Source organism: Phaenicophaeus curvirostris, chromosome 7 (assembly GCF_032191515.1).
Source record: "Phaenicophaeus curvirostris isolate KB17595 chromosome 7, BPBGC_Pcur_1.0, whole genome shotgun sequence".
Classification (NCBI taxonomy): Eukaryota; Metazoa; Chordata; class Aves; order Cuculiformes; family Cuculidae; genus Phaenicophaeus; species Phaenicophaeus curvirostris.
This window is the reverse complement of record NC_091398.1, coordinates 15356787-15587899: the sequence shown is the minus strand read 5'-3', so window position 1 is coordinate 15587899 and position 231113 is coordinate 15356787. Positions and strand designations below refer to the sequence as shown.

At 40.6% G+C, this 231113-nt stretch overlaps 2 protein-coding genes across 18 annotated transcripts; one reads left to right on the top strand and one right to left on the bottom strand.

The window, feature by feature from the left end:
- The first annotated feature begins 13397 nt into the window (after positions 1-13397).
- On the top strand, positions 13398-83171 carry ABI2 (abl interactor 2). 15 transcript variants are annotated; one of them, XM_069860967.1, is made up of 12 exons: positions 13398-13522; positions 40575-40742; positions 51438-51614; positions 55393-55410; positions 62346-62443; positions 63174-63320; positions 64365-64486; positions 65436-65612; positions 67014-67172; positions 71461-71547; positions 71843-72016; positions 77046-83171. In XM_069860967.1, the coding sequence occupies exons 1-12, from the start codon at positions 13406-13408 to the stop codon at positions 77219-77221; spliced, it is 1620 nt and encodes a 539-aa protein (XP_069717068.1). In that variant the 5' UTR covers positions 13398-13405; the 3' UTR covers positions 77222-83171. The 15 variants fall into 15 exon arrangements, with proteins under 15 accessions (XP_069717068.1, XP_069717067.1, XP_069717069.1 ...); XM_069860966.1 differs by having other exon boundaries at positions 64362-64486; XM_069860968.1 differs by lacking the exon at positions 55393-55410 and having other exon boundaries at positions 64362-64486.
- A 659-nt stretch (positions 83172-83830) lies between these two features.
- On the bottom strand, positions 83831-179804 carry RAPH1 (Ras association (RalGDS/AF-6) and pleckstrin homology domains 1). Of its 3 annotated transcripts, XM_069860963.1 has the most exons (16): positions 179732-179804; positions 145037-145156; positions 141447-141552; positions 140101-140618; positions 129056-129097; positions 122174-122248; positions 111056-111133; positions 109541-109700; positions 107690-107811; positions 105980-106045; positions 104466-104609; positions 103164-103274; positions 99086-99184; positions 98297-98417; positions 96690-96832; positions 83831-91731 (listed from the first exon to the last, which is right to left on the bottom strand). In XM_069860963.1, the coding sequence occupies exons 2-16, from the start codon at positions 145154-145156 to the stop codon at positions 89776-89778; spliced, it is 3861 nt and encodes a 1286-aa protein (XP_069717064.1). In that variant the 5' UTR covers positions 179732-179804; the 3' UTR covers positions 83831-89775. The 3 variants fall into 3 exon arrangements, with proteins under 3 accessions (XP_069717064.1, XP_069717065.1, XP_069717066.1); XM_069860964.1 differs by lacking the exons at positions 129056-129097; positions 179732-179804; XM_069860965.1 differs by lacking the exons at positions 122174-122248; positions 129056-129097; positions 179732-179804.
- Positions 179805-231113: the final 51309 nt, after the last annotated feature.

Below are 231113 nucleotides of genomic sequence, written 5' to 3'. Positions count from 1 at the left end.
TAATTGAGTAGCTAAGATCTGCCTTTGTGTAGCCATTTGGTAGGAGTAAAGCTTTTAGGCATCAGAAAAGCTTCTCAAGAGTAATTGCCCAGATTGCTGTTACAGTATTTCCTGCCTTGCTGGAGCTGTACAGGCCAACTGCCTTGCAACAGCCCTTCCCCAGTTGAAGGAATCAAAAGTGGGAGTAATTCCATATGATTTCTTAAGAATTTTCTGTCAGTTTGCATAGATATTGCATCCTGTAAGACTGCTCTCAATCTGCACCAGTAACCAATCGTGATGCAAGGATCCATGACTGATAATAGAGAAGAACGTAGCTAAAGTGCTGGAGAAGGCCAGTGATTAGTTTGTGCTTGCTCAAAACTGATGTCAAAAAAACATCCTGACTCATCAGTTAAGGAAACATGTTGAGCGGGAAGGGAAGGGAGGTGGGTAAGGCGCTCTCAAGCATTTGTTTTGCACTGCTTGGAGTGACACTGAGGTCACGGCCACATTGTTTGCTGAAGTCTGTACGTTTCCATTTCTCACTCTATGTGTCAGTCGTTTCAGACTGCCTAACTATCAAGATTTAGTGCAACACGCGTGAGCCCAGCTGTGGATCCTTTTCTTGTGCAGCAGACCCCCTTTTTGTATGGAAATGTGTAGAGCTTGCTTGTGAAGTTTTAGTCTGTTTTGATTGGAAGCTTGAAATACCATTTTTGTCCCATTTCTCCCTTCAACCGTTGTCTGGCATGCACTATCAATTGGTTCTTTTTGGTTTCCGAAGGAAGACTTATGTTCCTAGAGCATGGGCCCCTCTTATGTTTCACCATTTTCCCCTTCCTCTTCTCGCAAGATGTAACTTCAGAGGTCATTGGGCCAAATCCCTTGCATTTGACAAGGGATCAGAGTATGAAACTTAACATTGTTACATTCCTACAGATGTTGTGGGGAAAAAAAGGATGACTGGGCATAGGGAGCCTACACTAGACGTGTCACAAGATCACAGCCAAAGCATTGTTAAATGCCAGCCTGTGGAAATGCCTGAGTCAGCGCCTGCACTGCAGCAGATAGCCAGTCTCAGGAGTCCAGTCAATAGAGAATAGGGTTTTGTCAGTCCTGCTGCTCAGACCCACACACCAAAGACACGTCTAAGGCCCAGAGATCCCTTCTGGCTGGAACACTGGGGATGTGGGGAAGCATCGCAGCCTATGGAGGAAAAAAATACCTTAGTCTAGGAACAAAGCCAAGGCAGGGGGGCTTGCTTCTATAATAGAGGGAATTATTGCTTTTTATGCTTCATATTCCTGCTCTATACCAGAAAGCTACTTCACAAATTCCACATGATGGTTTTGAAAAGCATATAGAAAAGTTGTCATTTCATTCCTTTGACTTTTACTGTAGAGCAAGCTTCTACAGAAGGCTGTAAACTCATGGAAGTTAGTAAGCTAAATATATCTCTGTGCCTCTACAACCTGCTGCTCTCAGCAGCAGGCAGCCAGCACAGGTGCCAGGAACAGTCAGGCCACCACTAATTGATTGTCATGGCTACTTCTGGCTGACAAAGCCTTGTACTTTTGCCCCTTGTACTGGTGGCAACTGATGAGACGGTTGCTAACGTAACTTTGAGCGGAGAAGATAGCTTATTGAGCTAGCCTCCCACTACCTCCAAAATATCCATGAATGGTGCTGCCTCTGGATTTTAATTAACTTGGGCTACTTATAATGCCATTATTGCAAATTAGCAATATCATTCTTCTGTTCCCAGAAGTCTAAGGACTTGCTGGTAATGGCTGTGGCATGGAGCACATAGCTGAGGGCAGTATGTTTTCTTTTCCGTCGTTAAATGGAAAGGGTGATCTTGGCAACTTCTGTCCTGCTTGCTGCAAAAGTAGGTATTGGTTGTTGGGCATAGTGGGCGTCTGCTGATTTAAAACATTTCGGGCAGCTGTGGTGCCAGCTCCCCCATTAGCTGTGCAGTCATAGGAACCTGGGGCTGACAGCAATCTGAACTGGGAAAAACAATACATCTATCTGTCCTGCATAGTTTGTTTGTAAACATTTTGTTAGTGTTAATTCAGAGGTAAGTAGCATTGCCTTCTCACTCTGTCTCGGGGGCTGTGCACGTTCGCACTGACAGCAGGAGTTATCTGTAGAGTCTCATCCCTCCGTAAGACCACGTATGACCTTGATCCCAAGGTTTCTGTTAAGGCTGCAGAAGGGAGTCCCTAACATTGACCCTTGGGTATCGGTATATCCTGAGCAGCAGAATGAAATCTACTTTATTGGCTTTCTTTCTGTGGTCAGATCCTCTTGTGGTTTTGGGGCAAAAGGAATAGGGTAGAGCAGTACCTTCATGAAAACACTGAGAGCATGCAGGACTTCACCTGCTTCCCTAGAAAAAGGCTTCTAATGAGAAAGAAAATCTTCATCACTCATGGGTTATGCCACCAGGAAGTGGAACTGTTGTAATTACTGTTGCAGCTCTTGCTATGTCTTTCTACTTGTACGAAGCAGGAATTGCTGGAAAATATTTCAGGCATCTTTCTCTGCATCTCAAGAGTATGTACCCATCTTGGCATCTCTGTCTTGTTGAGCTCAGGACTGGTTTTTAGCAATCGTTTTTCAACTAAACAACAGGCCTGTTTGACATCTCTTAGCATTCAATGCCAGGATTTTGGTGGTAGCAGACTGGAGAGAGGAACTACCACATGCAGGAAAAAAATAGATGAAGCAAATATTCCTCACATATGGAGGGTGGGGAAGGAGAGAAGATAAGGGTTTCCATGGCAACATTCCTTGAAGATAAGTATTTTTAAATCTGTGTGAATTTTAGCATTCAAAACACAGTTGTGTTTCCCACAAAAAGATTTGGAGGAGGGCTGGAGTGGAAATAATTTCTTCCCCCTACTTTTCAGGTCATTCTTATTTCTTTTACAGAGGAGCCTGAACTCAAGATAAATGTAAAATATATATAAATATTAAGTTTTGTGATTGCTGTGATGTTAATGCTTCTATAAAGAAAACCCTTGCCTCCAGGAGGCAAAAAGCATGAGTTATAGCTCTGTATCTGCACAAGCATCTCTGGCACAAGCATTTGATCATCTTTTTAATGGGAAAAGTAATTGAAGTAGATCAAAGCTAGGCCAGTAAAATGTCAGAAGGACAAATCTTGCAGGATTCCACATTAAAATCCGTGTAACTTGGGGCAAAATCTTAATTATAATTGACATAGAGATAGGATAGTAATGGTGATAAGGTAGCTGAGGCCTTTTGTCTTGGCCAAAGATGAGTGAATGCAGAACTGAAAGGGCAGAGGAGCCAGGTTGAATGTGTCCTTGATGAGCATCTCGGTCACCTCAATGACAGTGAAACATGACTGCAGGTGGTCAAGTGGTGCCCCAGTAATGCTATTACACAGGAAATATTTGCTCTTTATGTGGAGCATCACTGCTGGAGCTGCCTCTGAACCTCTCGAGCTTCTGTGCAGTGCTGAGCTCTTCACGGGCATGCACCTTCCTGCTGGCATCCGGGCAGGTCAGCTCTGTCACAAGCCTGGCAATGAGACATCTAGTGCTGTGCCTGCTTGGCTGCCAATTTTCTAGTCTCACCAAAAAAAGGATTTTTTTTTTGTTGTTTTTTTAACAGTCGCTTCCAACTCAGTAATGACTCAGACACTGCAGCAAGGGTAAAGCGATCATCTACCCCTTCAGAGCTTTATGGCAGAAGCTCTGGGTGTCCTCTATAAAACAGAGCTTGCAGGGCCCAGCCATCCTCTGGATTCATTTCTTTAATTTAACTGATGGAATGAGATGCTCCAGCAGTTCTGTGTACCTGCTGGCTCAGGGGCTGTGTTTCAGCAATAGAGTAGATGGTTCCTACAAGTACTTTGTGTTCGGGAGCCTTGGGGAGAGGAGACTGAAAGGGAATGATTAGTCATATATAAAAGAGAAGGTGCTATTCACCCATTAAGGCTCTTGCTGTGACCAAATTTCCTGAGGCTATGAATCCAGGAAAGGAACAAAAATCTATTGGAACAATAAGATCAAAACCAGCAAGTTGTATTTGGCCATTTATGTTTTTGGGTGAGGGAGGGGAAGCAAATAAGGATGTCTGAAAAAGCAATGTTCATTGTCGAACTGTTGCAATTGGTACTTGGTAGCATTGTCTCGTATTAGCTGAGAACCTGGTGCAGAAAAAGTAAGGCTCAGATCTAGCTAGAGCGACTTGTCAGCTTCCCTGCATCTTCCTTGGTAAAGCGTAACGGCAGCATGGAAAAAAAGCTTCACTTCTTATGTAACTGTTGGATCCTTTACTGGAATTCACTTTTGTCAGATACATTATTTTTAATTCTGGAAATAATATTCATGCCCTGATGTCAGCATTAGCATGAAAATGTGTACTGTGGCTTTGTAGTTTCTTGGACTGAAAAGCAACTGACTTGCTTCTGCAGGGCTTTTAGCTGTGAGTTATTGATCATATATGTCATATTTATTTCATCCCTTCCTTTAAGACCTCTGTAGTATTTTGTGCTGCACACTGATGCTCTAGCTGCATGCACTTGCCTTAGAGCTGAACCCCAGGAGTTGCAGGAACTCTGCAATACCCTCTTAACAGAAATGCAGCAACCATTTAAAAATCAGCCTGGTATAGTAACGGAGTTCAGGGCACCATGGGGATTAAACAGACCTGAGTGGATTTTGCAGCTGTTCCAGAAAGTGAAGAACTGCTACCTTGTTACAACATCTATGAGCATTCTCACTTAGCTCTAAGCTTCCACAAACAGGGTGTCCAGGCCAAAAAGATGTATGTACCTTCGGACAGGGTGGCTACCACCTCCCACTGTCTTGCCTAGGGAGAAAGGGGGTTGCCCCCAGTGTGGTCGGATTAGCTTCTGAACCCCCCGCCCTGGCTCTGAGGTGGCTGTCGTGCTTCTGCAAGCTCTTCCAGCAGTCTGAATGGGGGAAAGGTGCCTTGGGAGGAGAGGAGTGAGCCATGTGAGATAATGGGAGCTGACAGGGATGCCTGCAAGAGTGCACCATTGCATATGATGGGAAACCAACTGGACAAATCGTTGCAGCTGCCTGACATTCATTGGTGAGCAAGATCTTTGGGAACAGAGAGGGTGTTTGAACCACTTAGTCCTTCCACTGTACAGAATTCATATTAGATTTGCCAGAGCCTGCCCCTTGATTTGGTGGTATTGTTCTTGTAAATGGAAGGAGCAAATTGATTGCTTGCTAACAGACTGCTCTAAGTTAACCTCGAGCATGAGCCTGGGCCTGCAAACCTTTGTATGACTGTGGCTATTATTTATGCAGTGTGATTGCCTTGAATACTACTGACTTATATTGGCCTAGCGCAGTTGCACTTAAATCTTAGCTGTGGCTTTCAATTGTTAGAAACCAAATTTCTTAAGTAGTTTAGGTATTTGGATTTTGAATATCCCATTAAACACTTACTTGACTATTTAAATGCCTAGATGTCTTTGTAAGTCTAGTATTGCCATAATGCAAAGAAAAAGGAAACAATGTAGAGGGTTTGTTGGACTGACCTCTGGTTTCATATCCCAGCAGTGATAACTAGGTAGGGCCTGTTGCTATATATATACCGTAGTTCATAGTGAACCTCTTTTGTACTTTAGGAAGCTTGATGGTGACTTTTACATAGTAAAGGTGAAAATAACTGCAAACATACATCCTGCATTAGCCTTTATATATTTTATAACTGTACTGTTCCTTTGTGGTGAACTGATCTGAACAATCACATTTTCTCAATTACCCTCAGGAACTGGAAATCCTTATCACCTCTGTTTATTTCTCCCACTACTGACTGCAGCATGGGTCTTGAAATTGTCACCACAGCTAAAAATCCTTGTTCTGTAATTTAAACTGTGATTTAAAAAAAAAAAAAAGTTTACAGTGCAGCCTCCTCATAAAACTCCACCAAGTCTTTTGCTGATGTGACTCACTCAATTACTCATGTGGGCAGACATTCAGATAATAAAAGTAGTTAATGGAAAGCTGTGAGAAATACTGTTGGTTCCCGAGGAGGCAGGGGAGGGGGAAGGCTTCTGCGGGTATTTTATCCTAAGAGCTGCTGAATCCACTGAGCTCCCAGCCATTTTTTTAAGATAAGGATTTCTCCATTCTGCTTTTTCCTTTGTATAAAAACAGCTTGAAAAATCAGATTGGCAGCAGAGGAACAAAAGTACACCAGCTGTATGTGTTTGCTGCTCTTCCTACGTATTAGAGATGATAGCCAGTCTTTTTCTCCTAGCCATGTATGCACTTGAACAACATTTGATATCTTAATGAACTCTGGGTTCCTCAATCAAGGACTTCAGCTGTCAAGTGGCTAAATGAGCCCTTTGGTTGGAGGTGTCACATGTACTGAGAAGGACCAGGTTATTCTGGAATAAATAGTAGGTCAGGTAATACAACTAGAAGGCAGATCTCAATGGCATTTCAGTGAGTGCACATTGGAGGAATATGGCACTTTTTGAAGTTGGTAAGGCAGAAAGTTATTGAAGAGTTGTAAGATACTACCTGGGTCTGAGAACTCCCTTATGCGGTGAAATGATATATATATGATGGCTTTAAAGAGATTTTTAATTAAGCCAAAACTGGAAGTAGTGGAAGTGGACAAAGTGATTAGAGCTGAGGGCTAGCTGGCATAGCAGCCAGAACAGTTAACTCTTGGTTGTATGGCTCCGAGGCTGCTAGATTTTTGAAAAATATGCTACCAAGAATGGCTGTGTGAGCCCTTTTCAACAACAGTGAAGAGTGTAAAAAGGGAGAGGACAGGAGGAAGTGCTTATTCCTCATGCAAGATGAGCTGGGAGGGAGACTACAGCTTGACTTGTAAAATAGAGCTTCTGGCACAGAGAAGCAATGCATGGGTGTTGAGGCTGTGGACCTGAGAAAGTAAGCTGTCAGATTATATTTAGCGAATACAAGCTGCAGAAAAGCGCAGAGAGGGAAGGGGGGGAACTAATGCGTAGCTGGGCCCCATGGGTAGTGAGCACACAGAGCAGGGAATGAGACTGTTTAGAGAGGATGAATTACTTTGGTGTTTCTGATTCAAATAAATCTCTGTGAGAGGCCAGGGATCCGCGCAGACTTGTATGATTACTTTGAACAGCAGAGCTCAGCTTTATTTATCCATTGGTGATGGCTCAGCCCCAGATTCCATTAGGCGAAGTATAACCAACCTGTGGCTTTCCAGCCATTCACCTCTGACCCCATACTAGGGATGTCTTCTGCAGCAATCCCATTCCCTAGCTGGGGAAGCAGTAGTCTGATAGGGGCTCTTGAAACCGATGTCACGAGCTGCTGTACACCCCAGCTGCACACCCAGCTCAGCTCCAACCCACCAGAAGCTTGAACTAAGGCTGGCATCTTCAGAATAGGTTAAATACACTGCCCCGGTTGAACTGATGGGTGTGAACATCTCGCTCCATTGTGCTCTCTGGAAAACCAAGTTCTAAAGAGACAAAGATGGGGAAAAAAGAATTCTTACACCTGTTTGAGACAAATCAAGCCTTGTGTTCTGACACATGATAGTTGGTCATTTGGGTCCTGTCTTGTATTCCAGGATACAGAGGTTGTGACCTTAACTAGTTTGTAGCAGAATGGGTACAGCTTAAGCTCCAACTTTCCTGCTAAAAGCTCCCTCATATGTTTCAGAAATGTCTTTGCCTTTGAAACAAATGAGTCCTTTAAGCTCCCTCTTGGAGGAGACAGTGTGGGGAGGCCTGGCTGCCTTCAGTGCATAAATATTCTGTCAAGCCAGATTCAGGCTGAGGTGGGTGAAGCTGCTGCGACTGATGAGGAGCCATCAGTCTCCATGTCCTGTTAGGCAGTACTGCATCATTGAGATCTGTACTGTTGCCATGCTGTCAAAAATAGCTGTGGGTGAGAGAAAGGGCTGAAATTCTCCCGTGTGTTAGCCAAGTGGGAGGACAGAGCAGTTAGGAAAAGGAGTGAGATGCAGACTGTGATACTGAACAGAAGCTGTGCAAGAGGAGCGGCCTTCAGAGCCTTGTGAAAGGGGATTACTTGACCAGACACATGATGGAAGAAGGAAAGGTGACTTCACAGATGTGATTTATTATCCTTTCCATGCAAGGGAGTTATGCTAATTCCAGGAACAACAGACATTTGTTTGGTGGCTCCTAAGAATATGCAGTGCTGCAAAAAACTTTTTGAAGTGGTTTCTGTGGTAAAAGCATGATTACAAACAGGACAGGATTAAAAAAGCTCCAGGGGGCAAGTTTCATGAGTTTTGTGAGTACCTAAAAATCTGAATTTCAATTATATGCAGGAAGAAACAAACTGGCTCTAACTGTTGTAGCTGCAGAGTGAACTTGAAAAAATGGAAAAAGTGTAAGTAGGCCAGTAACGTCTGCTCCAGCCTGTGATCAGTAGTTGAGAGAAGATGAATTTTCCCGTGTGCTGTAGTGGACCATCAACTCTGCTGTCTACCCTTTAGGGTCTGTCTCAGCAGCCATATCAGACCTTGGGAGGTGCCACAAAGGCCAAGACAGGGTGGGAAAGGAATTGCAGTTGGTCTGGGTTGTCATCTTTGGGAAGGAATACTGGCTGGAAAGAAAAACAAATTAGAGCAGTTCTTTTCTCCCTTCCTCCTTGAGTGCTATGTTGTTTGAACCCTTGGAGGGAAACTGATGAGCGACTTTGCTTTGTGCTGGCATCTCTTTGAGATCATTTGTTGCCTGTTTTCTTTTAAAGTCTGAACTGTCAGAGATCATTATTTTTCCTATTTATCTTGACCTCTTCCTCCCTTGGAGAGTTTCTCCTCTTGTACTAGTTCTGTCCTTCTCAGACAGTGCTGTGTTGAAATAAAGTTCAAGAGAACGCTTGAATTCTTAGAAAAAAAAAAAGCTTGTTATTTGTAATGAGACATGTCCTAGAACAGACAGTCTTAACCTCTGCAACATGTCCTGCCTCTCTGGAGGTGTTGTGAAGTACCAGGTGTCAGTCATGTACTGCCTCTGTCTGAAGGGGGGATGAATAGGGCAAACACTTCTGTGGGATGTAAACTGCTCCATGGGTCACTTCTCCTACCATCTGTGCAGCAAGCACTTTACCCAGCTGAAGATTATCTGTGAGGTTATCTGTGGTTACCATCTTGATCACCCAGAAAACTGTTGAATGCCCAAGGAAGCAGGAGGAGAATGTGCAGTTGCAGGGTGTGTGGGTTTTTAATACTGTTTTACAGTAAAGACTGGAAGTTGAGTTTTTAAGTCATCTTGGGATCCCAACACCATTTGTTGCTGCATTGAACACGTATGAGCTGCATTCTGTGCCAGGAGGCTACCCCTGGCATTCTGGAATCGCTGTGGGAGTTTATTTACTATTCTTTGCTTCAGGTGCTTTGGATTATGAGACTGCCAAAGATCTGCCATCCAGCCAGAGGCAGATGCAGACACTACGCGAAGCGAGCAGGAGGGCATGATTTTGTTGAGGGAGTGAAGGTACATATACATACTTCAGTTACACACTATTTTCTTCAGTCCTCCAATTTTCCATCCCTCCCTTACCTCTCCAGTAAATGTTACATGCCGGCTAAAGAACATGGGCCTACATATAGATCAGTACGCATGACCCTGTGTTTGGTGTCCAAGTCCTTTGTCCTTTATTCAGCTGAAAATCTGCTCAACTCCACATGATGCAACAAGCACAGGGATTTTTTGCTCGTTTCTACAGAATGTGGGGGAAAAAAAAGGGAAAAATGCTCAGAGATAGGAACTTTATAAAACTAGAGCAGAGTTATTTACACAAGTGAACTGAAACCTGCAGCAGGATCTGTCAGAGATCTCACCTGGTCATCCGTCTAAATGGGATATTTTTCACATACTTGGATGTGGTGATTGTGCTGTTCAATTTTCTGTATAGCAAAGAAAATGGAAGAGGCTTTTAACTGTGATTTCTTACTATGGTGCCTTTGAGCTACACCATTGTTACTTTTCTCTAATTAAGAATTGGTAATTCAAACCATGGTAGGTGGGACATACACAAAATGCCCAGCTGCAAGATCGCACATGACCAAAGGTTCTGCTTGTCTGTGCCAGATTTTGTGAGCAGGGAACTCTCTTGGGTGATTGGCAGAGGTATAAACCTAACGTATGCAAGAGAACTTGGAAGAATAGCGGTGTCCCTCTGCTTTTGGATCTCTCCCTCCGATTTGGAGTCTCCAGCTAGATGCTTGCCTTTCTATATTCTGGTGGCTGTTTGAACAGCATGTTTAGGTAGAAAATATGTTTGCTTCCCAGTCTTGAAGATATTGATAATATGGGGAAGTCTTGCATGAAAGGATTAAAAAATAGTTGGAAAATCTAAGGTATGTAATGCTGTAAGGCTGTACATGTACAATGTAAGGCTGAGGGAGTTTAAAACCTTAAAATCGCTTTAGCACATCACTTAACAGATGGGAAGTCATTTATGCAAACTTAGGAAAGTGGTTGTTAGATTCAGTTGATCTAATTTAAACACTATTCCTAATTATTTTTTGTTTGTGTATAGAGGATTATAGGATGGCCATTATTCTGACAGGAGGGCTCTTCATATTTAAATTTAAATCCATAAAAGAGTACCCTATTAAAATGTAAACATGCTGTGATAACAAGCACATCATTATGCAGACAGGTTAGTTCAGCTACTCTGGTGAACAGCTGTGAGCAAGTATTTCAGATAATGCTTTTTCTTACACACTAAAAATCACTGTCAGGGCCACTGAGAAGTCAAGCGGTGCCTGATCTCCAGGAGGAAGCTCCCTGTAAGAAGGTTTGCTGATGCTGAGTAGATCTAAGAGCAGACAGGCTCTTGCAGATTTCGACTGAAAGCAGGCCCCAGTGGCGCCCAAAAGCTTAGGGAGAAGACGACACAATGAACAGTTCCCCCTCCCTGCAGTCTGGTGCTGCTAATCCAAGTTAAAATTCCCAAAAGCATCTTTGGAGAACCTTCCACTTTACATCTTGACAGCTTTGTCCTTTTGCCAAGAGAAAGATTGTGCAGGTTTCCTGGGGAGCTGCTATATGACAGCTTGACTTCACACCTGAGAAGCAGAGAATGAAGAGAGAAGGAAAGCCTCAGCCTGCCTCCAGCCTGGCACAAATGTGAAGAATCCAGTGAGTGTGGGTGGCAGCAACCCCTGGAGCTGCTGCAGCAGCAGATGTGACATGAGCAAAGTCTAAGCTGAAGCTACAGCAGAGAAGGGAGCATGGGGCCTGTTACCAAAATGCAAAGGTGTCTGCTGCTGGCCCTAGGGTGAGGTGGAGGCCTGGCCGTGGCTGATTCTTGGAGGTGCAAGACAAGGCCTGGAGCTCCATATGCTACAGCAGCTCTTTGTGAGCTGATCTAGTTGGCCTTTCTTCCCCGAGCCCTTGCAGTTAAGGCTCAGATTGACTCTCTCACAAGGCAAGTTAACAGTAAGCAGGGGGGCTGACAAGCAGGGCTTGTTCTTTACCTACGTTAAAATCAGTGTTTCTGGATGTGTAACTCATGGTTGATAAACTTTGGAGGTAGTGGGCACCAAGACTGAGGCTGCATGAGACTCACATCTTGTTCCTTGTCAGTTTAGGGCAGGGCATGCAAGTATCTGTTGCAAAATGCCACAAGTGGCCTGACACTAAGCTAGCACAGCCCTGTGCTGGAGTGTGGGTGCTGGGTGACAGAGTGCAGCTACTCTTGAGCAGTTGCTCCTCCCCTGTCTGTAGCAGGGTGCTTTGTGATTCTTAAGCCCTTTTGTGATGTTAAGACTACTACAATTAAATATGAATTACCCTTGGCATTTGAACCGCCTGTAGGAAAATTAAAACACACAACCACATAGTCGAAGTTGTGAATTTTGGCCCGAATTTAAAAATGGGAGAGAAGTGCTTTGCACATGAAGGTTTTTTAAAGCAGTGTAACCGACACTGTGCCTGACTCATCTGTCACATGGGAGAACCAAGTAAGCTAAGAGGAAGTGTCTCCAGGCAGACATCCCTTAGGGCAGGGGTTTCCATCGCATTTTTCTTTTCAGAGAAGAAAATTAAAAGGACTGGCTCAGAGACTACCTCCTTATTGCTGACCCCACCGGGTGTTTGCAATCTGTCTGTAATTCCAGAAGTCACCTGGAGGCCAAGCACATATAACTGGATGTCTTTGCAACAGTTTTCAATGCAGAAGAAAAACTGTTCCTATAAGTTGGTGTGCAAGGACTGCAGCACTGAATCTTCTCCGTAACACCAGGCTGTTGTATCAGAGTATGTAAGAGATGTCAGACTACAGAGGCAGCAGGGGCTCTCTGGAGCCACATGGGAATGGGAGTCAAGTAATCACAGCTGCAATGATTTCAAAGAGAGAAATGAGCTCCCCTAGAGAAAGCTGGGAGGCTTCTGCTGTGAGGGCTGATTTGTTTTTCAGGGAGAAATGCTACTTCTAAGTTCAGGCAAAGGAATTCAGTGGGAAGCCTCTCCCATTCCTCTAAGGGTGAGCCATTTTCCACATCACAACTGTAAAGATACAGCTACAAGAGGGACTTGCCTGGGACATAGTCTGGACAAGAGGATGATGAGGGGAGACCTCATTGCTCTCTACAACTACCTAAAAGGGAGGAGGGAGCTGGCCTCTTCTCCCAAGTGACAGGGGACAGGACAAGAGGGAATGGCCTCAAGCTCCGCCAGGGGAGGTTTAGGCTGAACATTAGGAAAAAAAATTTCACAGAAAGGGTCATTGGGCAGTGGCAGAGGCTGCCCAGGGAGGTGGTTGAGTCACCTTCCCTGGAGGTGTTTAAAGGATGGGTGGATGAGGTGCTGAGGGGCATGGGTTAGTGATTGATAGGAGTGGTTGGACTCGATGATCCGGTGCGTCTTTTCCAACCTGGTGATTCTATGATAATGGAAATCAGCACTAAATCCAGGAACTGCCCAAACAGGGCTCATGGCTTCAGGGCCGTGCTTCGGCCTCGAGGCTCTCCTCTCCGTTTTTGCTGACCCTTCGCTATCAAAGCTGAAAATCTGACTCCCCGGCAGCTGAGAATTTCCCCTTCCTCTCGCCCCGGTACGAGAGCAGCTCTTCGGATAAGAATCCGCACGGAAGAAACCTCCTGTTCTCCCTCCGCCGATGAGAGGAGCCGAGCGGGGGCTGCGCCGACGCCTAGAGGTGCCGCCCCCCGCTGCTGGGAGCCCCCCGAGCGCCCGGCGCCGCCGGGGCCGCCTCCCGGGGAGGGGCGGGAACAGCGGCAGGGGAGGGCGGGCCCGGAAGTGGGCGGGGCCGCGGAGGGGAGGGGGCGGGGCGTGCCTGCGCGCGCTCCCTGCCCGCGGCGCGAGGCCGGGCCCGGGCGGCGGGAAGGGGCGCGGCGCGCGGAGGTGGGCGGGGAGGGGTGAGCGGGGAGGGGGGTGTGAGTGAGAGAGGATGTGAAGATGGCGGAGCTGCAGATGCTGCTGGAGGAAGAGATCCCGGGGGGGCGCCGGGCCCTGTTCGACAGCTACACGAACCTCGAGCGGGTGGCCGAGTACTGCGAGACCAACTACATCCAGGTGCGCGGGCTGGCGGGCCCGTTCCCCCGCGGCCCCGGCGCGGCAGCGTCCTGTCCCCCTCCCCATCTCTCTCTCTCTTCCTCCCTTCCTTCCTCTCTTTTTCTCCCGCCGTCCCCCTTTCTTTTTCCTTCTCTCTCTTTCTCCTTATCACCCTCTCCTGTCTCTTCCCTCTTCCTCCTCCCTCTCTCCCCCCATCAGCCTCCCTCTCGTTTCTCCCCTCTCCCCTCCCTCTCTCGCCCCTTCCCTCCCCCGTCTTCCCGCTCCAGGCCGCCCCCGGCCCCGTGCCGGTGCCCGGCGAAGGGAAGGAGCCCTCCCCTCCCGCAGCCCTCGCAGGGGAGGGTTCGCCACAGAGCGAGGTGCCCCGGCGTGACGAGGCGCCTAAATATTTAATTGATCGCTGAATTAAATGCTTTCCACCTCGCGAGCGTGCCCGGCGCTCATTTCAGATTCTGTCTCTGTCGCTGCCTTCCCTTCCCTTCCCACCTTGCGCTCTCCTCTGCTGGCAGCGCGGAGCTGCTGCGTTAAACTGTGGAGGCACTGGGCTCCCGTGAATCCTGTGTTTGTGCCCGTTAATGCAGAGCACGATGACACACGGTTTGGTTGGGATATGCCGGCTTGGCTTTCCCTTCCTAAGCAGAACTGCGGTATCCAATAGGATGGGCAGCTACCGAGTGGGGGGTGCTAGATGAAAGCTTCATGTGTTAGAGGCGATGTGGATTTAGGGGGAAAGAGATGGAGTGCAGGGTGCTACCGCAGTGTGTGATTTTTGTGGTGACCACTCTGAAGCCAGGCTGGCGTCAGGACTTTGGTTTTTTTTTTCCCCCCTTTCTTTCTCTTTTTACTAGGAAGAGAGGCAAAATGTAGTCACTTTACTTTGAGAGAGATTATGAGGCCGATTGAGAGAATTCCCCTTAAAACAAATAAACAAAAGGATAACAATCCTATGTTAGTTGTGGATCATCCGTAAGAAGCGTCTGAGTGTGTAGGAAAGAGAGGAGGGAGTGCTTGGGTTTGTGGTGTCAGTGTTGAGAGAGGTGCAGAGGGTCCAGGTTTTATTTTTGCTTTCAGTCCCTTAAGCGGAGGGTGCTTCTGTGTTTCCAGAGGGCATGTAGGGAGACGTCTGTAGTCAGATGGTTCTGAAAATGAGAGAGACACTCCTTACCAGTGTTAAAATACTTGAAATATCCCTGTAAGAAAGTTCTGAGCGTTTCTTTTCAATTGTTGAGTGACCAGCTGCCCTTTAGAGGGAAGACTTTGCATGTTTTGGGTCATTTACAAAGCATGTCAATTACACTGAAATTATATAGATGTATTTCATTATGTAACATCTCGCTTTAAGTTGAATTAGAGTGATTTAAGTTCTGTAAGAGAAATATGTTGAAATAATTCTTACAGTCATAATCTGACATGCATTTATTTAAATATATGCTTTTTTGAAAACTGGGAAACTGATCTTTCTGGAATGCAGGGGAGAGGAGTCTTGGAAGGAAGAACTGGATGTAATTTGCGTTTTTTTTGTTCCTTGTCTGACCTTTTTTGTGTTCATGTAAACCAAAGTTTATACAATCTGTATTGAGCAGCTCTGCTTCTATTGTTGTATTAAAAATTACAGAGGAGAACTCCATGCTGTTTTGTATAAATAGAGAACAAAAAAAAAAGATGGTTATTGCCCCAGAGAGCGTACAGTCCGCAAGGACAGTCTTAAGATAATAGGAAATGGACACAGACAGATGGTGAGTGAAGGAAAAGAATGAGGCAGTCTTGGTCAGCCTGATGGATTCTAGCCACCACACAGCAACACCCCGACTGCTGGCAATTTATCCAATTATCGTGAGGACAGAGAGCTCTAAACAGGAGTTGAGACTGAAAGAATGGAATTGAGTTGGGAGTGTTGACTGTGAGGTGCAGTGTGGGTCACAGCTTGAGTGTGTTTAAATTTTAAACAAGTGGGGAATGGAGGTCGTCAGCCAGGTGATAGGCTTTGGCCTTTGGAATTGGCTGAGAGACCATAGAGTGAGATTATTGTAGAGAAAGAGGTCCAGCGTGAGAAGATTCTTGATTTAGTGAGATGAGTGTCCTAGAAAGAGAACTGTTGGAAAACCCACCCTACCTTCATGGTACCAGAGCTATACAAAGTCCTGCCCAGGATCTCTGTACAAAGCTGATGTTTCCTTCTCTGCAAGAGCAGGAAAAGGTAAATGAATGTAACTGTTAGTTGGATATTGGTGATTTTACTTCTAGTAGTAATTATTATTCCGAAGCTCTTATGGCCAATTAAGTCCAAATTGCATTCAAAATAGTAGCCTTGGATTTTGTGGCAAAGATGGGCTTGTGACTGCTCAGAAGTGTGTGGAAGAGTAATTGTGCAGAGAGTCGTGTAGTGAAGATGAACTAATTCTACTGCAATCCTTCAGTGTGTCACTGTTGATAGAAGGTTTTGATGTGAATATTCTTGAGATCTCCTGGAGGGGGCTCAGAATGTGAGATCTGAGCTTTGTCTGCAGGATGATAGGCAGTGTGGGGACGGGTGTATTGAAGGCATTACGTTACCCTATATTTGTTGGTGTACAAGCCATTCCCTTTTCTTTTTGTACCAGTTGGTGCGTTGAGGTCTTGCTATCAAGTACAAAAATCATCGCTAGTTGCTGGAAGCATAGATCAGTTTAATAGAGAATTTGAAGTTCAGTGCTAAGGCGAATGTGAGGTTTTTTTTTTTCTCCTTCCCTCTGTTAGCAGCATCACAGGAGCGTCAAAATAATCGAACGTGTAATCTCTTACATGTGAAAATTGCTAGCTTACAGTAGTAGAGTTGTGGCGGTTGCAGGTCATTTGACTTCTGCTTATGAAATGAAAAATCCATTGTTTAAAAATTTGGCAGTGTTTATCCAAATTATGATGGATACTTGGTGAGCTCCATTTCTCTAGCAAGAGGGAGTTACTGAAATTTCAATCTTTCCCTTGATTCTGTGAAATAGTAGTGTGTCGGAGCACATCAGCTTAAAATTTAATGGAAAATGGTAGGAAATACAGCAAATACGCAGTAGGTGGACCCGCAGCACTCTTTAGGCAAGAAGTTTTTTCATTCATTTTTCTTTGCCAGTGGTTGTTCTTTTTAAATTTTCCCACCATGTAAGTCAGTCAGTCTCCCAGCCCACCAGCCAAATGATTACTTAGTAAGGTGATGTATTTTCCAAAAGACACTACTCCATTGAATAGGAAAATGAACTAGTAGGAGAAAGCTTAAAGTATAATTCCAACTTGTATACTACAGCAATTAGTTTAACAGATTTTCTGTGATTGTGATTCTATTTTAAATAAGAAAAATAATTATTCAGTTCTAAGCATAAATGCATAAATTGCTCACTTTAATCTGCTTATGTTTCTACAGAAATCAAATCCCTTTTCTTGCCAAAAAGGTCTTACTCTTCTGTAAACTTGGGGAAATCATACAGTTAATTGTATGTCGTACTACTTAAAGAGAGGGGGAAGATTTTTATTTAAGAGGAAGTTTTTGTGGTATTCAACACAGTGTCAATCACAGGTTAAATTTTGTACTGTCTGTGCAGTGCTTTATGCACTAGTGCCTTGTCCCTTGTTTCCAAGTTCGGTCTCAGTCTAAATGGTGCAACAGAACAATTCGATAAAATTTGATTATCTGATGTACTTGATATTATATAAAAAAAAATTTGCAGTCTGCAGTGATTTTTCTGGGTCTTTCATAAAAAAGCGAAGAATAGTTATACTGGACAGTGTGCTGTGTTTTTAAACATTTTCTTATTCCTGCATTATTTTTGTTCAAGAGTATCCTAAAGATATTTTTAGTTATCATGGTGTAAGTGACAAACCCAAGCAATTATGGGATTTGCACATGTTGTTACTGGTATGCAAGCAGAAATTGCAACCCTATCTTGACATGTCCACTTTCTTTGAGCTTGCCTTGTATAAGTCTATTCTGGAATAATCTTTTTATGTTTCTCAGGATCATTGCTCTTTTAAAAAATCAACTTTTCATTTTGTGCTGTCCATGGAGCTTTCAAGAGTAACTGAATGCTTGTGTCTGTTAATTCATTGAAAGAGTCAGAAAAAATTACCAGATTTAGGCATTTCAGCTAATAAGTGTCTGCAACAGATTTGGGGTTGGGGGAAAACCTGCCACCAAAGTTAGTATGCAGAATTGAGTGAAAAGCCAAGCTTCTGTGCCCTGCTCAGCTTTTAGAAGGAGCATAGGATTTCTCTGTGCTGTGTTGTCCAGATTCTTCAAAAAGGCTCTGTATTTCTTAGTTTGTCAAGATTATTATGCTCTACTTGTCAGGTCTAGAGACTGAAAAGGAAGAGTGAGCCTCTTTTCATAGTCTTCGGGTTGCCATGACTGTGTTGCATTTTATATAGAGAAAAAGCCTTCTGGTGTTTGTGAGGGGAAGTGTGGGAAGGGATTTTTATTCCTGTTCTTAATACTCCAGCCTTCTGGTCATTAGAAGTACCTGCTTTCAGTTCCTGCAGATAGCTTTATTTAAATAGATGTAAAGGTGAAAACTACTCCGTAATTTTACTACAGTCCATACTTTGAGTTTCATAGTTGTTTTCAGACCTTCTAGGCAAAACCAAGTAGCCGTAGATTTGGAAGTATCAAGAGATAATAAGGTATCTATTAGCATACTAGTTTTAAATTACAGAAATGGCGGTCCTTTACAAATAATAACTTATTGATTACAGCTTTAGTAATGCCATGTGAAATTTCTGTGGAGTTGCTTGTAAAGACTGATGCCAGTATGAAACTTGTGTATGTATGTTGGGAATTACAGATATTATGGTTTAAAAACAAGTTCAAGAATGATCTCTGCTCGCTTTGCTGAAGAACTATATCATGTTAACAAAGGCAACTGAGTTAGATTTGTAAAATCTACTTAACCATCAGAAATGTGAATATTGGAGAAAAGTTGTTTTCAAGCTTTCTGCTCTTTAAACTTGCTCCTTTTACAATCCAGCTTCTGTGAAGAGATGATTAAGCTTACCATTGATGGAATGCTTTTTCTGCAGGCATGAAAGTGGATATTGATTAGTTATAGTGAATATTAGTCCAGAATTTCAGGAAGGTGCTGACAAGTTGAAATTCTTTGAAAATAGTAGGAAACTAGTAAAACAGCAACAATGTATATATGGACAATTTGCTATAGTATCTTACTTCTTAGTGCAGTGGATGAATGAGTGGGTGTAGCTGGTTCACCAGGCTGTGTTAGGACTTCATAAAACCTGTGCAATTTTAAAGTTGTAGTAGTATGCTGTGGTGAGTTAACTTTGACTGTCTGTCAAGTGCCCACCAACCTGCTTTCTCCCTCCATCCTCAAGGAGAACAATGAGAGAAAATGAGAAAAAAAAAAAAAAAAGCCTAATGAGTTGAGATAAGGACGGGGACATTACTCACAGATTACTGTCATGGGCAAAACAGACTTGACTTGGGGAATATTAATTTAATTAATAACATTATTTTAATTTATAATTAATTAATTTACTAGAAATAGAGTAGGATAGTGAGAACCAAAACTAAAATCATCTCCCTGCCATCTCTTCTTCCCAGGCTTGACTTCACTCTTTTGTTCACAACTCTTCTACCTCCTCTTCATGAGTGGTGCAAGGGGATGGGGAATAGAGGTTGCAGTCAGTTCATAACACTTTGTGTCTGATGCTCAGTCCTCCTCACACTCTTCCCCAGCATGGTGTCCCTCCCACAGGATAGAGTCCTTCAAAAAGTGCTCCATCATGGATCCTTCCCACAGGCTGCAGTTCAAGAACTGTGACAGCATGGTTCCTTCCCAGCACGGTGCAGTCCTGCAGGAACAGACTACTCCAATGTGGGTCTTCCGCTGGTGGTAGTTCTTGCTGGAAAACCTACTCCTGCATGGACTCCACAGCTCCTGCCACGAACCTGCTTGGTGTGGTCTCTCCATGGGCTGCAGCTTCTTTTAGGGTATATCATCCTGCTGCAGCATGGAGTCCTCCTATTGCAGGTGGGTATCTGCTCTATCTTGGTCTTCCGCCAGCTTCAGGGAGACAACTTTATCACCGTGGTCTTCTTCATGGCCTGCAGGGGAATTTCTGCTCTGGTGCTTGGAGAACCTCCTCCCCCTCCTCCTTCTATGACCTTGGCATCTGCAGGGTTTTTTCTCTCACATTTTTCTCACTCCTTTCTCTCACAGCCGCTTTGCAGTATTTTTTCCTGTCTTAAATACATTATTATGGAGATGCTACCAGCAGCCAGTGGTGGCTCTGACACGGGGGCAGATCCTGATCTAGGCCACCTCTGCAGCCACCCTGCTACCAAAAACTTGCCGTATAAACCCAGTATGTGTTTCTGAGTGGATATTACTTCAGTGCACTAACATTCACTTATGTTTGGCGCTATCACTAAAAGCCAACAATTAAGAGGAGGCTGAGCTTAGTGGTTAGTGAGACTGTATGCTGCCACTGTTCTTTTGACTTGAAGTGATGCTTTCTGCAAATTTAAAGTAACTGGCTCGGTAAGTGAAAGTCTTACTACTTTCTTCAGTGTCTTCTATGTGGTGCACTCTCATGTTCAGCCTGCAAGTGGTTTCACGGTTCTCTTTTCTCCATGTTCCCTGAAGGCAGAAGGTGGAAATGACTGCATGGTGGACTCTGGTACCGCTATAAAGGAACTAGTAATAATACTAATGATCTTTTGGGCTATATACTTTTTCTTTTCCTTCTTGTCTTTTCCTTGCTGTATCTCCAAGTGCTTAAGATTTAAGGACCTGATAGTTTAAAAGAAGGCTGGCAGATACTGTTGCATGAAGGAGAGAGTTAGGACATATAAAAATAAAAATCTTCTGAGGTTATACCAAATGTTTTCAGTACTTATGACAAGATTAGAAAAAAAATACCTAAAGGATGTTGTTGATGTGTTTTATTCTAATTTTCTGAAAAAAAAGTCCACAGTAGTAGTTCAGTCACAGTGCACACCTGTCAGAGTTGTAACTATATTAAATGGTTGCACAATTCGTTATTGCAGGTTTCTATACTCAGGGTTTACAGTGAGCTTGTTTAGAAAGCATAATCTAGGTATAGGACCATCTTGTCTGTTTCCTTTTAAGTGACTCATTGTAGCTGGTAAAGTTGGTGAGGTATTTATCACTCAACCAATCTACTTTTCCTTTGCGTTAACTCTGCTGTGTGTTGCCAGGAAAGCTAAATGAATGAATTTAACGGTGTCACAAGTTCAACCTGGAGTACAGGAAGAGTTGGGTTGACTCCATATTGAGTGGATGTGGAAATAGCATGAGCCATTTTATTAGTGGTAATGAGAGTTGCTGGTGGTAATACTGCATGTATATGTGTTAAAATTACATTTTTAAATATGCAAGGTGCTAATATAAAGTAAGTGTTGTAACCCTAAAACTTAGTTACGAGTGACATTCTAGTTGTTTCCTTCTACAGTTTCTTTTCAGATAGTGGTTATTGAATAATATCGATTGAGGATTGTAATTCAGAGTAACAAGCTTCTTTGTCCTGCAGTTAATAAGCTCTCTAAAATTTATTGTCTGTTGCTCATGTTTTACTTGCATTCACAGTCATTAATCTTTGTGGCTTGGTGCTGTACGTTTTAAGGCAGGAAGTGGTGTACCACTGTGGTGCACGATGTAAGGCAAGAGCTTCTGCAGTCAGTGCTTTAAGCAAGTGAAATCTTATTCTGTTATGTTCAGCAGAGTATTTTATTGGATAAGAAAACATTGATTTAAGTACCATGTTTTGCAGCAAATTTTCAGAGACTCTAGGTCTAGACTGAGCTGGCCCCTTGGGTTTTGTTTTCAATTATTATATTTTCACACTTAATCGTGCACCTGAAATTAACCTCTTGCTTAGTAATCAAAGTTGTATAAGTTTTGTTGGCTACTGGTACTTGCAACTTTAGTCATCAGGCTACTCATACTTAGAATCATAGAATCATTAGGTTGGAAAAGACCTTAGAGATCATCAACTCTAACTGTACCTGTCTACTACTAAATCATGTCCCCAAACACCTCATCTACCTGCCTTTTAAACACCTCCAGGGACGGTGACTCAACCACTTCCCTTGGCAGCCTGTTCCAGTGCTTGATACCCTTTTTGTGAAGAAATTTTTTCTGATGCCCAGTATAAACTTCCCCTGATGCAATTTGAGGGCATTCCCTCTTGTCCTATCACTTGGGAGAAGAGACCAACACCCACCTCTCTGCAACCTCCTTTTAGGTAGTTGTAGAGAGCAATAAGATCTCCTGTTTATGAAGCAAAGCTGCATGTCAGTAGATGAAGCATGTAATCACAGCACACTGACTTTAGGTGCTTTTCCTCTTTTCAGGGTTTTCGCAGGCTAGGTTGGCAATTTTTCCTTGAAGTGAATGAATGAATGCGGTCTTGTAGATGACTTGTGCCTGTTTTGGTGAGACATCTGAATTTTCTGGTTCCCAAGCATAACAAACAAGTTGTGCCCTCAAATGTATAGTGATATGCTCTAAACTACAGGCTCTCTATATGCTATTCACTTTTCCTATAGCTTATTTCCCAGTAGATATCATTATTATATATAGTCTTAATATCTTTTGGTTTTAAATTTGGTTTTATTGTGATTTGCTTAGTGTTATCTTGGTGAGTTTGTTCTATACACGGTGAATTGCAGGGCGAGGAACAAATATTATTTGGCTTAGAGTTTTAGTGGCCTGTATGTGTTGGTTATACACGTAGCCAAAGCTAGTTTTGTGATGAGGCCTCAAAATGAGTATTTTTCCTTAAGCTTAAGAACTGTGGATGTTTTTATTTAGAGTATTTTGTAACTTTGTGGTGAATTTACTGCTTTAATATATGTGAACTCTGTCAAAATTCTTGGGAATAACTTTGGAGTCTTGACTATGGAATCTTGGCTATATTTGAGCTGGCTGCTCATTTGTCAAAATTGATTTATTCTGTGGATCATACCAAGTTTTTAAAAATATACTCTTAGCAGATCACATCATTGCTGTTTTAGCTGATACTATCAACAGATTTTAGGGAAGCCTGAGATGCTTTTGTTTGAAGATGCTTATTTCAACCTGCATGCTGTCATTATCAAAATGTTTCTAATTCTTTTCAATTTTCAAACTGATATTTACAGGAACAAATAGATGAGCTTCAGAAAAACTATGAGCTACTGTTCTTTTATGTTTTCATGACTATCTGTCATACTTTTTATTTCTGTCAGAAATAAATGATAAAACAAACTGATGATCCTGATTTTTGATGTTTTATGGGCAAATTATTGGGAGGTTGATAAATGTTATTAGAAAGCAGGGGAGGATTGTGAAGCAGAACATCTTGAATGACATTGCATAGCACATACAGGACAACTAGGGGCTCAGGCCCAGTCCTGCTTAACTAACCTGATCCTCTTCTTTGACCAGGTGACCTGCTTAGTGGATGAGGGAAAGGCTGTGGATGTTATCTACCTGGACTTTACTAAAGGCTTTGGCGTAGTTTCCCACAGTATTCTCCTGGCAATACTTGCTGCTCATGACATGGGTGGGTGCATGCTTGGCTGGGTTAAAACTGGCTGGATGGCCAGGCCCTAAGAGTTGTGGTGAATGGAGTTAAATCCAGTTGGAGTCCAGTCACAAGTGGTGTTCCCCAGGGCTCAATGTTGAGGCCAGTAATCTTTAATATTGTTATCAATGATCTGGACAAGGGGGTCAAGTGCTCCCTCAGTAAGTTTGCAGACAACACCAGGTTGGGCAGAAGTGTTGAACCGTTCAAGGGCAGGAAGGCTCTGTGAAGGGATCTGGATGGGCTGGATCGATGGGCCAGGCCCACTGCACGGGGCTTAACAAAGCCGGGTACGGGTCCTGCACTTGGGACACAACAACAGCATGCAGTACTGCTTGGGGAAGAGGGTCTGGAAAAGCTGCTCAGTGGAAAAGGACCTGGAGGTGCTGGTTGACGGTTGGCTTAACATGAGCCAGCAGTGTGCTCAGGTGGCCAAGGCAGCCAAAAGTTTCCTGGTTTGTAACAGAAATAGTGTGGCCAGCAGGAGTAGGGAAGTGATTATCCCTCTGTACTTGGTGCTGGTGCGGCCACACCTTGAATACTGTGTTCAGTTTTGGGCCCTTCAATATAAGAAAGACATTGAGGTGCTGTGGCCTGTCCAGAGAAGAGCAACAAAATTGGTCAAGGGTTTGGAGCACAAGTGTTAGGAGAAGTGGCTGTGAAACTGGGGCTGTTTAGCCAGGAGAAGAGGAGGCTGAGGGAAGACCTTATCGCTCTCTGCAGCTGGTTGAAAGGAGCTTGTATCAAGGTGGGTATTGTTCTCTTCTCTCAAGTAACAAGTGATAGGATGAGAGGAAATGGCCTCAAGTTGCACCAGGAGAGGTTCAGATTGGATATTAAGAAATATTTCTTCACTGAAAGGTTTATCAAGCACAGCAACAGGCTGCCCAGGGAAGTGGTTGAGTCATCATCCCTGGAGATGGCTTGTAGATGTGGTGTTTGGGGACGTGATTTTAGTGATGGACTTAGCAGTGTTAACTATTGGACTTGATGATCTTAAAAGTCTTTTCCAACCTATTCTGTGACTGTGCAATTACTGTTTTTGGGAGAGGACTAGTATAAATCTTGCAAGAATTTCTATGAGGTTTTGGTGTTTCCTGTTAATTTAAATGAGTTCACTAGCTTCAAGGAAGGAGAACAAAGTGGTTTAAATTTGAATTTTAGAGTGGAAGAAGATCTTTGTATAGAAGCTACGTAGAATAAAAAGTAGAAATTTTCGCTTTTGAGTGACACATAAGACATAGGTTTGGAAAACCTATTTACTTGCTTGTTTGTGTTAAATATAAAGTTCCTCTGATGGGATTGAGTGTTTTAGAAGACTGCCCCAGTCTTTCCAGCAATGGAGGGCAGATAGCAATTTTCTCTGTGTTCAGCGCATTGCCAGCTGGCTCTGGCAGTGGCTATAATTTTGTGCTGGATGCAGGAATATGAAGAGGCATTCAGACTGAGATTTATGAAGGCCTGCCCTAACAGGCTTGTCTGGTGTTGAAGTGTTGAGATGGAATGGAGTGCCTACTGGACCATTCTGAAAAAGACTGTTTATGGAAATTTAAAAACTTGCATTTAAAATGGCTAAGTGCATAAATTCTTCTGTTACTCACGTAGAAATCTTTGGAATAGAAGGTGGCTAGAAATAAAGCAGTGCCTGTCAAAAGCTGTAAATACTAGGCTTTGCTGCTGTTCGGGGGCAAGGTTGCTGAGCTGGTCTAACATCTTTCTGCTTCTAGTTCTACCTATATCCCTGTCCTGGGACTGGCACTTACCTAATCGTTTGTGAGCCAGTTCAGTTAGCTTAACCAGCAGAAAACTAACTGGGATAAGTTGTTGCCTTTGCTCAGTGATGGTAGGAGCTTGATGCAAGGTCGGGGGGAATGAAATAGGGAAGAAGTGGGACTGTCCCTGCTGAGGGCAGTGAGCTGTTAGGTTGACTGATAAGAGAGAAGTTCTTCCAGATACCAGACATCAGACCTGGTTATTTCAAGCTTTTGCGCAGTAGCCGTGCTGCTCTTTGGGCCTGAAGGTTAGTAGTGAAAATGTCAGGTGTTGTTTCTGCTCCCCCACCCCATGAAAACTGGGAGTGGTAGGGGCTGATGATTGTTAAACACTGAAGAGTCATGTCAGATAACCTTTAGGTAATACGTGACTTCTGAAAGCAGTGTTAGTGCTTGTCTTTCTGTATAGTTTGTCTTGTACAACAATGAAAGTCTGTTCTTGGTACTGCTGTTCTCAGCGGATAGGGATGTATAAACATAGCTGAAATAGTATTTTTGAGTCTGATCTCTTTTCAAAGAGAAAATGTCTGTTTAACAAACAGAATTACAAAGCCATTTATTACTCAGTAGTCTAGTATGAATTCAAAGTGCACAAATTTGTCTTGATTTGCTTTAATAATTATTATTAAATAGCATGTGTTTACTGGAAACAGATGTATGTAGTGAAAATTCCCAATTATTTCAAGGAGTGGCCTTTTAAACTAAATTTGGGAAGTGTTGGATATTGCAAAGTTTGTAATTCACCGATTTTTTTAAATAAGTGATAAGTTTGTAAGTTGGCATGACAAGTGGAGCTTGTTTATAGTTTTATATGAGGCAGAAAGCTTGCTGCAGTGTGCAGAAGTTTGATGTCTACCTATTTTTTTTTATTGGATAAAAACCACAGGTTTGCTGCACCTGTGGAAAATGTAGATATGTACCCAAATTAAATGGCTGTCTTGAATCAGTTAACGTGCATTTATCTGTCTGGAGACTGTGTGAGGGCAAAAGCACCAAGTACTTAGCTGAAAGGAAGAAAACCTTCTTAGATGACAGAATACTGAAGATACCATGCCATTATTGAAAGCTTACAGTAATTTTTACTATTTATCAATAAATCCAAAATGAGAAATAGTAAAAACAAAAGCTAACCTCTTATCCCCTGCACTGCTAACAGCAAAATAGGAGGCTGAGGTGCATGACAGACGTCAGGAAGACTGAAAAATGCTTGTATGAGCAGAACCTCAAAAAGGAGCTGTTATTTTTGACAGAGAAGTTATAATTCATAAGACCGTGCAGGTAAAGTTGTGAAGAGTATGAACTCTTTACAGTGTTTTTTTACTTTTCTTGGGTGAAGTACACAGATACTAGATTTAATTTTATAGATAGTGCTACTTCACATAATCTGTGGATTTATTGCTATGAGTTAAGGCTCAGGATTTAATGATATTCTAAGAACTTTTTGTGTTTTGCTTTTGTTCATAATTTGTCCATGTTAGTCTTATGCCCATTATATGAAGTGTTTTGTATTGTCCACTGTAATCTATTTCACTGGAGGATTTTGCTTGTATTTAGTATCATTGTTTTGTATCCTATATCCTTTGAAGTGCTTACTGCACAGATGGGTGTTGGCTTGGCCTTCCGAGGGGTGGGAATTAATGTGTCAAGTTCCTCCTGTCAAGTAAGATAAATTTCATTTGTGGGAAAGAGGACTTCAGATGTTAATGTGATGGAGTATATATGTGAATCCTGAAATAGTGCTGGTGAAATTAATTGAGTTTTCCCACCATGGCTAATAATCAGAGAACTGGATTGAATGAAGTTGTCGAAAAGCATAAAACAGTGGTGTTACATTAAAAGTACTGTAAAAAGGGGATTTTGCTTTTGCTTGTTTTCTTATTATGAACCGAGGTTAATATTTTCCTTCTATTTCACCTTCCTTGAGATTTTCTTAGCTTGTCTTTAGCTGTATCTAGTGTTAAGGATCGAGAGAAGAATGAGAGATTTCTTTGCCCCTGCTGGAGGTTCCAAGTAGTGTTTCTTGCTAATTAAGCTTTTATAGGCAGCACACTCAACTTTTTAATATTCAGTGTGCAATCTCAATCAGATTTTCTGTGTGACGTTGTAAAAATGAAAAACATACTTAAGGAAATTTTCTTTTAGTTTTGAGTTAATTATACAAAAAAACCCGCAAACCTAAAACCAAGCAGTATTTTCTTCCGTGCCACCCTTGAGGCTGCATAACGATGTTGGCAACAGTAGGTGTTTCTGTGGATCTGTCCTTTTCCATAAGGAGTGTGATGTGTTTTATCATTTGAGGAAGAAAGATGTTCTATAGAAAAAGGACCAGTTCTAGATTTGAAATTTGGTTTGGGGGTGTGTTGCAGAGTTACTATATGGATACGACTTCAGTTCTCCTTCTGATAAGGGGACCAAAAATGCACCCCCCAACCCTCCCCTGCTTTTTTTCCCCTTATTGAGGGAGAGCAGTGATAGTCATAGAATCATGGAAACATAAAATAGTTTGGGTTGGAAGGGATCTTAAAGATCATGAAGTTCCAGCCCCCCTGCCATGGGCAGGGACATCCCACTAGATCAGGCTGCCCAGTCCTCTTGTGATATTTTTGGAACTTATTTGGCCTTAGTTTAAAGACCCCTTGGCATTATCCCATGGTAAATATATAAAAATATTTATAAATATCTCCAATGTAACTCCCAGGGCAGCTCTGAAAGCCAAAATTCTGAAAATGATATTTGTTGTTTAGGTTCTGTTTGAGATGGAGGTGTTAAGCTGTGGGGATTGAAATGTGAAGATTAATCAGTTTTTGGTAAATACTGCATTAGTTTGTCAAGCTGCATTATTTTTTTCCTTTTTTTTTTGACTAAACAGATGCCGTTCTTTTCATTACATGCCTTTGCACAAATGAAATTACAATGTGAGCAGTCAGCTGCTGCTACCTAATTCTTTTAGGTGTAAGTAATACGGCTCTTGCGTGATGCTTTTCATCTCTAGATCTCATACTTTACAGATCATGGTTAAGTATTGCTTTTGTTTACCAACAGAGTGGAAGGAGCCTTTTTTCAAGGACCTTTTTATCTGGATTTCATGTGCACTTAAGGCTGTGTTTGAACACAGCCCTTCAAGAACTGTTTGCATATGTTTCTTCCCAGGAATGCAGGGGGAGAAGAGTGGTATAATATTTCCTGTGATAAATGGACAAGCTGTTGAGTAGGATAACTAGAAGATGGTGAGTGTTACAAAAAAGCCTATGTCTAGGAAGGTGGAAGATTGCAGGTTATGCAGTTGGTGGGGCATTCTGCAAGATGAAGGAGATAATTACTTGTCTAAGAAACAGCTTGAGAATTCTTGCTTTTTCTATGCCTCCCTGTCTTAAAGCCTCTTTGTCATTCATGTTGTGAAACTCTGCTTTCCAGGATAGTTTTATTTATTGCCATAGCTAGATAGGTATAGAGGTGATATTATGTAAACATGCCTTGTCAAATGAAAAGATTTGTGCAGAACATTAGAGTACAGAGAAAAGCCCTTATTTCTGATGGTAGCAGAATTTGCTGAATATGCAGTTGTAACAGTCTGTTAGGACAACTTGAAAACAGATGAATTAATAAAAAAAAATTTAAGGGATGTGAGGCAAGAGAGCCTTTTGTGACATAGAAAAGGCATTCAGCGTTTGAAATGTTCTTATTTTGCACCTCTCTAATGCTTCTATTCTGAGCTCTTCATTGTCACAAGAATTGTCAGAACAAGAACCTTGTTGAGATTGGGTGAATAAGCAAAGTTTGAGTCTCATTCTGTGTCACAATTATGGTGAATGTAAACACAAAAGTAAAGATTCTTCATATCCTGTAATACAATATGGAACTGCTGTGGGAGCAGTGTAATAATTCTTAACTGCGGGATTAAAGTTACTCTTCCACTGAAATATTTGTGACCTTACTGAGTTTACATACCAAGAAGGCATTGTTTCCTCTATTTGAGACAATGGACTTCTAAGAATATCGCATCTGAAAGGGTTTGTTAGTAGGAATTTTGTTAGGTGAGGTTAGTAATGGATTCATTTATTTCATCAAAGTTTTGAGTTTAAGTTTTATTGGGCTGCTCTGGATGTGGCTCTGTAGGGGAAAAATAGCAGTACATTTTTAACTTCTACCAAGATTTCTGTGACAGATGGTGTCTTGTCTGTCCAACGTGAATTCTTCCTGCTCTATAAATATTGATTGGAGGGGGAAAAAAAGATGTTCCATAGCTTTAAAAAAATGTGTCTTGGTTGATACAGGAGTTACTAAGGGATATTTATACAGATCTTGGGCAGAACAGCACCACTACATGCAGAAATCAATATCTGAACAAAGCTACAGGGGCCTGGTAGAAATCTAGCTCACGTTAGGCAAACAGAGAAAACAAAAAAATGTGTGCGTGTTTTGGAGAAATAATGTTAAAATGGTTTCTGGGTGTGCTTTTGTGGTAAAAATGTTCTTTAGTGGAAGCTGAGGTCTGGAACATGATTAATACATGAGTCAAAATGGCCATGTAGAATTCATAGAAACTTCTGAGGTGTCCAGTTCCATTATTTTTACTATCAAAAGTAATGCCAACACTTTGCTTTAAGACAGCAATCTTAAACATTTGCTGTATGAAATCCTTGATACTGTTCTGAAAGAATTTTCAAAAAATTATAGTTTCTCCAGGCTAATCCTGACTTGATGTTCTGAAGCGTGATCCTTTGTAGCTAAGCAGGAAGTCCTTTACCACTGGTAGATTGTGTTTCAAGTGGTGGCTTTTCTTTAGAAGACAGAAAACTCTGTATGTTGCTAGAGAGACATTCTGAAATGGCTCTGCGACCTGCAGTACAATCATAGTGTTTTCCAGTCTGGGGAATGTAAGCATTACTGTATGTGGAGGAAAGCTTTGCCAAAGTTGGATTTTTTTATCAAGCGTATTATTTTTTATACCTCACTGTGATGCTTCTTAAAAGAAGTCATTGGCTAATTTGCAGAAAGAAATAGTATTTAAATAGTGTGGAGATGACTGTATTACAGTTGCAATGTATTCTGTATGGGTGATTAAATGTACATACTTTTAAGTATGTAAAATATCCTCATGTTGCTTTAAAAAATTGAGCTACCACTGGTGTAGAATAGTTTCTTTCTGGGCAAGAAGCACTCCAATTAGTGTGAAAGTAGGTCATGCTTAGGAAAACGTATGTGTAAAATGTAGATCTTGCTGGAAATAATTACAGGAAACTTGATGCTGTGGTGTTAAAGTTATATGCTGCAGGTTGAAAATAGCGACTTTGCTTGCCATTCTTGAGCTATGTAGCAATTGACAGAAAGTTTACTTCTAATTTTGAAATAAATGGACCAAAACTGCTGATTAAACTGGGAAAATAAAGAATAACTACTAATTACAGTGCCTGCAGAAAAGGGTTTTTTTTTCTGCTTATTTTCTGAGATTCTTAACTTGCAGCAGCATAACCAAGTTTGAATCTAGTTAACCAGAAAAGCTTCTTGCAACCTTCTGTTTTTTTATGTGTTGACAACTCTATTACAAGCATGAACAAAACTGATAAACTTGTGAAAACCTCTTATTTCTAGCAGCCTACCCTTGGAAATTAGGTTGTGGCTCCTCTCTTGAGGACATGACTTTTATATTTATGCAGTTTTCACTAGTTACTCAAGGAGTGCAGAGCAGACTGGAGTTTGGCTGAGAGACTCTGCATAAGAGGCTAGAAACCCATCCTCACTCTGCCAATATTTTGTTTTGTCCAGCACTATGGTAACAGGAGCAAAAGGTTGTAAAAACGTTCTTTGCAAGAAAACTTAGCAGATAGAGCTCTTGGGGCACATAAGGAACAAATATATTGAATGAGAAGGTGCTTGTTTTGCTCAGCAGTTTTTGGAGAGAACTTTTATTAACTTTTTCACTTCCTTTGTTGATCATGATAGTTTGTTTAGTTATTTTGGTTCGGTTATGGCGCAGTATCATTGAACATTACTACCACCTTCAGCACATAGGTAATAACACAGAGGTTGGTTTTCAGCAGGCTGAATGTGGTTTTTCAGAGTCAGATGAGTATATTTGTGTTTGGTCATGTAATGGGGTGCAAATGTGCATTTTGGGTGATAGGACTCTGGCATGTGTGATGATGTAGCTTTGAAGGAGTCTGAGACTTTGGCCTTTAGATGGTTCTATAATAGTCATGAAAGGCTGTCCTGTTTGTTTGTTTAAAAGTGAAAAAAAGAAAGCAAGAGAGATTGGGAAGCCTCTTATGGGGAAAGGCACAGAAGCCTCTTCTGATTTGTTTTAGTTCTGTGCTTTGGAACCTGACCAACTGCCACTGCAGCTCTACCAGGCCTTGCTAATTTGAGCATAAATCTCTAGGCCAATGGCACTGTTGCCTCCTAGAGGACAACTGTGTGTTGCAACTGTTGTGTGAAGGTTTCTTATTTTGATCTCTACTTAATTATACAAAATAAAAGAATTTCCTTTTGTTCTGTCAGTTTGTGGGTGTGTATCTGAAGGCAGTCTGTTCCTTTCAGAACATCTGAATTGACAGCAGCTTTAAAAAGTGCAAAGTAAGAATAGTTTCAAATTTAGAGTTAACTGATCACTTTGAAGGGATTTGTATAATGCATGTGTGGTTATTTCCTAGCCGTGGAAGAGTGATTATACAAGTTCCTGCCCTCAGTTGGTTTAAGTCCTTTCCTCTGTCTACTGTCTTTGAAATGGCGAACTCCTGTTACCTGGTAGCTCTGCCACTTGATTTCTCTTAAAGCTTTCTTTAGCCATAGTTGTCAAAGTAGCCGATTTAGGTATAATAACTTATAGAATGGTAAAATTTTGGGCTGTGCTTATGTGACAGTGAATGGCAATTGAAAGACTTGTGTTAGTTGGCTTGACGATGATGGGAGAGATCTGAGGATAACAGGATTGTATTCGTTGTGGACAGCCAGCAAAGTCTTTCCAGCAGTTTGTGTTCCTTGGACTACCTTACTGCTTTTTACAGTGCCTAGTGAAACAGGACTGCAACACAGCTCAGTGGTAGCCCGATGTAGCTACGGTAACCAACGTTACTGTCTTCTCCGTGTTTGCCTGCCTCTCTTTTGGGAGCTATTGGCTGAATAAGATGTCTGTCTTCTACATATATGCTGCAATTAGAAGCTGTCCTGCCAAATGACTAATTGCATTAGTACGTTAAGCTATAAAGTGTGGTGGTGGATGACATGGCTGCGTGTCCTACTTAGCTTTTCTTGCTATGAGATTGTAATATCTGGCAGTGGACACTTGGAAGCAGAATCTGCCTCTGTTGCCACAGATAGCTCTGCCTGTGGTTCTAAATTAAAGCCGTTAGTTGGCCCCAGTTGTTGCTATGTAATGAATTGAATTGAGATTTTGTAGTGGAAGGAAGAAACTGGCAAAGTTGGGAAATAACTCAGATGTTACATAAACCCCTGTGATTGGATAATGGTTTGGGAAGCTGAAATAGACATTCTTTCTTAGAAATGGTAGATTTTGTTAGATTTCTTGAGAGGGAGAAAATCTGTTCATCTGATATTGTTAAGGAGAAAACAATTGGTGCAAATAACATCTTTTATACAGCAGAATGTAATTACTATATAATCGTAGTTTCTTCTAAATTCTGAAGACCACTTTGCATCTGAAAAGTATTGTTTTCAAATGCCACAATGACTTACTTTGTTTTTATCAAGTAGCTGTAAAATCAAATTTGAGTTGAATTGAATTAATCAATGGCTTTTACTTGTACACTCAATGAAAACTCCACACACTGAAGCATCCGTGGTGAACGAAGAACAGCAGATAAATGAAATAGTACAGTTAAGCCTGTGGATCATTGCTGTTTCTGAAGTTCTTCATTCATTGTATTTGTATTGGCATAGGCTCTTATGGCCACAAATATGTTGATTTTTGTAATGATTTTTAAAGCCAAAATTGGCCTTGTATTTGGAACTCTAGTAGTAATTATGTTCTTGTATGAACTAGGAAAGGATCCTCTTCTCTCAGCTGTGTTACTGCAGAAGAGCTAACAGAGTGAGGTCAAGCTTGCATTGATTAACAGAATGAGCAGTGAGTCTTAAATGCTCGTGGGAAATAGCTTGCTCTCGCTTTTTCTTGCTTCTCAAGCAAGATCCGATGCTGTAAAGCAGTGATGAATAACTATTGATATAACTACACGTTAACTACATTTCGGGTACAGGATGTTGTCATGTTGTTCAGTTTCTTGTGATCTATCATTTTGAACTATATTATTTGTGTGTTGAACAAACTTTATTATTGCCTTGTCCAGTGGGTTTATATGAGTGCAATGTGCCCTAGGATTTATTTATTTTTTTATTTGTAAATGGAACTTGTGCTCTAATTTCCAAGAATAGGAACTTGCCAGTTTTTGAGAGTGGGACATTTGCATGTGAAAACTGGTCTCCTGTGCTCGTGAATGTATGGAAATAAATAAGATAAGAAAGGTCTAAACGTGGTGCATAAAAGGAAGCCAGATCATGTTAAAATTATTGTGAAGTAAAAATATTGCATCTCCAAAGTCTAGGGCTAACATTTCTACTAAATCATACTCCAGATTACCAGTCCCGTTAATCTTGTTGCTTCACCTGTTTTGTGGTCTCAGTGATTTTGTGTATTCTTTTGGATACTAGCTCTCCTTAATTTTAAAATAGATGTGTATACATTTGAGTAGGATCACGAAGAAATCAAGCTAGCTCTCCCTAAGATAGTGATAACAGCAATAATTATATCAATTGGCAGTTATGTACAGAAAGATATTTACACATGCAGATGAATAGTTTAAAGATTATAGTATTATAATTGACAGAAACCCAGATGTATCTACCCCCAGCTCCAAGTACTCTGGAGTTCTGGTTAAACTAAGGAAGAAGTAAACTGTTTTTTTTTCCTGTGTTCAAGGTGCTAGTAGGCTACATGGACCCTCCTGCACATCTAAAAGGGAAAGTTTGAGGTTTTCTACTGGTTCTATGGCATTTATTTTTTTCTGGAGCTATGGGAGATGTCATTTCCTTCTGTTCTAAGGTGTCAGTGGCTGCTTCTGATTTTTTCATTCTTGTTTCACCTGCATGTTATAGACCAAATGCTTAATAAATGGATGGTACATGTTTTTCATGCCGGGAAGGAGCAGTTCTGGTAGTGAAGAAGGAGTAAGGGATATTCTTTAGCAAGTAAGTGTTTAATGAGATAGTTTGTTAAAAGTGAAAGCTATTGTATTTTTCACTGGCAGTTATGTAACTTTTTGGCATGATTTTGGCGTAATTATTGGATTAATGATGCTCAGTTTTCTTCTCAATCACTTTTTTTCTAGCTTGCAAAGGACCTCAGAAAAGTACTTGGTTGGGCTAAGTAAATACCATCTGTGCAGTTGAATAAATGTGTGTAAAATATTTAATTATGTATGAGGCTTTTGGTAAGTTCAAGGAATTCAGCAACAATTAAAATGGAAAGGATGATATAAGAGCTCAATCTTCTATTTTGCACAGGAAAACTGAAGTGTGCTTTGTCAGTATTGCAGTTTGGGCACATTTTGTACTGAATAATGCAAGCTTGTTGAACTTTGTGGCAAGCAGCTTTTGTTCTGGAGGCTTCTTGAAGCTGATGCAACCTCAGCAGAAACCTGAGGGATTTTGTTTGCTGGTCTTAAGACAAATGGCTGCTTTCATTTGTATTAACAGTAATCAAGGAAATAACTGCTATATTGATTAAATGAAACTAATCCGTCTCATTCTTAAAATTTTAATCTTTTTTATCACATATTAAATATGAGTTTTGTTCACTAAACAGTGCAGTTTTGAACAATAGCAGGAGATGCTGTGCATGTTGAAGAAGTATTAGATTCTAGACACACTTCTCAGTGTAGTCAGTTACATGTCAAACTGTTTAAGTTTCTACTTTGACACCTAAATATCACTCTGTAAATGTATTGTACACTGAAGAGTTAATTTTGTGTATGAATTAAGATTTTTCCATTCACAGCTCTTGTTTTGTAGGAGATTTTTCGGTTTAGATTAGTTGTGAGTGATAGTAGGCTCAGGAATGAAAAGTGCTCTCCCCCCCAGTTCAACACTAAGCATTAATCTTGGAAGATTTTTTTTTTTGTCATATTGATATTAAAGGCAACAACTTGTGTTACATTTCTGTAATAAGAAATACAATTTCAGTATCAACTTGCAGGTCCAGACCTTTTAGCTCATCTAATAGAATATGTTGTATAAGTTTTGTTAGCCCAGCTGAAAACGTTGAACTTCTGAGTTGATGATTTTGTTTTTTAGAACTGAACTAGGAAGAAACTAGCTACAAGAACTGAGTAAACTGCCAGCAGCTTGTAGTGCTTCCTCTTATGGACCACTTTTAGACCTTTCTTAATTCTCTTCCTAATTCAGAAGAGCTGTATTTTTATTTTTAACATGTTGCTGTCTCTGAAGTCTTTAATTTTCTTCGAGTTTGGTAGCATTTGTAGCATTTGTTATAATTTCTTCTTTCATCTAGTTGTGTTGATACTCTATAAAATCTTACTGTAGTGCTCATATTGCCTCCATCATTTGTTTTCTTGTAGAATTTATTTCTGCATTAATAGGTGTCTTTTTGTACAAAATTGTTGAAGCTCTTAACAGTGGCATAACAGTCTTTATCACTCTGTTCTGGCTGATCTCACTTTGGGGTGGGAGAACGCATGAAATTCTCAGTTCACTTCCTTTCTACCGCTACATTTTGTGCTCCACATGCATGTAAGATTTCCTTTTACCATTCATATAGCTGAACTGCTTTTGCATTTTGCATACCTTACTGCATGTTTTATTCTCTCATCTGCTCCACATTGTTCATTGCGTGTACTTCTTTCTTCTTCGTAATTTGCTTTTATATTGCTTGTATAAAAACAAAAGTTTGTATTTCCCTAGGCAGGAGAAAAAAAACATTGAGAAGTCCTAAAGTAAAAGGGTGTTTTATATTGTCAGCGGTCCAGACCATTTCTTATTCAAATCTAGTAATATAATGATAAATGGCAGTTTCAGAGTGGCTGGGAAAAGTGATTCGTAGGCTCCTGACATGAAAACCAGCCATCTTTGCACTTAGTGCAGGTTGAATTCCACATCCTTTGTAATGTTAGCAATTTGGGTTATACAGTCTAATACAAAAAAGGGAAATATTTTCAGGTCAATGTTTGTATTATCGTTCCTGAGCTGTTCTTCATCTTAATGTAATTCTTTGTTTGGACTGGCATGTGGAAGTGGAAACTGTTAATAATTCTCCAGTGTCTGAAAGCAAGCATATACTGTTGTGCTGTGTATGCAGTATGTGCCTTTTCTCACTGAACTTGAAGTCTGTGCATTTGTAGCTGACTTGAATGAATTTGACCTCCTCTTGTTATCTATAAAATAGATAGGCCCCAGCGCTATATACAGTCGTCACTGTAGTCTATGTTGTAGCTCTCAGACTGGATGCATCCTGTGAAATATTTCCATATATAGTTTTGGTTTGTTTTGTTTTCTGGAGGAGGCAAAAGGGACTGTTTTAGTAGTGGATGCTTCCTACAAACAGTTAACTTTTCTCCAGGGGGGAGCTGGGCAGAGCCATGGCTGCTGCTGTGGCTGGGTGCTAGGTTAACACTTTCTTCTGCAGCAGAGGCAGTCTTTCCAGTTTTAGCTGATACCATCCTCACCCCATGGTGGCTGGCAGGAGCATCAGATAAGCAATTTGAGTTAAAAAGGTGCTCTCGCTTTACTGCTGAGAGCAAGAGGAAAAGGCTGCTGTTTTGTGACTCTCTGGGCCACCTGATGTGTGCATTGTGTGGAAAAATGATAAACAGAATAGATGCCAAGCTGCTGCATGTAAATTGGATAACGGGGCAGAGAAGACATCAACAATCGAAACATTTTGTCTTTTTAAGGCTGTGAAGATGATCCAGCTGTGGTGCTCAAGTATCTTCTTAACATTGTTTGAAAGTTGAAGCTGAAAGTTTAAGAGATGGAGACCCATCAGTGTTCTTAACACAGTTACTGAAAAAATATCAAGGGAAACAAAAGCAGCAGTGTGGACACTTTTTTCACAAGACTTTGTGGAAAAAAAAATGTAGGTAGTGGAGCAAAGTCTGCTTTCCAGCACTTGGTCCTTTTGTCTAGCAAGCAGAGTAACTCTGAATAGTTCTCCCCTCTGCACTCTTGATTGTGTGCTTCCTTTTATTTCTGTGGCTATGCAGTGGTTATGAGGGAAAGCTCGTAATTTTGTTTATGGATTGGATAATTTTCATTTGGGATTTGCCTCCTGGTCTAATTCCCAACAGTGAAGAGAGTGTACAGTTCACGTTGGGGACTTCTTTCACAGGTACTGCTGATGAAACTAGAGACTGAGTCTCCATAAGATGCTTAAACCATAGTTAAGCAAACTTGATTTGCTTCTCCTTTGTGGCATCTATTTAGTTTTGCTAGGACAAGTGCTTGCAAGTTTGCATGGTAGGGAAGAGAATGGAATTAACCGGAGTTTAAAAGAACTGTTTCTTAGGTTATTTGTAAACTAGATTAGGTACTCAATCCACTACGTGGCCCTACGAATACAGTGCTGTCACAACTGAATGGATGTGTTAGGACTAGGAATGAGAGGCTGCTTATGTTGGCAATGCTGTAGAAGACTCTTATGTCAAACAATGGCTTTGATTTCTTAAATTTTGTGGCCATAAAAAAAAAAAAGTACAGATCAAGCCTGATCTAATAGTTGGAAGCATTGCTTCCCTAAGAGTGGTGAGTGTATGCTGTGTATCATATATATATTTAATATATATACACACACATGTATATATTAGATGTTCTGATGTCTATTTTCCTCAGACAAGCAGAATTTTATGTATGTGAGTGTTACAGATATTTAAAAACTTTAAGATGGAAGATATTCAATGGTCTGTTTTGTGCCATATAATTTAGGTCGGGGCACTGAAAACATGCTCGCTACCAGTTCTTGATTGTGCTGAGTGCAATGTTTCTGATAACTGAAGGGCTTAAAGTACTCTGGTTAATATCCTTAATTATTCACAGTAACAAGTCTTTGTTTTGTTATAATGAACATAGCAGAGTATGTGTCTTGTTTTCAATATTCTACATAGAAACAGGATTCCTAGGTTACTGAAGCTACTATAGAGAAGCTATCAATTTGATTAGGGCCAAATTATTATTTTTATCTTTCTATACAGAATTTTGATAGGTGTAGATATTGAAATAACTTTTTGCCTGCCTTACAGTCAGGTGTGAAACATATTGGCTGGTATTTTGGTGTTCTGAAGATTGGAGTATCAGATCTCAGTGTAATGAGGGTTATGTTTGAATTTGGTTTACTGATAACTTGAAATCATTATCTTATTTGGAGAAATCCCTTTAGTTCCATAGTTCCATACTTAGGTAGTTGTCAGTGTATCATTTAGTTGTCTAAATTCATTGCTTGGTTTGAGCAACTTTAATTTTTCTGTGCCAGGTCTAAGTGGAATTTGCTTCAGAGAATTTTGAGCTCTGTGTAAAGGCATGCAGCGCAAATGGGGGTTGTTCAGGTTGTCAGCCAAATATACAAACTAGACCTCTCAATCAAGGGAGCGTTTGGAACGCAGTTCCAAATGTGTTTATAGGATTGTTGTTTCATGAAATTTTTAATGTGTTTGAACATTGAGAAGGCAGTTTCTTGTTGGTTTGAACTGGTGTAAATGAGAATGACTTGAATTTAGCTATTTAGCTAGTTTAGGTTACATCAGTGGAGGGACTAGCTCTGAACATGTGTTCATATTTGCCCTTCTTTAAGCGGTAATAGCATAGCAGAGGCTCTTAATTTCTAAAACGATAGATTGTTTTTCTTTTGTTCTGAAATACTTTGTATATTAATGAAGAAATATTGTTTGCTGGCTTGTACTCAGCTGTGCTGGGTGTACAGCGTGCTAATGTAAATCAGCAGTTTCTGCTTCTATAAATAGATTTCAGCAGCAGCCGCAGAGCAAAACTGACAGGCTTTTGGTCATTTTTATTATTGCCATTCAGAAATTGTTTGAATAGCTGTGAAAGTGTCTGGTAGTATGTATGCCTGCTGTACTGATATTTGAGGTTATAAGTAGTTAGTGGGGAAGGAGTAGAGCTTTTATAAGCCAGCAGTGTGAGAGCAGAGGCAAAGAGCTCTCTACTCCTTCATTTGGGAGTTCTTAATCTGTGTTTGGAGCTCTTTTATACGGAAGACATACTTTCCAGCTGGCTAGAAGTCATGAGTCTGGGAATGGGAATCTGGGGGAAAAATGTGATCTGGGAATAACATTTATTTCTTTATAGCTGCATATAAGGCAGCCTTTACAGGCGTGCTCTTATGGGAATCGCCGTCATGCTGTGCCTTGAGAAGCTGTCTCCTAAAATTTTTTAATTCCTTCGATTTGGCTTCGATCTTGGCTTGTATCAGAAATGTCGTGACCAGCAGGTCCAGGGAGATTATTCTCCCTCTGTACTCGGCACTGGTGAGACTGCTCCTCGAATCCTGTGTTCAGTTCTGGGCCCCTCACCACAAGAAGGATGTTGAGGCTCTGGAGCGAGTCCAGAGAAGAGCAACAAAGCTGGTGAGGGGGCTGGAGAACAGGCCTTATGAGGAACGGTTGTTTAGGCTGGAGAAGAAGAGGCTGAGGCTGAGGGGAGACCTCATTGCTCTCTATAACTACCTGAAAGGAGGTTGTAGAGAGGAGGGTGCTGGCCTCTTCTCCCAAGTGACAGGGGACAGGACAAGAAGGAATGGCCTCAAGCTCCGCCAGGGGAGGTTTAGGCTGGACGTTAGGAAAAAATTTTTCATGGAAAGGGTCATTGGGCAGTGGCAGAGGCTGCCCAGGGAGGTGGTTGAGTCACCTTCCCTAGAGGTGTTTAAGACTCGGGTGGACGAGGTGCTAAGGGGCATGGTTTAGTGTTTGATAGGAATGGTTGGACTGGATGATCTGGTGGGTCTCTTCCAACCTGGTTATTCTGTGATTGTATGATTTCTCGGTCTGGTATCGTCTGCTGCATGGGAAAGAAATCTGTGTATGTTTTTAAGCTTCTAACGGATGTCTTCTGGCTTGATAACCTAAATATTTTTGGTGCTCCTTTACTAGAAAAATGGATCATGCTAATTCTTGGTAGAAGAAAATAATGGCAATGTGAAAAAGCACAAAACGTGTTTAGAAAGAAAACATGGAGTTGTTCTTTATAAAAATGATTCCTCTCACATTTTATTCTGCTATCATTTTAAGGAAGTAATTATGGTTCATTCACTGTGAACAACCATTTGTGGCATTAATGAGGTCTAAATAGTTGGGAGCAATGAGGAATACGGTATTTGGCAGATCTTTGCAGGCTGTTATGAAATCTAATTGAATTACAAAATTTAGAAGAACTAAAGAATAAGTATGTCAACGCTTTTGAAGTTTTTGCTAAAGTACAGTATAAAAATTTACAGTCTATCTTTCAAGAAGAGCATGTTGCATACCAGCTTAATTACTTTTATAAAGTATAGAAAATTTTAAAATACAATGTTAATATATTTTGTGGAATGAATGGAAAGGAGGAAAATGATAACTTTGAAGCAGAATTAGTTTGACTTGTGTAATACTTTGTGCTTTAAAGACAGGCAAGAGGAGTTAATTCCAAGAATCTTTCTGTGAGAGACTCTACTAAATAAACCTTTTTTTTTTTTCTGCTTTTAGTCCGCGGATAAGCAGCGAGCCCTGGAAGAAACCAAAGCCTACACAACCCAGTCATTAGCAAGCGTAGCCTATTTGATCAACACTTTGGCCAACAATGTTCTCCAAATGCTGGATATCCAGGCATCCCAACTTCGACGCATGGAATCTTCCATCAACCATATTTCACAAGTGAGACACATTTCCTGTTTTTTTTTGTTTCCTCTTCTTTGTTCTTGAATTAGATTGCCTCTGTTATTTTGTGAATGAGAAAAATAATTGCATTTAAAATGGAAAGATGCATTTCTTCTCATTAATTGTGGGAATGGGCCTCATTATGTGATTGTGTATTTGTGTTAGTGTGAGCATTTCACATATGATACGAGATTAAAATTATTCTTGGCCAGTTTATTGCTTGGAGAAGGGTCCGTTCTGCGTAAGTGAAAAGCACAGGAACATCAATAATGGAAAACTTAGGGGACAGATTAAAACTTAAGGGACAGATTAAGCTTTCCAATTCCTATTTGGTGGCTTACTGTACTTTACTGTATTTATTGGCTACAGCCATTTAAAATTGAAAGAAAGAAATATGAAATGAGTCGTGGAAAAAAATACTTGTTGTATTTTTACTTTTTCTGTAATACTGGCATCTAATGACAAAACCATACATGACAAAAATAGTTTTCTCCTGGCTTTTCTTAATAAAGCATACTTTGCAATGACGTGAACAGAAGACAAAATTAATATTTCACCTTTGTGTATGGCTGCAGAAATGCTGCCATTGTTTGCAGTTTTCCTGAGCAGTAATAAATTAAGCTACTAGTATTAGGAACCCACGTCCCATCACTACACTGATGGCAGAATTTTGACTGCCAGAATGGGCTGAGGATGGATGGTAGATTAATTGGAGGTTTACTTGGTAATGATGGATTAAAAGATAAATTAAGAGCAATGATACAGCTCTTACTCTTTTTCTGTTACTGGAGAGATGGTTGGCATCCTTATTGAATATTCTGTGTGATATTTGTAATATTCATGTAATAATTTGACCAATACCTTTTGGCTGATAGGGTTTCTTAATCTCCATGTGACAATATAATAAATTCTAAATACCACATTATTATTTATTTTAAAGAAATTTGAAAATAGGAGCTGCGTAAGGTAGGAAATAATCAGATTGACCTGACCTATTAACTTGATGTTGCTGAAAGCATTGCTAAGCTAGTAGAGGTTTGAGCCAGTGAAAGAGGTGACTAATTTTATGCTAGCTAAATGGGCTGAACTGGCTGACTGAGGGGTCAGATGAATTCCAGAGCAGGTGCAAAGGAAGGGGTGGGAAGGATTTTCCCTTCTGGAGGTAGTGTGGTATTAGAATGCCTCAGTTATCTTGTGCAACTGCATCCTCAAAAATAAGCTGAGAACTTTGATTTCTTCTTCTGCGTGCTTCTTGTTAATCCATGGACAAGTCAATTCATTTTTTTTCCCCCAGAAAATATCACAAATTGCTCTGTGTGTGTGTGTGAATGTGTATGTGCTACATATATGCTGTGTATGTGCCTCCGTGTGTGTATAAACGTATGTGTGTGTTTATATATGAGCTTCTTGACAAGCTAGTGCCAGTTGACAATTATTTCAGTTCTTTGAGAGCCTGATGCAAAAGGCAGTATGTGAATAAAAACATTCAGAGTTCACTGGGTTTTCCATTTGATAGATGTGGAAAGTTCATTTTGTCACAAAGTTTCTGTAAAGTTTTTTTTGGGGAAAGGGCTATGGCATTTTAATTTTTTTTGCTTTTGAGAAGCTTAGATTTATGCAGATTGAGATACTAGGTTAGATTGTCTTTGACGTTTATACCAAATGGGTAGATGTTTAAAACAGAGCACTAAATTGCCAGCATCCAACATCTAATGAAGATGTAGCTGCCAAAACTCATAGGTTGCACTTGAAAAACTAAAAACAACATTTATTGTTTTTTTCCTGCGTATCAGTGTAAAATTGAAAATAAAGGGTGTTCTTTTTAATTTTTTTTTATTATTTTTGTCTGCATTATCTATGTGCAGGATGCTTCCCAAATCTTCATGGAAAAAATTACATCAGAGCAGCAGACAGTATTTGAATTTTGGATACTATACATATGAAGTATGTTGATCCAAGGAACTTAATATTAAGTTGAATTCAGTATGTTCAGAAGTGGCTTCATCCCATGCTACCTGTGTTGTAGATGGTTATGATGGCTGTCTTAATTTCAGTGGTTATTTTTCTTTAAAAAATGAATCTAGTTTGTCACAGTTATTTATTATAAATAACTTCTTTTCAGGAAATTTGACTATGCTTCTCCTAGAACAAGACTAACCTGCAGCAGACTTTCTCAGTCTTCTTCACATTGAGTGTAAAGTTCAGTCAGCTGTTCATAGTACCACTTAAAATGCCTCATAGTAAAATACCTCATTGCCAAATTACGATTTCAGTTAGTCTTGAAATGATATCAGTGGTGTAGAACAGAAAACAGGCTGGTAGTTACGAGCTGCTCATACACTATTGCCAATTACAATGTCTGAATGTGCAATCCTGCTTTTAATTCTGATCTGGAGTTCCCTATATTCTCAAAAGAAAGGAGTAAAGTAATTTGGCTTTCATTAATAGAAATTTTTAAAAAGCACTTGTTTTGTTCAACTGTAGCTAAAACTGAAAGGCAAGTGATTAACAAGCGTCCCTCAGGGGTCTGTACTGGACTGGTGCTGTTTAATATATTCATCAATTATATTGACAGCCAGATCGAGCACACCCTCAGCAAGTTTGCAGATGACACCAAGCTGAGTAGTATAGTTGCCACACTGGAAGGACGGGGTGTCATCCAGAGGGACCTGGACAGGCTGGAGAAGTGGGCCTGTGAGAACCTCATGAGGTTTAACAAGGCCAAGGGCAAGGTTCTACACCTGGGTCGGGGCAGTCCCCGCTTTCAGTACACGATGGGGGATGATGTGATTGAGAGCAGCCCTGCAGAGAAGGACTTGGGGGTGCTGGTTGATGAGAAGCTCGACATGAGCCAGCCATGTGTGCTTGCAGCCCAGGCAGCCAACAGAGTTCTGGGCTGCATCAAAAGAAGCGTGGCCAGCAGGTCAAGGGAAGTGATTCTGCCCCTCTTATTCGTCTCTTGTGGGACCACATCTGGAGTACTGTGTCTAGTTCTGGAATACTCAAAATAAGAAGGATATGGAGCTGTTGAAACGGGTCCGAAGGCCCAAGGGCTGGAGCATCTCCCATATGAGGACAGGCTGAGAGAGTTGGGGTTGTTCAGCCTGGAGAAGAGGAGGCTTCGAGGAGATCTTATAGTGACCTTCCATTACCTGAAAAGGGACTACAAGAAAGCTGGAGAGGGACTTTTCATGAAGGCTTGTGGTGATAGGACAAGGGGGAACGGGTGTAAACTGGAGAGGGGCAGATTTAGAATAGATGTTGCGAAGAATTTCTTCACCATGAGAGTGGTGAGACACTAGAACAGGTTGCCCAGGGAGGCTGTGGCTGCCTCATCCCTGGAGGTGTTCAAGGCCAGGTTGGATGGGGCCTTGGGCAGCTTGGTCTAGTGGGATGTCCCTGCCCATGGCAGAGGCATTGGAACTAGATGATCTTTAAGGTCCCTTCCAACTCTAACCATTCTATGATTCTTTTAACTTTAGAAGATAAAATATTCTAGTTCCCTGTAGATTCATTGATAGAATGACAATTCATAGCATTTTCTGTGTTTCCTTCTAAATACCAGCTTAATCAAAGAGCTGAAAAGCATGCTGATAATCATTTGTGTTTTTTCAGATTATATATAGGTCCTGAATAAGGAAATTGTTACTATTGAAATTATTTTTATGCAACTGATTAAATCCTCTTGGTTTCAAATTTAGGATTACTTTTGATTTGGTCTGAAAGCTGATGAATCTATTTTTATTTGCCTTCTTGAGCCTTGTCCAGAACCAGTTGATATGCAGTGTTTCATATTTGGCTGAAAATTTAAATCCTAAATACAGATCATCTGTACAAATAATTATACTTGTTAAAAAATTATGTTAAAGTTTTGGAGTTAACAGACACTGCGATATGTTACTAATGTCTAGATTCTTTAAATTAATCTGGCAGATTTTCAGGTTTTAATATTTGCATGATGAGAAATATTTTCCAGGTTTGGTTATGGAATAACAATGGTTAGCAAGTTCATCTTTAAAACCGTTCTCTGCTGCTATTTATATAAACAAGCATATTATCATAAAGATAGTGATGGTGATGAGTTGTCTCCAGTGGCTTAATCCTTTTCTTAGAGAATCTGACCCCTGTGGTATTGGCTATGAGAACAGGTGTTGAATGGACTGCAGACTTGAACCTGAGCAGCATGTGTTCGCTTGGACCTTCTATTGATAAGTCAGTAAAGACTTCTAACCACTTTCAGTTGTATTATTCTTGGAAGTTAGAAGAATACCTGGACTTTTTAGAAAATGTTAATACAAGTCTAATCTTTCCACGTATATATTACCTGTTTATGGAGCAAGTGGCTTTTCAGCTCTTTTGTATCGTTATGATATCTGTGTATAAATTACATACAACTATAATTGAGGGAATTAATATCACGTTTGCAACATGTCAAAATTAGACAATCATTTTAAAGTAATAATCCAGTTTTCTAGGTAATTTGCAATTAGTTTGTTTAAATTCTGTTTTAGAAAATGATTGCTCACCACCAGCTGTCTGATGTCCAGCCAGTCCCTGAGCAGCGCATGCCCCCCATCAGCTTCCCCCTAGCTCTGTCTGCTAAGCACAGTGGCCTCTGGTATGGAATATCCTTTGGGTCACTTGGGGTCAGCTGTCTGAGCTCCGTTGGCTCCTGACTTATTGTGCACCCTCAGCCCACTCGCTGATGGAGTGGTGTGAGAAGCAGAAAAGGCCTTGGCTCTGTATAAGCGCTGCTCGTCAGTAATAAAAACATCCCTGTGTTATCACAGTGTTTGCAGCACAAATCCAAAACACAGCCCCATACCATCTACTATGAAGAAAATTAACTCAGTCCAGCCAAAGCCAGCAGAAGTGCTAAATTAATGCTTTTAAGATATTCCACTTACAAGTAGAAGAGAATATTTCTCAAAACAAAGGGTTTGGTGACTTTTAAGTGGTAAATACTGTTAACTTTGGAATCCAAGAAACGATTTAATGTGTTGGGGTTTTTTTCCCTATTTTGATCTCTGCTGATCTTGAGGCTGATTTTATTGAATTCAGTATGGAAACGATGTTTCAAAACGGTCAGAAAATTCCTAATGGAAAAAAAATGCAGTGGTTTATATGTTTTTTCCCCTTGAGCTATTTCTTGGCTTATTGCAGGCATCTTGGAAAGTGTATGAAGAGATGATAGTTATGAGCCAAACCTCTAACAAACTGTAATTTACTTTTGCCATAGGTAATGGAGCTATGGGGGGAAAAATTCTTTAATACAGGAGTCTGAAATTTTTTGTTAGACAAGGATTTTAAGTTACAGAAGGACACAGTGTATCCCACCTGCTTTTCCCTATAGACTTTCCAAGCCAAATGTTTTCTTAGTCCAGCTCTAACTCCACCAACTTCCCAGGAGAAGTTTCTGAACTGCTGAATAAACATTCTACTAGCATTCTCCTGTCTCACTTAGGGATTTATGCTGGTACTGGAGGCAATAATTACCTGTGTGTCGAGGATAAGTATTTTAATTTTCTTTGCTACCCAGTTAATCTTTGTTCCTTTCTCTACTAATCAAATACCTCAATGTTCTTTCTGCTGTTTTATAGGTGTCTTAAGATCTTATGACTCCAGTAGTCTACTAAGGAAGAAAATTAAATTTTTGAAAAAACTGCCAGCAAAGTGCTTTTCAATACAATTTTAGGAGTGTGTACCTGAATTAGCTACCATTTTTGTACTCTTGGCCATTCCATAGCTCTTCAAGGTAAAGGAAGTGTTCTGCAAGAGAATTCCCATTAGATGAGCTTCAAGTTTTTATTGGATGTTATGCAGTTCTTTGTTTGTCACTGTTGTCATGCCCCACTTATCACCATAGACCTTAAGGAAACCAGTTGTACTCACGGCTCCTATGAACAGTTAAAACCACACGTTTTTCGTTCATGTAAACAAGTTTCCACAGTGCCAATATACCATCACTACAATAATATGTACATTAAATATCAGAACTCATGTTGTACTTATAGATCATTGCAGTTGAAAATGCTAAAAGAACATCTTTAAAGTTATGGGAGGAACTTGAAATACAGAGAAAGAAGAAATCATCTTGCCAAATTTGCACTCATTACTTTCTGATTTGTAGTTTGAAATTAAGGCTCTGAGGTTGTAGTTTCCAAAGCATAAACTAGTTTTGAATGGCCAGGCTCAGACTCATAAGATTTTGATTTTTCAGTACATTTGAAACATCCTCCAGTGATGGTGACTCAACCACTTCCCTGGGCAGCAGGTCTAGATGGAAGTCCATGATAAGTAGTGATCCTCAGGGGTCTGTACTGCAACCAGTGCTGTTTAATATGCACCCTCAGCAAGTTTGCAGGTGACACCAAGCTGAGTGGTATAGTTGCCACACTGGAAGGATGGGGTGTCATCCAGAGGGACCTGGACAGGCTGGAGAAGTGGGGCTGTGAGAACCTCATGAGGTTTAACAAGGCCAAGGGCAAGGTCCTACACCTGGGTCGGGGCAATCCCTGCTTTCAGTACACGATGGGGAATGATGTGATTGAGAGCAGCCCTGCAGAGAAGGACTTGGGGGTGCTGGTTGATGAGAAGCTCGACATGAGCCAGCCATGTGTGCTTGCAGCCCAGGCAGCCAACAGTGTTCTGGGCTGCATCAAAAGAAGCGTGGCCAGCAGGTCAAGGGAAGTGATTCTGCCCCTCTTATTCGTCTCTTGTGGGACCACATCTGGAGTACTGTGTCTAGTTCTGGAATACTCAAAATAAGAAGGATGTGGAGCTGTTGGAATGGGTCCGGAGGAGGGCTATAAGGATGATCCGAGGGCTGGAGCATCTCCCATATGAGGACAGGCTGAGAGAGTTGGGGTTGTTCAGCCTGGAGAAGAGAAGGCTCCGAGGAAGAATTTCTTCACCATGAGAGTGGTGAGACCCTGGAACAGGTTGTCAAGGGAAGTTGTGGATGCCCCATCCCTGGAGGTGTTCAAGGCCAGGTTGGATGGGACCTTGGGCAGCCTGATCTAGTGGGAGGTGTCCCTGCCCATGCTAGGGGGATTGGAACTAGATGATCTTTAAAATCCCTTCCAACCCTAACTATTCTATGATTCTCTGATTAAGTACCTCAGCCTTATCCTCATCCTTTGTCACTATTGTTTCCCCTGTGTCCAGTAAAGAAAATATGGAGATTCTCCTTAGCCCTCCTTTTGTAGTTGATACATTTATAGAAAAATTTTTCATTATCTTTCACAGAATTGGCCAATCTAAGTTCTGGTTGGCTTTTAGCCCTTCTGATTTTCTCTCTACATGATCTCACTTCATCCTTGTAGTCATCCCAAGATGTCTGCTCCTTCTTCCAAGCTCATATACTTTCCTCTTTTTCCTGATATCCACACAGATTTGTCTGCTCAGCTAAGCTGGTTTTCTTCCACGCCAGCTCATTTTCTGGCACACAAGGATGGCCTGCTCTTGTGCCACCAGGATTTCCTCCTTAAAGAGCATCCAGCCCTATTAGGCTCCTTTATCCTTAAGGACTGTGTCTCCTATGGAACTGTATTAAGCAGCCTTCTCAACAGTCCAAAGTCTGCCCTCTGGAAGTCCAAGGTGGCTGTTCTTCTGACCCCCATCCTTGTTTCTGTCATCTGGTGATCATGATGCTGCAGGTGTCCTCCAACTGTTGCATCTCATAGAATCTTAGAATAGTTTGGGTTGGAAGGGACCTCAAAACCCATCCCGTTCCAACTCCCCTGCCATGGGCAGGGACACCTCCCACCAGACCAGGCTGCCCAAGGCCCCATCCAACCTGGCCTTGAACACCTCCAGGGATGGGGCAGCCACAGCTTCACTGAGCATCCTGTTCCAGTGCCTCACCACTCTTATGGTGAAGAAATTCTTCCTTATGTTTAGCCTAAATCTGTCCCTCTCCAATTTATACCCATTGCCCCTTGTCCTATCTCTACAAGGCTCTGTGAACAGTCCCTCTCCAGCTTTCTTATAGGCCCCTTTCAGGCACTGGAAAGTTGCTTTAAGGTCTCCTTGGAGCCTTCTCTTCTCCAGGCTGAACAAGCCCAACTCTCTCAGCCTGTCCTCATATGGGAGGTGCTCCAGCCCTCTGATCATCTTTGTAGCCAATGCCTTCTTTGTTCACAAACAGCAGGTCCAGTGAGACACTTTCCCTAGTTGGCTTACTCACCAGCTGTGTCAGGAAGTCATCTTCCACATACTCGAGTAACCTCCTAGACTGTTTCCTCTCTGCTGTATGATGCTTCCAGGAGACATCTTGCAACTTGAAGTCCCCCATAGGGACGAGAGGTAGCAGTTGCAAGACTTCTCCCACTTGCTTGTGTAATAGCTCATCAGCCTCTTCTTCGTGGCTGGGTGTGTGGTCTATAGCCGACTCCCACCACAGTACCTGTCTTGTTAGCTTCTCTGCTGATTTTCATACATAGGCACTCAACCCTATCATCACCATCATTAAACCTTAGGGTATCAAAACATTCTCTATTAATATAGAGGGCTACCTCACTGCCTCTTCTTCCTCACCTGTCCCGCCTGAAGAGTTTTTAGCTAGCCATAGCAGGGGATGATTCTGTAGACATTCTCTTTGGTATGACTGCTACTTTTTCCAGAATGTCTGCTTCCACTGTGCTGCAGAAGCAAAGGTCTGGCACAGAGGACGTTTTTCCACCACAGGTGGAAGATAAAATATTGAATCTTACCCTGCTGCAGAATGGTGCACTTTTGATACTGTGACCTGGAACGTGTTTTTGTGCTCTGTTTGCAGTGATGCTTGTGCAATCAATAATATCCTAAGAGCCGTGAAGGTCTCATCTGCACTATTGTATTGGGGGATGGTATATAGACCTGGCTATCACAGGGAGCTTCAGGAAGGTCTTTTGCAAAATCGGCTGGAGGGTGGTTTAGTTGTTAAGTAATCATAAAAATAGATGTAGGTCTGTTAAGCTTGTATGAGCTGTGAATCTCTCCAGAGTTTATATATTGGCCAAATCTGGATGGGTTTTCTGAGGGTGTTGGAGGATGTGTCCCAGATAGTTTAACTACCCCTATTAAATTTCAAATCATTACTTAATGAACTCGAGCTTTCCGAAGAGAAAGAGTTGCCAGCTTATTTTGACCATGAATAATCTGGTTTTCTGTAGCTTTCTTCTAATAAATAGTTGTGCAGCTTTAGCAGAATCCTTACAGTTCTAGCTGGTGATACTAGAGGTGGCAGAGATGTGCATGACAAAGCTGTATTCAGGGCTTAATTTTAGTGACGTTAAAAGTTCTTGAAAATGCGTTGCTAGGGAAATACTAGATAATCTCGATAGATAGTAATTTAAGCTTCCATTTAATGCCAGTGGTATTTGTGGAAAGTCTTCTCTGGAAAGAATGTGAAGAAACAGCTTCTTGGAAGTGGTTATTTTTTTAAAAAAATGTAATTTTAAAGGTTGTGATGATTGCACAAGGTAACATAGGGTCCGTTTTGCTTGTCCTGTTATCAGTAGCACCAACAAAAGGCTGAAACAGTGTAACCAAGCCCATTGCCCCAATCCCTGCCCACGGAAGAAAGAGAATTAAAATAAAATGTGTTGTGATAATAAGTTCTCATTTGTACCTGTTCCTTAGTTAGTACAGAGTCTGCTCCTTAACTGTGAAAAGTCATTCTCGTGCCATTCATGATCACTAAAGTAGTAGCAAGAAATCCTGCGAATGTTTAGAAATCCTAATGGTAGTGATTCTGGCTGTTTCTTATATTTTCTAGCCTGTAGGTAAAATGTTTGTTCCCAGCTCTGGCAAGGAAAGCTGTTTTGTGAGCAAGGAATTATTTTCAAGTGATGCACATAATTGATGCAGCATGATTTAAGAGATTTTATTTTCCTGGAAAAGAGAGAGAGAGGGACTTTTTGGTAACTCTTTCGTAGTCTTGATACCAAACAAGATTTGAGTACATTTTTTTTAGGCAATGAATTTCCAACAGGACTTTGTCTTACATGAGAGATTCTCCTGTGTTACTTTTTGTAGTATGTGGAGGCAGGGATTTTCAGTGTTTGCCTTAGGCATTCGTGATGAAGGCACTGGGCTTAACCACAGGCTTTTCTTTGGATAAATTGTTACTAAGACCTCCTAAAATCTGATCAGTGCTTTTTGAAGAGTTATTTGTAATGACTGAAATACCTTGACGATTTGTCTGAGTGGAAGTTTATTCTATCATGTGACTACCAGTCATAGTTTAGCAAACTGTTTTATAGCGTAAGAAAACCTGCTTGTGGTTTTTCAGGTCATAGAAATTAAGGTTTGGGGAGATATGCATACACTTAATCTAGTTCGAGGCTATTTCAAAGGCAAGCTTGGAAAGCAATTGTAAAATTACAAAGTATAATGGAAGGAATCATGTAAAACAGTGTCAGTAAATTACTACTGGGAACTACTAGGAATGAAAAGGAGGAGAAATTTTGCTGAACTGTAAAGAACGAGAGTAACAGAAAGCCCAAAGAACCTGTAGATATTAGTGTGGGTTTAGAAATGGCAAGTTCAGCAGTATATTTAACAAAGATGATGTAATAAGTGTATGTAGTGATATGTTTAGCACAATATACAAAGGTCTTCGAAACGTTGGAACTGATTCATTTTTTTTATACTGAGTCTGTGTTCAAATGCATACCACTGTTAGTAAATACACTGCGTCTTTTGTAGACGGTGGACATTCACAAAGAAAAAGTTGCTAGAAGAGAAATTGGTATCTTGACTACAAACAAAAACACCTCAAGAACTCACAAAATCATTGCACCAGCTAACTTGGAGCGACCAGTTCGCTACATCAGGAAACCTATTGATTATACAATTCTAGATGATATTGGACATGGAGTGAAGGTAGGTAATACTGTTAAAACAACCAAACTGCAAATACATTGTCTTTGTATATTTTCAAATTAACCTGATGTTTTTCATGGTAATATACCAGTTTCTCCTTACCTGGCCAGTGTGTCTATAAGCATAAGAGGAGTCCTATCCAGTTTGCAGTTGCCTCTTCCCATTCCATTGCTCTGGTATTTCTAAATCTTGCAATTCCACTGAATCTGTTTGAGGATATTCAGGACTGAGTCTCACTTTTTAAAATTTTTCTGACTACCTACCTGTGTGATGCTGCTGTTATTCTTTGAATTGATTACCAGGGATATTCCTGGGAACAGAAAGGCTAATGACTGTCGTTTTTCTGCCTGAAATAGCACCTCAAAGTATGAACCAGCTGTAATTTTCACTGGTTTACTTTGAAGATCACTACGTCATAACCCTTAATTGAGTTATAGAGTTTGATTCCACAAAACAACCTGAAGAAAGGGTTTGCATAAGAAGGATTGTGTGCTCCCTTTTTTTCCTTTGAGTCAGTTATACCCATATCCTGTGATGTGCTTTGCTAAAGTGAGCTCTCTACAACTTACATGCCATGAAAGGTTTCAGAATGAGAGTATTGTTGTCAAGTTTGAAGCCAGCTGGTTCTTCCTTTCAAGACTAGGAAAGAAGGAGGAATTTCAGGGCAAAGATCAGACTGAGATACAACTGGTGGCTGTTGTATGCAAGCGTTAGACCGGTGTACGCAACAGCAGTAAAATCATGTGCAAGGTTAGATATGTATTTTCAAAAGCACATCCTGAATGTCAATGCAGTTTTAGCAGATGTGAGCTCATTGTTAACTGGTGCTGCCAGGAAAACAAATGTGGAAATGAGAACACTGACAGTGTTAAAGTTCCAGGAGAAGAAAGGTAAACAACACAAAGCAGTGTCATTTTTACATGACAAACTGACAAATCTGTGCCAGTAAGGTAAGATGCTTCTTCCAGTCAAAGTACACCAGAATTTCTTTTGCTTGACACTGGCTGCATTAGGTTATCTGTGTTGTTCAATTTGAATTATCTACTTGAGTAGCCATTTAAATGGCAATGGATCGTCTTACCAAACTCTAAATTCAGATTCTGAACAGTTGGATTTAAATATCTTTTCCAAGCAGTTTTACTCAAGTTCTTCTCAGCATCCTGTTTGTTAACAGAAGGTCGTTTCCCCCATTTCTTACCAAAAGAGTCAACCTCAGTTTGTAACTGAACAGATTTTAAAGACAAATGACTCTTGAAGCCTGATTTGAAGACCAAAACAAGCCAAAAAATGCCAGCATTAGTAAATACAGTTTTGACCAGAAAATTTTTAGTCTTGTGTTAAAATCTACTGCCAGTTCTTATAAATTCTGAATTTGTGCAGGTCAGCACAACTTCTTCTAGATATGGCTGGAGCATATTAACCTGTAGAATTACCTATGCTAATATTTTAATAATCACTTCTGCTTGAAGGAGGTTATTTTAGAACTCATTAAAGAATAGTTCGTAATTGCTTTGCAGCACATTCTTACTTAGCACTGGCTCTCAACTGTTATAATTGGTATCCCATTTACCTCAATGTAGGAGAAACATGCTCACTGTGATGCAGTCAATTACGTTCTTCTGAAAAAATATAGTTCATCAAATGGATGAGGACTCAAATGTGTATTTGCATCCATTTGTTATGCTTGTGATATGTCTCGAAAGATCTTACAAATGGTATTTACAATGTACTGTATTTATCTAGAAAATGAAAAAGTATTGTGTACTTGTGAAATAATAAGCAGAGAAATTGAAATCATGCTATCCTTAAGATCCGTATGTGTGTTTCAGCCAGATTGATTCTGCATTCAGCACAGAAGAAAGAACCACTCTCTTGCTGATGGCAAGAAAGTTAGTTGCCAGTTATGCTTTTGAGCCTGTTGGTTTTGTTCTGCCTAAGTAACTGCAGATTAGTGTACTAGATCTCTAGCTAGAGAACAAAGACAAAAAAAAAAAAAGGGGTAGGAGCTTTGAATTTGCATTTTTATAGCTCTTCATTGACAAGCTGTTGCATCTTTCCCTTCAAATATGTATTGCATAAATAGCATTAAAGTTTCAGTTAGCATCAGGGTACCTCAGTCTGCATTTTTTGTCCTCTTTCTGCTATTGGGCTTTCTCTCTAGTACTTGGACTTAAATATGCATAGTCAGGACAGTCAAAGAGTATGCAGCAGGCATTCATTGCAGCCCCCGAGAAAACATGGCAGACTGGACAGGGAATAATACAGGAGTAATAGGGAGAATCCTTGGCCAAGAAATCCAGTGTGCCATATTGAGAGGAGTCAAACAGGCACTTGAGCACCTATTCCTTCCATTCAGAAATTCAAAGCATCCGTGGATACCATCTTCAAGAAAAGATGCTCTACAATATGGTTTTGTAATAGATGTGAGAGAATTTCTCTGTAATTCCAGCAGTCCCTCCTCATCTTCCCTCCCTGAAGGTATATTGCTGCAAAAATCTAAAGAACCTTCTGTCTGAAAGAGACTTGCTTTCAATTTTGTCAAATGTTTCCTGGGTTACGAACTCTTCTAATCCGTTCTTCCCTCTAAAGAATTCTTCATTCAAGAAGATGGGGGAGGAGGGGCAGTTCGATCCATTCAAAGTGTGTATTAAGGCACTGTAATTATTGGGCAATGGTGCTGAGGAAAAGGTCTTGGCTCAAGGACCCTCTAACTGGCCACTCAGTCTGGCCAGTACAGGGAACCTGGTTTTCCAGTGTAAGTGCATGAAGCAAAGAACAGTTTTGGTTAATAAATCTGTGGAATTTTAAACTCAAAGACGGGAGATCTTCCATAAATCAGATTTTCATTTTTAATACATAAGAGTGTATTTATGATCTAAATGCATGAAACGAGTAATAGCTCTGGGTGCTTCAGTGCTGAGGTTTTGCATATTTAATCTTTAATGTTACAGAAAGTGTAAGAAATATGAATATATGTTTAGATTAGCTGAGCTGAAAACAGACCAAATTATATTCAAATGTAAGCATTGCTATTTTAGAAAAAATTATTGTGAGGAAAGAAAATACATAGTATCGTGCCAATAAGATGTAGGACTTAATGTCAAAAGGCTAGCATTTAGGCTTTAAAGCAAGATTTCCCTGATGGTATATGTCTTAATATATAGTTTAGAAAACACTAATAACATGGTGTGGTATCCATATAGACTGCTGTATTTTTGCAAGATGTAATGATTTGCTCTTGATCTTTGTTCAAGAGATACCTTGTGGCATCAGGTTAAGAGTTAACTAACAGCACTGACTAGGAAAGAACATTTATTAGCTTAGTATTCTGGAGGCTTCTGTTTCGGCAGGTTGTAAATATGCTAATGCATATAATACAAGGTATTGATGAGGCTGTTCTTTGACAGCTCAGATAAAGTGGTCTCTGAAGGTGATCCATCTAGATGTCATCTTCCATTCTGGAAGAACCCAGCTTTATGTTAGCACTGTAAGAACTTGAATAAACAGTGTACTAGCATTTGAGCATTAATTTTAAGGTGTTAATAATGTAACGGCTTTGTGATCAATGTATATTAAAAGTTTCAGCTCAAAAATCTTTTGTCCATGACACATTCTGCTTTAATCACTCTTTCTACGATCTACTGATACATTATTTTGTTAATGCTGAATGCTTAACTTTTTTCTTTCTTTTTCCTTTCTCTTCATATCCTGAAGTTCCAACTAACCTTTCAATGCTTTTTTTCCTTACCTCTTTTATTTGCTCCATTTATGCATTAAGTGGTTGCTTAGATTTAAGGTAAGAAACCCCAGGGCCGGATTTCCATTCTTATTCTTCTGAGACTATTACACACGGGGAGATGATTGACATAAATGTTACTGATTTTTCAAAAGAACACCCCCTCTCCCTTCTGTATACCAGGCCTTCTGTTCAATTATTTCATTGCAGATAAACATTTTGTGATAGCAATTGATGTGTTTACACAAGGAAGCAGAAACAGTTCATTTTAAATGCTTTGTGGCAAAATATTGACCGTCTTCAGCATATCTACTGCATCATTTACAAGGGAGAAATGTTATGCTGACGTTTTGTAGACAAAAAGATACAGTGAATAGATAGTGGCTGAATGTGAGCCTCCCCCTGTGTAATATTCTTATTATCCTATATACGGTGTAAGTTAGAATTTGGTTGGGATTAATGTTTCAATGTGAGGTTGCTCCAATGGGCTCCAAAGGTGTGTAACAAATTCGAATCTGTATATTTTTTTTAAAGTTGCAGTATCCTTAATTTTTTCAGAAACTGTTAGAACTGTTTAAACAGTGAGAGGCACTCTCGTGTGGGAGTTGTCACAAATGTGATAGTTGTGTAAAGTTATAACCCTTAAACAACAGGCTAAGTGATTTTTTTTTAGCCAAGTATTAAGTGAGTAGTGCGTAAAAAGTATGTCAAATTCTTAAGGATCTTAGAGATTTAAATGTTAGTAGCCTTAGTGGCTGCAGTAGTCACAATAAAAAGAATCCAATAATTAGACAAAGCACTTAAATGAACTTACATGATACTGTGTTGGAGTTTGTAGTATGTTAATCAATAAATAGGCCGTAGCCGTTATTGAGTATTGTGATATCTTCATCCTCCTGAAGTCCTGCTGGTTTGGGAAAAAAGCGAAGAACGGAAGTTTTTTGGTAGCAGCTGCCACAGTTTTAAAGAGGGAACTGTATTTCAGAACATTGAATACTAATATGTAGTAGGGATATATTAATTAAATGAAGTTCGAAATTAATGTGAAATACTTTTCATGGTTAAGTATTTCCCATTACTAGAAAAAGCTAAAAGAAACCCCTGCATGTTCCTGAAAAAAAATTGCCTGTAAAACCAGGTGTCCAAATGCTGTCCTTATGGAACTGGCCAGTTGGAACTTAGTAAAGTATACAAGTGTACATAGCACATCTGATCACAATGGAAAATGTTAAATGAGAGATTTCTCCCATGTCATTTGAAATTTATTTTTACATGAGTGTGTGAGGTACAGTATTTCAAGTCACATTGTGCTTAAATTCTTTTTTTGAGAATTGCAAAGTATATCTCCTTCCTGGCTCCTCATGTGTATATAAAATGGATTCTTCTGATGCTGAATATGCCTTCTTCTGGGCACAGTTCATACTGGATGATAATTTTCTCAGTGATCTTAAACAACTGGCAAACTTGGTTTTCTTTGCTCTCTGCAGCTGCAGTTACAAACAAGTAATGACTATCCTAAAAAATATTTTAAAATTGTGTAATTATAGCTTGTTTGTGAGCAGCTGTATCCGTGTATTATCTGCACTGTCGGGAAGATTCTTTTCAGCTTTTCAGAGAAAATGATTCTTTTCTATTTATAAGTTTGGAATTAAGGTAACTTTTTTTTTATAATGCCAGTTAAAATATTATTTTAATTTTTTTTTTACTATATTCTCTATTTTTACTATATGTTCCTGATCAGAAATTTGGTTTGGGAAATCACAATATGTCAATCAACTTCTCATTGCCACTTCTCATAGTCACTATGCATCAGCCTGAAAGGAGACAACTCTGAGGTGGCTACTAACCCTAGTTCCATGTGAATAATAATTTCCCTTCACCCTCCATTTGTTTTTCATAGCTGCAGAGAAACCTTGTCTTAGCTAACAGTTACAATATTAAACCAACTGACTGTAGGAGGGCTAACTATGCTTGTATCTGGATAGCTTAAATCTAAACTTTAATCCAAATATTAGGAAAATTCCACTTACAAGGGAGAGGAGTATCTGTAGTATCTACTGTCAACAAATCAATTGTTTTAAGACTTTTTGTATTTACCAGATGTGATTCTTCAATTACTTTACATAGTGGATGTGGTAAAGACAGGTAAACTCACTTGCTGAAGTTTCTGCTTGTGGTCATTTGCCAAGATAGGATTGAAATTTAGGTATTTAACTTCCATATCAAGAGGTTAATCAACTGACAAACATATGGTTTAATTAGACATGAATAGTAAGTATTCGAGTGTCTGAGTACTGCCTGAAAAGGAATTTACTTTTAGGTAGCTGGTGATGGGCCAAACTCTGTTCATCTTCTCTGTAATGTTAACAAGATGAAGCAAGGTGGTGGAAGGCAGTTTTCATTCAGGCTTAGGTTGTTTTGCTGGAGTCGAGTATAAAATTGCTCCAGGGTAGGTAGCTGCTTGAAGTTGGTGAATGTAGTCCGTGGAACATCACTGGTGGGGTGCATTTTCTTATTAGATATTGGGCAAAAGATTATTCTTTTGACACCCTGGAAGTTCTAGAAAGTCTGATTTGACCATAAAACACCACTCAAAAATTTCTAGGCTGAGTCCAACTTCCGCTTTAGAAAGTGGGTCCTCCTGAGATTGATTGTGCGGAATATCTGGTATTCAACATTTTTGGAAAAAAGAAAGCGACACTTTATTTTGGTAGCTGAACTGACAATGAGAAGTTCTTTACAAGAATGAGGATGTGGATTGACATCTTTGTTGCAGGTAAGTGCCTTACAGCAATGTAAATACACAGTGAATTAGCACAAATAGTTTTTGCACGTCTGATGACCAGCCCTTATGTCTGACCAACTGTGTATTTCTGCACTTCTTGTTCGATGAGGTTTTTTTGCTCATGAAAGCTTTCCCAAGAAGTGAATTGAACCAACTGCAGGATTTCTCAGTTTTAGCCATTTTATTTCACTACGGATGTCTTTTATACAGTGGAATGCTAAAGAAGCTCAATCTGTCAAATGCTTATAAAAATGTAACTGTAAAGGAAACTCAGTCATATCTCATGCCATGGAAAAGATGATTTAATCACTGGAATCTATGAAAAACTAGTTGCCAAAACCCAGAATTGGACAAATAATTTTTAATTATTAAAAAAATTAAACTTAAAACTATAATTTTCTAAGGGCTTTAGTCAGTCCTGTATAGTGTCTTGAAATCATCAGATGTTACTTTCTAAAACTGTTGCTGTAGCTTAACATAGAAGATGTTGGATGAAATACTGTTGTACCCATTTAAAACAAAATGGTCCATAGAGATCGATTTCTCTACAGTTCACTTTATGGCTGCTGCTGTGGAGCTGGATCTCAGAGCATCCTCTAGGATGTGTTACTTACCAAGGATATTTGTTTACGCAGTTTCTTCCTCAGCAAAACTTCAAATTCCAGCTCCAATGCTGAAAGAGTTATGGCTTTGGTAGAGGATATTTTCTTCTGCAGTGTAGGTGCTTGCTAATTCGTGTATTAAAAGCTTCTACAAGGTATCTAGTAAAAAAAAAATCTTATCCAGCTCACTTCAATTCATACTATTTTCTACCTCTTTGCTTCTGTGGGAAGAGGGAAAAAAAATGAGCTGGAAAAATCCCTGCATACATTCCGCGTAGACCCTGTGCGCTGCTTGTCTGCTCACAGAGGTGTCTTCCTGCCTTTAGAGCAGTCAGGTGGGGTTATTTTCTGAGCTTTTTGATAAAATCATTACTGTCTCTCTTTAATTTTTTTCCTTTTTTTAGCACAGCTGTTAGCAGGTTTGGCAGTTGTGAGTGGAAGCAGATACTCCTTTGTGTTTCTGGTTGCAGGCTTTTTTGCAGCAATTGCCTAAAAGAATTTGCAAGCGGTTAGGTAGAACCCAACCACAGATCCATGGGGTCCTGCAATCAAAAAAACCACCAACAGACAGTTGTATTCCTCTGCTTTCACCCTCTAATTAAACCAGTTGAGCCTGGATAGTTCTAGCTGTGTGGAGCTAGGGGTAACGTCATCAGAAACAGTGGGATTTCTCTCAAATTCCAGCTTACTCCTGAAAACATATGTTTGCAACTTGACAGCAAATGCAAATGTGATCTTGAGTTTAGTGGTTGCTCCAAATTTTAGAAGTTTGTAAGAGGCTTGTGTGTTGATGAGAATTTGTGTACTGAAACTACTTTTAAAAGCGTATGTGCAAAATGGAAAAGGCAAAAGAGTAAAGTTTTGCAAGAGAGGGGTGTTAATGGCTTTACTTTTTTTATTTCGCCTGGGTTTTTTTTCTTCTAGTAGAATTTATCATAGAAGGGGACAGTTGGGAATGTTACAATTTTTGTATCTCAGCTGAAGCTGGAACTTGTATAGTTTTAAGTTTTCTTCCCTTTTCTCCCCCTCCCTTTTCTCAAGGCAGCCTGTAACCTTTTTTTAGTGTGTTGAGTGATGTTATTTTCATAGATCTGTCAATTTTGATCAGAACTGTTGGAATAATTTTATATCCTTCAATTCTCTTCTGTGCTTATTTGGCCTTGAGTCAGAGGGAGTAACTCAGGTAGGGTTGTATAACTTAGAGTAGCTAATCTTAAAGCCACCAGTCCTATCAGGTTAGAAGACAGCCCGGTAAACTTTATTACCCGCTCTTCCAGCCTTTCTGTTTCAATGTTGAAAAATCATTACAAAGAGCCTGAAACCAAGCTTACTGTCAGTGCATTTCCCCATTTTTCAGTATAGTCTTTCTTAAGAATGGCTTCTTTGTCATTGAAGTTTCTTGGTTACAAAAGGATCACTTTTTCTTTGTCTATATATTCTAAAGCTTTCTTCCCATCCCATGTCAACTCCAGTGAGTGCTAGTTACTTTCCTCTGTTCGCTGGAGTTTTGCATTCGTCAGACAAGTATTACTTCCACTTCTTGCCGTATACTGTGCGATGTCACTGCATCCTCCGCCTCTGCTGTCCTTTCCTTTTGTGTAGCTGTAGCTCAGTTGGAAGCCTAAGTCTTAATTTTTGTTCCAGCAATGATTGCATATGAATAAGATTCTTTATGGTTAAATATATGCAATTTTATGTTAACTATAAAGTGATAGCTAGTGGTTACATCATCTGGTAAAAAACAGTAACGTAGCCATTTCAAACACTTAAATGAAATATTCACGGGAACACATATTGGTCTAAGTTTGTCATCCAAAGACATCCAAACACCCTGGCCAGCTAGACTTAATGGGCTGTCTGAAATGTAGCCAGTGGCAATGCAGTGAGTATTGAGTTAAGGTGGGGTTGTTTGTTTGTTTGTGGGGTTTTTGACAACTCGTATAGGTAGGTGTGTGAAACAGACGTCTCTAATGAAAGAGGAAATACAGGGGGTGCTGCAACTTTAAAAAATATTTCAGATTTTGTGCTATTTCTCAATGTTCCGTGTATAGAATAAAATATACTTCATTTTACACTTTCCCTCTTTCCTTCAAGTAGTTGTAGTTCAGTGCTTACCTCATCCCTTATCTGAATTAACTTTAGATTTCTTGTTGCTTGGAGTTGGCTTAAAGGACTTTATAATGCTGTGCAAAAGAATTTTGTCTTAAATTGATTTTACAGGGCACTCTTGCGCAATTAAATCCAAATGTCCATTTTTTGAATCTAACGAAAAAAAGCCCTTCCAACACTTGGTTTTCTTTTCCTTCCAGCAAATTGAAAATGTGACAGCCCTGGGATTGTTCAGAGCCAGAGACTCAAATTTCAGTGGATTAGAATACTGACTATTGCTCTTCACACTGTTCTTGATATTTATAAATTCACAAATCTAGACACTGTCAGGATTTTAAGCACACTGTTGTCAAAATATAAAGGAGTAATTTGCCTTTAATGATGTTTGCAAATACTCCTAATGTCTCGATGATTGTGCTTTCTTTATATGGGAGGTGGGGGTAGTAAGCAGGACTTAAATTTTGGAAATAAGAAACATTGTGAAACAGAGCATGACAGAAACAGCAGTGAAAGGGATGTGAACATACTTATTTAGGTTTGTTGAATATCTAAGCGAGAGTTTGAGCATTCATAAATCAAAGCTGTTTGTTAACAGAGACTCATGAGAAATCCATGATTCCTGTAAGGGTGCATGCATTGACAGAATTATGCTTGGCTGGCAGTTTACAGACAAGCAAATACCTACATTGGTAACAATTCTTTATGATTCCTAGATTTATCAGTCAGTCAAGAATGCAAATGAAGTTAGAGTAAACTCTTTTATATAAAAGTTATTTCATTAGTATTTTAAACTGAAAGAGAGAGAGTGGACAACTGCAATAACATTGCATCATATAACTGCCAAATAGTTTTCTCGCCTTCTATGTATTTATCAGTTCTTAGAGATTAAATTGCTACAGATTTGGTGGGGAAAAAAACCTACACCTTTGGTTTTTTCTCCAGATAGCTTTCTCTGTGTGTTTACATATACACAAATAATACTTATAATAAATATTATCTTAAAAAAATTGATACTGTACGGTGAAAACATTAAAACATTAATGGATCATATTTGGAGATTACTTTGACTTTTTCATATTTTGACCTATTAGATAAACCTTACTATTTTTAAAGAGTATTCAAAAATATTTTTGAACTTTTTTTTGTTATTTTTCAGTAGCGCAACCTGAAATAACTATTCTTATCTCAAAAGGTGACTGGGAGGTTTAACCAAGTTAAATTCAGTGTCTGTGTTGTCAGTGGTTTAATGTTTATGTGATAGCCTAAAGGCAAATTCACTTTCCATAGATACAATTTTTAAACCCCAATCTAATAGAGTCCTTTGAGCACAACTCTTGACTTCTAGCAGAGTGGAAATTGCATATAAAATGCATGGCCTCTCAATTTTTTTGTTTGTTTAGACCTTCCCTACTTAGAGTTAATTGATGAAGGCATCTCTGTCTCTCCCCCTAGAAGCTGAGCTTAGTGAAGGCCGTTTTTCTCCCCGTTCTTTTATGCAGGTCAGCACACAGAATATGAAGATGGGTGGGCTGCCTCGTACAACACCACCCACCCAGAAGCCACCAAGTCCACCAATGTCAGGAAAAGGAACTATTGGGTAAGTTCAGTTACCAAATATGTAAATGGCTTTGGTGAACGAAAGGGAAAAAAGGGAAGATTTTTTTGTTTGGTGGTGGTAGTTGTTTTTTTTTTTTAACTATTTGCAAATATATCCGCATCCTGTTATCTTGGTGATGTCTTATATATCATTTAGCACATTTCTGTCAGAAGAAAGTGGCCATCACTAGCCTTTCTCAACAGGAACTTTATTATCATTGCAGAACACTTAAAATAATGTGCTTTAGAGTAAAAAGTTACTAGGTGTGTGGCTTTCACAGGTGTGCTAAACAACTGGAAAACTAGTAGGTGGCACTGTTTATTAATTTTTTTGTGCTGTGTGTGATAGAAGCACTTTCCTATTAAGTCTACAAACTTGACTTTGACCTTAGGAAAGGGTGTTATAACTGGGATGAATGTTGGAATGTGATGATGTATATACCTACGGACCATGGAGCTTTACTTTTAAAACAAGATATGGGTTATGTTTAAGACAAGAATGGGATGTGCAACACGGTTTATGAATAGGAAAAGCATCTGGAGACTGAAGTACACGAAGAATATCCTTAACTGTTTTTTGTCATCCTACAAAGTAGATACTGCAGACTTACAGACACTTTTTAGCTGCCTTTACTGACCAGTATGTAGCTGTCTTTTAAAGAGTGAAAAAAATCTTTGGTTTTGTCTGTATTGTCTCAGTTTGCTTCTGAAATATGCTTGTTGTTGTGTAGGCGTCACTCTCCCTATCGTACGTTGGAGCCAGTACGTCCTCCGGTGGTACCAAATGACTATGTGCCTAGCCCAACACGCAACATGGCTCCCTCACAACAGAGCCCTGTTAGAACGGCTTCTGTGAATCAGAGGAATCGCACATACAGGTATTCCTTGTAGTCTAGTACAAAGTGTGGTTAGTATTGTGTAATCATATGGACAAAAAATGCTACAATAAATACCAAATCCATCTGCATCTCTACAGTGAAGCTTACTAATTCACTGTGTGGACTGGGAATGTCATTTGGCATGGCAAGAGTGCACTCTAATAAAACCAGGATAGTGAATCACATTAAGATTGTTCACTTAACCACTTAACCACCTTAATTTTAGTGCTATCACTTAGTTATTGCACTTAATGAATTACGAAAATTGTGAAGTCTTTCAAGTAGGTAGATGGTGATACTATTTTATGAAATGCTTGCAAAACTTGAAAGAGACTGTACAGAGCTTGCCTTCTGCATGTTGAAGGACTACATAGTGTGCTTACAGTTCACATTTTTGTTAGAAGAGTCTTTGATGTCTGTAGATTGAGTAGCCAAAAGAGCATTGTATTTGGAAGATACCAGTAACTTCAAACACAGAATAAAGCTGAACTTTACTACCAAATGTTCTGCAGAAAGCTAGCCTTTTCTCTAGGATGATAAGTTTCATGGTGTGACAGGTCTAAATGCTTCCTTGAAATGTTTGATTTTTAAAATTCCTAGGTACCTGGGAGATGGTTAAATGGATGGACTTTATTTAAAACATAAGAAAATCTGTCTTTTACTTCACTATCTTATAGTTTGCAAACTTCAGTCATCTCGTATGAAAGTGTATAAATTAGAGTCTACCTGTTTTATAAGTTATAGGAAAAATGTGTATATTTGCTTATTTGGGGTTTGACAATATTGGAAAGACGTGATTCGGAACAAAGTTCCAAAAGTGTTTCATTTTTGTGCAAGTTCACTAAGACTAACTGCAATACCTGTTGTTGTCAAAATGAAGATTTTTAGGAAAAGTAAGCCCTATATAGGCTTATATTATTCTTGTTTATTTTTTCTTGTTCCTGTTTCTTCTCTGCATTAGAAAGGTGCTGTGTAACACATGCTATGTTCCAGCAAGCACAGCAGCATATTCATACCCAGGGTTATTTTGGTTTCTTACAGCAGCAGTGGGAGTAGTGGAGGAAGCCACCCAAGTAGTCGAAGCAGCAGTCGAGAGAACAGTGGAAGTGGAAGTGTGGGTGTTCCTATTGCTGTTCCCACACCGTCTCCTCCCAGTGTCTATCCAGGTAAATGGAAATATGCTGTTATTCTTTCTGACCCAGCATTAACCATTAGCATTTGCAGGTCTTCTAAAAATGGTTGCTGAGTACACCTCAAGAGGAGCCTTGAAGTCCATTGTCTAGAAACATACAAGCCTTGAATTGCTTGCTTTTGATAGTATGAGTTAGAATCAAGTAGTGTCTTTACTGGAAGTGCCTGATGTGCCGTAATGCTTCTTTTATATATTAGCTCATCACAGTTTTTTGCCTGGCTGCCTGCATGTGGCTAGGTAGGACACAACATCTTTTTCAGTGGGCTTGGGAAATTTTCTTCCTTGCCCTTTTAAGCAAATAAATGTTTTTTTCATTGGCTATTCATGCACATATGTAGAAGCATGCTTTTAGAAGATTAGGTGAAATGAGAGGCTCGCACAGAGTAAATCTTTTTCACGTTAATGCAAGCCTGGCTGAGTTGTCACAAAGAGACACTTGTTCAATGTAATCACCCCAGTCTTTCAAAAAAATAGGAACTGATACTAGTACTCCTTTTTCCTTTGCTCAGCCCTTTCAGTGAAGAAAATTTCATAGTTGGCTTGCGGTGTGATCTGAAATACATAGTGCTTCTGAACCAAAGAACTGTATTTTTTCTAATTTGTACAAAAGCTGAAGGCAGCCATGCTACAGACCAATGTGTAAATAATAAGGTGTAAAGACATCTTTCAAAAGCAATGGCTTTCAGTGAAAAGTTCTGGGTTGTTCCCTTAGGACCTGGAAAGAAGTGGATTTGCTTGACTCTCATTTACCGTCTACATAGGAATGAGCCTTTCTTTAACAGTGCCATTTTTGTCATCTACTCATGCATTCTGAACTACAATGCATCTAATAAATAGCTAACACTGAACAGTCAAAGGCTTTCTCTAATCCTTGCTAACATATCTCCTTATTAACTCCACCTCTTCCTCCTCTCTTCACTTAGCCCCTGCTGGCTCGGCTGGCACTTCTCCCCTTCCTGCTACCTCTGCTCCTGCCCCCACTCCTCCTGCCCCTTCCTCCGCTGCCCCAGATGCTGCTGCTGCTGCTGCAGGAGCGCAGCCCCTTGCTGATGGCTTCACCTCTCCAACTCCCCCTGCTGTTTCTTCCACACCCTCTACAGGTGAGTGTCTGCTCCAGCTGGTGGGCAGATGAAGCTAGGTGTGATCACAATCTGAGGCTTTTCAGAAGCAGTGGGGTTTTGAAATTATTTTTTTTAAAAATATAACTAGAATGTATCTGCTAAAACACAACTACAAGGTATTGGTTATAGTAGAAACTCAGGGTGTGTTGTTATAAACAGAAGTGGTTTATTTTTATATTTTTATTATTTTTTACATTTACAGAATTATTTATTAGGTTGTCATTTTATTGTGGTTTGGCTACTGATAATCTCATAGAATAATTATGTTTGGGGGAATCAGCACTGATAGTTCTGGGTCCTCTTTCAGTAATGAAATAAAAAAAAAGTGCATCTAGCAAAGTGTAATTTATATTACTTGTCTTTTCAATGGTTTCAAGTGACAAGTCTCCCTCCAGTGAACTGATATAAAGGGCAAATTTTTTTGTGTTCACTGTCAGGTAAAGTAGAAGTATTTGTTATGGAAAATAGTACTAAAGCATTTTGTTTTAATAGGTGGTACTTATGGTGTACGTTGCAACTTGCTTTTTTAATGCTTATGAAATTACCCTAATTTTTTTTTCTTTTTTTCTCATATGCTGAAGTTGCAGCCTATAGTACTTACTAACCATAATGCTGCTCTGTATCACCTTTTGATGAGGACTTACTCCTGCATTGTAAAGATCTCCTTTAGACAGCCAGTTTGTATATAGCTACCTATGTGCTTTATCACTTTTTGTTACAATAGAGGCTGATCACAACCATATGAATTGGTTTGCATGTCTTATTCCATCTCAGTAAGAATTTCATCAGGTGTCAGAAGAATTCCTGAAATCATATTTAGTTTAAGGTGCTGTGGTTCATACAGAATTAGAAAATCCTTGCACTAGAATCCATGGCTGTGACTAGAAGCGTCTGAAGATGATCCTGATCTCTGAACCACTTTTATGTTTAGAAGTGGAGCTGTGTCAAATGGGGCCTTAATCAGTTTTCCGTTTTTGATGCACTGTCAGCACCCCAGTTCTTAAGCCATATTGCCTCTGTATTTTTGACAAGTCAAAATCAAGGAGAGGTTAAGATTTTAATGGCTATAAATTCACAGTCACCATTTTATAAGAGAAATTTCAGGTTACTTACTATTTTTAAGGTCTTTTGTTTCCTGTGCTATTAGTGAGGTTGTTTGCATGGCTTCCTTGAAATAGAGTATTTGAAAAGACTGAATAGCGTACTGTTTTTGAGGTTGTAATGTTTGGTCCTTAAGGATCCCTTACCCCTGTTTCTCCTCTCCTCCTTTCTCTCCAATGCCCACCACTTTCTACTGGGGCATTAATTAACAGGGAGACAGACGCATTGGCGTGGCGCATTGTTCTTCTCTTGGCCAAAACATTTGTCCTTCTAACCTAGGTCACCCAGTTCAGTTCTACAGCATGAACAGGCCTGCATCTCGACACACCCCCCCAACAATAGGGGGATCTTTGCCATATCGGCGTCCTCCTTCGATCACATCGCAGACCAGCCTTCAAAACCAGATGAATGGAGGACCATTTTATAACCAGAACCCAGGTAAAAAACAGTTTTTCTGCTCTGTTGAGTTCAACACAGTAGTGAATAGAGTGGTCTTCCAATCTGGAATCTTGATGTTCTGACTCCACTGCAGATCTTGCTGTTAGTCTCAGGTAACTCCTGGCATGTTGGTGGTAGCTGTGCCAAAGCTGCAGTCCAGGTAGAAAGTGTTCAGCTTCTCTTATGCCAGCAGCTTAAAACAATGCTGGCTTTGTTGCCAAATAAATTACTTTTGATCTCACAATCCCTATTAGACAAACTTTAGTCCTTTACCACACTGTTTGTCATAAACCTGCTTTGGTGTGGGGTGGATGTTTGATATTCCACCAGAACACTGATTTTTCATTAATCAGTCTTTATCTCATATGCTTTTTCCTTCTGATTAATGGACAGTTCAAGAAATGGCAGTTGTTATACAAGGGTAAGCATTAGACACCTTGGAGACATCAGTGGTGTTTGGTAATGGGATGAGATGTTAACCAGGAATGTTGTGTCCTGTGGGTCAGGCAGAGCACAGTAGCTTTTTACCCAAGGCATCCTTTTCCCTGTGCTTCTTATGTGACGTGAAGGTTTTGATACCAGAGCAGGGGAAACATTCTTTGTTTGGCAGAGCTACAGAAAGATGCAGGGACATATGGAGGGTTCCTTATTAGGAAATGTCCTGTTACCAGCAAGCGCTACAATGCATTTGTGTTCTGTTATTGTGTGGTGGTGGGGTTTGGTGTTGTTTTGTTGGGGTTTTTTTTGTTTGGTTGGGGTTTTCTTGAAATTGAGCACTTAACTTGGAATCGGGTCGCATGCTGCAATCTGCGTTTAAGGGATTTGATCAGGTTGAAATGCTACTTCTTGTGAGCTACCCTGCAAAGAGATGTGTATACTTAATTGGAGAAGGAAACTGATGGCCCTGTTGGGAACTGAAGGGTGGAGGAGGTTATATGACTGAATTGCAGCTCAGCTGTCTGAAGTAGGTGGTGTTTGTTAAGCCCTTTATGTGCATATTGAAGGCTGAAGGGGAATAGGCAAGAAGAAAAGGATGATAGAAATGAAAGAAGCGTTTCAGGATTACCATTGCGGTAAAGAGGGTTTCTGACAACTGCTATGCATTTCTTCTTTAGCAAAGGGATAATTCTCTGCAAGCTACTATTGCATTGTTAGTAGGTAATCATAGGAAATGCCAAATAGACTTTAAAAATATTATATAACCACAACTCAAAAAAAGATAATGATTATGCTGATTGGTCACTTGAGCTGTAAATCAGAAACGTGCTTCTATTATAGTGGCCTGCTTGATACAACATAAACAAGCAGTTTAGTAAGAGACATTTTTATATATACCTAGCAGAACACAGAATTTATTAGCTTTGCAGTTACACTAAACCATGCTTTTTTGGCCTTTGCCTTGAAAGGAGGGGATGCTAAAGCATACATCATTGATGAAGACCCTAAGAAGAGTCTGAGGGGCTGTTGTGTGTGTAAGGAGCAGGGTTAGTAGTGAAGGACGGGCCACAATTGCTTCTCAGCTTTCCTGAAGAGAGGGAGAAAATGCAAACTTAAGAGGTGAAAGGGAAACCTTGTAACAGGCAGAGGAGTTTGCTAGCTATGGCTTGTTCTTCTTTGCAACCTATTTGGAAATAAATCAGTACAGTTTTTTCCACTTCCATTTTTTTAGTATGTTGGCATAGTCATTTTTGTTCATTCAGTTCACAGAAAGATGAAAAATACATGCCCTGCTCTGTTCTTTTGAATGCCACTTCTAAGGTAATATAATTTCTAGTTCATAGTTAGACTTTTTAACAGCTGAAAAGAAAATATTAAGAAACACAGACTCCCCAAATGATCTTGACATGTGTCTGTCCCAAAGCCACTCTTGCCAGCCATGCCACCTAGCAAGTGTTTCAGCTTTGCAGCCTTAGACACCTATCTAAGCAGTGTAGAGCTCAGCACAGCCTGTGCTGTGAGACAGCAAAAAACCCTGTGGGAGAAACTGGGCAAGAATTAAGATAGTGGTCTGCACAACACACTGTTTGTATAGCTGAATTCTTACCAGGCTGCAGCAATCTGGTGGAAGGCGCTTTTGAGCATTTCTGAATTAATTTTCAGCAGCTGTGTAGATGAACTCTTAATCTACCAATGGTCTACATGGGAGGAAGCTGGGAGGGAACATTTCAGCTGATGTTTATCTGATTTTTTTGAGATGGTAGGGGCATAGTGAAGTTTTTCTGATGCACTTTATAAAGTGCAAACTCATTAATAATAAAATATTTATTGTATTGGCTCCTAAAGGCCAAAACTAGCTTAGAGTCATTATATATCATATGGAGACAATAAAATATGATAGTCCCTGCACTGTGCATAGACTGAAGCAGGAAGCAAGTGGTTAAGATAAACAAGGAATGATGTCAGCTAGCGTTAGCATCACCGTTGTGATTAAACTACACAACCCAAACTAAACTAAGGGATTTTTTTGTACTTGCTTGGAGTACTTGTCTGGAGTGATTTATTTTTCTATGTAGAAAGCCTCATTATTTCTTTCAAAGAAATATATATATATATATATTTAGCACATGAACAGAGTACACCGAAGGGACCTAGGAAATGGAAGGTGATCTTATATGATAGGGTTATATGAGTCCATATGATGTTGAATAGAGGAAGCATTTTGAAACTGAACTTTTTTATACCATATGTAATTGAAAAGGCAGGGACTTCATAGTTGCATGAGAATGCTGAGTTCATGAATATTACTGCATTTCAGTGGGGCTTTGAAGTCAAGTTCTCTTCTCCTGGTTTGAAAAAATGCAAGACCAAATATTTTTCCGGCTACTGTGGTTACACTTGAAGGACTAAAGTACTCTTTGAGGTCATGTCATTCAAGTCAAAGAAGCTGTAATTAAAAATGTATTTCAGTTTTTCTCAAGAAATATAAATTAAATAGTGAGATAATGGAGCTTGCTTTAATGGAGATACAAGGATATTTTTGCAACAAAAAGGCTAGTTGCCCTGGTTTTTTTTTGTTTGGGGTGTGTGGTTGGGAAAGGAAAGTGAATGTGAGTGATAGAAGAAATTCAAAGCACTTTAGGTAATAGTTACTAAAATAAGCAAACAGAAGAAATTGAGGAATGAATGTTAAATGCCCTGGAGTTCTTCTAATTTGCTATGATTATGTGAATTAATTCTGAAAAATACTACACAATACCTGGCATTTTTCTTACCTCTTCTGGAATTAGTATGAAATTTATTTTTTAGTTCTGTTCTGCAAGCCAAATAAATGTACTGCTACGTAAAGTATAGACCTTTTCCCTCACTCTTTTGGACATGACTAAATGTTTTTGTATGCTGCTACTAACAGGGTAATTATTTAGTTATGCTGTTCCTGACGTGTGCTATCTGAAAAATAGTCTTGTAACTTGCTTAAAGAATATTACTGTGTTATCTTGCAAAGTGATGCTAAAACTGGTTAACTAATTTTTGACTTAACCAGATAACTGAAACTTTCACTCCTGACTTAAACCACAGTTTAGTGTTACAACATTTGCAACTGGCTGATAGTATATTCTTTAAACATGAGTTCAGATGTATTGTACAAAGACAGCTCTTCTGGTACTAGTGAAAGGGCGGTTTGGAATTGGGCGCAGTGATCTGCAAAATCAGATGCGAGCACATCTGGAGTAGGCCCTGTTGTCTGGCAGAAGCACAATGTGCTTTGTTCAACCAGTAAGGTCAGAAGTCCCATGTCTTCCAAGTATGCTCAGTTCTCAAAGGCATCTTTTTCTCTTCACCTAAAATAACTGTTTTGTTTTTTTTTTCTTTTGGCCTGTATTTTGGAGAAAACTAGTTAGATCTACTTTCATTACTAAGGATTTGTGGATGCTGTTACAGAAGTCACCTCTAGATGTATCAATTTAATCTGAAATGTGGAGGATTAGAGGCAGAGAATCCTCTTGATATCTTTGTTAGTTAGGTCTGTTCATGAAGTGCTATATTGCTGTAGTAATTAACTTAATTTAGGGAATCTTGTGGTCAGATTAGAAGAATGCTCCAGAATGGATTCTTAATCTTATGAAAAAGGGCTGGATTGAGGATTGTAAAAACTGAGAAATCTCCTTGAAGTAAAGATTTGGGAATATGCCTAAACCACTTGAGCTGTTTTTCCTTGAATGTCAGCCTTTTTATTTCAGCTTCTTGGCATACTGCTATGCTGTCTGAGTGGTGGTGATGTCTACTTTCCTGTTAGCTGCTTTGTTGTGTTTCTAACTGAATGCCTCTCTCTTTTTAATTTCTGTGGCAGCATCCCTTGCTCCTCCTCCCCCCTCCATCCTACAGGTAACTCCACAGTTACCACTAATGGGATTTGTGGCCAGAGTTCAAGAAAACAGTAAGTTTGCTGCTTCCTTGTGCTATCATTTATTACTGGATGTGACTTTTGTTTTGAGTGGATGAAAGATTTGTCTGTACATAGCCAGAATTCTGCCTTCTACTGCCTCTGCAAGTTTGTCCGAAATTGTGAAGGGAGGGAAAAGGACATAATTTTACTGGAGGAATCTGAATTTTATTGTCTCTGGCATATTTCCATTGGTACTAGTGCAACTAATTGGGATAGGGAGTATTACTTCAACCTACCACCATGGTTCTAGAGACATTTTCAGCGTTACACTACTGTTTATTTTCAGTTTCAGATACTCCTCCCCCTCCACCGCCTGTGGATGAGCCAGTGTTCGATGAATCTCCACCTCCACCCCCACCTCCAGAGGATTATGAGGAGGAGGAAGCAGCTGTGGTGGAGTACAGTGATCCATATGCTGAAGAGGACCCTCCCTGGGCACCGAGGACCTACTTAGAAAAAGGTAGGTTTAGAGCTAGCAGAGATGGTAGGGTCATGTTTGTAACAACGTTTTGTATAAGCTCCTGCCATCCTGCTTTGGGCACAGAATCTGCCTCAACGCCTTCGTTGCCAGTATTTGGTCTTGTGGTAGAGGTGCTCCTCCAAATGGTGACTTAAAGAATGAAAGTTAAGCTACTTTTCTGAATCTGACTCTTTCACCCCTTATGATTAATGATGATTAGCTGACTGATTATGTATTTTTTTAAATGCTTTGGAATCTGCTTAAGACTCACCTCTCAGTAGTCCACCTGATCAAACTCGTATGAGGCCAAAAATGAATGGATCGGTGCAGTAATTGCACTTGAATTTTGCCCACGTGGGTGCATCTGGAGAAGTGCTGCATTGTGTGTTTGGGGCTCTGGAAGGTGCAATGCTGCATTGGTGTGGGACGATTATAAAGCGCTGCATCTGTGTAGGGGTGACTGAAGCAATGCTATGTGGCTGCATCTAGATGTTTTCCATTTCTGAAGCAGTTGTGCAGAAACACGCTGGAGTAAAACTACAGATAAAATAAACTAAGTAGGTAAATGGCTTAGGGGCACTTGAATATGAAAACTTGTGCTGCCTGGTGTCCTCCTATGAAACAGGGTCATGTGCCTCTTAGGGAAGGGAGTATAAAATCTAATGTTGCAAAGCAACCAGGCGCCTCAGCAGATTGACTGTTAGACATATTCAGGCTGCATTGGGGAAAAAATATCAAGAACACCTCAAAGGTAAACCCGGTGCTGGTGTTGAGGCGGGGTTGGGGAAAGAAGCTGGAGGAGGCACTTTCTCCCAACTCCAGCCCAAAGAAAATACTTCTATTCCTGAGGAAGATGGAGGAACATGTGGGAGTTCTTTTTTGTTGTTCCCTCACCCTCTGTCTAGGTGGTGTGTTTAGTTAAAGGAGTATCAGGATTTAGTGACAAGCTGAGACCATTTGTCAGTCACTGACTTCAGGGTTTTAGTATAAGTCTATCTATTGACCTCTCCACACCTCCATTTGACAGTGTCACTATTACTCTGTTGATGCACACAAGCTCTTTGCTTGAGTAAAAGTTGCTTCAGCATATTCTTGTCAGGGAAGCTTATTTCCAATGAGAGAGGACAGAGAAAAAAGTGGATCTTGTATACAAAGTACTTCTTTTGCTGTGTGGTTTGGAGGGTGTTCCTGATTATTGATATTGATTACCTGGCTTCACAAAATCATATTTTGGAGTGGTGTGGGGTTCTTCATGTTGCTTTTCTTTCTTTGGAGGAGGATGGCAAATTCCTTCTCATTAACACTACTACAGGTCATGTCAGCAAATACTGGACGTGCTACATTATTGAATGAATTCCTTCTTTCTGAATACTGAGAATGCACAGTATCTGCTCAGCTTCATTGTGGTTGATGTGTTATGTGCTGGATGAAGATTGCAGGCATGTTCCTCTGATAGGAGACTGAGCCTTAATGTTTTTCTTCTGTATTTTTCCAAGCATAAGACAGTCTTTTGTCTAATTCTACATTCATAACACTATCTTTGTTACATTTCTGTTATTCCTGCCACCTGGCCCTCAGCAACCTCAGTGGCATTTCAGCTAGGAGCAAAAGAGAAAAAAAGAGGACCCTGATGTGCATTGCCTGTTCATAGTGTCTCATACTAATGTGAAGTGCATATTTATGTGTGTATTTGTGGGGAAGAGAAGCCACTAATTCATGTGGCATGTGGCCTGGGAAAACAACTTTCTAATAGAAGAAATAATGACACTTGAATTACAGCACATGGTTCTGATCTCCTTTTCTGTGTGACTTCTCTGAGCTTCTGAACTAAAATAAGTCATACAAGGGCACGTATGTACAGACCTGTTCCAACTCTCCAGGTGTTTTTGTTTTCATTATTTACAGGGAAAATGACATGGGATAGCAAAACTGTAATGGGAGTCTTTAAAGATAAGCTGGAGAACAAAACATAATTTTGACCTGTATTTTGAAAACTAATTACTAAAACATCTAAAAGGTTGGTCTGTTCTCAGCAACACTCATGAAAGTAACAAAAATATTAAAGTACTTAGAATATATGAAGAACTGTTAAATAATAGTTTTAGGATACCATAAAGAATGAGATATTGACACAAGTATGGATTCTGTTGTAGTTATGTGAATAACTCTTCTTATATTTTAGCCCGTGCCTTGACATTTTACTGCTTTGCTACAGTTGGGAGGGAAGTGCTTAGTTGTGATTTTTTTTTTTTTTTGTTGCAAACAAGCTTTAATGAAAAGCCCTACGCTAAAAGAGGACTTTCATACTCAAAGAACGGGTATGTTTATCCTGCTGTGAACAAATAATGCTTCATCTTCTGCAAAATAATTATTCCTGTGGCAACTCCTTAAGTTGCTATAAGTAGTATTCTGCGCCATGTGATTCAAAGCAAACAAAACTGATGGAAGGAAATGGCTGTTCAAACACTGTTAATCCCAGTAAGGAGAGTAGCAGTTCCTAGGATTTGCTCTTTTGGCATGACTGTTCACTTATTTAAGTTCACATGGAAGCGTTTCTAATATGATTAGTCTAGATAATTTTTGCAAAAGTGAGAATGGAGAAGCTGTGCGACATCAAGGAGGTGTCATATATATTGCTCCTCAGGATGCAGCCCTTCTGTAGAGGGGTCATACAGTGTGGGGTTGTATATTTAACACTGAGACATGCTCTAACATGCAGCTGAAGCCATTAGGATACATTTACTGGGGATGTTGAAATTGAGGACAACTACCACTGGCAGCAGTCATCCAGTAGTATCCGGGAAAGTGTGCTGCAGTTTTCCATTAAGCTGTGTGTCTCATGTGTGGCATGAAAGGGTAAGAAAACGTCCCACATTTGCAAATGAGACAAACAGAAATGAGTAGCCAGAAGGAAAAATTGCCTTCATACCACACAAAGAAAGTGTGTGGTCAGAGCTGTTAGACTTCGGTTGGATAATCAGTCTGACCTGCATTTGTGGTCAGTTTGATGTAACAAAACTCATCCAAACTCTGTGCAATTGTTGAAGAACCAAAGATTGGAAAAATATCAGCCAAAATGCGTAATTCTGTTTTTCATATGTGCATTGAAACGAGTTCAGATAGAGACTGAAAGAGGCCCTGGCTCAGCCTCGCAGGGAAGGATGCCACCTCCTGGGTCTACGTACTGCTGCTTCCTGTCTCTTCTGGAGCCTTTTTTGCAATAGTGGCTCAGGCTCCTGGTAACTTGTGCTCTGTGACAAGCTCACAGCTTGAACTGGTGAGATTACAGACAGAAGGATTAAACAGTCTTTTAGAGAAAAGAACATTGCCGGTGCAAAAGTAAAATGCAAGAGGAAGCAGTGATGATGTGAAAACAAAACCAGGCTTCAGGTAGTTTTATGATGGGCTTAACAAGAAGTGAATTTTCATCACAAACTTAGGGAAGAGTTTCCTACTTGTGAGCATGAAATAATGAATCCATTCAGTATCAGAAGGGACTAGAGTACACTATAAAAAATGAGAAAGAAAGGAATTGGAAGTTACAGTGATCCTTGCATTATTACTATTATAAAGAGAATGAAGAACAGCACAGTGACCCTAAGAAAAAATTTTTTTTGATGAACAGATATACAAGCAATTAAAAAGGAATTTTGAAGAACTTAAGTTGAACATATTGTGTTCATATAGTGACTTTGTTTTTCAAGCTATAAGTGTATTCATTTTTCCATTTGTATTTTGTTTCCTTAGAATAATGTCTAAAACTAGTTGAAGTGAGTTACTTAACAAATGTGCTGGCGTAAGTGCAGAGTCAGGAACATGTTTTTTTTAAATATGCTCTGCTCAAATGATACAAGTCTCCTGTTCAGGAGATTTTATTTTTTGGAAAAAAATAATCTCTGTACATACTCTGGTTCTCCACCGGGATTGGTTTGTATATAATCTCTTCAGGATCCAGGTTTCCCTAGTAAATATTTATATTGAATTCTGTGCTCCCTCAAAATGAAATTACTTCTTTTGAAAAGAATAATGGGTTTAGCTCATCACTGTGCTCATGAACACATGCTGTTATATTTTCCTCCTTGCTTTGGTTTAGAATATCTTTCTTTCTATCCCCAGTACTCCCCATTTTGCTTCAGTGGCAGCACAGCATGTTTCATTGCCAAGTGCTCAAAGCAGTGACTGATGCTCTAAAGTATTCAGAGTCCAGCATAGCTCATCTTCTCTGTGGAAAGCATAATGATAGGACTGAGAAGGGAAAACATAGCAAGTCGATGTCTGTTTTCTGCCATTTCAGGACAGTGGTTTCTTTAATATTTACCAATGCTTTGTCTAGTTTCTTTGACTTTCCTAACAGCTTCCATGCCCCCAGTAAAATATTCTGCAGCTGTAAAAAACGTGTCCGGATACAGTAAACAGATTTTTTTTCAGAGAACCACCTTGCTTCTTTCTAGCTTGTAACTGGGATTCACCCACCTTGGCACCTTATACCCCGGAATTGACTTCTAGCTACAGGGACTGCACATATGCTTTTGACAGATTTAAATATGGAAATCTGGGGCATTAGTCTTGGCTCATTCTTACTGTGATCTGGAGGCAGCTCTTATTACTACTTCTTCCGTGCTTTCCTGCTGACTGTTAGCTGTGCAGAGGTCTTGTTTTGCACATATATCTAATACAGGAATCTTGGAGTAGGTCTCAGTGGTCATAGCCATGGGGACTTACATCCATCTCCTTGTATTGTTCCATACTGAAAATCTACTAATTTGTAAACTTTCCCTCTAGTGGATCTGGAAATAGTAAAGAGAGAAGAGTAAAAGTAGTCCTGGCTCATGTTTGTCAAATTATGAGCCTTTATAAGAGGGTTTGGAAGAAACTATCCCTCTTAGTAGGTCATTCTGCACGTATAGAGGTGAAGAGGTAGTGCAGTTCTCAGAGACTGCCTTGAATGTAGCAAACTTTATACAAAATAGGTTGATTTTCTTCTTCCTTCCTGTACCTCTCCTAACCGTCATGCTCTGTTCTTTCCTAGTGGTGGCGATCTATGACTACACAAAGGACAAAGAAGATGAGCTTTCGTTTCAGGAAGGTGCCATCATTTATGTCATTAAGAAAAATGATGACGGCTGGTATGAGGGGGTTATGAATGGAGTGACTGGGCTTTTCCCAGGGAACTATGTGGAGTCAATCATGCATTACTCAGAGTGAAGACTAGAGGACGAAATACTGCATCTCCTGCTGCAGGAGCTGTCAGGGCTTCCCACATCTCCACCAGCCCTCTGGGGGCCCCAGTGTGACTGAATGAAGGAGAACTCTTAACCACTCTTTTTTTCTTTTTTTTTTTTTTTTTTTTTTTGTCATTATAAACAATAGTGATTTGAGTTGTTTGAACAAATGGCTCTTCCGGCTGCCAGCAGAAGCCCATCTGACATTTAACTGAGCAGACCCATTCAGATGTAACAAACTCGTTGATACTTCAGTTGAATTCTGAATTCTGACAGGCTTTGGGATCTGTTTCAGGAATCCTGCGTGACCTCACGGTACTACTGTTGGCAGCAGTGCCTGGCGCTTGGGATGTCCTGAAAGCTTGCAGTGAAGGGTTACTGGCCAGTGGACATCCCTGCTGTTTCTACACTACACTCCTCTGCAGCTGGAAGAACAGTCGTGTGCTAGAAAACACTGGGATTTCTGCACAGAGCCGTTCCTGTGACTGGCTTCCAGATAGCTGGATACATCTTTAGCATAAACACTTCTGCAGCTGCTCTGCACATGTAGGCTGACACGGGCACACAGAGCTGGCTATCATTCACTCACCTTTTTGTTTAGACAATTAAGATGGCTGCAGCCCAGAGGACCCCCCGCCCCTATTCCCTCATCTTTTGAATGCCACATATTTTTTTTGTGTTCTGCACTGATGTAAATGTGCTCCTCTCCGCAGTGAGCTACTTGCCGTGGGTGCTGCTGGTTTAAACAGAACTCATAGAGGCCATTGACAGTGAAGTTGAAACAAAGTTTACAGGTCCTTTTGAGGTCTGAGGATAAGCTCTAGGGGCTGTGATCTGTGGTTCACATCCATTCACGCCTGCTTGCACTAGAGAAACTTACCCCCAACTTTAGTCTTATGCACAATATAATCTTAAAAATCCAATCAGGTATTGTAAATTGGCTATTTTGTACTGGATGACTAGATTTGCATATGTACTGTGAGAGCCCTGTGCAGAGGCAGGATAAATGGCAATTGTCGTCTTCATGTCTGTTGCCAAAATCTCTTCAGTGGAAGTAAAAAAGGGCTGTTGTGTGTACTGGTTTCCCATGGAAATCCGAGCAGTAACTAGTAGTAGTTCTATTTCTTCCCCCAGCCCCCTCCATTGTTTATTATAAAGAAATAGATACTTTAAGCTGTAGTGGTGGATCTGGGGTGGAGAAATACCAAGTGAAGGCTCTGTAGCCCCTTGTGTTGAGTTTGCTTTTTAATCTTGTCTCAGTTAAAAATGCTGCTCAGTGATTCTGCTTAGCAGATCTGTGTTGAGTGATGGCTGTACTAGTCTGCCCTTAGGAAGTACTAAGTAGTATCTTTGGGTAAATGTTATGCATTAACAGAGTGAACTGATTAAAGCTCCTGTTGCAGTCCTGTTAGGCTGCAAACTGAGCAGACCCCTGTATGGGGCCTCCTGGGCCAGGACATCCTCCTGGAAAAGATTTGACTGTTGCCTGGCCAAGTTCCAGCTGGTACCAGCAGTAGCTTGTCCAAGTGAGACGGTTCCACAGCTCTCTTCTGAGGCCTGTGAGTAAAACTGAGCTGTGCACAGGAGAGCAGTGCTGGGGCTGGGTTTGTGGTCGTTTTGGTAGTGATAGAGGTTATTGACCCAATCCATTGGCTTGGTAATTAGTGCAATATCAGGATGGAGGTGCAGGTTTGGTGCACACCTGGGCAGGGAGGTGCCGTAGCTGCTCGAGCGGGGAGGAGGAGGAAGAAACAGGTGAATTGTGTTTGTGGGACAGGGATGGATTTGAACACCTGCTGTGAGCTTGCCTGTCCCACAAACACAATTCCCCTGCAGGAGGTACAGCTTTGAAGAAACCGGTGCGAAGGCAGAAGTTACTTTCTCCCCTGCTCGGTCCACAGCCATGTAGCCTAGACACTGTGGTCTTTCTGGAAGCTGAGAGCATTATTGTTTGGGGTGAGCGTTAGCCAGAAGAGATACCCTTCTACTTTCCTCTGTGAAAACTTCTCTCACAGTCAGAGTAACAGAAGCAGCCATGTTCAGTTCCCTGAGCCCATCAGTTCTCTGGGAGCGAGCCCAGTCACAGGAATGACTGTGTTAGCATCAGAAGGCAGGTCTACACTTCTTGCGCATGGACGTGGTGCTTGCAGCCTGGCTGGCGGCCCCAGTGATGGAGCAGCAGCATTGTGCAAGCCTTTGGTGCTCACAGGGTAGCTGTGTTTTCCAGGAGCTTTGCTGTTTTTCTTGCCCTGGGAGTGTTTAGGGTAAAGATTGAGCACATGGAGCTCAAATGCTCCAAGTTATGGCAGTTTAGTGAGTTACTAAATGAGAGCCGAACCTCGCTTCCTGTGCACCCCTGCTCCAGCTGGGAGGTCACACATCAGTGAGATGTGTCTTTAACTCAGTGTGTGTAAGAGCATGTGCTCGAATGCTTCTGACGGGTGTGTGACACACAGCTGTGTCCTTTATTCAGCTGGTGGTTTGTTCATCTTGAAAGATTTCTGTGTTGGGAGAGCGGAGCAGTATGAACTCTGGGAAGTGCTGAATACTTGCTGGAGCTCAAGACAGAAGATGAGGCCTCAAAACCTTGAAAGTGGAATGTGTGAAGCTCCTTAAAGAACTGGTTTTGTTCTGATGAGCCAGGGGTTAGTTTGGTCCCTGCTGATAGCATGTGGAATTGTTTATCCTGCAAGAGCTGCTGTGGATGGAATTATTTTTGGTTCACCTCCTGCTGGTTTTATGCTTTACTCTGCAGTACTAATGTAAAGAAATTTGTTGAGTTTTATGCATATTTTTTATTTTGTACAAATTTTAATTCTGTGGCTTGTTTGGAGATGATGGGATGTAATGGTCATAGACCTGGCCAAGGTAAATAGGCTTTGTATATTAATGTTACATAGATTGCATGCTAGTAAAGTCAGTGAGGGTTGTGTTTCCAGTTTTGTCCCTTGTACTTCTCCTCCAAAACAAACATCCTCCCCCCAGTGCCCCATCCCCCCATTTTAATTTACGTGTTTACTTTAAAAAGGAGGTGGAGGATGAGTGATGGGGAAAGGCAGAGAAATGCCTGAGTATTTCAAACAGGTGCACAACACCTCTTCAATGAACTCTGGTGCCACAGCTGAAGGTGTTCAGCAGCACAAGCTGTTGAATCAGCAGTGTGTAGGAATGAAAGGGGGGGGGGGACAGGAAGGAGACACTGCAGAATAGCCCAGAGTGTGGTATGGCCAAAATGAACGTTTCTGCCTTTGTGAGAGCTGCCTTAGCCCAGTCAGCTGTACTCACTGTGCACAGAAATCGGTCAGCATCCTCTAGCGGTGAATTTTGCCTTGGTTTGCTGTATTGGAGATTTCTCTTTTGCTCTTGGCCCAAGGGACAAAGGTATTAACTTACAGCTGCCTCTCCGCCATGTCCCTGCACGAGAGATCTGACTGAGTCTGGCCCCATCTAGTGCCGAAGCAGGTTATTTTTTTTTTTGGTGCCTTCTTTCTAGACTGAGAGATGGCTGAGGCTGTATGTGTCTTGCTTGTTATTTGCCCCTCGTCTTTCTCCCTCTTCCCCCTTGCCCTCCCCTCTCTCTCTTCCCCACCGATGGATTCATGTTCTTTGTTTCTCCCTGGCTGTGGCAGCAGAGGGCTGAGCAGAGCAGGAGCACATTTTGCACTTGAGTGTCCTGATAGTGCCCCCACACCCCCTGGCTGGCGTAGGCAGCAGTGAGCTGAAACAGTCGCTGGTCTGGCTGGTTACACGGGGCAGACACTGGGGCACTGAAGAACCATTGCTCTCACTGGAGCACAAGAGTGCGGCGTGGCCCCAGCGCAGATGGCAGAGCTTGCTTTTTCTTACCAGGAGGCAAACCATGTTCTGGGGACTCAGCTTGTCCTTGCAGTAAGTTAAGTCAAGTGGAGTGTTTCTGAAAGTAGCTGGAGGTGGCTGCTAGTTTGAACTACAGCTCCTCACAGTCCCAGGGGGCTGTGGCTGGGTGGTTACCAGGGGGTGTCTGGCAGGCTACTAGCTGGGGGTGTCCAGCTAGTTCTTGCTAGAGCATCTGTTCTCCTTTTACAGCACCTGGACATTTTCTTTCTTTGCTGCTGAAGGTTCTTGGTGACAGCTGTGATGCAGCTCCTGAAAAATTGCACTTCTTTTGTCTCGGGTGTTTCGGTTGATCATGAAAAGAAAGCGAGGCAGCAGCAAGACTGATGTTGCTTTTCTGGCAGAGGATCAGCTGCCTGCCTGGTGTGTCCGTGCGTGTCGTTGACTGGAGGTGGAGGGCTGTGCACGGACACGCACTGTTGTGCTTCTGTGGTGTCTCCTACCTGTGCTCGAAGGTGACTTCATGCTGTGCTCTCCTCAGCAACTTCCACCACTTCCTAGCAAGCACTGCAGATGTGCCTCTGCTGGAAATGAGCTCTCTTTTTATTAGTCATGTCTCTGGGCTTCAGGCATAAAGCAAAACTTCCATGTTTTCCTTTCTGGAAGGGATGGGTCATTATGTGGGCTAGTATTTACAGGACATCTTGTGAAACGGGTGTCTGTATTCTCTGCAGAGCAACTTGTTGGATGCTGCCAGAGGATGCTGTTGGAAAGACCGTGATGCTGTGGCTCCTGCTGGGAGCAGTACTTGCATAGAGAGAACAGCATCACTGACTGAGCACAGTAGCATTTCAGGAAGTATTACAAACCCCAGAGACTTCAGTTCCTATGTTGACAACAGTGGCAGTGACAAATGTTCATTGCTGTTGCATTCACTACAGTATTTATAGCCCTAGGGAAGATGGTGCTGTAAACAGCACTCCCAGCTGGATGATGGGCTATAGTTTATGAGGTGCCATGTTCAAGGATTTATTGTGCTTACAGGTATATTCACGTTCCCCACCTTTTTGCACCAGGCAGTATTAGGCACTGCCACATTTTGTGGATAAAATGGCATTATACAGAGGTCAGAATAGTGCAAGAAGGGAACAGTTTGTGCTTTGCTTCTGCTTCCCCTTCTACCCGCCCAGTAGGAAATCAGTGTGTAGTAACAGTCCTATTGATCTACTTTCAATTTTGGAACTGCAAGAGTAGTGTAACCCCCACCTCATGTCCATGGGAAGGGAAGGCTGCTGAAAGCTTGATGCAGCCAAGGTTTGCCAACTGCTGTTACAAAGAATAATTTGCAAACCATGGTGTTCTGCTGCTTTCATTCAAAGAAACCCACCCGTGTCATCTGTGCAATCATCTCCTGCCCATGCAGGATGTGTTTTTTTCCTTTGGTACTCTAAACATTAATTTTATTAGCATGTTTGCTTATTAGAGGGCAGTAAAGTGAGCAGCAGCCTGTTGTCCAGAGGTGAGCCTACACCCAGCATCCTGCTGAATGCCAGCGTGGTGACTCTGCTGAAATGTGTGCAGTACATTTGTTTCTCTTAAAAACTCGGAAGAATCCTACTGCTACTGACTACTGAGGAAGAGCTGTGTGCAAACCCATCCCCATTACGGCGCCTTGCTGAAGTGCTGACATGTCTGAGAATTTTTTTGTAAAGAACAAGTGCTTCTTTTCACATTTGAAAAAGTGTCTTTTGCAACTTGCATGGACAAGTAGTTTCTATGAACTCTGGAAATGTCAGTGTCTAACATGGAATTTGTCCATGCACTTTTTTCTGAAAGCAGATCCCCTCGCCACCTTTGGTTTGCAGTCAGAGGAGAAGCACGCTGTGCTTTGCTTTTGGCGCTGCTGATGCAGTGGATGAGTGCAGAGCCCACTGTAAATGACCGAGCCCACGGGACTCTGGGAAGCTGTTTGCCGCCAGTAACGTTTTCTTGTGTGTGCCATTTGAACCACCTTTCAGTGAGTGCAAAACCCAATTTTTAAATTTTTTTAATTGTACTTGGAATTAACTGTTGCTGTGTACTAAACCCTCTTGTTACGAGCCCTAAATAAAAAGAACAAAGCACAGGCCCTGTGTTTCCTGAGCCACTGCTGTGTCACATTCCTTGTCTTTGGCTACAGCCTTTTACACTGCGAGGACAGGGCGAGTTGCTTACACATGCAGGAGCCCTGTACCCAAGGAGCTCTGAGCGCAGCACTTCCCCAGCAAAGGTACCATCTGGTAGCAGCTCCTCGGTTTCTGTGGGACTGAGCATTCCCTGTACCCACCGCTGCTGTACGGCCTCGCGTCTCTGCTGGAAAAGCTGATGCCTGATGCAGGGCCACCCTGTGAGAGCGGCTGAGGAGGTGAGCGGAGCCAAACCCCCTCCAGCGCTCCCTGAGTGGGACCACAGCAGCACTTACCAGGCATCAGCCGTCTGCGCCAGCAGAGCCGTGCGGGACCCGGCACACCTGGGGGAGGCGGCAGGCGGAAAAGGTGAGAGACTTCACACCGGGTCCTCTTTAGACGGGTAAGTGGTGTGCAGCGTGTTACTGGTACGGCTCTGACCCAGGGGAAAGAACTGTGCAAAGGAACAATAAAAAGCAATTTTATTCAGAGTGAGCATATATAAATGGTAAGGCCACCAGATATCTGAGCCCTACGGAGGGGGGAGCACGGACGCTCTGAGAACACAATATGGGTTCTGAACTCATGACAAAAGAAAAGGGCAAGACAGAGGATTAAACCAAATCATTAAATTTAACTACATATTTATTGAATTGTGCATATTCCATTGTATAATGTTCTATATCTGGTATTTTATAATGTAGTATTTCTTTTGTCCTCTCCCATGCTTAAAAAAGTATATTTATACATATATTTATATATATTTATAATATGGCAAAGCTCCCCCCAACCTGAAGCTATCAGTCTGAAAGAGCTTTGATTTTTCTTTTTGGAAAGGGAAGAAGAGGGGAGTCAATCCCATTGAAAGATAAAATGTGCAATTTTCTTTTTAAAGCGGTAAACATGAATGTATTTACAGCACTCGGCACACGGTTGCTGCACAGACAACTCATCATTGCAATGACACTTTTTTCTTACATTTGCATCCCCAGTATTACACAGAATATCACTCGTGGCTGCTAACAGTTAGTGAAAACCATAAACCAAACTGCTGCTCCAGTTCATTTCTGGTCCACGTAGTCCACTGGAAGGAAACCTTAGATTTGAAATTACAACTCGTGGCAAAGTACTCAGCTTTTGTTTTAGAAGTACAAGCTTCATGCTGCAGCACCAAATCAGCAACAGGTAGCACTGGGCACAGTTTGTTCGCTAAGCTCACGGATGTGCCCAGTTACCAGCGCTGGCAGGAGATGCGCGACACCTCGCAGGGGCAGCCCTGGTCTCTTGCCCAGCAGCTGCTGCAGACCAGCAGCGCTCCAGTTCCTGCTGCAAGCACATCTGCCTACCTGGAATTTAGCTCTGAATGCATCTTTGGCATCTTGAGAAAGGAGGGAGGAAACTGTTTTCCACTGTAAGGAACAACTGGTTCCATGCCGAAGTTGTCTAAAAGACAAGTCATCTTTAAGCATTGAAATTGGGGGTGTGTGTGTGTCCTAAATCAGTTAGTCAAATCCCTTCTTCCTCCATCCCCTCACTTAAAGCCCCTGCTGGGAGGGACTGGGGAGGTAACACTCTCCCTGCTCTCTAGCTCTCCTCCCGCGACACTTCTTGCGCTGTACACAGCTCCCCTTGCCGGGCTGAGTGCCTCAGCACACCAAAACCATCAACCCACATCACTTTTTTTCCCCATGTTAGTGGCAATTACTTTAATTTACCTTATTTAAATTACTTTCATTGTGAGGGGTAAGTGTATATGTTCACCTCATTTGCAGTTTAGTGTCTTAAACTTCTCAAAACTAGGCTAAGCCTGTGTCTCACTGGATCAGAGGAGGGGTGAGTGCTGACCCCTCAGCACTGGTTTTGTCAGTCTTCATGGGCTTCTTTTTAATCAAAGGGAAGAGAATTCAGAAGGGGAAGTTATTCAACTTGAGACAAACTTAATTTTAAATCCAAAATAAAAGCTTAAATCCTACCAGCACAATACAAAAACATCTAAGAGAAACTATCCCCCTTAGTGTTAAATCCTCCTTGGGTTGGAGTCTACTCCGACTGTGTGAGGGAATGGAAAGCCACAAATAGGCAAAAACTCCCATCACCTCCAAGTGAGGAGCGCTGCTGCTCGAACAAGTACAATGAAAAAAGGAGAAAAAACCCCACCCCCAAGCGCCCATGTTCTGGCTGCATTCTCACTACCTGCTGTCAGGAAATTTTCTTGCTGCTTTCCTGGAGTGCAGCTGCCTTTAACGTGACTCTGTTTGACTCACTGCGAGTATTAAGACCCACTTATAATCTAGTTTTGAATAAGAAACAGATTTACCTGTAATGGTACCACTGAAGTAAAACAAATAAGTTCTGTGCAGTTTTCTGTAAGAGGCAGAAAAGTTTTCTTACCCTTCTGCTGTTGAAACGGCACTTTTGGTTCTTTAACTGCAGAAAAAATGATTTTTAACTCAGGTAAAAAACTGGCTGCACTTTATCATCTGAGCTGATTTGAGTTACCTGGATGCCTAAGGGCACAGAAAGATGAAATTATAAAACCTTTAAATGTGCAAGTCCAGAACAGGAAATCTTAAAATGCACTTGTGAGAAAAAACTGCTCCCTCTCCCATCAGACCCAAATCCAAAGGGATTCAGGTACCTTCACGTTCTTTCCCTGATGTGTCAGTCACTGCTGCCCCGGAGAAAGCTGCAGATTCAGGGCAGGAAAGGTCTTTGGCTTCGAGGTTGCGCACCAGGTCAGAGCGAGCAGTGGTGCTTTGCCACAGGAGGAAACGACTGCACAGGGCAAGGCAGGGCTTTCCTCTTCCACAGAAAAACAACAGGATTATTTATTGAGAGACTTGTGCCTGAAATCTTCTCCCAGCCACAGACTTTGAAAGCCTAAAGAGCCCCCCAGCAAATCCCTCTCAAACGTTACCTATGGTTTGCTTACAGGAAGAGTTTTAAAAAACAAACCCCCACAGGCTCTAAGATTAGTGTCGATGGGAGAGCCCAGTTTCCCCTTCCAAAGCAACTCCTGAGCACGAGCTACAATGGAAGTGTCCTAGGAGACTAGTTCCCCACTTTTCACACTTGTGCTGCAGGTACAGAGGAACCTGGCTGAATAGGAGGGACGCTGCTGCTCTGAGGCGGCTGCTGTTGCTGTGGCAAAGGGGAAACGCACACCAAGTCTGGAGCAGATTAGCGCATGCAGCCTGTGCCCTCAGGAGCCGACACCTGCCTTAACAAGTGTCAAAGGCATCAGGTAACACAACTCCAGCTCTGCTCTCTTCATATTTTAGGATGAAGGCATCTGCTGTCTTCGTGTCCTCGGTATGAATGCTCAGCTCACACGTTCATTTTAATAGCACCAAAATGACTGCAGCTCATGTTTGTAGCAGGAAGCTTCTTGCTCCGTGTCTGAGATCTGACCCCTTCGTTTTCTGATTTACGTAAATCTAACGATGCAATTACAAGACCCATGCTCATGGGTTAAAATAACTTACTTGCAAATAAGGCATAAATATTTGCTGCCACAAAGCCAGTGAAACACACTGGAAAAGCGAGTTAAAATGAGGGGTCTCATAAGCTGAAAAGGCAGCCAGGTTTCAGTGCTCAGCTGGCACTCGCTGCATTTCTGTATCGCTCCTGGCTTAGGCAGCAAGTTGTAACAGAAGGAATACACGGTGCCACCTGTGCTGACGCTTATACATTTTGCTGCAAACTTAAAAGAGTTAAACTTTTGTCTCCCAGCGAGCTGTGTAGCAGCCTGCAGAAGGAGGCACGGATTCATCGTCCAGGGAGAGATACCGAGTCAATGAACTTCGCCACAAGAAAATGAGAACAAAGCTCAAATGCCTCTGAAGAAATTGCACTCAAAACATCGCTCTGGTGGGTCCAAGGCCCAGAGGTACCCGCACTCAATGAATGAAAGAACAAGGGCTGGAACTGACACACACCAGTGGAGCTGCCTGGAGGGAAAAGAAAAACAGACAGGCAAGTGGAATTTCCCGACAGCTCTCACCTGGGAGCACACGCTGCACGGATCTATCTTGCCAGGGAGTGCGAGGATGTGTCGCTCCCCTGTCCCCAGCAACGGCCGGGGGGCTCCCACTGCAGCCGCGCTGTTTGCTCCACTGGTGGGTGTGAGCCCAGGGGCCGCACGCGGGGCCGAGCAGCAGGAGGACCAACACTGGAAATTACAGCACCCATGAGTCGTGGCGAAGCTTCACAGCGTCCCGTGAAGTTACCCGCCAGCTACACCGAACATGCTTAAAATCAACAATGCAAATGCTCTTAAGGACACTTTATAAGCACAAAAATAGTAGAAACGAAACTTTGTGAATAATTTGAAAGATACAAAAAAGTGCCTTTCCATAGCAGTGCTTTAAAATGCACACAATGGTATTTACTCTTATTGCTCAAAAAACCTAGTCTGAAATATTAAAACAATTTCCAGAGGTGCTGAAACAGATTTTAAAAAAATCATATGACGAAACAGGTCGGCAGAGACAGCACCATTGATTTTCTCTTTTCATGATGCGCTTATTTAAAACTACATCGTTACAGATGTGTCGTTTCCCCCCGCTAATTAGCAAAGCTTTTTTCTTATTCATAAATTATTCACAAAGACATTTATTTTATAATTTGGATCTTTTTAAAAACACTTTATAAAAAAAGGGATGGGGGGCACTGTCACAATATTTTGTAAATCTATCAGCCTGAATTACTCTGATAAGAAATTAGTTTACATCTTTTTTTACACATTTGAGGACACTGCCAAGCTACTTCCTTTGTTTTGTTCTTTGGGAGAAGGAAAGTTTGTAAAACTTCCTTTTGGAGAAAAGGTAAAAGAACAGTAAATTCCTTTGTCACCTGAGCCTCGCCAGTGTCCCCAGGTGATGCAGGGAGCTGTAACAGCCGAAGACGGGGTGGGTACAGCCCAAGTGTTTCAGTTTACAGAGGCTGCGCTGCTGCCCTGCAATGAACACGCGTGACAGGTTAACCTCTTACGCCAACCACGCTGCCGCATTGTGTCCAAACCGGTGGGTTAGACTGTACAACGGTGGCAGGTAACGGACTTAAGCGCTTGATCTGGTGATGGGCTGTGAATCACTGGCTAACAAAAAAACCAAAGCAAATACGACAGTTTCTCTCCTACTCATATGGGCCTTTAAATTAAATCATTAACAAATGTTTATTGCCTCTCACCATTGTGGTTTTTTCCAGTCTTCTCCCTTGACCACTCTAAGGGCAACTTTGTCATCGACAGGGATAATCTCTGTTCCCAGTGTCTGGCAGGTCAAAGGAGAGAGAATTCCCACTGTGGTTGGCCTGAAATCACTACTCTCTTCTCTCTTTCCAGAAGGGAACTTTTCCTGACAGTTTCTAACAAACAAGGCTGCCTTTAAATATTTCCAGCCACTAGTTTTTGTAAACATAACACATCTTTATCAGGCCCAGAGAAGGCGAGGCCGTATGCTCTGTATGTTTGTGGGAGAACATAAAGCGCTCTACAGAAACCTACCTGTTCCTTCGGGGAAAGAATCGCACGTGAGCGATGAATCGGTGTGCGCCACCCTTGTGGGTCAGCGTTGGTTGCAGGAGTCCTGGCAGCTTTCAGAACAGGTTAACACAAATATATTCATCTTGAGCCACAGAAACAAATGATCAAGCCTGCTATAAAGTTAGAATGGATAACGGATTGGAATAATATATATTTATGCTCCATACGCATGGACAAATAGCTTTGAAGTAATTTGTAGCAGTCAATACTTTTAAACTATTTGGAAGGGAGGGGGAGGCTCTTTATAGTATAAATATATTTCACTCCAGCCCACTATATATAAAATCTACGTTCTTTCTCCGAACATACTCATTTTCAGTAGTACTATGACCAGAATGTTTCGGTATTTTGCATCGGTACTTTTCAATCCATGGACATGGAACATTTACCAGCAGAAAACCTCAGCTCTGCACCGCTCGCCCGCCACAAACTGACAAGAAGTTTGCGGGGAGGGGTTTAAAACTTTCTTTCTTTAAAGTGCGCCCTACATCTTCATCGCTGTGGTACAATTTGCCTAGTTAAAGTCCGATTCCAGATAATATAGTGACTGAAACAATAAATACGGTTCTACAAAAACATTCTGGTTATCTTCTATAATTGCGACGAAATATATCACAATATATTATATACCTACACTTATAATACATGCACAAACATGTCTCACATGGACAGACACTACAAAAAATCATCTCCCCCCCTCCCCTAAATGCAGAAAAAGTAAGAAAGTGGGGTTTTGGTCCAATCCATATGAAGGGTGAAAGAAACCGAAAGGATAAGTCAATGCCTCTCTACCCACCTTTCCCAATAAAATATCAGCACCCCCAACCCCAGCTTTTTTGGCCTCGCCATGGAAGGGGAAAGTCTTTACATTTAGCCGTAACTCCAGTTGGAGATCACCTCTTTGATGGGACTATCATACATTTGACCGCACTCTCTCCAAGTGCACAGGATTACAGGTTGGCCAAACACGGAGCGGCCCACAAGTCACGGAGAGCACCAGCCCCTGGGAAGCGACTACCAGTCCCGCGACAGCTTGGTGTTTTGATCCCGTTTGGGAGGCGCAGGAGGCGGCCCCCTCCGTAACGTTGCATAGCCGGATATGTGGCCCCCCCCGAAGCTGCTCGTCTTCTGCTGGTCAGCCAGCAGCTCGGGCGGCGGCGGGGGCAGGGCCATGTCATCCATGGTGGCCGTGGGCTCTGTTCTGGATATCCGCGCAGAGGACAGGGAGCCGTGCCGGGTGATGGATTTCCGCTGCAGCGTCCGGTTGAGGTCAGCCAGGAACCCTGGCTGAACGCTAAGGCTGGACTTGGGTGAAGTGGGCACTTGCGGGCCAGCTGACCCCTGTGGCTCCGCGACCTCGGCCTGTGTCAGTCGGGTGCTGTCGTTCCGCTTGGGACGTGTGGGTGGAGGGGCTTTTTTCACAGATGGTTTTGACCATGCCTGAGGCTGGGGATTGACAACAGCGACTTTTGGGGAGGTGCCGCCTGAAAACACGGATGGGATCTCAACTGGTGGAAGAGGAAGATCTATTTCAGGTGGTGGTGGTGGGAAGTCTGAATCGGATGGTGGCGAAGGGAATTCGACCACAGGTTCCTTCCCAGACACACCTGGAGCGGGAGTCTTGCCCAGGATCCCTCCTTGAGGAAGGACAATGGGCAGGCTCACCCCAGAAAGGTTGAGCTTTCCCGGCTTCGGAGGGGCTGCAGGAGGTGATGACTCCTTGCAAGAAGACCCTGATGGCTCTGGTGGGTGTGCAAATTTGCTGACAAGGCGGTCCACAGAAGGTCTCTTGGACTCATGGTACTCAGCAGAGCTGGTGGACTTGATGCTGGAGTTTCGCTGAGGGGTCGGAGGTGGTTTCTTCCCTCCAGGACTTGATGTCTTGCTGGTCTTTTTGACCGGAGACCCTGATTTGTCAGGGGGGGGAGAACCTGCAGAGGAAGCTGGGGAAAGAGGTGGAGGAGGAAACACTAAGCTGCTCTCTGGTGGAGGAGGGGGAAAATCTGGTGAGGGAGCAGAAGTGGGCTGCCATTTAGGCTTGGCCTTCACTGCTGGAGGTGACTGCGGAGCCACACTCAGCGGAAGGGGCTTCAGAGGCTGGGGCTCAGTGGCTGGTGGGGTGGGAGGAGGTGGGAACTGGCTCACTATCTGCTTCACCACCGACGGCACCGGGGACTGGGGAGACGGAGGAGGCTTCACAGAGAAACTCTGCTGCTTTGGGAACGTTGGCGGGGGAGTTGGGCCAGGAGGGGCCGGGGGCAGCAGCGGCACCTGGGGAGAGGTGACGCTCGGCTGTTTCTTTATCGCAAGCGGAGGGGGAGCCGGCAGAGCGGGGCTGGGGTGCGCGACCCCCGGTGATGCCGCCTTGCTGCCAGGCTGTGGGGGCAGAGCTGCCATGACGGGCTTTGGGGGCGCCTGGGGCGGGAGCGGGGCTGGCACGGGAGGGGGAGGCGGTGGCAACGAGGAGGTGGCAGCGGCCTGGCTCGTATTTGGTTGAACCTGATGGATCTTGGGGGGTGGCGGTGGCGGCGTGAACTGCGGCACCGAGGGGGCACACGGTGCTGGCTTCAGCTGCGCCATGGCCGACCCCGGCGTGGGGGGCGGCGGCGGCGGCGGGGGAGGCGGCACAGCCCCGTTGGGGGGCACCGGCATGTGCGGCTTTGCTGGGGGCGGCTGCTGCACGGCAGGAGCTTTGGAGAAAGGCCCCCCGTGCTGGGCAGCGTTCTGCAGCCGGGTGATGGTGCTGTACTTGACAAACATGGCAGCGGGCGAGGCGGCGGACGAGGCCGCCTGGCTGGGCAGCGGTGGGGGCGGCGGCGGGGGCGGCGGCGGGGGCGGTGGGGGTGGTGGGGGCGGCGGGGGCAGCGGGGGCGAAGGCTGCGAGGCGGCGTACGGGGTTGCCACTTTGGTCTGTGGGGACACGGGCGGCGCCACAGACACAAAGGGCCGAGCTGCGGGCTCCGTTCGGGCCTACGGGGAAGGGATTTTTAGTGACAGTGGAATGGGAGGAGAAGAAAAAGGAGAGAAGAGAGGGAGGGGGAGGGAGACAAAGAGATTATAAAGTCAAGGTCTAACCGTGCCCGTCATTAAAAATTAAGTGGCAGATTACAGCATGCAGGAAGCATTAGCAGAACAACGCAGTGAGAGACAACTCCGTCCACCGAGAGCCGGGACCCGGCGGTGAGAGCCGGCAGGCAGGGAGGGAGCTGGCGAGAGCCAGCGGAGCCAGGTCTACTCGGAGCGAGGCTGAGTGTCAGGGAGAAAATACATCAGCCTTGTCCCTTCTGCCGGGCAGGCAGCGGCACCCAGTGAGAATCACTGGGTCTCCTCTGGGCAAGTACGGTGACCCAAAGCCAGCACCAGTACAGTGACTCCCCAGGGCACCACAGGCCGTGGCAGAGAAGAGACGCCACGGGCGTCTCCTCAGCTCAGTAAGATCAGAGTCAAACCACACGTGGCCTCCCAGAGCACGCGTCCAGCCTTTATGCTGGTTAGCTCAGGCCTTATGCTGTTTGCTGTTACAAAAATGCAGAAATACTGAACTGCTCTGAAACACATAAAGGGCAAGCTCTGTGCAGGAATACTGCCGAGATCCTTTCATTCCACATACTTTGATACCCAAGGCTGGCAATGAAAAAAAAAACCAAGGAAAAAGAGGGAGAACTGAGGTTTCCTAGAAAAACTTCCCCAGAAGGAAATGTTTAGACATCTGCAAAAGAAAGTTAGCTGGGGAAAGAAAAGCTATACATGCAACCTCTATGTTAAGCAGAAAAATAAGAGAGGCAAGAGCTAAGGGGAGGAGCACTGGGAAGGCAGCAGGCAATGCTTTAGTCTATTTGTTGGGTTTTGCTCGTTAAATTGTTTCTCAAAAATTGTAAGCCTTCATTCCTGTTAAAAATTAAAGGTAATTCCATTACTCAAGCTTATAAACATTTTCCTAATACTAAGTGGCTTGGCTCCAAGCCAAGGTGTGACTGTCACAGTGCTCAGCACAAAAACATGCATTAGAAATGCAATACCAACTCAGGAACTGACCCCTTTGGTACCTAGGCTATTTAGTAGGTACTTTGCCACGCGTTATCCCAATTATGCTCATCTGCACTGCAGGAGCAGGTTTGCAATTGCTTTGTTCTAAACACAGGCGCACAGAGTTTCTCTGTGCACAGAACACCAGAAGGATTAGAGTCAGAAACAACAAACAGTGATTTGCATCACACGTGGGGTGTGCCTCTACCTGTCACGTCAGGTCTGGAAGGCAAGAGTTCTGGAGCTAAATCAAAGTGTACACAAAACAAAACAGGAGAGAAATCTTGCTCTCTTGCAAATGTTAGTCTGTAAATTACCATTCTCCCAATCACCCAGGTTAATGAATTTTCAAGTAGAACCACCTGACCTTAATTGTGCCCTGTATAAGGCACCATGGGTGTGATGACCTTAGCTGTGCTGAGCTTCACTTTTGATACCTGAGACAGCAAAATGCAACAGGAAAAATAAAAGCGGCATAAAACAGACAGAGAGGGAGACCAAGGCATAACAGAACAGCTATTCCTGAAGGGCAAGCACACATTTTAATTTCTGCTGTTGTAGCATCCCATTTGAAATACTGTGTTCAAAATCGAACAAGCAAAATGAGCCATAATGAGATCTTCACTGCCCAACTGTGAAGAATGTGAACAAAAAACCTACTCTTAGAGCAAACAGCAATCTTTCAAAATATGAAGTGGATAGATTATCTGCATTTTGGGAAAGGTGGGTTTTTAATCTTAAATATATTTGAAACAGAGAGGAATTTTCCTCATATCCGTTGAAGACAGTAATTTCCACAGTAAGCAAATTAAACACTCAGGATACAGAAATGAATATTGTGCATCTCGAAAAAGGGAGTCCCTCCTCTCTCCACAGAATCAAATTAAATATCCACAACCAGAAACATACTCAAGTGATATTTTGTTTACAGAACTCTGAAGCAGATCATTGTCATTGTTACTATGTGATGTCTTTCTTTCTGTCTGGAAAAGTTACTTATTACTAACAATTCATATTTGTAACATGCATCTTAATGACTATCTGGAACTCCTAGAAATGCTATAAAAACCATAGTATCGCTTTTTAAAAACAGGTGTGATTGGGTTTTTTAGTAGTTTTTCCTAAAACAGCAAGCTTTTGCAATTGAACTGTTGGCCATCTCTTTTCCTATGCTGGCTGCGTAAGATTGGTGAGCAGATTTCAGCCAAATATGACAGACCTCTAGAAATGTCAATGTATTTTCAGATTCAAGAAATTGTGCTGAAGTTACTGACATCTGATAAACGAGGGAAAAGCAGGCAGAACTCACCCATTTTTAACCTGGTGAGCAGTTATCAATTGCCCAACTACAACAGCACCCTGGCTAGCTGGCCAGCCTCAGCGTCATCTTCCTGCTGAGCCCAAGCATGCTCTATTCTGCTCTGCTCACTGAGGGGATGAGACAAGGGTGATGAGGCAGGAAAGCGCGGCTGCAGAAGGGGAAGGGACGTGCTGGACAAGTCTCCATTAATTTTGCCACTTGCAGCAACCTGCCTGTATGAAATCTCCAAGGCAGCTTTGCCACCAAAGCACAGTGGAATCACCACCTCTGAAATAACTATCTGCCTAAAGTAGCACGTCTCAGTATCACTGCAGCTCCAGATACCTTCTTACGTAACTTACAATTTTTTCAACACTGTTATTCCCTTTCTTGCCACAGTTTAACATTTTCTACTGCCAATCCAATTTATTAGTTCACAGAATCACAGAATCACAGAATAACCAGGTTGGAAGAGACCCACCGGATCATCGAGTCCAACCGTTCCTATCAAACACTAAACCATATCCCTCAGCACCTCGTCCACCCGTGCCTTAAACACCTCCAGGGAAGGTGACTCAACCACCTCCCTGGGCAGCCTCTGCCACTGCCCAATGACCCTTTCTGTAAAGAATTTTTTCCTAACGTCCAGCCTAAACCTCCCCTGGTGGAGCTTGAGGCCATTCCCTCTTGTCCTGTCCCCTGTCACTTGGGAGAAGAGGCCAGCACCCTCCTCTCTACAACCACCTTTCAGGTAGTTGTAGAGAGCAATGAGGTCACCCCTCAGCCTCCTCTTCTCCAGGCTAAACAACCCCAGCTCTCTTAAGTTAGTTCAGTCCCTCAGGCTAGACCTGCACACGATGAAAAAGTATGTACTGTAGTTTCACTGAAGGTAAATTTGTCACCAATTTACTCACGCTGTTTTAGCATGGCTTCAAATGATAATTTTAGATGGCTCCTTTAATTCGGATTCCTTGGAAGTTTTAGGGCAATCCACTCATTTGTGTTATGCATGAGGAAAAGAAATACACCTTTTCCTGGATTTGTGCATAGAAATAAGTTCCAATTAATGAAATCTTGAAACATGGATGGTCTTCAACTGGGAGCAGTCTGAATATTTTATTTTTAAAATTGCTTTAAATTAGATAACAAAAATTCTTGGGGTTTATTGAAAATAGCAGTTGCCAGCCACACTATGGATTTGATAAGTACAACAGTGATCTCGCTGTGGTAAACGTCAAACTTTTTTTCTGAAAGCTCACAGAAAGTGTAACAGCAAGATTTTCACATCAAACTGAAAACTTTAGGAAACAATATTACAGTTCTCCCAGCAGTACTTTTTCACCTCTCTCAGACACATGCTAGACGGACTTGTGCCCTGTCTCTTGCATCTGTCTCGATACTGCAGAAATGATGCACCCTGTACACGTACACAAGCCATCTGCTGATGAACACGTACCAGGGGTTGCACTCATGCAGTAGAAAAACTTGGATCACAATTTAACAAGCTACATTTCTGGGCTGAGTACTATATTACTACTAGAATCAGACAATTTCCAAGCCAGCAGGCACTACAGAAGTTATAAATCCCAAAGAATACAGCCATGTCAGTTTTCACATTGTGACACAGGTGCTTTCGTATTTGAAAATGTAATGCTGTATCTTATTTTTAGTTATTTATCTAATGCCAGGGATAGTGACCTGTGTTTTAGTTTTAGAATACCTGCTTCTCTAGCTTGAAGCTGGGGTCTGGGAAATATTAAATTGAAAAAGTGAAGATAACTTCTTCTAGCATCCTGCCAACGTACTTCCGCACGTAACTGCTGCAGTTAATACTGACATCATTGCTGTTCAGGGACTGGAAATTCTTTTGAGCCTGACAACAAACCAGACCAAATGGCAATTCTATCATGTTTGGAAGTATTCACCACAGGGACTACACCAGTCAACTACCACAGAAAGAACAGAAAAGTAACCAAACCACAACAGACCCGAGCCCCAGGCTTCAACAGATTAAAATCATTTATAACACTCTACCAGCAACATGAGATACTACATCTGCCTCAATCGACAATTGCTGGCAATTTTAGTACTTCTGCCTTGACCATATCTAGGTTTACTGTTTCCATTTCCACCAAATATAATAGCAAATATTTGAGTAAAAACTACCAGAGTACTTCTTACAATAGATATACCTGCCTTCAGTTCTCAGTTACTCACATCTTTACAATGAAAAGATGTGGCTTGTTAACTGGAGAAAGATCTTAGTGAAAGAATTTCATTCAACTTCTTAACAGCTGATCTTTCAATTTTGTCTTTATTCAACATTAGTTTATAAGATTCTATGGGAAGGGCTGTATCATGCCTTCAAAGAACAGAGGGCTTCTGTGCACACAAACAAAAGCAAGAACAGACAGAAGGTTTCAGGGCTAGATTTTCTGAAAGAGTGATCCCTGAAATAAAACAATTATATGGCAGTGTTTGTCAATAACAGAGTAAAATAAAAAAGAGAAGAAATCCCACTTAGGACAGAGGCAGAAGAGGTATCATTCTGTCTCGTACATTTTGTTGGGTGTTGGTTCTCAAACTAAAGTCTTCTTGTTACCTTGCTGGATTCCTCCAGTTGAGTGCCTCGTTTCCAGGCCTCAGAGAACATGGAGCTGACAATACTTTGGGAACGGACATGTCCAGCTGGCTGGGTGTCAGAAACTCCACTGTCAGACTGATTAGAATGATTTGATTGAGATTCTGTTTAGAAGAAAGTTAAGAAACAGTTAGCATGTGTTTCTGAATGCAGAAGTAGAGTCAAAGTGCTTATAATGCAACTCCATGTGACATTTATTGGTCACATTTGTTAAGCACGCTATCCCACTAAAGGCCAGTATTCCCACTAACTACTGCACAAGCTCTAGCTCACATCCAGGCCATCATATCACATCGCACTGCTGTCTGGAAAACAAGCAGTGCAACAGATTCCTGGTATAAACCAAATCTGAAGCTCCACAAAGATGACAGTGTGTCAGATATACTGCAAAGTAAAAATACACTGCTGTTATATAGGTTCTGAAACACTCGACAGCTCCTGCTCTTGGGGAAAAGCCTTGTTTCATGCGATGCACACAGCCTGCTCTCTCCAGCACTCCTTCCCAGCAAAACCTTAGAAACAGACTCTGGACATAGGCTGCCTATGTCCCTATGCTATGCTAGCCAAGGCAGCAGTCTGCCCTGACTGCTCCATTCCTCAAGGGAAGAGATGGAATGATGAGCATCGTGCAACTAGTAAATGCAGATGATGCTCTGGGTCCATGAGGTATCTTGAAAAGACAGGAGCAGCCACTGCCAGACTGATTTATCCAGCTTGGCACCTGCTTTCTGTGCAGTCCCAGGCTGTCTTGGGGGAAAAAGGAGAATCTAGGCACAGACTGGACAGCAGCTCTGGCAGAAAATGCATGGCTGATGGTGGTTCAGTTCCCCACAACAAGAGAAACTCTATCAGGAAAGATACCCAGCTTGGATGGAGAAGCTCTCAGTAATCAAGATTTTACAGTTACACTTGGGAAGCTGCTCCACACAGCTGAAAAAACACTGTGTCTTTCCAGGTTAGGCTGAAATTGCTTAGCTCATTCTCACTGACTACTTTCTGAATCTTTCCAGTTCAGTAGCATTAGTTCCTGACCTGTATCTGTGATGAACAAAAACACTTAAAACACAATAACCTGTTTTCAATAATGAAACTTGCCCCAGAGAATTCAGAATAACCTGGCAGAATGTCAGTCAGCTGTGAACAGTGAAATGAGAATATCATTCACATAACCATTTGTCAATTTTTAAACTGGTATGTGCTATAAAAAACAGCCCCAGTCATGCTGAGTGGTCAACACAAACATATTACTGCAGGAACATAGTTTGACACAGGAACAGAAACAGTATTTTCAACGTTTGTCTCTGAAGAGATTGTTTGGATCTTGGCTTTTGGGCTGGGACTATTTCTCATTTTCCAGATTCAAATACTTCAGTCAACAAAAGCAGTTTCAGAGCTACACACACAAGTCTCTATGCATCATTAAAACAGAGATTCCATTTCTTTTTTCAGATAGGTGAAGACAGAGACAACAGAGCGGCAACAGTCTCTCTTGAGGTCTCCATATAGCGGATGAAAAAAAGGTATTTAAATCTTTCTGTTAGGAGACAGATCACAGATCACATTATTACCTGGCAAACTAGATGAGCTGGAGCCTGACTTGATACTGGAGCTAGACAAGGAAGTCCAGTCATACGCCGATTCTGTTCTCTTCAAAGCTTCCTGATAGTTCATGTATAGTTGCTTCCCATACTAAGCAAAACGACAAACAAATTTAACAACTGTATATAGGCTGTGTACTCTTTTCAGATTGTTGAGCTCCACCTCTGGCCTTTCTAGTCCATCTTTTTTCCTCCCAGAGAGCAACAAGAGAATCTTACAGACCACAGGCAACATTAATTCAGTGAAAAATTCAGTGAAAACTTAATTTTGTTTTATTTAACAAATGTGGCAATTAATTTCCCCCAACCTTTTGCCTTTTTATTAGTGAGCTGCTGAAAAACAGTTTACTTATGCTAGAAGAAAGAGCATCAAGCAAGAAATGGGCCAATGCATAAACTAAGCCAACCTGGGAATCTTTGAAAACAATTCCGTTTTCTCAGGTCTCTTCTTTTCCCCTAAGACTTCTTTTTAAAATCTGTAGGGGAGCTGGCTAAAACCTAGCTGTGATGTTGGAAATTTGTCATGTGACAAGAAGAGGTGCAGCAGAAACAGAACAAAGGGCCCAATTTCTGAACTATCATAATAAAGCCTAATGATTTTGCAAAGGAATGTAAGAAGACTGTACAGTTCATGGTCAGAAGAGTTAAACAGAGGAAAGTGAGACTTAGCATGTATTTTGCTGTGTAACTGTAAATGGTTTCAAACAGATAATGACAACAACTCATAACAACAGTGCCAGACTGCCTAGAAGAGGATACCTTAGCAATGCGGATACCGTTGATCCATTGGTGTAGAGTTCTTACATCATCGCAGCAAAGATACTTGATATACTGGGATTTCTTCTGGATCTGAGGGTGCTGCAGAAAAATTGTTAATCCTCATAAATATTTTAATAGCCAGGAATGCAAGGAAAGCCAGTTATCTGCTGAGGTCTATACAGGCAAACTTAATGCTCTTCAGCTGTAGTTGACCCCACTTAAAAACGTTTAAGCGTATGAGTTTGACATTGCAATGGGGATTGCTCCAGACACAGACTGGCAGTGTCCAATGTGTAATCATTTTAGATATGAAATACTGAGAAAGGGTGAATCTTTCAGTGTTTTAGTATTATTTATTTCTACCTACCTATCAAGAGTTTTCTGTGCCTCCAAGGCTCTTTAGAAATCTTTATACAGTCAAGCCAAGCAGTCAGAACAACCTCAGCTTGTCTCCTTTCTGCTCTATGGACTAACTCATCATCTCACACCAAAACAAACTGGAGGAAAACACACACGATTCTTCTCTGCTTTCGTATGGCTTAAGTGAGATACTCTGCAAATGACACACTGTTAAGCACAATTCCATTTGTAGCTTGTAGAGCCTTCAAGGTCCCCACCCTACTGATACAGGCTATCATCTAAAATAATTGCTGCTTTCACTTGCATGTAGGAAAAAAAGAAAAGGCGCTGTATTTATCAATTCAGCAGTCAAGAAAGAAATGTATATTTCTAAAAAACCAGATACTGGAATTCGTATAGATTATTCGGTTGTTTCTGTCCATGCTGTAGAAGTTACATGCCTCGCAGCTGCCACGGCAACTCTGAATCACAGAATGGTTAAGATTGGAAAGGACCTTAAAGATCACCCATTTCCAACCTGCCTGCCATGAGCAGGGACACCTCCTGCTAGATCAGGCTGCTCAAAGCCCCATTCAACCCGGCCTTGAACACCTCCAGGGATGGGGCAGCCACAGCTTCCCTGGGCAACTTGCACCAGTGCCTCACCACACTCATCATGAAGAATTTCTTCCTAATGTTTAATCTAAATCTTCCCCCTTCCAATTTAAAGACGTCTCCCCTCAGCCTATCACTACCTGCCCTTGTAAAAAGTCCCTCCCCAGCTTTCCTGTAACCCCTTTCAGGTAATGAAAGGCCTGAATGTCTCCCTGGTGCCTTCTCTTCTCCAATCTGAACAACCCCAACTCTCTCAGCCTGTCCTCACAGCAGAGATGCTCCAGCACTCTGTTAGCTTACAGTTCAGTGACACAGAGTTTTGCTAGATGATCAGAGTTAAGTTTTACTGAAGACTCTCTGAAACATATATCAAAGAATGTTTACTCTCTTTTCACAATAGTCTCTCCTGTTGCCTTCAAAACATAACTATTTCAAAATGAAATTGAATATGTTTATCTCCTTAAACAGAATATGTATAGCTAAATTATGAGAATTGTTTTCATTTTTCACTACCAGCCTCTTTCACATACATGTTGTATAACAAAGAAGAGTCTATAGAAGCACAAAAAATTACTTTGAGAATAAGCCATTTTTAAATGGGTCTTGTTAAAAAAATTGGCTATCTAGAAATAAAAGAACCTCTCAGAAATCTAACATTTAGGACCAAGGAGCTCATATTGTATACCAGCACACAAGCGTTATATTTTACAATAGCACAGCACCTGTCTTCCACAGTAAGGGTTCAAGATAAACAAAGGGAGCAAACATGTATAGACAAATCCATTCTGGACTCCAGTCAGAATGAGCCTTTGAGTTTGTTCTTTGCTATTCACCTCTCCAAAAACATGTTCATGTTTTGGAGAGATTTCCCAGCTTGGTGAATCTTTGAGGCACAAAACTGAGTTTCTATTAAAAAAAAAAAAAAAAGCTGTATAGCTTCTAGGTGTTGGTACCAATATAAAACATTGATGTAACAATTTAAGAATACAGGAAGGCAGAACTCAGTCCTGCTTAATATGGTAAGTTGGTGAACCACCAGTTCCACGCTGAAAACTCTGTCTAAATTACCCAACTAACTCCACCCCATCACTTATGTAAATAAGCAAGTAACGGGTAATTTAGACACATTAAAATTTTACTTTAACATTTTCACGTCTTCACTTATGCTCAGAATGGCAATACAGTTTTTTAAAAAAATCTATTTAGATAAGAATTAGTCTGGTTTACACTGTGTGATCTGAAAAACTAATTCACTATTAACCTATCCAGACACAACTGGGACAGAAAACGACATGTAAACCTCAAAGAATTTACAAATACCTACCAACACTGACACATTTGCTTTTAATGGCATCCAATTAGCTGTGCCACTGACCTATAAGAACATGGAAAATATTTCCAGTTTCAGCTGTATGCTTTGTCTCTTAGTATCATGTCTCACATTTGATACTCAGTGTCTACTATCTCTCAGTGGGTCCAAATGCATGTTGGCCTGCCTATCGGACTATGAAATCACATTTTCACACAGTGAACAGGCAGCCACAAACTCCAGGCACATAAAACATTCTAATGTACTGACATATGCAACATCACATGAACTACAATCAGGGAAGGCGAGAGGTCAAAAAAACCCTGTAGGTGCAACTACGACAATTTTTTGTTTCCTGTGCCATTTTCAAATCCACGAAGACACTTCATTTGCTATAAACATACTGTGAAAACATGTTTTAAAGTAGCTTTGTAGCTAGCTGTCCTGCAGAAACTGACACCATTTTGAACACTGTGTGGGAGTAAAGAGAGACTGGGACATGAGTACATGTAGTTTAAAATAATTTGAAGTGCTAGAGTTATTAAACTCAGAGTTCATGATCGTGTCACTGATGTCATGTTGTGTTTTTCTAATTGTTCTTTCTACCTGTCCCTCATATTCAGAAGTTTCTTCCTCTTCAGCATCCTCTTCGCCTCAGGCTGGGCAATACCAGTAGACTTACCTCTCTAATACCAATTACTACACAATTCTGGTTCTATACTCTGAGAAGACAGCAACTCCCTGAAGTTAGCATTTCAAGAGGTATTATCTCACTGGACTGGAGTTGTTGTAAGGTATACAGTTGCCAACGGACAGAAAGAGCTTAGTGTTACATTTTAGAGCATGATGAACACTTAAGCAGACTGCGACTCATCAGTTGGAAGCAAGAGAATCCAGAGCAGTATTAAAATGTTTACAAAGACACGAGGAGCATGGAGAACAGGCAACAATTGCTCACTAACTGTTCACTTCCTATACAAGAAGTAGAGAAAAATGAAATGAAAAGCAACTGATGGCTCAGAACAAGTAAAGAGGTGTACCCAACTCCTGCAGCATTGTACAAGATTCTTGGGATCCCAACAGAGACAGGGCATACTCAATGAGAAAGAACGCACCCACATGTATTAAACACCAGAGATCCACTCCCTAGCTCCCTAAGTTTCTAAAGCCTGAAAAAGTATGCCGTGGAAGTATTTCTGCAACACTGTCCTGTATTTCTAATTCTTCCCTAAGCAACTTACAAAGAAAGGGCACTGTCAGAGAAACCTAGAGTGCGAACTAAATCCCATAAAGCCAATCTTCTGCTGCTCTGTGTGATTTTTTTCCCTCCCCACCACGTAATCCACACAGATCTTCTGGCAGGAGTAGGAAATCTGTGAGCTTGATGAGGAAGAAAGCAATTCATAGCTATTCTTTCTGCACTATCCCCACATGGCATTTCCCTCCCCACACCTCTTTTTTTAAACTGTATTTCTGTCAAGGAAGTTCATTACAACAACTCCACAGAAAATGCACTTGAGCACAGCTTTCTCACTGTCACTATAACTTACATAAATTTAGCTTTTCATGTGCAGAATGAGAACAATTAAGAGATTCCCCTTGAAAACTGACAGGCTAAGTTTTCCAGTTGTTATATTACTACAGGATGTTTATTCTAAAATATAACTGCCCCTAAGATTAATATCGTGTTCATCAGCTCTTGCTCACTATTAGGAAGTGTAGCTATTACATGTGACAAAGATTACTGTGAAAATGTTTCAAGCTCTTTAATTGCTTTTTTCAGTATGAGAATTTTTAAAACAATTCACAAGTTACCTTTAGCACTAAACAATAGTCTGTAGGTGCTTTGTATTTGTTCCGATAGTCCTGTCCATAGTAAACATTGACATGATCTAGCTGTAGAAAGCACATGAGATCCCGTGAGACCTATGAAATAAAAAAATGCTACTTTACAGAAATCTTTATAAGAAAACCACACGCACTGACAAAATCAGTTTAGTGTTAAATCTAATACTAATATAAGGTCTAATATTAGTTTTAATCTGATCTGAAAACAAGCAGTACAAGAGATACAGCCATGCATAAACTCTTGCTTCAGATGCTCATTTTTAACCAGGATAGCCTTCTCCAAAATCAGTCTAGATTTTTGTGTTTTGGCTGCATTTTGCCTTTTGATGACATTTTACACTGGGTTACTAACGTTCATTCAAGAGAAACCAAGCAGGATTGGTTGAATGGGAACTTTTAGCAGCTGCTGGTTACATTTCACCTCGGTAATAATCAAGGTGTCCAAATTCCAGTGTGACCGTGAGCATAATTCTAATGATGTCTGGCAGTGATTGTAGGACACACAATTTCAACAGGCTATCTTGCATGTAGATGGTTTCAACAAACCAAAACGGCTGTGGAGTGAACATCTGAGATGTATCCAGCTCTAAAGGGAGCTGATGTGCTGACAGAGACTTCCTTTTCATGGCCAACTGTGTGGGAAGTGGACTTCCTGTACTGGGAATCAGTTGATGCTGTTAAGACTAATGGATTCATGGACAATTTGAACTCACAGTATATCGCTGGTGCTATAATGCATTTGAAGTAGCTTTCTCTCTACTTTTCATTACTGATAAGCACAGAACAGCATCCAGTAACACTGAAGAAATGGTATTAGTTTTACCAGTTTCAAAACACATCACAAATTGGTCTGAAAAGAATCCTGTGTATATAAACTAAAACCAATAAAATTACGCAGACTGATTGTGGAGTTGGTCTGATATTTTATGACTGGCATTTGTAGTGCAGTTTGGTCCTTCATCTGAATTCTGCTTGAGAAAAGAGTCTCTTAACTCCACACCAGTGTTTTTGAACACCTGACCTTGAGCTCACTCAAATAGCAGACCTTTGTCTTCCTGTACTTTTAATCTGGGGTTACACCCTTCATATCAAGTGCTATCACAGTAATTTACACAATATTTCCATGATAATATTTCCATACAGCTGTATGATTAATTAAGAGATGTGGCACTAGGCAAGACACAGCTAAGCCAAAATTTAAGGCTGATTCTTGTGTGCATGCGTCACCAGCAATAAACAATTCAGGGAAATTGCTTTACAAGAGCGTACCTTTGCCTTCCCTTTAGGGACATAGTAGATTCCAGAAGCTCGAAGAAGAAAGTAACGTTTCTTCCAAGACTTCTTACCATCCTCTTTGAGCCACAGAACGCCCTCAATCTCTGGCACAGTTACAGAACTTCCACAAAAACATTCCTGCCAATAAGCACATGGTTTAGGAAGAGAGAAAGAGACAGAACATACAGCATGCAGTGGTTTGTTCTTAACGACTGGAATTCTGAAATCCTTTATCTAAGGAATGCATACATAACAGGGACAGCTCTTTTGTTCATGCAGCAATATGAATTAGAGATCAACTGTAGAAGATGTAAGGTAGTCCAGACAACACAACAGCATCTTCGCATCATCTTACAATGACAATCAAAATATTAGCAGCTACTGTAAAGATCTTCTAATCACTGGTTATCAGTAGAAGATCACCCAATAGTTTTACTGTCTTTATAGTCACAAGGTCACCTTATAGATTTAGCCTCACAAGTCTACACAGTAGACATCAAACCTAATATACAGCTATAATTCATTCCATGAGTTCTTTGTTGCTACTAACTACGAACACTACAACTTCTGTAGAGGTTCTATTTATAAAGAGCTAACAGAGGAAAACAATTGCTTTAAATACACTCCAGATTAATATGCAGCACAGAGATTTACAAGTAATCCTGGAAGACAGAATGCATTAGACAGAATTACAACCCTCTGCATGTCATGGCTTCAGGCATCTTTTTGATCCACAGTATTCACATGACTGCTTATTTAAAGTATATTAATAATATACTAAGAGCACGCATATGCTGCTTACAGGTTAAATCGTATTAAATAAAATTCAAAGGAAATACTAAAAACATTTACTTTTGTGTAACTATTGAAATCATAATAATTATTCTGGAAATCAAGCGGAAGCTATGACACTTCAGCATTTGCTTTATTTGCTCCACATATTTTTTTGTTGTCCTTAGTTCTGTAAAGTTCTGTAGTTCTGTATGTGTTTCATATTAATTGACTTTGTTTTCCACTATAATTTTTAAAATTTTGGCTTTAAAAAAAATTTTAAAATGTAATTAAAGCAATTTCCAACTACTTTGCTTACTAAGAAAACTGAAAATATTAACACAGACCAGTTACTTAACCAATGCTACAGAATTTTGTAGAGAACACTAGTTTTGTGGAGGGTACTAGTAAAAAAATCTCTGCCACCTCAGGGCAATAAACCAGGGAATAGTTCTGCAAATTTAAACTAATTTTAGCCACAGTTACAGGTAACGTCATTTTGATTATCATTGTGTATGGTATTTTAGTTATTAAACAGAATAAAGACATGTTTTTATTAACTGATTGTATCTGAAACAGGATAACATTAAAATAGCCACCTATCTCAAATGTAACACGTTCCTTTCACAGTTGTTCCTGAATTAAGTTCAGTTCCATCCATCAACTTAAATTGACACAACCTTCTAGTGTTTAGCTTCAAACTCTGAAATGACACTATGTCCTTTTTGTTTTGTTACCTCTAGCAGCACCTCTTTATTTCTGTCTGCCATCTCAGAAGTTTCTTTCTTCCCCAGAAGATAGTTCTGTAACAAGAGAAAGCTTGATATTTCTATAGGCATTCTGAAATCAAGCCAAATAACATTTCTTATCGACCCGTCTATAGCAGTAAGAAAAACCAACTATTATCTAAGAACAATATATTAATTGAACAAAACTTTCTAGTCCAATTGAAATGATCTGTCAGACTGCTAAACAATACATGGAACTAAGTTATAACTGCTTTTTCCTGAAATATCAATCAGTCTGTACTCTTATCTGAAGTAACAGTCTCATAAGAACATTGTCCTGGCTTTCCACAAAACACACAGCAGCCTGGTACAACGCATCCAGAAATAAAAATACTATGAACTTGAAAATCCCACAGTAAAAATATTTTAAAAAACCCAGAGATCTTTAAGCTTAGTACATACTACCATTATTTATGTGTTCAAAGAAGTGCACACAGAAACAACGTATTTCTTCCCACCTTGCCCTGACAGTTTTCCTGAATAAAAATTTTTATTTTTAAAGAAGAACTACTAAATACTCCTTGTCTTCTTAAAAGAAACCTAACTATACATAGGCACTGTATCTTATTTATTAAAAAGTTTTATGCTCTCCATCTTGGAAAGGACTGGAATAATCAGAATCTTGAACTTCCCTACCTCAAGCTCTTAGACTGGAATAAATCCTAATATTCACAAACTTTATACTGTTAAATATTTTAAATCAAGGAGAAACACTTGGCTTATGCTGGTACCTCATTCTTGTTGATATTGCCTACTGTATGTATTGATAGCACATGTATCAGCCACATGCTTTTAAAAGAATTCCAGACTTTCGCTGCTTCATTGCAAAGCATTTGAATAAGACCTGGTTTTCAATTCTTGCTTAAAAAAAAAAATCAAGTACACTGATGGTGTCCCAAAAGATGAGCATGCAAAACTGATCCTCAGTTTAATAAATCAAAGAAATTACCACACTGATGCCATACAGATACAAAAATAATCTATGACCCTAAAAAGGGAATGCATTAGGGAAGAGTTAAGAGAGAGATCAAGTTTTACTCTATCTCGTTCTTTTCAAGTCAAGTTCTTCAAAGAGCCACCTTCTTTTCTTTTACTGAACTGCTGCTGGATATCAAATCCGTAGCTACCATTTGAGAGATAACTTTTCCTACTAGGGAACAGGAAACGCAGGTGAACAGAAGCAGGTCCCAGTTTCCACCTGGAGCAACATGTTCTCTTCACTTGCCATTTGACCGAGGAGTAGCTATTCTCTTTAATTTTCTCTTCCCCTTCTTGCTAGCAACGTAAGAATGCACAGTGGAGAGGCACTAATGTTAGCAATACCTGTCAGCACCCTTCTCACATACTTATGTACTTAAAGCATGAAGTATTGATGTAAATGCCATGAAACTGCTTGCTTTCATCACCATTAAAATTAACCAAAACCACATTAGAAAACACATTCCTTCAACTCATGCTTTTCTGCTAGGGACTTGATTTTGTGCCAACCACAATGTGGATGTACACGGTGCCAAAATGTAAAGCTCCCTGGCATTTTAATACATACACAGTTATCAAAATAGAAGTATGGAAATGAATGCCAACAAAAAAAAGAAAGAAACTGCAATCAGGCGTACATGTAGCACGCACACACACATTCAACATAAATCTCAGGCTTACCTGGGGATTTTTGAAAAGTGCATATTTCTCTATACGTTCCACAAACATTAGTTTGTTTGAACTATCTCTTGTCCAGTTCAGAAGATTTTCAACTAAATTTTCATGATCTTCAAAGATCCTTTCTGCAGCAAGGGAAAAAGAGCAAATACCTTTGAATCTGTCATATTTTCTGACAGACACTACTTTGGAGTCATATCTAGGAGACAAGGCATACACATAGAGAAAATAAGAATTCAAGGTCTACTAAAATAGGGAAGAACTTTACACTAAGAAACTGAAAAAACTTAGGCAACTTTCAGATGTGCCTGGTTTAATTTTACACATACACTCAATTCAACACTCTCCCTTCCATCGATATAAGGAGTCTTTTCCATTTTTTCTGCCTGATACAGCCTACCATCCCACATGAACACAGCAGAGTCACAAGACGTTCTGAGTACAAATAAGGTTATCACACTTATATGTACTGTGGTCCACACAATCCCTGGAGACAATTTAGGCTGCTTCTTCAGCAAAAAAATTGTTTCTGCGTCCCTAATCACTAACTCACTTCTAGACCATGAAAAAAGTAATAGGCAATGATCAGAAGGAAAACAAAATGCTTCTGAAATGCAGAATACCCACGGTTAGTGGGAGTATGGTAATGTATGAAAACTGACTCTGTCTATTTCTTACAATCTATCTTGCTGAATAAATGATATATCGACAATGTCTCTGAGAACTTTCAGCTTTGTTGAAATAGCTATCACTAGCAGAAGATACTGAAAAGAGGCAAAAGAGAAAGAAAAAAAGAGCAAAATGTACTGAACTGGTAAAGAAATACCTAAAAAAACTTATTCTAAAAAAAATTCTCTCCACATAGGCCACATGTGCCATTTCAGCAAATTACTTCTTTCAGGATTCTTTGGTGCTCACTTGAAATCAGCATGTTTTTTCCACAAAATGAATCGCACCACATTTTCACAGAGGGCATGTGGCACTGATCACATCCAGACCTGGGAGCTATCACTAATGAAGACTGAGATGACAGGTGACATCTCAACATCTTTGTAATTCAGAATACTAAGCAGAGTGTATGCAACAAAATGTCACTTGTAGGGAAAGAATTAAAGTTTGAGATGACAATACAACATTACTGAGGTCTCATGAGATCTCTCTAAGAAGCTTTCAAGTTACAATTCATGACTTCCATCAAGCTCTAAGAGTAATACAATACCGTCTTCCAAGAAAGTAAAGGTGTTACCTAACAGAAGAAGAAACCAAGAAAACTTCAGAGGACTTTGATACAAAAGCTTAAGTCTCAGTGTAGCCTCATTAATGAAACTGGATAGCTTTCAAAATGTATCAACTGTTACTATAAGTACAACAATAACTGAACTCAGACACGAAACAACTTATTCACTGAGTATATATGTGCCTATAGTATGTAAGACTGCATATAATGAACATTCCCGTTATTTAAAATAGTCCTTAGAATTGAAACATAGTAACTCTCAGATATTTCATAAAAGTATAAAATACTATTTGCAAAAAGGAAGATTCACAGTAAGTTTTTTATCCCTTACCTCTTTCTTCTGTAAGGAACACAGCGAAACCAAGAGGGTCAGTGACTAAACATTAGTAAAATTCCTGTATCACACCTTAGAAGTTAGACATGTTTTTATTACGAAAGAAGAAATGATTCCCAGATCCTTCTGAAAAATGTCATTCACGATGAATGAACATTTACTACATGAACAAAGGGATGATGAACATTACAAAGACAAGAATTTAAATCATTCTGAGGACATAGATATAGACAAGTATTACAGCAATAGACAAGAATTATAAACGTTTATAATTATCACTCACCCATTTGCAATTCAGAGATGGTTTCCACCAATGACCAGTCTAAACTGTAACCACAATGTGATTTGTCCATCAGATTGTCTAATACTTGTCTCACGGTCTGCCTCTCATCTACCATCATTGTTTTTGAGCTGTCATCAGACATATGGACTCTGATCACCAACTATTAAGCAGAAAGGAGAAGGAAGATTATTTCCCACATTTCAAATAAACACATGTGTTTAAGACCTTGTTTCTTTTTCTAAGATTATCTTAAAATAGCATAAAAGTTCAAACAAAACACTCCCTCCAAATGTAAAAAGACGTAAACTATGGTTATATATTTGTATCATGGACACTTAACAGGATACTGTTCTCCTTCAGTATAAAAGAGTAAATAAAGGTTTTCCCAATACAATGACAAGGTGCTTTAGTTCTATGTTAAGAAGGGAAAAAAAAAATCAGTCCTGCCAGTGTCCTGTTTTGATTAATAAAGTGTATTTGTGGCAATTTTTCTCACACGTCCAGGTAAAACAAATGTAGATACAGAGTTCTGCACAACCTTATACAGAATCAGAATTTTTCAGACTTGCTATTGAAGGTTTCTGTCCACTTGTACATATTTTCTAAAAATGCTGGCTATGTAAATAATACACGTATGTTAAACTCTTTTTTTGAGGTGTATGAAGCATTACTGTGAAAGAAACCTGCTTTTAAAAGCATGAAATGCCAGCTTTTCATAGGCATTTTAAAGAGGTCACTATCCAGGAAGAAAAAGGCAGCCATTTTTTCAATCAATCAAGAAACATAAGACAATAGATCCCATCTTTCTTGCTAATCACTATGCTTTCTTTTTCACACCTTATTCAGCTGGAAAAGTTAAAACGTACTAGTTGTAATACGCTGGTTGGCTTGTTAACTCCCATCTTCCAGACAAGACAGTTTTCCAGCTTTTGAAAGACAAACACTAAATTTAAAAAGCATTCCAAGCTACTGAAAAACTCCAAATGTAAAATAAGAATGCTAAATGTTAAGGAAACACTTCATGCTCTTTGACAGTGCGTCAAGTAATGTCAGTAGACTTTCTCCACTTGGTAATCACTGTTTGCAATCCAAAATGCTCGTATTCCATTTATCACTGGAAAATCCTGCTATGCATAATGGCAAGGAGTATGTAAAGAAAACAGACTCAAATTTTAAACGTATGACAGCTTAATAAACAAAGAGAATCTCAGAAGCCTGGACCTTCACTTCAGCTGTGGGTGGAAGTTGGCAATGTCTTCTTAATGTGCACTAGCTGCAAAATATAAGCTACTCCTTAAGAAAAACATAAAGTTCTTTCATACGCTACGATCTTCTTCACTAGGTCCAGCCTAGATGAGAAAGCACATTATCACTCGAGATCAGAATACTACAGCGTTCCCATGTTATATTCAGAGCGACTTAAGGGTAACAGACATAAATGAGAAGAAATTTGCCTGCATTTTCCAGGTGAATAGTATAAAACAAAGATTTCATAAAGCAGCATAAATTATTTACCTTTTTCACTTGTGCCTCTTTAATCTTCTCTAATGCAACCCTAATCTTCTCAGCTTTGAGTTTAGCAGCCTGTTCCTCCTAGAGGGAACACAGAATTCCAGTTAACATAAACTTCAGCTCAGTTTTAGCACGATTTAATCTTGAGGTTACCGTGTTTTAAAACATGAACAGAAATGCTGATTCACCCATCTATAAATCCTTAACTATTTCTTAGTGATGACGAAGACTTACTTTTTAAGACAAAAAGAATTACTAAATATATCTAGCATTTAGAAATACAACTGCCATTATGTCCAAAAAAACATACTGGACACGTACATTTTGTATACGCGTATTTGGCATTTCTCTGTTCTTTCACATTGTAAGTAGCCTTGTGCATTACTGTCAAATATTTTTAGCATATTATATGTTTACAGACATGGATTTGGACAATACATCTTCAAACAGCAGTGTACAATCTGAGTACACGAAATAAAGTTTTGGTTGATCAACATAAGTTACAAACAGCACACTAAGAAATGTAAGAATTTACTGCACACAGAAAGCATAGAAAACAAATCCTGTAAATAGGATTCCACGCTACATGCATTGGTTTGGAAGATTTTGAACTACTAAATCCATTTCCAATAAGTAGCTTGAATACTCCCTTTATCTTTACTAAATACAGACTTGCTTTTTTCCTTGCTTTACGTATTTTAGGACACACAAAACAAGTGAGGATTCTTTTCTTTGATGCTCTTGTAAGTAATCTACTTATTTTTTTTTTACAAATGCATTAAAAATATCAGATAATTTAAATCTGTTCTATCTGCTAATACTAAAGCAATTTCTATACTGTAAGATTAGCAATACTATTTTTTAATTTCTGGATATTATTGACATTTCTGTTGAAAGTGGATTTGAAATATGCAGCTAAACAAGCAACCTGCCTTTGTAAGATGCTATATGCAGAATTCAGATTTTAGAAATCTTTAATTGTGGATGGTCATTAGGTCTAATATCTCAAAGCAACATTAATTACTTAAAAATCTCTAGAAGTATAAACCAATGTATTAAATAAATTAACAAACAAATCCCCTCCAAAACATTAAAACTCTTTAGAAAGGAAAATTTAAGCCTTTTCTCAGATCAGAAGTAGCACAACCCATCACCACGCCACTCAGTGTGCCACAGACATTTAGCTCTGTATTGCCTTCCTACATTAACGTAACTTCTTTACCATGTGTTTAGATGGTTGCTTTTCCTCTAGAAGTCAAGATTCAGCTATCCTGAAAACCACAGAGTTTACGTTTTCCACTTCTCAGTAAATTACTAATATTCCTATCACACGTTAAAGGGTACTCCACTTACTGTACTCAATAGCTTTTGCTCCTTTACACCTGTGACCATACTATGCACTGGCAAAAACATCAGCTAGGCAAGACAATAGGCTACCTTGTGAGAAACACAGTTCTTTTCAATAAAATGAACCAGTAAGTTGACATGAGTAGAAATAATTTGAGCTCGAAACATTACCCAGAAACTCAATTACCTAGGAAAACAGGTTTTTATTAGTCTACAGGGAAGTATGGCTTTTTATTCACTGTAATTATGGTGTCATATAGCTTAGAAAAGTTACACCAAATTAGCATTCTATTCAAAACAAACGGTGTGATAATATCTAGAATCACTTAAATGTAAAAATGCACCTAGAATTCTAAAATATTCTTCCTCTTCCTTAACATTAATCATTTCCATCTACAGAAATAAGTTATCACAACACCCCAAAGTTCTAAATATTCTTAAGTTTCTAAAAACTATGCTATGCATCTGTGTATTATGAAATCAGCATAAGCAAAAGACTTTTTGTTTTATGACATATTTGGATATACTGTAATTTATGGTTTAAAAAAGATGTTCATTAACCCAACTATAAGTTTTTATTACAGTACAAAAGTCAAGAGCACATTTAGTTTTGCTTTTCACTGAAGTCAAGCAGCACAATTTTTCATCCCATTTCACTGTATACCTGCGCATTGCAGCGATTTCTAGGAAATCCCAGCAGGAACAATTTAAAGCCACAGCTCACAGGCAGTGACAGGAGAGCAACAAAGAATCAGCTAGGGGCCTCATATACCTGCTCCAGGACAGTGAAAACATCGTTGTTGATCTCAAAGTTTAAAATCCATCATTCCCGAAGATGCTTTTTAAAATAAACAGACCAAAAAATATTTTGAGGAATTACTATTTTACCACCAACCAACCACTTCTCACTTCCTACTCAATTTTAAATTGAGTCCAGAGATCAGGGTTTCTTATACTTTACTAGACTTTAACAAAGTCATTTTAAAATTAAATAAATCCCCAGAATTACCATTATAAAAAATAAGAACAGGTCTCAATCAGTAACAAATTACAAAGAGAGGCCTGAATCTACTTACTGGAAATGCACAGGGGAAAAGGAAACAGGAATCAGAGATTTCTGAAAGCACACATTAGTCAAGGATTTTAAGTTATTCAAGTTTTGCTTTTAATTAGCACTCCAGCTGCTGTTGATCATTGAAGATATGACAAACGATGTTTCACTGGAGCAGGAGAACGTACTATCTAGTTTGTATTCCTAAATAAAGTAATTGAGTAACTACAGAATTCTTAAAAATTTGTAACAACGTATTCTATTTCTCTGCTAATGGCCAATAAAATAGCCACCCACATCCCCTCCCCCAGGCACAGAAACACAGGCTCTCTCCCCCCCTGTATGTGGAATCAAGACAACTCCTCAAAGCAAGGAAGCGTGTGCAATCCATCAACTTGTGCTACGCTAACAACATTTGTCACCACACATGGAGAAAGGTGACAGGAGGCAAAAGTACCTGACTGCAACTGTAAACCATCCAACACCACAAACTAACAATGCTAGGATATACAGTCCAATCCCATTTAACTTTGGTAGCAAATCCTTCCAGGAACAGCAGTGCCAGTCTGCTTGCCAAAGGGTCATAAACAAGCACATAAATAGCAGAACTGCTGCCAAGGCCACAGTTTCCCAAGTGTCGTATCCCAGTGCAAATCCCTGGTACAGCTGATATGCTTGCCTCCCCTGCATAGCAGTATTTCTCCGTTACAGCAGTCACAGCGCGGATCTGGCCACAGACAATTCAGTCAGGGGGCTGAAGTGGTTGAAAATAAACACAGCAGAAAGATTTAGCAGAATCCACTCCTTGAAAAGGCTGCCTCTAGTCACCTACAAACTATGGAAAAGCATAAAGGAGACACATGCATAGACCTTCTGCATAAAAACACAAACCATAAAGGAGTGTCATTTCCACCTCTGATAGGAAAAGGATACTCTTTCAGTAGCAGTGCACGTCTCTCTAAAACTGCCACATATATTCCTCGCTTTAAAGAGATGACTTTGGGAGCATCATTATACTTGCATTTTAAAGCTTTGAGCTGAGATTGCTTTTGGTTAAGGAAAACATCACACTTGATGTAAAGAATGTTTGGCAGCATACTTATATTAAGAACTTGTTCATCCATAGCATCCTAATGTATTGTGAGCTAAAATTGAAAGGGTACAGCTCTGCAATGCAATGGTTTTAAAGATTTTTTTTTTCTGTGTATTTTTGTACTAAAACTCAGTTTTCAATAATTTTAGCCTATACTGGAAAATTGGAAAGAATAACGCAAACATTTCTAAAGTTAGGATTTCCTTAACATAATAATCAGTTTCCTGCCTGTTCCCAGTTAAATATGCAGTTAGATATTCCAGTTGTGCTTTAATATTAAATATCCAAGATGCATGCTATGACAGAGCTGTCCTTGCTTAACTAATTTTATGCCTTACAATTCTGGTTTGGGGTTTTATTTTTTGGTTCTGTGTAGATTTTAAGAGTGTCTTTAACTGATACCTTTTACAGAGATCACAGGCAGAATGGAAAAAAAGAGGGGAAAGAATCACTTAAAGGTTATAGTATTTAGGAAAGCTAGCAATTAAAAATAGGAGATAGGTAACAGAGTATTTCACTTAAGCTAGCAGGGTAGATAGAACACAAGACGCATAAAAGAACAAATTTCTCCAATGTTTAATATTTGAAGTTTTTCTCTGAAGTCTTCCTTTATAGAAGATAACTAAATACACAAGTAGCATTGACTTCTTAAGGACAAGAAGAAGACCAGTGCTTATTTTCCCAGCCACAGTCTAGCTTCAGGTTTTGGAAGGACTCTCCTTCCTACAGAGTTTTTACAGAAACAGAGGTTCCTGTTGCCAGAGAACACCATATTAACATCTCAATATGTACCTAATTCCCCAAAACTTCAAGACATCTTTATTAGCCCCATGTTTAATGTGCATCAATCAGAACATTAATCACATTAACTGTTTTTGCTGGTCGTTTTCACTTATTGTGTATATATATAAAAAAGGAACTCTAGAGCAAATGTCTATGTGCTCAGCACTGCGTGGGGAAAGCTGAATGAGTGAAAATTAATAGCAGTTCTTCTGTATCTCCTGATAAAACTTTTTAGGAGGGGGGAGGTGCCCCTACCCTAGAAAACAATCATAGAACTGTTTGCGTTGGAAGGGATCTTAAAGAACATCCAGTTCCAACCTCCCTGCCATGGATCAGGTTGCTCAAAGCCTCATCCAACCCGGCTTTGAACACCTCCAGGGATGGGGCAGCCACAACTTCTATAGGCAGCCTGTGCCAGTGCCTTGCTACCCTCACAGTAAAACATTTCTTCCTAGTATCTATTCTAAACCTACCCTCTTTCAGCTTAAAACTATCACTCCTTGTCCTGTCCCTGCATTCTCTTATAAAGAGCCCCTCCACAGCTTTCCTGTAGGCTCCCTTTTAGTACTAGAAGGCTGCTATAATGTCTGCCAGGAGCCTTCTCTTCTCTAGGCTGAACAAGCTCAACTCTCTCCGCCCTTCTTTGTACGGAGGGTGTTCTAAGCCCTCTGATCATTGTGGTCCTCCTTTGGACTTGCTCTAACAGATCCACACCCTTCCTGTGCTGAGGTCTCCAGAACTGGATACAGGACTACAGGTGGGGTCTCACCAGAGCAGAGTAGGGAAGCAGAATCACCCCCCTCAACCTGCTGGTCACATTTCTTTTGATGCAGCCCACAGCTGCACTGTCCAATGAACTTGTGTTAACAGTAGTCGCCTATGACCATTCTCAAACATTTTACTGCATTTCTTCTCAAAATAACCTAGAATAACCTATACCCGAGTAAAGCAGAACAGGAAATGACATTCCTCTCTATCAAAGCTCACTAAATGTGAGTGTACAGCAGCCACTCTCCTGACGATAGGGCCCTCCTCAGCAATGATGAGTCATTCCACATTTCCTCCTTCCCACAATATAGTGTTTTCTATACTTCTAGTGCATTCCTGACTTACTGGCACCATACTGTAGCATGTTAATAAATACGGAAATGCATATTAAACAGCAGTACTGTTTTGGGGGTTATGTCTGAGAACTTTTCACCTCAGAAGTTTTTAAAACTACACTAAGGTAGTGCCACATTTTTCCTTTGTTCTACTTCTGCACACCATTCACAAACTTTTTTTGCAACTAGACGTCTAACTCCAACACAGATGATGGCTTCTGAGTGGAAATTGGAAAGCAGCAGTTACGCTTTAAATGCATCTTGAAGCCCCAGGTCTCTGGAACCCCATGGGATCCACTTGAGAGTACCGAGAGATCAGGCAGAGGAGCTTGCCAAGCCACACTCCATCAGTTATTAGCAGTCCTTGTTAACATGGAAGGTTCCAGATGACTGGAGGCTTGCCAATGTGATGCCCATCTACAAGAAGGGCTGGAAGGAGGACCTCGGGATCTACAGGCCTGTAAGCCTGACCTCAGTGCCAGTGAAGGTTGTAGAGCAGACCATCTTGTGTGCGCTCATCATTTGTCCTGCTGTGCAGCTCAACAAGGCAATCAGACGCAGACAGCATAGGTTTATGAAAGGTAGGTCCTGCTTGACAAACTGATCTCCTTCTGTGACCAGGTGACCCACCCAGCAGATGAGGGAAAGGCCATGGATGTTGTTTACTTTGACTTCAGTAAAGCTTTTGACTCCATTTCTCACAGCATTCTCCTGGAAAAACTAGCTGTGCACAGCTTGGACAAGTGTACTCTGTGTACTCTCCCTTATGCTTGATCGAAGTTACCCAGTACTCAAGCTTCTCTCACTCTCCCCAGTGATGCTCACCCAAGAACATGTACTATTCAGGAAAGTGTTAATGCTGTGTGATGCAAATTAACCTTCAGAGACAAACCTGGCAGTGCTACTTCTCATTAAAGAGAACCACTGCACAGCTTTACCAAGATAAGAATTTTATTTGCTTATAATATCATTAGGCCAAGTTGTTTGGAAGAAAACTGTGATGCCAGTGTCTATCTCAAACTGAAACTGAGGAAGACATGGTGCAAAACCAGTGCCGCAGCTACCTCAAAGGATGAGGAAAAGCAAAAGTTAAGTCTGTCCACATAAAAAAATCTGTGGACATCCCCACACCCGGGAAACGTGGTTTTCCCAATTTTTGCAGAATGGCTGAGGTCATCTTGTCCAACATCCCTATTCAACCAGGGCCACCTACAACAAGGTGTCCAGAATCACGTCCAGATGGCTTCAGAGTATCTACAAGGATGGAGACTGCAAAGCCTTGGCAGCACTCAGTCATCCTCACAGTACAAAAGTGTTTTCTGATCTTCAGTCTCACGTGTTTCAATTTGTGAACATTGCCTCTGGTCTTGTCACCGGGCTCCCCTGAAAAAAGCCTCACTCCATCCTGTCTCATTTACGCCCTCTCCCTTCAGATATTTGTACACATTGATGAGTTTCTCCCAAGCCTTCTCTGTGACATGCTGAAGAGTTTCAGTTCTCTCAGCCTCTCCTCAAAGGAGATTCTCCAGTATCTCCATATTTTTGTGGCTCTTTGCTGGACTCTTCTCAGTAGCTCTGTATCTCTCTTGTACTGGGGAGCCCAGAACTGGACAGACTACTCCAGGTGTTCCCTCACTGTTATCGAGGAGAGGGAAAGGACCACCTCTAGCCATGTCCTAGCAACATTTCTCTCAGTTCATCCCAAGATACCATTAGCCACCTTTGCTGCAAGGGCACACTCCTGGCTCATGGTCAACTTGATGTTTAACAGGATCCTCAAGTCCTTTTCTGCCAAGCTGCTTTACAAGCTGGGGGTCCCTAGCATGGACTCGCGTATGGTTTGTTCTTCACCAGGTACAGAACTTCACTCCCTCCTCTTATTAGCTTCAAGAAGTTTCTATCAGCCTGTTGAGGTCCCTCTGGATGGCAGCATGACCCTCTGGCATCACAGTCACTCACCCCCATTTTGTGTCATCAGCAAACTTGCTGAGGGCACACTCTACCCCAGGTAGTCCTGGTGCCTCTGATTACCACCTCCTAGGCTCAGCCATTCAGCCAGTTTCCAGTCCACCTCACTGCTTATCCATCCCATAGATCAACAGCTTCACTGTGAGGGTTGGTTTGTCTACAGCGTTAGGGCTGACTGAAAGAGAGCACCTAAAGGGGCTGTTGGAGCAGCACTGAAACAGGGCAGCCAAAGATAAAGAGATCAGTGCCAAGATACAGTTTTTTGTGTGGGCCAGAGGTGAGGCACTTAGTCCAAGACTGCAGCAGAAATTAGGGTTAGCATTTGCCCTATCATCCAGATCGTTAATGAAGAAGTTGAAGAGTATTGGACCCAGCGTTGACCTCTGGGGTGCACCACTGGTTAATGGCCTCCAACTAGACTTTGTGCTTCAAGGTATGGCAGAATAGAATCTTATTCAGCAGAGAAACATTCTGTTGTCTCCCTGAAAGAGCACTCAAACTGGATTTGACAAAGCTAGTAGTGATGAAGAAAACAAACAGAATGCATTTGCAAGGAATTTCACTGGCTCCTTATCCCTTGAAGCATCCATTTCCAGTAGATTATCTTCCTGCTCGTCTCCAAACAGGACCTGTATTGCAAGAACTCTAAGCCACGCTTCTTACTGGGGCTACCTAAGATAAATAGTTATAGGAGAAGAAGTACTAGGTCTAGGACCAGGAAAAAACAACAAAGAGGAGAGAAAAAAAAAAACCAAACCCAAACCAGGAGGTAGAATAGGCCTCAGAATGCACAGTAAGGAAGTCAGAGTGGAAAGAAGACAACAACATAGCAGATGAGGCACTAGGACTGACCGGTAAGAAGTTTTATCTGGACAAAAAGGTTGATACGTGGAACAGGGCAGAAACACAGATTTGAGAACATACATTGTTTGTCTAACAGTGTATCCATAACAGCTTGTTATAATTCATTGCAAGACAAAGGTGACATTAAAACTGCACAGGAATATCACAATAATCAGAGTGGATTAGTACACAGAAGCTTATAGTATAAAAACTTCTCATAGTTTTCAGCATTGCACAAATCCCTACTACTAACCACCTACATCCTTTTTGTGGTTTCCAAGTGTGGCCATCACAAGTTCCTCAAACTGGCTGTAGGAGGCTGGAGTTTTCAGACTGTGTTTACATCCCGTGCAGATTAGAAATCAATTGCTGTATTTTTAAACTTCATTAAAAAAAAAAAAAAGTCTCAAACAGATGCTTCATTCAAGAACGAGTACATCTGAATTGGATTGACCTAAGACACATGAAGCCAGCTTCACAATTGATTTATTCAAAGGTCTGAAGGGATTACAGTGTGTAGTAACCAAAGTCTACAAACCAGGGCAATCAACATTGATAAGAAGAATATTTGCCTTTCAGGTCAACACGAAAAGAATGAAGTACTAGATATTTCGAAGGAGAAGGCATAACGTGATTCCTTTCCTCCAGATGCTGACATGCATATCTGAAGCATTACATCATTAAATAACCATCTTCTGGCTTCCTGAAGGTAGCTTCAGCTTCATGTGCATCAGAAGGGTAGAAGAAATGGTAACTATAAAATCCAGCATGTTACATTTCTACTTCCTGTTTTCATGCCCTAAACTGGGATGTATTTGAACCCAAATATTATCTCAAAATTGTCTGAATAGGTTTGAATGCTGTATGAAAAATAACACATAATTACATTTAAAAACTAAGAGACCACTACAATGAACAGATCCTTTTCTGTGAGGAGATCCACCCGGGGCTGCAACAGGAACTGTGTTTGTGCATGGTTGCAATGCAGAAGTCCATGACTAAAATCTTCATCATTAGTTATATTAGCAGAGGACAAAAAGGGTATTATCATTCCCGCCATGTGTCTCTAGTCTCAACATAAAAGGTAGACAGGCCAATAAAGGGGAAGAATACAAGAAGCAGTAAGACAACAAGAAGTAGTTGAACACATGAGACTCCATCAGGGAGCTGCAACATGATCCTACAGTTAACTGATTTAACACCTTGCTGCAATTGAAAGGAGAAGCCCCATTTCTTCAGACTGCTTCTCTCGTATCCGGGCTTATCTAATGTAACAGCAAGCTGAAGAGATTTAAGCAGCAAAGTGGACTTCCATTTCATTGTTGTACTAAAGATACTAGTCTCTCCAGGAAGTCAAAAGAGAAATGCTAAGTATCCACATCGGGACTGTGTGTTCAGGTGTCAGAAGTACAGGGTACAGCTGTACTGAAAATGTCCTAAGCTGAACTAACAGCAAAATGTTACCCTCAGAACATCAGCAAGCCATCATATGCACCCGAATCAAAGGGCTACAAAGTCTAACGAGCCAAGATTTATAAATCCAAACATTTAACATCAGGCATCTATTAGAATCACTGACACACAATAGTTCAGGGTCATATAATGCAATGGACTTCAATATTTTACACCTTTTTCTTACTGAAGTTCCACATGCTAACCAACATTAACACCAAATATATATAAGTGGAAGGAAAACACAGAGATGAATGAGAAAATTATGGTTTCTGTTTGTGCCACAGCCGTTGTTAATCTATTTTGAATCAAGCAGGGTTTGCTGGTTTGGCAGCTGTTGGCTTTGTTGGGGGTGCAGGGGAAAGGAGCTGATGCAGGAAAAAAGGAAAAAGGTATGGACTTAAGTTTTAAGCAAAACAATCACAAGAGCAGAAAATTACTTTGCTTTGGCTGCTTATATTCCTCTAGAAAAACAGCCTGAAAATTTGTTATCAAGATGCACACTGAGCATCTTGAGAATGTTAAGGTATTTAGAAAAAGCAGTAAACTAGTTCTAAACATTTACTGGAAAATACGGGCAACTTATGCCCTGTGAATGTTATCCTTATTGCTTTGAAGGCACCAAGGTACATTTTGTCACTTCAGGCTTGCCTGAGATTTCTACACTAGAGTGTCTATTTTAGAAAAATAACCCAAGGAGTGGTTTGCTGTAAGTAGGACCAATAGACATGACTGACACCTCAGCTACCGAGCATTCGAAGTTTTCTTAACAATGTAAAGCTCTATGTTCTGCATTCCAGCCTGTTTTGTTTTCCATCAAGGAGATTTATAGCTTGCTCCATCCCTCCTACTCTAGCTTCAAAAGGAAATATGTATTGAAAATGTAATTCTCAAACTGAACAGCAATTTGTGCTCTCTTAGTACATCACTGACCTGTTTCCTGAGAAGAAAATTAATTTATCATCAGGATTTGTACATACCTGGCTCCTCAGACCACTGTCTTACTAGGATACCCTCCCCACAGTATATCAAGACAGCATTCAAAATGTTAAAAAAAAATCCCATTACTTACTGCAGATTATCTCTAATACAGCAAGTGAAGTTACTTTAAGCATTCTATTTGTCTCTTAACAATACTGAATTCTCCCACATATTTTCCGCAGTTGTGAGCTTTTTAGTTTTTTTAAACTACTGAATGAGAATAGAAACAAAAAGTTCTAGCTCAGTACATTTCCTTTTCAGCTAAAGGATTTCACCTCCTGGCCTTAGCTAATAAGGATTTGCTAAGAACTTGAATACTTTGATAAATGTGCAGTAACAAACAATGAAGTTCAGCCTTTTAAAGCACCTTGGACAATCAGAAAATCATGTAAGCAAATGCATAAGTTCCTGGGAAGGGTAAGGGGGGAGGAGCACAGCACACTAAAAGCATTCTTTCTACATAGAAATAGTCACATACAGGTGGAAAGAAGAAGCATCACCTTGGTCAGCAAGTGAGAAGGCTTTCCTGCAATGTTTCTCAGAAGGAGGGAGGTTTCCCTGTCCAAATAGGAGTGCTTGTGCAGAAAGAAAGAGAAAGAACATAAGTCAAAAGAAGTCAGTATAGTAATTTTATAGTCTCTTGATTACAGAGGATAAAGTAGAGTTTAAGAAAAAAAACCAACCAAACTACGTCATCCCTTTATTTCCCTCCCATAAACGAATGAACATTCCCAAACACTATAAGCTTCACACACTGGAACAAAAGCAGTTGTGCTAATAGAGGACACTATTTTAATCCTCCTGTGTACAAAATGTCACACAATAGATTTAAGAAAAGTTTGGCTTACCTGCTACTGGTTTCTTTTCTGCAAGAGACATCTTGTTTTTAAATACATTTAGAAGTACAAAAGCAAGAAAACATGCAATTACAATCCTTTTCAAAATACTGTCCAGTCTTCTTAATCTGAGCATTCTACTTCCATTACACAAATATTATGCCACTAAAACCTGGTCATCCTGGAGACAAAGAACTGGTTTCATGCTTTCTACACTGGCTGCTGTTTCCTCAATTATAGAAAAAAAGATGTGACTGTAATAATAATAATCCAAACCTGACTTAAAATTAATTTTCCTTTTTTTTTGTATTTTTTTTAAAAAAAAACAGGATTTGGGTTTCTTTTTCTCTTCTACAGTTGGAATTATAAAATCCAAGAAGTTAGACGTAAATCCCTTTATTTCTTTTAAAACAGGAAGCAAAATGAGCAGCAACCAGTACAGGAGAACTTTTCAAAAGGTAAAAATCAATTAATGACAGTTAACACAGTGAATATCTTCTCCAGCATCTGCTACAGAGGAGCAACAAAACAATCGGCCCACAGGAATTTGCAGAGCCAAGTAGTCACAACTCTTCTAAGGAAATTAGGTGAATACTGTAGCACTTCACCAGAGTATCTTTTGTGCACCACCACTATACAGCAAATTGTCCCATGTGCCTGCACCTGTCTCAGCCTTACTTGTGTTGACTGGTCTAACGCTATATAAAACAAGGCTACGGAACAAGCTACTATGCTCTGGTTTAATTATAAAAATGAAGAGATTACATCTACAACTTCATGCAAGGCAGTACCAAAATAGTTTGGTGAACACAGTTTCTGCAGGGGGAATTTACCCGATGTGACTGCCACATGCTGGGATGAGCAATTACGGCTGTCTAGCAGGCTTTAAAAATCACAGCTCAGAAAAGACCATACATAGCATCTGAAATAAAACCTAGGTTCCAGCCCAAGCTCCATCTGGTATTTAGCCGCTAATACAGACACAGGTTATGCTACAGACTGGAGATTTTTTCAGCCTGTAGATTAATTACCAGCTGTGTCTACATCACACGTTTTAGAAGCACAACACTGCTGCCTAGTGACAGATTTTTCACACCTCAAGCACACGCTGATGACAGCTTTGTGATGCAGGACCTGTACAATTAAAAGGTCCTGTGCATTGTTTACAGCTATACAGAATTCTCAGATTAATCCTGTTAACGTACATAATCTTATCATTCGTGATCAATGAACTAACACATTCTGCCCTATATGCAGGATTTCCAGCAACTTCACTGATGCTTAGGAAAGGCTATCAATTAAAGGACAGTTCATTTACACAGCCTGAGCAAGCCTGACGTGTTGCTAACATTGCAGGTGAATAATACAGTTTTGCTTGACTGGAAGGCAGACTGATCCTGCTTTTATGACTTCTGCTAGGTGCATCTTTACTCTGAAGGGTATCCTTTCCTACACAGATGCTCTAACCCACATGAAGTCAGTTTAGAATGGTCTCATTGCAACATATTACTACAGAACTTCTAGAACAAATTGGTTGCTTCAATCCAAAGCTCAAAAATATACATAAAAAATGCGAAGATAACTTCAAGGAAATTATTTTGAAGAGTTTCTTCACAGAGTTCGTCAGACATCATTCACTCCAATTAATATGGATCACTTTCTTGGAGAATCGAACATGGCATTAGAAAGAACATTATGATGTACATTTGTAGCCTCTTTCTTGGGATTTAGCCACCTTCTCTCCTTAGCCTATCAGTCAACAACAGGGTCAGGTTAAGGGCAGGATACTGACTCTCTCCTTGAAGGAAATACTATTTGATGGAGAATATTTCTCCTACAGAGAAGATCAAGTCAGACCATGTAAACCTTCTTCCTATCATCGGTCACTCTGGTTGTTGCAATGTTGCGTTTAAGTACAGGCGAACTTTTCTCCACTAAGAAATGTTTTTTCTATTCAGAAATGGGAATGCCCTATATTTCTAACAAGATAATAATCACTGCGGATGACTTTGCTAATACTGCTTCCCAGACCTGCAGAAAAATAGGAAAAAGGATAACCACAGGGAAGTTATTCTGGAAATTGAGAATGAGGGGATTTCATGGGAACAGGTGTTGGCCAGTAAAAGGTGAAATAACAGTATGATGAAAACTACCTCAGTGAATTTGCGCTGAGTAGATCCGTCTAGAAACAGAAAGGCAACAGGTCTTTGCCAGATACCTTTTGTGAACAACACATCCTGCAGTACCACAGATATCCAAAAATTAGAATGAGCAGAAGCAGCAAAGTAACAGGAAAGCTTAAGTTCTAGGAATTATAGCTTTTTCTAGACATTTCTAGTCTTCCACCATTAAAAGCATCTGTTCTCCCTCCACCTACTCCCATCATAGCAATGAGAACTCACGTCCTAAGGAAAAAAAGTAGCCTCTCCTCCAGTGCATCGTCTTAAGTTCATTTAGAATAAAAAACCAATTCCAATTACACAAAGTACTATGTGCCACCCTCCAGTGCCACACATTTATCTACCCCGTTGCAGTAAGCCAACTGCTTCCACAGTGCAAGGCCACCATTTCTCATAATGGGCAATTTCATTTAAAATTTTTAAAAAACCATCAGGCAACCAGAATATCAACATATCCTTGGAAGGTAGTAGTAGTTTGAAACATCATGGAAGTATCAAGATTTGACAAAAGCTTCTAAGGCGGCAAGAATGTGCAGTTCTTTATACTAAGCATTACATTATAAGAGCTAGGTCGTATACTGGTGTTGGAAGGCTATTTAATTGCTGCATTCACTAAACTACTCAGTGAAGCTTATTCAACGTGGACAGTCAAATAGAGTCAAAGACTTGATGCCTACGCTGCTTACCAAATTCTTTGGAAGATCACATATTTCTAGGCCAGCACTAACTGTGCAAACCCAAATAGTTATAATAGGTGCACAGTCCAAAGCTAGCTGGGCTTCTCTACTTCTACTAGTGGACATCTAAAGCTGTATTTTTTTTTCTGTATAGGATAGCTTTCTCAATAAAATGACTAAAGCAAATGCAGTGCAAATGAAAAAGCTTCCCAAAGTTATTTCTGCTATATGTAGAAAAAGATCACTTATGAGACTTTAGCAAATGTTAATGTTTTCTACTAGAAGGAAATCTAAGAAACCACTTTGTCAATAAAAGAATTTAAAACCCAATGCTTCTCCTCTGATATCTTAAAAGATAAACAAAGGGTCAGACTTCATACAGGATTCCCAGTCAATCTAACACCACTGCTGCTCAGGCAGAACTCAAAATACCCTAGGCTGGTGAGCATCCAGGAAGAGAAATGCGATGGGGCTTTAGGAGGACTTTTAAGAGGCAATAAGAAACTTCTCTCCCTGTCATATCAAATCATGTTATTCACACTTTCACAGAAACTGTTTAAGTGAAGAATCTGTGGATGTACACCATGCTACATGACTTTGCAATTGTAACCCTGGCCATGCCAGAAACTGAACCTCATTAAGTCTGTTATTTATCATCTAAAGATACTCTTTCTTTCCTAAAAAACACAAATGTGAAGCCTATTATCAGGTATTGAATATTCTTTCTGCTTCTTTTCATGACAAAATCGCTTCTTTTAGGGACAGCTTTTTCACACAAATACATAAAAAGGATTCAATTACACCTTAGCTCTCCCTCATAATATGGAAGAGTCTTTGAACTAAGTTCCAGAAACTCAATTTACTTCAAAGACACAGAAAGAAAAAAATAGTGAAAAGAACATTTTTAACTCATTTCATGCAAGAAGTACAAGTAGAAATTGCAATGACAACTGTTTTGGACTGTTTTCTACCACAACTCCCAGCAGCAATTATTCCAAGTCACACTGAAAACTATGGATGCTCAAATAATAATTTTAAAATCCTCAAAATACTAGAAAAGATACGCTAATCAGAACATTAATGTTCTATAAAATGAAGTGTATACCTTTTTCAAGGGATAACAAAGCAGCTGTGCATGGAAGAATAAACTAGAGAAACATTTTTACATTAAAAATGGGGTATTATGATCAAGATACCAGAACTAACAAAAATGGTCATAAATAAACCTACTGACATCTCCATAAAGAACTTCAGCTGATATGGTTAATCACAACAGAGAAAACTAGATTTGAATAAAATTAACATTTAAGAGTTCTAGATGCAAGAGTTCTAGATGCAGCTAGGACAAAAATTAAATAGTTTTCAGATGTAGTTCACTCAGCAAAAACAGCTAGACTTGATTTTTATAAAAACAAGGAATATAGTCTTGTTCCACATTACGTTTTGGACTTCAAAGATTTCCTATGTCCTTTCTTTGAAGACAGGAATGCAACATCCATTATCCTCAGGCCTAAATACCAGAAGTTCATGGACCGGGTGCTGGATATTGCATTTCACAGTGGTTTCAGAGAACTCCAAAGCTACTCCTCTTAAACATAAAAAAAAGCTAATTATGCCAGAAAGTTTTCACAATGCTGACACACTTTTACACCCATCATCACCAACCCTACACCTACAAACTATGTTTGCTAAACAGGAAAGAACAGATGGACTACCCGGAAAATAAAAATACCTTCCAGATTTTCAGAGTATAACTGTTCGCAATATACTTAAACGATAAGTATTCCTCTGCATGGCCAAAAGCTCAAGATTTTCTCTCCTATTATTCATGTCAGTTCCTTTACAGAAAGTTCAGTGGGTTGTTTTAATTCTTGAGGTTCTGGGTCTTAGGATGAAAAGTCAGTTTCCAGAAAAAAAACCCCAAAAACCCACTAAAACCCACAACAAACGTGATTGCTAAATTAACCCTGAATTACTGAAAATATGAAATTTTTTTCAGACAGTAAGCGCTGGGTGGATTTTAAGAAGCAAAGACCCATTTAGAAGAGGTGATAAACTGATCTGCCTAGTTAGGTTCTGAAGGATGCGTGCTGTGTAGCCCATCTTGCAACCACAGCACACCACAGGTAAGGCACTATATAGATTGCCTCATTCCTTCAATTCTACTTGCATATTTTTGCAAAATCTTGACAATCACTTTCATATCAAACCCTGATCCTTTGTCTTGTTACACACTGATTATCAATTAGTACAGAAATGAATCAAATTTAGAAAGATTTAACCGCATCACTAAGAGACAGACTTGTATCTAATTCCTCTAATTTTACGGTAAGGACTCATAGTACATGCAGGGTTTAACAACAGTACAAAGCAGTATGAAAGGTGCCAAATATGCTCTTTATCCTTCTGGTTAAATATTACCTGTAGGTTCAAAGACATAATTCACTCAAGATATGTACAACAGAAGAACTTACCTCAGCACATTAAGAAAGAAAAAGCCAAAACCCCACACAACAGTGACAAGATTGAGGACCTGCATATGTAAATACCTTGCCACAATTCTTGCAAAAGTCTTTAGCAACTTAACACACACACCTAATTAAACCAGCTGGTGGCACTCTTGTGCCACTATTTTGGATTTAATATGACAGTTAGGAAATGCCATAAAAATCTTTTTAAAAAGCCTCCTTGTCTTTAAGAAATAAACTAAAATGAGGGAAACCGAGCAAGCAGTGGCCAACAGAGAGCTACGTGCTTGCAAACTTTGTTGACAAGATAACTATTACAAGTTCCACTTCAATTACGTTAGCATGCTAAAGCCTTTAGACTTCAGTTTTCAAAAGTGAACTCAAGAATTAAAAACAGTTTAAATAATTTTCGTAAGTTTCTCCCAAAGGGTGACAAAGGTGGGATAGGAGAACTGAAATTTTTATTCGCAGACTCTGAGATTACATATTCATATGGAACGTATAAGTGTACACAACACACAATTATGAACATCTAATTAAAAATGCATTCCCTCCTTTCCTTTGCAATGGGGACTGTTCAGCCTTAAGACAAGGAATGTGATGGGAGACCTTATCTCTCTCTACAAGTACCTGAGAGGAAGTTGTAGTGAGGTTGGTGCTGGTCTCTTCTCCCAAGCAAGAAGTGACAGGAAGAGAGGAAATGGCTTCAAGCAGTGCCGGAGGAGGTTTTGATTGGATGTTTGGAAATATCACTTGACAGAAAGGGTTGTCAAGCACAGGCTGCCCAGGGAAGTGGTTGAATCTCAGTCCCTGGAGATATTTAAAAGACATGTAGATGTGGTGCTTGGGGACATGGTTTAGTGGTGAACTTGGCAGTGCTTGGTTAATGGTTGGACTTGATGATCTTAAGCACCTTTTCCAACATAAATGATTCTATGATTCTATTCTGTTCTACGATTCTATGACTGCCAAGAGCAATCATGTTTCAGAAAAAAGAATTAAGTATATCTTAAATAGCCTTGCCCAATTAATACCTAGAAAGTAGGCAATGAACAACTTAAAGACGACTAAAAAGCTTGACCATAATGACATACGTGGTTATCGTACTGCACTGTTAGAGTACTAACAAATTAAACTCTAATGTGATTTCTCTGTTGCAGGCAAATTTGACACAACTATTGGCATAAACAGAAGCCATATAATCATGTAATAACAACTTACAGGAGTCAATTCTGCTTCCTCTTCTGGAAAGTTAATGGGATGCTTGATAGATGCAATGTCCCACAGAAACAGTAAAAACATAGGAAAATGGGGAGGGAAGGATACAAAAGGGGAATAAGGTAAAGGGAGAAGAAAAAAGGTTTCATTATTGCACAGAAGGGGGAAGAAAGAAGCAGTGATGACAATTAATGCAAGCATAGGAAACAAAACTAGATTAAGAAGTTGCAGTGTCCATTATCCAAATTTCTCATTATCAAATGAGCAATGACTTCAATACAAGAGGAGATTCAGGCTCTCTCCTAGGGGAAGGGAAAAGGAGATAGGATACAAACATGATTTTGAACATAGTACAGAGGGGAAACAGTAATCTCAAATAAAAGCACTGCAGTAAAACATCTACAGGCACACACTACATACTTCTTCAACCTTTGTTGAAACAAATCAGAAATAAACCCAGGTAACATTCTCTTTGCATGACCGCTTAGTCACTAAGCCAATAAGTGAGAGTTAAATTCTCTATCACTATAAAGAGACAAAGCCCTACTGCTACTTTACATAAACTTATCCTGCTTCCCGCATCACTTCCTCCATACCAGTAAATAACATAACTCTGGAGACAATTACTAAGTACATATAAGAACAATGTCTATTTAGTAGAGATTTATCTTATTTCAGATTGGTCAAACTATTTTAGATCTCGGAGTGCCCTCTTACTGTAATTCATTTAAGAACAGATGTAGAGCAAGTACTTCTCTACTTCCATAATCTTCAGTAAGAGAAGGAGGGATGAACAGGAAGACATTTTGGCTCAAGACAAACTGTTCATGGTAGCAGGAAATTAGGGGAACAATAATTGGATATTATGCTCCTAAAAAGCAGAGGGCTTAAGATTCCAGAATGTCATCCAATACTTGCTCCTTCTCCTTCAAGGGTACAGAAGCATTTGCTTCAGGAATGCTAATTTTGGTCACTGAGTTACACAGTTAAAATTTACAGATGCAAAAGGGATTACAGCTTCAAAGTCTCCGGAAAGGATAACACATACTTAGAAACAGAAGCAGCAGCATTAGATAATGGAGCTGCTTGATACTTCCATATATTTTCAATTGCTTATAAAAATCTTGCCAACCTATAACCACTAAGACTGAAATTTTCCAGGAAGTGTTACTGTAATAGGATGACTATTAGTCATTTACTCTAGATGAAGTATTTCCAAGACAAGAAAGGAAGGTGTATCTCATTTAAAATATACCTGTTTTTAAAAACTTCAGAACTCTGACCATGAAATACATCACTGGCAGGGGCATCCACAAAGACTTGCTTTGTAATATCCCATAGGGAGTCACCCAAATTTGTCTTAGCCTTTAGAATTAAATCTGTAGTCCATCAATTCACAGTAAAGTCTGGAGCATCACAATTGAAAAATCTCAAAGCTGCATCCTCTCACAGATTGCTGCCCAGCCCTTCCAACGGACTGCACACACTAACCTTGAACAAAAGACCGGCCAAGTTTGAGAATGTTTGGTTCCATGGTGGGGGAGTACAGCAGCCTTCCTGAGACTGCAGTGCCTGGCTGCTGCAGAGCATATTGGAGCCAGACATGGGAAGGGAGAATCTGGAGCTATTACTCTGTTCTCCCAAGTGGTCAACCCTCCTCCTGGAACAGACAATTCCATTTCACTACAAGCAACTGGAATTTCCTAACTCTTAAGTATTCAACTTCACAACTTTTCAAAAAAAACCCACAACAAACAAACACACAATAATCAGAAATTTAAATTTGTTGCAATTTAAGAAATCCAAATCGTCCACAGATGTGTTAAGAAATCACTGCACAGTGTGCATTAGGTGCACTGTTCACTAGTCCATGCACTTCCCAGGTCAGATTGTGATGCATCCGTGTTGGATACTAGTTCTGTCCTTAGCAGGGACAGGAAGAACCGCAAAAACTAGTAAAAACTGCAGTTCAAGCTTAGTTTCACTACAAGTTTTAAGAAATTTAAGACTAAACTGCCACAAGGAAGAGGCAGTCCTGACCTTCCGGCAACCACGTGCTCTCACATCTCTTATGTGGACAAAAGTGATTTTTGACCACGTGGTCCAGTGGATCAATGAACGACTAATTCAGGACTATTTTTCAGAGACCACAAGCTGATCCAAATCACTAAGCAGCTACACAGACTAGTGCCAATTCAAGACGGAGCAAGACTGCCCCCTTCAGCACCATGGAGCTAAACTAACAAACGAAACACGAAAACCCAAATGAAGTCTGTCTGCAAGGAGGAAGGTTCAAGCAGTAGAATTTCCCCAAAGAAAAATGTAACAGGAAAGAAAAAAATAAATAAGAGTTTAATTTCACAGAACAACAGATCACATTCAACCATTTTGGAAAGAGATTAATTAAGTGGAAGACTGAAGAAGGAAAGAAACCACAGGCTTAAGGAAGACTTATTCATCCGTAAAAACATCAGAGAATGATTATCATCAGGTACTTTATCCTGTGAAGGGCTCTAACTGCAGCACAGAAAACAAGACATCAAAGCAGCTAAGAAATCTAAGGAACAAGAATATGCTTAGCTTTAATTGGCTTTGTTTGAGTCTGCTGCCTTTTACACCAAGTAATAACCGTATTAAGTAACATTTGCTTATATGTATTGACTTCTAAACGATGAACGAGTCCTAAAAATATGACTGTAGACATCTAATCATCCAAAGATCAGTCACTAGACAAGAACGGGTACACACAGTGGGGGTGTTAGAAGTCACAAATCTACCTTTTTGGCTAAAAGCAAATAAGCCATATGAAAGAAGTTATGCCTTCACATTTGAAAAGCAAACCACTGATGAGGATGGTCTAAAGTCTTGAGTAACTTCTACGAACGTGAGACTAGCAAATGTCCAACGAAAAACTATAACCAAGGCTGTAAATTTGTATTTGCAAACAATTTTTATTGTACTGTAACAGATTAAACACTAATCTGCATGCGCAAAACTGACAAAGCTCATAGGTCAGTTCTCCGCTGTTTCTTGGGAACAGTAAGCATCATTTTCTGGGTTCAAACTCCTTTACAAACCTGAGAAACTCTAGTTTTCATCCTGTAAGTTAAGTGCACGCAGCTGAAGAAAACTGCATAAATTCTTTTCTCCTCTTAAGACTTTAATATTCCATAATCAGCTGCTGTGTTCTTAATTTTTGTCATCTGTTCCAAATTTGATTTTTGGCAACCTGAAGACAAACAAGTAATCTGTTGCTAATTTCCTACAGATGTAGATGTTGCAGAAAAAGTAAAGGAATTTGTCTTGGTTTTAAGTGGACTGGTGTACCTACAAAGAAACTGGCTGTTTTAAAAGCTCCATTAATTAATCACAAATTGTAGAGTGATAACTTCACTGGAAGCTGCAATCAAATCATACAACTCTCTCCGGTGCTTTTCACAAGATCTGGTAACATCATAAGGCAGGAATTCTCATTTCTCAACTCAGGTCTAGTGGCCTGGTCCAAGACTGCTTCCTCCAAGAGGTATGTTGCCTAGGATTACCTGGCCATTGATCTATGGTATTTTGGCTCTTGCAGATGAAACTAGTAAGAGTTCCAACCTCTGAGTGACCTTTTTCTCAGCTTGTCAGTATCAGTAATATATTTCTTTCCTCAGGAAATCCCATCATAAACACAAGTATTTTTCTAGCATTACTGACCAAAACAGCACATGTACATACACACACACAGCAGACTAATCATTTTAAGTGAATATCAGCTCAGCTGACTACCACTGCAACTAGAAAGTGAAGGCTGATGAACCCTGAACCCTGTGCCTTCATCTGAAAAAGTCAGAACAGCTACAGAATAAAAACCATCAAGTGCCGGTGTCTCCAGAAGAACACAACGGGAGAAAGGACAAGGACGCCGCAGGTAGGTTCTGACACTGCATGACACTTTTGGAGACAGTCAGCTCACTGTGCAATGGGCTACCAGGAACTTTTCTGAAGAAGCAGTTTTAACTGTAGCTAAATGCATTTGGGATAGCAGAATGAATCATCCAGTTGCTTGTCCACCAAAGACTTCAGTTTCACAGAGCTCAGGCAAAGACAATGCTTTTAGTGTTCATACTTAAGGTTAAAAAATATAACTGTAATTTTGTAGTTGTTACCAGCTCTGCCAGCCAGCTGTGTCAAAAAAAAAAAGACATGTATCGTACTGTCCATTTTCCTGTTCCTTCCAGGGAGGGAACTTGTAAGCTTATTCATCTGTGGGAGGTAAAGCTGACAGGCTATCTCAGAAGATAAATACATTCTCACCATTGCTGCTACACCGTAGCTGGTAACCTCCTATGTTCAAAAAAGTCACAGGGTAAATTTTAAACTAATATCATTTAAATAAGTCTAATATGCTGATGGGAGAATCAAGATTTACCAATATAAGGTAAATGTTTAGGTCCTCATTTTCTTTTCACTTAGGGTAAATTCATATACTCCAATTTTTAATAACTACCATTCCATGCACATGCAGTACTTGAAAATTTTTGAATGTCTCCCTTGGATTCCAATTCAAAATTCTTACAAAAAAAAAAAGCCCCTTCCTATCACGTGTTTTGCAGATTCCATAAATATAACGTGAAAGAAAAAACTAGGTGCTAATCTTGCAGGTATTGAGAAGAATATATTAGTAATGATTGGGTTCTAGTGCATCATATGATGAAAACTGCTTTACTGTCATGCATAAACTTCATGATGAAAAGCCAAGCACAACTGATTACCAAAATACATAAGTATTGTTTATATTTCATATACTGATACGTTTATCTCAGAGGATGCTTTGAAAGCCTCTGAAAAACCTGACAAGTGAAGAGTCATTTTACACGCATTTCAAGAACATTTCAAAACTAGATGGCTCACATTTTGTATGCCAACAAAACTGGAAGCCAAAGTAATGCTTCAAGGTGATAGACATGCACAGTTTTCCTTTACTGCTGACTTATTAAAAAATACTTTGTGACTAATGTTTGGAAAAAAAAAAAAAAGAGGAAGAGATGGTCTAATTGTGTTTCAAATTAAGTCTTTCCATTGACTATTTTCAGCTTCGGAAAAGGATAACTGGAAACACTCCAGAATACACTTTGCGTATAAAACTAAAAACATAGCAGAACTGGCAGAAAACGAAAATAATTTATTTTTTTTGTCTTTAGAATAAACACAAACAAATGTCTGCCATGCCTTGTTTGTTGCATATCTGTGACTACTCTCAAACTGGAGACTAACATCCTTAGCATCTGCTAACCACACAAAACACAGAACATATGGAAAACTACTCAAACCTTAAGCTTCCAAAATACAAGAGCCAATAACGCTCTAGTCCTCCAAGAGCTAAAACAGACCACACCTATCATCTACAAAAAGCATGTGAGGTTCAGCAATCCAACTCTATTTTAAGATACTGTTGACTACCAAAGACCATATATATTATGGATTTATTTCTCTGCACACAGAAACAGTTAATCGCATTTTCATACAATGTACCATTTAGTAAAGACACATATAACATGACGTACAGTAATATTTAAAGGGTAGAAAAGCTTCTGTGTTATGCTACTGCACAGCAAGTATTATTTCAGTGACATGTTCATACAAGAATAAAAACAGAATTTCCATGGGCACAAAGATTGTGTTTCCTTATGCCCTTTTCAAGTTTTCCACCTTATCCCACAGGAGTTATTAGCCAATAGAGATTATCTTTGTGTGCTGAGCTTACATTGCAACCATTACAAACTATCATACCCTTAAAGCTCCATTGACTTCCCTAATAGAAATGTTAAAAGTTTATACACCGCCTTCTCTGCCAAGTAAGGCAAAGAACCTGCAATTTTAAATTCAGTGGCAGTCCCCTGTCATGATTGTCACCATTTGCAGACTGAGTTCAAGTAAAACCAAACTAACAAACACAAAACCCAACACACAGCATTATCAACTGGTAAATGACACAATATGTTGGTATGTAAGTCAGAATCTCTCAGCCGTGCAAACTGGGTTACAGACAAAACTCCAACATGCTGAGAGGAGGGGGTGATGCTGTACTGGGCCAGACCAGCTCGTGAACTTCACACTTATCTGCAACCTCTTCACCGAGTACATGTGGGGCAGTAACTATGACTGCCCAGGAATGGATCCTTTCACCGGTCAGACATAACTAACTATGTGATCTCAACACAATTCTCTATTCTCTCTCCAGTACTTTTTTCTCCTATTGCTCTGGCACAGCTCACTGAAAATAGAAACAATTTCTTAGTGGCAGAGGAATCGAAAGAAGGGAAAAAGGTAATATGGGTGGGTGGAAGGGACAAGTTAGTCATCACTTCCCCTGCCTTTACTCATGCTATTACATCACTCACTCCGTCTACATTCAAGTAAAGTATCCCACACAGAAATCAAGATTTAGAGTGTATGCCACTCATTACACAACTAAAAGCACAGAAGATAAAGTAATCTACCAATTTAAGTAAGAATACAGTTCAAGCATGGATTTGGGAAATAATTTAGTGAAAGAAAAATTTCAATTTAGCAAAAATCCTTGGGGTTTGGAGTAGAAACAACTCCTCTAAGCATTGCTGAATAAGAAAAGATGGAGGACAAGATTTAAGTGCAGACAAATGACACTCAGTACTGCCAAGATGAGATCGCTAGAATATAATATCTTCAAAGACTGTTGTTTTAATGTCCATAGAGATAGTCCAAAGAGACCGTGTTAAGAATTGCTATGAAAGGAAGAAAATTAAACAAATCACAATGACAACAAATAAAACTGTGATTTCACACAAAACTCTGGGAATTCCAGTCAACTCTCCCGAAAGCGGCATAGATACAAATTCAGAATGAGAACAAAGATGGTCCTGGCCAGTAGGACCACCAAAGGTTATTATCTGTCATGATGCTGATGTATCTTCTGTCCCAGGAAGGTCCTGCAGCACAGACTTCTAGAAGGAAGATGACAACACTAAGGTGCCTGTCCAATTGCTTGGGCAATAAAATGTGACTAATCCCTTATCACCAACGGGTCTATATTCCTGCCCTCCCCTCCCCCCTCCAGTTCTTGGCTACAATTGTCCTACTCTGCATAAGCACACATCATACTCCCTTGAGCCTATGTAACTTGCCCAAATAACCCAGAATGAGCTGCAGAAAAAATGGTAAACTTCAGTGTGTTGAGTATCAGGAACAGCCAAAGCTGGGAAGAGGGATGAGATGAGGCAGTATAAATAAGAGCTTTGGGGAAGGAAGGGAGGAAGGAAGGAAGGGAGGAAAGTCATGTCCTCCCATTTTTAGTGGCTATGGAATTTCAGCCTCTTTCTATAAGTTCTGTCACCATTATCAGTCACAAAGTATTCTAGACCATACACGCTTTCAGTGGCCAATGCACAGCAGTGTTTACAGGATTTGCCTACCTTTCCAGGTGTGTGATAACCGCAAAGCTTAATTCTCTTTTTCAGACCAGCGTTTCCTCCTATCAAAACAGTCTTCCATTTTTACTTAATATTGTACTCTTCCTCTTGTAATACCAATAAAAGTAAACTGTGGAGGAAAGGATGACTTTTTAGAGTCTCTATACTGCCTAGAGAGAACCAAAAGGCTCGGTCAAAAGGGCAGAGCTGCCAAGTCACTGACCTCTTTCATAAGAGCCATAGCAGCAAAGAAAATTTTTAAAGGTCAGCTCAACTACAGAGTCCCAAGGAAGACAGGTGAAAAGAAAAGACCTAACTTAAAGCACTATGTGAGAATAACAAATCTCCAAAGAGATCTGCTATGGCCATGAAGTGATAGCCTTTCCCAAATTCTGCATAAAAACAGTTTTGGGCTTTTTTTTTCCTACATGAGCACACAGTCCTCTTCAAAGGCCGCTCCTCAGAGGGATGTCCCCTATTAGAAACAAACTACTGAGTCAACTGTGTGGGTGGGAAGGTAGAATTCGGCCATTCTAGGAAAAGGCGTTCTAGTTCACAATCTAGCCATGAAGATTAATAAACCTAAACAGTAGTTCTCAGGCACTAAATGAATAAAAAAGGAAATAAACTCCACTGTTAGTACCCAATGATTCTACCAAAGAATCCATGGGTTTCTGCTCATTAATAAGATGAATTTAATTTAACCACCACCACCACAGAATCTGTCACAAACTTAAGACAAATGTGATTCCCCTTTTCCTTTCATCAGTGATGAGAAAGGAAAGAGTTGTTTCACAGTAAGAAGTTGCCTCCCATCACACAACAGTTTTAATACTGAGAAGTCAAATATCAGTTCTGCAGCCAGTGGGGAAAAATTTCTCAGAGCCGAACATCATCTTCAGGCTACTAAAATTAAAAAGAACAGATAGGGCAAAACCAAAGCGGCATTGTTAATAAGCGTAGAGGTTTCTGCTCTCGAGAACAGAATTCAGCTCTCAAATTACAAACACTTTCTGGTTACCTTCTTCAAAGGAATCATTCCTATCAACTTATCTGGACAGAGAAACAGTAGCCACACTCTTATGAGAAGCAATCATTGGGTTTACAATTGCAGCTCTCATATGTCTTTGTTAGAAAGGCTTTTGCGGGCAATTTTGAGCCTTGCATGCAGTAGCTAAGAGCTCAGAAAGCATCCACAAAAGCAACTACAACACTTGCAACAATATACACAAGCTTTTTGTGAAGGCAAAGCAACTTCTTGATCTCTATCTCTTGATTTACCAACATCAACTTACTGAAGCGCAGCAGGTGGTTCATTGATTACTCAAACCACATGAAGAATTGAAAAATCCGGGAGACAAGGGCAATCTACTGATGCCTCAAGCATATCACTCCTGAAGAAAGAGTGCCCATGATCTAGAGGGAGACCTACAAAAGCAACTGCAGAAAACATCTTGCATTTTAAAAAATTAAGAAATGCAAAATTCAAGTTGTTCTTGTGCTATGTAAGTGCTATGGTTTGAACTAAATTAGAGTCAGTTTTCTGACTCTAAGTCTCATGTAAGTAACTTCATTTTCTGAAAAGTTAACTGCATGTTTTTTCAGACAGTTTCTCTCTAGCAGTGATAACATGGGACACTGGTATGCAGAAAGGCCATTGCTCAGACTTATTCCTATAGAAACCAAGGCCATCCTCAAACTGGTGGAAAAGGGGTCACTGCACCTGCAGGACAAGACAGGTGACCCCAAACTGACCAACAGAGTATTCCATCCCATACACACCATACTTGGTATAAAAATGAGAGATCACATGGGACTTGCTCTCTTCTATGATGACCAACGTACAGTGAGGACCTCATCTGTCTGTTTGCTCCTGATCCTGGATCCGTGCGTTCCTGAACCCAGTTCCTGAGCCCAGCCATGGAGTCTGCTCTGCAGTATTTGTGGTGACGTATGGGTATCAGTGGGTGGGGTGTGGGCGCAAACTCATATATTCATATATATGTATTATTACTTCCTAATTATTTTCATCATTATTAATACTATTATTTCATTAAAGCCGTAGTTTTAGATTCCAACCCACAAGTCTCATTTGTCCCATTTTCTTTTCCCTTTTCCCTGTCCCTTGGGGTGGGGAGGGAGGGATTTGGGAGCCCAATTGCTTGGTTGCAGCTGCTTGGTTTCACCCAGGCCAGGGCTAAGCCACAACAGCAAGTTACAGAAGCAATTTAGCCTAAGGAGAGATAAAAATGCAATATTGCCTAACTTTCCACATTAAAAAAAGAGGGAAGGGGAAATTTCAGCAAGAATAAGAAAGATTGAAAAAACAAAAATAAACCTTGTTATACTACACAGAGAAAATGATTGCCAAGCAACTAACAACATAATCAATGATTGTCACAGGCGGGCTCCAACTCTTAGGCCTACAGCAATAATATAAATGTTTGCATTTTCACTTTCCAAAGAGAAAAGGACACATTCCTATATACTTTTCTATCTACCTGTTTTGCCTCAGTCAATATGAATAAAAATACTGTATACCAACTTCTTATTCAAAGAGAAAGTTTACCTAAACTGTCACACATTCATTACTCACCATTTTAAATAAAGATTTAAATCTAAGCGCGAACTCAAGGAGTTGATCATTAGACTGACAAGCCTACATCATTCATTCTCCACATCAGATGAATTTTTGCTGCAGATGGGTAGAGGCATGCTTTCAGCACAGCTCATTCAAATCAGTGTTAATTATTGATTAGAGTAAACTCAGCTTGTTCCAGTTTTTGCCCATAGAAGAGAACATGTATATTAGTACAACTGACTGATTTAGTAGTACGACTACCAGATTTCTGTTTTGGAGAATATTGCTACCAGACAGCTTCTCATTTAAGTTGTTCAAATTCACCAGAACATTTCTCCCATTTCCTCATCCAGGACACCAGCCCTTCCAAGGTAGCCCAAACTGGCTGTGATTTTACTGATAAGATTCCTCTCTGATTAAGCAGCACCAAGGCACCAAAATTCCAAATGAACATCTGCTGTTGCTGCATTCTAGCCCAGTTGTTTGTAATGTGCACTACTTCAGAGCTCTCCCTGTCATACATTGAGCAAAAATATTAATTAGCAGCAAATTACTGGTATAGTATAGCTCCAGATAGGCACTCAAACTGCTCTATGCTTTCAGGCATTAAGTTTACTGAAACAGGAATGTCCTCATCAGTTTTATTTTCTTTTTTCCCACGGCTGTGCACTCCTCAGATTTAAATTAAAAGTAACAGATGATATCTACTTACAACAGAAATGCGTACTATGAAGCACTAAAACCCATGACTGGTTTAGGAGGAGGAAGAGATGGGGAAAGCCCTAACAAAAATAAATAGCAGTACACATTCTTTAAAAAGATTCCTTGCAGACAGAAACAAAAACAGAGAAAGAAGTAGCCACATCGTGTCTAGTCCATGCAAAAGCAATCTTAATCTTTAATCAACCCAAGTACACAGAAGACTTTTAGCTAGAAGTGTCATCACGAAAGATGGGGAAGGAGTGGATAGTAAAAAGAATTTCAAGAAAAAATCCTAACCAAACAATAAAAATCTTGAATTAATGACACTCTACCTCAGTGACTGGTTGCCCTTGTGATGTTAAGTCCAGTTCCTGAGGCCTCGTCACCTTATCGATATCCAAGGAGTCCATGCTGGAAGCTGCAGAAGTTATGCTGGAACGGGACGAGTTACTGATTGAGCGCACCTCAGCATCACTCACTGTGCCAGCAGATGCTGTCCTCCTGTGCTGAGCACTAACTACTGGTTTGGTGTCTTCTGCAACAGACTGTTGGGCTGCCTCATCCATGCTCAAAGAGGCCTTCTCTAACTGTGCAGTGATGTCATCCAAAGATACGTTGGCATGTGACGGTTTAGACACCTTACCAGATGAGGAGGACATTCCTTTCATGCTGCTGTGCTTAGCAGAAGGTCGGCTAGCAGGTGGTTTTGGAGCTTTGGGTTCTGCGGCAAGGCGTTTCACTGCAGCATTGTTTGCTGAATGAGACCCAATGCTGCTGAGCTCCTGTTCTATGGAACAGAGATCAGCCATGAGGGCATCTAGATCCACAGCCTCCCCCTGATTCAGGGCTTCTGCAACAAACAACAGTTTTCAGTACACGACAAGTTAATTAATTAGTCTGCAAAACTCTTCAACTTTGCACTATCAAATTTAACAGTTAGGATAAGGGAATAAAATAAGTGGTATTTTCTTTTCCCATCTCTGCTAACTAAGCACAACTTTAATTGCGCTACTACTCTTGACTGGTCTAAGGGCAGTTAAAAAACCCAACTATTTAGGTCAAATACATTCGCTGGCAGACAATCTATGAATGTTAGATCCTGTTAACAGAACCTAAAAATACATTTGTATAATATCATGCTTCAACTTTCAAAAAAAAGTGTAGGAGTTTTGCTATGCATTTTCTGCTAAAGCAATGCAAGGTATGTGACACTGCTTTAAAAAACCCCACAAAATACTATACACATACTCAACCTTTTAAGTGAAGACTTCCTGTATTACAACCAGAGAAGCTATTTAAAGACAAGGAAAACCCGGATTTTTGTTTAACATGAAAGCATTCTGTAGCTATATTCCCACATCCTGTCCCATGAAGCAAGATGCTCTTTATTCCTGCTTAACAGATATACATAAATTCATACTTTCATGAAATCACCTTCCAGAACATATATTTCTGTACACTGGACTACAATTATCAGATACCAGATCCTATAAAAAAAAAATATACAGCTTTAGGATACGCAAAATTCTGTGTTATCAGAAAGCAATGCCTTTGGCAAGCATGTTCTCACTTCAGTCAAACATGTTTAAATGCTCCTACATTTTACCATGTTCTCATTTATATCTGGAAGAGAGTTTTTACTAAACTAATGTTTAAGGAGATGAACAATTGAACAAACCATTCAAATTGTACATGGAGAAGCGATATGAGAAGTTGGCAAGATTGGTTTCCTGACGGAGAGGTGATCTCTTCACTGGTGCCACGGGCTTGTCTGTATCTAAACTCTGGGGAAAAAAAAAAAAAAAAAAAGAGAAGACAAAGGGGCAGAATAAAGTTTGACAAGACATCCGACAAGTAAACCTTCAAGATTAATGAAAATTCATTTTCTCTAACAGAACTTTATCAAAACCTCCTGGGATTTTCAGGTTTTAGAACTGAGAACTTATGTCACCATACCACGGAGATTTAGCTTCAGATATTCAATGAGGAAAAGATGTTAAAGACATTCTGTTTTAATTAGAATCAAACTGAAGCACATTTCAAATGCATTTTTAAGTTGTGTTACACACTAACTCATTTTGAAGCACAGACAGCTTGCTCATCAGTAACAACTCTGTAGCAAACGTCACAAACACTTGAACAGTCAAACTGTGGTACCCTAAGGAATGCATCATAACATATAGGCAGAGTCATGGCATAAGCACAAAAAAACCCCTTTCAATCAAAAAAAATCTATTAAAGAGGATTTAAAATTGGTTAAATTCAAATATTTTTCTCAACAAATCTGTGAAAAATGTTAAATTCTCAAAGCAAACCACAGCCACTTTATGTAGGATAATTTTTTAAATAAAAAACTAATACAAGTCGGGGGGAAAAAAAGCAAAGAAACCTTTCTACCCAATACATTTAATTGTTATGAAGGTTAATATGGGCATAATAGTACAATAAATACTAGCATTTTTGTAAGTAGTAAGGCACTAAGCAGCCGGGTACTATGATCCAGCTGGTGACCCAAGAGCTGCATGGTAGGGTCTGGAGCTGCTGCCCTTGGAGTGACAAGTGTTACATGGAGAATCTAGCTCGTGCTGTCGCCGAGGCTCAGCAGGCCTGCAGATGGTTTGAATTGAAGCAATGCTTGTCATCATAAAGCTTTCCTGAAGACAGGCTTGCCTGAAAGAAAAGTATCTTCCAGCTCTAAGAGAACAAAGTTTCTCACCTAAGCCTTTTTTTATTTCCATTTTCTACATTTATTTCCATTTTCTACTCAAGATTTTGTTGAAAATTAACTGCGCTATTTTTTCCCCCTAATGTTTATTTTTGCTCAACTCCCTTCTCTCCTCAGTTTGTCTCAAACTTAAAAAATTACTTAATTAGAGAAAACAATGATTACTTAATGAGAAGCTAGTGATGCAGCCTTATCTCCCATCAGGTGGGAAAACCTCTCACCTTTAGCATCTCTGATGCGGCTTACATATTGTCCCACACAGAACAGCTAAGAAAATTAAAATAAAAAAATATCTATTTGTAATCCTATAGGAAGCAGTGAAACTAGAGACAGAAGAGGCAAGTTAGGGCTCTTTCCTTCAGACCGAACTGCCACAAAGGATTTCTTGCAAAGCAAATATATACAGGTTAAAACCATCTAAAATGTGTTATTTTATTTTAATATTAATTAAGGTATTTCACATCCTCAGAAACATGCCATATGACAGCATGCAATATGCTCTCGCTATTATCAGATTACATTCTCCACAGCACATCACGATGCTAAACTAGCATTTTGGAGAACTGCTGACAATTTCAACACCAGCAAAAGCTGAATGATCTTAAGAAGCAAGGCAAGATTTCCTTCATGCAACTTCCACCACAGAGCAGCATGACTAGAGCAGGATGAGTGTTACTACACTCTGCATCAGCACCAAACACAGCTCATGTGTGCCGAAAATTATGACTACATTTTATAATGCTTTCATTAGACCAAGAGTTAAAGAGGGCAAAGTGAATTCAAATGATCTCATGGGCATCTTAATTACAAAACTTTTTAAAAGCACTTTCACCCAAAAAAGGATTTGGGTCTTACTTTCAATTCCCCCAAAATAAACATTTAGGAAACCTAAAAAGGAAGTTAAAGTTCAAGGAACTCAAGGACAAAACCCCCTTCCTCCTACTGCTCTTAGAGTCCAGCTGATAAACAGCAACAAACGCTGAGCCTAGAGGAGAACGCACTTTGGACCTCATTAGCTCTAATCAATCTCCTTCATTGGGACTTCACTGGGACAGCTGCATCAAGACACAATCACTTCCCGAACAAATGAACTGAGACACAACTAACTGGATTGACTTGTTTATACAAAATCATACCAGGTCATTCAAAGTTTGGAGGGAAATGTCATTTCTCAATACTCACAAAAGACAGAGGAGCAACTGTCTGGCTATGTTGCAAACTGTGTTGTACAGCAATATGAAGGTGAGAAACAAATTATGTGGCTCCTCCCCTCAACTATCTGCTCTTAGGTTTTAAGAATTTTGCAGGGGTCAGCACACAAGTTTAAGTATCACCATGAAGCCCATTTGTAGCAGTGTAAGCCCCACGTAATGTTGCTCACACCTGAAAAAAACAGGGCAGAGAACAAAAGGCCTAAGATCAGTTACCAATTGTGCTCCTCTGTGAAGATCCTCACTTAGGGTAAGATCCTCACTTAGGGCAATTTACAGAGCCCATGCCTTCAAAATGGCTCCCGCTTATGGAAAATCCTTCATAGGAAGTTAAAAAAAAACCCAACAAGAATTAAAATATACAGATTTATTTCACACTGTCTTCTATTATCTCCAAAAGACAGGACTATGTATTACACTGCATGCACAAATGCAGAAAAAAAATCATTTTCCCCTTGAGCGCTACCTACATTTAGATCCTACAGGTAGAGATTTAACCAGAAGATAACAGAAATGAGCCTGACTTTTTTAAATGCTGTCACAACTGGCTCAATTTTCCTTCAGTCTTTGGGTAAGATAAAGATGGGAAAAACTGCCTCTTCTCTAGTTTACTAAAACTTGAGGTCTCAAGCCTTTGCTTAAGTCTGTGACAAAGAGAGAGAGATGATTAAGTACATTATTCATGAGGGCCAGCTCACATGGCTGAAAAGAACATAGTGAGCAGTCACAAAGAAACCTGTCACCCTGCAAGAACTGCTTGTGTAGGAAAGGAGAAACACTAGAAAGAAGGAAGTGCCAAAAGATGATCTCCTATCGCTTGTTCCTCTGATGCAGAAAGAGTACTTTGGAATAATGTCGAGTCCTCTAGGGTTTATCAGGGCACCTTACCATGTCATCAGTGGCAACATTCACCATTTCTTGTTCCTTATTGCTGCTCAGGTGAAATAAATACATGCCATCATAGATGGACAATGTCAAACCATAGGTTTAGGGAGATAGCTTACCTCTAAGCCAGCTATAGTCAGTGTATCTCTATATACATGAGGACAAAATATCAATTCCATAGTTGTCAGCAGGAATCGTACCCTTTGGGAACAAGCTAGCAGGTTGTGAAAAATTAATTCAACAATTTTGAGATGGGGAAAACAAGCCAATTTAGAAACTTCTATTATAGAGTACTGAGCTGGTCACACGCTAGAGTCTTCCATGCTGCAAGCCACAGTGCCAAGCAGTTAGTGTCCAACTGAAAAGAAATGTTTAATATTCAACTGAAAAGAAATATTTAATGACTAAAAAGGATTAATTCTGTGAAATCATTGAAACCTCCCTAACCTGTGTAAGTTTGTCCAGTTCCCCCAGCCAGGCCCCAAACATCTTGTCCAGATCCTGATCTTCCTTATCACTATCTTCTTCTGCACCATGGTCAAGTTCTTCATCTGATAACTGCTCCATCTGAAAGAAAAAATAAATAAAATAGAAGTTTAATACTCAAATTGTATCAGTGCCTAAGAAAATTGGTGTGAACTACCAGTTTTCTGAAACAGCATTCTGAAGTCAAAGCACATCTGTCCTTAAGCTTTATAAATATTGCATATATTCACAGTTTGATATCCTGCTCACAAGTGAAAGCTGAAATGGGCAATTGCAAAGCCATTCCTGTAGCTCACTTTTGCCAGTACTGTGCACAAAAAGATAAAGAACAGATTCCACAGTATTTAATACAGCAGCAGAGATTATTTCATGCTAGCCTTGCACGTGCATTCATTGCCAGCTATTGTTGGCAAAGTCTTTACATTACAAAAAATTCAACTCTTGTCCAAGGAATTCAGCTGAGCACAGTTAGGCAACACCATTCAATGCACAGGGCGTGCAGTCTCGCTGCACTGCAAAGAGCTGACTCTACACATCTGTAAACAGAAATGCTTAAACAGGCCACAGAGAATGCCAGCAACGCATCCCATGAGACAGTTTCAATCTTGGACATTGTCCAGATCACTTCAGTGATACTGCACAATTTTTGCCTAACAAAAACTCCTCCCCGGAAGCAAAGAGTCACCATTAGAGCTACCAGACCCTCCTTCATTCAACAATGTTTTCCTGTGTACGCTTAACATTGTTAACCCAGAATCTGGTTCAGAATGAAAAATTATGTACTCAGGGGGACAAATGACACAGCCAACAATTCGGGAGAGGTCAGTCTCTACAGGAGAGTAAATCCTAGAGGTGTGCTAGAGAGCGTTCAGAGAACCGATTGCCACAAAAAGCTACACAAAAACCCCCACAGTGTGCTGTACTGCTTAATTTGGTCAAGTCAGGGCTACATAGTGATTTGCTACATAGCTTTCAGAAAGCACCAGTTAACATCTCAAAAATTTGAAAGCAAACTTTCTAAATGCTAGCCTTCAGGAAAAGACAAACCTTGATCTGAAAGACATCACAGTCCAGCAAAATTGAACTGACGAGAGATGTTATGAAAGACAATAAAGGCCTTCTCAGGCAAAAAACTTTTTGATCTGGTTTTGATTTTATATGACACCTCACGCAAAAATCCTCCATGATTTAGAATCATAATAAAACCAGGTTGGAAGAGACCCACCAGATCATCAAGTCCAACCACTCCTATCAAACACTAAACCATGCCCCTTAGCACCTCATCCACCCATCCTTTAAACACCTCCAGGGAATGTGACTCAACCACCTCCCTGGGCAGCCTCTGCCAGTGCCCAGTGACCCTTTCTGTGAAAAATATTTTCCTAATGTCCAGCCTAAACCTCCCCTGGCAGAGCTTGAGGCCATTTCCTCTTGTCCTGTCCAGCGTTTCCTTCTATTTACACACTGCTTACATTTCACTTTACTTCGATAAAATTTTCAGGGTGCAGGAGTCTTCAGAGGTGATCTACAATTCTGAGGTCAGCAGAAGTCAATGCCTCCACAGATGCAAGACACTGCCATCCAGTTGCTCTAGGCAAAGCCACTTCAGTCGCCTACTGATTTTACTTTCGTGGAAAAGCACAATGCAGTGGCAATAAAGAGGCAATAACATTAATGCTAACCTAGCAAGGCATGCTGTACTGAGCAAACACTGAACAGACTAAAATCACCCCCTGAATCTCATTTCTTCCAACAGTTGTTTTGAGTCCTGTGAAGTACTTAGAGCACTCCAGGGAAGGAAAGGAAGCTCTTCATAAACTATAAGATGATCTAAGTCATGCTGAAATCCAAAGAATGCCAATATGCTTATGTAATAGAGCTGCATCCTTCCATCAAGACTGCACCAGTTATTATGTTCTATACAACAGGCATGCATCCCTCTGCAAGATTCCTCTCCATCATACCACCTGAAAGCCCTCCTAGATACAGAAATGGAGACAGCAGTATAGCAGCAACTCATACTCTGCCTCAGCTTCTGCAAAACAAGCAGAAGCTGGATTCCACTTTCACATTCCTTTAAAGCATTGCTTTACTACTCCTTAGGCTTTTACATGGACCAGCAATATTGTAAATTCAAGACAAAACACATTATACTTAAGGTGACAAGGTGAAATTGTTTGCATTTAACAACACAACATTTTTCAATGTCTAGGTACACTTGAAGTAAAGGATTTTTATTTGAAAGCTAAAGGAAGCTATTAAAAGCGTACCTTAGGAGGTATGACTATGAACTGGCAAACCAAATTAATGGAAATTGCGATATAAAACAGATAGAGCTCAGTATTTACAGACACTGTACACAGCTCGCCTATCCCTCTTCGAGCTGGTTTTGCCACTTACTCTACAGTTAAATGGGACTTTTTTTGCAGTGCATTCATTCTATGGCAGTGTTCGTAACTCATCCTTTCATTAAGAAAGGAATTTGTTCTTTTTACTAATATTTCTGAGGAAATAAGCTGTGAAAGGAAACCAGCATTCTAAATTTCCCCTAAACTGTTGCTTTAGCTATTTTAACTTGGCATCAGAGACAGTGCTTTAGTTCCAGTTACTCTAAAGACAGAATTAGCAGCCTAAAGAAAACTTCTACAAGTAAAGTACTGTTTTGTCAGCAAGTCTGGCACTGAACGCTGTAGTATTTGCCAGCTGCTTGTAGTCCCCACCCAAGCTTCCTAACGTCAACTGCATTTCCTATGAGCCTGTCAAGGTTTGCTTGCAAAAGGCACACAGAGGATAGTGTCTCACTTAGGAAACAGTCAATATTAACTTGCTAGTTCTGTAAAAGGGATCCCTCCTAGCACAAGAGCCACTACTGGAAGGAGATATCTCAAAAAACATTAATTAAAGGATTATTGAGTTAATTAACTAATTGAGTTAGTTTATTGAGTTAAACTAAGGCAGAAGCAAATGCTCAGATAACAGTATCTGACCTTTTTGAGTAAGAACTCAAACCAGTAACAATTCAAAAAGAGTTCACATTCCAATTCAAAAGCTTGACATTTTCCTTTTTAAAGCCATTTTCTTTCTCACTGTCATTGATCACAGCAAACAGGCAACATACTTCAGCAAATCATGACCAAACTGAGAGTTATCACACGTTCTAAATGAGCAGTATCTTTCTAGAATACCAAGATAAAGTAAGGTACCAATATGGTATAGTCTTCTGTATGCAAGTGTGGTCTATGTACTGTTTCATCATCCACTATGGATAGCATCAGTTCATTTTATCTGTTCAAAATGTGCTTCAGACAGGCAGACCCCATAATCGCTGTAAGTCAACTGTCTAGTTTCCAAAACAGTTCATTAGTGTTTTTTTCACCTCTAAATGCATGAAGTGCAGTATTCAAACAATATTTTATGAAAAGTTACTGACGCTTTCATTAGAAGTCACCAGCTGCAACATGTAATCATAACCTACTACTTCAAACTATATATAAGGAAAAAAACCTTACCAATATTTTAGAAAAAAGAAGCATTTACTCTTTCAAGCTGATTCTTAAAAGCAAGACACTGGAGCTCTTAGTATGAGGTGATAGCAGAACAGATAAGGAAAGATGAAAAGCTCATGAACAATCTTTCATATATAATATTTTGACATTTTCAAGAAAAGACACTATTATAGAATTCCGAAACTGACAAATTTCTGGCACCAGAAAGCAACAGCTGATCTTTGGGACGAAGATATTTTATGGTCAGGAGAATCATTCACCAGGACCCCATTCTGCAGACTTGCACTTTGAGACAGTAATTGCTGCGTTGAACCCGGTTAAAAGACAAAGGAAATTTTATTACATTTACAATATTTCCTTATAATGAAAACACTCTACACTGAAAAAAGTACTTGTAAAATAATCAGATCACAGGATTTGTCTACACCACACCTAAATCATGATGGAAAGATTATCAGAGAAACAAAAACCAGAATTCTGAATCCAACTGGAAAAGCCAATGTGCTTAAAGGGTCAGCAACAAGAATGCTTTTATCCACTATAATTTCAGAAGCACTGTAATAAGCATTTTGAAGTAGAAATGTTTAAGTATGTTCAAAGGCAACTGACAGTATAAAACCCCAAACAGAAAACAAATCATCTTTTTTTCAGGCAACTTATGTTCTCACCCCCAACCTTTCTTATTATTTGAACACAAGCTTGTACAAGCTCATGCTTGTTATAGAACCAAGGATTTTCTTCCCCAAAACAACTATGCAATTTGTTACGAATCTACTACAAGGATGTAGTAGTCAATATAGAAACGTTCAAAACGCCATCTGAACAAGCAACTGGATCTCTGCATTTTAAAAATCTAGCCTCAGGAACCAAAAGCGTACATAGTGTACTCCAGTTCGGAAAATACACTGTTTGGAGCTGGTTTGGAAGTCAGAGACCTTCCATTTATTAACACTGTGTGTCATCCTGCCAGTATCCATTTCTGTTTAAGTATATGACAGAACACTACAGTACTATATGGTATAAGCACAGTGTGTAGACGTAAATACAAGAGTAAGATTCTAGCCAGTTTTCACCTCTAACCCTTGTTCACCTGCCTGCTTAAAGAAATGAGGTTACTCACACCAAAAAAACTTGAAATGCCTTCACAAAATAGACAGCCAAAGCGCACATCCATGTTTCTACAGATTTTCTTGAAGTAAATAGTGAAAGGTTGGTGAGCACATAAATTATTTGTTTCATATTAATGCTCTGTCCACAGGACAGGGACCAGTCAAACCCAGCATGTTTTCAGGAAAAAGTCTTATGCTATAAGTGACACTAACTCCTTTGAATTTAATACTGCAGCACACAAAGCCAACAATACAGTGCAGCTAATTCACTTTAGTATTGCCATGTTTCTTCATCAGCATAAAATATTCTGAAATTAGCTACTCCTGAAAAAGAGATCTGGAGGAAGATTAGAAAATTATGGGAAATTCCAGTGTCCTATAACCCAGTTTAAGTGAAAAGTAATCTAGATGAAAACCTGGACAAAAGTGTGTTTGTTTTCTTTGAGCTTCAAACAGCACAGGTATGAGCGGAGTACATATCCCAAAGCTCCTACAGCACACAGACATTCCAACGCCTCTCAAATTCAAAACATGAGGTACAAATCTGTCAGCCAAAAAATTCAAATCCAAAACATCCCAAACAGAAGTCTTATGCCAAGTGAAAGCCTCCTTCAATATACTAACCTGTGCCAACTTTGAGTTTTGTTTTTGTTTTTTTAAATCATGCTTCATGCAATAGTTCTCCAGGCTTGTAGGCACACAACATGGTGAAAACACATTGAATGCCTGATAAAAGATAAAGCTTCAGCCGCTTCAGTAAAAGCAAAGAGACCTTTCATTACCAATAACCTCCTATGTTTCTGAAATTACTCAGGAAATATTTCTAATAGTTAAAATTCTGCATTCATGTATTACACAACAACAGTATCTGTTGCCACATTTTAAAAATCAAATAATGTCTGTGCACTCTTTCATACCAGTTAAACAAATAAACCTACTTATGCAATACAGCTTTAAAAGGGAAAAATACCGAATCTATGATTTGTGCGCATGGGGAGGTTCACTCAGAAGTACTGTGGGTGACCTCTTGAGTTTCTGGACCGTGATATCTACCTGCCTCAATATAAGATCCAAGAAATAGTTCCACCTAATCACATCTCAATAGACTGAAGATATAATTAAGGTGCATAGTTACTAATGTATTTCAATACTGGGTCTCTGCATCATTAAGGAATGTGATAACCTTTGATTCAAGTTACCTGTTTCTTGCCCTTCTTCGGGCAACTCATGAAAGATGTTTTCTTTACATCAATACATTATCTGCCAAAATTCAATTAGTTTGTCTCAAACAACTGCATTCCAACTATCAAAGAATGAAGGGACTCAGTATTACTTTGGAAAACTGACTTCATTTAATTCTTCAGTTATTTCTTAAAATTAACTAGTAGCAATTTGGAAATAGGGTTGGCAAAGAGGAATGAACAAATGTGTATGCACATTGAGTTCTTTAAGCCATTCTTCAAAGTTCAAATAGAGCACTGGACTTCAGCAATAAATCCTGTTCTTCCAACACAGGAAGTCAAGAGCAGAACATGACAAGTACAAGACTTACTCAAAGCAACTGAGAGAAGGAAGACAAGTAGTTACAGAAAAAGCTTAAAAAGCAATGTTCAGTTTGAGTATATTTAATTTTCAAGTCTTTAACTTCATATCAGGCACTTGGTCTGGACTGCAGCAAGTCTGAAAACCAGGCATCCTAGCCGTAGGGCCTTATTCTCAGGTTTAGCTGGGAGGTGCAAAACTGGACAGCCCACAATACTCCCTCTCTCCCTGTGACATGCAAGAATGTATCTGTGAAACCATGTGAAATACATCTTTGTGTCTGAAAATGTATGTTTTGAATTGCAGACAGGCTAGAGACTCAATTAAAAAAGCAATTAATAGCTGCTGAAAGTACCAGTTATTCAAACATACACAGCATGTTTCCAGCACTACTAAAATTAAGCACATGCCTGTACAAGAACATGCCTTTGCCTCTAGCTGTTTTTATTTTTCAAAGCCCAAACAACAATCTTTCCATTAAGCTCTTAAAAATATTTTCTTCACATTATCTATAAGTTTGCAATATAAATATTTATAGCAACACAAGCAACACAAGTGAATGCATGACTTAGGTTTTAGCAACTGCTAATAAGAAATGTTTGAAAAAGCAACAGGAAGAAGAAGAACAACAAAAAAGTCTTAATCAGCTATCAGATGAAATCATCAAAGCAAGCTGTCTCACCGTCCCTGGAATCCCCCAAAATACATCAGTGCTGTAAACAGTAAATACAATTTTTTTCAAACTCAGTGCTGCTCATGCAGCACTGCTATTTCAGATTTTAATAGGCTGTTCAACTACTACTCCCAGAGATCATAACCAGGAAGGTCAAACATACTACAGTTACTCCTTGGTCTTTCACAGATTCAGCACCAAATCTTTAGAACGAAACAGTCAGTGGGTGAAGAACAGACATGACAACGCAGTACTCTGCACAGACAAAAGATACAGAAAATAATTAAGCTTTTTGGCTAACAGCATGAAGAAGTAGAAAAATGTAATTCTCCATACCCACATCCACTGCGTCTACCAACTCCCTTTGTATTTAACCAAAACTTGTACACTCCTCCTTCTGATTTCAGTTGACACTATCACCCACAATTTCCTGACATAAAAAAATAGAAGATACTAGAACGTCTACTCTAGCACCTCAATTTCTAACAGACAATGGGAAATACTTCTGATGTGCCACAGCAAATCCGCCCACCTCTTCCCTGAAAGCTTGAAGGGAGGGGTAAAATGCAAAGTGGATCAATCAGAAGTCCATCACAAATCCACCTGATATTCCATGGGATTGGTTTCTCATCATCACTCAGGCCGTTTTTGTATTATTTTTATTATTTATATTGACTCTAGCTTTCCATAATTGTAGCCTGAAATTTTATATTTTAAAACTAGTTTCATAGACCCCCTTGTATATCAGAACATAGTTCCTCCCATAAGAGAAGAGACACGCTAAAATTACTGAAATGTCTACTGAAGAATCTATCTAATTGCATCTGGAATTTGTGCTGCTGAGAAGGCAAACAGTAAAACCTTTATTCCTTTCACTATATTTCAGTGCCTGTCTTGCATTTAGCCAAACAGATGTTGCCTTGAAAAGAAGACGCTTTATCAATCATTGTGTCCCATTTCCTGAACCAAGCTTCCAGCCAGAGCACCCAAGTGGTCATTAAATTAACCTCCATAAAAAAAGCATACTAGAATACATCATGGCTCACAGCAAATTCTTTCTGAGGACAACCTGAAGACACCACTAAAAAACTGCTTAGCCAGAGATGATAAAAATGGACCTTGCCTTAGCCAAAATATTTTTCAAGCACAGGATAAAACATAGGTGTTCTCTAAAACAATTGACACTCAGTTGTAGGAGCCAACATCTTAGTCTTGCTAGCTGAGATGAGAGAATTTTCAGTGTGAAAATAGATTATGAAAGCTACGAAAATCTATAGCTTTAAATCCATATTAAAGTACAGTTTGCCTTCAGTAGGCAGAGAGATATACTTAATAACATACATTCGCTCCACTTCTCCAGAATCTTCACTTAGCAATTACCATAACGCAAACACAATTGTGGCATCTCTTCCCATTCACTTTTAGGTTTGGAACAATGCCCAAAAAAAGAATAAAAAACCCAAATAAGTTGATGCATAAAGTGAGGCAGAACTTTAATGCAGTAAATTTGAGAAGTGCATGTCTACATTTTTTTTTAATATATAACTAATCTTTAAAATATCAGTAAGAGGTGGACAAAGGATGCATTTTGTATTGCAAATGAAAAAAATATCTTGGAGCAGTTGCAACCTTGACGTAGGACAGCTAACTGTCCAAGACTGGTTTCATAGTCAAGTTAAGCTTTAATACACAATTTGAGGATGTACAAATTCAAGGCTTTGAGGAGCTTATTTATGCTTGACTTCAGATAACATATCCTTTAAATATGCTCATGACAGTATTCAAAGAGGACATAAACACACTATAGGGTCAATATGTTTCAGAGGTTTTTAGATCAGTGTCAAATTATGCTTGAGCAAATTATCATTAAAAAGCATCTCATTTTTACCTACTGAAGTGACTCGCAGCAAGCTCCCCTATTTCAGCCCTGAGCTTTTCTTTCAGAAGAATCCTTCCTACAAATCCTCAAGATCACACTTGAATACAGGCTGAAGGGGGATGGAGCCTCTACATTAAGTGAAAAATTAGTAAGCAAAGCAAATTTCACATACCTCTAAGAAGCTATTCTTGTCCCATACAGATTAGAAGAAAAGGAAAGCCCTCAGACATTTCTTGCCAGTTCTAGGGACAGAGATGGAACAGATTTCAGACAGCTATGGACACCACTCCAACCAGTTGCAGTACACAGCAAGACAGACTGTGCAAGCATCTCAGAATGAGGATTCTCCACCCTACCTCAGACCAGTGGGCTCCTTGCTCTGCTTTCCCAATTCTAGCTATGGCCACACATTCCAGGAAAACATGACATCCCTAAACATTTCACTAATTGTGAAGGGAGGGAGGAGACATGTAGCAGCACAGGGAGAAGACAAACAGATCCGATCACAGCAGGCAACTCGTGTAAGTCCTGAAGCATAATATTCAATTCAATTGCAATTATTATCCTAATACACAGCTGCAAGTGATTTGAGAAACACTAAGGGCAATGTAGGCAATCCTTTTGATCCCAAAGTACACAAAGGAAGTAGAGGAGAGATCCAGAAGTGCAGATACCGTAATGATGGTGGACTCCCACATACCAATCAGCCAGCCTAAAGCTCCATTAATGCTTACATAAAACCTCCAGAAAAGGAAATGAACTTCAACATCTGAACTTTTATTGAAACTTCCCAAGGGCTTAGTGATTCAAGTAAGAATGCAAGCCTTTAACATCTTTGTATGTATTTATCATCAAACCTACACCAGAAATGTTGGAAGATTGAAGGAAGGAAGATTTCCATTTTACAGACAAGGGCCAGGGCAAGGAATCCAAAGAAAACTGCTTATAGTTTGGAAAGACCAAAAAAGGGAAATTGCCTACATCCATAACTGTACCTCCAGCAACATTCTGCGTGTAATAGCGGAACATAAAATCTCACTAAAGAAGCAAGAATTCTTAGTATTTTACATAACTAGTCAAAGGATTCCATTTTGCAACAAGAAAGTACTACTAGCAATAGTTCAATTGGTGATCCAAAAGGTCTAACACATTTTTCAAATAAAATGGCATTGGATTCTGCAGTGTCTCATTGGGCCCTCTCTCCTCTAAGGCTGCTAGTGTTGACTGATTTATAATAGAAGAAAAAAAAAAAGCTCAAAAGCAAGCAACAATACACAACTAAATCAAGGCTGTCTTATTCTGTAGGAGGGCCACATAACAGCCTTCAAAAAGAATTCAACTGAGACGTAAATAAAACATCTTTTTGACATGTAGATCTACTTTCTTCCCTCTTCCTCTCAGGCAGTATACAGTTCCATAACTGTCCTTGTTGTTCAAAACGCAGGTTGCACTGATTCTACTTGCAGGCAATGCAAAACAAAACACCTCTATGTCAGTGCAACTGGTAAGGAAACCTAGCAAATGAGACACTTCTTAATTCAGGATCAGCAGGTGACTGAACCAAGATGCATGGAACTGCACGAAGGTATGTGCACACTGCAGGAGGGGGACATCTCAGTACCTGAGGAGAGACAGCATGAAAGAATCACTTTGCATACATCCACAGTTAAAAATAACGGGCACTGAAAAACAATTGCCAGCCATACTTAAAGGAAAGCACTTTACCACCAATACTAAACTAAGTACTAATTTAATAATGCAACAGAAGCAGGTGAGATCAGCCAGTGCACAGGTGCTGTACCTTCATGTCATTCTGGCCACTCCCTGAATGATAGCTCCACAGGTACCCAGTCTACCACACTGCCTTGCCAATATTCTCTTAAATCCAGAAAAGCATTAGAAGTCATTCAAGGTAAGTTTGGATGGGGCTCTGAGCAACCTGATCTGGTTGCAGATGTCCCTGCTTATTGCAGGGGGGGGGTAGAAACAGATGACCTTTAAAGGTCCCATCCAACCCAAACCATTCTATGATTCTATAGATAGCAATGAATTTTGTTATAACATTTGGCCTTACGTAGAGCCCAGGAAATATCCAAATATTCTTGTAGCTGTGGCCCAGTAATAACAATGACCAGGCTAACAGCAGCACTTTTAGGCTCACCCTGCACTTGGGAAGGAAAGAAACGCTCATTCACTATAGAATTCACATCCCTTTACAGGCTAGTCTATTATGCCTGCACAGGGTCTTTTTCCACCAGGAATAAACACTCGCACATTCATTATTACACATATAGGATGCTGTCTTTCAACAGTTAGAAAGCAAAATAAATAAAATAACTGCCAGCTATCTATAAAAGCTGGGCATCTTAACAGTGCTTGTAGAAAATGGTATATATGAAGAACTACATCAACGCGGAGAGAGGTGTAAGAAAATCTTTTGGGGCATAGGTCAAATTACCATGCAGATGAGAGTACTTCCTCATACAGCTATGAAATGCTACTATGCTTTAGTACAGTTAAAAACAAATTTTCACTCAAGGGACACTCTCAAAGGCTAAAAATAATCATTATGCCAATGCTTACTTAAGATACCACACTAGACACTGGCAATCTGTATGATGTGGGTACTTGTCTAGACTCAGAAGAAGTTGCCAAATCCCTTTCAACAACGGCCTAATGACAGCCTACGCGCCATGGTTCAAAAAGTGGAAGAGTGCTTTAGCTATGACAATAAACAACATTCTTCACAGGTTGCTTTATATAAACTTTCATATCTGGGTATATATTCTTTACACTAAACTCAAAAAGTAAAAAGCTGCATTTCACTACAGCTGGAACTACCAGGTCCAGAAAAAGAAAAAACAAAACCAAACAAACCAACAACAAAAATCAAACCTCCCAACTACATATTTTACAGAAACTCCACAAATGAATGCTTGATACATACGAAGTACATAGGTGTTTCATTCTTAGCATTTGTGAATCAACACATTTTGTTTATAGTTGGCCACTACAGAAAAACACAGTCTTAAGAAATACCATTTAAAAAAAAAAAAGTGTTTAGAGCATAAGTAGAGAAAAAATCTTTTGGCTGAAACATTATCAAAGAAGGAAAAAGTATATTCCATTGAGAAGACACTAGATTTACTTTAAACCCACTCCTAACACAATGAGATAAAGAATTCCTCCGCCACCACCACCACTGGCTTAAAACAGACAAACATATCTACAGATCGCCCTGGCTCAACTAACTTTATATTTGAAGCCACTAATAAGATCAGAGTTAAGTATTCAAATTGTCAGTCAACCTTCACCCTCCCACTTCATTGCAAACTTCAAGCAGGGGCATAAACCTCTTCTCTATATCCACTCATTTTCCTCGCCAACCTCTACACAGGAGGATGTCAATGGTGGTATGAGGCAGACAAGGAGAACCACTCTGGTGGAGGAAAAAAAAATGGATGTACAGTACTTCACTGTGATGGTACTAGAAAAGAACAAAATACTATGTAAGGTGAGGGCTATTTCCATAGAAAAGCTGCTTCTCATGGGAGGCTCATAAGGACTGCACAGAGGACAGCCTTGTGAGTCTAGGAGAACGACTATGTGGGACACTGGACAGAGATGAATGCTAGCAGTCAAGACTGGAAAGAAAGGTTGGAAGTTAGCAGGAACAGGGCAGTTTGCTATGACAGGAAAGGGGAGAGGATTATTCGGCAGTAAACCCACACTGCTCACACGGGTAGTGACATGAGGCACATGGGCTGACAAGGCCCTTGCAACTCAATGACACTAAGGAGCAACTATGTTGGGCATGAAAAGGAGACTACAGACAAGTTCTGCATGACATGGATGTAGGTGGAAAAAGTGTGCTTATGCATCTCTCAACTGCAGGAGAGCCACTGCTTTGAGAGGTTACTTGATCAACATCTTCCCTCAGGTCTTGCAGGTGATGAGGCAGAATTTCAAGTCCACATAAAGCTCACATGCAACAAGACAAAACCAACTCCCCACTGCGTAAATTGCAGTTCAGTTTTCCTTGTTGATACTGGAAGAATCCAAGCAGTATTTTGTCTAGCAGGAGGGAAAAAAAAAAAGCCCTTGAGTTAAGTCCTACACTTGCACAACTCTTCTTCTCTGCACATGCCCTTTTTCTCCTCAAAAAGCAATACAGGAGCCATTCCAGAAGCCATCTCAATCCACAAAGTAACTTATGTGAGATATCTCATTAAGCAGGGTGCCAAAGCCTATAACAATTCTACCACCGCTATTCTCTAGTAAAGCCTGCACAAATCACTAAAGAGGAGAAAGTCTGTGAGCAGATACAGAAAGGCATGATCATCACTGTAAGGGCTGAAAACACAACTTAAGTCTTATTTGCCATTTTAGCAGAAAGTCACTGGAAAGCTCTTTTTCTAAGAAAAAAATGGAGAAAACTGACAATATTTCTCCCTACTTTTTTTTTTATTACTCTCTTCACTTGGGATTTTGCTTCTACTGTCAATTCAACACCCTTTCTCTGGAAGGCTGGTTTAATTATCTTAAACTAAGAAGTCCACATAATAACCAGTATCAACAATCTAAGGTCTAAAGCTATGAAATCTGTCACAGATTGCTAACAGGAATCTAAGCATTGCCTACTGAGCACTGACCTCAATCTCTAGTTTACAAGCCTCATGAAACTCAAATATTTTTTAAAATTCATTTTGTATATGCAAGATGTGCTCTAAAGATACACGTTCATACTGAAAAAGCTGCATTATTTCAATTTTTAAATAAATCTTGGCAGCTTAGAGCGAGGCAGGGAGGGAAAAGGGGGAAACACACCATTTCTGGACTCCACTCCCTGGAAAAAAAAACACCCAAAGCAAGAAAGCAGCCTCAACATGGAAAAGTTTTGTTATGTCAAAGGTTAGAGCAGTCTAAAAGCCAGTTAAGCACCAACTGATGCATGCCAAAAGGACTTTATCTAGAATTTAATTGTAGAGATTAAGACCAAATGTAAATATTTAACACCAAATCAATGTTTCAAAGCACACATTCTTGAAAAAATAAGAAAATCAGCATCCCTAGCAAAAAGGAAAAAAGATGGTGTAAGTCATGCCACCGAGGAAGTGCACACAAATTTTCTACACAGTGGAACAACCATGGGAGACAGGGCTGACAGCTGGGGCTTGTTAAAGGAGGACTTCAAACAGAAGGATTTAAATTCATGGGATTAGAGCATTCCTAACAAACACTGCTCAGATCCTAAGCTTCAGAGGCCTTCTCTAAACAGCTCAGCACCTGAGTCACATAAACAACTACTGTAAAGTCTGCTGCCACCACACTTGGTAGCTCTGTGAACGGAACTCTTCTTGTATAGGAAAACTAAAGACAGCAGAGTGCTTTGCTACTGCAACCGTGGCGGGGGAAAAAAAAAAAATCAAGTGAGTCAGACTCCATTCATACAGCCACTCATGAACAGAGCTTCCAAGATTTTCTCCAAAGTGTTTCCAACTTTTTTTTTTTTTTTAAATACAAAAGGTGAACGAGCCTTGGTAAACACCAAGCCTTCTTAGCAAGTGTCACACTGACTGAAAAAAATAACATACAGTAGTCTTACTTTCATGTTAAACACAAGTTCATTAGGACAGGAATGAGATACTCCATCACCAGTCTGGGGGACAGATACCCTCCTGTCACAACTACATTGTGAACGTCAAGAGTCTCAACAGCTTTCAAGAAGTTAAGAAGAACGGTACTCTAAAGGATAGCTTCACCACACAGCACCTTCCCACAGAATCCTTAGTGGCAAAGTGCAGGATGATTTGTTTTGATAGCAACTGCCCTTTGACTGCCATCCTTCCCAGCTGCCACAGAGCCTCTCCTCCATCACACTGGATTTATTTGGAATGTGCTACTTAGTATATAAGGCGTATATGAATTCAGCTTGTGTATTTCTCATGACAGACAGGAGAATGACTTGCAAAAATAATTCCTACAGACCACATTTAAGTTGCCAAGTAAAAGCAAAGCTGGGAGCAGGTTGCATAATAAGCTAAAGGAGGAAGATCACCTGTGCCTGCCCCTTCAGAAAGGAATTCACCTACAAGCACCCTCTGGACTGTATGTATCCAACAGTTCCAGCCACATAGGACAGGAGGGGCCGCAGCACACACTTCCTCCTTCTTCCTTCCTATCTTCTCCTGGGGTAAATACACCGCCTGTTCCGATGAAGAGGCTGAGCACCAAAACGCCAAGATACTTCCAATACCAAATCTTCTAATTTGACCTATTCTCAGTAACACACTGCTGTTAAAGGGGCACCCTCCGCCTAAGCTGTGTTACTCTGTGTTAACAACTCATTTATCAAATGCACCTATATCTATATCAGCTGGGTAAATCTACACACACTCATTTTTAGCAAAGCATTTCATTAATTCAGGCAATTTATTTTTATTATTTGCATTTAAGCACTGCAGGATATAAAAAAGGAAGAAACCCAACACATTTTGCATGGATATTTTCTTTGCATTTAGAAAACATTGAAAATGGTCTCAAAAGCAACAAAACTGTAAAGCTCTCTTTCTCTCTGTTCCACAGCCAATTTTCTATAGTCCTTTCCAAAGGAGTTCTAGGAAAAACATCTCTACAAGCTTTCCTGATTACTTTTTCTTTTCCTTTCTTTTTTAAGCTCCTAGTCCTACAGTTTAAAACAACTTACACATCAAAGCTTAAGCCAGCCTAATACTTCACTGCTGACAAGAACAGGAAGGACTCTCCTTCCCCTCCATCCACCAGCCCTTTGCTCTGGAACAGCACTGAGCCCAGTCAACATTCTAAACCACCAGAAAACTCTGTTAACATTCCAAACACCAAAAATAATCTTTCTGCTGTGTGGGCAAGCAGAAACAGATTAGCCCTTGGACACATACTAAGGCCAACAGATTCTTTTGGGTTCATCCCAGACAGCTGGGAGAAGGGACAGGGAAAGAAACAAGGGGAACCTCCTCTTTTTGGCAGCAGCCAGGTCACTGCTAACAACTCACCCGCAACTTGCAACTCCACTTCTGGCTCACAGGGTGTACTATAAAGAATGTGAGCACTTAGCTTATGTTCTTAAGTTCATAATAATAGAAAAAGCTCCCTTTCCAGTTAGTAGAGAGAAAATTTCAAAGGTTACCTAGCATAGGGCATATGCAAATAAATATGCAAGACATTGAAAAGCAGTTAACAGATTAATTGCATTTGTATTTATTTATATTAAAATTTGATCAGTTTTACCAAATTAGCCAAATGACATCTTAATAAATTACTTCAGCTACAAACATTTTCATTACAAGCATTTAACGCTTCACTGCTTTTCAGATACTAGGTAAGTCCTAGGAAAGACCACATTTAAGAGGATGCTGGAACAATTTGGAAAGAAAAAAAATGTAGAGCATTACCAGCCATAGATAAATTAGAAGTCCTGAATTCAGAAAAATTCCAGTCTTAACTCCATAGCACTAAGGCACAAGATATGCAAACACAGAGTGCCCATGCCATTACAGAGAGCTTTCAAATTAGAGGCTAAATACAGAAATGGTGTGTTGCCTGTTGCATTTTTTTATTTAATGCTTACAAGCATTGGTCTCACATTTCTGGAAACAAAGCACAGGGCCTTGCAACATATCCACGTAATTCATGGTCTCAGAACCAGCCCAAAGGCAATACATACAAGTACGTCTGTGCTTGTAAATATGTATATATATAAAATTAAACATATTATTTATAAAACAATAAAAGCAAACTCTATTGCCAATGTAAGTCACTTAGTCACTAGAGTGCTCTGTAGACATTTATAACATTGAGATGTTTGTGCATGAGCAAAGGTACAGCTCTATTAAAACACATCACAGATCATGACAGAAAGGTACAAATGAATTCTTGTTGCAACACAAATTCCACTAAAAAGTAAAATTTGAAAGGAAGACCTTACACCATAACAGGTCTGTATTTGCAGCACTTTTCCCATATTATCAGGAACAAACAAGACCTTATTTCCCGAGACGTAAATGCCCCTTTGCTACATGAAATCCTATGAAGAAATGGCATGAAGCTGTATCGGGGAAGTTCAGACTGGACATTAGACTAGGTTCTTCACTGAGAGGTTGATCCGTTACTGGAATAGGCTCACCAGGGAAGTGGTCACAGCACCAAGCTTGTCAAGAGTTCAAGGAACATCTGGATGATGCTTTTAAGTCATATGACTTAATTTTAGGTAGTTCTGCAAGGAGCACAGAGCATTTTACTACCAGTTCCATGTAGTTAAAGTCACTTCAAGTCACTTTTTCATGGTCTGAAGCAAACATTAACTAATTGACGATGTAGGTTGCCTCTCAGATTTGTTTCAAAGTTTGTATACAGCTTCATTCAGATGAATTAGACACAATTTGCTGGCACAACCAGCAAGCAGCTGATTGTTTCCGACTGTTGTGAGTGATGAGAATGAGAAATGGGGTGATCAGCTTCAGGCATGCAACAGAGCACTCTTCTTCCAACATACCTTCACAGACTTCCATACTACAGTATCTAAATCTGTGTTTTGGAATTCTGGATATTTTTTTTTTCCCGAAAGCCCCAAAAGATATTAGCTATTCTTTCATAAGAATACTTTGGGGGGGGGGTGCGGGGAAGAACCCCCACTCAATATGCAATTCCAGGCAAGGAATATTAAAGGCTCACAAAATTCTGTGTAATGATCAAATATTAACAGGGCCAAGCCTAGTTTGGAGTAACTCAGGCAAAGTAAGACTCTTCTCATTCTCTTCCCACATCATCAGTCAAGACTGCAAAATTCCTCTGGAATGACACTTTTAGAACACACTTTCTGCTAGACCCTTACTTAGTATAAAGAGTACTTACAATGATACTCTGCTGTAGACCTCTTTATACCTTAACTCTAACTTTTAAAATAGAGCTCTAATTGTAACTACAGGCAATTTTTGCTTTTCAGAGTTTGAAATTATATTTATCAAGAGAGATCTTGTATTTTGTTTCTGGGACAAGGAAGAATGACCGCTTCCCATTGTCCTTGTCTAGCACAGACTTCTCACCAGCACACTTTCAACGCCTTCTTGACTCAGATGACATCTTGGAAATTTTGGGGTTTAGCAGGTGTACAGAGCTCAGTACTCAAACAAGGGCATCAGTCAAGTACACACGGCTGTGGCTACAGTTGCTCATGATATTCTGCACAAACAGCTTGTTGCCATTGAAAGCAGGATCTTTTGTCTTCCCAGAATCTGGCTCTAGAAGTGATCACAAAACATATACTGTACTTTTTATTATTTTGTTACATAACTTAGAATCAAACCCACAAGCTTTAGAAAAGTTCAAGTATGCAACATTTTGCCAAGAAATAAACATTCCTGCCTTATTTGCCATCATATCTTAATATCAGAAGCCATCAAGGGTAATTCTTCCCTGAATTCAATGGAAAAATGGAAAACTTTTCAAGAAGACTAACTTAAAGATGACTTCCCAACTAGGCAGGTATTTTAATTAATTTACCTCTCCCTGCTGCAAATGTAAATAATTCTACCAAAATACTGTTTAAACGAACAACAAGCCCCACCTTTTACAGATGTATTGCTAAAATATTGTTAAAAAACCCAAACCTTCTATAGATGTATTATTTTATTATGAACACACATTACTACATTAAGATACAAATGCATGAAAACAGTTACAAGCAATTTTTAAGGACTAAAAATTAGAAAAACAGGGCTAGAAACAAGCTTACTGACTTGGTGTCATGCTCAAAGAGCCACAGCCTTCCTAAGGCAAAATACTAACACAGTTTACAGGACTGATGCAGCCAGTCTCTGTTTCTTTCCAAAATACTTTAGCCTATGTCCACAAGGCTGATCACCAGTGCTAACATTTCCGGCAATATAAATTAGAAAGCAGAAGGAAACATGGGTCACAACAAATGCAGGAATACCTGACACCACAACAAAACAGAATCTACTGTCCATTCTGAGCCTATTTTTGAAGTCTTATTAAGTACACTCTATTGCAACTAAACCACAGTGAAATCCACCCAGGATTAAGGCTATTGCAGTCACGAATTCTCAGAGATGAATATTTTTCTGCTCCATAAAACCAGGACAAACTCTTATCCTAGACATACATTATTTTGGCAGGACCAGGGAAGGAGGTTATATCTAGTTCACAGAAAATTAGGTCACCCGTTTCATAAGCAAACAAACTGCATCTTGAAGTTTGTATGAATTTCAAAAATACTATCCCTCAACATAAATTTGGAAGAGACTTACCACAAATTTTGCATACAGCGAGATTAATTATAAATGCAGGAGGAAGGAAGTTCATATTTACAACCTTAGTCAAACAAAACCCATTATATCATCTTAACAGCTGTGTAACAATATGGCAAGCCTCAGAGTAAAGTTTTTTTCTGAACATCCCAAAAGAACAATTATTTTTGTTTCCTCAAAAATATCTTCTTCACTATAAAGGCCTCTCTAAGGACTGAGCCAGATGAATAAACTACAGAATACAACACTAAAAGTGGAATGTGTACCATGATTATTTTTACTGCTAAGGAAGCTGTATTGAGTTGACCACACTGTATAAGGAATGTCATTTGTGACATTAGAAATGGTAATTACTTGGACTACAGTCACATCTTGTTAAGGACAAGGGTTGGCAAGAAAGAACTGATCTGCATTAGTCAGCTTTAGCCAAAATGAACCACGAATCAGTAAAAGTAGCTATGTAAAATGTAGGTGACGGTGACCAGTTTTAAAGCCATACTACAATAAGTCTCAATTCATTAGTACCTTGATACTTAAAAGCAAAATAATTTCCAAGTTGTGTTTGCCTATTGCACTATGAAAACATTTATGCAGATACTGAAGTCCGTAGAACATTCCATTATCCTACAGTCTCATTTCCTTGGATTGCTAACAGTAAGGTGTGAATAGGATGGACGGGGTTTTTTTGTTTCATTTTTTGGTAGAAAAAATTATTACTGTTGAATCTTACCTCTTTATCTCAAGCTGAATTTAAAAAAAAAAAAGCAGCATAGTGAAAACATTTACAATGGAGCTTGAAAAAAATAAATTATTTCATGGCTTTTGTTGATTTTCTATCTTCCTTCAGTGGCCCAGTATTGAGCCATTAAAATAAAGTAATAGAGGAAGTAGCAGAGTCCTCCCCAAGACAGACAAGGCACCTGAATTTTCATAGTACACAGATGCATTAGGAGAGGAATAAAATAATGTTAATCTGTGACCCAGTGCCTAAAAGGATTTGACATAATTTAAAGCAATGGTTTTCAGACAGGCCTGAGGCTGGTGCACCTGCACCCAAGAGCAAGTTGGCCTGAGGCAAGGTACAGATGATACGTGACCTGAGAGACCAACCCCATCCTGATATTGCCTCAGAGACCACTGTAATCAGGAACAGTCACCGTGATCATATATGACGATGAGCCCTGATTCGACAGGTACAATGGAGCCCCCGCCAGAGGCCATTCTGTATCCTCCTTGGAGGAGCGAGCCTGCAACATGAGGTCATACCTGTGGCTGGGATGCCTATCACAGACATCTTCCTGAGGCTTGAGTGCCCTCCCTTTAACGGGAAGGTGAACATGCACTATGAGAACCTCCCCCAAAACCCTGAAAACCTTTTAGGTGACCCTTGCAATAAGATTGCCACCACGTAACAACCTCCACCATTCTGTAACTAAGTGTGGCCAGCTATGGAAACATTCAAACCTACAAACTGTAGGGCTACACAGATTTCAGAATAAATTGTTGCTAGTTGTGGCCCCATCTCAGATGGTCAGTGGCTGCGTTCCATGATAAGGTCAAATGATAAAAAAAATTCATTAAAAAAAAAAAAATCCACCAACATCTGAGCTACATATCTAGGCTTAACCATCCCTGAGCATTTCTGGTGCATCTGATCTCCACGTACGTTTGTATAAATTGGAACATCAAGAAGTTGTTTGCCAAACTGATTTTGCAGGCTGCGGTGGGACAAAAATCAGATTTTAGATCAGGTGAAGGACAACTCAAACACTTAATAAAGTACAAAAGAAAAATTTAGAAAATCCCCCATACCTCAGGATGAAAATAAAAACAAAAAACCCCCTAAGAACTAGTTAACAATGTCACGTCTAAACACAGAAATCATCCACAAGTTGAGTTCACAGGTCGTTCTATGTAAGAGTTAAAGATATTAACAAAGTATTTTAAAAATTCTACTAACTTTTATGAAAATTAGTTTTATTAATAATAAATCAGTTTTTTCCCCACAGTCAAGTCCTGCAAAAGCCTTTAAAACTGATGAAGTGACTAATTCCAAGCACTCTGTTATGGTACTGTGCATTTCTTGATGCAAAGCTCTCACGTAAGTATAAACATATCACCACACCCCCCTCAATCAAATACTGAGAGGAGTCAGAAGACCTCTCTCCTTCCAGTTGTAAGAAAAAGGTTAAGACTTCATATGCAGGGTGCAGCAGACAATCCAAGCAACATATATATACAAAGTCAGAAAATCCAAGTTCTGTTTCATCTGAAGCAAACTAGGTAGCCTTTTTCCAGAAGGAAATGATAGCAGAAAGAAGAAACACTTAAAAAGTCAAGAAATACTAGACTTACAATATTGTATCTGGGATTGGACAATGTTATACACATACAAGAGAGTATGCCATTTAAATTTTAATTTTACAAGTCAGAGTGGAAGAAAAACCTTAAAAAGCTTTCTCTTAATAAAACAAAACCAAAACATCTCTCCCACCAACAGCCACCTCCTTTCCCCTCTCCAAAAAAAAGCCAAAAGCAAGCCAAAAAAAAAAATATCAAAAGCCACAAACAACAAAATAACCATGAGAATCGTCATCCCTTTTCAAGTAAAAAAAAAGCAAATGAGAAAAATCCAACTTCTATAGGAAAAAGAAAAACAAGCCCAAAAGCCAGTGGAAGAAAGCTGGGAAAGATTTCCACACACTGCTGAAGTGCTAAACCCTGCCAGTCACATGGGCCAAGGATGGATTCTTAGTACTCACTGGTACCACCTTCTAGCTGCAACTCTATTGGAGAGGTTAGAAAGGGAAGAAATTTTGTTATTTACACCAGAATACCTTTTGCACACTTACTCACACAACAAAGCACGAGACAAGAGGCAGCCAGTATTACCAACACTATACATTACTAGGAGTCCTCAAATACTTAAGACTCAATAATTAAGTCTTTAGAACATTTCCACACAGAACATGGAGTTTGGGGTTGGGTTGGGATATTTTTTATACTACTTATACGCCAGGTAAGTTTTAAACTGTGCTAGTGAAGCTGAAGCAGCTTCTGTTCTCATACAGCTGAATCTGGGATTCTGCTGAAAATGCTCTTTTGCGTTCAACAGAAATCCTGCAACACACTTTGACAGATGATACATATAAACAGAATAAATAAGGAAGCAATTAACTGGGCAATTTTCCCATCATACTGAAGGAAGTTGTAGAAACAATTCAGTTTTCTGAACTCAGAGAAAATTGAAGATACAGGTCATATTGTTATGCTCTCCTTTTATTGTTCAACAGTATTCAAATAATCTTAATTTCTGATGTTGCCTTAATACACAGCATTTTAGCAAAAGCCTGACAAAGCTGTAATCAGTGCAAAGTCAGCGGAATAACTCCTTGAAAGACTGGTCATCAAGGTCCACATGGAAATCTTAGTCAAGAAAGTAGCCAAAATCCCTTATGGACAGTAGCAAGACTGATCAGCAGTGAATGACTCAACAGCGAGGTGCTAGTACGCCATAACATCAGTTGCAGCTGTTGGGTCAGAGCTGCCAGTGGACCTTTACGCTTATTAAGGGAACTGGCTGGCTGTGCTCCCATGGCAATACTGCTGAGAGTATCTACCAGGAATCTAAGCCTGGCTGCTACCACTATTTCTGTGTCACTGTTTCTATCAGTGTAACCACTTGTAATTGAGCTGTTTGATCTCCAGATCTCACAAGCCACAGCATGTCCCTCAACATCATTTATGAATAAATACCTGTATGAAAATGGGGTGCATCCTAAGACCTTGTTTATTCCTGGTCTCAACTCTTCATCTAACATCACAACTTTCTCTCAGAAGGAAACAATTAAAAGAGCAAGACATCCATAGAATCATTCACAGTCTTCTGTGCTGTCAATGCTAACAGTACCTCCTTTCAGCTCTATTATTCCTGACATTTTGTACTTTTTTAAAAAAATGCAAGCAAGTCACAGAATAAGTTCTCAGCTCCTTTTTCAATTCTTACGCATCATCTAAAGAATTTCGCCCAGATGAGGAGAAGATGCACAAAGCACAGGATAGGCACAGCTAACCATGCTATCCAGCCTCCCCTCACGTGCACTTTGGCCAGAATGGTGTTTCCCAATGTTAAGAAAACTTAAGAGCACTCATGCAAACAGGATCCCAAGTACAGGAAGGAAATGAGCACAGAAAAAAAGATTTTTCTACCTATCCAGTATCAAATCAAGCAGCACTTCAGAAGCAAGCATTCCAAGACCAATACCCAAGAAGAGGACAAGAGAGCTGCACATTCACCTTTAAAAACTACTTGTTGTCTGCAACTCAACTATAGAACTGGAAGACTGTATAAAGAAAAAACATGCACATAACAAGACAGTAGAAAAAGTGTGGTTCAAAGATGACAAGGACAGTATTTAATCCATAATATAATGCTTCCTCTGTGGCAGACCTAACTTCCTTTTTTTAAAATAATGTCCTATTCCTCAAGATACTGTAAAAGATCAGCAATACAGAGAAGGCACAAATCAATTTCCTACAGATTGCAGAGTCATGGATATAACTTCAGTGCTTATCTTGCTCATATTTGGAGAGAAGAAGCACAGTTAGTTACAGATTTTCTAAACATGATCTATAAAATACATTAAGCATAATGGCAATAAAAACATAAAAACTATACAGTCGTCAATCTATATTCTGTTAAATACCAGGCTACTGCATGCACGCCTAGTGACAGCAAAGTCATCACCATTTGCTACTGTTGAAACAAGCATCAGACCATATGTTTAAACCAGTTCAAGGAACTACACAGACAATTCCTGATGCACACAGGATCAGACTGCTGCTAGTGCCCCACTCCCGTGAAATGTTACTAATCACATTATAGATGCAAGCAGAACTTCAGAAATTACTAAGGAAATACTAATTAAACTAAGGGCTTCTTTCATTGGACCTTCCATTCCCCTACAAAGTAGTGTTCTTCGGTTTAAAAAGAAAAAATGGAGAGGTGGAATCCAAGTTCAGAAGGTAGGAGTTTTATTACGCTCTACAAAATCAAGAAACCAAATAAAGTCTAAGGAGAGCATTGCTTTAAAGCACATTCTCCAGTTTCACAAACACTTTATACCTATTTTATTGCTGCTTTCATGTCCGCTTCTTATTTCTCAAATGCTAACACACCTTTTACTTTACAGCATACAAAGACATGAGGTTGGCCCATGGTCACGTTATACAGGGACATAATGATGCATGCTGTCATCTTCAAAATAAGTATACACTTCACAAGAATTAGTGGAAAACATCGATCATTGGAAGGTATCATTTATAAGGAATATTTTTTAAAGTCACAGACAATACAATAACATGCCTTACATACTGCACGCCAGAAAGCAAGCATAGGAAGTTCAATTTAAACTTTCTATGACAGTGAAAGCAGATAGCCTATACATTAAATCAAAGTAATCTATGTTAAACAACAATGTTTTTTCCTACACTATCTCTCTCTAATGGCCATACAAACCTCATAAAATTTGAACATCCTAGGCCCACAAAAAAAAAAAAAAAGATGAGGCACAGAAATCATTCACCAAACGCTTTGTCGTAACAGTCTATCCAAGTCAATATATTTACAAGTGTCACACAGGAAGTTAACTACCTGGTACTTCAGGAAAATGAAGATTAAGTGACCCCTCTTTTCAAAAAGGGAAATGCTCAAGTCATCATGTTTCAGAAACGAAACCCCACTGAAGTTTAAAGTGCACAGTTCACATTTGTTTGCTCTACATTGGACTTTCAACCCCACAATACACAGTAGTCATTCCAGGAATATTCCATTCCAGTTGGTAAAAGAGAACTTAAAATTTTTCATTACAAAGTAGAAGTAATTAATTCCAAGGGCTTACTGCTTTTTTTAAAAAGCATTTTTTTAAGACCTTCTGAAGGTTTTTTTGCATAGATTCAAGGTAAAGAGAAATAAGCAATATCAAAATAAAAAGTTTCAGTCAAGCTAATAGCAAGCACTTAGGGGGAAGGGGGTGTTTTCTGTTTTTAACAAGAAAGTCTCTTGATTTTCACTAAGAGAGCAAGCACAAGAAGTTAAGCTGTATGCTGCAGTATCAACTTCAGTTTAGTTAATACAGAGCAGTCTTCACAAAGATACCATACATTTCACTTTAAGAACTGTGATATGGATATATACGGTTCCACCTAAAAGTTTCACTCAATTCCCTATTGCTTCAATTTTACGCTCTGCCAGCTGCCAGAAGGGAAGACAACATCCAGGCTGTTCTATGGGGCCCTCTTTCTCCTCCCATGTAATTGCTGAAAATGAGACTTCTCACTTCTGCTGTGCTTCTTAGAAAGAATCTCCGATGTCTCTAATCCAGAACAACTGAACGTTTATTTAGGAAAATAATTCCTTTCCTTCCTCCCCGGGCAGGAATTTTTTCTTGGTATCGACACCAATCTGAGAAATATTATTTAATTCAGTTAAATTGAAAGGCCAGACTATCTCTAAGTTACTTAATGATAGACTTACCTAAATAGAGGTGAAATACAAAGTGATCTGTTACCTAGCTTCAGGCAGAGTTGTTCTGATGACCTGTGACATACTCAGAGATAGCCAAAGGAATTCACAAGTTTTAGTCAGTGTTACTACCTTACAAAGTCAGTCCTCTTCCCCCTAATAAAATGTGACTATTTAACAGATACAAATGTTTGGAGTTTTTTTTAAAGCCTTGAGATGCAACTACTCTTAAATAAAATCCAAAACTACTAGAAATATTGGTTACTGACACGCACAAAAAACTTGCAGAGAGCTTTTTCCAGGAATAGCATGCAATCACCCGTGTTTTTCTCAAAGCCACTCAGAAAGACATGTCCAAGTAAAAGGTCATTTTATTAAGTCATGCATTAAAGAGATAAGTGACAACTTCCTTGGAGAACAGAGGTCTGTAAGGCATTTTTTCTTTAAAGGCTCAAAACAACTTAAGAGTTCTTTCACCATGGGATTTTTTTTTTAATGTAGTATAAAACATATTTGTGTGGAAGGTCTTTAGGCACCTGTGAAGAAGAATGATTACAGACACCTTGGAAGTCCAAACTTTCATCAACATATAAAAGGAAAACAGATTCGAACAATGATTAACTCAATCTTCAATGGTGCAACAAGATCACGGTGATCATTCTAGCACGGAGAGAAGCCGGAAGAAAAATTACTAAGCACAAATAAAGAGAGCTTGGAATGCTTGGCTTCTGGCATGGAACCAAAAATCCTATGCAAGATGCCTCTTCACTATACAGGCATGAACTAGGCAAGTCAGGATGAAACTAAAACCAACCATACATGAGCAGGAAACTGCCTAAGAACAGCCAGCAGCGCAACAGCAAAGACTGAGGCTTTATTTTAAGTCCAAGCACAATCCATCAGTAATTCACCTCCCACAGAACAATTGTGAGGAACCTCCCTGGGTGGTGAATACTGGCTGTGCTTCTGAATGAAGCTAGAGTAGACATGCTAATCATTTTCAGATAGTGTGACTTGTCCCTGAAGACACAGTTTCAGAGTTAAAAGAAATCAAAGAACTTTGGATTTTAACTTATCTTTGCATATCCCCAGCCAACACAGGTTTCCCAGAAAACCTGAGGGAACACTGTCAAAGTCATAATGAAATGGTTTCACATTTGTTTGAGAGTATTTCTCTTCCCACCTAATTCAATACTTCTTGTTCTAAACCATAAAGAAGAGGAGTAACGAGCAATGAGCTCAGACACAAGGTAGAAAAAACACAGGATCAAAATTAAGGCAATCAGTATGCAAGTACAGTATTTCTGTAAAACTAATAAGCTTCCCATACCAATTTCACCTTTGGAAGATCTTCATTAAGCTGTGAAAGAATCAGTCTCATTCATGAGATGCTTGAAAACATCTTGAAAACTTACTGTCTCCAATATTGGGCTAGAAGCCATCCCGTTTTTGTAAATCAGCTTGCCTAAAATAAGTACAGATAACATTCATAATCTGGATATGAAAACAAATTCATTTACAGCATCACGGTGCTAAGCATTTCCTATGACAGACTCTGAAACCTGGGACAGAGATGCCTTTTAATTTTCATAAGATGCAAAAAGCAGTCCAGAAGGGAGTTTATTTTAAAAATGCTTTTACATTCTAGAGATAAAAGAACCTTTAATTTTGCAAAGCTATATAATCATGGTGCAGGAAGACATATACAAGAATGTAGCTTCTCCTCCACTCTCAAGAGCTCCCCAAAGGAAGAATCCTTCACTGCAACTCATCACCCCTTCCTTCAATTTTAACAATTTGGCATGCTGTGGATCACAGAATTTACATGGATTAAATCTTAGAAGTACTCTTAAAAAGAAGAGACTGGTAACACAACAGCAGTTTCATGATCACTAAAGCTAAATAAGACCTATAGGATATTCCTACCAGGAAAAACATAAGGAAAAAAAAAGTTGTCTCTAATCTCAATTGCTTCTTTGTTGCTCCTATTAATACCATTTCATTAAGGGACCAACCAGAAAAACCACTGAGTAGAACAAAGTTCTTGAGACTGGGTCAGTGCTGTCAGTGATACAGGCAGGGAGAACTGCTAACCTGTGGCAACTCCATGCACAGCAACTGCATGTGTACAGAGACTAATGACTGGAAGAAGTTTATAAACAACACCCGGAGCAACTTTACTTCCTCCAAACAACCTGTAAATTTGTTTTGCTAATGCTATCTTCTGTAACATCTATAATGAAGTCTATCTGTGACATCACATCATGAAGAGATGTAAAGAGGAGAGAAGGAAAGTCAGCAAGTGTGCATGTACAGAAGCTGTTATCTTCTGAACATTTGTCTTTTTACCTATCATATGTCTCAAGGATCAATTCAGCAGCTTCAGAATTAAAGGTAAGAGTACCAGCTGACAGGTAAGAAGCCAGCTGACAGAGAGGAAAACCTGTCAGTTTCAGTACACTTTCTTAGTGACTAAACCAATCAAGTAGGCATTTTAGACAGAGATATTTCATCATAATAATCAATGAAGCGATTTACAATAAATCCAGAGACATTAAAAACCCACTAAATATTTTTTCATCACCAACTGGAACAATACATTTGGGGCAAAACTTTCTTAGCACCATCTGTAAGTTCCAAAAATTATAAAATTCCACACCAGAACACCCTTTAGGAATTCCATGCTGCAAAGGTAGCATTTTTCACAGTATGCAGTAACTCACTCAACTTTTAATGCTGCACTTAACTCAGCAGGCAATTTTATGACGCATATTGAAAAGATTTAACTGCAAAGGTGATATCAGAGTAAGAACTCAACTGTTTTAGACGTAATTATTTTATCATAAATGCCTGATACATATTCATTATTTGCACTTCCAACACTATTCAATGACACAGCCTTCGAAATCCAATTTTACAAGCGTATGATGCAAATTTACCAATTACAGTTTCAGTAAGGATAGTAATTAAGTCTATTGGACACTTAAAACATTTTTGCTTTTAGGATGACTAATGATTTCAGAAAATAAAGTAAAATTTGCACAGAGTAGTTCCTCCTCAAAGAATCTGCAGCATTTCACAAGCCACTGGTACACCATGGTAGAAGAGTAGAACCATAAAGTACTTGCTCAACAACAGTTTTAGATGGGGGAGTGCTTTTACCAGGACTCTGTAACCAAGTTCAGGTACTAAGACTACAATCACACAGACTGAACTACCTCTCCTATGCTAAAGACGGCTGTTCCAAAAGCAGAAAAGTGGTAACAAATGACAATTTGCATCAAGATGAAGTCATTGGAAAGTAAAAAGTGCTACATGCTTTTCTTTAGGGAGCAAATTATTAAACTGTTCCTTCCTACCGCAACAGCCATGAAGGCAACAATTAAAAACTATGAGAAGTACCTGTATCGCACATCTCGGCTCTAAACAGACTGCGGCTATACTTTGTTTTTCTTTAACCCAGTATAAGGACAAAAGATATGCCAAGAATCCTACAGGTCCTATGAACACAAACCGCTATGTATTTGGGGAAAGGGAAGGAAAAGATGAGATAAGCCCAGCACTGGAAGTAGCAAAGGACCCTATGCCAGACAGGCCGTGGACTTGAACTCTCATTATCACATCAAGAGTTCCTGCCAGTCCCCATGCAACCACTCCCAAAGCTTTCTGAAGAGTAAAGTTATTAGAGATGACAAAGGACGTCAATTACTCTTCCCCCCATCCCTTTCTGCATACATTTGATTTAGCATATTTTCCATCTCATACATGCATTTGAGAGAAATGATCAGGTTCTGTATTCCATGTCTTCAAGACCTCTTTTAGATGACAATGCAATACGGACATAAGTAATAAAGTGATGAGAGCCACAAAACTGCAAAATTCCATCACTTCTTGGTCCTGTTTCTTTCTAATCCTGTTTTGCTAGAAAACACCTATTGAGCTGTAATAAACAGCGGGAAACAATAAGGTGGCTAGGACCTGTGCTTAACCTATCTTAAGCAAAAGAGCATTGTTTCAGTATATGAGCACAACTTGCTATTCTAAACACTTAGATTGACAAAGTACCGACACCCTTACACAGAGCAAGACAGTCTCAGCAGACACCAAATACAACAATTAGAACATCAGGTTAACATTCCAATAAGGAATTATATTTAAGATAACTTTCACACAAGATGAGAACAACCCTTATTCAGTTTACAGTTTGCTCTACGTAATATGGATGCATTTTTAACAGCACAACTTGAGTTCTTGAGCACTTTAAAAATATTTATTCAAAAAAAGTAAATACATCATAACAGTTTTGCTACTGCGTACAATAATTCCCTCACCAGACTCACTGCAATATTTTTGTATAAAAACTTTCACTTACACACTGATCTTCTAGAAAGACAGACCAGAGGCAAAGTAATCAGAAAGGCGATTGAATCTTCATCTATTTAAATTGATCTGATTAATTTCTAAGATTAGAAATTCAGTAACAGGTAAAAATTATGTTCTATGACTAAAAAGTTTTAAAACTATTTTTACAGTAGCTCTGGAATTCCTCCTCTTCCCCCTGTCCTCTCAATAGAGCTCAACTAACTCATTATGAAATAAGACGGCAACAAGTAATTTTCCTAGTAGTTAACCTTGGTCCAGCATCAATTCCTAACAAACAGAGTGGCAGCTGACAGAAGACATTTCAAGGGCTTTTAATTCACAGATGTATAAAAAAAAGTAAGTTCAACAAAAATATTATTCTATGTAGCATCTTACATTAAACACTTCAACCATAGCCTGTCTTGGCAAAGAATTAAAATTACTACTTAGGACCAAACAGAGAAGTGACTTTTAACTTACTTGAAAGTCAAAAAAAGCCTCTATCATGAACTGGCAGTTGACAGATTTGAGTGAGTACAGCGCAGTTAGATGCTCCCACCTCGTTTGGAATGTCTACTAGTTGGGGAATGCCATTATCAGAGAACCTGATCATCAAGTGATTGCTGTTACTTGTTCTTCAAGGATTGCGCTAATGGGAGTTTTATGATTTTAGCTTAACTCTGAAAACCACATGCATTATCATCAGATCACAGCTTTTAACTGATGATAATGCTTGTGGATTAACAAGAAGAAACTAAAAACCCTTGCCAATCTGAAGAACAATAATAACAGGCAATCACAGTGCAAGTTTCTTCACTGGCATTCCCCAACCTCGTAGACATTCCAAAAGGTGGGGAGCATTCAACACGTGTACTCACTCAAAATCTGTAACTGCCAGTTATGATAGAGGCATTTTTTGAACCTTTAAAAGGATTTACTCAGTAGGACAATTTCGGTTTTGTAACAGTTACATTGCCTTAAATAACACTGACATTCCACATAGAAACATGCTAAACGTGACTACTCAGCAGCCTGATGTCATTTCTGGACATTATAAAACCTTAACAATAAAACAGATCTGGAATGCCCTGTTTTTATTATGCTTATTTGTCCAAGATTGTTGATGTAAATCAACATATGTTTTCCTTTCTCTGAAATTGCCAGAATGTGTGAAATATCACTAAATAAGCAACCATTATTGTTTGGCTTATTGTTGGGCACTGAAATACAAGCGGGACATTTTCAGTGCCTGTAACAAGTTCTAGATTTAATCAGCAGGGTCTTTGGTATCAACAGATCTTAATGTGAAGATGTGAAACATTATTTCAGTTCTACTTGAAAATTCTATAGTAAAACTATCCTTTAACATAACAGAAAAGGCAGTGTGATTATTCTGCAACCTTTGGCTACATTTGTAGCACAAGAGACTTGGATTTTTCTACTATTAAGAACGTGATCTAGATTGCTCAATGGCTGGGATCTTCAGCACTATTCTTCTTAGTATTTGCCTAACTGGCTTAGTCACTCAGATTTAACTCTGTCCCAGTTTGACAGATTTCCACCTCACCCAGTGGCTGAAACATTTGAAGAAGGAAGGCAAGTTGTATGACCAGTAAAAATCAGATTAATACGGCATAAAAATGTTCAATTAAAAGTACAAAGTAGTACCTATTTGTGGCTAGAAAAGCTAGCCGATTTTAGTAAAAATCTTGACGCAGAAGGAAAAGATAAAGAAACACAGGTTGATATTCTGTGAAAATTTAAATAAAGAATCAACACAACAGCTTTATAGCTAAAAAAAGCCAGTGGTTTAGCAGAAGGGAGAAATGAAGCAATATCCACGTATTCTAATACCCAGAAGACTGACACAATCTCTTGAAAAATAAAGCCTCTTAAAATCAATCGTGTTGAACCACTACCTACAAAATTCAGCCTCATACACTCCCTTAGCCAACAGCTGTTCCCTGCACCATGGCTTTACCTTATTATGAAAGGTAAAGCCATGAGATATACAGAAAGTTTAAACCAGTTTATGTCAAGGCACGAGTCCGGAAAAAAATATTTTGAATTCAAACCTGAAGGCAGTGGTCTCAAGATCTTAGTCAAAGAACGCAGACTCAAGAATATACATAGTTTATCAGTGTTCCTTTTCAGAATATTTTCTACGTTCTTTTGAAGAAACTTGTAAAGCACATTGCTTTCCTGAATACGGCTTATCTCAGCAATACTTTTCTCCCTATAGTCCTATCCTCAGCCAGAGAAACACTGGTAGAAAAGACTCTTCACTGCACGTCTTATAAGTCTAAAAACCAAGCCATTTTAAGGAAATTTCTCTGAAAATGAAATTTGTAGAAGGGTAATAAACTAGCTCCTTAGTGCCACTGACCTCCTTGTTCATATAAAGGCAAAACGCCTCCCCACTGTGGATTTTCATAAGATAACTTGAGTGTCACGTACTGATATGAAAAGCTACATACAGACTTAGGAACAGAAAAAAAAAAGCTCTATATTCCACTGTCCACCACACCCACCCAAGAAGGACATAGGCACATTAAACATGAATATGTCTACACCTTTATGCAATTTATGCATTAAGTATCCCCTGGAACTGGAATGTGCGACCTACACTTTTGTTCTTCAAGATGATTTAGCAAACGGTTTTTCTGTTCTTCTATTTTAATAGGAAAATACTCAGCAGCAAAATCTGACCAAACAGACAGCAAAATTGGAAGATTGTCTGGTTTAGACACATTGTCTCAATGAACATATACACTCATTAATCAATAAATTTCTCAGTTCATTTTCTGTTCAAAGGTGTTTTACAAGGTAACGTGTCCTTGTCTGGAGGGCAGGGGCGTGAGGGGGGGACAGGCAAATCATAGAGTCATAGAATCACCAGGTTGCAAGAGACCCACCGGATCATCGAGTCCAACCATTCCTATCAAAAAGAGGCAATTTCTTTGAAATGAAGCGGGTGTCATTCTGCAGTGTCAAAAACCAGTAGTTCCCCACCCCTCCACCACATGAACGGCAACGCAAAGGTATCAGCCATACGACACAGTACAGTCGCGCCAAACCCAGTCGTCTTCCAGTAAAAGGGGATTATACCACACATACTGCTCTTCGTTCTCTTCTAAATACCTGTAACCAGGCAAAAGCATAAAAAGCCTCAAAGTAGTAGTAAAAATGACAAAATACAAAGGCAGCTGCCAAACGTAGGGGTGACTTTTCCACCAGACGAGCTAACAGACCAAGAGGAAATAAAACCGAGCAGGTAATTCACTGCCTTAAGGCAACCGGCGTCACTGCAGAAGAAAGACCAGCGCACCTCTACCCATTCCACGCAGCCGACGCGCCGCTCCGCGTACGGAGCCTCCTCCCTTCCCTCCCACCGCCGCTGACAACCCCGCAGCGCAAAAACCCACCGGAGCGCTCGCCGGTCTGCGGGAAAACCACTGCGGGCGCCCGCCCTGCCCGCGGGGCGCTCCCCGAGCCAGCCCGCCCCCCCGCCCACGGAGCCCCAGACCGCACGGGGATTTCTTTTTCACAGAACGCCGCAACGAGCAATCCAAACCGAGCCCTCCTCTCCGCACCGGGAAACGGGGATCGGGGAGCCTGAGCGGGGGACGCGCCCGCCCGCGGCTCCACAGGGCGGGGACAGCCCCGAGAACCCCCGGGAACCGCCACGGGGAAAGGGAAGGGAGGGAAGCGCCGGGAGAAAAAGGGGAAGGGAGGGAAGAACCGGGGGGAAAAAAGGGAAGCGGGGAGAAGCACCGGGGAAAAATGGGCAGAGGGGGAGCAGCGCCGGGGGAAAAGGGAAGGGGGGAGGAGAAAAGCCAGGGAGAAAGAAGGAAGGGAGGGAAGCGCCGGGAAAAAAGGGAAGGGGAGAGAAGCCTAGGGAAAAAGGGAAGGGGAGAGAAGCCTAGGGAAAAAGGGAAGGGGAGAGAAGCCTAGGGAAAAAAGGGAAGGGGAGAGAAGCCTAGGGAAAAAAGGGAAGGGGAGAGAAGCCTAGGGAAAAAAGGGAAGGGGAGAGAAGCCTAGGGAAAAAAGGGAAGGGGAGAGAAGCCTAGGGAAAAAAGGGAAGGGGAGAGAAGCCTAGGGGAAAAAGGGAAGGGGAGAGAAGCCTAGGGGAAAAAGGGAAGGGAGAGAAGCGCCGGGGAAAAAAGGGAAGGGGAGAGAAGCCTAGGGAAAAAAGGGAAGGGGAGAGAAGCCTAGGGAAAAAAGGGAAGGGGAGAGAAGCCTAGGGAAAAAAGGGAAGGGGAGAGAAGCCTAGGGGAAAAAGGGAAGGGGAGAGAAGCCTAGGGGAAAAAGGGAAGGGAGAGAAGCGCCGGGGAAAAAAGGGAAGGGGAGAGAAGCCTAGGGAAAAAAGGGAAGGGGAGAGAAGCCTAGGGAAAAAAGGGAAGGGGAGAGAAGCCTAGGGAAAAAAGGGAAGGGGAGAGAAGCCTAGGGAAAAAAGGGAAGGGGAGAGAAGCCTAGGGAAAAAAGGGAAGGGGAGAGAAGCCTAGGGGAAAAAGGGAAGGGGAGAGAAGCCTAGGGGAAAAAGGGAAGGGAGAGAAGCGCCGGGGAAAAAAGGGAAGGGGGGAAGAGCGGGGAGAAAAGGGGGCGAAGCGCCGTGAAAAAGGAGGGGGGAAACCGCAGGGAAGGGAGGGGGAGCGCCGGGAAAAGGGAGGGTGGGTGAAATAGACGAGGAAGGGTGGGGAGCGCCGGGATGAATGAACCGAGGGGGGAGCGCCTCGCCCCTCTCCCCTCGCCGCTCACCTCGGCTCGGTTCGGCGCGCAGCCCGCTGTGCCCGCGGCGCCGGGCGCGCTCCCGCTGCCCGCGCTCCGCTCGCTCCGCTCCGCCCGGCGGGGCCGCCGCTCCCTTCCTCCCCCTCCCGCCTTTCCGCCGCGCGCGCCCCGGGCCCCGCCCGCGCGCCCCCCCGGCACTTCCGGCGCGCGGCACGCCCCCCGCCCCCCGCGGCGCCGGGCGGGACCCCGGGGCCGATCCCCGGGCCGTGTTCCCGCAGCGTGAGAGCGCTTCCAGATTTTGGACAACGTAATAACGTCCTGACGGGGACAGGACGAGAGGGAATGGCAGCAAGCTCCGCCAGGGGAGGTTTAGGCTGGACATTAGGAAAAAAATTTCACAGAAAGGGTCATTGGGCACTGGAACAGGCTGTCCAGGGAGGTGGTTGAGTCACCTTCCCTGGAGGTGTTTAAGGCACGGGTGGACGAGGTGCTGAGGGGCATGGGTTAGTGTTTGATAGGAATGGTTGGACTCCATGATCCGGTGGGTCTTTTCCAACCTGGTGATTTTATGATTACCAATATCCCGGGCAGGCTGAGATCGAAGTCACGGGTGCGGAAATAGCGGACAGTTTCAGTGACAGCTCTGAATTTCTTTTCTATTTTTTCAATGTGGAATAAAAGCACGTGCACTCAGCACCAACAGACTCGAGCACCTGTCGGAAATTGCAAATAAAATAATTTTAATCCAACCACCCAAAATAACTAGACCGCTACTACTGCACTGCTTTAGAGTTTGTGGGAAAGTTCCAGAATTAATAAATGTCTCGGCTACGTTATTTAATAAAAATCGATAAGTGCTTCAGTTTTCAATGCTGCTCTGCACTTGCTGAATATCAGCAGAGTGAGCCAGCAGTGACCATGACTCTGATGTTATCGGCAGGTTCAGAGTGCATCTCCAGGTTGTATTAATCCCACGGCACTTTGCTGGTGATCCTCCGTGACCCTAGCAGGATTAGAATGACAACACCTTCCTCAGAGGCAGACTTGAGATTCATGGAGCAAGCACAGTGAACGGATGGGCAGGAAAAGGAGCAACTTGAACATGCCATGGCCAGGTTCATTCCGTAGCTCTGTGGCAGCTCCGGCTACGTCTGACCCAGCACAGATGTGCTGCTAAGTCACATTCGACACTCAGGAGCTGCCTGGCCTTGAGGTGTGCAAAACTTCATACACTCAACTATAAAATTGTATCAAAACGAAAAGGAGGCTGCAGCTGACGATGGCGAACTCTGCTTTTGGCACCTGGAAATGTTATTCCTTTATAATCAAACTCGCTAAGTTGCCCTGAGCCTAGGCAGACGACACACAACACAGTCTGCAGGCCAGAGATCAGAGCCAGACCATTTTAAGATTGAGGACCAGACTGGATCTGTGTGCATCCTACAGAACCTCTGTCCAATTACGTACATCAGTTACTAATGTAAAATCATTCTCCAGGCCAGGGAAATGGGGCATACCTGTAGTAGACATTGGGAGGGTCTTCAAAGTAGTACAGGGGACTTAGTCATACATCTGTCAATAAAAGTAACAGCTAATGAAACAATAAAAATAGTTAAGCCTTTTTGAGTAAGTTAAAAAGTCGATTTAAATGTATATGTGCTTCCAAATAAGAAGGGATAAAATGGAGAATCATATTTTATCAGGTCAATAATTCCATGCCTATTGAACCTTCCTTCTCCCTAAATGTTGTCTACCAATCTCAAGCACAGCTAAGCAGCACTGTCGTCTGAGCTTAACTTTGAATCCTTCAAAGGTTTTATTTTCTGTATTTAAATAACTCTGAATAAGAAAACATAAACCCCCCAAATGTTATGTGTCATTAGACAGTTGGGGGAATTTCCACAAAGGGTACACCAGGCAAAGGCTGGAAATATGAGAGAGTTCAGAATTTTAAAAACCTGACAACTCCCATCTTGACCGCTTTGTTGGACCAAGAAAGCTCAATGACTTGTGCAGTAGAAATTTCACACTTCAGTGAAGACCAGCTGGATCTGATGCAGGATCTATCAATCAAAACCATATATATTTATGTGCATCTATAGGTACATCTCTATATACATGCAGCTATCCCATCAGAACTTTGAGTGCCCGAGACTCCTGCCAGCTCTAACAAGAAGAAGAGCAGTCTGTTTCCACCTGCTGCTTTATCAATTTCCTTTGCTAACTGCAGGGTTAACAAAATCATTAAAAAGCCTTTCCTGTGCATCAATAGCTTGCTCGACCTATACTGTATCTATTGCTGCTCAGCTAGCTATAATGGCATTTCCAAATGGGAGTTATGACAAAGTATTACAGCATTTCTTAGCAACAGGTATGGCACCCATAGCCATTAACATAAATAATTCAGCCTATACGTTAGACATGTCTTTTCTCAGGCTTCATTTACTGTTCAGAACAAACAACAATATCTTGAAGAGGATCTGACCTTGAAGCAACAGATGTAATGACAACAGTAGCCCATAATAGGAATGCAGACTGGGACAAGAGATTCTGGAGTTTCAAGCCAGCCTGCACTATACATAATCCACTGCAGAAACCGCCCATGTTCTAGGTTAAGACCGCTAAGCTTTCCCAGGGTTACTGTTCCTAGGCAAGGCTGCTGCTATCTGCGTGTGGGAACAAGTTCAAACAAAGGAGCACCACAAACAGTGGAATGAAAACACCATTCTCTGAACTCATTTCATCAGTGTAAATTAGGAAAGTCTTGACTAATTCCTGCTGAAGTACCCTGACTTACAGTGGGATTGCAGCTCTGAATCCAAAGCACAGAATGGCTGCGAATGAAAATGTGACCATTCCCTTCTTTATGCACTTGCCCCTCATTCCTCTTCTGAGAATCGAGGAAGTACCATCTTCCCGTTTCTCAGGTGATTTAAAGCACCGAGAGAGAGTAAGCTACCTCCCTACAGTCAGAAAGGAAGTCTTGTTCGTAGCCAGGATCTGAGTTGTGCTCTCATCATTGCCAAACCAGTCCCTTGCTTGGGAGATTTCTCTTCGTCACAGACTTATTGACTGATGCTTTTTTTATGGAAGTGCCAGCATTACCATAACACAGACTAGCAAACAATCTACCTATAGCATTCATTACTATTATTACTACTCTTTTTAGTTAAAACACAAACCATCCCATCACACATCTCAATAAATCAGCAGGGTTGACAAATGGCAAGAAAACATTTCTTCTTGACCCTCAAAGCAATCAGCTTATGCTGCTGCAGGAGGAATCTTGTTTGTCCCCCGCATTGTTGTAATATAGCACATGCAGCTACAAATGTCTTTGCTCACAAAGCTTCCTAAATCCCTCTTTTTAATTCTGCTAAACTCTTCGCCTTGATGATTGCCTGTGGCAATTGGATTCCATAGATAGAAAATGTACTGTGTGAAGTAGTACTGAAAATGTGTTCTGGAAGGTTTTGCTCTGTGAATTGGGGCATAGAGGCTGCAATTAACTGACTTCATTAGACACTTGATGAAGTTTCCTCTTACATGAAGTTCCCCTTTCCTCCGTGACTTCTATTACCCTCCATTACTCTTTATTCCACACAGCTGACTTTCTGGTTCTTTTTTAGGTCCTCTGAGGAAAATCCTGGCCCCAGTGAATGTATCTGAGCACCTGTGCATCCATGCACATAAAAACAGGGAGGCAACAGCACACAAAAAAGATTAGGATCTTCCAACATACAGGGCACCACAGGGACTCTGGAGTCCCCTCCCAGGCTGAATTCAGTAATTGATTTTAATGGGAGTAGGGCTGAGCTAATGCTGGCACTTTGGAAAATCCCACCCAAGGGATTCAGGGATATTGAAAGTGCTTGAGGCAGGTTAACTGTGGGGCATTTCCACTAATGGAGAATGGCGCAACTGTCTTAATTAATTTTCCTTCTGCAAAGTGCAATTAAAATGTATATATTTTTATATCCCTAATATCAAAATAACGTAAAATGCTTCCATGTCTAGAAATTCTTACTGAGAAGCAGATGAGTGGCTTTCCGCAGTGCAGTTACAGGCCTTAAGCACACCCCCAAGATCTATTAATACCCTAGCTGTCTTTCTTTTCCTTCATCTGACTTACTGCAATTACAAGAGAAAATAATGCAGCTCTAGGTCCCAATCACAGTAGTTGCACTGGCCATTTGTAAAACAAGGATTTTTTATCATCTTCCTGGAGGTGGGAGAGCTGAAACTTTTCTATCTGACCGTACATTTTAAACCAAGAGAAAAAAAGTCTTAGTGGTGAAGATGAAATAGAAAAGGTCCATTTGCATAGGGAAAAAAAGGATGACTTGGACTGGAAAGAGGTGCTGACAACAGCAAGGGGAGTGCTGGAAACGAATGCTAATGTACAGGACATTGGCTGTGTTATGGTCATTTTTTGGAGAAGTCACTACACGGTAAGGATGGTCTAAAAAAAGACACCGAAGCTATGGCAACAACTTTGAAAACAAATATGCAAATAAATACAGCCTAGATTATGTTTCCTTTCTTTGAGTGATGCGTCTGAAAATGTTGAGAATACTCATTCATAAGAATTATGAAGTTCTGGCACATAATTCACTTAAAATACAATCAGTGATTCTTTTCCACACATTGATTCACACAGCACTAGAATTTTCAGTTTTGGAGAAAACATCACACATTTCTTCAAAAGCATTAGAACATCCTATTTGCTATGTTATAATGGCAGAGGGTTGGTCACAAGCAGAACAGTGAAATGACAGCAGTATACCAGAAGTTTTGCAGTCATGAGAACGATTGCTTCACATGAAAGAACCAAGTCCCAGTATGCTTAAAATACTAAGGGAGGTGAGTGGCAGAGTGGGGTGGAAAAAGAAACTGGGTTTGTTTCTGCTTTTACTTGGCAGGTCAAATTTGTGTTGTAGTTCGGATGAAAAGTTCTTCGCTTCTTGTAATGACTGTTTTGAGATGTCCTTACTGAGTCTTTAGGCATAATGGCTCTGCTCGATATCAAACTGGAAGTTTGATAATCCAGGGTAATCTAAGGGTCTAGATTAGGCATTTCTCTGGGTCAGGCTGGAAAGCACTTCTCAGAAGGTCTTGGGAGTTCCAGTTTTCCATGTGAGCATTACAGAGTAAGGTATAAAAGAAGCAACATGTAGTCATTTACCTCTCAGATTACTTTTAACCTACTGTATTTACTCCCTCCATGACAGCATTTCTTATTTTATGCTGAAAAGGTTCCACTTCATCTCACTTCAGAAATGATGTCTTTTGCTTACTGAGTTAGAAAAAGGGCATTTTAATGTAATGTTGAAACTGTCTTTTCTTCAAGACCAAACACCTTATATGCAGTTAATCATCATTACAGAATAATTACCTGCTAGCTCTAATTTAATAATTATTAAAGTATAAGTGGTTTTATGAATGTGCAATAAAATAGAGTTATCAGTCACACTGCTCTCTGAGACAGAACAGAATTTTGGAGCTTCTCCAGTTGCACTGTGAAAATCCAATATACTACATTTAGCTTCTTTTCTTTATAAAGCAAAATATTTTAAATTCAGTCAAACTCATTTATGCACAGGTCATAATTGCAGGGGGAAGCTTTGTGTGTAGGTACTGCAGCAATATAGTGCAGTTTCTGGAGCTGCAGGGGTAGATATACAGATGGAATGCTCAGTGCTGGCACTGCTGTTTGTTTTTCCAGTTACTCTGAACTGTTCTTCTCCAACCATATTCAGCCATGTCTTGTCCTTGGGTAATGTTCTGGATAGTGACTTGATCAAGTGGACTTTCTCTTTTTTTCAGGAGCCAGCTGGCTAAAATCAAGTTGCGAGACTGGGTAGAAAGTACAGCTTTCTCCAGAAGTTCTTTGTCATTTAACTGTACCAAATGTTTACAGAGCAGACCTATTTTTTCTCTGTCATTTGTGAAATATTTGACATAGGCCTTGTAAATCATACATCAGGATTTACTGGAATTTCTGTCTTGACCACTTAAGTGACATTGGCTGGACTTGTCACATTTTTTAAAGAAGTCGTTTGAACTTGTTTCTTAACTAGTGAGTGACTGAAAATAGTTGTGGGAAGTTTCAGATTCTTTGTTGAACAGCTGTAGATGAATGGTCAGGAGATTTTTTTAACAGTAAATGTCAGAGTTTTCTCATTGTATTTTGAAACTTTTACTATTTATTTAAAGTGAAAAGTGGAAAATAAACATTCCTGCATGCTTTACACGATCTGCGCGATGTTTCTGAACCTATCAGAGAGCTGTCATGATTTTTTGAGTAATTTTAGTGATGAGGTAGAAAAAACTAAATGGCACTTCAGAATAACTTTGAAGATCTTTATTCAAGATTTGATGGGAAAAAAATCCAAGCAATCCTCATTAGTAATTCTTTCAGAGAAAATTTCCTTCTTGAATCTCCATGTGTACTTTTGAGGTAGATGACTTGGGAGCATTTAGGAAAATTCCACTGCCTCAGCTATCAGTGTGATTTCTCTCTTAGTCTAAGAGACACATGTGGCATGCTGTGGACAGGTACACCCACACACATACTGTGTGTTTGCATGTAATTTCTACTGAAGTACTGAGGGATTGCCTTTAACTAAATGAAGAGTGGGATTAAGTGAACATATGGTGTTAAGAAAGCTGGAAATAAAATCCCCCTCCATCTTACTCTGCCACAGTTATATTGCTTATTAGAGGATTACTCCTGAGTCTATGTGGACAAGCTTTCTGGGGGAAGGAATTGACAGGCATAATTTCACAGGTTGGTACTGGTTATGAGGGAAATCCTGCAAAATTCTATTGTCTAGGTGAAAGGCACTATGTTTTCTCCTAGAATCTTGAAACTCATTTTTCACTTGTACTGTATCAATATGTACGCATAGAGAAAGAGAGAACCTGATGATGTCTTTTGACTCATCATCATATTGTGGCAGGTGGTTTTTCTGTAAGTCAGACTACAGTCATAACTGGATGTTGCCTTCTTATTAAATGCCTTTTTATAATTGTGACTGGAAAGCTCATAAGCCTACGCTGAAGTGACAGATTTTCATCCAGAAAAATCTATAAATGTACTTCAAAAAGTTATTTATGACATTAAACTTAAACCCCATGATTTTCTTGACTATGTACCTGACAACTAAGCTTAAAACAGATACAGAAAACAACATTGATTGTATCTACTGACCAGTAGTGAACTGTATATTGCAGTGGGAAAAACACCTTCCAAGGACAGAGCCTGTTGTTCCCCAGCAACTGTATGCCTGTGCATTTAGCTAGAGGAGCCAGTTCATGTTTAGCAACCTCAGTGGATTCTTCCAGAGCATAATTTGGAAGTCACCTTAATGGCACTTCTCTTTCTTGAGCTGTATGTATGCTAGGGTATCCTGCAGTCTCGCTGCTTCCTCCAGATTCTTCCAGAGGTCCATTCACATTAACCAATTTGCCCAGTAGACCCTCTTCACGTAAGCTTCAAATCCTTGTAAAACACATTGAAGTCCAGCCATTTCTTCCTCTTCTACCGGCCCTCTTTTCTGTAGTACAAGCTGCCTTCTTCTTTGTGCCCTAAAATAAACTCCTTGGACAAATATATGAATACACTGCATGGTGCCTTACAAACCTTTTCCATGTGCACTCCATTTTGACATCTGTAAAGCTGATAAAGCCACCAGAGCAACCAGTGAGAGTACAAGTGTCCCAAAATAGCAATCTGGCAACGCTTACAGTGCACAAAATCAGCATGTGCAACTGCCCGTTTTAATCTTTGCTATTCTTGTACTTCCTTTCCCATTTTCTCCACTGGATATTCTTCCACTTTTTATATTGTGTCAAAATTGACTGTCAGCTCTTTAGCAAGACGTAGGTCCCCTGTTATGTATGTGTACATATCTGGCATAAGACAACACTGAGAGCAGAGAGAGAATCTGGGTTACCACACCCCTACTGCTGCCTGGGCTGGCAATACTGACTCACACACCAGGCAGCAAATCCCATGGATCCAGGCTGTGTCAGCTGTACAAGTGATCTGTTGCCCTAATGGCCAGCATGCAAGCAGTATGCCTGGTGCCACCGGACACAGAGACAGTTGGTCTGGTTAAAGTGGCCAGGCTGGAGACGCCCAGCGATTGAACTACCCAGCCAGAGAGACGGTTCCCGCAGGGCTGCTTCAGCAGTTCCAAGCAAATAGACCCATCCATCTTCTTCCACCAGGACAAAATTTTTGCACAGAAGCATGTGTTCTGTGACAATACAAACAAGAAATGATACAAAAGAAGCCTGGTCTTTCCAGGGAGTTACTCCGGCTGGTTTACAAAAGCCTTGGAGAACGTTCAAGGCTGTGCTCCAGTCTCACTAGAAAAGGCGCCCAGGCTGCAGCTGCAGGTCTGCTCCTGGGGCAGGTTGTCTTGTCTGGGACAGGGCTCTCTAAGCTGGGCTGCACATCTGCTGCAGGTATCCTGCACTGACCGCTTTTTGCTAGGAGTAGTGGCTTGGCGGGGAGTGCCAAGCTCTTTGTGGCTGTAGGAGGATGTAGCAAGGCTCTTAGTGCAGCTGCTGTTTCCTCGGAAGCTCTCCTTTGCTGCAGCTGAAAAATGGTGATGGGTAGTGTCTGTGCAGCTGGGCCAAGCTGGGGAAGTGGTGATGATCACAGCTGTATTTCCTTTAAATAGTTTATAGTGGTGCTCACTTTGTTTTTTGTTTTACAACCAACCAGAAATCAGCCCCAGCAGTGCCCCGTATGTTGTTTGTCTTTTGTTTGCTTGGGTATGTTTATTGTATGGGTTTACTCAGGATTCAGCTATGACTGTGTCATGGGTTTGTTGTGTACACTGTCAAAGACAGGAGACTGATCCCCAACACCCGTGTTTAAAACATTATATCGTGTCTGGAAAGTTAGGAAAATAGGAGTATGATCCCTTCTGAGCTATTCTTACACCATTGTAAACAATTTTTGCTAGCTAAATAGAAATCTTGCCACTAAATACAAGTGTCAAATTGCAACCAGATCCTCAGCAGGCCAAGACCACATCATTGTAGTTCCAGATTTCCCTTTCAGTGAGTAACCTGGCTGTGCCTTGTGTTAAGCAGCGGATAGCAGGACTGTTGTTGCCTTCTCCTTATATGAGTGCTCCTGTGCAGATCCACCTTTTGGCATGTCACAGGGGACTGGCAGGAACCGCAGGGCATACTAAAGGAAGAAGCATAACTTCTCTACCAGAAGAGAAAGTAAGTGGAGCCTGTAGAGTCAGAACATTGTGGGCAGGACAGTGTAGGTAAGACGTGTTGAAGCTCAGACCTATCCCTTGGCAACAAATGCCCTCCTTCTTTGAAAATAATTCAAAGAGACAAATTCTCCCTCAGCTACACTCTTATGTCTTCAAAATCTTTCCTACCCCCACCTGCCCCTTCACTGTCTTACCCTTGTTCTCTGAAAAGTGTGCCCAACTTATGTTCTGGTTTGAGCCCATGTTGATCTTAGTCTGCAACATCCACTCCACTGTGAAGGTTCAGACTATCTGCAACCTTCCATAAATGTTTCCCAAGTTAAGATTTTTAGATTCAAATGGCTCCCTAAGTGTTGATATTTTTGTTGCCTCCTTTGAACCTAAAGAATCCACAGATGGCAAGAAGAAATATGCAAGCAACACATGCTGCTAATTCTCTCTGAAAGTTTAAGACTAAGGTTAAGGCCACTAAAAGCCTTGCTATTACATGAGTAAAGAAAAGAAATTTTGGCAGCATTTATAACTCTAACATATACAAGAGTGTCCTAGGAGGAAAGTATTTTGGTCACTGTAACTAATACTGAACCAGTGTAAGCTATATGGGTTAAACCATATTTGTTTTCCTTTGTATTAGTTGCCCCTCCAGCAGGATGGTGTGTTTGAACAGTTGGCAAATTCAATCTAGCATAGACCTGGAAAGTTGTCTTCTTCTACATGCATTCCTATTCCTTTCTGATCAAGCGTCACATGGGAAGAACACAATAAATCTAGATTAGAGTTGAGAAGCGGTGCTTATTTTTAATTTTCTAGTGTTATTTAGTTTGTGATACAATCCAAATATGGCTGGAACCAAGTGTGTGTATTTAGCTTTGCTATGTATTTAACTTTGCCTTTTCCAATGAAATATGTCATCTGTACTAAAGAGAACAGTTCTACAGCACAAATTCCCTTCTGTCTAAGTAGTAATTGCTGTATAAAAATGAGGTCATTCTCTCTGTAAGGAACATTTTTTAAAATGTTTATGAAATTATTTATTCTGTATAAAAAATAAAAAGGAATATTTTAAATGGATGTGGTTTTGTTGTTTGCTTCTGCAAAATCAGCCTTAAACGAATACTTACAACGTCATGCAAAACAGAGCTTGAAGGGGGTAGGCCAAGGGTACTTCTGAACAGAAATTATTTTCTGCTAAAGCTGAAGCAGAACCGCATGAATCCAGAAAAGGTTTCAAACCTGGCTGCTTAAAGTTAGGAATCTGTGTGTCAGTGACTAAATAAAATGGCCTGGTTTTTCAGAATGGTTGGCAGGCACCCACATTTCTCATTGAAATCAACAGGCATTGCATATGCTTAACACCCTGGAAAATGAGGCCACTTATATTTAGTAGTTCAAATATGACATTTGGAACTTAAATTTCATCTCCTAGAGTTAAAATATTAATCCAGAATATCTAAAGCATATTTTGAAGTAGGATGTCTGATCTAATGGTAGAGCTAATTAAGATAAATGATTCTGATGCTTGACCTCCCCCTGCCTCCAGAAATATTACCCATATACTGAGATACCTTAGCTGTAGACTAGGTTTCTAGCAGAGAAATTTCATTTGAGAACTCTTCTTGGAAACCCTTCTGACAACAATGTTCTTCAGGGACCTGAGCCCCAGTAGCCAGCATTTTCACAATTTTGAATGCACATGAATTTTCACATGTTTGAATATAATTTTTTTCAAAATATTGTCTGGAGGAGAGAAGGCTGAGGGAGACCTTTGTGCTCTCTACAGCTACCTCAAAGGAGGTCGTAGTGAGGTGGGTGTTGTTGGTCTTTTCTCCCAAGTGACAAGTGACAGGGTAAGAGGATATGACCTCAAGTTGCACCAGGGGAGGATTACAGTCGATATTAGGAAAAAATACTTCACCAAAAGGGCCGTCAAACATTGGAACAGTCTGCCCAGGGAAGTGGTTGAGTCACCATCCCTTGAAGTGTTTAAAATATGAGTAGATATGGTGTTTGGGGACATGGTTTATCAGTGGACTTGGCAGTGTTGGGTTTACAGTTGGCCTTGATGACCCTAAGGGTCTTTTTCAAGCTACGTGATTCTGCGATTCTGTGATTTTGCTATTTGGTCCACTTGGTTTTAAATTATAGCAGAAAAAGTAGCTGTGTGGCTTCCATCATGGGCAGAGGTACCACTGCCCTCTGAGAAGAGCTGGGTGCCTAGAGCCTCAGACCTCTGCTGACCTCTTTTCTGGACTTCCAAGGGAAGGCTGAAGATTTTGGGGAGAGCTTCTCTCACAGGCATTGCTGAATGGGCATAGTCATTCAATCACACTGCCTAAGTCCTTTCCCAGTAAGTACCTAGTTAGAAATAAACACAAGTAAGAGTTTCCCTGCTTGTAATTCATGAAATAGAAACTTTACTTGCTTTTTAGTGCTTGGCCCAGGAGGCTAAACAGGTAAGCCTGGTTAACTGTTACTATAGTGACTGGCTCCTCTCGAGGGAACAGAGGGAGAGGTACTGGGTCTTCGTTTCCACTTTGCTCTGAAAAAGGATCAAGGATCGCTTCCTCCAGTTGAAATCCTTGCACCTGCATTTGTATCAGGAAAAATCATTGCGTGACAGGATGGAACCTGGCTTCATTATTTTGTTACTTGCATGGTGCATTAAAAAAGAATGCTAGTAGCCACAGCACTACTTTGCCAATCACCACCATATGTTAAAGTCCATTCTCTCACCGTTATGGAAGAATAATGGGTAATTACGACAAACATTAATCAGAGCATCATACACAGCTCTGCTTATGGCTGCCAGCCTGTATGGATGCCAAATCCCAGCCTTTGCTTGGTATTTTGGCCTGTGTTAAGGTGTATAAGTGAGTTTCTACAGTGGTGTGTAGCTAGCTGAGGGCTTAGCAGCAGCAGCAGCATAGCCATGGGGATGCAGAAATTGTCTTCTGTAGTTAGTTTAAAGCTAAAATTGCAGTCATAGTGTTTCTGGAGGCTCAGTGATGCTCCTGCATCTGCACAGCTATCTTTAGTATGAACTTCCAGCATGTAGCCCATTTATTTTGTATGTTACTAAAAAAGAACGTCCCTTGAACAAATTCAAGCTCTTTCAAAGAATTTATCTCATCACTGATCGTTATTTTTAAAAGTCCTGGCAACCAGGAGATTCCTACTCAAAGTGTTTTCTGTTTCCATTTATTTCCCCCCAGCTCTGAGACCTGGTGGCTGCAGCCATTTCTCCCTGGTTTGACTGATGGAAAGGAATTGAAGAAAATCTCTAGAAGGCATGCACTGTTTCTGTGTGGTTTGAAAAAGGACTTAAATGGAAAGAACTTCATGGAGATTGCAGGAGTTTGAGTATTATTTTTAATACCATTTGGATGTTGCCCATGGTAGAAAGTCCTTTATCTTCTAAAGGCCAAGAAAGACTTCCTCAGTTGCGTAAACATGCTCTCAGAAGTGTGTTAGATCACATTGTGCTATCCACAAGTGGGGAAGGCTGGGGTTCATGCATCCTGTATGAACGCACTTACATTAGGAAAGACTCCTGTTGATTTTAATGGGCTTTGGGCCAGATCTTACCTGTGAGCAGTTGTGAATGTGTGTGACCCAAGTTCAAGAATGAATTCTACTGGGTACATTTTCCAGGTCAAGACTGAATAGTGATGGGGACCACGGTGACAACGGAGGCTCAACCTCTGAGCATTGCACGTGACTGTGATCTGCCTCAAGCCATGACCTGCGTCTTCAGAAATCATTCTGACATTGAGTAATTTGTCCTTTCAACACATCTGCAGGGAAAACTCTATGACTCTATGAAGCAGCCAGAGAACCAGGGTTGCATTTGTAGGTGCTGAAGTGCTGGAACTCCTGAGGAGTGTGGAAAAAAAGCTGAGGATGTACCCTCTATGTGAAAAAAAAACAACCCAGGCTTCTTCTTACTTTTATCCACAAAGTGATTTTGTCTCAAAGCCAGAATTAAAACTCAAAAGTTCCTGGCTTAGACCAAAACCCCATTGTGGGATAGTGTTTCATTACAGAAGTTATTTATCTACCAAAACTATTTAAAGACAGGAAGTGTTATCTGTGGCGAGGATTAATCATCTCTGTCACATAGCCTGTCTCCTGAATGAGAGATTAATGCAGAGTCCTGACAGGCAAGAAGCATGGTATGGATTTTGTTAATTTCTGTGGTAAGAAGCAAAGCCAAGAGAGTTGCACAATGCACAGTGTGCTGGGACACTGTCAGCCAAAAATATCTCCGTTGAGACTGCTCATTGTGCCAGACCTGATAGACAGAAATGGGCAAAGAAACCTCTATCACGCCCCAACATCCAAGCCTGTTGTGCCAAAAAGGGAGAATGGCCAACGTGCTGGACACTCAGCACAGAGGAGGCAGCTTCCACTTTTCCTGGCAAAGTTATGTGCTCCCTCGAGAAAAAATGAGACTGTAATTAAAGCAGGGAACCACAGGGAAATAGAGCAAACATATGGAATGGCAGCACCAAAGATGCTGGTGGAGGAGCAGAGGTGGAATGGCAGAAAATGTGGTGGCTTGAATCAGCATTTGCTGCCTTGTGTGCTCAGTCAGCCCCAGGCATACAGACAGGGCACAGCAAAAGCTGACCACAGAACACCCTCTCCAGCCTTTTGTCATGCTGCCAAGTGGCAGATAGAGTGCATTGCCCTTTGTGCACATTCACAGAGGAGAGGAACTTGTGACAATGAGCCAGGGTAAGGTTTTACTTCGAGGAAGGAGGTCATCACAAACATCTTTTGTCTCCCCAGATGAGGCTGCCTTGTCTGCTCTGCTATTTGTATAGCTGTCTGCACAGCTGAAATATTTGCATTTTTTTCCTGGGCCCTGCAGCCAGTGCACCAGTATTTGAACTGGTAAGATGCCAGACTCTTACTCAGTTGTAAGACTGAGCTGGTGATCTAGTTGGCTCTGTTTATGTTACTGTCAGCCACAGCAGACAGTATCAGACTCCACCACCAAGATCACCAAAGAGAACATTCACTCTTAAGAAAGAAGAATAAGCTGGGCCATAAATTGCACCACAAACCTATTTCTAGCCAAAATTAATATCTGTTATTATCAGAACATGTATGCTAGAAAAAGGTCAGGGCTTGACTTGCTCGTATTGGATGATGTGATGTGCTGCTGTTAGCAATGATAGGATTGGAGACATATGGGATCTCCAGAAAATTACGTGCTAATTATGCACTAATGTGATCAGTTCAGATGTGCCTGATGACTGCTGTACAGTTTATTCCCCAGCAGATCAACTGGGTGTGAGAACTTCAGAGGTAAATACAGGAATTTGCTCTTGGAAGAAAAAGGAATCTGGGCTGATTCACTTTTTTTTCCACCTTAAAATAGTGATGGGTTGTTCCTTTCAAATGAGAATGATTCCTGTTCTGGTGAGGGAGAAAACGTTTTTTTTTTTAAGTATAAGACAGCAGAGCATTGTCTAGTGTCCTGCAACACAGTATCAACTCAATGCAAACATCCCCCATTTATCTTCACAGGACATGCAAAGATTATTTTTAATCCTTAGAGTGCTTTATACCTTTAAGATGGTATTTCTGAAACCAAGAAGCACTCACTGTAACATTAAGTATTGATTACTTACAACACAGCTTACATTCAAAGTGGTTTTGTGGTATACTACTGAATTAACACAGATTATATTTTCATTTTGCTCTTCCTTAAAGGTCTCAAGTTTCTACAAACTGAATGGCAGCTTAGAGCCCTGACACATGCTTTGTCCTCAGTCATCCTTATATACTGTTTGGAAGGCGTAGGTGGTAGCTAAGATCCCTTCCAGTCCCTGATGATATAGGTTCAGGCATTAGAGCTGCATCAAACCAGGCAAGGAAACAACAGTGCACTCACAGCACACGCTTTGAACGGCTGCACTGTTCAAGTAGAACTGTCTAATGCATTCATTTCATGTTCTGTTTGGGGAGTGTAGTCAGGATCTAAAGGCACCGTCTGGCAGCTCAGTTTAACTCCATCCTCGGCATGACTAATGAAAATAAGGTGTATCTTCTATACTACAGCAGAAATGACAATTTAAACAGTGCCTGAAGATGCAGCTGGCTTTCTCAGTTTTATTTTTTCTTTCTGTGCTGCTTTAGTCTTTTCATCCAGCTCTTTATGGGCAGTAGGCTGTGTGTATGTGTTTCTCAGCAGATAGCATTGTTCCCTGACTTTGAAGCACCTGCATGTTGTAGTTTGCTCTTTTCTTCACTCCTCCCCGTGTAACTAGAGGAGCGGATGCTTTCTAGATAAGGACTGGGAAATGGTTGAAGGTATATATCTGTGAAACATAATCAAACAAAATGAAAACTGGGAGTGACCCTTGAAATTCCACTGCAAACATTTTTATGCATGCAGGTGGCTTAGTCAACTTCAGAGGATGCTGGTGTTCATAAAAGATATCTGTGTGGAAGTGACAGCAAGATGAATACTTCATTTATTGTCGTGATAATAGAGCCAGCTTGAGGCTGCTAGGAAATCACAATAAAGAGCGTCTAAGGAAGATAGCAAGTTCATAACGTGTTCCATTTTAAGGCATATAGAGAATTATTAGCAGAGCAGCTGTAGCTTTTTATAACATTTCATAATTCATGTGACGTGGCATTTTGAAATTAAAACCCTCTTTGTGGCTGACTTTTTGTCATGTATGTCATGGCCAACAGTCCACCTTTTCCAGAACACTCTCTGACTGAGACCACACAAAGCCTCAGACACCTTTGGAGGGTAAGGACCTTTGGAGTGCAAAATTTTTCAAAGAAGAAAATTAGGTGAGTTGGCCAGATTGAACTAACCAGCTCTAAGGAAGAAACAGTCTCTGTTTCTGCATCCCTGCAGTGGAAGAGCTGAGACATTCCCAGGCGTGGCCCTGGCAAAGTCCAGTGCCCATGTATTTCTGGAATGAATGCCAGCTGCCTCCGCGTCTTCTCACTCACACATTGCAATGCTGTACAGTCAAAGCCACCAGGACTTGCAGAGAGCTCCACAAGTGATTTCAGAGGAAAGTAATCCAGGAGCTTCTGCTCCTAAAAAAAGAGACCCCTGAAACTGGAGTCACATTACTAGAAGAGAAAAAAGTCCTTTGACTGGAGAACAGAACCTGCAAATTCTCTATGCTTTCCCTCATCCAGGAACTCCTGGGCATTTCACCTCAGCCATAAGTTCTTCTAAACACAATTACTGTAAATTTAGAACTCATCCTGATTGCTCTAAAGAAAAAGATGAGCACATGAAAAGTATATAGTTGTAATGTAACTTCTAGGTCATATGAAGGGTAAAGGATTTCTGCCACTAGATTCAACCATAAAACCTGCTTTCTTTCATCAGAGACTTGAAATGGATTCCAAATTATCGTGTGAACTTGGGAAAACCACTGAATCATTTATTGTTTTAGCATCTTCATCTCTAAATAAAGAAACCTTTTTGCAGGGAAGGGTTTAGCTTAGACATTCATGGAGATCTCCTTCTACTCTGAAGGAAAATATGACAAGCATATGACAATGTAGTCACATACACAAAGAAAGAAGCACTAATACAGCTCCTTTGTAGTAGGTTTGTAAATAAGCAGCAACTTCCAGTAAAAATACTAAAATCAATGGTATCTTCACACATACAGGAAGGCCCTTTTTGAGGCTCAGCCACTAAACGTGACCTTGTAAATACATTACAGTACAGTCCTATGAGAAACAAGGTTGGACACTGATAAGCAGTGCTGGAAAATTCCACTTGATCGGGCGGACAAGGAGGCATTAGATTGTTAATCTCTTATCCCTTCAAAGATCTTCACCACTTGGAAATAAAAATCTGTTGTTACAAAGGCAAGGAATCCACCTTTTCAGTGGAGTAACTGCTGGCTACCTAATGTCTTTTGTTCATATGCCAAAGCCTGTGCAGGATAGTGTCCTCTCTTCTCCCTTCCAAAATATTGCTGGAGATAAAGAGAGCTACTGCTTCCTGAGAGCTTCTACTGCCTGCAGGCCATCCTGTCTGAGCCACCTGTGAAACCAGTCATTTTACCTTCTCTTATACTTCCTGCAGCAGAAGGCAGGCTCATACATGCTCCTCTGCTCTGCCCCTGCATATCTCCCTCTTCCCCTTCAACTGCAGTAGTGCCTTTGTCTGATATTTTTGTTTGGATGGGCTACAAATCAGCACACCCCCTGCCCAGCACTGCAGGGTAGGGATCAGAACCCCAGTGCTGCATCGCTCCGTATTGTGGTACTTGCCTGGGTAAGTTCAGGGACACTGTCTGTCCCTTCCTTCACCTCTCCTAGGCTCATTCCAATCCCCACCCACCTGCACCTTAATCTAATATCTGGCATTTAGATTTGACTGACTTTAAAGTAAATGGGTCAGGTTATTGAGCACAGGCTGTTGGGCTGTGATTGCAGTTCTTCATATGCTGAGTCACCCTGGCAGCAGATGACATCTGCTTCTTGTTTGAGGGAGAGGCACATTGTGAATTAAAAATACAAAGTGTGCTGCTAAAATCTTATACAGCTGTATTCAGCAGGGATGAGTAGGAGTAACAACACAATCAAATCACAGGGGGTTCTACTATGAAGGCAGAAAGTCAGGGGAAAATCTTTTGTACAAGCACTTAGTTCATATCTCCACGCGTGCTTCAGTGAACTGGCTAAATATAGAACATGCAAACCATTGGAAAAATCAAAGGAAATAAAGACCCAGGAAAAATAAGCCACTGATGGTGATGCAGGAAATACTTCTGAACTAAACCATTTCCGCTGTTGCCTTTGTAATGTTCTCAGACCACAGTTGTGAAAAATGAGTCATTCCTGGGCTTGAGTGTAACATTGGCTTGACATTGTTGACAAGGGATCGAAAGGGATCTGTGTGGCAGTAGGGTAATGTTTGTTTTTACAGACATGTATAAAAATACACATCACTAGAAAATCAAAGCAACAGCCACAACAGACCAAAGACTTTCCATTGGAGACAGAGAGCCTAATTCTCTGAGAGCCAGTGACCACAGCTGCTCTCAGAGCTGAGAACGTAACTCGCTGTCAAGATCTGACCCAGAAGAAAGGAAATCAGGGCTGCATTTCATTATTTTGGCACAAAAGACTTCAACAGCTGCAACTAGGGTTAACGAACTGCAAGTCAGCTTCCAGAGGCACAAACCGCATCAGTCCTCCCTCAAAATCAGGCTCATTTGTGTCCCTGAAAATCTATCAAGACCGTTGCAAAACAAGGTCCTTTTTATGTGGCTCAGGCTGCTGAAGTGGCAGAGACACCCTGAGTAAACACAGGTTAAACAGGGTTAAGCTTGTTTTCTTCAAACAGTTATCTGGAAAGAATTATGAATCCAGCAGCAGCACTGGCCATCAAATGTGCTCAGATGTCTCAGCTGAACTCATGGTATCTTCCAGCAAAAAGCTTGCGTTTTGTTCCTCTAAGTGTATTTGTTCTTGTAGGTGTTTATGGCACTTACTGGCAGCTGACATTGGAAAAAAAAAAAAAAAGTACTTCTAGACTGGTATTTGTTGAAAAGAGGAAAATCTTTGCTGAAATATTTACCTCTCTTTTTTTTTTTCACAGAAAAAAACCCCAGTAGTTTTCTACTGGATCGAAACTTCTATAAGAGCAGCCTGCTGGCTAACTAGCTTGTTCATGGTTACAACTGTGTTTCTTCCTAAATGGCAGTGCAAGATCTGAAAGCAAAAGTTTTTAACCTTAAGACAGTCTTGGTTGTAACTCTAAAACTTTTGCCTCATTCCTGTCCTTTTAAATCAACTTCAGCCCAATATCTCACCGCAATTTACATCAGCAGGATTTCAGAGGAGGGAGGCTGAGCCCTGTTTTTTCTTTTATGACCTTTAAGATGCAGATTTTATATGTTTTTATAAGATCAAAGAAAAAGATTTGTAGGGCTAACTGGGGGATTTGGAATACTTCGTTCCAATGAACAAGATTTGAGGCAGTAATTTTCCATAAAGGATCCTCACACAGATGAAGTCTGTGCAGCTTCATATAGCTTCATCTTTCCACAGCCCACCTCTATGGAGACACAGCCCCTGCTGCAGCCAAGCTCTCGGGGCTTCCCACACGCTGTTGGGAAGCAAATTTCACACAGTGGAACTGGTAAGAGCTTCAGATCATACCATGAGGCTTGGATTATTTTAATTTTGTGTTTCTTTTTTTTCTACTGAGATCTATTAATTAGGACACTTGACTAGACTGGAGAAAAATGTCTTAGGAAAATAGACTGCAGGGAACTATCTCATCTTCGCTGGGCAAAAGAGCAAATTAGCTCATGGATGTTTTCTGTCTTTTCCATATTTGCTCTTTGAAGACGTGGGCATCTGTTTCATGTTTACCAATGTAAAATCTATAACATTACTGAAATTGAAGTCCTTGTAAGTAATTTAAGAAAGCGTGCAACAGTTTTCCTGTTCAAAGAGTCATGGGTTACATAGTCCTGCCTGTGAAATCTCTCTTGAGAGAATGTGCACTTGCAAACCTGCCCAAAGTTTCCAGCATTTTATTCTGCCAAGGGCAGGACACAAGATTGGCCACAGTGCTCTTCTGCCAGAGGGCTGGAGTTGCTGTCACCCTCGTGGTCTGGGAAGGAGCACTGGACTACAGAGCCCCCTGCTCCAAAGCGATCCCAAATCAAACCTGGTGCAGCAGACAGGAAGTACTCAGATCCAGCATTTACATTTGGCTTGTTCTGAATACAAAGACTTTTCTTTAAGATATGATGCTTGAATTTAGTAATGAGCAGCAGACATTAAAGATTACTAGGCCAGTTTCCAATACACTCCCTCACAGTGAGAGGTACTGCATGCGGTGGTGTTGTATAGCTTGGTTACCATAGCACAGATGAGTCCCACTACACTATCTGTATTATTAGGGAAGAAGTGCTGAGGAAACAAAACCTAGAGCCTTATTTAGTCCTGGCATACGCACCTGCATCTTCATTTTCTTTATTTATTTTTCAGCCCAGAGTAGAAGCCTAATCAAAACTCCCTATCCTCATTGCTTAGATAATAGATTTCTTCACTCCTCCTCTCCTTCTGTAAGCTTTACTTCACAAAAGGAAAAGAAAACATTAATATTCCTCTAAAAATGCTAGTTGCTTAAGCCTTGCTACCTCTTAGGGGATATGGGGCAATAGGAGTCTGCAATTTGAGCAATCAGAGCAACTATAGAGGACCTAAAGACATGTAAGTTCCATCTGATGGCACAAAGTCTGTCTTTGGACATAGTTAAATCAACATACAATGTGTTTTGCATGTTATTTGTTGCCATTTTTTCTTCTCTTTCTTGCTATTTGGACTCAGTGCCTTTATACACTTGACTTTTTAAAGATCCAGGGGGTGATTTTCCATAGGCTTTCAGATCTCAAAGTTAGATCGCTGGGATATATTGTCCCTGGATGGATTTCATGCGTATGGACTACTGGCTACATTCTTGACATGAGTTCCTGCTAGTGTGAACGTTTTTGTCAAGGGAGCTCCCTTCTGTAGTGATGTAAGTGTTGTAGGTGAGCGCTGGGAGTAGTCTAATTAAGCATCTTTTGTGAAGTAACTGAAGGTGTCAAAGAAAAGAAATTCAGGCTACTCTGAAAACAGCCTGCACTGTCAGTAGCAAATATGAGACAAACTGCAAGCTCACATGTCCACTTTCTTGCGAGAGAGCTTAGTAAGAACATAGAAATTCAGTCAATGAGAAAAGCACCAATGGTAAAAGCATTCAGTCAGATGGGAAAGCACCTGGTACCAGCAAACTGGAAAAGTTTCTGTAATGTGGCTCAATCACTCTTGCTCACTTGTGTTAGACATACAGAGCTTATGGTTTTGCAAGAGTCCCAGGAGATTACATGGTTCTCAAGAAACTAAAACATCCAGTAAAAGTAAATTGGCTCAAACTGCTGCTTTCAGAGAGAGTGCTTCTTTCTGTCCATTTTACAAAACCAACATGGCCACGTTTATGAGTTGCAGAGAGGTCCTAGTTTAAATTTAGAGCCATAGGAAGCCCTTTAAACCTTCAACACATGAAAAGATGGCTGAGAGTCATCGTGGGTTTATAGGGCAGCACCAAAGCTAGCACACAAAGTATCCAGCGTTTCAAATACCTCATTCACAAAATCTGTGTACCACATTCTGGAGGGAGTCAAATCCTGTTTGCCTTTTGGGAGTTGTCACATCGAAGCCAATTGGATTACTCATTTGTTTGAGGCAAGCAGGATTTAACCCTCCAAGAAACAAAATGGATTTGCTAAATGAAAGGGATTAGGTTTTTTTCTATATAATACCGTGTTAAAAAAAAAAGAAAAAGAAAAAGAAAAAAGGCATTTCTCCTCCCTTTCTCTTTTTGGTGCAGTATGAAGCAAGAAGCTGAAGAGGACTCTTCTGTGCATTGTAATTTTTGTTGCCAGCTACTTTGCTTTGCCATGTTTAAATCAGCACGCTAATACTAACGGATGCTTTTCACTATGAAGGTCATGCCGGGTTAAATTGTTTCTGGCATGCAAATCTGCTCTCTTGCTTTGGTGTTTGAGACAGGGTATACTGATTGGTCTGAGATCCAGACTAATTTGCGGTTGGTTTCAAGTTGGGCATAGTTTCTGATTTGGCAGTGCTAGAGGCTGGTGAGCCAGCTGCTGGTTTTTGTTATTCTTGGGATGTGTTTATACTCATGAGATAATAGCTCAACTCTTTGACTCTTTCTTGAAAATAAAAGGAAGATTACATTCAAGGTCTTAGTCTGTGTGAGCTCTGCATTTGGATTCATTCAGCACCGAAGCAACCTCTCTGGCTAAGTAGATAGTTAGGCAACAGGTCCTGTTGTACTGAAAGAAATTTCATCTCCTGAATTGGTGTGTGTGAGGGAGGAATGGTAACCTTCTATGAATGGACAGCTTCTTCATGGCTGGAGCTAAAGAAATTGCAGCCACATTGCACTACATGTCTCACCTGTTGTCATCCTTTCTGAACACCCAATACAAAAGTCACTGAGCAATCTTAGAATTCCATGGTCTTCCTGGATGATGAACATGCTTCCACGTGCATCCTCTTTTGTGGTCACTGTATATGAGGCTTCCGCCCATGAACTCTGCTGCAGTGGTGGCAGCTCCTGGTTTGAGAAGCTGCGGTCTGCCCAGGCAGTAGGAGACAGATCCAGTCCTTCCCCTCTCTACATTTACAGAAGCAAGGGAGGAGCAGCCCCCTAACACAAACTGATAGGCAGAGTGATATCATACAGGATCACATCCAGGCTGAAGGTAACCACCAGATTGAGACAGTTTGTCTGGTAGTTTCTGCATTTATACCCTCATGTGGGTCAGTAATCTTCCTGTTTTTTGCTAAAGCTGTGTTCTATCATGAACATGCTCCTCTTAGCACTTATAATCTGTTCTGAAACCTGAAACCCTGAGCATAAACTTGGAGCAGATACTCCACTTGTCTCTGGGATAGCAACAAGTCCTTACAGCAATGTCAGATTTCTTCTCAAGACAGGGGACAATATTCAGATGGGTGAGATGAGAGTCTGGCAGTATTATAAGGACCTCTGTTTGGAAGATCCCACATAGACAGAGAAGTACTCCTCTTCTGTCAATGTATGTAACAGGAGTTTCGCAGAGAGAGGAATGGACTGCAGGCTTTCAGTATGAGTGTTTCTGAATCTGATCAGTATGAATCTGTTACTGATTGTAATGATCTCTCTGAACTATTCTTATTCCTTCCTCAATTCAGAGAGAGAAAACAGAGGAGTGGCTTTACAGCAGATAGTCTCTTCAATCAGTGCTAAAAAGTTTTGGATGTTATGATAGTTCTTACAAAGGCCAAGATTCAACGCAGGAGGAGGCAGCATATATGGGGAAGAGATTTACATGCACACTAGTTCTCTACATAAATCTGTCTCCCTCCTGAAAAACAGCTGTGAGCTCCACAGACTCAGGATAGCTGAAAGACACAGAGGGTGGAAGACTTATTATTTCTTTTAATGCCTTAGCAATGATGTTTTTTGTTTGCCAAATGACAGAACTCTTGGTGGCAAGGATTTCTTATTCAGCCAGACTGCCATTTGAAGTAGCCTGAAAAGTTTGCAGTCTGCTATGCAAATAAGAGAAGGAGATAAAAGTTTGCTCAGGAGCAGCTGTAGCCCATGAAGAGCAAAACAAAATCCACTCTGGCAAGGAGTTGCCACTCTAAGTCCAGCTTCTACAGTATGCACAGCAGATTGATAACCTGTTCTCCCCTCCAAAAGGCCTCTGTTTTACCCATGCTGGTACCGAGGAGGAGCAGGAGGCATTTACTGAGAAGAAGGTGAGCTCGATGGATGTTCTGAATGAGCTGAATGATCAAACTGTGCTGCAAGCTAAATTCAGGTTAGTGTAATAGATCCCTCAGACTACACCACTTTTTCATCTTGCTGCTCAGGCAGCCAAAGCCTGAGGTCTCTCTTGCTGAGGAACAGACAGTGCAGGATTGCTTACACCTCTGTACTAATTATCTTTTCCCAGCTGCTGCTGAAAACATCTGCCCTGTAATGACAGTCCAGGTTGTCACATTATCAGAAAAGGTATTAGGAAAAGACAGCTTTGCTTCCATAAACACCTTGGAGACAGAGGTAAAGAGCTTCAGTCAGGAGAAAATCTCACATCTTGTCATGATGTGTTATGGTGTTGGCCTGTTAATTTTCTGCTGTTAGTGAGAGGAGGCAGCAGGAAAGGCTTGTCCTTCCATAAGAGGAACAAGGAAAGCACTGTGTGTGAAGGGATGCAGCAGCTGGTGGGAGTGAGAGCAGAGACTCTGTAAAACATGAGAGATGCTCTGCTCTGCTGGACGCTGTTCCCAGTCCTCAGGCAGTTACATGAGGAGAGAGCTGTGCCCACCCAGAGCCAGCATGGAGGGTGCTCCAGGGACAGGCTCTTGCCCAGCTGAGCACCGACCCTCCCTGCAGCCTGGGCAGGACTCACGCATCTGCCCTCACAAGGTTTCCCTTCTTGTATCTACTGCCCTGAGGCACAGAGGCACCAACCACTCTACAGGCAAAGCCTTTTTCAAGGCTGGCCTCATCTACATTCAAAGCCAGACATGGGTGATGCTGCCTGGGGACTGCATCAAACTGTTTACTTTTTCTTCTAATCTGTCAGAAGACTTGGCCAAAGGTATCTTTGAATGCAGCAGAAATGCCTGTTATTCTTGGATCCTACTAGTGTCCTTAGCTCCTGTAAATTACAGGAAGCGTGAGCGACACAGTGTACATTATCTTCTTGAAGAGGCTTTTTATTATTGCAGTGCCAAGCTAGGAGAGAGCATGAAAAGAGCAAAGCAGGCAATGAGTATTATTTGAATTGTTGCGCTGTTGAAGGCTTGAAAAGGGTTGCTCTGAGCCATTGTCAAATGACCCCTGCTTTCAGCATGGCTGGGTGGATATTCCCTAGTGTAGGGCTGCTGGGCTGAATCCAGCTCGAAATCTTTGACAACAGGGCTGCTGTGAGGAGTGACACCCAGCTTTTTTTCTGCATAGAAATATCAAGACAGGAACAGATTAAAAAAAAATAGGTCAGAATATTTCTATTTTAAGTACTTGTCAAGAAATAAAGAGATGCAGCATGGGTTTTCTGGTTTGCATTTCAACATTCGTGGGGAGTGTCACGGTGACAGTGCCAGAGCTGAATTTGCAGCCTCAACCACAGGGCACCCTCTACAGAGCGAGCAAGGCCGCCCACAGTCGCCCTGCGGTGCTGCCTGCAGCCCAGCCTCTCGCAGGCTTCCCCACCTGGAGCTCCTGCTTCCTGGGGAGCAATGGGACACTTAGGAAAAGTTTGACATAAATAAGGAATGCTGTCACAGTCTTTGCTTTGTTAATGCTAAATATATGCCAGGCTGCTCTGCGATAAAATAAAGCACAGCATCAGATCAAATTCACTAATAGCAAAATCCTATTAACTCTGAATTTTCTCACCATACAAAGGCCAGTCATGCGATCCCCAGTAACAGTGGTCTCATTCTGCAGAGCAGATCTTATTTTACATTCTTGGGGCCAGACACTCAGTTGATGTATCTACCCTGATTTATACTAGCTGCAATGCTGACCCTCTGTTGATTGCACATGTTACCATTCCCTGGAATTTCTCTTGCCACAGACTGCAATAAAACAGCATTTTCTGGTGGTGAAAGGTCAGTAAATAAATCTGAAATGGAACAATTTCTTTGTGATTATGGTTATGCTTTAAGAATGATTTTGTCCTTCCACAAACATAACACACAGTCTGCCTAGGAGTTTTGAGCGAAAATGCTTGTGCACAATGACTACAAATAAAACAATGAAGTATACTGTTGCCACTTCTAAGCACAATTGTTATTCCTGACTTCAAATTTGTCTATCTATGTGCAGTTCATCCTTATAGGAGCTGATGATGATTACTTGCCTATTTCACAGAATCACCAGGTTGGAAAAGACCCACTGGATCATCGAGTCCAACCATTCCCATCAACCACTAAACCATGCCCCTCAGCACCTCATCCACCCGTCTTTTAAACACCTCCAGGGATGGAGACTCAACCACCTCCCTGGTTCCAGGGCCCAATGACCCTTTCCGTGAAAAATTTTTTCTTAATTTCTTTCACTCATGGCTTATAGGACCATCCCCAGGGCAATGCCCATTAATTTAGCCTGGCTTAAGTAGTCCCTTTGTTCAGCAACCCCAAGAGGGGTAGGAGCAGGACAAGCACCCTTGGCCCACCTGGTCTGGAGGGTTTGTCCTGAGGCCAGCTATCGTGGGCCGCTGCCAGACTGTGTGCTCATGAGGAGCTCCCCAACAGCCTATGGCAGTGACAGGCAGTCTAGAAGGGAACGGGTAGCACAGAAGCTGCTCTGAGCATCAGGATACTCTGTGCCTTTGGTGCCTCCTCTTTACCTGCCTGGATGCTCTCTTCGATTTATGCCTCATTCTCCCAGAGACATGCGGGAGAAGGTCAGACATAGACCCTGCAAATGTCAGACACAGTCCCACCTAAAACTGCATCTGCCTCACCAAGTCAACACTATGATGCTATTAGTATCCTTCATTGCTTCCACTGTTTAAACACTGGTGCCTTTCTACACAGCTCAGAACCTGCTCCAGACCTATGGAAGACATGCACGTAAATTCCTGTCAGGCAGCTTGCAATGCAATGATCTCAGCCTTTGGAGAAGGGGCTGTCATCTTGCTGAAGGCTGTTTCCCTCACTCTGACCTTACCGGTGAGCATTTCGAGTAAGCACCAAAAATTTCTTGTAACACTGACAAGGGGGTGGCAGAAGATGACCTGTTGTGAGGAACACACACACAGGTTTATCAACCTTCAGAAAGAAAAGTGAGCTAAAATCAGCAGCAGACATAACTACTTCAGGTTTCCTTCCTGGATTTCTAACTTAATGGTATGTAATGAAAAGAGACTTTGTAAAAGAGAAGGAAAATAATTAGATCCTTTAAGTTTTTGCATCTAAATTGATGCAGACACTGTAAACAAGTATTAGTCTAAGAACTCCACAGGCATCTGCAATTTCAGAGCCACTTCATATTTTACAAATCACAGAATCTACTTAGGATTTTCATCAGAAGCATTAGCATTGATTTCTTACAAAACCTCCATCTTGTTGCATAAGGGAATAAATTTAATAATCTTTTACCCTGTTTGGGGTTTAGTCCTTCCATCAGACTGCATTGAGGTATGATTTATTTGTCCTTGTAAGAACTCATAATTAAAGCATAGATTGATTACACAATGTCTGACATAGCTGCAGATTCTACGCATTGCAATTTGGTTTTGAACCTAGGGAGTATGACACAGCTGAGACTGCATATGCTTTAGTGTTATATGGGAGGAATTTATGGGAGATGCTTGGAAGCAGAAATCAGATTAAAAGAGAGAATTATTATTTTTTGCTTTCCTAAATATGAACATAAATAAGGCTGTACACAGATTTTCTACATTAGTCAAGGATAAGGATTATGAACACTTCCGCTAAGCGATGGTATTATTAAATGTTCACTTGACACGTGAAAAGCTTTACTCTGTGATTTACAAAAGAATGATGTAGTTACTAGGCCAGACTGACCTGCCTTACTGTAAGTATTCACCACATGCATGAAAAATAATTAGAGCACAATTGAATAAAGGGCATTCAATTGACATATGAATAGTTCTAAATTCCTTCTTTGGGGTGAAATTTCATAAAATACCAAAGAATTTAATCAATTTAACAGCAGGAGTAACCCATCAATAAAAGAGATAGTATTCATTCAGGCACTGCAAACACATTTGAATATGGAAACGTGTTTCAGCCTCAGGCTTCCAAGAAACTGTTAGAGAGGATGGGGAGAAAACGGCTGTAAAATGTCACCTACTATTATGGTCTTTTTGTTAAGCAAGGAAGTAACCTGAATCTGTTTTGCCTGCAGATCTGGATTTACCTGTGTCCTAAGAAATGATGGAAAGCCTTTGCTGGGAAGTATTCCAAATAAACTGTAAAGGCTGGTTTCAGTCTTTTTCCTGTCCAACACTTGCTGGACTTTATTAGCCAGCATTGTTCACATCTGCTTATAGGGAGCACACCAGAGAGGCATGTGATCCAGCTGTTGCTATGGTATCTAGTCGGATTTTAAGAGAATCACAGAAAAAAACAGTGGCAAGAATCACTCCAGCTGACACCTGAGTTAAAGATACATTGCCAAAAATGATGAATTGAGCCTACTTAACCTTTATGTGTCAGATTCTTCTGAATGAATTGAGTATTTAGCACTCCAGTGAGAATTAAAAGCACCTGGGTCCTCTGGGGGAAAAGGATAACAATACCAATGATACTGTCATGCAATTTCTTTTTAAATGCCTCCTTAATTTAACAGAATGACATCTGCTTTAAACTGAACTCTGAACATGCTCAGTAAGCCTAGTTCATTTCTGCAAGAGGATAGATACCTAGTTCATTACAAAAATCGATGTGTCAGCAAGAGCACAACACCTGGACCTTGAACCAACATTTCCTTGTCTTCCCCTCATTCCTGCCAGACTGTATCTAATAGAAAGACAACAAAACTTTGTTACCCAGGTGTTTCCCAAAGCAATACTGCTCACCCTAATGCCCTGCTGCTGTATTATGCATGCAGCATATTAGAAAAACAGACATACAGAGTGAGGTACATGCAAAAATCTGGTTTGGGGACTGTTTTCCCATCTTCTTCAGACAGAGGTTTTCCAAGAGCTGTCAACCAATAAGCAATGAAATTCCAACAAGTGTTTGTTTGGCTGAGCACAATACTCAGTCTTTTGCGAGCCAGCCAGCAATTGGAGCCTGCAAAGCCTCAAGAGACTGGGCTTTCCCTTCGTTTCTGCTGGTATTTCCCTTCAGTGTGTTGGTCAGAAACTCTGGAATTACTGTTCTGGCACTGTTGCATGCCTGTGGCCATAATTGGGTTTGTAAAAGTGAAAACAATGTACTACTCCGGGAGCATCCCTTGCTCTGGGTCCTGGAAAACATCCACAGGTAAAGGAACACCTATTTGAGATGGTGATATATTTGGTCATAAAGTGGTTGTGAAGCAACTGTCCTTGCTCCTGGGGAAGTTTTCTGCTTCTGCTACTCCACCCTTGAAATCTCAGTGCTACTGGGCATTAACCTTCAGTCACCCAGCATGCTCTGAGGTGGAGGGAGTTTGAAGCAGAAGTTCAACAGAGGCCAGAATGATGACTACCCAGGGAGCTCAATCTGCATATTGCTCTACCCCTGCCATGGGGAGGCTATAAATCTCCCTACTGAATGCCATCCTTCCCCTCAGTCGTGGCGTGGCTATGGGTGACTAGTTCTGTCCAGGAGAGTCTACAGAACTTGCCTCTGCACGGCACCCTGGCTGGTTCTTGGGAACCAGTGTACTAAGGGGTACCAGTGTTGCCTCAGCTGGGAAGAGCTGAGGTTTGGGATTTCACCTAGTTGTGGTTAAAGCTTTTTTCCTGATGCTTCCTCCATTCTCACATCATGATCTCTGAGAGCTACCATCATGTTCACTACTGTGTGCTCCTTGCAAAGTCAGATGAGCAGACATGTTGAATGAAAATGATCAAGGAATCTGCTTTCCTAACTTGAACACAGATAGTTTGCTCTGCCAAAGCTAGGAGAGGGCTTAAAAATGTATTTCTTCTCCCTGGTTCTTTCTGAATAGAACACACTTCATGAATTAATCAGGAGAATACTTGGTGCAGTAGGTGGAGACATGAGAGACTGTTTATGTTCAGTAGGAACACAAAAAGGCTTTGTAAAACTAATCTATAAAACAAAGACTTGCAAGAATTGTATACAGTTTAATAGCTCACTTCTACAACTTGATGATAAAATATGCATAATCCAATACTATATGGCATTTTTATCCTGACAGAATGTGAATAATTTAAGATTATTTTTTTTCCAGCCAAAAACTTCTTGCCACGACCCAGTCAAATATTCTCATCCCATTATGTATTACCCTGCAAACCAAACCAGGAGACATCTCACTCTCACAAGCAGTCCTGCTATGTACATTCGACAGGACATCAGGTCTGGGCTAAGAGCTTTGATAAGAAGAAGTGGCTTTCATACGCTCCCAAGATATTTCTTACAATTGACCTCTGAAAGTTCATCTGCTAATTCCACAGTAAAGGAAGGCTGTAACTTTTTGTGAAATGGAAAGAGGCACTTCATGGCACGCTCCTCAGTTCAGGCGTGCCAATAAGACGGCTTATCAAAATGCTGATAAAGGAGCAACAGAACAGAAGTTTGGGAAGTTCTGCTGAAGGGCTGCTTGGTGCAGTGGTGCACAGAGCGAGCAGAAGGCAGGAAACTCCGCAGTTAGTGAGGCTGCAGCCTAGGTTGTGTCTGCCCCTCGCTCTGCCCCTAACTATTCAACCTTTCTTCCACTGTGTTCGGCACTAAGCCTTCTTTTGCAAGCTTCTTCCTGTTGATTTTCACAGAATGCTAATGTCTGTATTTTATCTTGGTTTGATTAATTTTGGTCTTCTAGGACAAAAATCATAGCCTTCCTTCAGAAAGGGGGAGGTTTGCCAGAGCCACTACTGGAGGTGGGATTTTGTCCCTGATGTCCAGTTATTATAATTTTTTTTTTTTTTTTACACAGAAGCTACTTAATTGCACTGTCTATTGGAATCATCAGTGACTCTTAGTCACTATTTTTCCTTTGTCCATGTATTTTTGCATCTTTGCCTTGGCTTTCTTTGCCAAAAACTTTCAGCAAGCAGAAGTGCTTTTCAAAAATAAAAATTATTTAAGCCATGAGAATCTTCTCTGCCTTCTGCTTCTGTACATCCCATGGACTTCTCCTCTTCCCACATCCTCTACACCTTTGTGTTTGCCTTTCTGTGCTTCTGCTGCTCAGCCTGTGTACTAGTGTGATCTCACCTCTGCTACAGTTCTTAGTCACTTCCTCTTGCCCCTTGCAATCCCATTTCCCTTCATTCCCTTGCTGCCAGCCCTCTATATCCCTGCATATGCAGTAGGCTCCTATTGTCATTTCTACATCTACAGGAGGAGGTTACAAATACATATTGATCTGATCAGTTTTTGAATGGCTGTTCAGCTGCAGAGATCTCAGTCTCTCATGATTCCAACGGACACACGGAATAGACACCTACTGATATGGGAGAATATGAAAGTCTAGACTGGAATTAGCAAACTAGGCAAAGGCGACACTGTATGTCCCTAAATGTATTTTCATGTCTATTTTAAATCCCTACTCATTTGGTGACCAAGTATATTACTCTCAATAAAAATTTTGCTTGGAAAATATCCTTTCCACTCTTGGTGATTTAGTGAACATTGTGCAGTCACCCTAATTTATGTCCTTAGTTAAATTTTTATTAAGATGCCCAGAGTGTTGTGAATATGAGGTAGGTTCTCACGAATTAAAGATTAACACTACCAGGGTCTCCCTGGAGATTTCAGAACACGAAAGGGCAAATTGCTGATGTACAGAAGGCAAACTCCTGTTATGGCAGCATGTTCACAGCTGTTAGGAAGGGAGGCAAAGCCTTGCAAAGTGAGGTCAATAAACCTGACAGTAAATCAAGTTTATGAAAGCTGTGACTGGTGGGACTACATTAAAATGTTATCTGGGAAATGTATGACGGCCATGGATGAAATAACTTTTGTCTCAGGAAGGCGGGTGGAACCAGGCTGATTTAGTCTGTTGAGAAGCAGGGAAAAATACTGAATCCTGATATTTTGGGAACTGTCTGTGGACTAAATGACAGTGAGAATCAGACGCAAAACCATATGTAGTGGCAACACACACAAGGCTCTGTTTAAACCTGCTCATGTGACATAAATGGAAATACAATTTTGCAAAGAAGCTTTTTCTTCTGGAGAGTCCTACTGTCTTTTTTTCCCTGTGTTTTATACTTTCGAAAGCTCATAGTGCATTTTGCTTGCCAAATGTACCTACCTATTGCTCAGTGAGAAGCAATTTATTTTTCAGTACAGAGACCCAGTGATATTATGAAAGGATTTTAAGCATGATGGCAGGGAAGTTAAATCTGTTGACTCTTTGTATCAACTTTCACATGCAGCTTTCAGAATTAGCTCCAGCGAACATATACTTCTGTTTGGAAACTATATTTCAGACAGTTTGATTTACAATGACTAATGGTTAAGAAGATAAATAATAAATCCAATTATTCTTTTCATAAATACTCCAAGTAGGCCAGAAATGTGGTAACTGAATGTGGTGATTTACTTGAAAAGTAAGTGAGCAGCTGGCTGGTTTATCAGAAAAAAATGATCCTTCCCAGTACTTGCTAACTTCTGCCAAAAGCTGTAGCTATTGCTGTTCTGCAGCAGATACTCTGAACACAAAGAATAGTGTTATGTGGCTATGTTCCAAACACACATGGTAGTGGCTTTGTTATGACCTATCTACACACTATGGAGGCAGTGTTTTTAAGGAGCAGTGATGACTTTTATTGCACCAATATAATTGGAAACCCAGGCAAATTTGCTTCAACTCTAAAATAAAAGCACTTGCCTTCAAAGCTAAACGCAGGTTGGGAACAATTGCTGTGAATTTCATTTTCAAACCTCTGTAAGATGTAAACTTCTGTTTGAAGTTGCCTTAAGAGTTGCAGCTCCCTAATAAAGAATTAATTTAGCCTCCAAATTTGAGCGTCTACCTGATTTTTTCTGCATGCAACAGTTTTGCTGCCTGGAAGCTGTTTTAATCTGCAAGCATTAAGAGTACATGTGATATGCTGTTTTATAAATGATGTATATGCTGTTTATTGTACAGCACTTAAGGTACAAGACGTACTCAGCTGACACAAGAGTACTGTGGTTCCAATCCCAAAGCATTCTGGCATCTTTAAAATATATCCCTTACAACCTATGACTATGAGTAAACTACCTTTGTTAGCTGGGTTTGAGTTCAAGGCTTGTTCCCTAAGCTGAGTCCTATAGAGAGCTATAGAAATCTACAGAAACAAGACCAAATTGGAAGGAGCAAAAATTAGAAGAGGAAAAGGAGGGATGAGCTAATGATCTTCGTAACCTGTTTCTTCCCTGGAAGGTGTCTGAAGTACACTATCATGGAGAGTTCACTACTCTGTAAATATAGAGATTTCAGAGATGTTATGTGTTGCCCTCGGTTACTGAAAACCCCTATAAAACAAAGGAGTCATCCATCCTAAAGGCACTAACACTGGCAAATCCAGTCCAAGTCCTTTGATCAAATAGTGACAGCCCAAAATATTGCTCTGAGTGGTGCCAGTTCTATCCTGCGCATCAAGGGCACAGTAGAGCACCATTATTTGAATGACACCTTTGGTCCTCAGGCTGCATTAAGCCCTTAGAAAAAGCTCTCAAACTTCATATCCATAAAAGTAGTAAATGAAATCGACACATGAAGAAAGGGCAGGGGAAAAAAAAGAGCTCTAGCAAATGAGAAAAGACATATAAGACTTAGTTTCTCCTGAGAATGCTGTCTGCCATGTTGGTATAAAACGCTGTGTTGAAACACAGATTTGCTCATTTAGAATTCAGGCTATACAACAGTGCTTAGCTAAGAGATGTTTCTGAATGTAAAAGGCCACTATCTTCTGCAGGACTTGTGTGCTCCAATGGTATCTAGCCATTAAAATCAAATTGTAGAATCAGGAAGAACCAAATCTCACGTTGGAACATCTGTGGGATCCACAAGTGAGGCAAGAGCCGTTTATACTCACCCTGCTTGTCTTAAGTGCTGTATCATATTACATCAAGCTTTTCCATAGATGGTCCAAGTACAGCAAAGAAACAGCTAAAACAAAGGAGAAAGGAGGCAGTAGAACTTTAAAAACTGCATTCGGCAATGTCTGTTCTTTACAACAATCACTATTATGTACACACACTCACTCATCTTCCCTGTCTCTTCTGAGTCAAAGACTAACTCGGATTCAGCCAGAAGGTGGCCTGATTAGATTGCTTTTATATTCAAGGTAGCACCACCTGGAGTCATTAACACTGTAGATTATAGGAGTTCTTTCATGACAGAGCACTACAGTGCTTGACGAATAGGGGGAGGCAGAGCTCAGTGGCTTTAGAAATCAAGACAGACTCAGAAGAGCATGGGAGACTTCTGGGGCTGCATCTCAGCCAGTTTTATGAAACGACATTATGTATAAAGAATAAAAGGGTGGCTTAGAACACAAGAAATATCATTATGGATAGTGTTTATGCTTTATGGATTCAGCATGCAGTTTTAGGCTCTAAATGTGCCTTCATTTTCAAAACAGGGGGGAAAAACAAGGGAAAGGTTTCTCACATCGATGATATTTTTAATACCTAACAACACTGCTATATGGATATCTTATAAAAATGTCTAGATTGCCTCAGTTCCTGGCTCCTTATTTCTTTAAGCAAGCTCCAGTGTGACACAGGAGCAGAGGAGACAGAGATGGAGTTTTTGGCTGTTACTGCTGCTCTGCAGAGGTATGGAAGCCCTAAGATGTTACAGAGCAAACTCCTCAGCAGAGACTGTTGATATGGCAATGTTAACCAGTTATGCATGGTCTGAGTTAAAAAGACCCTGACATTTAACATTATGTGAAAATAAGACCTTGTTTTGATGCATCTACAGACAAACCCAGAAATCAAGCTGCTCTTCAAGAAACATCCTTGCCAGAAGCTCTATTCACAAGGAACTCACATAAAGGACAGACGGCAGAAGTCTGACACGTGGAAGAGCACAATGGCAGCAAATACATGTGCAAGTTAACTACTCCATACGTGAAGTAGTTATGAACTAGAAAATTGAGTTAGGTATAGGACAGCAGCTGGAAGAAAGATAAAGGCAGAAATGTAGCAGGGTGTCTGAGAACGGAGTAGAAAACATCTACCCAAATTACTTTAAGTTGTATTTTTTTATTAGAAAGCAAATACAGCTATAGCTCATGGAACTGAAATTCCATATACAGGATATTATGTGCATAACTGAAGTTTCCAAATGATGGAAATATGGGACCTTTTTTAAGATTCACAGAAATGTGTAACCTTGCCACATCTTCCATCACGTGGCAGATGATCATCGATTATCTCAGGCAAGAACTGAGTTCTGCTTTTTGCAGCGTGGGAGGAGTTGATTTGGATGCCTAGAAAAAAAAAATTATATAATGCTTGGGATACACATTCAACATGAAGTTAAGTTGCTTTTACAGAACACTACTGGAAATGGCACTGAAGGCCAAATTCTGTAAGAGGAAGTAATGCGGAGATAAAGAATGATCCCAGAAGTGGATTTTGAGAAAAAATCAGGCATTTTGACATGACCAGGCTTCCCATAAAGTAAATGATGTGCTTGTTTTGAAAATTATTTTTAAAGAAAATGATGCAAATTAGCTTTTTTAGTATTTTTTTTGATTCCGTTTCCCTTTGCACCTCCATTGATTTAAATAAATAATAGTCAGTTCCACTGTGTTCAGCGAAGGTATTACAAACCACAGAAGGGTTGTCATGGAGACTGAAATTCTTAAGCAAAGCCATCGAATCTCTAAAATATTTAACCAACATTTACTTTGCAAGACAAACATGAAGTAGAATATTTGTGACAAGAAGTTAGGTTGGAATTTCTCATGTTGAAATTGAAAAAGAAAACAAACCAAACCTCATCTAGGGAAATAAAATCAAGCAGCTGCTAGATGTGTTTAAATGAGAAAAAAGTGTGTACACAGCCACTTTCACATCTACACAAGGACATGTCAACTCATCACAGAAAAAGAAATAAGCATAGCTACATCTGCGACTTTCACCTGCTTCCTGGCTGAAGTGGTGCAATGTGTCTTCTCCAATGGGGAAAGCAGGTTTCTCTGGGTGGTTCAAACCATCAGTAAGAAAGGAGTGTATTTTCATTTTGTTTGCCATTTCTTTCTTAGCCTACTCAGTTAACGCAGTGGTGATACACAAAGGCATAGGTGCCTTAACAGAGGACACTCAGGAGGTAGCTCAGAGGTAGATGAGACCTACAGAAATCTAATTCCTGCCTAGCGTTGTTTTAATACCAAACCTTCCCAGACCTGAAATAATACAAAGGGCAGCTGCTAAAGGCAATTTGTTGATTGCCTTTTCCATCACACTTAATTAAGCTAGCTTTGACCTTGTAATTACATCTGCAAGCAAAAGGGATGTGTTTTGTGGGACAAAAAAATGAGATAGCTGAATTCAAACTGTACCCACCAAATCGCCTGTATCCAGCACTGCTGGGAGGCATTAGGAAATTAATTTTGACCAGGCTTCCAATTTTCCCAGTATTCCTGGCAGTCATTGCTTCTTTCTGAGAGGTTTCTTTTTCTCCTCTCTTAGTATCATCTATTAATTTCCTCTCCTCACTTTGCACTAAGCAGCAAAGGGAGAATTAAGAAGGAGTTAGAGGAAAGGAGCAAAACATTGACTGAAAAGAAGAAAGCAGAAATGGAAATCTGAACAGATGTCTCAAGCAAAACTCCCATGGACCTTCACTGGGATATCTGCCCAAGTAAGGGAGCATGGGGAGGGCAGGAAATGGCCTAAAGAGATCTTTAAAAAATTGCAGAGCTTGTAGTTAATTCAGATCAAGTGTTCCTGGGGACAGTTTGCGGTAATGAGGAGAATGTACTGAAGGTGTAGGAGGGACACATAGTTTTTCTGATATCACTACTTTCCCAGGCTTTCCCAAGTCTGTTGGGTTGAGAAATGAAAATGTTCAGCGTGAGACAATTTATGGCCGGCCGTATACCACAAATTTATCCATTTGGCCTTATAACAAATTCCCCACTGATTATTGCAGCTTCCTAAAGTCACTGATAACAGAGCCCTCCATTCCCTGAAAAAAACTAAATGGTTAGAGGGCTGCAGCTGTGACAGCTAATATCCACAGATTGCATACTCTTAAGTGCCTCACCACCTCCTGTTGCTAATTGACAGAGGAGAGGAGGAGATGGGTGGTAAGTAAAGGTTCCTCATCTGATAACTGGCCTACCCCCACATAAAACAGTGAAAGCTGTTTCTTGTCACCTCATGCAGTGGAACAAGGGACCCTGAACTTGTCACACCTTGGTGCCCCCCCCAGTAAATTTGTGCCCTCTCTTAATACTGGCTTCCTGCTTCCTCCCCCTTTTGCAGCCAGCTCCAACTTCCTCTCCTTGTTTTCAAGGTTCTGAATGTTTCAAACCTTTCTCCTCTGTTTTTCTTTTCTCATTCCTGAAGGCTCCTCCAGGACTTCCAAATAATGTTAAAGCCTACTTTAGCATCAGTGATAAGTTGGTAGCAACTTGCTTGTTCTCTCTTCTCCACATACCAAACTTCTACCTCTACTTCATGCTTATTCTGCTTGACAACCTCTCCTTGACAAAGCATTTACAGCAATGCTGCTCCCTCAAAATACATCGAGTGTGTCAGCACTCATTCTCTTATTCTGCAGAAGGCTTTTACAAATTTGAAAATCAGTGGTCATCTCACGCAGCTCAGGGAACTGATTGGCTTTTTAAAGTACTGCCCTCTGTATATGTGCAGATTAATTGCAAGGACCTGTTTCTTGAGCCACGCGCGATGAGGCTTCGGGGGAGTAGGTGGGCAATTATATAGGGCCTTCATCAGTGTATCGCTGTAATGGGTCGTCAGGCTTGTCAAGCTTTCCAGAGTAGCCAGGGTGCACTGTCTTCTGGGTGCAAAGATCTTCCTCACCCACACATTCTCTGATGCTATTCTTGCACCTCACGTGTCGTGCAACAGAGCAGCAGGATCACCCTTTTCACCATCAGTTTTTACTCCATGAGGTTAGCGTGAGTAGTCACTGTGAGGGTGACAGAATTCTGCTGTTACGATGTGCGGCACACACAAGCCATTGCACTCAAAATAAGGATCTGGATTTCACAACTCACATGAGTTTCTGCTGTTCTTGCCCAGCCTTAAAGCTGATGGAGCTTTTGGGCAGGATCACAATTTGATTGAGCTGGCCTTAGCACAAAGATGGCTCTTATTAAACAGTTATACCAATAATAAGCACTTTTGCTTATTTATCAGGCCTAGACAACACATCTGGCTCCCACAAAGCACTCTATTTTCTCCTCCACGTTTGAAAACACTGTAATTTTTTATTATGCTGATTCAGTAATGGATCATTTAGTAATCATTCGCTAACTGAAACACTCGGCGTCCAACGGCAGCATAGCATCTCATCTCCGCACCTTCAGAAACCCTCAAGAGATGATTAAAAAGCCCCAAGCCCTCAGAAATGTTGGAGTCTGGGAAATCCTTTGTTTTAAATGAAACTAAAGACCAATTATTTCCCTGAAATGCCCAGCCCGTTCTGAATGCCTGTTTAAATCAATTACAGATATGCTCTATTCTTTCTGCAGAGCCATTTGCCTGCTCAGAGACAGAGAAAAGAATGTTGCAACTTAAGTGCATGCGCATCTCCGCACAAAACAAACCTCACACCCAGGGCTGCAATCAGCTGGGTATTCCAAAGGGTGAGGAAGTATTTTAACAATGCTGCAGATTGTTGGAAGAGAAAGAAGAGGAGGAAGTGGGGGGGCAGAAAAAGAAGAACAGGTTTTTCATTATAAGGATGACATTTACAAATACCATTCCCTTTGGGCGAGGTTACATTTAAGCTAGACAGCTCAGACAATATTAAAACTGAGATGAGGCTTTATTTCTGAAGTGCTTGTCTTCTGAGGAACCTGAAACACTTTCAGAGAAGCATGAATGAAGCCTCACAGCAGCAGCATATATGAAGCAACGATTATTCCCCATTTAGTAGATGGGGTATAAAATGCAAAGAGGTCACGTGAGTGGTTCAAGGGCATACAGGAAGTCTGTGGCACAGCACAGAAATAGAATCCAGACCTCTTGACTCCTAGGCTTGTGCTTTAACCACAAACTCATCCTTCTTCCCTTAAATATTCAAGAAGTTGAAAGCCACGCAGCATCAACAAGATCTGAGCGATGCTTGCCTTAGATTTTGTAAGTGTGTACCTAAAATAGTATATGCATAGACAGGAAAAGATAATTACCTGTGGTATTACATTGTAAGTGTAGTATAAATGGTAAATTGGTTTTCCTCCTTGGTGTGCTGCTTGAGTAGGACTGCTTGAGTCCATTCTTGTTCCCAGCTGGGAAAGGATTTCAGGAAATGGAGTTGGGAGAGGACTCTTAGTGCATGTTTGTTGACCTGGACCTTTCTTAATTCAATCAATGAGATATAAGAAAAATAAATAAATATACATAAGTGTTTTGTGCTCTGATAAAGGTTATTCGACAAGGAGAACACAGAAGCAAAGGATGAACTTTTTTATCTGTAGCAAAAGCTTTTACAGGGTTTTAAAAAAGATGTTAAATTACAGCAGAAAGAAACAACAAATAAACCTGGAAAAATTGTTGTTTATATGATATTTGAATGGAGACATGGCAACAAAGATCACCTGTTCCTGAAATATAACTCTTCAGTGCTACTGTTGGCAACAGGGAAGGCTACTCTCAAGACATATTTCTAAAATGAAAAAATTGCATGTGTTTTCACTGGCTAATGCTTAAAGTCTGTCTTCTGGGTTCAATTGCCCAATTTAAAGCATCATAAAAAGAAGACAATTTTAGACAAGTCTGACCTTTCATGACTAAGAAAAAAAAAATCCAGTCAAGTTTTCCAGGGTTTGGTCACTGTGCAGGTTTGTGTGACGCAGGCTATTTACTTCTGGTCTGAAACAAGGCCCTTCACAGGGACTGGTATGTGCTCTTTACTCAGATAGCTTTGAATTCCAGGACACAGCTGCATCGCCAGGACTGTTAGTTTGGTCGGAAGGCATTAGTCTCAAAAGCAGGGCGAGACAGAAAACATTTGCCTCCCATAGTTGGTTGGTCTTGGATGAGGACTAGTAACAGTAACTAAAAGGAAGAAAAAAAGGAGAGACCTCTTGCTCTTCTCTTTTGATTTTGTTTTGGTTTGTTTTCTAGCTTTGGTGTTTAAGGCCTATTTGTCTGAATGCATGTGTGTTCTGGGTCATGATTTCTAGCCTCTTACAGTGGGACTTTAAAAAACATATAGTAGATTCCTTTTAATTGCCCAGTTCCCTTAGCGAGCAGCCTATTGCACTCAGCAATTGAAACACCAAATTAAACAGGACACCAATACTTCACAAGCAGTGCTCCAGCTCAGAGATATGCCAAAGAACTGCTATTCATACAGGGGTAGAGACAGACCTACTTGTTGCCTCATTCCAAAGGAAAGGAGAGTTGTGGCCAGGCTGGTGTAGGAGTCCAGTCCAGGCATATTGTCTGGATGCCAGCCTTCCTTCCCACACCGGAGCAGTTCCTGGTTTTGTCTATGCATATATACAGGATACAGACCAACGTATGTGAAGGAAAGAGAATCAGATCAAGGCCAAGCCACCAGAACAGCCACATCCATGAGATATCTCCCCAGAGCAGAATTGCCACCCTTCATTAAGCCATGGCCATTACTTGTTATTATTACTGAGTTTATATTGCCTCATGGGGGATTTCCAGTTGTACAGGAACACAATGTCCAAGGATTTGCTGGGGGATGGATTAGATTCATTTTCAAATCAGAACTAATCAATGTTAGGCAGACAGGCATTTGAGGATCATTTACATTAAAGAGAAAATGCACAGTCAGATATATTCAGGTAGCAGCCAACAAAGTGAAGACTCATGCATCAGTGACTTCTGAAAATCTGCCCTTTTCCAAAGCCCCATCCTGATGCTACACTGTATGATTTGAAGGCTGTGCCCTTATGCTTATTCTGTGAGCTGCAGATTAGAAAATAGTCTCTTTTTTTTCTGCTCAGAGTCATACCTTCAAGCTCAATGCTTATTATAGTCCTGCAAGCAGGTGAACCTTTAAGCTAGGATCCCTTGCAATCCAATGGCAATATGAATTATCAGATTCACTAATGAGATATTACAGGAAACTGATAGAGGTAATTTGTACAGAGAAGTAATCTGCCTAGATAAAATCATCAAGGAGTTGAATCTTTGTAATAAACTCATTGCAAACCTGAAACAAGTTTTTGTCATGTTATCTGTTTTTGATTAGGGAAAATACAGTACAGGGCAGGTTTTCTAAAAAGTGTGTATTTGTCTCTTATAAATAAAATTTTGCGGCTCCAAATTGGACTAGAATTCTACAAACCTTAACTGATAATAAGAAAGAGACTAAAGACATACAAAAAATGGTCTGTGTTCACGACGCTAAAGGATATGTTCTTTCGTGTTGTGATGCTGTGACTCAAATCACTGAGGAGCTGAAAAGCCAAAGGGACCCTCTTGCTGGGTGGGTCTGCAATTACACCAAGAAAATGATGATACTGGAGCATGATATATCAGTTCACTCAGAGGCAGCATTGAATACTGAGAAAAGGTCACACCGTATCCGATTCAAGACTGGTAGAAAATAGTACCTTGAAGATCCCCACTGCACACGGCAGAAGAGAGTTGAGTAAGTACGTGGAACACAAAAGCACTCTGACAGGCAGTCATTCCTCTCTTAAAGTTGTTGCTGTTGTTTGGTGCAGTACCCAAAAGACAGGAAGAATAGGGATTATTTCAAGTGGGATTTTTATTTTCCCCCTAGTAGCACAATACCGTTCTTTTTAAAGACATTTGATTAATTAATTTTGTAGGTACAAGCCAGTGAGTGGTATTTCAGTTATGCCTTGCAGATATAGCAATCATTTTCATCACATTAGTCACCCAGGAAAATCTTTGATATTGCCACTGGCCGATGTTGTTCCCACATAATTTTCAGAAGTTGCAGAATAGCTAAAATACATTTACTACCTACAATTATATTGATGTGTCCTATTGCTTGTATTGCTATCATATCTGGGTGACCCAGCACAGATTGTGTTCCTCTGGGCTGGCCAGTTTTTGACACGGAAACATCCTTGTCCGAAGGGCTGTGAGAAATGGAAGAAGAGAGAGTGAAGAAGACCCCTGAGACTTTCAGGCCCAGCTTCTCAGACTTTTCCATACCATAAAATGACACAGTGTTTTCCTCTGTTACCACGGCTTTCTGCAAACAACTACAGCACACTAGCTAGAAATCAAGTGGGCAAACCTCTAGAAGTTTGGCAGTTTGAATAAACATCTGTGAGGATTTGGCTGGACTTGGGGACAGACTGTCCTTTGCAAAAGAAACCACAGAAACTGGTAGAGTTTCATGCCTTTTCTAAGGGCCTCTGCAGAGTCTAGAGGAAAGGGTATAAGGCAAATAAGATCTCTTTACAGGAAAGGAGAGAGGCAAGGGAGTGGCTGGAAAAAGGGACCTCATGGCAGAAAGGTAGAAGGGATTAGAAAAGAAAGAGACAAATGGAGGAGACCAAAGAAGTGGTGCTGTCTAGTCCACAAAGAAGAGCAGGATGCATATTATAATGCAGATGACAACTGCAGTGCCTTAATGTATCATGTGTGGTCACACAACCCAAGCATCTTCCCAAGGAACTTCTCAGAAGTCTTCCAGGCTTGTGCTCTTGGAAAAGGGCAGATTCTCCTGGAAGATGTTACCAGCTGCAAGAGAAGTAGGGACCACAGAGCTGTAAGCTGAAGATTTTAACAATCTGCAGTCTGAGCAAAATGTAAGAATGCATTTAGGAAACCAGAAGGAAGCAAAGTGAACCCTGCTAGAACAAGAGTTGTCTGATTTTCCCAAGACTATTTTTATTTCTGTTCCTAAAGCTTCCTGTCACAGATTATGTGAAGCTTCCTCTTGGGCTAGGATAGGGATCTTTTTCTCAATAAGCACTGCCTATAATAAGATAGACGTTGCTTCAGGCAGTGCCTCCCTTTCCAGGAAGAAGTGCTGTTCAGAAGGGACCCCCGATGACTGCAGTGACGGTGGGGCCATTGGCCAGCATCCTCTTCTGAGTGTCTTGGCTGAATGCAGCAGAATACAAGATGCCTCACATCTTTGTGCTGTTATGCACACATCCCAGTCTCAGCTGTGGCTGCAAGCGGGAATAACACAAAATACCACAACAGCTGTTTGGTTGGATTATATGGAACTGAAACCCAGTAGTGCTGAAAATCTTCAAATAAAGCTTTTTCCCATAAAAGAAACTTCCAGATGCAAGAGCTTGAGTGTTTGTGAACAAGCAATTTTTGGCTAGTAAACTTGCTCTTTTTTTTGGTGTCTGCCACTTGCCATTTGATTTACATTAAATATATACTAACTTGCTGAATACTGCAGTAACTCATGGGAAGATTGATGCATGATTTGGTGGCAAAAGTTTATATAATTTTATTGGAGGGCCACCATCAACCTGACCACATATTTTAGCAGGGTTTCCTTCCTTAAATAGATTACTGTTCTTAAATAAAAGATTCCAAAACTGAGAGCAGTCCTTACTGAAAACGTACATTGGTTTGACAAGCCAGTGAGCAAGTGCTGTTATGCTCAGAACTGTGTGTGATGCATAGTATGTTAATTTTACAAGACAGTCAAGGAACCTCCTTTTACGGGAAGTGTTTCAAAGAAAAACAGGTCATTTGTTCCACAGGTGGCAGGATGCTGTGTGCAAATATTCTCCCTACATTTATGATCTTACAGTAAGGTAAAGAGACTTCACCTACAAAAGATTCACAAAGCTTTACAACTACTGTATCTGCTCATTGTGCTGTGTTATATGCTTTCCAGTGGCTACAGCAAAAGGCGTGTGAGGGGATCTTGATCCGGAGCAGGTTTCATATGCCATCTAAACTGCTCAAGATGGATGCCAGAAGTTCATAAAAGCCTCCAGCACTAGCGATGGAAACCAGTGGGCAGTCTGCTGCTCTGCTTGGGTACTCTTGCCTTTAGAAAGCTCTTCCTAATGCTGAAGTCTTGCTTGCTGCAGTGCAATCTCATCACTACTCGCCTTGCCTATGAAAGGCATGGAGGACACATGATTTCCTTCCTCTTTGCAGCAGCCTTTTGTGTATTCAACAACTGCTATTCTCCACTCAGTCCCTCTTCTCTGAGTGAACACACACCGTTAAGTCCTTTCCAGACTTCTAACCAATCCTATTGCGCTCCTCTCACTTCCTTCCAGCTGGGCACAACTTTCTGGCTACGCAGTGACCCAGCAAACACTGGCTAGTCTTGCTAGGGCATTACTGATGTAGGAGCAAACTGAAGAACAACTTCACATAACTTTCAGTCCTGTCTCCCAGTTTGTGCAGGGTGATGTTTGCCTTTTTTATGATATTAGTGATTCAGCCAGTGATCTATGAATGAGTCCTCACAGATCTTTCTGTTTTTTTCTGCAGAGCTTGCAGTCCCACTTGTTCTTCACTGCACACTTGTGCTGCAGCCTGCTGCTGTATAGTTAGTGAACCTTGTACTTTACAGTTCTTGTATAAGACCAGTTCTACGGTTTGTTCAGTTTTTACAATTTGAATTGTATCCCTCAACGTGCCTTCAGTCCCTCCATTCCAGGGCTGTGTGGAGATTTAAAAAGCAGACAATATTCATCATCCAAGTTGTTAATGAAAGTAATGAATGCTGCCAAGCCAGACTCCTAGGGAACCTGGAACCAAGAAGCTCAGTTTATCTTTCTATTTTGACAGCAGATTGTCTGAAACTACTGAGCCTTGTTTCCAATCATTTTGATACTCACTTTTCATCTGGCCATATTTCACTTCCTTGCTTACATAAAGCTCTGCCAAAAGCCTAATGAAAATCAAGATATATGGCACTTACTGCTTCAGCCTGTCAGCATGGTAAGGATTACCTCATCAATTGATAAAATTAGATGACTCGACACGGTCTGTTCTTCAGAAAGCCATGTTTTTTCCCCTTAGGTACTTATGAAGAATAGCTTGAGTAATTTTTCCAGTATTTTTGCAGCAACAGAAATAAACTGACCTCTTTATAATGCTCTGACTCTTCTTTTTCTCTTTTATAAAGAGAATTATTACCTTCGCCCTCTTGCCTTCTTTGATATCTCACCTTTCTTGACAGAAACACAAATGGTCCTGAACTTTCATCAGGTAATTCTCCAAGTATCCTAGGCTTTAATTCATCAAACTCAGTTAATTTGAACATTGTTGGATTCTTTATGCCCTTTCCAACCCATTGTGTCTTTATCCTAGGTGCAGATCATACTGCTTTGCTGTGGTGCCAGTTGTGTTGGCTACCTGTGGGCAGCTGGCTCCTGAAGTCCCTGAGACAAAAACAGCATACGGCTTTCCCAGTAACATTTCCCCTTTCTATTCAGTAAACAGACATTTCCCTGGGATTTGTTTTAGTCTGAGTGTACCTGCAGAAGTGTTTCTTGTTACCCTTCAGGGAATTTATTCATGTTACCTCATTTTGTGCTCTTGCTTTTGTTTCACTCCTATATGCTAGTACCATGCTTGTATACTTATCCTCAGTAATCCTCTAGTTACTTAACACCTATCTTCTCTTTCTCAGCAGCCTTTTCCTTACATCTGCCCAGAGCAGGATCTTCCCAACCAAATCTCTGAATGTTTTAAAATATGCTTTCTTGAGGTCTATACTCTTTATTTTACTGTCTTCCTTCTCCTTTGATTTCCAAGGAAAGACCATGGAAGCTGGAAGCAGATAGCTCCTCTGAAAATAAGAGTTTAGCTGTGTTTTTATTATTTTGACCACAAGGCCAGCATTTAAACTCTACAGGAAGAAGACCTTTAGGCCTCCTGTTTCTTTAGCATTATTGTAGAGACATTTTCTACCAGACTGCATTACAGCACACATGCTTCTCAAGCTTACTTATTTGTGCATGGTAACTGATGCAATGTTCATAGAGTGCATTGTGAAAGTTTTCAAATATTGGTACATCTCCAGCTCCGAAAATCTCTTGTGCTGCTAGTCCCCATCAAGAGAGAACAGTCCCATATCATCAGGGTTTTCACAAATGCTATAGAGACACCTGATTATGTCATCCCCAGGCATATTTGGTCTTGCTGGGACACATATAACCGTCTTCATGGGTTTTTAGCTACATTCATTAAAATGCATTTAGCTATGTACAAACCACCAATGCCAGCTCCCCACAGCATACTACAACTGTATCCTTCGGAAATTGTATTCCAAACACATCTGCTACCTAATAGTGAAGATGGCTTTGAAAATTTAGATGACAAACAACAGAAGACTTGTGCATGTGCTCTGTGGTGAGAGGGCACACTTAAAAGGCTTTAGGCCTTAGGGTTTCATATTTTTCAAGTTCTTAACCATATGGATTAGAAACTGATCTCAACCCTTTTAGCTGGTTCCTACGCCTACAACATGTGAGATTATATGCCTGGAAGTCATCAAAATTCAGCCTGTCTGTCTTACTTGAACAATAGTGATGCTGACAGAGCAACCACAAATGAAACAGCAAATCAACAAGTTAATCTACATCCTTAAGCATCACTCCTAAAGTGTGATGTAGCCATGTACGCATACCACAGCCTATAGCTTACATGCCTCACACAAAACCTGAGCACATGCAAACACTAGGGAGCACAGACCTAGAGCTAGAATTTGCAGCTTTACGTTAACTGAAGTACGCATACATCTCTTTGCCTCGTTTTCTATGTTCTGTCCAGAACTAGAAACAGTATTAGCTAGTTATTGCAAGGGGGGAAAAAAAAGGCAAAAAAGCTTTCTAACAGTTCTGACCAGGATGGAATATACCAGAAACCAGAATGTGAGAAGACAGTCTTCTTACATGGTCTCCAGTCCAGGCTTACCAGCCTAACAGAATTCAATAGGTCAAATAATGCGCTGGTATGAAGTCCTGGCCCAGTGAAATCCATGGCAAAACTCCCAGTGGCTTTTCTGCAACCAGGATTTCAGTCTGGCCAAAGTGTGCAAATGCTGGCTTTTTTAAAAAAGTGGCAAATGTCATGCAGTGTTTTGTACATGAATATACTAATATTCAAGCAAAGTGGCATGTTCTTGGGCAAGGAAATATACCTGGGTTGACTTTTCTGTCAGATCAAAATAGGCTGTGGAAGGCACAGTCCTCACTGTAGGGAAAGGATGGATGAAGGAATACTCCGCAGTGCAGGCAGAGAGCAGCTACATAGGCCGCTCTTTGGAGTTACAGATTTTCATGGAAGAGTCCATGACTCCCTAGACCCATAAGACATGTTAATCTCAGCAAGATGCAATGAGCTCAAATGCTACTCAGCAACAGATGAGGTTTCCCTCTGGTGGAGATTAACAGAGGTGGGTGCTGTTTGGAAGAGATGAGCATGAATTGCGTTTTCTAGAACTCACGCACGCCCAGCCACGGCACCTGGGCCCCAGATGTTTTTTTCTCTGTCCCAACCACTTCCCACGCTCCTCCAGTGGACGAGACAGTAACAAACAGGCATTTCTAGCACAGATGCAACCTGGATATTGACTGTGGAGTCGTTCCTTCTTCTTTAAAATCTGTACTGCTGTCTTAAAGCCATACTTCACCGCTTCAGCTGATGACAGCTGAACAATATACTCCGCCTTACACTGCCTGTTCATACCTGACTTGTGTACGGTGTGTGCTCTTCGCACTTCCTGCCAATGTTTACAGCCACGCTACAGCCAGAATTCAAGCGCTCCTGTGCTGCCTCTTGCTTTCCACACATTTGCAGGCTTCTGCCTGTCCAGAACTGATGTTGGCTCTAATGCTCTGATATTAGCTTAGGCTCAACACGTTATTTTAAGCTAAAGAACAAATAAAACCTAGCACAACCAACCTATCCCCAGGGATGAAAGGAAAAGCCAAGGGAAGATATTGAATATCAAAGCGATGTTGTCAACTAAACCTTTTTCCAAAACAGTCAAGTGGAAAGACAGAAAAGGGAGGTTGCACTTTTCCTCCAATGCAGGTCAAATAAAGAGCTAAATACTCTTTCTCCTTCTCATCATTGCAGGCCTACTAGAGATTGTGCTTATTCAAATAGCTTCCCTGATATAATCAAAGATATTTACCTCCTTTGCACAGTTTTACTGGCCTCACACTGTTAATTCCCTCTAGGCATTCAGAAAAACAGGAATCTATTTCTATTAACTTTCTTAGTGCGGTGCTATTTTCCCAGACCCAGAGCTGAATGCATTGTTTATGGTAATAAACGATCTGTTTAATTTAGTCCATTTTTTCCTACTTGTGACTTGACATCCTGACTGCTGTGTTTGAAGGAGTAATTGTAAATATTCACCAAACATTATACAAATACGTTTCAATTGATGAGTTGTCTGCAGACCAATGTCTTTGAAAATGCCCAGTTTATTTCTTACCCCCAAGGGTACGTGGCTGCTTGCCTAGTTCACATGCCATTGTTTCCGACAAAGAAACTACAACTTTTAAAATAGGAAAATAATGACGGAAGTGTATCAGTTACTGAACAGATAATTACAATCGTCCAGATAATTACTAATCTGGGTTAAAAATAGTTTACAAAATGGTCGGGACTTATAAATAAATTATTAAACTAACAGCTTAAATAAACATGAACCTTGGAATCCAGAAGTGAGATCTAATCATGAGAACAGTCACAAATCACTTTCTTCTACTTCCAAAAGATCTGCTGCTTACTAATTTGTCTTTTATCCTGCAGGGTTGCTCTGTGAAAATTTCCAAGGATATTACATATAATACAAAACCCACATGCAAATGATCATGGAAATTTGACTAATACTAACAAAGGGAAATTTGATTGAAGAGGGGAAATGTTATATAGAATAATTTGTTTTGTAAAAAACCTTTACAAAACTACTTAGAGTTTTGAAAGGAGGATTGAATTAATGATTGTGTTTTCGATAGGCCACATGGCCACTTGAGAGAATTGTGAGAATATTTCTTAATAAAAAGTGTGAGCAAATACCTTTAAGAGGGAGAACTAGGGCTAACGGAGTCATCAACAATAAACTGCTGAAGTGAAGGAAAAATGACACCAAAAAATCTTCATCTTTCTGAAGCATAAAAGTAAAAATTCAGAAATTTAATCATGAACTCCAATTGCATCACAAAACCCTAGTAGACTTGGCTACAAAAATGTACTTCAGTTTTTATAAACTCTCATACTGCCCTGAAATCAGCAAAACCGGAGTTTTCACAATGGTTTTAATAACCTCCAAGGCTTAGTGAGATATTAAAATGTGATTGTGTTTTAATATCATCTGAAATATTGCAGCAGACAGCTGCAATAAGCAATATGTAGCAGGACCTCTTCAGGGTCAAACTTTGTGTATAGGAAAAGATGAGATTATTCTGGTTTTATTATAAACAAATCCAGATGTACAAGAGACAGCAGAAATGTGAAGTGGAAGCCCATGTACCTAGCTTTCTAATCCTAATAGTGGCCTGGTGGCTCAGATACCAGATTCCTAGGTAGTTCTAGCACATGTTACTTGGTTATCAGTTTTGGGATTATCTGTCTGAGCCTGGTGTCATCAGCAGAATTTTGGGTAATTTGGTTGTGGGTTGGTTTACACAATAGTCCTGCTGGCAACAGATGGGGTACGTCAGTCTCAAAGTGGGAAAAGGATCTCTGCACAGGAGTTAGCAGGGCTCATTCAAAGAGCTTTAAACTAGATTTGAAGGGGGGAAAGGGATAAAACCCCAGGCTCACTGGAGAGAAGCCTGAGGGCAGCATACCAATGTTTGAGGGACAGTGTCCTTCGGTCTCCTGTCTGAGTGGAGGTAGGGAATGGAGATTCATATAGCAGTAAAGATGCAAGGTTTATTAATCTGTTAGAAACCACTGAAGTGCCTGAAAATGGTCATTTCTCCCCCATAAACAGTGGTGGGATCAACAGCCCAACTGAAGTGTATCTATCTACACCAATGTACACAGCACACAGGCAGGAGGAGCTGGAAGTCATTGTGCAGCAGGAGAACTATGATATAGTTGTCATCACAGAGAAAACATGGACACCAAATCGGGCAGGAGTGTTGATCTGCTCAAGGGTAGGAAGGCTTTGGATCTGGACAGGCTGGGTGGATGAGCCAAGGCCAATTGTGTGATTTTCACAGGCTGAGTGCTGGGTTCTACATTTAGAACATAACAACCTCATGTAGCACTACAGGCTTGGGGAAGAGCAGCTGGAAAACTGCCCAGTGCTGGTGCTGGCTGACAGCTGGCTGGGTATGAGCCAGCAGTGTGCCCAGGTGGCCAAGACAGCCAACGGCATCCTGGTTTGTCTTAGAAAGAGTGTGACCAGCAGGACTAAGGAAGTGACTATCTCCCTGTACTAGGTGCTGGTGAGGCTGCACCTTGAATCCTGTGTTCAGTTTTGGGTCCTTCATTACAAGAAAGACATGGAAATGCTGGAGCACATCCAGAGAAGGGCAACAAAACTGATGAATGGCCTGGATCACAAGTGTTATGAGGAGCAGCTGAGGGAACTAGGGCTGAGGGGAGACCTAATTGCTCTCTAAAAATACCTGAAAGGAGGTTGTAGCGAGGTGGGTATTGGTCTCTCCTCCCAAGTAATAAGCAATAAGATGAGAGGAAATAGCCTCAAATTGCACCGAGGGAGGTTTAGATTGGATATTAGGAAAAAATTTCTTCACCGAGAGCATTGTCAAGAACTGGAACAGGCTGCCCAGGGAAGTGGTTGAGTCACCATCCCTGGAGGTCTTTAAAAGATGTGTAGATGTGGTGCTTGGGCATGTGGTTTAGTGGTGGATTTGTCAGTGTTAGGTTAACTATTGGACTTGATGATATTAAAGTTCTTTCTTAACCTATTCTATGATTCTTAAAATTCCCATAAACATTAACAGGCTGTGCACACGCCTGGTGGTTCATGTGATGAGGGATATGTCTGTGCCATTATATGCCATTAACATGTCTGGGGTACCAATGCTTGTTGGCTCCATGCCCAAGATACATCAGGTGAGAAACCTAAACAGTCAGCACCCACATAGCTCCCTAAGGGACTTTATGGCTTGTACCTGCAGACAGGGTAGATGCCTCTGAAAAAAAGCATGGAAAATTTTTGTGGTCCTTCTGTGGATGTGACTTCCAATGAACCATCATGTGATTTTTTTCTCCTCTTTAAATCAGCAAGAACTTCTATCCTCTGAAACCACCAAGATCTTTATAAACAGCAAAATGCTTATCTTCAAATTCCTGTTTAAAGGAATAGTTTAAAGGAACGCTGACATTGAATAAAAGCAGGATTTATTTTCTAAGAAAAAAATCCATTATAAAATAAATGACTGTTTGTCACAATTCACATGTATATCCAACTGAGTAAGCAGATGCTTCCTTCTGTGACTTGGAAAAGGCTTCTTCCTCCTTTAGGCACTTCTCAGAGTTAAGAATCAGGAATTTTGGTCCCTAGTTCCTGTGTGGTAATATTTAAAACTCTTTCTAATATATTTCATGATGTTTTTCTCTGCAGACCAGCACAAACATTTCCAGTGTGCTGTGACTCAGTACTTTTTTGAAGTGGCAGAAATACAATGAAAAGCCTGTTTCTCATAGTATTTTGGCAGAAAACAACTCTGTGGGCTGGTGTTGGCAACACCATAGTCTAAGAATAGAGCACTTCTCAGGCAGAAAGTTGTTGAATTTGGACATAAGCTAGGTTTGCCTAGGCTTAAAGAAGTCACTGTCTTCAGGGAAAGGAGCAATTTGGAAATGCTTATCCTACAAGTTAGAGTGTGTTAGTGTCTACC

Bases quoted from the DNA above. Each gene is read 5' to 3' on its own strand.
- RAPH1 (XM_069860963.1), bottom strand. From the start codon at position 145,156: ATGGAGCAGTTATCAGATGAAGAACTTGACCATGGTGCAGAAGAAGAT. The intron at 107,812-109,540 runs GTGAGTGATAAT...CCCTTGCTGCAG, and splicing joins CATCTCTGAATTGCAAATGG to AAAGGATCTTTGAAGATCAT. The intron at 99,185-103,163 runs GTAACTTGTGAA...ATTTTTCTGCAG, and splicing joins ACTATTGTTTAGTGCTAAAG to CACCCTCAGATCCAGAAGAA.
- ABI2 (XM_069860966.1), top strand. From the start codon at position 13,406: ATGGCGGAGCTGCAGATGCTGCTGGAGGAAGAGATCCCGGGGGGGCGC. The intron at 65,613-67,013 runs GTGAGTGTCTGC...CTTCTAACCTAG, and splicing joins TTCTTCCACACCCTCTACAG to GTCACCCAGTTCAGTTCTAC. The intron at 67,173-71,460 runs GTAAAAAACAGT...TTTCTGTGGCAG, and splicing joins ATTTTATAACCAGAACCCAG to CATCCCTTGCTCCTCCTCCC.